We start from the raw sequence: 243,412 nt of genomic DNA on the forward strand, positions 1-243,412 counted from the left end.
CCGGGCTCCCGACTGGAGTGGGTGTGTGAGAGGAGGGGCGCTGGACGAGTCAGGGCTGGCGGCGTGTGATGGGGCACACCTGAAGGAAGTGGAGCCTCATTACCGCCGCTGTTTAAAAGCCCAACGCGCCTCTCCTCAGGAGACCGGTCTCTTCCCCGTGCATGCACGCTGGTGTCCTCGTGGGTCCAGGAAGGGTGCGTTGAGGGACTCCCGCGCCACCAAGACGTGAGCTGCCGGACCCGCGATCCGGATGGGAACCGCACCCGTATACACGGCCGACGGGCCAGGATGCCGGGCCGTCCATCCCCTACCAGCGCCGCGGCCAACGAGAGAGACGCGGCCGCTAGGAGAAGCCGCCGCCCCTCGCGCCCCGGACCAAGGAGGGGAGCGCGTGCGGCCGCCGGACTCCGCCCCTTGCCTGGACCCTTCCTTGATGAACACTGCCCGACCTACACAAATCCCGCAGCACAACGAGGACACCAGATTCCCTGTTATTTTGGACACTTTCCCCCTTTTGGCCACTTTTATTCCCTTTGTTTTATGATTTCTGTTAATAAAAGCCTCTCCGAGGCCTGACGCCACGCCCACTGTGTCTGTCTTGTGCTCCTCCCGTGACAATATATATATATTATGATTATGTATTTTTTTTTTTAAATACAGTAATTCTGCTGGTGTGGAAAACATTCTAAAATGTTAAAATGTCAATGTATGTTTTTTTTTTGAGAAGTCACTGCCTTCATTTTACAGACTGACTGGCACTTCTAATTTGTGACACTCTCACTGCTTGCTGTGCACTTCTGTCAATCCCTCAATCATGCTGCACACCTCCACTCCATGTCGGTGACACATACTGTAAAAACATTCCTCAATACCACAGCATCCCATAATCTGCAGGTGACTGAGCCCCTCTACTAAAATATCCTTTATAATTAATGAATCTTTAGACACCTCGGTTTGATTTTTCTCCAAGTAAGGGGGCAATACCTTATTCTAAAACATTTTTAATACATACCCACCTATGTTTTAACATCTGTTGATGTGGAAGACTTCCTGTTTATTAGCCACTGTAGGGAATAACAAAAAGAATAACAAAGTGCAGTAAACTGTAAAACAGTTTGCACTACAAACCAATGTGTTCATAATTAGGATAATAAATCAAAATAATATGGTAAGACACACCGTTTGCAATATCAAGCAGCAAAACAAGCTGTTTTGTACAGCTAAAAATAGCTGGAAGCAAATGACACCGGAAGCAAGACCCATTCAATTTACAAATGGCCGGATCTAATGGGGAAAATAAGGTGGATAATTTTTTTTTCTTATTGATCCTTGTAAATAAAAAATGAAAATGCATTCTTATTGTGTTTTGTTAACAAAATAGCCCCTTAGAAATTCAGTATGAATGAACCAAAGGCACATTCTCCTAGCAAAAACACTGGTTCCATGAATAGATAATGGACAATTTGGAGAGCAAAAGAAATGTCACCTCATTGACTTCCCAGATGAGTTGGTCCTCAGAAAGAGAGAGCTGTGCACTTCACTATTTGAACAGATTTGCACTGAAAAAAGTGCACAAGGCATATCATTACTCTGAAGAAGTTGTTATACTTGCTCTAATTCAAAACATGTTCTATCTAACCATCAGTGTTATCTAAAAAGTTTGGTTGATTTAAATTAAAAATAAGACTTGTTAATGTAAAATAAAATAATGTAAATAAAGTGGAGTGGAAATAAAATAATAATAATACAAGTAAACTGCTTGAGGTGAGATGGATTGATATTGAAACGTAGTATAATGACTGTTTCAGGTATGCTGGAGTGCGATACTGTAAGGCGCCATTGTATAAAGTGCATGCATGCTTCAGATGCTTTGTATAGACTTAACGTTGTTATTAAGCTTTATTATTATGATGATTTTTATTGATTTATTATGAAGCTTTCATTCGCAAAGTATTCGCTCTGCTTACTTGTATGGTCTCTCATTTATGATTATTGTTAACACATAACGTTAGCTTTACATGAAGGCCCAAACACTTCTTTAGTGATGTGCCTAAACACTTATTTTAAGTGTGTGACCAGCATACCCGGCAAAGAAGTCATCTGTTTACTTTAATGTGAGCCAGTTTGTCATTTCAATTTGTCTTTTGTAGGATTGGGTACTGCTGAACAACAATTAAGACTTTTTAAGACTAAGGTTTTGAATAATCCAGTCACATGAAAAACTTAAGTAATTTGCACCTTTTAATTATTACTTTGGAGGGTCAGTTTTGTAATTTATCTTTCTTCTCTCCTATGCTCTATCTCACCCTTCTCGTTGGCAAGTAACTCAATGTGGAAATGCAAAGATTGTGGTGTCTCTAAAGACAAGCATTCTGAGCTTCTCAAGCATTTTAAGCTTGATCATGGGAATTTTGGATGCTGTCATACTTGTCCTTGTGTTTATTCAGACTGTCCTTGTTCATTTAAAATTTGGAGTTCTCTGAAGAGCCATGTGTCAAGGAGGCATCTTAGGCATCCCCTTCAAAAAGATGCATTGACAACTTATTCATGTTATATACATTTATTTTACATTTTTTATATAAACATTAATTGTTTTACACTGCACATTTTAAAGCAGTTTTTTGGCCAAACTTGTTTTAACTTCAGAAGAATTCTAAAGGTTTTATTGTGTAGTCATTTCTGACTGACTGTTCATGGAATGACTGCATGGTTCTCTTCGAAACTGATTCTTATGGTGAATTTACATTGTATCCAGTGCGTCTATGTATAAGGATACTATAAACTGTTATACATTATGTGTTTTTCTAACAATACAATACAAATTGTAGAAATGCTTCATGACAAATTGTTTTGATGTGTTTACATTGTTAGACAGTGTGCATTTGTATCAGGATACTGTACACATTGTAAAAAAAAAAAAAAAAAAAAAAATTGTCAAAAGTTTGATGCTTGAAGTCATTCATCTTAGATGATGATGAGATTGCACATTCTGAAAGTAAATACATTTCGGTAGCACTTTATTTTACAGTCCTGTTCCTCATGTACATACTATGTACTTATTATAGTAATTACAATAACTATGTAATAACTAGGTACTAACCCTGAACCAACCCCTAAACCTAACCCTACCTCATGTAGTTACCTTGTGTTACCAGAACTTTCTTAGATAAATACACTGTAAGTACACTATACAGTAAGTACATGTTAGTGCACGTACTGTAAAATAAAGTGCAACCTACATTTCTTTATATGACATTAATATTTTAAATTGTATTTGGTTGGATATTTGATTAGATGCAAATTAAAATAATTAAGTTAATACAAAGAGAAAACATTATGACAAAGTATAATTTGAGATTTCATTTAACTTAAAAACTTTATTTACATTATTAAGTAATGGATGGTTAATTATTTTGAAAGTAAAAATTGAAAGTTGATAAAAAGTAAAGTAATTAGATGTAACGGTCCAGTGATTTTTTTCCGTGATGGCACGACCAGCTAATGCACTCAATCTTTAGTATCACAAGCAGATTTTTTGGTCAAAGTACTCCTTTTGGGAGCATAATGATAAGTAAGTTCACATAAGAGCATAAGTTCACCCCAAAGTATTAATTCTGTCATTTATTGGCCCTAATATTATTCTGCATGCTACATTTTTTAATTCTGAATGGAGACTGAGGCTTTCTAGATTTATAAAGAAGTATAAAGAATTAAAAGGCTTCATAAAACTAGTCAATATTATAATTTGTTTACTGTTTTGCAAGTCTTCTAAAGTTTGACAATAGCTTTCAGCAAGTAACAATAAAAACATATATTATTCCCTGATAATCTTGTCCTCCAGTGAAAGTGCACAATGATCATATTCTCTCATTAAATCTCATCATGATAGCTATTAAGGTAGGTCTCATTTCAAAATTTGTTGTGAATGTCAGGCTGTTCATCACACAAAGCTATCTCATGCTTTAAGATGACTTATATACAATAGCTTTTGACCACTATTACACACAACACTAATGGTGCTTTTTGTCATTTTGGAACAACTACAGTCCTCTTTTACTTTCATTATAGTGTGTGTTGGGGGGGGGGGGGGGGGTCTGTAAAGGTCCGTGAGCCTGGACTCTGAACAACTCTACCTACAAGGCTATTGGCACCAACAAAACACTTTCTTAACATTAGTAAAATCTAAAATACCTCTTGTGATATGAAGAAAAATATATTCCTTAAAAATTCCGCTCAAGAACAGCAGATTTGTGAAGAAGACAGGTCTGCTGCTCTTTAGTGTAGCTTTTACTGAGATCCTCAATGATAACCCTCTTTATCTCCTGGTTCACTGATAATTATTGCTGTGATGGAAAAAATATAGTACAATGTGTCCAACCCGAACAGCCTCTTAACAAGCACCTATTTGAAGTTTGTAAAGATGGACTTTATCATACTCTCTACCCAACTGTTCAAATGGCATATACTGTATTATAAACATTAGAATGGAGAATAAAAAAAACATTACACTTTTAGATATTATGAAACCTACTCAACCACCTTTAGCACCAACACTGAGAGTAGTCAGTCATGCAAAACCACTCAAAAGAGAACACTCTCTGTGGTAATTGGAACTTTTTGGCTTTTAATCTTGTCTTGTTCGCTTTGAGGCTATCACTGTTCCAAAGTACAGTAAAACTGACAAAACAAACAAACAGTATTTCACACTTTACACTGCCATGTGTTTAAGTTTTACAAGATGCAACTAGCAGCAGCAAGCAAATAAGGGTTTGGTTAGGATGTAATGTAAACTAAAGCCTATAGTATGAAGTGTTCTTCAACTCTAGAGAACCAGTGTCTAGCTGAAGCCTTTTCATGAAATTTCATGTAAACTGGTTACAACTTGGTTTCTATTTAAAGTACTTAGAATATTATTGTAAAGTTCTGTAAACAGCACACAAAAAAAGTGCTTTCATTCACTGGAAAATTTTGTCTAAAATGCCCTTTTCTTCCATTTTTTTAAAAGCAAAATCACACTCTCATGGTGTATGGTTAAATTAAATAACAATTGTATTAAATAACAAATGCTGTCCTTACAGAGTCATTAATTTCTCTCTATTTCCTGAATATACCCCTTGTGACAATGTAAATGCTACCTTTCACATTTGCCTTGGAGTATGAATCTGTTTCTTTTTGAGTTTTAATTTTGAGAAAACAAATCCTGTTTATGTCTCATTTGCACTATAAACTGCTTAAATGCAAGTTAGATTTTATTCACTATTAATTAATTTAAGGATCCTTTAAAAAAACACTGGGAGCAAGTAAATAAGAAAGAGATTGGCAAACCTTCAAGAACAGATAATGACTTATTGCATACCTGGTGAATACAGAAATAATAATAAAAATAATAATAAAAATAAAGGTTTGACTGATACATATAAACAAAAATGACTATAATAGCTGTTGATAAGTAATCCATTTTTTAAAGGTTAAGATCTAGCTTAGTTCCAAATAGAGTTGAAGTACTTGGACTCAAACTTAGACTTGGACTACAAATATGAACAAACTCGGACTCAGATGCTCTCGAGTGGACTTGTATTCACACTCGACACAGATTTGGATATTTTGAACTCTGCAAGTACAGTTGAATCCACGTTATGTGTAACATAAAAGAAGAAAAACAAGTAACGACATAAAATTAAGATCAACAAACATCAACAAATATCTCTCAATTTAAAAAACTAAATCAGTGTCCCTGCAATGCAGGGATCCCAATGTCATTAATTAAAGAAACAAAAACTGAATTGAAAAACAGTGTGAAAGCTGTAAAAAAAAATGGATGAAGTAAAGGTCCCTCTACAACATGATAGATTGTCAACCCATGGCTAGTCAATCATGCAACAAAGGCATGCGACACAACAAACATTTGGACACCCTTTAGAATCACATTGATTATCTAAAGAAAAGAAAAAAAGTTGTAGAACAATGTCAGATTGATTGCACTGAGAGAAGCAGTGTCCAGAATATTCTCTCCTAAATGGATGAAGTGCACTGGCATATTTTTGCAGACCCATTATTCAGTTCCATTAATGGAACAAAATGTCATTTCCTAAAAATGGAAACCGCTTTTTCTCAAGTCGCAACTCTACTTAAGGGAACAAAAACATAATACAAAGTTCAGCAAAGGGCAAAGGGTTTTTTTTTTTTTATATTTAATTTAATTATGTATTTATTTAAAAGAGAATGCTGCTTGTTGTATTCTGTATTATTTGAAATGGTCAGTTACTAGGACTTGTATAGTTTACAGCAAATTCTATAGCATTCCAGGACCCCTTTCTGACTGTCACTGTGGAGAAAGGTATGCTGCATCTTTATCGTATCTTGGTGGACTAACAAACAAAAGTCCATCAGATAAGGCTACTAGGACAACTGCCAGATGCCCTTTAGAGGGCAAGAAGGGAAGACCCCTAGTAACATCTCTGGAAAGGTCAGGATTTTTCATTGGTCTTCTATGTAACTTACTGTCCTTCACCCATTATGAAACTCATTCCTAAGGTTTAGGTTGGGACCGCCATAAAAATGACTTGGGATCTCTGAATGCACCACTCATGGGACCCAGTGATAAAACAAAGAGGGGCCACAAAGATCTATCATATGTTTGGAAATCTAAAAATCTATAGAAACTTCAACACATCCACTTCATACTTGATCAGAGAAATAAGTTTTCCCATTGAGAGCTATAAGAAATTCAACAATAAAAATTTAAATTTTTCTAATCATGATTATTTATACCTGTTTTATTCTGGCATTCTGGTGGTTGTTCGGAAATTGGACAATGTGCAGGTGAAGCATTGAAGATACTACTCTAATGACATATTTTAGTTACAGTTTACAGTTTTTTTCAGCTGCACAAAACCTTTACTTGTCACACAATTTCTAAAATCTGACTCAAACAGCAGAAGTACACACCAAATCTGCAGAACCATACGCTAATTCTCTGCCTTTGACTCAATTTTCAATTTCATAAAACACTTTTTGCAAAGCGCAACACATAATTCTATGTAACACAAAAATCTAACAGGAATTAATATCATGGCAAAGTTGTTAGCAAATGTTTGCTTTGAGATGTGTTTGTGATATTTTGATTGCAGTGCTCAATTTTGCAAGAGATGTGAGGCATTTTGCGTGTGAAATTATTGTATTTGTGTGTTGATTTTTGAACAAAAAAAAGAGGCACATTTTTGAAAATGTAAGAAAAACTGAAGTATACAGATCCTGATATACACCTCTGATGCCAACGGCGAATCACAACACTAAAATAGAAAATGCCTAGCTCCAATATCCTCTTCATCAGAAAAGGATAAATGTATTGTTTCGAAATACTCAGGTCAGTAAGGGGAGAGACATTACAACTAAGTTCTGTGTTGATCAAGTGTGAGTTTCTGGCCCAGAGAGGCAGAAGACATACTGTAGACGCATTTGCAGCCAGCTTAAGCTCCGGTGAGCAAACCTTAAGGTCTACTTTCATCTGCGTGTTCCAGATTGCTTTATTCCAGTGCTTCATTTGCAAGGCTGCTGGCATGCTACTGGCAACAGATTCTGGCATGTTTCCCACTGCCTGTCTTTCAGAACAACCAATGGAAGATGTCAACCAGTGGAATAATGGTTATCAACATCAACCTTAGCTTATGGGGATTTTTTTTTTATATAGATGTCTAAATATGCAATATTTAATCAGTAATAAACAGGATCATGATAAATTCTAGGATCATGAAACATAATGTCACAGATGCTCATCTTAACCAACCTAAATATGCTTTTTCAGACTTACTATTTTATGGCTGAAATTATTATTATTATTATTATTAAAGCTGCAGTAGGTAACTTTTGTAAAAATGTATTTTTTACATATTTGTTAAACCTGTCATTATGTCCTGACAGTAGAATATGGGACAGATAATCTGTGAAAAAATCAAGCTCCTCTGGCTCCTCCCAGTGGTCCTATTGCCATTTGCAGAAACTCCATCGCTCCCGGTAAAAAATAACCAATCAGAGCTGCGGTCCGTAACTTTGTTTGTGTTCAAAATGTAGAAAAATGTATATAATAAGTGAGTACACCATGAATCCATTTTCCAAACCGTGTTTTTAGCTTGTCCTGAATCACTAGGGTGCACCTATAATAAGTGTTTATATTCTGACTATTTTAGATTGCTTCGGGGGTACCGCGGCGGAGTAGCCCAGTACCTTTGTGATTCTTCATAGAAATAAACAGAGAGAAGTAGTTCCGGCTACGATGTTCTTCAGCAAGACGCAAGCAGTTCTGTTTATTAACCACTAGAGCGTCAAAAGTTACCTACCGCAGCTTTAAATGTGTATAGTGAAATTTTGCATCAGCATTTATTAATTCTTTCATCATCATTTACTAATTTCTCATTTCCCTGTACATCATTACATACCTTTATGAAATTATGATAATAACAATTATAATTACAATGATAACAATAATAAGATTATCTTGCCTATTTTGACAAATGTTTTGACATACAGTTTCGTTCTGTACAGTCAAACACAGTAGTGTCTAAAACAATGGCATCACTGTGTGAATAATAATAATAATAATAATAATAATAATAAGCAGATGCATTTTATAGATATCTTGATTTGTATTCCGAAAAAAATAATAATTACAGGTCTAAAATGACATGAGGATGTAATTTTTGGGGTGAACTATTCCATTAAATATATGCTTTATTATGCTTTCTTGCTCTTCAAATATAAATAAATAAATAACTTTTTCCGATATGGAGGTCATATCATGTGTTCAGCATTCAGAAGGCATGACGTCTCCTGACGGCTGATATCACAGTGCACATCAAATCTGGGCCAGGTCATGGAATTGCTGACAGGCAGCATATATTGTGCTTGGAGGCCAGCTTTTCTATTCATGGACTCATATTGTAAAGACAATGAGTTTCATTTGATTCCTCTTGCAGCTGACAACACCTGGCAGGCTAAAAAAAGTGATCAAGTGCCAGAAAAGCAAAAAAGAGAACAGATATTGTACAAATGTGCTACCGTTTACTATGTTGGATTACACATGAACAAATGCCACAATCAAACCTAAATATACACCACAGTAATAGCTTAAAGAAAATTAGAATGCCACTTGCCACAAAGCTAGAGTGTTGTGAGTGGTTTCCAGAGTATTGCTTTGCAGTTGCTAGGGTGTTTTGAGTAAGTGTTATGTTGCTAGTGTGTTCTAGGGAGTTGCTAGGTTGTTGCTAACTGGCTCAAGTCACATGGTTTTCTGATTTCTGAAAAAAAAAAAAAATTTGTATGTTTGTTTTATTTCAATCCTCAAGGTATCATTCATGTCCAGAACACAAACATTGCAGGATGAGTCATGAGTAGTAATAGTGGTGTTTGCTTTAGTAATAATCAACCTCAGGCAGCCAGGCTCTTGCCTTTTTTGATCTTTCTAGATAATGTTATATGTCTGTGTAATGTTTCTTTATTCAAGACAGAATTTAGTTCCAAGTCTGTACAAATAAACTGTACAAACAATAATGACCGAAGGACAGATTTCCTCTAGTCTAAGACATCACATTGATTCCCCCTGTGACTAAAGCACAGACACATGCATACACATCCAAATTTTCCTCTTCAGATTGCAACATCACAATAAATTCCAGGAGTCATGCATGAATTGCTTAGGTTTATCTAAACATTTATCTGCAGCTGTTTCAATCAAACAATGGAATAAACTGAGAAGCACAGCAGATTTTATATTTATGTGAGCAGGCAGTACTGTTCTAGGGACTGAAAATTATATAGCATGGCAGAAGCGATTTCCCAAAAGATTAATGAAAATACATAAGTTATTTTTTTAATAACCTCATACAAACCATCTAAATTCATTATTGCCAACATATTATAACAGTAGGTCATCATATGACATCAGCTCTTACAACATTATTATTAAAAATAACATTACAAATAATAATAATAATAAAGGTTGCTCTTTTTTGTATATATCAGAAATTCTTGAATTAAGAACCCCAACAACCTGTTTGAAAACAAAGCACAAGGCTGTCTCTTGCTATAGACAGAATTTCCCATCTTATTCTATCTGCAGGTTATGTTGGTGCTTCCCTGTGCATTTCAAGAAATCTCCTTGGTAACACTTAGCCTACTTGAAGCCTGTATGTGGGCAATATAATGATTTGTAATCCTTCAGATGGTTACATGTTTATAAATATTTGTATTCTATGTTAAAACAGTTCCCATTTGATTAACTACATTATTAATAAATGGTATTATTGTTTACAATAATTTTACAAAGCATATAAGGTGCATTGTAGAGTATTATCAATTAATTAAGAAGTACAATCTGCAAGTAAAGTGTTACCCTCATCATTGCCTTGTTAATTTAAGATACATTTAATAACATTTTACAACTTTGAAACACCCGATCAATCGGATGTAGCCTGCGTATAGAAAAGTCCTACACCTCAATATCAAATAAACGCTGCTGAATTTACAAGCATTTTTAATATTATTATTTATTTACAATTACACCAGTTCAATTTAATATGGGTGTCATGTTGTTTAAGCCACGCTTCCACTACCGCGTCATGTTTTTTACTATATATTACACATCTTGCATATAACATGGCATTATAATGTGCACGCATATGAATGCATGTCTGGCGAATGCAGGTAGCCTACTTACACAAAAACTCCGAATAGCAGCAGTCTTACTGCAATCTCCAGCGCCAGATCACGCACGTATTTCCTCCGGTCTGGGGGAGACATCTTCATGTTGTTCACACAATCGAATTTTGACTGAAAGAAACGAAAGGCAGAAACCAAAGAAAGCTGTGGTAGTCCAGTATTGTCCTAAATACGCAACACTTGGGGCGTCTGACAGCTACAGCTGTCTATCGCTTTGTGTTCGTTTGGAAAATACCCTGTACCGCTGAAATGTCCCTTGTTGCACTACAGTTGTAGTATGTAGTATGGAAGTTCTGTTCCTTTTGAAGGTGCAGAAGAAGAATATAGTGCGATGATTTAACGCGGACGCGGTGCGGTGAGCTAGACGGAACCAGACAACAGCATCTAAACCAGGTGATGCTCACTGATGAAAGTGTCTGAGATTAAGTCCAATCTCTCTCTCTCTCTCTCTCTCTCTCTCTCTCTCTCTCTCTCTCTCTCTCTCTCTCTCTCTCTCTCTCTCTCTCTCTCTCTCGCTCTTTGTCTCTCCTCCTCTCTCTCCTTAAGATTTACATTATCATGGCTATGCGACCAGATAATGAGTTTTCCGTTATACTCCTTTGGCTCTCCAAATATTTTGTGTTTTAGTCTATGGACTGTCAGTGTGCCATTGTAGTGTCTTTGGCGATACCATTATTTAGTAACGATTTAAAATGGGAATAGCTTGCAGCTACAGCATTACCATATCTGTGATTATAAATGTTCGGAAATACATTTTCACTACTCCTTATGATGTTGCACAGTATATAGGCTGATGTATACATTGTATCAAATTATGCATAAAAATATGCATTCATACACACAAAATAAAAAGCAGAACTCTTATTATTCATCAGAGAAAAAAAAACAGTCCTTATAAGACTGGTTAGAAATATACATATTAAAATACCATTTAGGCTACCAACATGTGCAAAAAAAAAAAAATATGGGATCCACTTAGATCTCTACATATGGAACCCAGCCCTCTACCAGTTCTTGAAGATTCATCGAGTGAGGGCCTGGAGCCAGACGCACCATGACGTCTGGCTACCAAGGGGACGCATGAGCTCAACAGGGTCTACTCTATGGACTCTCGGGAGCAGTTAAAGCAAGCCGACCCAAATCCGGGGCCACTAAGTGCTTCTACCCATTTAAGGTGAGAACACAGGAGGATACCAGCTCTACATGAAGGCTATAGAATAGGGGTCGCCCAGAACACAGGTCTACAAATATCTGTCAGCGAGGCATCACGGGCAAGCACCCAGGAGGATGCAATACATCTAGTTGAGTGAACATGCAACCTGAATGAACAGGGCACATCCTGTGCCTGATAAGCCAGGTTGATGGCATCCACTATACAGTGGGCCATCATCTGCCTGGAGACAGCATTCCCCTTATGCCGGCCTCCATGACAGACAAAGAGCTGGTGTGAGGTCCTGAAGCTTTGTGTCCAGTTTATGTAACATCTTAATGCTCGGATGGGACAAAGCAAAGCCAGGGCTGGGTGTGCCTCCTCAGGGGGCAGTGCTCGCAGGCTCACCACCAGGGAACCTTGGGCACGTAGCCGGACCGGGGCCTCAGGGTTACCTGGGAATCAGGCACTCAGAACATTAGGCATGGATCATCGACCGAAAATGTGTGCAGGTCCCCTACCCTCTTGATTGACACCAGTGAAAGCAGGAGCAGAGTCTCCATTGACAGAAACTTCAGTTCAACTGCCTGCAAAGGCTAAAATGGGCCCTGCTGTAGCACTGTGAGCACTACAGTCAGGTCCCAAGAGGGTACAGAGGGGGGCTGTGGAGGATTTAACCTTCTCACCCCCTAAGGAACCTGGTGATCAGGTCATGCTTCCCCAGCAACTTCCCTTCCCTGGGTCGTGGTTAGCAGTCATAGTATTGATGTATACTTTAAGGGTGGAGGGAGACGGCCTTTGCTCCAACCCTTGCTAGAAAAAGAACAGCAAGACTCTGATCTGTCATCTTCAAGGGTCATCTCAGTGAGTAGAACACCACTCAATGAACAGGTTCCACTTCAAATTGTAAGCATTTCTCGTAGACAGTGCTTTCACTGAAGTGATGGTGTCAACTACCTCCTGGGGTAGGTCATCTAGAACCTCTGCGTCCTGTCCAGGGACCAGATATGAATTTTCCAGATGTCTGGACATGGATGCCACAGGGTGACCCTTCTCTGAGTCAGTAGATCCTTCCTCAGAGGAATCAGCCAAGGAGGAGCGGTCATGAGGAGCATTAGCTCCAGTACCTGTGCAAGTAGCCTCACTGGGTGAAATGCATTCTTGTGCAGGCCCTGTTGCCATCTGTGTGCCAGTGCGTCTGTGTTGAGTGTTCCCTCGAGTGAGTGAGCTTCTCCGAAATGTCTCCAAATCAACTGGAGCACCTGGGGATGGAGTCGCCATTCTCCCGGGAGCACAGCTCGGTCCAGCTCGCCAGCTGCCTGGTTGAGCAACCCAGGAATGGAGCAGTATGAAGTTACCTCAGATACTTCTGACTCCAAAGGAGGAGATGGCAGGCGAGTTGCGACATGCGACAGAGGGAACCCCAGATCTATGTATCATCACAGACACTCTGAGAGTGCATGTCAATCAGTTCCCAAGCTCGTAATTCATTCGCGCTTCAGAAATGTGATGTTATTTCCAGTAAGGGAGAATAGTGCTCCCTAAGTTATGTGGGATTTTTCAGGAGCGAACGTTCCAGTGCACTTCGATTTTTCGATTGAGACATCGCTTAAAATGACCGACTCCCTGATCAGTGCCATAACTACTGAACAATGGAGCTAATTGAGATGCACCCTGAGACAGTCATCCTCCCACAATGAGAGCATGATTCATCCGCGGAAGCCAGCTCAGCGTGATTAATGCAGACAGATGAGGTGGCGATTGTGACCGTCACCCGGCATCAGGTAACGACAGCATATTTAAAAAGCAATTTCACGCGTGAATGCTTTTAGAGAAATTGCTCTTATAGTGTGCTGAAGCACACAAGGGAGATGGCTGCCTGCAACACACACAGGGGATAGTGCAGCCTGCTGTGAACAACCCACTCGACATGGGAAACTCACTGCTGCTGAAGCGCCGTACCACCAACACGAGAGCCCTCGAAGAGTGTGCTTGACTCATTTTGCATACTCAGAGAAGGAGATCAGGAGCAGAACAATATAACTGCTTGGCTCCAAAGCGAAAAGCTGAATATGCAGTGCACCTGCTGCCTAATTATACTCCCACTGTGATCAGCGGCTGCTGAAGTCAACAATTTCATGCCAAGGTGAATTAGCTCTTAGTTTAAACTCGAAGTAGATTGGTCTATCTAAGCGATATCTGAGTTTGCTGGTCATCCGACGTGTTGTAGAGAGTTAATGACTGAAAGGGAACCAAGGTTATGTTAGTAACCGAGTATGTTCCCTACAAATACTTTTACTCATACTACATTTTATTAAGACGCCTTGGGGAACCAGTACAATACCGCCATGCTGTGCTAGATGAACGACAATACTTGAACTTCCCTTAAGCACTATAAAGGGGCCCAGAGAGATCAAGTATTTTGCTGAAAAACCCAATAGGAGGCAATAGAGGTCGGCGCAGCCTTAACTAATCATCCCAAGAAAACATTTCTACAGCCTGGGAACTCAGTGAGTGTCAAGAGTGTACAGGAAGAAAGCAAGTGCCAGAAAACACTGGATTGTCATATGACAAGAGTGAGCCTGTTAAACAGAAAAAACCCAGACCTGTAAGGCCGGGATGTCCAGATTATAAAACCTGATAAATATGGACAGCAAGGCCCAGCTGGCCACTGCACAAATCTCTGCAATGTACACACCGCTAGACCAAGCCCAGGAAGAGGTAACGCCTCTACTTTCTACTTGAGTGGGCTCTTACTCCCATGGGGCATTGTAGGCCCAAAGAAGAGCATGCTAGTGCGTCAATTATTAACCCCTTTACGTGCAAACATCGCCGACGGCCCCAGTTTATTATTGTTTCACTTTCACAGCACATTAAACATCACTGACTTGCTTTATCTGGACAAACTGTGCATCAATTGAAAGTTTAAAGACTCTAGCTTCGATATTTGACCAATATTTTGATAAAACATTGTTGCAGTGACAGATATTTAGTGATTTATGTCAGGAGTGCAAAATAATAAATCCGTATTATGCCACATTTTGAATAGAAATTCACCACTCACTCATATTCAGTCACATCAGCAGCGGTTTATTTGTGTTCACATAGACTCACTGACAGTGTTGGGTATAGTTACTTTGGAAAGTAGTTAGTTAGGTTACAACGTTACCATCAATTAAAAGTAATCAGTTATGATACAGCGTTACCTATTCATAAAAGTAACGCGTTAGAGTACTCATGCGTTACCAAAAATTAAAAGCCGTTTGCAGCGGCTCACACATGACAGACAGAGCCCCTGGCCACTTTAAATGCACTTAGAAGTCGTGACTACCGACAATGAATAACGTCAGTCATCCGACTAAATTAACACTGCAGGATAACAATAACAGGAAAGACAGTCAGCAATCGGCTATTCCACATGGCGTTTTATTTATTTATTATCACAGAACATATTATTAATCAAAATTCGCACCTAACGTTACCCAGCCCGGGTAGCCTAGGCTACTGTATATTATGAGCACCACAAGATAACTCCTGATTTTTCTTTAACTTTAAATAATGCAGTTATCAAAGTACAAGTATGCTTACTTGTAAACACAACCTTAAACAGGCTTGCAGATTTAAATCCATTTAGAAATGATGAACAACCAACCAGCCAATGATCTAACAGAAATTAACAGCTGCCTATCAAACAAAAATGATAACAAACCGAATTAAATCCTTCATTGCCACACAGGCAAATGACAAATCGCTTAATAGCCGAACTAATTATTATTAAAGTGTCACTCACAGTCACAAGCCTAAATTCGCTTTAACACAGTCCTCTTACATTTACTCTTCAAAGTAGTGATTAAAATGTAGCGATAAATTTGAGGTAGAATTTTTGGCGGTCGACAGAAGCTTTTCACCAAAACAGAGTGTGCATTTTACCGTTATGTTCTTTTCTTTTTCGTTGACAAATTGAAAATAATGTGCGTACTTCCATAAACGCTGTCCTCTCTGCTATCTTGCCGGGAGTTCAAAAAAAAAACCACACACACAGCAGAGCTTCGGCTCCGCTGATACTGTACATCCGCAGGTGGCACAGTAGACCTAGGACTACTGTCTGACAAAAAGCAGGCAGCAGTCGGGATTTTCCTTTCCTTAAAATAACGGATTACTTTTTTAAAAAAAATAACGAAGTTACTGATTACTTACGCACGAAACTAACGCGTTAAGTTACAAATTTCAGGAAAAAAGTAATTAGAGTACTCTAACGCGTTACTTTGTAACGCGTTACCCACAACACTGCTCACTGAACAGCGTCAATAAGGATTTATAGACCAAAGATGCATATCTGCGGAGATATATGGATATATTTACTGATGTTTACTTCATATTTCTTCAGACAGAATCGTCATTTCTATTCATTTTCCATGGATTTACGCGATCTGATGATAAACAGCCTCTCCCAGCGATCTGTGTGTGTTTTTGCTGTGCTCTCAGCTCGTTCTGTGTGTCACTCAGACTCCGATTGGGCCTTCCCAATGTCAATCTTAGAGTGTCATATCTGGACACCGCCACATCGTGTCACATGCTTCCTGCACACTTCCTGGTAGTTATCTAATAATTTCATAAATTGTCTGATGTAGCTTGATGCTAACTTTAGCTCCAATGCTACTAATAGCAGGTGCCTTTCTTCTTTATAATGCATTTTTGTCTCAATAATTCACGTAAGGTCGTAAGAAAATGTTTTGTTGTATTTTTATAGTAAGACTTCTGATAAATAAGGGCTAAATGCAAAGAGAGACTGAAGTGAGATCGCTGATTTGTTGCTTTGTAAAGCCTGAAAAACCACAATCAAGGCTAATAAAGGTGGAATAAAAACAAAAGAATAATGATAAAAGAATAATGCGGATAATGTGTCATACCTGGCGGAGGTGTGAAAGACTCGTTTGGTGAGAACAATAGAATCATGAATGGGGAGTTTTGCAAAGCCAACACACATACAAAATACACAGGAGAGTTTACATGTGAGATCTTACAGGGATGACAAGGGCCATAAATCAATCTGATTAGCCTTCTCTAAAAACACACATGACATGGCCTTAGAAAATATTTCATAAAATTCACAGTTTTACAGATTCGATTATACAAATTTTTATGAAGTTTTGGAAGACTTGTGGCCTTAGCTACACTGTTTTCAAACTCATTTCTTACATCAACAATTTTTAAAATACATTTTATACAAATACATATTTTTGTTTTTATGTTTGAGCTTATATATCTCTATTATCATAACAGTCTGAGTGATTCTGATTCCTGAACAGTAAACTTTAAAGTGTCAGCTTTGTGAACAAAGGTTGATTATGTATCTAGTCAGAAAGAATCATGAGCAGAAACCTTTTTATTTTGGGTATGTAATTTCGGTCTCCATGCCAAAAAAGGGGGGTTACTGGTAAGGGGTTAATTTGAAAAGTATCTGCTTCAAGACCAGAGACCCCCCAATGAAGCATACAAATATCTGTTCCATCCCCCTGGAATCCTCAATATAAAATCTCAACACCCTGAAATGGCAGAGTAAATCCAACTCTAGGTCTTGCTTCAAAGAAGGAAGCACCACTAGAGTTATTACCTGTGCTCTGAAAGAAGTAAAAGCACTTTAGGTATGTAACCATGCCTTGGCTTCAGGACGACCTTTGAGTACCAGGGCCTGAATTTGAGGCAGGTGTGGCTCACAGAGATATGCTTTAACAATAATAACGCAAGTAGAAAAGCATTTGTTTTAGTGTCAGGGGAAAAAAAGGTCAATGGACTGTAGCGGCTCATAGCAAGGCTCTTCAGAGCACTTAACACCATGGGCAGATCCCATGTTGAGACGGTGATGGGGCGGGCTGGGTTGAGCCTCCTAGACCCCTTTCAAAAGTGAAAAGCTAGGTTGTTCTTGCCCACCAATTGGCCAGATATATAAGCGTGTGAGGCTGCTTTGGGTGCTAAATAGATCTTGAGCCTAGAAGGGGAACGGACCTTATCCAACAGCTCTTGCAGGAATGACAATATCAGAGATATGCTGCAGGAAATTGGGTGTGTGCCAGAGGCTTTACACAGGAAGAGAAGTCTGGCTATTTAAGGGCATAGAGTTATCTTGTAGATGGTGCCCTAGCCTGAGAGATTGTATCTAGCATGCTCTCGGAGAGGTCCGCAGGTTCCCATCGAGAGGCCAAAGGAGCAGAGCCCACGGCTCTGGCCGGGGTTGCTATGTTGTTCTGTTCGACTGAGAGACTAGGTTCCATCTCAGGGGGATGGGCCACGGGACTGCAGAGAGTAGCCGAGACAGCTCTGCCAAGCAGAGTGGAGTGCTTCCATTCCCTGATTTGCCTGATTACATTTGGTGGAAAAGAGTAAAGGGGTGGTTGGACCAGTCATAGGCCAACACATCCTTTTTCTTTGAAAAATTAGTTGGTCAATGAGAATTGTCTTCTGAGGTGAAGAGGTCGACCTCTGCCTTGCCAAAGATTTCCCAGATTTTGTGAACCACTTGTGGGTGGAGCATCCACTCGTCTGAGGGGACGTTGCTCCAAAATAGTATGTCTGGTCTCTGGTTCAGCCTGGCTGGCACATGCGTTGTTCTCAGTGAAGGCAAGTTAAACTGAGCTCATTCCAAGAGGCACTCTACCAAAATGAAGAGGCACTTCAAGGAGAGATTTTAGACACCACCATCATGCTGTCCGAATGGACTAAGACGTGGTGTCCTCTCAGGTCTGGCAGAATGGTGTGAAGGACCAAACTTACTACCAGCATTTCCTGGCAGATGATGTTAAGCTGACCCTCCTCTTTCAACCAGTATCTGAAAGCCGACCTGTGTTGGAAGCACTGGTCAAGACCACCTTCCTTCGGCAGACCATTACCATTCCCCATTCGATCCACTGAGGGTCTTTCCAAGGGGCCAGAGCTGCCACACAGACCTGGCCCACCTTGACACAAAGACATCAGAGACACCAGGCGTGGGGTGGAACTCATGGCTTCAGCTAGTACAGATGGGGCCGCATGCGGTGTAGGCCCAACTGAAGTACTGGGGACGTTCATGAGGCCATCTTTTGAAACGCCTTGAGAGGTTGAGAGGCACCAGTTTTGGATGAGGCCACACAGGGGTGCCGCAAGCAATTTTGGGCCCTAAGAAAGAAAATGAGGTTGGGCTCCCTGCAACACCAAACATACTCTATATTACCCAAAGTATCATTATATGTTTAAAGATTCAGATTTGTAATCATGGAAATTACTAAAGTAGTAGCAGCATTTCCAGCAGTATCCAGAACTTACTCAACTAAATGTGACTCTTAGCTTAACAGCTGTTTTCCTTGGTTGCTAGCTACCTATGTACATACAGCATACAATGTTAAAAAAAATTACATTATGAACCTTAACACAAAAACCTTTAGCTTCATACAACGTAGTGTAGATAGTTGTAATCCTGCCTGTGGGAACCCAGCTAAAGTATTTATTTATTTATTTATTCATTTATTCATTTATTTATTTGACAGAGTATTTCACTTCTTGATTTGCTTAATAAAAGCCTCCTTTGAGATCGTTTTGATAGACAAGTTTTATTGAGTATTATTTTCAATGTGTTTAAGTTTAGTGTGTCAAAATAGAAGCACAGCCAAATAAGACAAGAACCATCTGTAACCAATTGTCCACACCACAGACTGAGGATAACTTCACAATGACCAGTGCACTCTCTCTCTCCTCCTCTCCTCTCTCAGAGATGGACGTTTCCAAACTGATCCTGTCCAATCATCCTACTACTTGTCCACTTGATCCGATCCCCACCCACCTCCTTCAAGCGATCTCTTCTTCAGTCATACCTTCACTTACTCACATTATCAACTCCTCTCTTCAGTCTGGAACATTTCCCTCAGCATTTAAGCAGGCTCGGGTAAGTCCACTGCTCAAGAAACCATCTCTAAATCCAGCACTTCTAGAAAACTACAGACCGGTATCACTTCTTCTATTCATTGCAAAGACACTTGAGCTCTCTGTGTTCAACCAGCTCTCTGTGTTCCTTGTACAAAAAAACCTCCTGGACCGCAACCAATCTGCCTTCAAAAGTGGCCACTCAACTGAGACTGCCCTGCTCTCGGTTACTGAGTCCTAAGCGTGGCAAGAGCAACTTCAAAATTCTCAGTACTCATCTTACTGGACCTGTCTGCTGCATTTTACACCGTTAATCACCAGATTCTCCTGTCCACTCTCAGAAAGATGAGCATCTCTGGAACCACACTCCTGTGGTTGAAGTCCTACCTCTCAGATAGATCCTTCAGGGTGTCTTGGAGGGGTGACCACAACAACTTGCTACTGGGGTTCCTCACGGCTCAGTACTTGGTCCACTTCTCTTCTCCATCTACATGATGTCAGTAGGATCTGTCATTCAGAAACATGGCTTTTCTTATCACTGCTACGCTGATAACACCCAACTCTACTTCTTATTCCAACCAGATGACCCGACAGCAGCTGCTCGCATTTCAGCCTGCCTGAGTGACATTTCTAGCTGGATGAATGACCATCACCTTCAGCTCAACCTTACTAAGACAGAATTCCTGGTGGTTCCAGCTAATCTATCGTTTCATCCCAACTTCTCTATACAGTTGGATTCATCAACCATAACTCCTTCCAGGACAGCCAGAAACCTAGGAGTTATGATGGATCATCAGTTAAGCTTCACGGACCATATTGCTACAACATCCCGGTCCTGCAGATTTGCCTTATACAACATTAGGAAGATTAGACCATACCTGTCAGAGCAAGCCACCCAACTTCTTGTCAAAGCTCTTGTTCTCTCCAGACTGGACTATTGTAATGCTCTCCTGGCGAGCCTTCCTACATGTATTATCAAGCCTTTACAACTGATCCAGAATGCAGCAGAGAGGGTTGTTTTCAATGATCCAAAAAAAAGCTCACGTTACTCTTCTCCTCAGCAGGTTACACTGGCGACCAGTAGCCGCTCGCATCAAATTCAAGGTACTGATGCTTGCCTACAAGACGACCACTGGCACGGCACCAACATACCTAAACTCACTAGATCAATCTTGTGACCCCTTGTGGTGCCACCCCAAAGAAGTTCAAAATCACTCTCACTTACCTTTTATTGGACTGTGCCCAGTTGGTGGAATGACCATCTACTCTCAATTTATACAGCTGAGACTTACTCATTTTCAAGAAACATCTAAAGACTCATCTTTTTCACAAGCACTTAACCAACTAGCACTTTTCTTTCTTTTCATATTTAAAAAAAAAAAAAACCTGGCTATGGCTACGGTTCATGAATTCACTGGCTTCTTCATGTCCCGTGTATTTGTTGTTCTGTGTGTGAGTGGGTGTGACCGCTCGTTATTACTGATCAGCACTCCAGCAGATCTCATTCACCGCACCAGCTGCTGCCAATTCACTCACCTACAAAAACTCACCGCACTCTCCTCTCTTTGTCAGATCATTGTTTTTGTGTCCACAGTGTTCGTCGTGTGCTGTACCAGTCCTGTTCCGGTTTCAAGTTCCTGTTCGCTGTTCCTGTGATTCTCGTCGTCTCGTCTGGATGTTCACCGTCACCTGTCTTCACCAGCACGCTGACCATCTAGTCCCTGCACCACCAGCCCACGCGAACTCCAGTATTGCTCATTGACATTTTCATCACCTAATAAAGTGTTCACTTGCATCTTGCTTCTGCCTCTTGAATCATGACAGGCTATGTGTTCTGTACTAGACTAACTGAGACTTGTTATGGCAGTTGTATACTGTTGTTGTTCTCTTGTTGATCTGACTGCTTCTATTGTTCTCATTTGTACGACGCTTTGGATAAAAGCATCTGCTAAATTATTAAATGTAAATATAATATTAATAATAATAATAATTTGGCTTGTTCTGAGCAAAATGGTATACGTTTTGTTCTGTTTTCTGAGTTCTTACAGAGTACAGATTAGGATGAAATAACAGGTAGCATTCTTTTTATAATAATTCACTGTGTTAATTACATGTAACAGACTCATAATTGAATTATAGAAATTCCTGGTTTATTAATTTTAAATGTAACTTCATTTGTAAAATGTGTGTATTTTATATGAATTTTATTAATCTACAGCAAAAGTAAAGTGCTCTGTACTGCTGCTGTTGGATAATGGGTTCTGTGTTTTGTTGGAGATCACGAGAGAAGGAAAAAAAAAAAAAAAAAAATATGTGGTCTGACTCTTTCAAGGCTTACCTGCCCTTTATCTGGACTGGATGGCATGAGACTACATAATTAACTATGTTAACTGAGTTAATGCACATTTTTCAAGCAGTATTTTGTAGAATTTTGCTTAACATCACTTTCTGCTCAAATTACTGATTTTCTAATACACAGTTGCAAAAGTACAACTGGATGGGTGAACACACACCAACTTACAGGCGTGAAAAGTTTGGGACAGCCTTGCTAATTGCTGAACACAGATGTCAATCAATCTCACCAATCATTATCCAAAACCTATTCATCATAGTGGGGCCTGGTCATTGGCTAAACCTCTGGTTAGTAACTTAAATGTTGCTAATTTGTATTACTCTGTACTTTAAGGCAGTGTTATTCTATATGGTGATGTAATTTTAACTGAAACAGGGAGAGAGGGCAGAACATATCGAGCAGCCCGCACCCTTTTTAAAGTAGCCAATAGCATTTTGATAGTGTGCTCGGGCCAGAGATGTTGAGCTCGGTAGCATTTGTCAGTCACAGTCTAATAGATTACCCCCTAGAGTCAATATTAAACTTTTAGTAAAACAAAATTGTGGTCATAATCATGCTGTGGCTGTGTAGTTGTAAAGGTTTTTAAAGCCACTGTCCGGATGTGCGCTGCCGCTGTTTGCGTGAAACAACGTGAAACCAGACCTCATTTGCACCAATCGAAAGCATATTTACACTGTCTGTATCATTCCCTATTACATACACTGTGCACTACGAGGCTTTCACTGTACAGGAAATACTACAATGTGAACAAGCAAACGATCTCAGCTGGCACTTCAGCATCTATAGTTATAATGCAGGATGTGGGGGAGCTTCGGATTCTAGAGAGCATTTGATTGGTCAGAAGATTTTGTGAGAAGTTGAAGAATGATGTGATGTCAAAAATTTGCTGAGCCGTTTTGCCAGAAGAGATTAACTGCAATCTTTGAATGCTTATGCCTTCTAAATGCAAATTGTGTCACTGTTTTGGAGCATACTGCCTTTTAGATAACCTTAATAACTAACATATTGATGCTGATGCCCAAAAAACCTTTTTTTGATTTCAATTTTGATTTCATGGAGACTTTAATTGAATAAAAACATTGTAACAAGGACAGCTTAAAATAAAGTACAACTCCCAGTAGTTCTTACTTTCCTATAGGATTCATGTTTTGTTGCATTAACATAATTACTGTGTAATAAAAACCTGGTGGTTGATTGGTGTAGAGAAAGTAGTGAAGACGTGGGTCTATTTCACTGCCTTATTTATTGCAACCAAAAAGAAAAAAACATATGAACATAATTTTGTTTAATCAGCTTGCATGCTGTTTTCTGTTGCTCCTAATGGTCATAGAGCACTGTATCAGATGCAGGCAAAGAGCACACATCCCTGTGCATTTCTTCATGTTGCCTATTAGTGAAAGAAGAAAGTACAGTAACTACTGCATGGAGACAATGATGGAGAAGCCCAGCAGATCTGAGAACTAAACCTGCAGGCAACAGCATTGCTTTGTTCCCACTTTATACAACCTCATGAATATTTTACACAATGTTAAAACAGACTGCCTGCCTCCTTCCTGCTTCACCATAAAAGACAAAGAATTTCTCATGGATTCCACCAAAAGAGTTTCAGTGGTGGCAAAATACATGTTAGAATGTGATCATTTATCAGGTTCATGCATAATTTTGTATCCTCATGTTTAATTGGTGAAGGGTAATGTCAGTTCAATTGCTTTTTACTCCCCCAGATTCTCGCATTTCACTCTCCTGGGCCCATTTTCTGTCACCTTTAAAATTTAATGTGGAATTTCTCATTATCTACCTGTTTTTTAGAGCCGCACTAATAAGAAATGAGTCCACACTTGGTGCAAAACAAATTAATGTGTAAGAAAAAGTACCCTTCAGAGGATATCTAAATTGTTGATATCCTCTAAAGTGAATTTTTTCGTACACTTTAATTTGTTTTGCACCAAGTGTGGACTCATTTCTTATTAGTGAGGCTATGGTACAAAGAAAAAAATGACACATTAAAACAAAATTATTAATAATGCTTTAAGATGGTTTAATGACATGTTGTTGTGTGTTGCAATTGAGAAATCACTTTCCATTCAAGTTGACACTTTCCACTGAAAAGATGGTAAAATATCACAATGCTAAGAGAGCAGGTTTTTGTGACCAATCACCTTCACAGGTTATAGTCTAGAAAATATTTTGTTTAGTTCACCGACTATTAATCTGCTGCCTTAAAATCTAACCAAGCATTGAAAAACAGTGCTATATCCCTCATGTTTCTATCTCTATGCTACTTTGGGTTAGTAATACACCAAGCTAAAAATAATGATATGTTGGGATTTTCAATTCATGATTATTATATACCGAGTATTTTCAGACCACAGTTGTTTTGACATTTGCAATGCAAAGCATTACCAGCTTCATAAAGCAAGCACATGCTGCATGTGGTACAAATGGTGGAAAAATTAGAAGGTTTTTATGATCACAGAATATAAAGAAAGAATGAGCAGTGTGTTCAAAAGGACCTCAGTTGCAATGGTCAAGCATTTGAGTTTGTCTACTTGTCTAAGTGTGTTTGTGGCTTAATGTACATGTTGTCTTATTTTTAAATTGTTTGCTGTCAGCAACATCCGAATAAATCTTTGTTCAGATGCAGATGACCAAAAAAGTACTGTAAAGAATGCCTTTGGAAAGGCTGATTTGTTTGCATTTCTAACATAAAGTTGATTGTAGAAGCTATAATATCTGTTATATCTTTCATGAATTTTATATATAGACCATGTACTTTTGGCACATTCTGCTGTCTGGATTTTCTAAGTTAAAAAAAAAAAATATATATTCACACATGCTTGAAACGTGAGTTCCTGAACATTCCTCTTCCAGCTCAGACACCTACTCACTTCAGATTAGCTCGCTTTCACCCACGCTGTATCTGCAGATGGATTCATTCACTGTCTTTACTTAAAGTCCCTGAAATAGCTTCCCATTTGAACACATCCACAAAGGATGTCCCATGTGCTTGAGAACCCTTAAAACTGACACTTTATCTACAGAGAGTGTTCAAGAATTTCAAGCAACTGTATAAAAGTTGGGTAACACTTTTTAATAACTGCACGCTATGAATCATTAGTTAAGCATTAGTAAATAGTCAATTCAACTTTTATACAGCATTGTCTCGAACATTAATAGACATTAGTAAACAGTTTATAGATACATTTATATGCATATGTATAAAGTTTAATAATTGTATTTTCATACCTTATTAAAAATCTATTTAGCATTTCTAAATAAAGTACTAAGTTATTTACAAACCAGTTATTTAAGAGTTGGTTCCAAAAGGACCATTTAGGATGGTTCATAAGATCATTTATAAAGTGTATAAATGTTGTTAAACATATCACAACACTATACTGTAAGTCATGTGACACACAAGTAACATTGGTTTTGGCTTTAGCGACATCAAATCTGGTGGGCATATTTGGCATCTAATGCTAAGGGATCAAATTACATAAAGATGCTGAACTTTTTTAAATCAAGTTTAGAAATTATTTATGATTCTGGGAAGCATAAGGCTTGTATGTGGAAACTAAAGTAAAAGTTAATGCTTCAGATAAATTCAAATATGTTATTGGCTCTTGGGATATTGTTTTGTGCAAGCATGTGTTGGGAATAGAATATGCAGATCTGCAGTCTGCAGGAAGAATTTCTTTCTGAAACAGAATAATAAAGGTTCTGCCCCTGAGTAATGATTAGTGAATGATACAGGAAGCATTTGTTAAAATATTAAACTATTTTCTCATTTTCACAAAATGATTCATTAAAAGCACATTTGTAAAGAAATAATGGCACCACAGAGGTAATTAACAGGTAGTTCATTCACTGTCAGTGCTCTGCTATAAAGGTCAGCTTGACAACACTGCAGTTCTTTTTATTCTTATTAGTGTGAACCACAGCTACCTGTGAAAGTCTGACAGGCCTGCCAGCAACATAACAGCAATGCTGAGTGATTCCTATTAATCACAGAAAATCTTTTTCAGAAACATTCTGGCTGCAAGTCAAAAGATGAAAATCTTTTTCAAAACAAAAATCTAACGTCTAACACAGAATCAAGTTTATCCATAACAATTGTTCAGTTTATTTTTATTTTTTTACTTCTATTTGTGTATGCTATGTGTTTTTATATTTTATATCATGTTAGCTTAGCAACACACTAACACCAAACACTCTTCTCTTGTGTGCTGTATATGAGGAGCACTATTCATACATAAGAGCTCCAAATCAGTCACTCCTTAAAAGAAATCTCAGTATGTTTTCAGACTGAGTGTGTCACTGCTCATGAAAAAAAAGAAATAATAATAATAAAAAACCTTCCATAGCTTTGACGTACTGGCATATCATCATTATGAAATTAACATAATTACTGTATTTAGATATTATGGAAGAGAATTATATTTCCTCAAGATCTACCAATTAACTGTTTAAGTAACAACATAATCGGTATGCTTTGGAAAAATGTTCTACTTATATTTTCAGTATTGATTTTCCCTGCCATCTTCTGGCTAGAAAACATTATTGCAGCAGTTCACAAATCAAGTCAGAATGCATGTGAACATCAAAGGAGAACAATTACTTTTGCCTGCAGATGCATAAGTCTTTCATTTGTATGTTTTTATTTTATATATTGTGTGTTTTATTTTATATTTCAAAAAGTGGCGCAGTGTTATTTTAATTCATCATGGTGAGTTTAATTGATTTTCATTTGGCATTTGTACATTTGTATCGACTGAACTCTTGTTGTTTTTCTTTCTGGTCAATGGCTTATGATTTTCCAATGATTACTTACAAAAATTTGTCCACACCAACTGTCCATTTACATTACCTACAATAAAATGTGTTCAGCTTTAGTGTAGAAAATTTATTTAAGTATGTACTTTTTATTGATATACATTTACACAACATTTATTGATTTAGAGTTAGAGTTTATTAGTTGTGTACACTTTGGTTTGATGTGCTAAACAGAATAGTAGTCTGGGGCTAGTATACAAGGAAATCCTCTCTCTGAGACATGCAAAAGTCAGGCTGCAGACTTTCAATCGTACAGTCAGATGTGTCCATAGTGCACAGGCTGCAGTCGCAGCTGAGAGCCACAGGGTAGGTGATGTGGGGGTCCACCCCTGGAGGACAGTCTGGCAAGCGGACAGTCTCGTAGCGCACGTCCCGGTAAGTGCACACATGTTGGTAGACAGTGGAAAATGGGCTCTTGTATACAGGCTCCTACAAATGTAAGATAATAAAGTCACCACCACTGGAAATAATGATGCTTGTATATTAATCTGAAATCAAATTATTGTTGGTGAAAAATGTTTCCATGCAAATAAAATAAATAAAACTCTGAAAAGAAAGTAGGCACCTTTGTCAGGCAGTGACCGCTGCAGATGGTGGTCTGTAACACCAGACATTTTGGACAGCCCTCCTTTTCCACAGCGACAGTCTCATTAACTGGCTCACAGGGTGGAAGATAAGAGCTTTGAGCAACAGCTAGTAGGACAATTACAGAGAATAGGACAACTAAAATCCTGTAGATGAAAAGGAAGGAGAGCAATTTAATGTACTGTCAAGCCCCATTTTAACACACACACACACACACACAAAAACTGTGAACAATATTACTGCATTAAATATTTATTAGACTTACTTGACAGGTGTCCCCATTGCTCAGCAGGCTGTTAAAAGTGGCTCTATGTGTTCAGTCACATGGCACCTGGGTAGACTTATATAGTGCCATGAAACCAACAATTAAACTAAAATCTGACCTTAAATTAATCACACTGATCTCAAGAGGATTATGTGTTTCCATTCTCACGTAACAACTCTCTAAATTCATCAGGTCAGAATGAACAGATAAAAGACACCTGCTGTTCATTCAGTGCACATATATTATATACAGCAGATTATCTCATCTAAAATCATCTGCATGAAACAAAAGCAGACTCCATGGCCTCTGTGTTAAACACACGTACAGCGCCAGGATATAATCAAGGTCTAACGCTCTCAGATTTCACTGCGAGTGAGTTCATTAGTGTTTGTAAGGCAGTGAACACTGAAACACTTTGTTTAACATCATATAGCAGCCTTTAACAAGGTGATATTGTGTTCTCTCAATACTGTAGTATTATCTCCAGTGATTAGGGAAAAAACTCCTCAAGGTATGACTCCTATAAAACAGTATAATGTACTATCATTGAGATGCTATTACACTGTATATAATTTATATATATAAATATTTTAATCTTAGTATACTGCCGCAGCCCTTGTGTGAGGACCGAAGAGTGTAAATACCATGGACTCTACCGTTCAACTCCACCGGACAAGGGACAGTATCGCTTATGAATCATTCTCTTTCTTACTATCATGTCCTTATTATCACTACCACTCGCAAACCACACATCACACACTATAGGCAGCGCAATCCTAACATACCACACAGGTTTGATCTCAAGCGAGTGTTAACTACACTTCCTCACAAATCAGGCAACCAACTGGACCTTATTTACACACGACACTGCTCCACTGCTTCACTGATCATGTTCTGGTTACTCCACTGCACACCTCAGATCACTTCCTCCTCACTCTTAAGCTCAACATGGTCCCTGACAGATCACATACCTCTCCACATGTCACTTTTCACATGTCTCTTACATCACAAAATACTACTGACTTTAATGTATACCGATCACTCCTCTCTTCATTCTCTTCTAATGTCTCCACTGGTAAAGGGACATACTATCACAACAAAATTAACAATTCGCCTAACTCTCGCATGCTCTTTAAAACATTTTTCACCCTCCTTTATTCTCCTCCTCCCATTCCTTCATCAACTCTAACAGCTGACGACTTTGATACATTCTTGATTGATAAAATTAAAACTATCGGTGCACAATTTGCAAGACCACAAATTGTCAAACTCATCTTACCAACAAACATACATTAATTTTCATCCTTCTCTCCACTCTCTGCGACAAACGTCTCTAAACTCATTCTTTCCAATCATCCTACTACTTGTCCACTTGATTCTATTCCATCTCATCTCCTTCTAGCCATTTCTCCTGTTGTTGTTCCTGCACTCACTCACATCAACACATCCCTCCACACTGGTGTTTTCCCCTCAACATTTAAATAGGCTCGTATAATCCCACTTCTTAAGAAACCCACCCTTATCTCATCTTTTTAGAGAACTACAGACCGGCCTTTCTCACACAGAACAACCTCCTGGACGGCAACCAATCTGGCTTCAGAAGCGGACATTCGACTGAGACTGCCTTGCTCTCAGTTGCTGAAGCCCTGGTAAGAGCGGCTTCCAAATCTTCTATATTTATCTTTCTGGATGTGTTCACTGCTTTTGTTATGGTGAACCACTAGATGTCACGCTGCCAGTCTTTGTTTTCCTGGGTGTTCCCTAGTGAGCTCACTTCTCCTTAGGCACTTCACCATAGGCACTTTAATTCCGCTAGTCTGGTTGTGTCTTCACAGTAATTGCACTCCAATTAGAATCGCACAGGTGTTGACTATACTCTGTCATTAGTTCCCCTATATAGAGCTGTCTTTCTCTGTCGTCTTTATGGAGTCCTTACCCTATGTGTCTCATGCTCTCGTTCCTCAAGATTTCCTCTACCTTCTCGTTCTTCCGAGTTCCCCGTTTCATCCGGTTCCCTCTTTTGGTTTTGTTTGTCTCTCATGACTGTTTATTTTGTATTTACCCTTCTGTTTAAATAAAACCCTTACCTGCATTTGGATCCAACCCTCTCTTTGTGTTTCTCCTAAACCCTACCGTGACAGAAGGACTCCATCAATCAAGGATCCAGCGGTATGTCTGCTGCCATGTCTTCATCAGCCAGCAAGCGAAATGGTTTTGAGGGCTCTCGCCTAGTGGTGTTCCGGGGGACCAGGGGAGGTCGCTCCGGAGCAAGCGGTCGAGAGGAGGTCCGGCAGCGATCGCCACTGTGGCCTCCCATCGAACCGAGATTCGGATGGGAGCTGCCATTTCCCCAGGATGTCCCGAGAGGAGAGGGGAGATGCAGATCGGCTGAGCCAGCGCCGTGGTACCAGATGGCCGCCAGTCCTGTGCAGCGGCACCAAATGGCTGCCAGCTCAGCCCCACAGCACAAGATGGCCGCCACCCCAACCCCACAGCACAGGATGGCCGCCAGCCCAGCCCCACAACCCAAGATGGCCGCCAGCCCAGCCCCACAGCACAAGATGACCGCCAGCCTAGCGCCACAGCCCAAGATGGCCGCCAGCCCAGCGCCACAGCCCAAGATGGCCGCCAGCCCAGCGCCACAGCCCAAGATGGCTGCCAGCCCAGCACCACAGCACAAGATGGCCGACTCAACGACACCGATTCTCCATCGTAGAGGGCGGAGGAGGAGACAGGCAGCTACTGTTCCTCAGGACCCGGAGAACGTTCCCGAGCGGGCCGCTGCCATCCATGAGGCCATTCCCGATGCGGTGCCTGCTGCTGTTCCGGAGGCGGTGGCTGAGGCTGTTCCCGATGCGGTGCCCGCTGCTGTTCCGGAGACCGAGGCGGTGCCCGCTGCTGTTCCGGAGGCCGAGGCGGTGGCCGAGGCTGTTCCCGAGGCCGAGGCTGTTCCCGAGGAGGTGCTCGATGCTGTTCGAGAGGCCGAGGCTGTTCCCGAGGCGGTGCCCGATGCTGTTCCCGAGGCGGTGCCCGATGCAGTTCCCGAGGCGGTGCCCGATGCTGTTCCCGAGGCGGTGCCCGATGCTGTTCCCGAGGCGGTGCCCGATGCAGTTCTCGAGGCGGTGCCCGATGCAGTTCCCGAGGCGGTGCCCGATGCAGTTCCCGAGGCGGTTCCCGAGGCGGTGTCCGATGCAGTTCCCGATGCAGTTCCCGAGGCGGTGCCCGATGCAGTTCCCGAGGCGGTGCCCGATGCAGTTCCCGAGGCGGTGCCCGATGCAGTTCCCGAGGCGGTGCCCGATGCAGTTCCCGAGGCGGTGCCCGAGGCGGTGCCCGATGCAGTTCCCGAGGCGGTGCCCGATGCAGTTCCCGAGGCGGTGCTCGATGCAGTACCCGAGGCTGTTCCCGAGGCGGTGCCCGATGCAGTTCCCGAGGCGGTGCCCGATGCAGTTCCCGAGGCTGTTCCCGAGGAGGTGCCCGATGCTGTTCGAGTGGCCGAGCCGGTGCCCGATGCTGTTCCCGAGGCGGTGCCCGATGCTGTTCGAGTGGCCGAGGCGGTGCCCGATGCTGCTCCCGAGGCGGTGCCCGAGGCGGTGCCCGATGCTGTTCCCGAGGCGGTGCCCGATACAGTTCCCGAGGCGGTGCCCGATGCTGTTCCCGAGGCGGTGCCCGATGCTGTTCCCGAGGCGGTGCCCGATGCTGTTCCCGAGGCGGTGCCCGATGCAGTTCCCGAGGCTGTTCCCGAGGCGGTGCCCGATGCTGTTCCCGAGGCGGTGCCCGATGCAGTTCCCGAGGCGGTGCTCGATGCAGTTCCCGAGGCTGTTCCCGAGGAGGTGCCCGATGCTGTTCCCGAGGCGGTGCCCGATGCTGTTCCCGAGGCGGTGCCCGATGCAGTTCCCGAGGCGGTGCCCGATGCAGTTCCCGAGGCTGTTCCCGAGGAGGTGCCCGATGCTGTTCGAGTGGCCGAGCCGGTGCCCGATGCTGTTCCCGAGGCGGTGCCCGATGCTGTTCGAGTGGCCGAGGTGGTGCCCGATGCTGCTCCCGAGGCGGTGCCCGAGGCGGTGCCCGATGCTGTTCCCGAGGCGGTGCCCGATACAGTTCCCGAGGCGGTGCCCGATGCTGTTCCCGAGGCGGTGCCCGATGCAGTTCCCGAGGCGGTGCCCGATGCAGTTCCCGAGGCTGTTCCCGAGGCGGTGCCCGATGCTGTTCCCGAGGCGGTGCCCGATGCAGTTCCCGAGGCGGTGCTCGATGCAGTTCCCGAGGCTGTTCCCGAGGAGGTGCCCGATGCTGTTCCCGAGGCGGTGCCCGATGCTGTTCCCGAGGCGGTGCCCGATACAGTTCCCGAGGCGGTGCCCGATGCAGTTCCCGAGGCGGTGCCCGATGCAGTTCCCGAGGCGGTGCCCGATGCAGTTCCCGAGGCGGTGCCCGATGCAGTTCCCGAGGCGGTGCCCGATGCTGTTCCCGAGGCTGTTCCCGAGGCGGTGCCCGATGCAGTTCCCGAGGCGGTGCCCGATGCAGTTCCCGAGGCGGTGCCCGATGCGGTTCCCGAGGCGGTGCCCGATGCGGTTCCCGAGGCTGTTCCCGAGGCAGTGCCCGATGCAGTTCCAGAGGCGGTGCCCGATGCAGTTCCCGAGGGTGTTCCCGAGGAGGTGCCCGATGCAGTTCCCGAGGCGGTGCCCGATGCGGTTCCCGAGGCTGTTCCCGAGGCGGTGCCCAATGCAGTTCCCGAGGCGGTGCCCGATGCAGTTCCCGAGGCTGTTCCCGAGGCGGTGCCCGATGCTGTTCCCGAGGCGGTGCCCGATGCTGTTCCCGAGGCGGTGCCCGATGCAGTTCCCGAGGCGGTGCCCGATGCTGTTCCCGAGGAGGTGCCCGATGCTGTTCCCGAGGCGGTGCCCGAGGCTGTTCCCGAGGAGGTGCTCGATGCTGTTCGAGTAGCCGAGGCGGTGCCCGATGCTGTTCCCGAGGCTGTTCCCGAGGAGGTGCTCGATGCTGTTCGAGTGGCCGAGGCGGTGCCCGATGCCCGAGGAGGTGCCCGATGCTGTTCCCGAGGAGGTGCCCGATGCTGTTCCCGAGGCGGTGCCCGAGGCTGTTCCCGAGGAGGTGCTCGATGCTGTTCGAGTAGCCGAGGCGGTGCCCGATGCTGTTCCCGAGGCTGTTCCCGAGGAGGTGCTCGATGCTGTTCGAGTGGCCGAGGCGGTGCCCGATGCTGCTCCCGAGGCGGTGCCCGATACAGTTCCCGAGGCGGTGACCACAAGGCCGTGGCGGTCTTCTGCTCCGCCCTGGGGGACTCTGGCGGTGACCACAAGGACGTGGTGGTCGTCCGCTCCGCCCTGGGGGACTCTGGCGATGACCACGAGGACATGGTGGTCGTCCGCTCCACCCTGGGCGACTCTGGCGTTGACCATGAGGACGTGGTGGTCGTCCGCTCCGCCCTGGGGGACTCTGGCGGTGACCATGAGGACGTGGTGGTCTTCTGCTCCGCCCTGGTGGACTCCGGCCTCGACCACAAAGACGTGGTGGTCTTCCGCTCCGCCCTGGAGGGTCTTGACTTTGACCACAAGGCCGTGGTGGTCTTCCGCTCCGCCCTGGAGGGCTCTGGCCTTGACCACACGGCTGTGGTGGTCATCTGCTCCGTCCTGGTGGACGCCTCAACATGTCCTTCATGGACTTATGTTTTGTGTTTTTTGAGTTCTGTTTCTGTCTGTTCCCTTTAGTTTAGTCTGGCCCTCCATCCCTCCCCCTGTACCTCCTCCGGTCCTCCTCCCTCCTGGTCTCCCTGTTTTATGTTTACATTTCTGGTGTTTGTTCCCCATGTGTTCCTTTTCCGGCCCTCCGTCCCTCCCCCTGAGCCTCCACCTGTCCGCCTCCCTCCTGGACTCCTTGTTTTGTGTTGCACCTTTCCTGCCTCTACCTTTCCATTTCTCCTGGTTGCTCCTGTCCCTGTTTTCTGTCCCTCCGTCCCTCCCCCTGGTCCGCCGCCATTCCACCTCCCTCCTGCCTCCTTTTCTGTTGGGGTTTTCCTGGGTTTAGGTGGAGCATCTGGTAGCTGCTCCGTAGGGGAGGGGGTAATGTCACGCTGCCAGTCTTTGTTTTCCTGGGTGTTCCCTAGTGAGCTCACTTCTCCTTAGGCACTTCACCATAGGCACTTTAATTCCGCTAGTCTGGTTGTGTCTTCACAGTAATTGCACTCCAATTAGAATCGCACAGGTGTTGACTATACTCTGTCATTAGTTCCCCTATATAGAGCTGTCTTTCTCTGTCGTCTTTATGGAGTCCTTACCCTATGTGTCTCATGCTCTCGTTCCTCAAGATTTCCTCTACCTTCTCGTTCTTCCGAGTTCCCCGTTTCATCCGGTTCCCTCTTTTGGTTTTGTTTGTCTCTCATGACTGTTTATTTTGTATTTACCCTTCTGTTTAAATAAAACCCTTACCTGCATTTGGATCCAACCCTCTCTTTGTGTTTCTCCTAAACCCTACCGTGACACTAGACTCTTCTGTCAACCCTATTGGAAAGTTGAGTCTAACCTCTCACATAGGTTCTTCAAGGTATCTTGGAGATGTGAGGTGTCCAAGTCGCAACATCTAGATACTGGGGTGCCTCAAGGCTTAGTTCTTGGACCACATATGTCTGCATGGCATCACTAGGTTCTGTCATTCAGAAACATGGCTTTTGACTTCCATGGGGAAGTCGTTGCCTAGTGGTTAGAGAGTTTGACTTCTAACCCTAGGGTTGAGGGTTTGCGTCTCAGGCCAGCAATACCAAGACTGAGGTGCCCTTGAGCAAGGCACTGAAACCCCAACTGCTCGCCGGGCAACACAGCATAAATGGCTGCCAACTGCTCCGGGTGTGTGTGCACTCTGGATGGGTTAAATGCAGAGCACAAATTCTGAGTATGGGTCACCATACTTGGCTGTATGTCATGTCACTTTCATTTCACTGCTATGCTTATGACACTCAACTCTACTTCTCATTCCATCTTGATGATCTGATGATAGCTGCTCGCATCTCAGCATGTCTAACAGACATTTGTTGTTGCATATAGTGCCATGAAACCAACAATTAAACTAAAATCTGACCTTAAATTAATCACACTGATCATCACCTTCATCTTAGCCTGGCTAAGTTAGAACTGCTTGTGGTTTCAACAAACCCATCACTTTATCAAAATGTCACTACCCAGTTAGGCTCATCAAGCCATAAATCCTTTAAAAACAGCCAGAAACCTTGGAATTGTGATTGATGATAAGCTGAATTTCTCAGACCACATTGCTAAAACTGCCCGGTCCTGCAGATTTGCTTGATACAACATTAGGAAGATCAGGGCCTTTTCTTTTTCAGAACATGTAACAAAACTCCTTGTTCAAACTCTTGTTCTGTCCAGGGTGGACTATTGCAGTACTCTCTTGAAAGTGAAGTGACATTCAGCCAAGTATGGTGACCCATACTCAGAATTTGTGCTCTACATTTAACCCATCCGAAATGCACACACACAGAGCAGTGAACCCACACACAAACTGTGAGCACACACCCGGAGCAGTGGGCAGCCATTTTTATGCTGCGGCGCCCGGGGAGCAGTTGGGGGTTCGATGCCTTGCTCAAGGGCACCTAAGTCGTGGTATTGAAGGTGGAGAGAGAACTGTACATGCACTCCCCCCACCCACAATTCCTGCCGGCCAGAGACTAGAACCCACAACCCTTCGATTGGGAGTCCAACCCTCTAACCATTAGGCCACGACTTCCCAACAGGGCAGGTCTTCCAGCCACTTCTATCAAACCTCTACAATTTATCCAAAAAGCTGCTACAAGATAATCTTTAAAAGAACGCTTCTCCTACCTCTGTTCATCAATTTACATTGGCTACCATCAGCTGCTCGCATAAAATTCAAGGCATTGATGTTTGCCTACAAAACTACCACTGCCTCTGCACCCCTTTACCTAAATTTGTATTTGTGACTTCAAACTTACGTGCCCTCTAGAAGCTTGCGTTCTGCAAGTGAACATGGCTTGATTGTGCCATCCCAAAGAAGCACAAAGTCACTTTTATGGACTTTTAAGTTAAATGTTCCCACCTGGTGGAATGAACTCCCCAACTCAATCCAGACAGATGAGTCCTTAGCCATCTTCAAGAATCGGCTTAAAACATATCTCTTCCATTTTCAATTGAGCCTCGAACTTTAACACTCACTATTCTAATTCTATTCTTTAAAAAAAAAAATCTAACTACCTTTCTAATCTTTTTGTATTCTATTTTCATTTCATTTATTATGCAATTGTATGTGTGTGTGTGTATGTGCAGGGGCGCCGGACTGGGGGTAAAACAAAGGAAGAGAGGGCCCTTGAAAAGTCTGGAATATATATTTATATATATATATATATATATATATATATATATATATATATATATATATATATATATATATATATATATATATATATATATATATATGCATAGGACCCGGGATGTTGTGCAGCGCCCATGTGTATGTGTGTCTAAAGACCTCTAACACTAGCTTGCTCTATTCTTTTTTTTAATCTATCTGTTTTCTTTTTTTTATTATATTATTTTAAAGCCCATGCTATGTGTACTGTGTTAACCTAACTGAGACTTGTTATAGCACTTATATCATTGCTCTTTTTGTTGTTTTTGATTGCTTCCACTGTCCTCATTTGTAAGTCGCTTTGGATAAAAGCGACTTAACGACTGCTAAATTAATTAAAGTAAATGTAATGTGTGTATATATATATATATATATATATATATACAGTTTATGTGATGTAATTAAAAAAAATTTGTTTTGTTATTTTATTACTTATTTTAGTACATTAAGTTAACCTTAAAATTACATTTGTTGCCTTAGCAATAAGTACATACATTTACATCTCAATACATTTACATTTAGTCATTTAGCAGACACGTTTATGCAATATATATCTGACTAACAGTAGTATATATTAACGTAAGTACAACTAAAACTAAAGAAAAAAATAAATAATAATAATAATAATAAATATATATATATTTTTCTTTTTTTCAGTTTTAGCTGTACTTATTTTAGCCTAGCCTTGGCAACTACCTGAAATATAATATATACTACTACTACTACTACTACTACTACTACTACTACTAAGAATAATAATAATAATAATAATAATAACAACAATAATAATAATAATAATTATTATTATTATTATTATCATCATCATCATCAGTTAACGTTTATTTATTTATTTCGTCTTAGTTTCAGTTTTAGTTTTAGTTCACTATCATACTAATCCACTAAAATAACACTGCTGTAAACTGACTCTTGACAGTATTTAAAAGCATGCATTTATCCAGGATCAAAACCTAACAGCTAAATCTATCAAAAACTTTGACGATATTTTTAGTGCCATGACATATGCCAAATGTATGTAAACTTATCTCATTTGAACACTAGCAGGCCAAATCCTTCTCTCCTTTTTATTTTATTTTATTATTATTATTATTATTATTTTGCCGATTTAGCGTCTATATTTCTGGGTCTCTAAACACCGGAACCAACAATCATCCGTTAATGTGTGCCGCCAGGAAGAATATAGCGGTGCACCAATGAAAGTATAAGGTTAAAATTTCACAACGAACCAACTAGTTCGCATTATTGTGTTGAAAATTAATCTAGAAAATGACCGATGAGGGCGGTAAGAACCAGGTGGGTGGTATTTTATTGAAGAATATTAGTCAGATATTACGCTTGAGTAAAGTTCATAAAAGAAGTTCATGTAATAGCCAAAAAGACCATGGTTAATACAATTTTACAATTATAATATCTATATAATATCGTAATCTAACACTGTAACATGGTACTACCACAGTACTTCGTTATAGTGGTTATAAGCTTCTCTATTGTTACAGCAGATACTCGCATGAGCATGCTGTTAAGTGCAAGAACTGATTTCATTTCAGGATGTCATGTACGTTGCATGTTGTGTACATTTGTTCAATGAATCCAAAATAGTCCTTTAATATTTAAATCAGTGTAGTTAGTAAATGGTAATGATAGACGTTACAGGTTGTGTAATCAGTGAACTTTTTATTAAAATTAATGAATATGTTCACACATCAATTCCATCTTAATGTGCACAGGGCATGAAGGTCATGGGTATCCTTGATATCCAGAATACGCCTTGTGCTCGAGAATCTATTCTGCATGGTGCTGGTGGTTCACTGGTGGCAGGATTGGTTCACTTTTTGGCAACAAGTAAGTGAGTGTTTGAACTGGCGTCTTATGTGTCGATATGTGATATATTTCTTTAGTGTAAGAGTTTCTTCTGCTGTCATTCACAGGTAGAGTAAAGAGGTCATTTGATGTGGGTGTCGCAGGATTCATGCTTACAACACTGGGTTCATGGTATGTGCTTCAAAAACAGTGCTACATGCTGCTGCTGTCATCAGAATTTAATTCTCAATACTTTAATTTAACAGAAGAGTTTTTTTAAATTACATTACGTATAATATATATATATATATATATATATATATATATATATATATATATATATATATCAGTGTAAATAAAACACTATACAACAAATACTACCGTGAATTATTAATACTAGAATGGGGAAAATTATGATTAATTATCATGGAAATAAATTCAATAAATGTTCTTGACAGATTTTATGATTAGCTGATATATTATCTCATGCTTTTTTATACAGGTTTTACTGCAGATTTAATAATGCCAAGCTGCGTGTCCAGCAGAGAATGATTCAGGATGGCATAAAAAATAAAGTAATTTATGAAGGCACAAATCTAGACCCCACACAGAAGAAGACTGGGGATCAGTAAAAGCTGCTTGTCTGAGACCATGTTAATGCCTTAATGATAAAGGTGATTTATTTATTGTATAATTATGTATTGTATTGAAATTTTGTAATAAAATTACAATTTTAAAAAATAAAGCAGATTCATTTTAAATTAGATCTTGTGAATATGCTGTAGGGGCAATGCTCAGCAGTACTTGTTGACATTGAAAATGATTTTTCCTGAGCTCTAATCTTACATTTTTTTTTTTGTTGTTGTTGTTAACTGCTTACACACAAAATCTTGACTTGTCACAACATTTCTGAAACCTGACATTCAAACACCAGAATAACACACCAAATCTGAAAAAACATTCACTAATTCTCAATATTTGACTCAATACTTTTTGCAATACACAACACATAATTCTCTATAAAAACTATACCAGGGAGTATCTTTATTTCCTTTATTGAAAACAACAAATCATATAGGAGCTCATAAAAGAAAGGCTTTAGGTTTAATATTTGAAATATACAAAAATATATTATGGCAAGGTTTTTGCAATGTAATTCAAATGTTTGCTTTTTATATGTTTCTGATTTTTAAATGCAGTGCTTCATTTTGCATTTCAAAGTCTGACAAAAATAGATATTTCTATTCAAGAAGAAAAGAAGAAAAAGTAGTGTGACATTTTCTGGTAGTTGATCAAATGAACTTGAGGGCAACTGACATTATATCTGTAACTTCATTAAAAGTCACAAAAAAAAAAAAATATTTAATTTACTTTATTTCTTAGTGTGTGCTTTTTATTTAAAGTGTCTGTCTGGACACTGATTACAGACTTTTCTTTTCAAGTAATATTCATTTTCTTAAGTGTACAACAGTAATCAGGAGCTTTTGGAATATCAGTTGCTCTCCGCTATATACCCACAACACATGGTTACAGTGAAGGTAAAACCCTTTTAAAAGTAGCTTTTTTTCTTTTCATTAAAGATTAAATTTACCCTATTGACTTAAATACCAATCTATCTGCATGATGAATAGTGAATGGTTCGTCTTTCTTCGGCTCACATGGTCAGGGCCCACAGTTTGACTTGACAAATTTATTTTTAATCTTCTGTGATCAAGAAAACTTCAAAGAAGTTGAAAATGTATATGTGGTTAAAAAATAACAATGTGTTCTTTTAACCAAGTAATGGCTATAATATGATATACAAATATAAAGGAATTGATTCCCTCTTGTTGAGAGAATCACTATACAAACAGTAGAAATCAACAACCAGAATTCAGTAATTCAGGTTCTCAAAACAATTGGCATTGTAATTCATATTTTATTTCACTTTGTTTGCAGGTGAATGTAATAATAAAACAAAACACACGATGTGGCATATCTGCTGATATTAACTATCACACACTTCCTTGCACTTTCGGGGGGGAAAGCTCCATTCCTGATGGAAACGCACAATAAAAACTAACTAATGAGATACAAGCAGTTCCCAAGTGTAAACAAGACTATATTGTATTTTCTGTGTATACACACTTTATTATATATAATACTACTAGGATTCAAAACAACTGCATTGTGGTAAAGTTAATAAAAATGTGAATTATTTTGTAGCCATTTCATGACAGCTAGATTATAGATGATTAAAAAACTACTCTGGCAGTATTCCCTCACAAACACTGGTGTGTTGGTACAGTGATGTTTTAGATAGCACTACTGAGTGATAGCCATAACCTTGAACTACACTGTGTATCATGTACAGTAGTTTTTAGTGTTGATGTGTTATCAGTGGATCAGTAATACACGTTCTACATTGGAGGGCATGAATCTTCACTCTTGATCAGTGGAGGTCTCTGTGTGTAATTGCACGATCTCCACATCATTATGGGAGCTGGAGGTGCTGGCAGCACGGGCTATCTTTGTGAGGGTTTTCTCGTATGGGGCCGGCAGATAAACCATCAGAAAAACCCCATCGTTCCCGTCTTCAGTGCCATCTCCTTCCTCTAAAGTGGACAGAAATTCAGCAGTGCCATCTGCGTCGTCGAAATCCAGAGTTATGACTTTGGCTGTGTTCTCCTTCGCCCTGAAACATCTTCTGTAAACAAAGAAGGCAATTCCTGCGAGGACGAGCAAGGAGCCCGTTACTATGACAACATACAGCATTGCCTCCGGTCTCTCTTCGACCTTGTTTGAAGCCAGCAGCTCATTCCAGTCGCCCTGACAACACATCAGAACAGAGACTGAAGAAACCACACCGTGATGATCACAAGGCCATGACATCAAAACCGACAAATCACATTTTTAATAGATCAATGCAGTGGTTGGATAAATGATTTATTGATTGTGCAATCATAATCCTTAATCGAAATAACTTCCTAACAAGTGACAAATATCCAATCAATTACTGATGGACAAAACCACGTCCTGCCCTTCATTTTTCTCCTTTGAGAAGCAGTTTCACAATAGAGAGGAAAAGACTGTCGCAACTCATGTCGAAAAATGAAGAAATCACGTATGCTTTGAGCAGGTATGTTTTTTGAGTAAGTAATTACTTTGCGAACGTTAAAAATGTATGATCTTTCTATGTAGTAGGTTAAGAATAGCCTTATGGGATAGTAAAGTTTTAATGGGATGCATACTGTACTTCAGAATCTCACCGGAAGTAGTACTGAATGTAATCTGATAACTTAAGGCCTACTGTTTTATGAATGCTGTGAATTACTACTCATTTCACATTGTTTCTCGTCTACTATATAGTAGGGAAGTGTGCGATTTTAGATGCAGCCATTCTTTCATTATTTGGCTGGCAGTTGGATCAGAGAGGGACTTGTTCAGTGAACGTTTGTCATATATAGTAACAACTCAGTATTTTCATCCACATGGTGTTTATTTTATGTTTTAAACATTTAAATATGAAACACTATATGCAATACAGTAAAATAGTAAACATGAACTTATATAAACCATAATCTTTGTAGTGGTCACTGAGCTTGTAAATGCAGTAATACAAAAGCCAATGGGGGAAACATGTATTGGGTTTTTGTCAAGGGAATCAGTGTGCTGCTAACGTCTAGTTGGTCTACAAAAATACATCACTGCTTTTGTAATTAGCTTTACACACAAGAACATTTGAAGGACTAAAAATGTGACATTGAACAATGCCTTGAGGTAGCTATGGTGTGAGCAGAATAATGGACTCCGCGGTTTCATTTGTTCCCACAGGTACTCACTGGATGATTGATTAATCCCGTATGTTCCTGGCTTTCTCCCTCATTCATCCTGGGTATTTACAGTATATTCCCCTGTATCGCCTTAGTCTTTAGATTTGATTACTTTGAAATGTGATCCTTACATTAGGACTCTCCTGTATAGAAGTCTCTTCTGCTAACCAAGCTTACATTTATTTCATCCAAAGTACAGCAAAAACCATATCATTTTGAAATACGGTATTTTCATTATTTAAATAACTGTTTTCTATTTAAATATATTTTAAAATGTAATTTGTTCCTGTAATTTCAAAGCTGAATTTTTAGCATAATTACTCCAGTCACATGATCCTCCAGAAATCATTTAATATTCTGATTTGCTGCTCAAAAAACATTTATTATTATTATTATTATGTTAAAAACAGCTATGTATATATATATATATATATATATATATATATATATATTTTTTTTTTTTTTTTTAATTTTTTATATGAAATATACATATTTCATTATAAATGTCTTTATCAACACTTTTGATCAATTTAAAGCATCCTTGCTAAATGATAATAATAATAAAACAATCATAATAATAATAATAATAAAATATAATAATTATACTGAATTCAAGCTTTTGAATGGTATAGTGTATAATATTACAAAAGATTTATATATATATATATATATATATATATATATATATATATATATATATATATATATACAAGCTTTTGGGGGCTACGATGCTCCTTCTCACATCCTTTCAGGGTATTTTGTATCGATACAGATTGGCGTTTTGCATAACATCTCTTTCACGGACATGAAATGATAATGAAAGGTGGAATGTGTATTAAGATGTTAACTGATGAGATGGTGCTTATTTTTGGGGCACGGATGCATCTCATTAAGTGATTAAGTGTCCTGTGGTTTCAAGAGTTGGTAGTACTTTAGTACCCAAACCTTGTTGTCCTTGAGCAAACTAAAGTGTTTTACCTTAAGACGATCCTCAGTTGAAGGAGGTCCAGATGCGCCTGTGCCCCAGTCATCTGAGCCTCGTCCCGCAGGGCCGAACTGAATCCAGCTGCCATCCATAACCACATGCATGTTTACTCAGTAAGCTCCGCAAGAGAGTGCTGATCAGAAACTGCAGCTCACATCTAGCTTTAATGGCTTATCCTGTCATATGAAGTAGAAATAGTTTGACACAAGCAGGGATCAAGAGTTTGTGCCAGAGCGTCCAATCAATGGGAACTGACCGCCCAAGCCCAGAGTCTTAACACAAATGGCCTACATTGCACAGCTGTGAGGTTATCTGGGTCCATTCCCACTGCTTTGGAAACATACCTAAGTTGTGCTAGCTGCTGAGTTTTTTTTTTTTTTTTTTTCAATTAATAAACCATAAAACTTGAGCCGTGGAAGATCATATAAAGCCTTACGCCCACTTGCTATGGAGATGAACTGATATATAGAGCAGCAAGAGTTTATGATCTTAATTTGTCACAATTATAGACAAGTACAATATGAATGAGTGATCATTGACGGGGCAGTAAGTGAACATCTGCGTTACGACTTCATTGAAAGCTAAGGAACCAATTAAGGAGATGAGATTGGAAGTGTGGGTCACACAGAAGCCCTGTCCTTTGGATAAAGGAACACAAAGATTGGCTATTGACAAATCTGTTCTTCTGAAGAAAGACTGGTTAGTGAACCATGCCTCAGTCTCATTATAGCGAATAACTTGGAGTAGCTGAAACACTTGACACAAAGTTGCTTAAAGATATGACATTTGTCACATTTTCTGCTTCAGTTGCTCTAAGAAAACAATGGGCAATGCTGAAATCCCAAGTATAACTGCAAATGACCTCCATACGGCTCTTAAAACTGAAATTCTTTGTTCATGTGACCACTTTTGTGAAAAATAACGGTAATAACGGTGTTCATGTAAGGATGACACAAATGAAGCCACTAGTTTCTAGAGAGGCTGGATGACACAACAACACAAGGACCCAAATCACACAAGTACAGTAATACTGACTCAAGAACGGATGAAAGAATAACAAACAGTATGCGTTTTACTGAGTCCTGACCTGAAGCCAGTAGAGATGCTCAGGTATAACCTAAAGAGAGTTCTGATATCAAGATAACCCACAAATATTCATAAACAGAAACTGATATGTGGGGAGGGATGGTCCAAAATTGGACAAAAGTCTAAGAAGCAGCTTAGAAGCATTGGTTTGATATTTTATAATCTAATACATTTACATTAATACAAGTGTATACTTTTGGGGCCCATATTAAGTTTTATGTGTTCTTTATGACATATCAGCATTATATCAACATCTGCTTGATAACTGAAAAATCCGTATCTCCAATCAAAAACACGAGTGATTTCAAAAAGTAGTGACAAGATAAATGAAGAATCCTATCAAAAGAAAAGCAAACAAGTTCACTTCAATAAAAACAACTTACACAGCTGGTAACTCTGCTTATTTATTCTTCAACACGTACAACATAAATGATCCAACAAACACATCAGAACACACTCAGCGTAATGCACATGTACTGCAACTGATTGGAGGTTTGATAATAAACACCATGTAGCAAAGTACTGGTACCCCAGAATAAATCACACAAGTATTATTCTTGCTATAATACTTAAAAGAATATATGCATGGTACATTATGGGATAATTAAAGATGGTGTGCTGTCAAATAGAGTGGCATTATGAATTGAACATATGTTAGCAGAGCTGAAATTAAGATGTTTGAGAATTCCAGGGAAATCTGTTGTAGCTTTAGCTTTATTCCACACAACATAATCCATAGTGTTTTCCTCTGGATTTAGACAGAGTACTGCAAGTTTAGATTCAAAGTCAAATTATATATATATATATATATATATATATATATATATATATATATATATATATATATATATAATAAAATAGAACGCGTTTGATTTGCTAAAATGAAGAACATAATAAGTGTTTCAGAACACTGAAATCAAATATAAATTTGTCTTTGGTCCCTTTAAACATCCTTTTTAACCTCTCCCTGTTGGTTATGCAAAGCAGTTGCCATAAACACAACAGAATATGAGACACTGGAGCGAAGGATTATACATTCTGACTATGATTATGTAACAGGCTGTGTGCTGCACTGAATATATGTAAAGCATGTCTATATATGGTTTCCAATTTTCTATAACTCCCATTGCACATGATGTACAGCACAGTAGATTTTTTTGTTTTTTAAATAAGTATATGAATTCGATACAAACTCTTTCCTTGTAGCTTGTCATATGTATTGATTTCTCACAATAATAATAATAATACAAAATGTAGGCAAAATAAATAAAATGCATCCTTTTTCATGCACACGCACACACAAAATCTACATATACATATACATATACATGCAGATGACTGAGGACAGAAAACATTTTTTTAAGCAATTGCAGTTCCAGAACAAAAAAATAAAATATATTTGGAATAAAGCCTCCAAAAGTGCAAACGTATCCAATTTGAACAAATACAGATTGTAAATAGTCTCCAGTTAAAAATGTACCTAAATTTCAAATGTATAATAGCTTCAATGAGTTCAGTAACCTTCTGCTTTTGTAGTTTTAAGACAACAAACGGTGCAGCTATGAAAAGTATACACTCAACTTAAAAGTTTCTTCAAGTTTAGTCAGATGTAGTGTTGTGTGGCCAGTATCTGATGTTTTAAACCACAGACTCCCACTGGATTGTGGGTAATAGGATCCATGGCACAGTGTCTGTCTGACAGGATGGATGGACATGTTTTAACAGAAAGAGGTGTAAGGGCATTTTTAGAGCTAGTGTAGTGTTTGTGTATCAGCTTTCTTGTGGAAGTTGAACGTGATTTCAATGCTTCCACATTTACAGACAAAACATCTGGCCTACTGATTTTCAACAAGGCCTAATACTCTATGATCTGATATCAGGAGGATGTGGTGTTTTACAGTGTTTTGTTCAGAGAATATGTGGAAAAAAGCGGTTTGAAATCTACAACTGAGCATTGTGTGCACTGTATATTTTGGAAATGCATTCTGGTAATACTACTGTAGCAACATAAAACTGCATTAGCAAAGCTTAAGTTCGTGCTTTAGATATACATTAATCAATGCTTTAGCAAAGGTGCATTAAGTACCACATTTCATTGTGCAATGATTTTAACTAGTTGAAAAGTTCAGGGGACTTTCAAGTTAAAGTTTTAAAGGGCTAGATGAGAGAAAACACCCTGAAAACAACAAAATCCTATATATGGCACGTGTACGTTTAAAGCCAATAAACTTTCAGAGAAATGAAGAATTAAAATATAGATTCCGGATATAACAGCATGAATATTGAAGAACATTCACAAAAGGGATTTGTTTTACACAGATCACTGTGCACTACAATAAAAAAGTTTGCAAAGTTAAGCAGGTAACAGCATCATCACAGAATTATAAGCGTATGCCAGAGCAAACAGTAAAGCACAAGGAAAAGATCTCCACGGAAAAGGCTGCTGGAGATCAAACATGAGCCATGTCATCACAGGATGATGTCATAAACGCGACCAACTCGTCCAAGCCACTCGCGCACTGCTTGCCTCACTCTGAGGTCAGTCACATGACAGGTCAGCTGACTGATACAGGGGAAAACCGCTGGCTGCAGGGCAATGAACGTGGGATCCGACAAGACCTGGATCTGATTCAGGATCGTAAGGACCATGTTGGTCCAGGCCTGGACAGAAAAAGTTCAAATAAATTAATTCTGCAATTCCAGAAAAATACAATTCATTTGCTGAATTAAAAAAATCCGTCATTTGACTCTATGTTAATTTCTTTTTCATATCATATATGTAATTTGTAGCTTGTAATATTGTTTCAAAATAAAAAGTTTTATTTTCCACACAAAGAAATGCGTAAAATAGCAGTAATTCAAAATTCAAGCAAAATAACATTCCACAAAGTCTAAATGGGAGGTTGGTTTGCTTTTGCTTCTAAAGAGACAAGTCCCTCAGTGCCGTGCAGTAGGGCTGCACAATATTGGGGAAAAATGACATTGCAATATATATTGCGATATGAAATCTAATCTAATTTTTTTTTACAAACAAAAATGGGGCAGTGGCGGATACAGAACGTCATTAATAGGTGGGCCTGGTGAATATACGGAGGGGCCTCTGGTTTTTTAATCTTATACACCTGATTCCCGGGCTCCGTATTATAGAGCTTTAACACCGCGCGCGGATGCGGTCCGTTCCATGTTCGGTGCAGTGCAGAGATCGTTTCCGCACCGAGTCTATTTCTGATGTGCTGCACGCGCTGAATTAAAGTGACAGGCTGACAGTGCATGGTTCCTGGTCAAAATGAACACAGATTGACATGAAAATATAATAATCTCCCCATATTACAGGCGCGGATTAATCTGATTGGGCTGAAATGGGGTGAGCACACTTACATTCTCATTTTAAATGATTTAAACATCGACACCATTGTGTGAATTGATTAATATGCGCGAGGGAGAGAGAGCAAGAAAGCGCTCTCTCTCTTTCCCTCTGTGTCTCTCGTGCGCTCTCGCTCTCTCTCTCTCTCTCTCGCTTGCGCGCGCTCTCCGCGAATCACATTCGTCAAGGGCCGGGGAGCAGCTGGCCCGTACAGTTAATGAATAACGAATCAACTACGACAGCCTACATCGCACATCCTGCGCTGTGACTATCGTGGATTTGTACATCGCGATATCGATGCTTAAACGACACATCGTGCAGCCCTACCGTGCAGTGTGTTTTTGGCCTTGTTAGGGTGATTGTTAGGATTTCTTGTGCTTCTGTTGTGATTAAATACTGCCTTGCAAAGTGATTTCTTTTTTGTTCAATTCAACTAAATTTAAAATTATTTACATACCATTATAGTGTTTATTAATATTGATTTAGCTTTCAATTGTACTGTAGAATTTTCTGTACTGTAGAGTTTGTCATTTCTTTTAATTTTAATTTTAATCTAAACATTTTTATTTAGATTTAATTTATAATTTCTGTTTTAGTAAACTTGGTACTTGCAACTTTATTTCAGTAATTCATTAATCTACTATTTCTATTTTAGCTTTGTTTCAGTTAACAAAAATGTTTTTAAGTTTGTGTTATAGTGAACAAAGACTATAAATAACACGATGTGAGGGCGCAACAATAATCCCTCCATCTGACCGATTATATATCACTGCCTGTTTAGCTCCTCCCCGATTCTACATCACTGCCTGTTTAGCTCCTCCCCCGATTCTACATCACTGCCTGTTTAGCTCCTCCCCCGATTCTACATCACTGCCTGTTTAGCCCCAGGTCTACACAGAAATCAAATGATAAAGATGCTCTGAATACAAGAAGATGCTGTGTCTTTGCATTGCCTTCCTTCTGATCCAATATTAGGAAAGAGTGGATGAACTTTATTTTTAATGAAGATCCAGACCCCATCAGTATAACAACAATCACAGCAGTGGGCGTTTACTTCCGATGAGGGGCGACAAAAACAGGACAGAAAATAGCCTATAAGCATTTTAGGGACTAAATATTACGTTGTTGGGGTCGCTTCTACCCGCGGACATGAAAAACAACCTGCGGCAACAGTTTTAAAGTAGCCAAATACTACGGGAAAACTGCAGACATAGCAAAACTGGGGAGCAGGACCAAAAAACAAGTCTTGCACAGACCTCTCTACGGTAATGTGTGCTGTCAAACATACACAACTATTAGCCGATAAAAGCAGTCAGCATTTACTTCTGAGTCTAGAGCATTCTTGATGAGGGTTGTCGAAACCACAACCTAAAAAACTTCGAAAAAAGTAATCGGCAAGAAGTTCTCTCAAAGAATATTCTTGCATTTAAAGTAAAAATCTTGATAACATTATAAGTGCACCTCAGAGAAAATGCCAGCATTGTTAAGTGCATTCAGCCTGGTAATACCAAACTCTGCTACTTCGCTTTGGTTCGTAGACAGAGTCTGGAAAGGCATAACTGACAATCGTTTATTTTCTCATGGGGGGGGGGGATGCGCTTGTCTAAAGTTTAAAAATCATTGGTTACCCATAAACCAATCACATGACGTTTGGTTATGACGTGTGTTATGCGCCGACTCTCTAACTTCCACTGTAAACCAGTCTATGTTGTAAACACAGGAATGCTGTGGTAAAAAAAACAAAACAAAAAAACAGAGCGAACGAGTTGCCGGACTTTGGCCTCCCCAGTTTCTCACTGACGATCGGTAATAGTTGATAAATTAAACTTTTCCCAAAACCTGTCGGGAGTAGGGCTTCAGTTGGCAAATGCCGGGAATATTCTCCACAACAGATCGAATACCATCCCGTGTCTCTGTGTCCGCTGTCGTTTTGGAGTTCCCAAACCTAAACTACGATCTTATATTCGGCACTTAGCTTCTACATCAAGGCTCTCAGGCAAGCCCTCTGTTCGTTGACTGGACGGCTGTTTTGGAGCCGGAGGAAAACTGGGAGATGGTTTGTTATTTCAGACTGAGTACAGAAGCGAACTGAAATTGAGCGGAAGTACGAAGTCTGATGTAGTCAGGCTAAGTGCACTAGTAATTTCCTTTAATGATTCACCTGCATTAACATGTTTACAGCTGATATGCTTTTTTGCATGATTTTGGTAGTTGTACTTTGTTTTCCTGTCCAGTCTTACCTGTATCTGTGCCTCAGAGTCTCTGAGTGAGATGTTGTGGGAACTGGCCGTGGATCCCGATCGAGGTCTCTTCTCTTGCCGCAGAAGCTCAGGCCCCGCGCTGAAGGAGTGACGCATGGGACCCTGCTCTACCAGTTGCTGAGGCCTCTGAGGCCCTGGGGAGTCCGGGCCACGCAGGGTCACCGTCTCACCCCTCTTCTCTCCCACCTTCACATCTTTGGCAAACGTGGTGTGATTGTGCTGCTGCTTGCGTTTCTTGTACTCAATCATGAGTTTGGTGATGGTCTTGTCGGTGGCGATGGTGTACAGCTTGTTTCCCGCACTCTCCCACCATTCTTTCTTACGTCCACCATCCCTCCTGTCTCCTCTCATCTGGGGGAGGGTTGCTCCCAACCCACCAGGGCTGTGGACCTCCTCTGAGGGAGTCTCGTCAAGGTGCAGGCGGAAGCTGTCCTCTGAGGGTGTCCCATGGCCTGATAGGCACCCGGGAGACGGTGTGGGGGTCTCAGAATTAAAAAGGGGCAAGAAAAAGAGCGGGTCAGCCCGGTGGGTGAGCTGTTCTCCCACACTACTCTCCAGGTCCAGGTGCATCTGAATGTAGTTGTTGCACAAGTCCATGCAGAGTTTGTGCAGGCGTTTGAGCAGCCATGCCCAGTCCATGCTACTGGCGGGCTGTGTGCTCAGCGATGGGATGCGAGCGTGCCACTGACGCTTCTCCCGTGCCCGTGGAGGACTCACTTGGGCCATCTCCTCAAAGATATCTTCATCCTCGGAGGAGCACTGCTGTGAAGAGTCGGAGCCGCCCTCCTCTTCCTCGCTCAGGATCTTCTTGACTTGATCCACAGTGATGCTCTCCTGGTTTGTCAGCATTGCACACAGCAAAGCCTATGGGAAAGAGCGTACGGGAAGCATATCGAGACGATCCATAATGCAAATGGTAAGTAATTCAATTTCACTTACAAATTCTTACTTTAACACAAATTACAAAACACAGTTAGGCCACAGTTATGCATGTCAAAAGCAGCAGATTTTTTTGTTTTTATCAGCATTGACCATAAATGTTTTCATCAAATCGGCATATTATAATGATTTCTGAAGGATCACATGACACTGAGAACTTTAGTTCTGGCTGCTAAAAAAATTCAAAATTTAATTTAAATAAAAAACAGTTAATTTTAAATTGTACTAATATTTCACACTATTACTATTTTTACTGCATTTTTGATCAAATAAATGCAGCCTTGGTGAGCAGACTTCTTTTTAAACCTTCAAAAATTCTTAATGATCTTTTAAGATTTATTGAAAATATACTGTATATGAGGAATTACTAAAAAATATTTAAAAGTGTTGTTCATTGTTAACTTATATTTGTTTTGACCTTTAATTATTGAAAGAAAACCTTTTAAGCAGTGGTGAAATACTGAATACATTTTGTGTTATTTTATCTCACTAGTTTTTTGTTTGTTTTTTAACAAACATTTAATTTGACTGTTTCTTGTTCTTTAATTGAGTGTACTGTGGTCTACACAGCATTGTCTCGGCCCTAGATGAAATGAAGATGAAAATACACCGAAGTTAGGTCAAGAACAGTGTTTTGAATAGGATGTTAACATGTAATATGCTGGGAATTATTATACAATATTTAATTAATTATTTAATTCCTTGAAAGTGCACTAAGCGATATCTGAGAAAAGCTGCTGAAACTAGAAATCAAATATGCAATGCGACACAGGCAACAACTAACAGCTGGACATGGTCCTGTTCCACTTCACATACACTGAGTGAAAGATTTATAATGAAAGGAGATTTATAATGACAGGACACTTATTTATGACAATTTATTCGCCTGGAAGTTTTGCGTTACGCGCGTCATACTATTTCTATGTCCCTGCGCATGCGCATTACTTTGCAGTTTTGGTTTTCAATCCGATCAAGTGTTTACATGTCCTCTCGCTCGGATTACAAAAGGAATAAACCACCCCTTACAATCCGATCGAAATTTTAGTCGGATCTGGCCAATTCAATCCGACTGATGTGTTTACATGTGACATTTTTATTCTGATTGTGCTTCTGGTCTTATTACGATCGGATCAGTAGGGTCCATGTAAACACCTAATGTTAACGGCTCCTATTGTTGATTGGCTCCCCATTTACACATCCAGAACTATGTACAAACACCATTTTTTCAGAGCATACACAGAACAGATAAATAGCAAAAATTCACAAAATAGTTTGTTTGGGTGTTGATTTAATTTGAATATTTATATCCGAGGAAAAAATGTACTGTAAATGTACCTGAAAGTAGATATTGAAGCTCATAGCAGACTGGCGGTATAAGTTAGCGGCTCCACACACCCCTGACACCTTCATGAGGAGATACTTGAGTCCTGGACGGGTGTCAAATTCCCGCGCTGTGCGGTACGAGTCCAGCAGCAGGTCAAAGATGATGGCCAGGTTCTGCATTGAGATGTAGCGGAGAAAGCCTGCGGGTTTCGGCTCCGACACTGCCGTGGGGATTTTGCTCTCGGAGCTCCCAGAAGCCTTCACAAACTCCTCTAGAAGGATATCATACAGGTTCTGCAGGAGCACTTGATGGGACAGTAAACTTACCACCAGAGTCCTGAATGGAATCCTGCACAGTGACAGAACAGAGAATATAACAGCACTCTGATCCATTCAATTGGATTAAAATAGATTCATTACGTATAGCGATTTGTTCAGGAACAGCAGAAGTAGGAATCCATGTGAGACCGAAAACATCATTTATATGAACAGCTACAGTATATGAACTTTCTATTCCATGCTTTACACACTTTGAATTACTATATTAAAAAAGTAAATCAAAATCAAACAAACAAATGCAGTGCCATGCAATGCACAACCTGGTTCTGAAGACCACTTGAACAGCATGAAATATGACATTAAAACTGAAGAACAGTAAAGCATGCAGATTCTGTTTGCAGTGGCCTTACCCAATTTTTCTGTGTCAAGCACATCATGAAAAAGAGAATAAGACAACATACAAGCACAGGTTACTTTATAATTAAAGCAATATTTAAATCTGAATCTTTATTTTACCGGGTTAGGTCAACTTTACCAGGGAGGTTATAAAATTTAGTTCCTTAATATCAGGTCTAAAAGGCATTTTATAAATTTGTCACTGAATCCCATAACAATTAACCACTAAACTTTCCTATGGCCCTGTGCCACATTATAATATATAGAGTATTATTGAAATAATCCATATTAGCAGGCTGAGTTTAAAACATCATCTCACCTCTTCTGAGCTTGACCATTGGAGTGCTGATCGGCGGGAAGCTCAATAATCAGCACACAAGACTGAGCGTGCTCAAAACCTTCCTTGTTGCTCGGAGTTTTAGGGGAGCACTGTGTATCTAGCATGAAGACCTGGAAGAAGAAAATTATTCATTATTATCAATGAATTTTACATGCAAAAATCCAAGCAGACATTTAGAAAAGCAATAAACCACACCACATATGCTTCCTCTCAATAGTTCAATCTAGTGGTCATCCACTTCATTCTTCTAATGACAGATTATTACATTTTAATCTTTGGTCTCATCACAACCCTGAAAATATGATGATATATTTGGGATTGTACTGTAGTTCACATGGTCTAATGTGAATAACTGCTTTAATAAACCTATTATCAGGAAGTTTTTTTGGGGGGGGTTTGTCATTGTGGTGACTACTTTTAGTGCTGTTTATTACTATATTAATAATTCCCAATATTCTCAGTTGCAGTAATGACTATAATTTTCATTTTTTAGTGCCAAAGCACTGAATGTAGACCCTGGGAAAAGATAGCACTTGAATTTAGATGAAAATCCATGATTTTACTCCCAGGAATCCATGCAATAGTCACCAAACCTAGTAAAATTTATGTCAAGAAATTAAAGACGCTAAATTGAGAATAGATTATTGATATCTTGAACTTGGCATAGCAATACATTTATAGCAACAAAAAAAAAAAAAAAAAAAAAAAAAAAAGGGAAACAGGAAGCCTCTCATCTCTTCACGTTGTCTGATTTAGATCAAACTGGAGGTTTTTTTTGTGGTAATGGGGGACATTAGGGTGACAATACTTCCTCTAGCCAGGATTCTAAACTGCAGGGTTTTCTCTTGGTTATGCTATTGTTTTCATAATGCCTGAAAAAAGAGGTCTGACCAATAAAGTGCAGACATTGTATATAATCAACCAATGGTTTCAGTCAAAGCAATGCAAACACACACACACACACACACACACACACACACACACACACGTGTATATATATATATATATATATATATATATATATATATATATATATACTGTATACACAAGTTGTACATACAAAATAAATGATTGATAGCTGATTGAAGAATCTTGGGACGCTGATGCCGTTTTTCTGTTTACTACTGCTTTAAAGCCATTTTTAGTGTATAAAGTGCTTGTCTTGAGATTTAAAAGCAAGATAACAATCCATTTTACAGCTACTGCTTTATTATCTCGCAGTATCAACATGTTCTAGCACCATACGTTGGTATAAGATGTCTGGCTCAGTCTACAGTAGAAGTGTGCCAGTACCTGTTGAGCCATGGCCCGGATCCTCATGTACTCCGCCTCGGCTGAAGGGGAGTGTGAGGGGGCCGCAACTTTCACTTCACATGCATCTCCAGTGAAACTGTCCGAACCACTCCGGAAACAAGCTAGCAGATTCTGCCAGAGGACAGAGAAGGTATGTAGAAAACAAAAACACGGATAGATTTTCTTTTCACACTTTTAAAATTAAACTATGGATCAAATCTTGCACTGGTTTACATTCATTCTCTACCTATCATAAACACATCTCATGTTGTTTATACTAAGAATACACTTTGTGATATAAATACTTGCATGAATAAACTGCAGTATATGGCACTCTCTTGTGTAAGGTTTAATGCTTTAATGCTTGTGTAGGGTTGTGATATAGCTTTAAACAAGAATACCTCAGAAAAGTTTTGAAATGCAAATAGTTTAATCTATTTGCTGAATCATCATTTCAACCAAAAAGATATTGCAGCCAAGCACATTAAGTGTTTACAACTTCAATGAATTGATTTCTTGAAATGAATCAACCCCCTCTCTTTAGGAGCACTTTCACTGCTTAAAAGCCTATAATTTCTGTGCCATCTGCTGCACCGAACAAAACACAAAACACTCTCTCCATCTGCCATCGGTCAAGGAGACAGATCCAGTCCAGGAGCCAATTCTATTGATTGAAGCAATGTTGTTTTGGAAGTAAACAACTGATTACTGGCACAGTCTTTAGGAAACTTAATTGCCAAACTGCAATCTTCAAGACTGCTCATTTTTTTTATCAAAAGTATAATTATATATTCACTCTATCCTACTAAAGTTGTCCCCTTGGAATTATAAGGTTCTATCTGACATTTTTGTCAAAATTGAGTTATTCACATATTCTTCTTCTGTGATAATTTATTCACATTATGTGATGTTTTATTTTAAGTTGTGTACATTTTGGGATTTTTTACTGAAAAAACAAAAATGTTCTATCTACAGAAGTCTATGGAACACAACAACTTTAAAGCTCAATATCTCAAAACTACTCAGAACGCAGATAGAACCTTATAATTCCAAGGGGACGAAGTGTCAATGAAAAAGTCTTTGGTCATAATCACAAAGCATCAAGTTTACAAGTCATCTTTACACATGTGTATTCACATGGCTGATAGTAGCACCACTTTGCCTCTTTCCATAAAGTAGCACAACACTAAGCCTTAAAGAAGATTACGTCCTGAATATCAGTTGAGAAAGCAAAGACCACATGTGGCTGCAATCATCCTAAGCATGAAGTTTCATTCAATCTATTGTTCCAAAGAAATGTTTGCATAGAAAATGTAAAAAATGTGACAATGAACTTTCCTGTTTAAACCAATGTAGTTAAAATGTGGTTTTCAAAAGCTGTACAGAGGCATGATTTTCCATTAGTCTTGTTTTTCATGCCCGACAAGCATTTTATCTTCATCAGCTTAGAAACAGCTTGTGTGACCTCAGGGTGCTCGCAAAGTCTGCACGCCTAAAAAGCTGATGAAGAGTCTTAGAAATCTGTTTTATAAGATGTCTTTCTATGGACATTTCTTATTTTTCACTTTTAATATAGTCAACGAATGATAAACTGGTTAGTGGTTAGCAGCTAGTTTTGTAAGGCATGCCATGCACATCATACCAGATGTGCTTGTAAGACAAAGGACAATGTGTGTCGGCGGGTCATGCCAAAGTAATGTGTGGCTCACTGCACTTTAGATGTCTGAATAACAGCCTGGGGGTTTTGTGGATTTTTTTAAAGAATATAATTAGAATAGAGAGTGCTAGAGTTAGAGGGTCAAATAAAAATAGAAGAGATGTGTTTTTAGCCGATACTTGAAGATGGCCAAGGGCTGCTCAGATTGAGTTTGGCAGGTCATATCACCAGGAGGGAACAGTTAAAGGATTAGTCCACTCCAAAATTAAAATTCTGTCATTAATTACTCACCCTTATCGTTTCAAACACGTAAGACTTTTGGTCATCTTTGGAACACAAATTGAGATTTTTTTTGATGACAATGCTGTTAGATTTCCTTCCATTGATTGCCTTTGTAACTACCACTTTGAAGCTTTGAAGAAAAAATAAATAAAGAGATCGGAAAACTAATCCCATATGGATCGAGTGCTTGAGTCCAAATTTTCTGAAGAGAATTTTATAATGAACAGATTTAATTTAGGCTTTTACTCCAATGTAAACACTGATCAGTGAAAATAAGCAGCAGCTCAACCAAACCTGAATAATGCACAAGAACTAACCTCTTCTGAAAGCTCAAATGTTCTGCATGACACACGTGAATGAATCTTATGCAACATTTGAACTTAAAGAAGAGGTTTGTTCTTGTTCGTTATTCAGGTTAGGTTGAGCTTTTGGCTATGTTTGCTGATCAATGTTTACATTCAAGTAAAAGCCTAAATTCAATCTATTCATCATAAAAAACTATCGATTCTCTTCAGAAAATTTGGAATGAACCGCTCGATTCATATGGATTAGTTTTTCAAACTCTTTATGAAGTTTTTGAAGCATCAAAGTGATAGTTACAAAGGCAGTCCATGGAAAGAAATCTGACAGCATTCTGCTGAAGTTCTTCATTTGTGTTCCCGAAGATGAACAAAAGTCTTACGTGTTTGAAACTACATGAGGGTGAGTAATTAATATAGTAATTTTATGTGATCAGCTATTGTTAGCCAGTGCAAATTGATGAACAGAGGTGTGACGTGCATTCTTTTTGTCTCTTGCAGCAATTTATCTTGCAGCCGCATTCTGTATTCATTGTAAAGGTTTGATAGAAGTGGCTGGAAGACCTGTTAAGAGAGGAATGCACTATTCGAGTAAGGGCAGACCAAGAGCTTGAACATAGAGTTGTGAAGCATGTTCTGAAATGAAGGGCCTGATCTTCTTGATGTTGAATAAAGCAAATCTGCAGGAGCATGCAGTTTTAGCAATGTGGTCTGAGAAAGTAAGTTGATCATCAATCATAACTCCAAACTTTCTGGCTTTTTTTTTTTAAGGAGTTATGGTTGATGTGCTTAAATGGATGGTGAAATTGTGATGAAGCAATGCGTTTGATGGAACCACAAGCAGTCCTTTCTTGGTAAGGTTAAGTTGAAGGTTATCCTTCATCCAGTAAGAAATGTCTGTTAGAAAAGCTGAGATGCGAGCAGCTATTGTTGGATCATCAGGATGGATGAGAGGTACTGTAGAGTTGAGTGTCATCAGCATAGCAGTGATATGAAAAGCCATGTTTCTGAATGACAGAAACTAGTGATGCCATGCAAACAGAGAAGAGAAGTGGTCCAAGAACAGAGCCCTGAGGCACCCCAGTAGTTAGATGTTGTGACTTGGACACCTTTTTAAGATACCTTGAAGGATCTATCTGAAAGGTAAGACTCAAACCACTGGAGTGCGGTTCCTGAGATGCACTTTGATAATAGTGTTGACAGGAGGAGCTGGTGGTTAAACATGTAAATTAAAAACCTTTAATATAGTAAAAACTAGTAAATATTATTATAAATTGAAACAGAAATCAGTCTAAAATGCTGATTTGTTGTTAAAAAAACATTCCTTATTATTAATGTTGTAAACAGTTTTGCTGCTTCATATTTTTGTGGAAGCACAACTGTTTAATAATAAAAGGTCTTTCTTCAGCAGAAAATCAGTATACACATGGGGGGGCTTTTAATTATACACCTTGATTCCTTTTTTTTTTTTTTTGACTCTTACAACATATCTACATTTTACAATATAATCACTGTAAAGTAAACATTGTTATTACTCATCAGATCATAAGTTATCTAATGGAATAAATTAACTGTATTCATTAATTGCAACACGCAACAGCGCTGAATCTTGACTTTGAACATGCAGCACTCACATTTAATTATATCCAAACCAAACCATTCACATGTGGCATGCACACCTTTGGCTACATGCTTAGACTTAGCTCCCACTTGCACAAAATTGACTTTTTTCGCTAACCCTGGTTACAAATAACAAAGCATTTCGTCAAGGATCATGCAAGATTTTTGAACAGTGAAGAAACAACTTCAATAAATGTCACCTTCACTGGCTCTAGGGTAGCCGAGAACGCATCCTGAAGGGCACAGCATGCTAACCGCCACATCTCCTCAGTGAAAACCGGCCCTGCTGTTACCAGAACATACCTGGAGATCAAAAATAACAAATCAGAACTTAATATATCTACTGCTACAATACTGGAGACATAGAGAAAAGTAATCTAATTATGTATTTCAGCATAACATCAAGTCTTTTTCAATTAATTATTTCCTTGAACAACTTGGAAATCACTTGAGATGCATAATGATATTCACAATTTTTATTTTTATTTAACTAAACCTCACGCTGTCTGCACACATCTGAATCTAACATCATAAATGATGAATCTGGAACACTCTGCATCACACACACTGCACTCCTCACACATTAAGGGGATGTTGTAGTGGATCATTTAATCATTTGACATAGTACAAAAATAAATAAATAAAAGTGTATAGTAATGGCTCTATCTATCATAATAGAGAAGGGTTGATTTTGGCATTAAATGATATACAGAGACAGTTACCATAAAACATAACATTTATTTACTACAGCAAATCAGCTATTTTCTGATAGAAACTGCTGCAGTACAACCTCAAAAAGTAGCAGTTAAAGTCGTACATGTGCAACAGAATGCCATTTGCTGTTCTATATCAGTTGCTTAAACTCCCTAACATGCTGTCTATGTAGGCAGTTCAGTATGTTTTAGAACACACACACACACACACACACACACACACACACACACACACACCTAATACAGGAGCAGCCCACTCTGGAGATGGTCTCGGCTGGTTCTGCCACACAGGACACCAGCAGTTTGAATAGATCTTTCAGCATCAGGTTAATCAGACTCTCATAACCAATATCTGCAAAATACAATTTTTATTTCATATATATACATATAACATTTTCACAACAAGTTGAAACCCCTGAAATTATCTATATTAAATATCATATAGTAGATATCAGGTATTAAGGGACTGAATCTCATGAAAATGAGACCTAAAACAAAAAAATAAGAAAAAAAGGAAATAAATAAATTATGTTTTGTACAGTGTTATTTAGTGTTACTGATATACTATTGTTTTGTGTTTGATTTTATTTTTATATTTGCTGTACAATCATTTTGTTGAGTTTTCCCCCTTTTCTATTAGTTTTTTTATGTATACATAGTTTATTGAAGTACTAATTCTTTTAGTTAATAAAAAAAAAAGTAGTTAAATAAATAGTTTTAATAAAATAAAATACGTTTTATATATTTTTATTTAAATTATCATTTTATTTTATCAGTAACCAAATGGTTACTATGCTTTTAGTTTTCTTTTTAGTTAAATAATAACACCCCAGGTTTTTCATGATCTAATAAAGATTATTTTTGTAAGCAGTAGTGTTATCTGCAGTGTCTTCAATACTGTTTAAAGTCACAATGCAGCAAATATTCAAGGGTTTTAAAAATTCTAATAATAATTTCTTGTTCTTTTTTTACATTTTGGAGTGATGATCCAGATCCAGATCCATTCTGTTTCTAAGATTCACACGTTGCGACTGACTTGCTTAGATCAGTAGTCAATGTACACTGCAATAAACAAGATGCAATATTACGAACTGTTATTATTAATTTGTTAGTTTGACCTGAATGGATGAAGCTGTGAATATGTTCCACCACCAGTTCACAGGACAGTCCAATGGCATGCTTGAAGTTTGCTGCAGCAATGTCCCAGTATGAGTGGTCACCATGACTTCGTTGTAGCCATAGAGACATGACAGGAAGAAGAAGCTGGATGACAGAGAAAATGGCAAAGCCAGGCCCTATGGAAGATGAAGAGGCAAAATATCAAGCCAGAGCTTTGTGGGTTTGCTTTCGTATCCACAGCAGTATGATTGTAAGTGTGTTAGTCACATGCTTCTGACCTGGTATCTTGGTGACTTCACGCAGAAGTTCAAACAGCAGCTCAAGTGTAGGTGGCTGATGCTGACGAGGACAGTTTGACACGGCTGCTGTCAGCTGCTCCAACAGAAGAATCCACACCTGTATCAGACCTGCACACACACAAAACCGATCACCACTGTGCACCAGTATGAATGTTTTTTTGTTTTAATCTGTAAACCTACAGAGGGTGTGAACTAACGTCACTTTTCCGCTGGAACACGGTCCCTCAGCTGGACTGAAGCGCAAAGAACTGCTGCATGACTGGATTTAATAGGGAATCACTTTAAACTAAAAGTTCCCAGACTTGATGTAGTGTTCCTTACAACTTGAAGATCCAGTGGTTCATTAACTTTGGTGTGCAGCTAGGCATCGTGTTTCCTAACATTTATATGTGCCTGTTTTCAACACCGGAGAAATACATATTTGAAAATAGCAAATTTGAAAATACAAAATAGGTTGGTCTAAATTTGGGTGATTACTTATATCAATATATACATTATTGTTCAAAAGTTTTAGATCAGTAAGGCTTGTACTGTTTTTTAAAGAAGTTTCATGCTCATCGAGGCTGCATTTATTTTATCAAAAATAAAGACAAACAAAAAAAAAAAACATCTTGCAAAATGCTATTACAATATAAATACTGCTTTCTATTTTAATATACTTTAAAATATTACAAATTTCTGTGATGCAAAGCTGAATTTCCATCAGCCATTACTCCAGAATAAAGTGTCTTGAGAATGACCTTCAGAAATCATTATAATATGCTGATTTATAATCAGTGCTGGAAACTGTTGCGCTGCTTAATATCATTATTTTTTGAGGCTGTTAGTTCATTTTTCACAGTGCATAATAATGTTAACAAACACAACTTTTGATTTTAATAATGCATCAGTAAATGTTGAAATTAATATGAACTAAGATTAATAAATGCTGTAGAAGAAGGCTATAGTTTATTATTAGTCCTTGTTAACTAAAGTAGTTAACTAATGTTAACTAATGAAACCTTACTGTAAACTGTTTCCAGAAAATTGTTCAAATTGTTACCATTGTACTACTCTCAGTTTAACGCGTTCATTAATTAGTTCTAAAAAAAAAATAATAAGATTAAAATATTTTAATGCAATTAAAATTTTGTTTATATGAATTAAGTTTTGAACAAATCGTGTGAACCAATGAACCAACGCCCCATTCATAAAGAGTGCCATTTACTTCATTCCTGAATCAGCCATTTGAACGAATCGAATGAAGACATTTACCGCCACCTGCTGACAGATTTAGTTTCTTATTTGGAGTATTATTTAATTAATTAAAAAAATAAAAATAAAATAATAATAATAATAATAATCAAAATATTAAAGGGATAGATCAACAATTTTGTCACCATTTACTCTCATGTGCCTTATGTCATTTCAACCCTTTCTTTTGTGGAACATAAAATAAGGCTTTGTTATTTTGGTACCATTACAGAGAGGCTCAAAATCACTTTCCAGAACATTCTTGTTCACCATTCCTGGCTGCTGGAATGATCTTCCCACCCCTATCCGGAATTGCTGAATCCCAGACAATTTTCAAGCGACAGCTGAAAACTCATCTCTTTCGATTCTACTTGACCTAAATTCCTTCCCTTTCTAGCTAGTACTTAATGGACCCTATCATACACTCGCCGAAATGTGGCGCAAGTGTTTTTGCTAGTTTCAGCCTCTAACACTAGCTTGCTCTATTCATTTTTTTATTTATTCTGTTTTCTTCTTTTAATTATAAAATAACTTTAAAACACTTTCTACGTTTGTATTCAGAGAATGTATTAAGTGTATTATTGCTCTTTTTTATTTTAATTGCTTCCATTGTCCACATATGTAAGTCCCGTTGAATAAAAGCGTCTGCTAAATTATTCAATTCTATAAATGTAAACATAAATATCGTCATATTGTCCATCCCAAAAAGTTTTTGTCAGTGTTTATTTAAAAACATCCAATTATGCAGAATATAAAATGGTAAATATTTGAGTTCAACTATATATAACAAAACAATATATAAAGGTATGACTTTACAGCAAAATTCAACTTATAAACATAAAATTATAACTGCAAATCCGTTTTGCGGCCTTGAATTTTTATTTAAACTGAAGTGATCCGTCTTCTCTTTAGCTACCTCAGATTTCTTGTAAAATCTGAACAGTCAATCGCAAAGCTCTCTCTACTTTTACATGTTTTTCAGTGTTCTGTCGCAACATTCTGTCGCAACAATCAATGCTGCCATTCAGACTTTTTGCCAAGCAGTCGCTCCATCCATATACTTTAACTCATCCCGTTTCATTTGTACAAAGAATACCTCAAAAAAATAAATCAAGAAATCACCTGTGTCATCGTCAAACTCTGCTAAAACACAGTCCATGCCATCCTCACTGCTCACAGACCTCTCCTGAGCTCTCATCGGGAGGCTGGCCAGCCGTGCTCCCAGGAAAACTGGCTTGGACGGCATCTTATAGATTTTAGCAAGCAGCTGCAAATGCAAACAAACACCTAATAAGCTTCAAACTTAATTTTGTCATTATAATTTATTTATTTTATTTTATTTTTTCAGTTGGAAATTTGTGTTTTTTTTTGCCCCAGATCCAGCATCTGAAAGTGTGTAAATCATTTCTGGATAGAAATGTGAAAAATGTGTTCATCTTATGCACCTGTGAACATTTCCTTAAATAGTCCAGGGCAGGCAGGCACAGATCTGTTGAGCTGTATCCACTGACATGAACACAGTCCCCAATCTCCTTATAGTCCACTTCTCCTACAAATAATCAAACGGCAAATATAATTTATTATATAATGGGTTTGACTTCTGTGGACCTTTTTAATATTTCTAGGGTTCTCAAAAGCAGAAGCCAGCATAGTTTGGAAAAGATCTGTAGAAATGAATGAAGACAACAGTAAATATATTTTAGATTGACCAGCTCACCTAAACCTTTCACAAACTTCATGAGGCACATGATGTAGTCAGTGGCCGCGTTGGCAAACACCTGAATGTTGTCTGTGTTAATGAAGGCTTCAAAGACATCAAACACAGGTGCTTGTGACTTTCCTGTATACATAAGGAAAAGTGAAAAAAAAAAGTAAACAAATGCGTGTGGTTGATTTTTCTTATTTGTTATGACAACAAACTTTTTGCACTACACAATACACTTACATTCATGAATAACATTTATCCAAAAAAAAGGTAGTGTAGCTTTTAAGGTCAACTGTGTATTGTGTAAAATTTACTAAAAAAAAAAAAAAAAAGTTATGAAAAATTGATAAAGCATAAAGAAAAAGAAAAAGCTCCAAACACTCTGGTTTAAGCTGTGTTTGAAGCTGATGCAAAACACAGACACCCGTTACCATCCATTCTATATTATTAAGTTTCTGTGTTACTTGGCACTCGTAAGCCTACAATGAGCAATATTACTTAGAGGAAGAATAGTCTATTAAGTTAATATTTAACTACGTATGTGGGTCATTCTGTATCAACTCAACCAGAAGTCCCTGGCTTAAATTCTGGACTTTGCTAATATATTTTCTGAAGAAAGACAGACATGGATAGTGATGAAAGCCAAACTTTTACATGTAAAGGATGAACACTTACCTAGTAATCCACTATTGTGTAGAAGTGGGTCAAAATGGCAATTTTCACCTGAGATTCAGTCAAATTACTGGGGGGAAAATGACTTTAGAGAGATGGCAGCATCATAATCAACACAGAGATTGGTAGGTCTGTTAGTACAATTTTAGCACTCTTTGTTGCATTATGTGTGAATGGTGATCATTCAAAAATGGGGAAACAGTATTTTTCAAGTTTTTTTCCCTCAAAAAGTATTAAAGATATCTTAATGCCCTTTTAGATAATGGGTCTTAACAAAGGCCCTATATGGTTTGGGTCCAGGTGTAAATCGTTAAAATGTACACATTTTCAGTGGACAAAAACCAAATGAGGGTCAGTTTTAATTTTAACATTATTTCTTCTTCTGACACGGTTTTTTAAATAAAGTAAGAATCGGCTGCATACAATGTGACCAAATTTGGTTTTCGACTACTGAAATTGGGTAACATTCAACAATCTGGACATGGAGCCTCATTGAGATCCCCATATCTTTGGGATTGAACGATGTAGGGCCTTGAAATTTAAGATTCCAAAAGAAAAGTTTAGGAGTTATAGGCACACAAACTTTGGAAAAAGAATATTTATAGTACATAGAAAAGTATGTTCAATGTATTTGTTTTGACAAAAGGAAACAAGAAAAATTATTTGTTCTTCAGACATTGCTCTTTTTCTACAAGAAAAGTATAATTTTTTTGCAAACTAACCCACATTTGGTTTTAGACAATTTACGCCTGGAGCCTTTATTACATTTGAATTATGGATATTTTTTGTACAAAAATGCATGCAATCACTACAGAAGTCCATTATTCACACCCCAGAGTTGTGTGAGGCACCAAAATCTCTTATTTTACAGGCCTGCAAATTTTAGAGAAAAAAACTAAAAAGTGCTGTTTCCCCATATTTGAACGGTCACTATTGGTACATAATGCAACAAAGACTGCTAAAGTCAACAGATTTTACTAACAGACCTACCAATCTCTGTGTAAAGTAACATTATGATGCTGCCATTTTTCTGAAGTCATTTCTATCCCCCTGTAATTTGACTCTATATCTCAGGTGACACTTTTTCAGCTTTCATCACTATAAATGTCTAGCTTTCTTAAGAAAATCTGAGCCGGGGAAGTTTTAGAAATTTGGTTGATTTGACATGGAATAACCAATTTGTAAAATATATTATTTGTTAAATATACATATACATATACATATACATTTGGTCATCTAGCAGACGCTTTTTTCCAAATCGACTTACAAATGAGGACAATAGCAGCAGTCAAAACCAAAAAAAAAAAGGAATAACATTAGGTGCTGTGACAAGTCTTGGTTAGCCTAAAGCAGAATACATAGTAAGTAGGGCTGCTCAATTATGGCAAAAATCATAATCACAATTATTTTGGTCAATATTGTAATCACGATTATTTAACACGATTATGAGGGAGCCATATGACAAAAACGTTATACGAGTGATTTATTTAAAATATAGTGATAAATATAAAATGTGTTTCCTGTAAATAAGTTTGCTAGGACATCTACATTAGAGGCCAGCGGAACAAAAAAAAAAAAAAAAGATTATTGAAAAAAATTAAACTGTCAGTAATAAAAACAAAAAGAAAGACAAATACAACAGAATAAAAACATACAAATGAAACAAACTGTGTTTTAATGTTTTTTTTAATGCAAGTATCAAGCAGTATGATTATTTCATTTATTTCACAATACTATTTAATGTCTCATTTCAGTTTGGCTCTGATCTGTATTTATTGCAGTTGATATGAAAAGGTACATCCTTCTACAGAAATGAATGATCAAATGTAAAATCAAACAGCCCGCTGTCCTTTAAGCATGGATCCAAATTACCATCACAAGCGTATTTTCATTCTCAAGTGTCTTTACGTTCATTTATTACATGACAAACGAAGGTATATATGGAAAATCTTCTATTTTTCTATAAGATGACTTTACATGTCTGAGTTGTGTTCCACCTTTGGGCTTAGGCTATATCTCTTCCTGAGAAGCAACGCAAGTTCTCTTTCACTCTTTTAAAAACATGAATAAATATACTTCGATAAATCAAGCACATCCATTTTGCAAATGTCACGTTACATGATTTTACTGATTTGGACAGGAAACTGGGCTTTTTTGGATGAACGAATAGGGCTGTAGTACTCGAGTCCGGTCTTGGACTCGAGTCCGGACTCGAGACATTTTTCTGTCGTCTCGGACTTGTCTCGGACTCGTTGAATTTGCACTCGGACTTGTCTCGGACTTGGCCATTGGACTCGCCAAGTCTTCTAGTTGGTCTCGACCGAGTCCAGCAAAAAAAATAAAATAAAAAATGTCTCCTTCAAAACAAAACCACATTTGCACGATGTCGCGACTGAAACTGTGTGGAAAACGCTAGGCGCGCCGCTCTCCTTATTTCCAAAGCACTCTGTAATCTGCGCTCGCGCTCCAGTGGCGTCTGCTGTTGCTGGGCAACCATGACCCGCTCTCCATGATGACGCAGAAGTTTCAGCAAAGAATAAATGGAATTCCAGCACTTAAAATCACTTGCAGTAGCTCTGCTAATAGATTCATTTACAAAATGGCTATCCTTGTACAACTATGATCATCTGTTTCTCCATCTTAGCTTTCAGTATTGTTCCGGGAAAAGATGTGCATGACCAGCGGTGCACTTACTGCGACCTGAAAAGTTTAGATGTTTCTAATTTAATTTTCTACCTGTTAGATTGTTTTATTTACGTCTACACCTAGATAGCCTTTTTTTTTATCAATAAACGCGTATTAATGTATAGCCTTATGCAACAATTACATATGTAAATTTTAAAAACTTTATATATGACATTACATATTTACATTTTCATGTAACAGCCAGTATTTGTATCTGTAACAATCACAAAATTTTTCCTATCTGCATTCGGATACAACATCGTACAGTTACTTGATAAGACTGTTATGACTTTTTATATATTTTTTCGTAGTTATCACTGAACAAGTATGTCGTGTTAAACTGAATTAATTATTAATTTCTAAAATAATATTTATCATGCAAGCAGAGAGATGTCATGACAAACGTGTCATAGTGATCATTTGAACATGACTGAATCCATTTAATGCACACATTTCATTACGCAGAACACTTTGAGCGAGTCTATAATGTATAGTCGACTTCACTAAACAGATGTGTGTGTGTCGCACAAACCAGCAAAACATAAAGATGCAAACATGTAGGACAAGTAGACAATGTATCCATATCTATGTTGATTATTAGCCTACTTTTGAGAGAGAATTGATTTGGTTTTTGAGAGACTGAGACGCGCAGCGCGGCTGTTTGATTGTGCTTATTCCATTCATTCGTATCATGGTAGCCTAAGCTTTCAATATTTGCATTTTAAATATATACAAATAATATAACGTGTAGCTATGATGTATTATTATAGGAAAAATTACTCTTGCAACGCTCTGATTTCTGAGAGATGCACAGAGAGGCGACAACAATGGGGTGTTTGATTTGCGCTATTTTCACTCATAAAGTTTACATTCATTCACTTCTGGCGCTGATGCCCTGGCTCACCTGTTATCTAGCAAACACCAGACTGTGTCAGCTTCAGCCGAGTATTCAGGCAGAATTATTCCTTGAGCGTTATTCGTTTTTTAAGCCATTATCCGTGCCATTCCGAATAAGGTATTCGGCTTCATGTACAACCCTAATTATTACATTACATAGGCCTATTTTATTTTTACGTGCAACATAGATAAGGTCATATAGTAACAGCTCCACGCAATATTGTAATTCTAAAATTCACGTCGTACTTGCAAACACTTTGTATGCATTATGGTTAATGCATGCTGGAGTAGTTGATTGTTTCCGACAGAGCTCGACTAGTCTATGCAAGCACTAGCACAGTATGACAAAAATTGCTGTATTTATGTGCGCATGCCCAGTAGAGCCAAACGTATCCATTCTAGCCTTGCTGCGCGCATTTGTCATATCCCGAGCTTTGTGTGTGTCTGTGCACTGTGCCAATTAGGCATAGTCATATACATTTTTGACCACAGATATAATGTCAACAAAAAATAAAGTACATAAAAATTATTTGACCTTACAGTTCCAAACTTTGTTTGTTTATCCAAGTTTAGCTCCCAGGGTCGGACTGGGGGTAAAACCACTCATTAGCAAGGCCCCAAAAGGAAGAGAGGGCCCTTGAAAAGTATGAATCTGAAATATATTTTATTTTACCTGGATATTTTCATGGGTGGGGGCCATGGGGGCCCATCAGGACTGCCTATGCATAGGGCCCAGGATCTTGTTTAACGCCCCTGTTAGCTTTAACCCTAATTATACACACTTGAACCTAATCAAGCTCTTACTAGACACACTAATCTTCCAGGTGTTTTAAGGCCAGTTGGAGCTAAACTTTTCAGGACATTGGCCATCCAGGATGTAGTTTGGAGACCCCTGTCCTACAGAGTTGTTACTTTGCACATGCTTTTTGATCATTACAAATAATAATGTAAAATGATTTTCTTAGAATAGGAGATATGCTTTCTCTCGCATCACAAACATTATCAGTAGTTAAGTATGTGGTCTTGAATAGGAGCCTTTTTTCACTCATTTGGACTCGGTCTTGGACTTGGACTCGAAACTTTTGGACTTGGACTTGACTTGGACTCGAACCTCTTTGGACTCGGTCTTGACTCGGTCTCGACTAGTCCTGGACTTGGACTTGACTTGGACTCGACAAAGCCGGACTTGACTACAGCTCTATGAACGAAATCGCAGCACTGCAAAAGGGGGAGGAATGGGGCGCAATAATCGTTTTATCTCGATTGTTGTGTTTTTATAATCGTTGGAGGCCAAAGTTTTTTCGATTAATTGCACAGCCCTAATAGCAAGTTTTTTTTTTTTTTATATAAATAAAAATAAATCAAGTAGATAGAATATAAAAGAGATTGCTAGAGTTCAGAGCATCAAATGAAGGTATATGAATGTGCTACAGAATTATGTATTTTATTTTAAATAAATATTTGATTTAAATTAATGCTTATTGATATGAAAGAAAAAAAGCCATGAGAGGCTGCAAAGAAAAATTCCTATATTGCATGTTTTGCATTAAATCAGAGGGAAAATTTAATATTTTGCGAAGACAATTAACAATACAGCAAATTTCACTGACCCATAGAGTATTCTCCTATCAGGTAATCCTTCATATCCGTTTTGTTTCCATGCACAGTTCGGAGAGCACTGAACAGCGGCCTCCAGCCAGACTGGATTTGAGCTGAGCACATCTCCACCAGCTCCCCAATGGATGTTATCACCTGTACAAGAACAGACGGACGCACAGGACACCGCAGTTAACTTATTATAGAGTAAAAATACGTGGCACTTAGACATGGCTGTGTTTATACCATCCTTCAGTTTGTCTGCATGATAAGTGAGAATGTCAGACCTGATCTTGGACATCTTCATCACAGAGCTCCAGCTGCATAATGTGCTCAAAAGGCCTGAAGAGAGCTTCATTAAAATGAAAGTGTGGCAGCTCTGCCCAGCTGCTCAGAACCTCCAGCAGAACATCATGGATGAAGGACACAGCCTTCTGGGATACATGTCGCTCCTTATGACAGGCCGCCTGTGGGAACAATAAAAAATAAATATGTTACACTTGGCTGTAAGTTACAAAACAGAAAAAAACCTGCTGCTACTTATGGATGTATTAGTCTCATGATGGATTTGTCTTTTCTCACCTCCACCAGGTGGGGCGCTACTACACTCCAGGCTCTCATCATGTGAAGCAGCGGTCTGCTCTTGTTCTTCACAATGCGAAGCATGGCTTCTCCCAGCCGGAAGAGGTGGAGGGCACTACGCTTGTCCTGGGTTGACTTTGCCTCCCCTTTAAATGAAAACCAAAAGAGGTGAAGGACAAAAAAGGGGCAACAAGAAAAAAAGGGGCTGTAAAACTCCTAAAAGAGTGCATTAAGTTTAGAAAATATTGTTCATTGACTTCAGGAGGTCCAACTAAATTTTACGTGAATATTCGGTGAGCTGAATAGTACTAAAATAATTCAATTTTAGTTTCCATAAAAGACTAGCATTTTGTTCAACCCTAATGCAAAACGTGGTATTTGCCTGAATTTGCTTCTTTAAAACCCTGATTTTTCCGACCTCATTATTTTCTAGCAATAAACATAAAAAATATATATATATAAAAATAAGCAACATTTATAAAATAAGTTAAAGGGTCAGTTCACCCAAGAATGAAAATTACATTTACATTTAATCATTTAGCAAACTCTTTTATCCAAACCGACTTGAGAACAATAGAAGCAACCAGACCAACGAGAGAACAACAGTATACAAGTGCCATGAAAAGTCACTGTTCTGACTATTTATGTAGTCATTTAATTTTGGTTTTATTTAATTGGTTAAGATGCATCATGTGACTTAGGTTAGAGGTCGTGGTGGCCATTTTAGTTTTCACTTCTCCACAGCAGTGATGCAGCAGCAGATGTCTCTCTGATAAAAGATATATTGTTCTGTTATTTCATGCCAAAGAGCCCATCGTCTGTAAGTTTGTTTATTTAATATCATCCATGTTAAAAAAAAAAAGAGAGTATTTCATAGGATTTAAGAAAACATTTGCTGTACATTTTCAAAGAAGACTATTGTTGTCTTTCTTACTATTTACTTTTATTCATACTTAATACTTAATGTACATTTTCTGTTTGTATTGTAGTTCCACAAAAATGTACATTGTGGGAAAGAAGATTTCTAAGTAAAACACCGAAAAATAACCTTTTTGGTTTCGACTTTTTCTTCAACCCTCATCCTGTTTAACTATCTGTTGAGGTGCAACATACTTGCATCAGGGACAGAATAGTGAAAAGACGGAGCTTCAATGCAATAGAAAGACGGAATCTCTTCATTCAAGCTACAGAGTCTGCTCTCAAGTGAATGATCTCCTCATATCTCATTTCTTCATCAAGTCTTGAACTTTGAGGTACTATCTATGCGTTTTATGTCATGGAGGGTGACAGGAAATCTGAGACTGAGAAGATGCTGAAAACTAGTTCTGTTGTTACACGTTCAACAAGCATCATCAAAAAGGTCTAGTAGGACATCGGCTAGCATGGCTGCTGCCAAAGTACGAGCTAGAGCTGAGGCAGAGCGTACACGTGCATATTATGTCAAGAAAGAAACTGAAATGAAAGTAGAAAAAGTTCGCATGGAAGGCAGTCTTACAGCACTAGAACATGAAAAGGAGGCTGCGGCTGCTATGGCCGAGGCAAGAATATTAGAGGAGGCTGTAGAGAGCATGGAGGAAGGCAGTTATCGTTCACATAGCCCGATTGCTCCTGCTGCAGACCCTGTGCAGCGCACGAGTGATTATGTGGAGCAGCACACAAATAACTCCATTGTTGTTCCTCCTGAGGAAACAAGTTTAGCCACTCCACCTGTTGATTTCATGAACCTTTATGGAAGTGAAAACAAGCAGTTAAAGGAAAGCTCTCATAGGAGTGTGCCACCTGATTTTGTTGAACAAGTCAACGATTCAATCTCAAAGCCTTACGCTAACAAGATTGAAAAGCCTCAGTCTGCCACGTACAGTCCAGTTAATTACTGGCCCCTTGCACAGACTTTCAATTCCGGCGTTCCTATGCAGTCACCTTCCCACGGAGAAGTTGAAATGAGTGATTTAGCAAGGTTTCTTGCCCGCCGTGAGATCATTAGTTCCGGGCTCACAATATTCGACGATCACCCAGAAAACTACTGGGCTTGGAAATCCTCTTTCTTAAATGCCACCAGTGGGCTCAAACTCTCTTCCAGTGAGCAGTTGGATTTACTGATTAAGTGGTTAGGCAGTCGGTCATCAGAATATGTGAGACGCATCAGGTCAGTGAATATAAGGTATCCTGACGCAGGGCTTAAAATGGCATGGGATCGGCTAGAAGAGATGTATGGATCCCCGGAAGTGGTTGAGAAAGCACTTTTTGACAAAATTGAGAAATTTCCAAAAATCAATAAACAAGATCCTCTGAAATTACAAGAGCTCGGAGATCTGCTACGTGAGGTTCAGTCTGCTAAAGCTGAAGGCTACTTGACAGGACTTTCTTATCTGGACACCTCCAGAGGAGTCAATCCGATCGTGGAGAAGCTGCCTTATCACCTGCAAGAAAAATGGATTTATCAGGGTTCTGAGTACAAAAGGAAGTACAACGTTACCTTCCCTTCATTCTCCTTTCTTACTGACTTTGTCTGTCAGGAAGCACGTACTCGAAACGATCCAAGCTTTAGCTATAGTGCAGTCTGTACAACCCAGATCAAAGCAGAACCGTTGGTTAAAAGACAATTGCAAAGAAGAATGGCTGTGTCTACACACAAGACGGGTGTAACATCGTCAACCGGATTTCTTCCCACAAGAAGTTCCGAAAATGAACCTATTGATGTTGAAAAGCAGTGTCCTATACATAAAAACAAACCCCATCCTCTGAGACGTTGCCGTGGGTTTAGAGCGAAGACTCTAGAAGAAAGGCAAACACTGCTTAGAGAAAATGGTGTGTGCTATAGGTGTTGTGCTTCGACGGTTCACTTGGCAAAGAACTGCAAGGCAGTAATCAAATGTAATGAATGTGAAAGCGACGCGTGTCTGCACTTCATCCTGGTCCTCCACCGTGGGCCAACAAAGACCCTTCATCAGATCATGGCGGGGAGGAGGATAAAAGCCCTTCTCCTACCGTAACTTCACAATGCACAGAGATTTGTGGAGACAGTCCTATACCCAAATCATGCTCTAAGATATGCTTGATAGGAGTATATCATGAGGATCATCCAGAAATTATGGTCAAGATGTATGCAGTGCTCGATGAGCAAAGTAATAGATCTCTAGCTAGACCTGAGTTTTTTGATCTATTCAAAGTAAAAGGAACAGAGCATCCATACACTCTTCAAGCTTGTGCTGGGTTAACAGAAACTTCAGGAAGAAGAGCCACTGGGTTTCAAGCTGTATCTATGGATGGAAAGACACACGTGTCACTTCCAACACTCATCGAGTGTAATTATATGCCTGACGACCATTCTGAGATCCCATCTCCCACCATTGCACGCCAGTTCCCTCACTTGATATCTATTGCTCAAGAAATACCAGAGATAGATCCATGTGCTAAGATACTGCTTCTCTTAGGGAGAGACATCATCCAAGTCCACAAAGTGAGGAAACAGCTCAATGGTTTGAACAATTCACCGTACGCCCAAAAACTTGACTTTGGCTGGGTGATAGTGGGAAATGTCTGCTTGGGGTCAGCGCATAAACCTAGCACAGTTGACGTGTTCCGCACAAACATACTTCTCAATGGACGCCCAAGCATATGTGAGCCATGTCCTAATCAGATACAGGTGAAAGAGAAGCTAAGCAGTAAAAATCATCCCATCTCTTTACATGGCTGTCGCTTTTACCCATCCACCTGCCCTGAGTACTTGCTGGGTAACACTATTTTCGAACGGACTCAAGACGATGAAAAGATAGCCCCTTCCATTGAAGATCGTGCATTCTTGAAACTGATGGACAAGGAAATGTTCATTGACAGCTCTAACAGCTGGGTGGCACCTCTTCCTTTGCGTATTCCACGGCAACAGCTACCCAACAATAGGGACCTGAGTAGGAAACGTCTCTTGTCACTTCAACAGACACTAAGGAAGAAGCCTCAAATGCAGGAACATTTCTTCACATTCATGCAAAGGATTTTCGATGCAGGTCATGCAGAATTAGCTCCACCTGTGATGAAAAATGAGGAAGTGTGGTACCTGCCTATATTTGGTGTCTATCACCCTCGCAAGCCAGGACAGATCAGAGTTGTTTTTGACTCTAGTGCTCAGTACAAAGGCCTTTCTTTGAATCAAGTGCTTCTCTCAGGACCTGACCTGAATAACTGATTGCTGGGTGTTTTGCTGCGTTTCCGTAAAGAAGCAGTTGCATTTACTGCTGACATTGAACAGATGTTCCATAGCTTTGTGGTGAGAGAAGATCACCGCAACTTTCTCCGCTTCTTGTGGTTTGAGGACAATGACCTCTCGAAAGATGTCACAGAGTATAGGATGAAGGTCCATGTCTTTGGGAATAGTCCCGCAGTAGCAATCTATGGACTTCATTGTGCAGCTCAACATGGAGAACTTGAGTTTGGGAAAGATGCAAGAGCCTTTGTGGAGCGTAATTTTTATGTGGATGATGGCCTGAAATCAGTGCCCACGGCTGTGGAAGCAGTTGGTCTGTTGAAAAGAACTTAGGAGATGCTAGCAAGTTCCAACCTGAGGCTTCATAAAATAGCATCTAACAGTCCTGATGTAATGAATGCCTTTCCTGTGGAGGACCATGTGAAATATCTCAAGGACCTCGATCTGGAAAAAGATACTCTACCTTTTCAGAGGAGCCTTGGTCTGAGCTGGAATCTTAAAACAGACACTTTCACTTTTCGTGTTGATGCAGAAGAGAAGCCTTTTACACGTAGAGGTGTCTTAGCAACTGTCAACAGCGTTTTTGACCCTCTTGGGTTGGCAGCACCTGTTACGTTACAAGGAAAGTTCCTTCTTCGTGACCTGACAGCAGACACGAAAGACTGGGATGCCCCTCTACCAACAGTCAGGGAAGCTGAATGGGAGGCTTGGAAAAACTCTTTGCAAGATCTAGCTCAATTTGAAATACCCAGAGTGTACTGAAAGGTTTCGCTATCTTCAGCTAAAAGGAAAGAAATTCACGTTTTCTCAGATGCTTCCACAAAGGCAATTGCAGCAGTAGCTTACCTGAGAGTGATGAATGACAATGGATCATGTACAGTAGGGTTTGTGATAGGCAAGGCTAAGCTTGCTCCACTGTCTGCTCACACTGTACCTTGATTAGAGCTTGGAGCAGCAGTCCTGGCAGTAGAAGTGGCAGAACTCATTCAAGGTGAGATGGATATTACTCCAGACGCTGTAGAATTCTATTCCGACAGTAAAGTAGTGTTGGGGTATATTCATAACCAAACCAGACGGTTTTACGTATACGTGAGTAATAGAGTCCAGCGGATTAGGAAATCTAAAAGGCCAGAACAGTGGCATTACATTTCCACAAGTCAAAACCTTGCTGATCATGCAACCCGTTCAGTGCCCGCCTCAGACTTGAAAGATTCTACATGGCTTTCTGGGCCTGCATTTCTTTCTCATCCTGATTCAGAGTGTCTTGAAGACAATCCATCATACAAACTAATTGACCCTGATTCAGATGTGGAAGTACACTCTAACCGTACAGGTCTGACACTCCATGACTTTCCTGTTAAACTTGGCTCACATCGCTTTGAGCGCTTTTCGACCTGGAAATGTCTCTTACAAGCTATATCCAACTTAATTCACATCATTCATTCATTAAGACTCGAAACTGAGTTAGCAAGTACCTGTAAAAAATGGCATCTTTGTGACAAAGCACTCCCAGAGGAACTTTCACAGGCAAAAGTTGTGATATTACAATGTATCCAACAGGAGAGCTACCGTGTTGAGTTTACTCGTCTTTCTGAAGGAAAGGAAATCCAAAAAAACAGTGGACTGAGAACTCTGAACCCCTTCATTGACCGAGATGGGCTTCTGAGAGTAGGTGGCAGACTCAAGCATGCTCCTATAGAACAAGGAGAAAAGCATCCTGTTATCATTCCTGGGAAAAGCCACATAGCCCTTCTCATCACTAGACACTTTCATGAACGGGTCAAACACCAAGGTCGCCTTTTTACAGAAGGTGCAATCAGAAATGCAGGATTCTGGATTGTCGGGGCGAGAAAACGCATTCATAGTGTGATCCATAAATGCATTATCTGTCAGAAACTCAGAGGAAGAATTGTTGAACAGAAAATGGCAGATCTTCCTCCTGATCGACTAGCTACTGATCCACCTTTCACTTATGTCGGCCTTGACGTCTTTGGGCCCTGGATGGTCGCCTCTCACCGTACTCGAGGTGGCTTGGCAAACAGCAAAAGATGGGTACTCATTTTTACCTGTTTGAGTATTTGTGCAGTGCACTTTGAGCTGATTGATTCTCTTGATGCATCTACCTTTATCAACGCCCTCCGGCGCATCTTTGCCATAAGGGGTCCAGCAAAACAAATCAGATCAGACTGTGGCACAAATTTCAAGGGTGCTTGTAAGGAGCTGGGAATGCTTGCAGATGAGCTTAGTTTTAGGAGCTACTTGAATGAGGAAGGATGTCGTTGGATCTTTAATCCCCCACATGCATCCCATATGGGAGGAGCTTGGGAGCGACTTATCGGAGTTGCACGTTGCATATTAGACTCCATGCTGCTTCAAAACAGTCACTCTCATCTCACTCATGAAATGCTGGCTACATTCTTGGCAGAAGTTTCTGCAATTATGAACTCAAGACCTCTCGCACCGATCTCAAGTGACCCAAATTCACCCGCCCTGTTGACTCCAGCCACTCTTTTGACTCAGAAAGTTGGTGTCTTGTCTCCTCCTCCAGGGGACTTTGAAAATGATTTTTGCCGCCAGAAATGGAAGCAAGTTCAACAACTTGCCAGCACCTTCTGGGAAAGGTGGCGACGTGAGTACCTAGTCAATCTTCAAAGTCGACGCAAATGGCACACGAACCAGCCTAACATCAGGGAAGGAGATATTGTACTTATGAAGGAGGCTCAAGTTAAGAGAAATGACTGGCCGATGGCTCTAGTCACTAAGGTCTTTCCAGGCGAAGATGAAAAGGTCAGGAAAATTGAAATCAATGTCACCAAGGATGGGAAGTGTAAAACTTATCTGAGACCTGTATCCCAAGTGATTCTTCTTCTGTCATCAGAAGAACAGAATGAATAATGTTCTACAGAACTGTTGCATTGTTAGTAGTGGTATTTCTAAAATACCAGACGGCGAGTGTTCTGACTATTTATGCAGTCATTTAATTTTGGTTTTATTTAATTGGTTAAGATGCATCATGTGACTTAGGTAAGAGGTCGTGGTGACCATTTTAGTTTTCACTTCTCCACAGCAGTGATGCAGCAGCAGATGTCTCTCTGATAAAAGATATATTCTTCTGTTATTTCATGCCAAAGAGGCCATCGTCTGTAAGTTTGTTTATTTAATATCATCCATGTTAAAAAAAAAAAAAAGAGTATTTCATAGGATTTAAGAAAACATTTGCTGTACATTTTCAAAGAAGACTATTGTTGTCTTTCTTACTATTTACTTTTATTCATACTTAATACTTAATGTACATTTTCTGTTTATATTGTAGTTTCACAAAAATGAACGTTGTGGGAAAGAAGATTTCTAAGTAAAACACCGAAAAAGAACCTTTTTGGTTTCGACTTTTTCTTCAACCCTCATCCTGTTTAACTATCTGTTGAGGTGCAACATACTAGTCACAATTAGTCTAGCACAGTACACATAGCTCTGTTTTATATATATATATATATATATATATATATATATATATATATATATATAATAGAAAAGAAAAGGTAAGTGCTAGTATTAGTTGGTAAAGCACTTTCAAAAAACACATCACACATCTTTTTGGCCAATGACCAAAAACTCAGCTGTTCTAATTGAGATTGGGAGGTCATTCCACCAGCTGGGAATAGTCCAGGAATAGGTCTGTGAGAGCAATTTTGAACCTCTTTGGGATGGCATCACAAGTCGCTGTTCGACGTCGTTCGGTGGCGACGTGAGTACCTAGTCAATCTTCAAAGTCGCCGCAAATGGCACACGAACCAGCCTAACATCAGGGAAGGAGATATTGTACTTATGAAGGAGGCTCAAGTTAAGAGAAATGACTGGCCGATGGCTCTAGTCACTAAGGTCTTTCCAGGCGAAGATGTTCACTTGCAGAACGCAAGCTTCTGAAGGGCGCATACGTTTGAACTAGTGAGTTTAGGTATATTGGTGTAGTGCCAGTGGTCGTCTTGTAGGCAAGCATCAGTACCTTGAATTTAATGCACGAAGCTACTGGTAGCCAGGTAACCTGATGAGGAGAGGAGTAACTTGAGCATTATTTGGACAACTCTCACTGCTGCATTCTGGATCAGTTGCAGAGGCTTGATAGAACATGCAGGAAGGCCCTCCAGGAGAGCATTACAATAGTCCAGTCTGGTGAGAACAAGAGCTTGGACAAGAAGTTGGGTGGCTTGCTCTGATAGGAAGGGTCTAATCTTCCTAATGTTGTATAAGGCAAACCTGCAGGACCGGGTCGTTGTAGCAATGTGGTCTGTGAAGCTGTGAAACTCCTAGGTTTCTGGCTGTCCTGGAAGACAGCCAGAAGTTATGGTTGACGAACCCAGCTGTATAAAGAAGTTGTGATGAAACAATGGGTTAGCAGGAACCACCAGCAATTCTGTCTTAAAAGGTTGAGCTGTAGGTGATGGATGAACAGCTAGAAATGTCTCTCAGACAGGCTGCAGTGCGAGCAGCTACCGTCGGATCATCTGGTTGGAATGTAAAGTAGAGTTGAGTGTCATCAGCATAGTATTAATAAGAAAAGTCATGCTTCTGAATAAAAGATCCTAATGACGTCATGTAGATGGAGAGGAGAAGTGGTCCAAGCACTGAGCCTTGAGGAACCCCAATAGCAAGAAGGGTGAACCTCACCCTTCCAAGACACCCTGAAGGATCTACCTGAGAGGTAGGACTTAAACCACAGGAGTGCGGCTCCAGAGATGGCCATCTTTCTGAGGGTGGACAGAAGAAACTACACTGTGTTTATATTTTTCTTTACAAATCCTTGGTTTGTACTACTAATTTGTGACCGGAATTTTGTTTTGTTCTCACTCCACATTCATCACTAATCATGCACACCAGCATCCTACTTCATGCACCCAAACAGCTTCCACGCATGATTGATAACGTGGATAAGTGAGAAAAATTATTTATTACGTTTGAAATATGGATATTTTTCTTTCAAATACTCATGGATTCGTATTATTCACACCCAGAGCGATGTGAGGCACGTTTATTGTGAATGCTCACTTTATTCGATGACTAGTGTACTGTTCAACTGCAACACCAGCTGACTGCAATGATAGAGCTTGGAATAGTCACAACAATTTTTAATATAACTCTGACTGTATACGTCTGAAAGAAGAAAGTCATATACACCTAAGATGCTTCGAGGCTGAATAAAACACGAACTGACTTTCATTTTTGGGTGAACTAACCCTTTAAGCTGTCACTTACAAGGTGGAAGTGTCAATAATCTTTGGGTACCTGGCATGGCTAAAGAGTAGTCTCCAGTTTCTGTAACCGAATCAAAGAGTTGAGACTGTGAAGCTTTTCTGAGCTGATGCAGGAAACCCACTAGAGCCACTAGGTTGAGTTTACTCACTGCATCCTCGAACAGCCTGCAGGACATACACATTAACTGTATATTAAAACATAAACAGACATGTGAGAACAATAGTAATGGACAAATGGGTACATACATAATGTGGCATATACACCAATGCACAATGAATACTTCTCTCAATAGTTTTCACATCTGTGTCAAACTTTGAATTTGAATATTACTTTAATGAGAAAGTTAAACTTGCTTGGTGTAAAACCATAGATGTTGATTTATGTTTTTGCTGAAATGTATTTCTTATTTATGATGTGTGTTTTTTTCACACTTGCCAGTGCAAATACATTCTCAACAAAATTTTGCTTGAGCAAAATAATACTTGTATACTTAATTATATTTTGTGATAGTTTTTCAAGAGTACAGTCATTTACTCCATGATGAAGAATTTGCGTTATTTGTGTCTCGCAAAGAGAAACAAACTGACTGCAAATACAAGTTATCAAACAGTCAGCAGTCATTAATACTGACATTAACACAGGAAAAATTTACAGGTCCTGGTCATATAATTAGAATATCATCAAAAAACGTTTATTTATTTCACTAATTCCATTCAAAAAGTGAAACTTATATATTATTCACTCATTACACACAGACTGATATATTTCAAATGTTTATTTCTTTTAATTTTAATGGTTAGAACTGACAACTAAGGAAAATCACAAATTCAGTATCTCAGATAATTAGAATATAACTTAAGACCAATATAAAGAAAGGATTTTTAGAAATCTTGGCCAACTAAAAAGTATGGAAATAAAAAGTATGAGCATGTACAGCACTCAATACTTAGTTGGGGCTTATTTTGCCTGAATTACTGCAGCAATTCAGCGTGGCATGGAGTCCATCAGTTTGTGGCACTGCTCAGGTGTTATGAGAGCCCAGATTGCTCTGATAGTTTTGTTGCTCAGCTCTTCTGCATTGTTGAGTCTGACATATTCCATGTTCCTCTTCACAGTACCCCATAGATTTTCTATGGGGTTGAGGTCAGGCGAGTTTGCTGGCCAATTAAGAACAGGGATACCATGGCCCTCAAACCAGGCACTGGTAGCTTTGGCATGGTGTGCAGGTGCCAAGTCCTCTTGGAAAATGAAATCTGCATCTCCATAAAGTTGGCCAGCAGCAGGAAGCATGAGGTGCTCTAAAACTTCCTGGTATACAGCTGTGTTGACCTTGGACCTCAGAAAACACAGTGGACCAACACCAGCAGATGACATGGCACCGCAAACCATCACTGACTGTGGAAACTTCAAACTGGACCTCAAGAAATGTGGATTGTGTGCCTCACCTGTCTCCCTACAGACTATGGGACCCTGATATCCAAAGGAAAAGCAAAATTTACTTTTATCAGAGAACATAACTGGACTACTCAGCAGCAGTCCAGTCCTTTTTGAAGCGAGACGCTTCTGATGCTGTCTGTTGTTCAAGAGTGGCTTGACTCAAGGAATGCGACAGCTGAAACCCATGTCTTGCATTCGTCTGTGTGTAGTGGTTCTTGAAGCACTGACTCCAGCTGCAGTCCACTCTTTCCATCTCCCCCACATTTTTTAATGGGTTTCATATCACAATCCTCCCCAGGGTGCAGTTAACCCTATTGCTTGTATACTTTTTTTCCCACCACATCTTTTCCTTCCCTTCACCTCTCTATTAATGTGCTTGGACACAGAGCTCTGTGAACAGCCAGCCTCTTTTACAATGACCTTTTGTGTCTTGCCCTCCTTGTGCAAGGTGTCAATGGTCATCTTTTGGACAACTGTCAAGTCAGCATTCTTCCCCATGATTGTGTAGCCTACAGAACTAGACTGAGAGACCATTTAAAGGCCTTTGCAGGTGCTTTGAGTTAATTAGCTGATTAGAGTGTGGCACCATCAATATTGAACCTTTTCACAATATTCTATTTGGGATTTTCCTTAGTTGTCAGTTATAATCATTAAAATTAAAATAAATAAACATTTGAAATATATCAGTCTGTTTGTAATGAATGAATATAATATACAAGTTTCACTTTTTGAATGGAATTAGTGAAATAAATAAACTTTTTGATGATATTCTAAATATAGGACCAGCACCTGTATAATGGATGCCTTGCAATGCAGGCAGGGTAAAATATAATGTGTATTCACAGATGCATGAATTGAACGAAGGTAAATACCATAATGATGAGTCTGATGCGACGTTCGCATTATTGGTAGATTTGGGGAATAAAACTCCTCTCAAAAAAGTCATTTGTGTATATTATGATGCACAGTAAAAATGTTTAATTTTTCTAAATAAAAGGAGAACAACAGTGTGCGGATCCTTTTAGGATAATTTTATTTTATATTATGACGCACAGGGACACGCTGTGAGATTCACAAATCGCAGTCTATTTTTTTACATTTAAAGTTGATGGAGAATATCTTGTGTTTTACCGTGGGTACGCAGCCATTCCGAGCTCAAGCACCCAGGGGGACCGGTGCCTATGCTAGAAACATCTGTCAGTAGCCGTTTTATTGTTCAGCACAGTGTGCCATCACTTACATAACAAAGATGAACTGTTCACCAAACAAGTGGTATCTCTATAGGGTATTCTCCTCTATGAGATACTGAACATCTACAGTATATTTCTTAATTCTTCTTTTAAAGGCTTTGTGCAATTTATTTACGGACTTCCCTGTGTAATTGCTAAAACATATAAAATGGTTTTTATCTCGCTGTGCCTCTAAAGTCCATGTTTTAATTTTAAGATACCCAAACTGGTCTGTTTCTTACTGAGAGCTTAGCCAATACAAAAACACATTACAAACACCTTAATTACAGGACTGACAGAAATCTCATTTCAAAAAGCCTAAATACGGTAGCATTTCAATAAGGGCTAAATGATAATACGATGTACACACCGATTTAAACTTCTACATTTTATTACTTTTTTTGTTTTAAGTTGCTATTCACTTGCCTTAACAGAGAGCACTGGATGGGCAACAAATGCCTACCAAATTATGGCCTTACAGGTCCCCCTAGTGGCCATTTTCAACATAACTCCAGTTAGAAATCAAAGGTTTGAAATATATTTATAGTTTTGTAAATGTAATGAATTACAATTAAATTCCTTATCAACATTATAATAAATCATTCCTTAAAAAATCTAAAAATATGGGCAGCAGCAAATAAATTAAATATCTTTGCGAGGTACCTGTCAGCTTGTGTGGAAAGCGTGCAGACGGCTTTGGCAGCACTGGTGCCCGTGAGCAGACTGCCTCCCCGAAGGTCGAACCCTTTACAGCGACTGCTTTCTCTCAAGAGTTCCTGGATGGAAAGCGGCTGGATGACTGGATGGCTGAGGCCCAGTTCCAGCTCTGGACTGGCCTCTCCGCTCAACTCCAGCTCCAGGTCCACTGCCACGGCCTGCTGCGCCTGAGTGATGGCGATGGGAGGCTGGGAGCCACCGTCACTGAAGTGCGTGTGTTCCAGTGAACTGACATACTCAATCACTCTGAGGAATATTAAAACAAACTCAGTGTGGGAATTTGATGGGAAATGTTAGTCTTGATAGGACTAAACAAATTGGTCTATTCTTTACTGAGATGTCAGCCTATACGACAACACAATAATATATCTTAAGAAGAGGACTAATAGCAATCACATTAAACTTCAAATGAATAAATTAAAAAATATATGTTCTGGAATTAAAGTCACGTAGTATTTTTATGATATGCCATTTAACCCGACCAACAGAAAAACACATCATTAATGAAAAAAATGTAATGCACTACTTGATTTGAATGAAAAATGTGTACATTTAGAGTCAAAATTTCAACAATCTTAACATTTGTGATTAATGAGTAACTATGTTTACCATAATTAACCATAATTACTTTAGTAAAGATTTGAAGCTAAGATCAAATCATGGTTCCCTAAAAATGAACGGTGAGTGTTCTACCTAAAGACATGAGGCCAGCAATCATGGTTATGGCTGCCCATTTCCAGCCCCACATTGAGTATAGCATCCATGCAGAGCACATGGGCCGTGTGCAACCTCACGCCCTGACAGCGGCCCATCTGTTCCAGTTTCTGTTCTACACGCTGCTTAACTACAACACAGACATGCAAGTTCACGTCAGGTGATTAAATATAAGTACAGCAGAATATGAACGGATGACCTAAGGATAGCAACTGGTTAACTCCCCTATTCATCTAATCAATAACAAATGCAAATAGTTGATCACCAAGAAACCATATCAAAATATGCCATTCACTAGCAATATGTTGGGCCTAAGATATTCTCATTATAACACTAAAGATGTTATGAAAGCTTGTAAGGAAGTAATACAAAATTTGTGTGTTTCTTTCCTATAAATGATTTTGTTTGCCTTTATGTACTCTGTGCATCAGCAGCTCTAGGTATGAATGATGGCATTTGTTCTGCTGCCAATGTATGCCAATATTTACAGTACTGTATGTAACTCATATCTGTAAGAGTACAGTAATGGACCCAGTACCATATGATATTGGTGCATCCCTACACAGTGAATGAATACTGTGATGCAATGTGAAACATGTCACACAATGTGAAATGTGTATGAATACCTTGAGAAATGGCATCTCCAGTCTCCCCCAATTCCTTCTCCTCCTTCTCCTCCTTCACACATGATGCTGCTGCCATCTGGGCAAGTGCTGAGGCACAGTTTGCCGCCACACCTAACACAGACAATTAAGGCCCAGAAGACATACCTTTCCATTAGTGTCCCATCTTCAATTCTGATGGACCGTAAGCAAAAGACTACTGTGTGAGGTAACAGAATAAGTGAGCTCAAATGAAAATGAACAGGCTGAAATGAATGAGATGCGTTGTTACCCAGAGCACAGCTGAGTGCCGCAGCCTTGCGTAGACCATCCAAGCTGAGGCAGATGGTGTCCCTCTCCCTTTGAGTCTGCTCTTTAACTCCCTCTGCTCCAAGAATAAAGGCGAGACCCCTAGAGCTTCCCGCCATGCGCCCTGTGAGTGGCGTGGACAGCGTGTCGATCAGGTTTTTCCAGCAGCCGGTCAGGATATAGCGGGCAAATACCACACCTGTCAGGAATGAGGCCATGATGAGACAGTGACAGCTCGACCCTGTGTTGTCAAAGCTTGTGATTTGACACAAGTTCCCCAAAAATTCAGATTCTCACGAACGTTTCAAGACATCTTCTCATTATGGTCTGAAAACAACAACGTGCTAGATAGAAATCAATCAAGCTACAAATACAGCTTGACTATGTTGAGACTAGAGCTGTAGTCAAGTCCGGCTTTGTCGAGTCCAAGTCAAGTCCAGGACTAGTCGAGACCGAGTCAAGACCGAGTCCAAAGAGGTTCGAGTCCAAGACAAGTCCAAGTCCAAAAGTTTCGAGTCCAAGTCCAAGAGCGAGTCCAAATGAAAGTAAAAAGGGTCCTCTTCAAGACCACATACTTAACTACTGATAATGTTTGTGATGCGAGACAAAGCATATCTCCTATTCTAAGAAAATCATTTTACATTATTATTTGTAATGATCAAAAAGCATGTGCAAAGTAACAACTCTGTAGGACAGGGGTCTCCAAACTACATCCTGGATGGCCAATGTCCTGAAAAGTTTAGCTCCAACTGGCCTTAAAACACCTGGAAGATTAGTGTGTCTAGTAAGAGCTTGATTAGGTTCAAGTGTGTATAATTAGGGTTAAAGCTAACAGGGGCGTTAAACAAGATCCTGGGCCCTATGCATAGGCAGTCCTGATGGGCCCCCATGGCCCCCACCCATGAAAATATCCAGGTAATATATTTCAGATTCATATTTTTCAAGGGCCCTCTCTTCCCTTTTCAAGGGCCTTGCTAATGAGTGGTTTTACCCCCAGTCCGACCCTGGGAGCTAAACTTGGATAAACAAACAAAGTTTGGAACTGTAAGGTCAAATAATTTTTATGTACTTTATTTTTTGTTGATATTATATCTGTGGTCAAAAATGTATATGACTATGCCTAATTGGCACAGTGCACAGACACACACAAAGCTCGGGATATGACAAATGCGCGCAGCAAGGCTAGAATGGATACGTTTGGCTCTACTGGACATGCGCACATAAATACAGCGACATTTTTGTCATACTGTACTAGGGCTTGCATAGACTAGTCGAGCTCTGTCGGAAACAATCGACTACTCCAGCATGCATTAACCATAATGCATACAAAGTGTTTGCAAGTACGACGTGAATTTTAGAATTACAATATTGCGTGGAGCTGTTACTATATGACCTTATCTATGTTGCATGTAAAAATAAAATATGTAATGTAATAATTAGGGTTGTACATTAATACGAATACCTTATTCGGAATGGCACGGATAATGGCTTAAAAAACGAATAACGCTCAAGGAATAATTCTGCCTGAATACTCGGCTAAAGCTGACAGAGTCTGGTGTTTGCTAGATAACAGGTGAGCCAGGGCATCAGCGCCAGAAGTGAATGAATGTAAACTTTATGAGTGAAAAGAGAGCAAATCAAACACCGCATTGTTGATGCCTCTCTGTTTATCTCTCAGAAATCAGAGCGTTGCAAGAGTAATTTTACCTATAATAATACATCATAGCTACACGTTATATTATTTGTATATATTTAAAAGGCAAATATTGAAAGCTTAGGCTACCATGATACGAATGAATGGAATAAGCATAGCGCGCTCACCAATCAAACAGCCGCGCTGCGCGTCTCAGTCTCTCAAAAACCAAATCAGTTCTCTCTCAAGAGTAGGCTAATAATCAGCTTCGATACGGATACATTGTCTACTTGTCCTACATGTTTGCATATTTACCTTTTGCTGGTTTGCGCGGAACACACACATCTGTTTAGTGAAGTTCATTAACATTAAGACTCGCTCAAAGTGTTCTGCGTAATGAGAATGTGTGCATTGAATGGATTCAGTCGTGTTCAAATGATCACTAAACGTTTGTCATGACATCTCTCTGCTTGCATGATAAATATTATTTTAGAAATTAATAATTATTTCAGTTTAACACGACATACTTGTTCAGTGATAACTACGAAAAAATATATAAAAAGTCATAACAGTCTTATCAAGTAACTGTACGATGTTGTATCCGAATGCAGATAGGAAAAAATTTGTGATTGTTACAGATACAAAAAGATAAAATTTACATATGTAATTGTTGCATAAGGCTATACATTAATACGCGTTTATTGATAAAAAAAAAGGCTATCTAGGTGTAGACGTAAATAAAACAATCTAACAGGTAGAAAATTAAATTAGAAACATCTAAACTTTTCAGGTCGCAGTAAGTGCACCACTGGTCATGCACATCCTTTCCCGGAACAATACTGAAAGCTAAGGCAAGATGGAGAAACAGATGATCATAGTTGTACAAGGATAGCCATTTTTTAAATGAATCTATTATCAGAGCTGGAATTCCATTTATTCTTTGCTGAAACTTCTGCATCATCATGGAGAGCGGGTCATGGTTGCCCAGCAACAGCAGACGCCACTGGAGCGCAAGCGCAGGCTACAGAGTGCTTTGGAAATAAGGAGAGTGGCGCGCCTAGCGTTTTCCACACGTTTTCAGTTGCGACATCATGCAAATGTGGTTTTGTTTTGAAGGAGAAATTTTTTTATTTTATTTTTTTGCTGGACTCGGTCGAGACCAACTAGAAGACTTGGCGAGTCCAATGGCCAAGTCCGAGACAAGTCCGAGTGCAAATGCAACGAGTCCGAGACAAGTCCGAGACGACAGAAAAATGTCTCGAGTCCAAGACCGGACTCGAGTACTACAGCCCTAGTTGAGACTATGTTGCTATCCATCATAGAGGATTATGCATACTTATTCTACTAGATTTATTAAATGTCACTGTGGCGAGTGGGGCGGGGCCGAGAGGCGTGGGAACGAGGAGTGAGGCCAGGTGTAGTGATTGGAGATGAGCTACACCTGCGCCCCACCGCTGGTATCGAGTCCCACGTAGGAGATGGAAGGATATAAAACTGGAGTGACGACCGTGAAGGACGAGAGAGGACCAGGCCTGGGACATTATTTTATGTTTTGGCTTTTAATTGCGCTGTTTTGTATTTATTTTGAATATTAAAATTATGTTTTTGATTGTGCGCCGGTTCCCGCCTCCTTCTTCCCGATGATTACGAAGTTCATATCGTTACAGTCACATCATCTAAACACCAGAGTACCTCAGGGTTCGGTGCTTGGCCCCCTTTTCTTTTTGTAATATAGAACATCACTAGGCAAATGGATTTCCCTACTACTACTGCCCTGACAATATGCAGCTCTTCTTGATATTCCAGAAAAAGGATCCCACAATGTCTGCATGTTTTTCAGCTTGCCTGGTCTCTGTATATATGAAAGAATACCACCTCCAACTCAACTTCCAACTTCTTGTCTTCTTGTCGGCCACTTCAGTAATTAATGCAACTGCTCATTTAGGCTGATTACAGTTTTTGTGACATATCAGGACACAACTTTGTATAATGACATGGGTATTACAAGGAGAGGGTGACTTATGAGGACATAACCCATGTCCCCATTTTTCAAAACGCTTATAAATCATACAGAATGAGTTTTTTTTTTTTTGAGAAAGTAAAAATGCACAAAGTTACCTGTGAGGGTTAGGGTCAGGGGTAGGGGTAGGGTTGGTGAAGGGCGATAGAATATACAGTTTCTACATTATAAAAACCATTACGCCTATGGGATGTCCCCACTTTTCACAAAAACAAACGTGTGTGTGTGTGTGTGTGTGTGTACAAACAGAGTTTCTTGCACTTTACCTGCAACCAAGTTGTCACTGCCGTTCTTGTCGCAGGTGAAGGGAGACTGTGTCGAGGCCTTTCTTACCAGCTGACCACCGATAGCACTGCTGCCCAGTCCATCAATATCTGATCATGCAAAGGACAGTAAAAGAACAAATACATATTTCTAATTTGTAAATGCCACTATGGCAATTTTTAAGCCTTTGATTCACCAGTATACCAAATACACGAAAATGAATTTGCTTTAGAAATCAAATATTTTATATGTTTGTGCATTTTGAGTATATTTTGGGGGAATATTTAAGCACTTAGCAAACAGTCATAAATGAGTGATATGTAAGCTTTACTCCTTAACCCAACAGATTAATACCATGAATTGCTCATCTGACACAAAGGAGTATTACCGGTGAGCATGGTGATGAGAGGTAAGGACTGATCCTCCGCTGAGCCCCAGTATCCCGCCTCTCCCAGCAGGTTTCTCTCTAACACCTGGTTGTAGAGCTCCTCGATCCAGGCCTGAGACAGAACCACCAGAACACCACTGCTCTGGATCTGACGCACAAACTCTTTCTGCACACACAGACACGGCTCATTCAGCATCACCATCAGATTCTGTGGCTGGTAAAATAGTGGTAAAAATGATAGTAAAGTACTGCAGGAATACCAAAGACACCAGGGCACATGTGGGTTTCCTGTGGTAATAGTCACAGCAGCACAGTTTGAGGTTGAGCAGTAGAGCATAATAGGAAACCAAGTACAATCCATCTGCATTCATCAGAGCCTGACAACTCAGGTTTTCACTGCCCTCAAAACCTGGAGAATGAACCCCACCTACAAGACCATACAATGACAACACATTACCTTCAACTGCACACATGAAAACATCTTAACAATACACTTAAAGTGTCTCTAATTTTGGAAAGTCTGCTCTTCTGCCGGTTGACAACAATATCAGTATTCAGTGCATGTGAACAACTTAGTATCTTAACTTGTTTAATATTCAGTATATGAATGTGAAACATGAGTAGTTCCAAATTGATATCTTTCATTTATCTTCGAACAAAATAAAGCTGTGTAGTAAATGTTGTAAAAAGCTCACTGATTATGGAACATCTATGAAGGAGGCTCTACAAGAAGACAATAGCGTCATTATTTAGCTCAATTCAAGTTCAAGAGAAATGATTGCTTGATATGATGATTTAGTTTAGGTTTTTATTCACATTTAAACATTGAAGAGCGCACATATGCATTGAGTAAATCAAATATGGTAATGGAAACTCAAAGGCGCATGTTTGACACATGATGAGAAACCTCACTGATTCTCGCAAATGCATTGATCAATGTATTTGTGAAAAAAAAGGCTTTTAGATGAAATCCATTCGTCATAAAAAGTGAACGGCTCTTCAAAAGAATAAACCAGTTGATTTTCTTTTTGAAGTTAAACTTGTAAAATGAACTTTCCATGGAGGGACAGAAATCTCTCATGTTTCATTACAAATATCTTCATCTGTGTTTTTTAAGATCATCAAAAGCCTGATGGGTTGGGAACAACATGAGGGTGAGTAAATTATGAATTTTTTTTAGTCTTGGGGAGAATTAAGGGGGAATTCACTAAACAGTTGGTCCACTTTAGCATTCATAAACTAGCCTGGTTGACAAAAGTAACTGATATTTGGCCATTTTGAGTTTAGTGATAACCTATCGATAACCTGTGTTTAGTTATTTTTCTGTTTTTACAGTGAGGATCGTTAAAAAAAAGTTTCAACAAATGTGTGCATGTCTCATTTCCTGTAAATAAATTCCTTTATAGCCTACTGTATAACAGGGTGTCCAAACCCACTCTTGGAGTGACAATGTTTTGTAGAGATTAGCTCCAACACACCTTCCTAAAAGTGTCTAGTCTAGCCTGAAGGTCTTGACTAGCTGGACCAGGTATGTTTAACTGGGACTAGAGCTAAACTCTGCAGACGGAGCTGGGTAGTAACTGATTACGAGTAATCTGGATTACTAATCAGATTCCAAGTACTTAAATTACATATTACTTGTTTATGGATTACATGATTACATATTTACACAACAGCAATAATTCATTCATATTTTATTGATTCTACCTTCATCTTTTAAATTTTCCTTTCTAAAATAGCCTGCCGCTTTATACACTCAGAAAGTCTTCTTGTTTTTTGGACATTGACACAGAGATCTGTCTTCAGTCAGGGGGCTACACAGCACTCCACCACTGGATTTACAAAAATCATGTCAGGTTTAAGAAGTGTTTAAACACTGCATCAGCTATTGATGAACATTAATGTTTATTTGAATTATGACTGTTTGAAACGGTTTTGATTATTGTTTGGTCACATTTTACATTAGGGCTTCAGTGGTTCATTTATTTAACATAAACTGCCAATTAAAAATACTTCTATACATTCATTAATCTTAAGGTGATTCCAATATTTAATAGCACATTGTTAAAAATTAAAGTTTCAACTGTGTTGAGGTAACATGAACCATGATTTTTGTTTTACAAAGATTAATAACTTCTGAAGCAAATGTGCAGCTCATTGTGAATGTTACTGCATTTAATGTATTTTTTTTTACTAAATTTATCGTGATAATACCGTGATTAAAGCATTAGCAATTAATCACAACATCAAAATTTGATACCGGTGTATCCCTAAAGCAGACTGTCATCTGTAACACTCCTGTCCTGTTACCTGCTTGCAGTCCCGAACAGAAGGTGGATGAGAAGCTCTGCAGGGACACGTCTACATCCGTGGTGCTGTGCAGTCCCAGCAGCCGTGGCAGCAGCGCAGCTAGAGACGTCACAAAGAGCCGGGCGCTCTGTTGGTCTGCTTCCTGGTTCTTCAGCAGTTTTAGGGACAGAGCAGCCGTCCGTAGAGTACGGTGTCCGGGACAGTCCCGTGGCGTTTGCTCCTCGTCAGCGAGAGAGCAGTTATCAGAGCCCATGTCGGACACGTCAGAGCGTCCCGAGTCTTTTTCTGCGGCCATAGAGTACTGGTCGCATGAATCGAACTCTGTTCGTGACAGCTCCTGCTCGTCTGCACTGAAGTTGCTCTCGCTGTAGCGTGAGCCGTGCGAGCGTGTCCGAGACTCCACAGACAGAAAGTTGGTGATGTCAGGGTAGGCCAGGCCATGGCTGCGCTGCACTACATCAGGAGGGGCGGTACTGGACGGGGCTTCTGGGACACCGCTGGCCTGAACACATTCTGGTATATCTGGACGAGCTCTGGCTGCGGCTCCACAGGTAGGAGGTGAAGGTAGTCGCTGTTCCCCCCCGCAGTCCTCTGGAGTGGTCTGGCCCATTTCCCCTTCCAGAGTGGTCTGACCCAGGTCCCCCTCCAGTGTGGTCTGGCCTGTGTCTGTGGTGACGCTGATGCTGATGTCAGGGCTGCGTTCAGTGATGCTCTCCCAGGCAGCATTCTCAGAAGAAAGCACACGCCGCTGCCAGCGGAAATCAGCTTCATTGACTTCCACAGACTCTCGCATAGACTCCACCCCTTCCTTCAGCTCATCCAATCGCCGCAGCAACATGCGGGACTGGTCTTGCTGTAGGCCACGCCCATGGCTGAGCTCATCTAATGCACCCAATAGGGCACAAGCACAGGAGACAGAAGAGTAGCAGGCCTCAATCCCGCCCTTCATGCACGCTTCTGTTATACCATCCATTACCCTGAGAAAAAAGGAAAGATGCTGACATTTACTGGAAAAACTTGCTTATTAAGAAACGGCGCCCAAAGACATCCTTTTGAGGCTAATTCACACTGTAACGGTCATAGGCCAATAAACATTTGTCTGGATTTTTCAGAAAGGTGCGTTTAAGTAAAAATGATTACTTCCAAACCTCATTCCGAGCCTTTCTCTAAAACGACCTGTTTTAAGGGTAGGGCTTGTCAGTAATTGTAACTGTTATGAATGGTTAACGTCATTGCACAGGAAACAATATCAATGCCCCCCTCGCTGTTGAATGTGTGTTTTGACAAAAAAAATAAAAAAAATAATAAATACAAAGCATTATGAAATCATACGGTTTGTGATGCAGTTGCAGTCAGATGTAGTACTGCTTCATGTAGTAAGTTTTTTTTTTTTTTTTTGTGAAATCTCCATGTCTATGCCTCATTTACAAAACAAAATGCTTTGAACAATCCTCAGACAGGATCCGGGATGCCATTTAAAAGATCAACTATCCACTTGTTACTTACACTGGGATTCCTCTGACATCTGTACAAAGATGCTAACGAACTGTTTAAACTAAACAGAACGTGTCAAGAGGAAACGTCCTTTCATCTCAGATCCTAACAAGACATTTTTTGGCTTACGCCAGTGAGTCTCGTGAAGACCAAAATTAGTTGAAGTGCCCCCATTATGGATTTTTGAAAACTACCTTTTGTGCAGGGTGTAACACAGCTCTTTAAAGTGAATGAAAACATCCTGCAAAGTTTTAAATCTGAAAGTGCACAGTGTATAAAAGTAATTGTCTCTCGAAAGAAAGAGTCGACTGTGAATCATTGAAACAAGACATTTTTTTTAATGAATCCCAAGCAGTTTCATGATGACGTTAACATGAAACATTAGCATAATGCCCGCCCACTTGTTAGCCTTTTCACATCGGTCTGAATGAAAGTGGAGGGGTTTGGAACAATTAATCATAGGAGCGAATCGTTTTGGATTCGTTGAGCAAGTAAGGTAAAAATAAATGTATATTATAAGACAATGAAAGTGTTTTTTGATCTTGCATTCATGTCAACCTGTTGTTGAGACTCACAAAACCAAAATATGAACCGTTCATAACCTGTAATAGAGGCACTTTAACAGGAACAAAGGAGGCAAACTTTCCTTACTTTAAGGAAACCCAGACTCCTCTTGGCTTATATCGAAATTCGACATTCTTCTTAGTGACTGTGGTTTTGTTTTGATCTTTGCCCTGCACTTCCACGTACGTCACTTCTGAGCTGCTTCTGAGCTGACCTGCTTCGGTGTACAACTGTGAGTGTAAGCTACATTAAAGTGATATTTAGATATTCTTCTTACAAAAAACACATTGATTCACTTTAGAAGATTTTTATTTAACTTCTTTTGGACTGATGCACTGCAACACCCGCTGAGTGCAATGAAACAGCTTGAAAGATCAAAGACAATTTTTAAAATAACTCCAACAGGAATCGTCTGAATGAAGAAAGTTATATACACCTAGCATGACTTGAGGGTGAGTAATTTATGGGCTAATTCTCATTTTTGGGTGAACTTGCCCTTTAAAGCTATGAAACTTGCAGGATGTTTTAATGGTACAAAGACCTCTTATATGCCGAAAGATCAAGGAAAATTTTTTGACCTCTTTAGGCTTTTGTCCTTCTGGAGTGACATACTGTAGTGATTTGTCTGTGTTAGTCATTATCTGTTTGCACAGTGTGAAATAGCCTTTAAATGTCTGAATGTCACTGAATAAGAAATGAAATATCTTACAGTTTGAGAAGATCAAGATGTGACTTCCTTTTTGAGAAAGACCGCTTTCTTGTTTCAGGCTCAATGACACATGGGCCGGCCAGGTCGAACAAGCGCTGCGGACTTCCTAGAATCTGCAGCGGGGCGAAGGGAATAACTGCATGTTTATTAGTACAGGAACACCGGAGTACTTAAGGGGGTGGTAAAGTTTTTATTTTCTCATGTGGCATAAAATAAGAATTTACTGAAGTGCAGCAGCACATGAAATTGAGTATGCATAGACAGAAGCATTTTGAAATAATGCATATGCATAGAGTATATTTCACCACATAATACTAATAAAAAAAGTCTCAAGAGTTTAACTATTTAGATCATTGTCATGGATGTTACACTTAATGGTGTGTATACTACAGTAAGTGTGAAGAGATCACCTCTTTCATGATCTTGATTGCCTCCACTCTGTGCTGGGGCGGAGGGTAGAGCAGAACACGGTGGTACAGGGACTGCAAAACTGGCTTCATGGACTCGACACAGCCCACCAGACGGACTAACTCTGCTGCCACATAACAGATGGTGCGAACGACTGGCCCAATCATGACAGGAGCACTTGATGAGCAGCCAGAACCCCGGCCTTGATCCAAGACCGCTGACCCCGGTGCTGCGTCTGAGTCCTGGGATTGCCCACCATGGGCAGAGGTGATGGTTTTATCACTCGCTGGGTTTCCCATAATCACCACCAGAGCTGGACACAACTGCTTCCTGTGTGTAGACAGTACACCACACTGATGTAAGACCAGAGTAACAGAGATTGAGACTATGTGCTTTAAAGAAATAGATGTATTTATTGTACAATGGTAATACTTCTTTTTTGGAAATACTTAAATATCAAGGGAAAGTATGGTGGAGGATAATTTAAGTTCATAAAGTTTTAGCTAATGAACAATGTTTACATATATACTGTATATTTGCATGTAATTGTTGTTTATGGTTTATGATCAATTTGCATACACATTAAAGCTGCAGTAGGTAACTTTTGTAAATATATATATTTTTACATATTTATTAAACCTGTCATTATGTCCTGACAGTAGAATATGAGACAGATAATCTGTGAAAAAATCGCGCTCCTCTGGCTCCTCCCAGTGTCCTATTGCCATTTGCAGAAACTCCATCGCTCCCGTTAAAAAATAACCAATCAGAGCTGCGGTCCGTAACTTTGTTTGTGTTCAAAATGTAGAAAAATGTATATAATAAGCGAGTACACCATGAATCCATTTTCCAAACCGTGTTTTTAGCTTGTCCTGAATCACTAGGGTGCACCTATTATAAGTGTTTATATTCAGACTATTTTAGATTGCTTCGGGGGTACCACGGCAGAGTAACCCAGTACCTTTGTGATTCTTCAAAGACATAAACAGAGAGAAGTAGTTCCGGCTACGATGTTCTTCAGCAAGACACAAGCAGTTCTGTTTATTAACCGCTAGAGCGTCAAAAGTTCCCTACCGCAGCTTTAAAGGGTTAGTTCACCCCAAATAAAAATTCTGTCATTAATTATTCACCCTGATGTTGTTCCATAAGGACATCGTTAAAATAGTCCATGGGACATTGAGAGTACCACGACGCATGTCTTTGGTGCTGCTAACGTAGAAAACGCATGTGCTGCGTCTTATTTACAAGCAGAGGAAATCATGCGCATGTGTCATGGTAAATTAGATAATGGCGGGGGACTGTCCCAGGAGAGAATAAATTGTTGAATAAAGTTATTTTTGTTTTCTTTGTGCACAAAAATTATTCTTGTAGATTCGTAAATTTACAGTTTAACCCTTGATGTCACGTGGGCTATTTTAACAATGCCCTTACTATGTTTCTGTGCCGTGATAAAGGTACTTCCCTTGCTGTCTATAGAGGGTCAGAAAGCTTACGGATTTCATCAAAAATATCTTAATTTGTGTTCCAAAAATAATCAAAAGGTTTTACGGGTTTGGAAGGACATGAGGGTGAGAAATTAATGACAGAATGTATATTTCTGGGTGAACTATCCCTTTAAGTCATCATTTATTTACACTTGCGATCACATACTGTAGTAAAACCTATGGTTTTGAAGTCAATTTAATGTTAATTTAATGCAATTAATTGAAAACTAAAAATGAAAAGCAACAGTACTTGTTCATAAGTTGAGCTACTTTTAACGACATAAAGTGCAGAGCCCTTGATTTAAATGTGCATAGAGAACAAAGACACGTCTCACCAGATGAGGTCAGTGAAATTACGACGCAGGTGCATTGTGGGAGGACAGCTACTCAGCATGGACAGAATACACTCCAGGTACAACAGCTGCAGCAGCTGGTTTTCACTAAAGAAACACATGACACCAAATACACGTCTGGAATAATAACATACTAAGTAGGTTAAATTATGAGGAACAAAATTAATGACCATTAAAAATATGTTCTTTATATATTTTCAGTAATGCGAGCAAACACCACTTATAATGCTACTAATAATAATAACAACCCAAAAACAAGTTGAAGATATGCAAAGCTTACTTGGAGACAGACTCCATTTTGTCACAGAAAACCGTGAGCACCATAACAACATCTTCATACAGTGCATCGGTAGTGGGAGACAGATCTGAAAACATGAAGATATACATAACTTACAATGAAAAGGAAAAGGTTGGGAACAAGAAAGATACCTAGTATGAGGATTTAAGAACAGATCCAGAATCAGTGACAGCTGCTGTCATCAGTAAATGTGATGTACTAGTTGAGCTATGAAAATGATCCAGTCAGAACGATTGATGAATAAGTCATGCTGAAAGCCCTGTCTCTGGCTGGCAACCGTAAACACATTTCCAAGTCTTATCGATTCGGTGTACCTCTTCGCTGGTGGACAGGTATGCACCGTTCCTCACCATCAACACCCTGTAAAAAAACCCAACCAGACATTTTGATAACATCACTTCATTCTTAACACCCTAGAAATGTATGAGAAGTCTAAAAATAAAAGTAAAAAGTCACAAGGGGAACTTTTGCAGAAAAAATTGCAGCCTTAACCAATCACAAAAGCATATTTGAGAGAACTATGCAATAAGAGATTATAGACATGCTTATGTCTGATAAAGCTCTGTGATTTTCTCACTGTGTTTTCTTGTCTATGGCGTAGCTGTAGCGTGAGGTCTCCAAGAATCTGACTGAGGGTGGCCCTGACCGCTGTGTTGATACTGCGCTGATGACAACTCGATATGTACGTCTCAATACACACCTGGAAACACACAAAGATGCAACAAATGCTCAAATCCACCACAACAAACTGCCTTTGTTTTGCTGCAACTAAAAAAAACTTCAAGATCATTGTAGATGTTTTAAATGCCAAAAGGGAGACAACTTGAAACAGAACACTAGCATTTCTTTATCACTTTTGAACTGGTAAGACTATGCAAACTAGTCTGTAGTAAAGTTAATGTGCTGAGACGATCTTCTCTGCCTTCAGATCCTGTCAGAACAATCATATTTTATGAAATATGTGGACTGATAAGTCAACTTCAGACATAACCAAAGCTATTTTTGCAATTCTGTTTGGAGATACTAGTACCACAGAAATTACACACCTTGGTGACATAAATCTGTCTCACACACACACACACACACACACACACAAAAAGCAAGAAATCTTTTATTAAAAACTGTGTCACCAAATGAAATGCACAGACGGCCTTGCAAATAAAATGGTTTATACCCAAAAAAGACCAACTTTAAAGCAATTGGGCATCCATGGAATGACTTAATAATAGCTGTTTACAAGCAGTCTTTATCAGACATGATCCAGTCATTTCTACAGAATGCATAAGCATTGTTTCGCCTGAAATTGCTAATAGAAATTGACCTAAACAGCTGTAACTCCAGGCAAACATTTCACATAAAAACAAGGGCACAGTGAATTGAAATTTGAGAAATTCTTAAATGGACACAACATTAGGGCTATGTTATATATGTTGTGCTGCTTAATATTTTTAATGATACTTTTTCTTTGACAAATACAAATATAAAAAGAACAGCATTTTGTCAAAATATAATTACTTTCTAACTATAGAAGTCTTTATTATCACTTTTTATTAATTGAATATGCTTGCTGAATAAAAGTATTCATTCATAAAAAATATATATAAATAAATAAAATAAAAACTTTTGCTCTTATGTTGATTTTGATTGCTTCCATTGTTCTGATTTGTAAGTTGATTGGGATAAAAGCATCTGTTAAATGAATAAATGTAAATATAAACATTTGAATATTAGTGTTTATTGTAACTAAATACCTATTTTGAATAAACACTTTTGTTGTTGTTTTTTACTTTTTTTTTTTTTTTTAATCAAAGAATCCTGAAAAAAGTATTACAGATCCTAAAAAATATTAAACTGAAGACTGGAGTAATGATGCTGAAAATTCAGCTTTGCTTCAAAGCAATAAATTATATTTTTAAGTATGTGAAAACAGAAAACATTTATTTTAAATTGCAAGAATATTTCACAAACTTACAGGTTTTCTTCTGTATTTTTTATTAAAAAGATACTGTCCTGAAGGGCAAAATAAACTTTTTTTAAAAACATTAAAACAAATCTTACTGATCCTAAACTTTTGAACAGCAGTATATAAATACAAATCAATGTCTCTACAGAGAAACTTCTGGCAACAATCCCAGTGAAAAAACTACACTAGCCTTAATGCTGAAGAACGGTCAAAGAAGTCACTGTCAAGTATGGTGACCCATACTCAGAATTCATGCTCTGCATTTAACCCATCCAAAGTGCGCACACACAGCAGTGAACACACACACACACACACACACACACACACACACCGTGAACACACTCAGAGCAGTGGGCAGCCATTTATGTTGCAGCACTCGGGGAGCAGTTAGGGGTTCAGTGCTGTGCTCAAAGGCTCCTCAGTCATGGTATTGAAGGTCAAGAGAGCACTGTATTCACTCCCTCCACCTATAATTCCTGCCGGCCCGAGACTCAAACTCACAACCTTTGGATCATGAGTCCAAATCTCTAACCATTAGGCCACGACTTAATATAAATAATGGTTCCTTACCTTTTCAAGAAAGAGAGGCAACTGGAGTTCTTCGATGAAAACATTAAACATTTTTTTTAGTTTGAATGTAACCAATTTAATTGACTGCTAGTATTAAAATAATGTGATGAGTTTATGTTGCATCTCTGTTAGGCCTCAAAAAAGTGGATGGTATCTTCTATTAAGTAAACAGAATGAGTGACACAGAACATCTGCCGCTCTGCCACGCTTGCTCGTGGAAACAGGATCTGAGACGTGGCATCTGCGGACCACTCTTACCTGTAACATAGCAACGAATGACACACTGCTGGATGCTAGGAGACACGTGTTCATGATGGAGTGAGATGTGTGCTATTGTGCCACTCTGGGGACCTCTGCACTTATACAAAATCAAAAGAGCAGAGTCTTGTGAATTGAAAACTCCTTGCTATGTTATTCTGTGATGAAGCGCAGCGGCATTCAGACATTGTAAGCATCTACTGTAAATACTTAATGGGTCTGCCGTATGACGGGACATGCTCTGTCAGACAGGGCTTGCTTTAGCCTTATTGTTTATGGCCTGCTCCCGAGGCTCTTTGGAACAGTCCTGTGTGAGAATAAGAGACGCCTGGCACAACCAGATCCATTAACACATCACGATGTGCTTTTATGAGCTGTTTATGGCCAACCAGCGGCAAGATAACAGAGTTAAAAACTCAAAGGAGGGGGAGGAACGCGATATACACAGACACAGTAGGATCTTAGCATTCATCTGTTTCTGTTTGTGCAAATACAATTTGCGTAATGAAAAAAATCAGCATGGTGCATATCTAAGATTTCCCATAAAAGGACAATCCCAAACAGTGGAGTGAAGCAACAAGTAAACTCACATGCGCTCACACCTCTCGCACGATGAGGATGAACAGGTGACAGAGATGTGAAGCACCCAAACACGCTTTTCTCTTTAAATGCAATCAGCTCTTGGTCTGGTGTTCTCACAGTTACTGTGATTTTGAGTCGCTCATAATGTGCATTTGAAATCTTTTCCAATTTGGAATAAGAACTATACATCGTCCTCATTAATCCACAGCATTATAACACAGCAGTCTTTAAGAATAGATGCCCTTTAACAAGGCCTTTAATGAGAAGACTGCCAGATTCACTTTAGATTAGCAGTTTTCTGTTGGCCATCTCATTCTGTCAGTCAAACGTCAAGAAATCACGTCTTACCTCAGCGATTCTCAAGATGTTGTGGCCATTGATCTCAAAGGTAGAGGAGTAGGTGACACAAAGCAGGACCTACAACACAAAAAAACTGCAAAACATTAGCCATTTAATATAACAGCTGCTTGGCAGCACCTCCACTGAAAATGATTTAACACTTCTGAATCGGAAACATGAGATCAGGAACACAGTGTGTCTAGGGACGCATGTGTGCCAGTGATTCTGCAAACCCATCCAATTACACCACAGATGCACACACTGAACTGATTAAGCCTGTTAGATGCAGCACGTTGTTTTTGACTCGGACTGAACCCCTTCTCACACGGACCTTCATGACCTCCACCTGCAGGTCTTCGTGTAGGGTGGGCGTCACCCTGATGGCTGCCAGGATCTGACTCAACAGCTGCTTCTCTGGAGCCTCGGCTTCTACAGCAACAAAGCAGTCCTCACAAAGGATCTTCTGCCAATGCCACGGGACAAAACACAGGCAGATTACTGAGCAGGGGGTGAACTATCACATCACATTAAAACAATAATAATAATAAATTAATATTGGTCACCTTGCAATGATTGAAAGCCGAATTGTAAATATTTCAAATGTATGTTTACATTCTCTGAAGAGATGCGAGTAGTTGCATGCAAAACGTGCCACCACAATGCTTTATAACTCACTGTATAAAGAGTTTCATATAAAAACACAAGTCTACAGTAAAATCTGTTATGGTCAGGTACTTTGCTTTATCCAGTGACAGTAACTGTACAGCAAACTGTAACATATCAAACAGTCTAAAATCTAATGATCTAATTCTACTGTACAAGTCTTATCAATTACAGTAAACTGACAATTACAAAATTCTTTATGTGAGGTTTCTCCACTGAAATATTAATGTTTCCTCACCTTTTTTATAAGTTATGTGTGTGTGTGTTTGTGTGTGTGTATATATATATATATATATATATATATATATATATATATACAAATATATATATATTTTTATATATATATATATATATATATATATATATATATATATATATATATATATATATATATATATATATATATAAATAAAATATATATAAAATATATATAAAAATATATATAAAATTATGTCCATAGTGTGGCTGCTAGAGCATTGCTGTGCAGTTGGTAGGGTGGGAAATGGCCAAATACAAAAGGGTCCGTGAAATATTCTGGTGCCAAGATATGGTCAATTTATGTCCATAGCATGCTTTGCCTGGTTGAGCAAACACCACTGAATAAAGCAAAGCAAAAACATATGGGCTGCTGCTTTATCTTGAGTGCACCTAATCAGTGTTGTGTCTGTGAAATGTATGTCTTTTAAAAACTGTATAGTGATTAGTAATAAACACACCTGCATTCCAGTGAGGGCGGTCTGAGCCAGTTTAGTGTTTTTAGACTCCAGCGCTAACTGAAGAGGGAATAAACACTTCTCTCTGCACAAAAACAGTTCACACTTAACACATCAGAACAAGAAAGATCCAAACTGCATTGAAGCACTTTCTTATGTCACTCTTCCTCCACTTGATTCAGAGATCATCCAGATTAAAGCATCTGCTATATGAATAAATATAAATGAACCTAAAATAGTAGCCCATTTCAAAGTTATACTCATGAGAATACTGTTGGAAGAAATATATTTAGTCATTTTACTACTTTAATGCATTTTCACTGTGTAAGCGAAAGGTTTAAAAATAACAAATGCTATGCAAAACTTAATAACCGTGCCTGTCTGTGTGGATCATGAAGATCATGAAAATACAAACACTGACAATACAAACGTCAAACACTTGCCTGAGTTTAGATGGGGGCATTTTAACTGAACCATTCTGAGCCTGAAGGGTCTCTGTATAAAAGCAGGAAAAATGAGAGAAAATAATATGTCCAAATTAAAAAACAGATATTAAACAACACCTAAATGGAAAGAACACAAATGTAAACAGATGAACATCCTTCAAATATGAATAGATGTACTTTGAAGGCCTATCATTCGTACCTATTCAAATTGAAACAAAAGGAAGCCGAAATCTCAACAACATCACATTAGAAATCTATTGAGATCAGGCCTCGCTGTACTGTCATCTGAGCTATCATTGATCCTGCAAGACGAGCCAGAGTTTCCCAGCACAGCGTCGGTTTGACCCCTCGTGCGCTGGCACAGCATGACTGACAGTTTGTGAGATGTGCAACGCAGAAACACTGAAAGGTCAACTGAGGTCTCGAAGCTCTGCATCATCTTAAACTATCAGAGCTGCTTTTGCCCTTCCACTGAACGACTATTCATTATAATAACACAATACAAGAAGACAGAATAAGGACAAGCTTTGAGACATCTAAAAAACTTTCAATACTTATATTAATTACAGTTATACTGTATTAATGATTATAACAAACACACTAAAAAAGTACACTTTTGTTTCTACTAATTTATTCTTCAGCTAGCACTAACTATATAGCTCATGTTGATTTTATTTTATACATTATCATCTTGAAAGTAAACAACTTGGGTGAAAAAAAAAACTATTAATCACCAAGAAAATACACATGAAGTAACTATTAAAAAGATGAAATTAACCATTAAAACAGAAGCTTCCTTATGGAAAGCCAATTAAAAGTACTGTGGCGTTACAATGCCTTAATAATGGAAAAGCATGCTTATTTCATACTGAATAACAACCATATTCATGAACAGCTATACTTGATAATATTCCAAGGTGTTACCATGGTACATGTCCAAAACATGTTATTAACATGGGCATAATGCTTTATTTCAGTATGCATTTGAAAAATACGGAGGTTTAAAGGCAATCATTTCAACACTATAATATTCAAACAAACAAACGCTACACAAGTTCTCAATGCATGAATGCCCACTGGACTCAGTTTCATTTAACTGTCGTGTTTTTTACTTCACTCTTCGCGCTGTTCTGGAAACGAATATGTAGTTTGACAGCTTATGGAAAACACATATCTACTGTAACAGCTGTTATATTAGGATTCTGGTTTATAAATAAACATCCGTGAAAGGCGGGCACGCATGTGCTTTGAGAGTACACTGATGTTGTTGTTGTCAGACATTAAAGCATCGTTTAAATAGATTGAACTCGCGTGCTTCTTGCTTTTATCCGCAGTTGCATTATTCCTAACAGACTGTACGCGCACAGGTGCATCTTACCGCACGCGACGCTGCAGGAGTCCCGGATCGCTTTGTGTTTACCGCCCGATGCCTCCTTCTGAAGCTTGCGGAGAATCTCCTCCATTGCGCTGAAGACGACTGAGAAAGGTTATGTTAGTTCGTGGGGTAGAAATTATGTTTCAGGCCTCCTGCCTCAGGCTCAGCATCCCTACAGTAAAGATGATTCACTTTAACAACGCCGATACGTCACACTGTACGTCAATTATAATCATCAGCACGGGGACGCCGCTGCTGTCTAGTAACATTGAAAATAATACAAAGGATTCGACCAAATTAAAGCGGATATTAGGCTTTTTACTGCTTTCTAGTGCAAACGTCTGATTTGTAAGGTGTGTGCGCAGCCCTAGCTCGAGTCCAGCGACTTCCCGTCCGCGAATTAAATCACGAAAACTACTATGACGAAGGATTATCACTTAATATTCATAAGCCACGCCTTCGCTGATGGAGACAAATGACGCAGCGTCACCATTGTCTAATTAATATGCTGACGTTCACCTTTGCAATTGGAAGGATGCCAAGCAAATTAGCTAAATCTGATACATATTTATGACGTTACCTTTAGTCATAGTACAAGTGTAATAATATTTTTGATTCGGTTCGTTTCAGTTATTTTTAACGTTGTTGCCACGTTCATATGGAGGACCAACTTACTTGAATTAAATTTACTCAAACGTAAACCTTTAAATAAATGCTGAAATATATAAACAAATTGTTAAATAAATTATATATATATATATATATATATATATATATATATATATATATATATATATATATATATATATATATATATATATATATATATATATGTGTGTGTGTGTGTGTGTGTGTGTGTGTGTGTGTGTGTATGTATATATGTGTATATGTATATATGTATATATGTATATATGTGTATATGTGTATATGTGTATATGTGTATATGTATATGTATATATGTATATGTGTATGTATATATGTATGTATATACATGTATGTATATATATATATATATATATATATATATATATATATATATATACACACACACACACACGTGTTTGTGTGTGCGTGCGTGCGTGCAAGCGTGTATTTATGCAGTTATTTATGCATTACAAAAGTACATATTTAATGATTTGTTTATATTTCAACATTTATTTAATGCTTTAATTTTGAGTAATATGTCCGTCTATACGTTCAATTTTGTTATTTTTTCTTTGATCTTATTTAATCTAACCTTTTATTTTCTAATTTAATCAAAAGAGGGAGAGAATGAGAGAGAGAGAGAGAGAGAGAGAGAGAGAGAGAGAGAGAGAGAGAGAGAGAGAAAACACGCCAGCAAAGAAACACGCCAGAATATTGTGGTATGAACATGCCGTTTTTCCTGTTCAGACGATTCTTGACGCGTGTAAATTTTTACAGTAAAACAAAAAAGTCGTTTTAATAGTTTCTGTCTTCTTCTACTCACATTAAAATAAATTGATACTGGTGAAATAATGAATATTCGACCTTGACAAAAATAAAGAAAATACAAAGTGACGCATGATAACTAATTTTGAGACTGATTCTGATAACTAATTTTGATAACTAAGGTAACAGTGAGACAGACGTGAAGACTTTTATTTTGTAATCCCCGGCCCGTCACCGGATGTTGTTTTGTCGCAGCAGCAGCTCAAGAGTCTCGCGAAGCGCTACTGTCATACACACTCATGATGGCTGCCGTGTGGCGAGCGCGCAAATTTGTTCGCTCTGTCGTCCGCTTCTCTGATCGTGATCTGTAAAATACTCGCTGAAAGCACGACATTAAAAGAGTTCGCAAAAATAAGCTGTTATGGTCAGTGAAAGCTGTGTTTCTTAGATTAGCGAAGCTGCTAATTAGGTGCTAGTGTTAGCATGTTAGCAGTCATGACGTATATTAGTCCTGTCACACACACCCGAGTATTCTTTGACTCGATAACAGTTTTAAATAATTCCTTAAACATTTATCGTGCAATAATAACAAATATGCATAATTTCCTCTAGTATCTGTCGTAAACAGTTGTGCATGTATGTTGTTTAAAAAGTTTGCAGTTCTGCAAATCACGCAACAACTGGACCTGTTTTCACATACACTAGATCAGAGTTTAACTTAATAGTCAATGGTTTGTTCTGAAAGTTTAGCGCGATGATTTTCTGTCGCTTTGGCCTCTGCTCTCTGCTTGTCTCTGATTGGTCGCTCTTATTTTCCACACCAAACATGGTCGTGGTTATAGTTTTAGGGCTTTGTGATATCTTTTTAACTGTCTGTATGTATTTTCACCTACTTAATATACAAATATATCATTTGAAATGACTGGATATGTGTTGTTTCTAGGCTGAAAGCAACCAAAACACTGTTGAAGAAGAGGAAGATGAAAATACAGAGGATTCTAATCTGCAAGTTTGTAAACCTGGTCTTATTGTTTACATTAATGCAAAGGAAGTTATAACCTATTTTCCTAACTATTTCCTGATAGTGCTTTTCTGGTGCTGTTGTGCATTATTCATTGTTGCACATTATTTATAAGAAACTTTTTTTTTTGCTCTGCCACTGGAAGGACTTTCCTTGGTCCAAAGATGTGGGAATACTGAATTTCTTACAGGATCTATCAATAGAGTTCTGTAGTTGATTTTTTGATGTTTCAGTTGGAGCTCAGTGCTTTTCGAGCACAGTGGATGTCTGAGCTCCAGCCCAGCTCAGGTGGAAAGAAAAGCGTCTATAAAACTGCTGACCTGAGGAGGAGACAGGAAATCGCTAACGAGGAAAAGGTGTGAGCTCGTGAATATTCATTCTGCACACATTAGCTGCTCTATGAGATGAGGAGCACGTTTCATGACCAGAATAACTCCCAGTGCTGATGTGTAATGTTATATCCTTCACTTGACCCTGTCTAAGCCCTGATTGTGAATGTGTGCTCATAGGCCCGAGAGCTGTTCCTGAAGGCTGTCGAGGAAGAACAGAACGGAGCAGTTTATGAAGGTCTTTTTTTTATTATTTGACTTATAAAATGGATTCCATGAAGGCTGCAGGTATAAATTTCCCCATTTTGATTTTGCAGCCATCAAGTACTATAAGAGTGCAATGCATCTGGTACCGGACATTGAGTTTAAGATCAACTACAGCAGAAGTCCTGATCCGGACCGTGCTGGGAGCTAGTAAGTGCTCGGGTGCAGAATGAACCGTCACAGAAATATTAGCATGGATATTATTTTTGTATAGACTCTTTGTATGCAACTTTGTATAACATTTGTGGTTTATGTATGTATATATATATATGTGTGTGTGTGTGTGTGTGTGTGTGTGTGTATTTGTAATTTTCATAAATAGAATTAAGGTTTAGTGATTTTTGTGTCCATTTTTTAAGCATGTTTTCTCATTACTGTATATTATTTTATATTTATCTCATTACTGTATATTATTTTATATTTCTCTCATTACTGTATATTATTATTTTTATATATATATATATATATATATATATATATATATATATATATATATATATCTCATTACTGTATATTATTTTATATATTAACGTGTTTATATATTAATGTATTTCAAAGAAAAAACATCAAATTCAAACAAAAATTTAAATGTAAATTTTATAGGAAATTACTTGTCTCAGGTTTGTACGGTAGCATTTTCACAGTTTTTTTTTTACCATTAACAGTAATTTTTTTAAAAGTGATATACAGGTGCTGGTCATATATTTAGAATATCAAAAAGTAGATTTATTTTCCTTATTCCATTCACAAAGTGAAACTTGTACATTATATTCGTTCATTACACACAGACTGATATATTTCAAATGTTTATTTTAATTTTGATGATTATAACTGACAACTAAGGAAAATCCCAAATTCAGTATCTCAGAAAATTAGAATATAACCTAAGACCAATATAAAGAAAGCATTTTTAGAAATCTTGGCCAACTGAAAAGTATGGAAATAAAAAGTATGAGCATGTACAGCACTCAATACTTAGTTGGGGCTTATTTTGCCTGAATTACTGCAGCAATGCAGCGTGGCACGGAGTCGATCAGTCTGTGGCACTGCTCAGGTGTTATGAGAGCCCAGATTGCTCTGATAGTGGCCTTTAGCTCTTCTGCATTGTTGAGTCTGGCATATCGCATCTTCCTCTTCACAATACCCCACAGATTTTCTTTGGGGTTAAGGTCAGGTGAGTTTGCTGGCCAATTAAGAACAGGGATACCATGGTCCTTAAACCAGCTACTGGTAGCTTTGGCACTGTGTGCAGGTCCTGTTGGAAAATGAAATCTGCATCTCCATAAAGTTGGTCAGCAGCAGGAAGCATGAGGTGCTCTAAAACTTCCTGGTATACAGCTGTGTTGACCTTGGACCTCAGAAAACACAGTGGACCAACACCAGATGATGACATGGCACCGCAAACCATCACTGACTGTGGAAACTTCACACTGAGATCAGCGTGGATTGTGTGCCTCTCCTCTATTCTGATATCTGAAGGAAATGCAAAATTTACTTTCATCAGGGAATGTAACTTTGGACTACTCAGCAGCAGTCCAGTCCTTTTTGAAGCGAGACGCTTCTGATGCTGTCTGTTGTTCAAGAGTGGCTTGACTCAAGGAATGCGACAGCTGAAACCCATGTCTTGCATTCGTCTGTGTGTAGTGGTTCTTGAAGCACTGACTCCAGCTGCAGTCCACTCTTTCCATCTCCCCCACATTTTTTAATGGGTTTCATATCACAATCCTCTCCAGGGTGCGATTATCCCTATTGCTTGTACACTTTTTCCCACCACATCTTTTCCTTCCCTTCACCTCTCTATTAATTTGCTTGGACACAGAGCTCTGTGAACAGCCAGCCTCTTTTGCAATGACCTTTTGTGTCTTGCCCTCCTTGTGCAAGGTGTCAATGGTCGTCTTTTGGACAACTCAGCTGGGAAGTCTTCCTCATGATTACAGAACTAGACTGAGAGACAATTTAAAGGCCTTTGCAAGTGCTTTGAGTTAATTAGCTGATTTAGGCACCAGGTGTCTTCAATAATTGAACCTTTTCACAATATTCAAATTTTCTGAGATAAATTAAAAGAAATAAACATTTGAAATATATCAGTCTCTGTGTAATGAATGAATATAATATACAAATTTCACTTTTTGAACAGAATTAGTGAAATCAACTTTTTGATATTCTAATTATATGACCAGCACCTAAATGAACGATAGAATCAGTAATAAGCTAAACATCTTAATGAACCCTGAAAATAAGCTTTATTTTGCATACATGCAAAATACTTAGTTATTTTTTGGTTAGCCATTTGAAGTTTGATTGCATTGAGGATATGAATTTTTGATTGTCCCTCTCGTTAGCTTGGAGGACAATGAGAACGGTCGGGAGATTGACGATCTACTGACGTACTTCCAGCAGCAGCTGACGCTGGGGGACGGCAGCATGAAGCTGTGTGAGCCTGAGACCGACTCGACTCAGGTGCACATCTCAGGTAAATCTCACACTGGAGATAGTCTGTGTGGATTACTAGAGTTTACCCGTTGCCCTGAAAGTCCCCTTTTCACGTCCACAGCTTTGCCCTTCGAGGTGCTCATGTATATCTTCCGTTGGGTGGTGTCATGTGACCTGGACCTTCGAGCCTTAGAGCAGCTTTCCCTGGTTTGCAGGGGTTTCTATATCTGTGCCAGGTGGGCTCACACACTCTCCAAACATCAGAGTAAACCAGCAGCCCCACTAGCATTACAGCACTCAAGACTTTCTCCATTAAAGATGTTTGTGTGTCTTGTTTCAGGGACCCTGAGATTTGGCGCTCTGCCTGTTTGAGGGTGTGGGGGCGGAACTGCACCAAAATGCTGCCATTTTCATCCTGGAGAGAGATGTTTTTGGAAAGGCCACGCGTACGCTTTGATGGTAAACACCTGTGTTTGTGTATGTCTTCTTGAACGTGTGCTGCATGTACAGTACCAACTAAAGGTCCGTGGTGTGTGCAGGTGTTTACATCAGTAAAACATCATACATCCGTCAGGGGGAAGAGTCTCTCGATGGCTTCTACAGGGCTTGGCATCAGGTGGAGTACTACAGGTGAGCTCTGGGCTTTAAAAACTAAATTCGGTCAGCATTTACAAACCTGGATGCATTTCCAGGACTGGATTATCCTGAGTCACTTTGAAATCAAAATTAAGAGTCCCAGCCCATTTTCAGTGACCATATTCAATATAGTAAAAAAGTCTTAAAGTGAACTCAAACATCATTTAGTTTGTTCAATAGTAAAGTATGATAATTAGTATCCATAAGTATTATAAGTACTCTAAAATAAATGCAAATCTATTTGTATTAATTTCTTCACTTGCAGTTTAACCATCAAGCCTTTATTTGACTAAAAATAATTCTGTGAAAACAGCATCTATTTAGATTGTAGTTTAATTAACAGAAGCAGTGGTGCAAAACAATGTTAAAGACCTTTTATATTATGGGAAGTATAATATTGTTTTCAGTTCATTATGAAACTGGCTGGACAGGGGTGATTCATGGGAAAAATGCATTTCTCCATCAGACACACAAAAGAAAATTGGATCCCATTGATTTCCATTGTATCGGGGGAAAAACATCGAGACATTTCTCTGAAGTTTTCTAAACAGAGCAGTAAATGAGGACACAATTCTTTTCATTTCTGAGTGGAGTGTACTTTTAATATCCTTGAAGAAAAGGCGTTTTGCTCCGTGTTTATCAGGCTTTGACGAGACCTGATTTTTTAGGTACTTGCGCTTCTTCCCTGACGGTCAGGTGATGATGTTGACCACACCTGAGGACCCTTTGGTCATCGTCCCAAGGCTGCGCAGCAGGAACTCCAGGTACGTCTCAAGTGAACTCGGCTGAAAGCACATTTCTAGGCCTTGTGCCGTCTTTAAATCATTCACAAGCTTCAATTTCCACAGAGTGGAGTCCATCATGTTTGGCCATTATCGGCTGTCCCAAGATACAGACAATCAAACCAAAGTTTACGTTGTTGTCTCCAAGAGGAAAGAAGAGGTGGGTTTGCCTGTGCAAGTTTATTTCCCTTTCCTCTAACAGTGCTCTTCTGTTTCTTTGGTGTTTTACAAGCAATGAAGCCGTTGTCATCTTCCAGCAGAAGGTGTCCGAGTACCAGAGGAGCCGGTTCTGCAGGCGGAGCCCAGCCCCCGAAGCGGAGCGCTCCTTCCATGTAGGACTGCAGCTGTCCTCGGGGGGGCGACAGCGCTTCAACAAGCTGGTGTGGATCCACCATTCCTGCCACATCACCTACAGGTGTCTCACCAATCTGCCTTCTGCTACACATCTGACCAGTGCCACCTGTGTCTGTCCACACAGTCACCGAGAAGGAGATGCTCATGCTAAAAGATTTAGTCTATTCTGAAATTCCCAAAATAACTTACTCACCATCATTCCAGACCTTTAAGATTGACATTTTTCACTGAACTGTGACTAAATCTGGGAGATTTTGTACATTTCCAAACTCTTCTCTTCTCTTCCCCACAGATCGACCGGAGAGACCGTTGTCACTGCATTTGATGTAGACAAAATGTACACGCCTCTGTTTTTTGCACGAGTGAAGAGCTACACAGCCTTTTCAGAGCGTCCACTGTAGGACGACCCAAGCGATGCATGCAGTCACTCGACCCTTGACCCCTCAAGGTTTACACCTCACTGCCAACTCCATCTGCTGTCCCTACTGCTTCCAGCCCCAGGCTCGCTCTTATGAATGTACAAGAACGCCGTGACGTTTTTAGATGACTACAGTCTTAACTGCAGCTCAAAGCATTACGTTTAGTTTTCATGATCGTGTAAGGTCTGTCTCGCTCATATTGTAAAGATATTTAAGATTGTCTGTAAGACGTCTCAAGTCGACTGTGTTGAAAGTTCACTTTGTTTTTGTCAATTTCAGTGAGGGAATATGCCTGACAACTGGAACACCCAAATAAATGAGCTATATTGTGTTTTGCTCCTTCTTTTGTGTTGCATAATACTTCAGAGGAAGAAATATTAGTCTTTGCAGTTTCAATGCGGTCAGCCCCTCTCTTCTCCACAGTGTTTCTTGTTAACTGTTTTGTTCTGTTCAGTAATTATAAGGGAAGGAAAGATTTTCCTGTTTTCTCAGCCAGACCCTGAATGTCTTTGAAACAAGCACCTTTCAGAAATCAGGTCTAGAGTTTGATAAAGAGGACAGATATAATCCAAGTATAACTTGCTCAGAGATTTGGGGACTGAAGGGGATTTAGTTCAAGGGGAATTGGATCTGTGACAATATCAAAGAGCATTTAAAGCTATGGTGATATTCTCTTTCAAATCCACTGATAAACCGTTTCTTTATGTTATTATGATTATCTGTCCTAGTTTGACATGGCCATGTTTAGAGAACTTGGAAATTTAATATGCGGAAACTCACTTTATTATAGTAGAGTTCAGTTAAAGCCAAAAAGAAAAACCTTTCGATATATAAAAGCTGAGTATACAATGAGTAAATAAACACGGACACATTTATTTCCAAATAAATTCACTTTATTGTGTCTGATGTTTACAGCCTACTTCTTGTATTAATAATTCCAGTATTAATTCTGGGATACTATTAGCAAATGCTATCTTGTACATGGCATGGGTGGTGGGTCTATATTTCTGCACTGGAAGCATGAATTAACAGCATTATATCATTTACCACGGAGGTGTTACAGTAATGCAGGATATCATCACTTATCCTAAACAGAAAACTAACAGAGAGAATGGCTCGATTATCATATTGTATTAAGAACTGGAATAGTTTCGTGTCACAGTAGTAATATTCTTTGCTTAATTATTTAACATGGAAATTACACTTTAACGCAGGATAGATTAAGGGAAACGTTTGTTTGAACACAGGCAAAATTAGTGACGCTTGACAAGATCTGGATGCTGGCACAAAGAATGAGTTTGTTAAGCTGTTGAAACACACTGGATACTGGTTTTATGTGTTAAGTGACTCTTTATGGGTCTAAAGAACTGTGCTACACATTTCCAGTGTGTCAGAAAGGAAAGGGAAGGTGTTAGAGGATTATTAAAGTGCTTTGTAGTTACAGTGTAAGCCATTGGTCATGGTTTTGTTAAAGTGAAAGGGATGTGCTGGATTTGTTGTGACATTTTTGACACTAAAAAAAAACAAGCTATTCACTTTTTACAAGTTATCAATGCATGCACAGGGCTATTTGAGAAAATACTAAACCCTGGCTCATATCTCGCCACCAAAGCTTTTTTTAACTATTAAAGTTTGTAACATTACCATTAATGAAATTTTAGTACATTTGGGTGGAAAAGTAAAACCTTATTCTCATTGCCGTAATTCAAAAAGCAGTTATATATCACTTAAACTGTAGAGTGTCTATGCACCATGATATTGCACTACAACAAATTATTCTAAATCAATGTTAACATGAAATAAACAGTCCGTTTTCTCTTGTAAACATTCATTAATTCACTAAACTCGCTCGATTGGTCCATAAAACGACATAGCTTCCATTTTTTCCGTATTTCTCTTATGACTTTGAAATACTATCTTCTATTGATTGCAAGATTATATGCCTGTGCTATAAATAAACACTGTATAAGCTACTACTGTGTTTAATTCAGCTCGTAAGTGTGACATTCTCCTGTATACTCGTCAGATTCTTCTAATACATTCTTCTTCATGTCTACAAACAAGCTTAGTGTGCAACAGTCCAAATTAGTACATTATTAACGTTAGCCATCTTTGTATTTCATATGAAAAACATCAAATACTCAAGTACACTAACCGAAGCTCGCTTTTCTTCATTTCCGGATTCAATATGAATAACATGAGGTTGCAGTGCGCAAAAATGTCAGGAGTCTCTTAAAGATGAAATGGCTGTGGCGTGGTAAGTGGATAGACTGATATTAATAACAGGACTGTGAGTGGACCTAGTGTCGTCAATCTGTGCGCGGTTTCCTGTTTTTCACCTTCTCATTGGATGTCACCCCATTAGTGTGACCGTTTATTGATCCGTTCGAGCAATCGGTCTTACGAGATCCCGCGTGTCTCTTATAGGTCTGTGGAGCAAAGAACAGCATCGTTTTGAGCCATTTCTCAAGCCATACTTCGGTATAACAACATTCCTGATGCTTGTTTACCTTTATGTAGAAGTTTGTGAAGAGTAAGATGAGAGTGATCATGTAAGAGATCTGGAAATACAGCCAGCCCATTGGGAAACCACATGGCCAAACCACAGCACAAGACGTCTGGAACATGGTCAGGACAAACTGGACCTGCAACAGGAAACAGGAAACAGCCATCAGGGATCATTCTTCAACATGTTAGGTTAAAGAAGTTAACACAAGTTTGCTTGTGGTCAATTGACTTCTAAATGGAGTTAAAACGCCTAAATGCTGGCAAATGTTACCATCAGAATGTATATTTTCCAAGCATTTTGTCTTGAAAAAGCATTCTAGAGGAACAGAAAAGCTCCCCCAATTGGGAAATTACCCATGAGCAAAAGACTCTGGTGAACAAGTATTTTTTAGCCATCCACACCAATCAGTAGAGCTGGGTAAAAAAATACTTTTACTTTTGATATGAAACAAAGTCTCAGATTTCAAATTCTTTCCATTGTATTACAGAAATAAATGCTGTTTTGGAGCAGTTTAATTGTGTGCTCAACAGAAGTGGCAGTGGGAAGTGCACATGGTTCAATAGCAGATTCAGCATGAAATAAACATCTGAAGGTATTACAGAGTACAGTATTCGCTCAATCAGTGTTTTAACAGTGTTTTTCTCTGCTTGGTTGGATCAGCTGTAATGCTATTTTAGTCTCTATCTGCTTCTGTTTCTGTGTTTCTTGCATCCCGAGGCAACTATGAATTACAGAAGCTTCAGTCTGGATCCAAGCCTTATGAAGATCTGAGAAGAGATGATGCTCACCCCCCTGAAGACCTCAGATGACGCTTACCCCAAACAACATATAAAACTACCAAATTTTGCTTAAGCCCAACGTTAAACTGCAGTCACGATGTTTATAATCATTGCAGTTAATGGAGTTCACCTTCTGTTTAATTGTGTAATTTGTAATTCTTACTGTACATTTCGGTCATTCTCACCACTAATAACCTACTCCTAAATATAACGCAGAAACGTTATATTTTCTGAAAAGTTGCTTTGCAGAGATTGGTTATTGTGAAAAGCATTATACGAATAAACTTGAATTGAATAGAATTTAGACCTCGTTGTAACAGATTGCAAACAATTTCACGTCACATATACCATATACATATACAAACTCATTAGTCCGCTAAAAAAAATGTTTTTATATATTTTCACCATATAACATACTAATAGTAATTTTTACTGTTCTTCAGTGTTTAATTTGTTTTAATAAATGCGTAAAGTTTTTATGACAGTAACCATTTAAAATTTCATTAAAAAAAAAATAAGTTGAGTAGAAATAATATTTTGTAATTGTTACTTTTTAATTATACAAAAAAAAACCTTCGGTTTAATTTACAGTACATTTACGTTTAGTCATTTGGCAGATGAGGACAATGGAAGCAATCAAAATCGACAAAAGAGCAACAATACACAAGTGCTATAACAAGTCTCAGTTAGCTTAACAGTACATGTAGCAATGTTTTTTTTATTATTATTATATGATAAATAAAAAAATAATAGATATAACAGAAAAATTATAGAGAATTTAGTTTTCTTAAGTTTTAATTTAAGTGTTTGTATTCGAATCAGTTTTTTTTTAATCTTCAATGTGCTATTATAGTAATGTCGTACCCACTGACTCATGTTTATTTAACAGCATTGAGAAAATTTGGCATGTACTGTACATGATATATATTCGATATTGAATTAAATCTAATAGCGAATCAAATCACATTGCAAGATTGTGAATTCGAATCGAAAGGTCAAAGTTGAAACCCAGCCCTACCAAATAGACTTTTTTAAATTGAAAATAGCAATGAACACATATTTCATTACAGCAAAGCACTATGTAAGTGTCCTTCTAGGAGTCTGGAGTGAAAGTGTGTACTTGCCAGCTGCCCTTGAGTGATGTACTTCTTCCACCACAGATACGGTCTGATGGCGGGGACAGCGGAGAGGCCATAGTACGAGTACATCAGCACATGGATGAAGCTGTTAAACGTGGCGCCGAAGTAGGCTGAAGAAGAGAGCAGTCATATCAGCTTCAGTAAATCAATCACAAATCAAATCACATTAGGTTCCCTATCACAAATTCATTGTGGTTATTTTCATAAGAAGTCAGCAGTATGCACCTCAATCAATGATCGTTAACCACAATCTATTCTAAGAAGTAAATGGATCCGTTCAAGCCAGAGATCGACTGAACAAACTCCTTTAAATATCACGCTGCATTATGCAAACGGTTATTTAAAGACCACCTGGACAAGCATTTTTTCCCTGTTTTGTTTGCTTTGTTTTTCTGCATCTGAATAATTCAGCATAAAAAAAATGCACCATAAGCGACTGTGAAAGTCTGCGAGGAGCTTACAGTGGCCACACGGCACCCAGTTCATGACGAACCACCAGATGTTGAGCATGCTGGCGTGATGGTACACGTGCAGGAAGCTGATCTGGTGGTTGTTCTTCCTCAGAATGAAGAAGAACGTGTCCATAAACTCAATGAGTTTGGAGAAGTAATACCACCAAAGTACGTTCATCATCTGAGGAGAGATTAAACATGCACTTCATTTCACAAACATGCAACATTGGTTAAATGAAAAAAGTCATGAAATCATTAGGGCTGCAATGATTCTCAGTCCACTTACATGGTTTTTGGTCTCTAACTATACACTGAACAACAAATATAATACTGCTAACAAGTATAAGCTATGCATTATAGCATAACATCATGAAATGTCCTTGTGAACTTTAGTGTGTTGAATATTCACTGTGTGCTGCCAAGAGCTTCCCAGCTACAATTAGCTTCTATATAAAGAACTCTTTTAGAATCCTAGAGAACAATACGGAGACAAAGGCAGGAGAACTATCCAGGAGAACCGATGTCTGAATATACCACCTAATGTGTGAAGCGGAGCACACCCACAGGGAATATGGTGTCTTTATTAAGAGTGTTCCCGAATCTCACAGAATGTAAAACGGAGTCTGTTGGTTTACCCTGTTGTCGGCCTCTCCTCCGCTGTGGGTGTTCTGGCAGAAGAAGTTGTATCCACCTTGATACGCTGACATTACCAGCTGCAGAGACAGAAACACGAGAGAATCAATCATCCTTCTACACAACACTGTTTTTACCGCTCTTTTCACATTAGGTGAATTAGTACTGATTTGTCTGATGCTTCGTATCTACCACAAGTTTTGAAGCTTCAACAAAACGGGTCATTAAATGGATAGAAATTCTCTTGCACACACATCCTTACTCTGAAGACAGCTTTAAGAGAGTGTGAGGAGCACAATATAATGAACAGCTGCAGAGGCTTGCAGGTGTACAGCTGATGCATGGAGGTATTTTACTGTCGACTCAAAAATGGACAAAAGTGCTTAAATTTCCACATTTTCATTTCTTGCATGACCTCGCTCGCACCTCTCTCTCAACACTGTGCTGAGCTCCTGGAAAATCTCCCATCAGTCTCTACGTTGTCACTGTTCATCGTCTCATTTTGAATAAAGCCCTTGCTCAAGATCTGCCTCTATATAAGATGATATGAAAGCTCATTATTGGCTGACCTTGTGTTAAGGTGACGAAGGTATTCAGAAGGGGACGTCTCCACTGAAATATCTTCTTTGAAAGGACATTCAGGGGACACAAAGTGCTGTTCGACGGTCTCAATATAGCTGTAATAGCTTTGGCCTGATGGAGCTTCTCGGGGTCAGAGGGTTGATTTTGTCCCAGCATTCTCTGTCTGACTCGGCTAATTTCTCTTTACACCAAATAACTCACAGCAAACAGCAGGACAGGCGCTTTGGAAAATGCATACTTAATGCTTTAAGTGTCATGAACTAAATTTTTAAGCATTCGTCAATGTTAATTTATAAACATATTAGTATTTATTGTTAGTGCATATTTGTGTTCATTATTTAACTTACATAATATTCAATTACTTTGATGTATGCTTGAAATATTGATGAATTGAGCCTGATTCTAAAACCAAATCACGAGTGATTGCCTAGGAACATTAATCTCACTATATAACCTGGACAATCATTTTAAAAGCACGGTTCACCCCAAAATTTAAATTCTGTCCATTTTCTGCCAAATGAGTTCCATATTAACGTTTGGGCTTTGAATGGCCATGTGTGTTTATTTGTGAACAATAGCCTCAAATAAATCTATTCGTGTAAAGTGACTCTTCAGAGGAGCGTGTCTTCAGATGCTCGATTGATTCATAAGGATTTCTTTACGATGTCTTTATTCACTTTTGGAGAATATTGTCACAGTTTGGTGTTTAAATAGAGATACCTGTGCATTTATTTGATGACTGTGGTTGTACTATCTCTTTAACATTTGTAGCCAAGAGATTTCTTTCTCTAATGAGACTGCCATTGATGAGGCAATTGTGATTAAAGATAACTTGCAGCTAACATATCTGTGAGCTTGTCCTGAATTTAGCGTTCATTTGGAAGGCCAGCCAATTTTGCAATACAGATAGCATGGAGAGCGCAAATTAGGCAAGAAAGGACTCTGAACTGTAAGGTGCACATGGACTGTGACTCATCAGTTGGTGTGTCCTGCTCGGTTTCCAAAAAGTCAAACCATCAGTCTCAAAGTGCATGGCATTTCAATACCGGTTTCAAAGGCCCGTCCCATTCAAATATCTAGATCAGAGGTCACCAACCCCCCGGCTCCTGGAGAGCTGTACTTCCTGCAGTCTCCTGCACGCTTCCTGTCTTTATCAAGTAATCCTGAAGACCCTGATCGCTGGGACGTCACGTTTTAATAAATGCCTCTTTTTGGACTGGGTCAGGGAATATGAATTCTGAGTATGTTCACACAGTTGATCACCTTTCTCAGTACATTTTGATTCCTACTGATATGAGCTCTTCAAATAAAGACCAGCTCACCTCATAGAACATGTAGAGAGACAGAAGCGTCAGGCCGAGGTTATACGGCACTAGCAGTGCTCTGCAGGAGTAGGGCTGTCTATTCTTCATGTATTTTGGTCCCATCCACACAATCAGGAGATACATGACGGTGAAGGCCACAGTAGGGATGTAGTTGTCCAGTAGAAGCCATCCTCTAACCCGAGGATCTGCAATCGATAGAGCACAACCATCCTCACGCATGCGCTACTGCTGAAGGATGTTCAATAAATAGTCACAGCTGATCCTCTGCATTAAAAATGGTTTTACATGAGATTTGTTCTATAATGCTGCTTTGCCTACTCAAATTGCAGTTGCTTCCAATCTGATTACAAATTTGAGTAGTATTATTTTTGAATGAGCCTGGAAACCATGTTTCCAAGACACAGTGTTGATACCATGAACACTTTAAAGATCAAATTATCATTGGATTTGTCAAAGTTTGCATGACACATGACGTGACCGATTCAAATCATCAGCATGCAGTAATAATATTGCTTTAACTATGGAAATAAAGTCTGAATATGTTCTATTCGCTAAATCTGCAAAGTTTGTTCAAAAGTTAGGAACACAACAGAGAGAAAAGTTAAGCTAAGGCTGCAAGGAAGACAATTAAAGACAAAAAAAAGTTGGCTTTACCCCTGGGTCCCATCCAAGAGTCAATATAAGTGTTAACTCTGTGATTAAAGTCCTCCATCTCCAAGCTGAGAGAGAAATCATACGAAGGTTACTTCAGCTGGTTACACAAGAGTCAGAGCAAATATACATTCAGCCTGTCTGTGAAAGTCCTAGAAGATAATCAAACTGTTTAAAAAGGACAATAGAAGTTAAACTTATAAATCCTTGTTGGAACACTTATTGATTACAGCAATAAAAATGGCTGCCTACAGCGAAGACTAACATCCATCAGGTTGAATTCTCTTGAGTGCCCGTTCGTAGCTCAGTAAAGGTCAAGACGTAATGCTTATAATCCAGAAACCCACCTTTTTTTCGTTAGCAGTACTAAAGATGAGAATTCATAATGCTAGAGAAAATTTGATTATTATGAGACATTGTTTCCATCAGATATGCAAACGTGTAATTACAAGAAAAAGGTTTTCTATGAATAATACAACAGCTCTTGATAAAAATCAGTGGCTCAAACAAAGTGTATAATGGCTCAGACACACTTACAAATATATATATATATATATATATATATATATATATATATATATATATATATACACACACACACACACACACACACACACACACATATAATATAATATAAATAAATAAATATATATATATTTTTTTTTTACTATATTTACTGGAAAGAAATTATGTGGTGAAAGAGAAGATATACTTCATTGTCAGTAACAATAATAATAATAATAATAATAATAATACTACTACTAATAATAATAATAGCCAATAAATAGGCTTCATTTTGTTTACTTAGTTTTTGGGGTGAAATGTGCCATGCTCTTGACAAGTTTTCATCTACATATCATAGATTACATATACAGTATGAAAATGCTAGGATACATCTCATGACAACCAATATGGCAAACTAAAATGTATTTATGAACTCATAATTTGTAAATATGCATGATTATGATTGGAGATGTAATGATAGTAACTAACACACAAATAAAAATAAATAAAAAATCTGATAAGTCTTAAGGCATAACAATAAGAAATAAATTAAATGATTAAATGACAGCTGAATATAAAGTGAAATAAAAATGAGATTGATCACAGCCTACTGCTGTAACTGATTTGCATGTCATGTCAAATAACGTTACTCGACAGGATCGCGCTGTCTTTAAACAACAGATGAAAGCTGCAACAACACATTTCATGATGATTAGGAAACGTTTTGCGAAGACGACCTCGTCGGGAACAAATAAAGATCGGCTTCGGGTGACATAATCATAAACCTAACGCTTCTAATCTCTCATGAAGTCATATGATGCTAGAAGCGTTCGAGGTCACACACAGCGCAGCTTCCGATGACATTTTCAGGAGCACAAATCATCTCTTACCTTTAGTCTTCAGACAGATGTTTCCTTCAGTGCTCAGTCCTGTGCGGATGCTGTCGTCAGTGGGAAAAGCTCGTGAACTAATGAGTGTCTGTCCACCTTAAGCTGATGCGAATAACGGGCCGTGTTCCAATAACTCTCTTTATACTAACGCTCTAGGGCAAAGTCTGCGAGATGAGCACACTGCGTCCCCCACTGCACTTTTACTGCCACACAGATGTTAAAATCCACATACGTTTACAACAGAGCCGTGGATAGAGGTGTGGCTTTAAAACTAACTTTTTAAAGTGGTGATTTATTCGAATTTTGAGATGTCGTCATGACAGGATTTAGAACGTGAACGTATCTGTTTGACTTCCATTATGACGCGTCCTGGCGTTCTGTTTTAAGCTTTAACAAGGCGTGAACTGTTTCGCGAACTTAAGTCAGTAGTCACCCCATTCATCTGGAATTAGAACAGACCAATCACAGCGCTGCTATGATGTGGAGCCTAAACAGACCAATCACAGGGCTGCTCTGATGTGGAACCAGACCGGTCCAATCACAGGCCGAGCGCGCATCCTGGGGCCCGTGGTGAAGGGGACAATCACAGGAAAAGTGTCTCAAGAAGTGTCTCAAGTTCCACCAAACGTCCTCACGTAACACTTTCTTTGTGGAAAGCATTGGTTAATAGATAACCTTTTTATATAGATATTGTAGTTTTTAGATTCTAGTTGTTGTACATTGCATGGCATTTTGTAATTTAGCTACACACTAAAGAGAAGCATATTAGAATGACTTCAGTAAGCATAAAAAAGTCATAAAGATGAAAAAATAAAACTGATCTCTGGTTGTTCTGGTCATAGTTCAATGTGCTGATTCTATTTGATGAAGCGTAATACAAAGGCCTATTATTTTGCATTATGTGCCAACCACTGCACAATTAATTTGATCCACACACACACACACACACTCCCTGGCATCATTAGATGAAGACGACTGGGAACAGTATTAAAAGCCCCAACAGTACAGGCTTCGTTTTCAGTCCTTCCATAAAAAATACCCTTGGATATGAGAATGAAAAGCAGTAAATTATCACACCAATAACTGCATTATAGATCTATTTTACTGAGGTGTTTGATCTTTCATTGAGGAACAACCTGAATTAGTTGAACTGAAGACTGAAAATAATATTATCTAAATACCTGTTTTATGTTTTATTCATGGCCTATGCATGTCAAAACTTGCATTTCAAGCCAATGTTTACTATACAAGTGCTATCTGCTTAATGCAAATGAGGTTAAATTAGTAAGTGTAATAGATTGGAAAACAAGTATTTTCACCAACCACACTCAGTCCTCTGACCAGTAAAATAAAGCCTTCATTCTGACATGCTGGGCTTGTTTAACAGCTTTCATTGCCTGATGCTGATTAAATGATTTAATGAATTGAATTTTAAAGTACAAACAGGATTTAAAGGATTGTTTCCACAAGGCTGCATTGAACACTAAAGAAATGACAGTGGTCTGTAAAAGGCATTGTTTGCCGACGTAGGTGTTTCACTCAATAAGCTGAATGTGTACAGGGGATCACTTTATTTGAAGCCATATACAGATGTTGAAGCTAACAAACTATAGCTTAATCTAATTTTTTTAATAATAAAAAAGACAATCTGCACCCTCTAGTGGTGGAGCAGCTGAACAAATCTTAACAAAACAACCAAGAAACCTCAGGTAGTTTAAATTTAGCTGTCCTTCAAACACTAAAATGATATGAAATATAATGTGTTAGTTAAAAACACAACTCACTGCACTGCATCAAGACCAGTGTCTTTAAACCTTTGTCTTAAGTGGTACAATATTAAATGCCAAAAGAATAAGAATCTGCAAAGCAAGTTAACAGTTTCATCAATAAAAAAAAAAGAGAAAGTACACTTGTTAATTGAAGTACTTGAAGTACAGTATTTACATCTCAACAATGAAAATTACTAATGTACAATCTAGTGTTTGCTTCATTTACATAATCTCTCACAAACTCAGACTGACGTGAAATATGTACACATCAGAGTACAATTACATCATGGATCCGTTTAAGCTATTAAAATAATTTGCGAATAATAAAAATCTGCTATTTACAAATTCGACAAACCTTTGGCTGACATCAGCAGTCAACACATGCCATTTTAAATATTTTCTAAAAGCGTTTGATTTCTAGACTGCTGTGGTCGTCTGTCTTCATGCGTTTGTGTCGAGCAGGCTTTATTTTCCTCTGTTAACCGGTTCTCCGATGAGCTCCGGACACTTCTCCTCTCCCCTTGCGATTCTGTCACACTTGTGCAGCAGGTCGTAGTTGATTTTGTCCGTGATGACGCTGTCCTGCTTGTACTGAGGATGTTTGGAGACAAACTCCCTCATCCACTTCGCCATCGTCATCAGCTCACCTGAGAACAACACAGCAGTCAAAACATTACAAGAAATATCAATAACACAATCCAAAAATGCAGATTTGCATGTGCGTATAATTCTTTGCGTAATTGTCACACTTAAAAGAGTCAGATCAAACAAATTGAATATTACACAAAGATAATGCAAGTAAATACAAAATGCAGTTTTAAAATAATGATTTCATTTATTAAAGGGAAAAAAGCTGTCCTAACCTACCTGGCCCTACATGAAAGAATAACTGCCCCCGCTTGTTAAATCATGAAATAACAGTGATTAAACATTATTTTAGAAAGCAGAGTTAGATTTCACAAGCCACACTCCAAGCGCAAGGACGACTCATCCAGGAGGTCATAAAAGAACCCAGAACAATATCTAAAGAGCTGCTGCCCTCACTCGCCTCAATTTAGGTCAGTGTTCATGATTTAACAATGAGAAAGAAACTGGGCAAAAACAGCATCCATGGGAGAGTTCAAAGGCAAAAGCCAACTGCTTATCCCCAAGACTTTTGGACAAATATGGTGGCAAAAATATGGTGGACTGATGAGACAAAAGTGGAAAAAGCTCAAACCCTCCAATTCTGAGTGGGCCAAACTTCCTCCACAGCGATGTGAAAGACTCAATGCCAGTAATCACAATTGCTCGATTGCAGTCCTTGCTGCAAAGTGTGGCACAACCAGTAGATTTAGGGGGAATTACATTTTTAGCTAGTGCCAGGTAAGTTTGGGCAGCTTTTTTTGCCTTAATACATGAAACCATTATTTTAAACCTGTATTCTGTGTTTACTCAGGCTTTCTTTGTGTAATATTAAATTAGTTTGATCTGTATTATTCAAGTGAGACACATGCAAAATAAAAATACAAAATACAGGAAGGGGGCAAAAACTTTCACACCACTGTATACAGTATATCTATTCTGTTTTCTTTTCATTTATTATATAATAACAGCAGGGGCGTCGCAACCGTGGGGGATGTGGGGGTTTTAACACCCACACTTTTCCCGGTGAGAGGGTTCGACACCCGCACGTTTTCTGCAGTTTTTCCGCAGTTTTGCACAAACGCCTTACTACAGTCGCTCCTCCGTTTCTCTTGCCGCTCTGTGTCTGCGCTCGCCGCGGCTAAATGACACCGGCTTTGAGTTTGCCCAGCTGATGATTGGCTGTTATGCCTTAAGTCCCGCCTCTCTTGGCGTGTTATCGGTCAGCTCGTGCTGAGGAGGCGGGAACTTATGGTTATGGTTATTTACGTCTCCCTTTTCCAGGTACTTCGAATGAGTGTTTATGCTTTCGAGTTTTTTTTAAATAAGCTTGATATGTGTTTGAGAAGATGTTCTGTTATCGTTTTGTTGACATGTCAAGTGTTTTCGGTATTATATTTCTTTTTTTAGACTAATACTAATTGCTATTATTGGGATATTGTTTGCATTCCTGTTGAAGAACTATGAAAGAAAAGTGTATATTATTTTAATGTTTAAAAACAGTAAATTGTTACATTATTTATACCACCAGAGAAATAGCTTTGTGTGGGCGTTTTTTTCTCCCCTTTTCTGTTTTTTTTTTTTTTTTTTTTTTTAATGTAGGGTTATTTTTTCCCAGCCAAACGCTGCAAGAACTTCAAACCCTGCATTTTGTACCCCTCTGTCAATGTATTCATCATTTTTATTGTTTATAAACAAACCACATCCATCCCCCACACTTTTGAAAAGCTTGCTACGCCGCTGAATAACAGCTACATGTGCTGCATTATGCTAACTGAGACGGTTTCACTAGCATATCATTGCTCATTTGTTGATTTTGTTTGCTTCCACTGTCCTCACTTGTAAGTCGCTTGCTTATAGAATATTTAAGAACAAAAACCCAGCACTGCCACCGTAAATAACCTAAACCTCTCACATACCAGAAGCACGCTTCTTAATGAGTTTAAGGTAGTTGAGAATAGTGCACCGCGTGTCCACATCCACCTCCATGTTCTCGAGGTAGCTGTTCAACATCGGTATCAAGCCGTGAAACACCCCTTCCTAAAAAAACCAGACACAAGAAGTATCATTCAACTCACAGAAGCTATTAGTTGAAGTTCTATGGGACAAACAGCTAAAGATCAGAGGAACACACACCTTCCCATTGATGATGGTGTCGATGCTCATCAGTGTGAACTCTTCACCGTCATTGGCTTCACTCTCCACTCCATTCTGAGCTGTGGACGGCGGGTCTAACACTGGGTTGCAGCCTTAAAAGAGTAAGAAGAAAATCATTGAATTACAAATTTAACAAGTTTGGAACCAGCATGCAGTGTTAATGTCCACCATATTTTAGTCGTGCTTTTATACAACTGTGTCACAGCTCACTGTTGATATGAATGACAATGACCTGCATTTAACTTTTAATGTCAACTAACCTTTAAAGACGTCCTTCCGGAAATAAAACATTCCTTCCTGCACCGCATTTCGCCTCTGGGCTACTTTCATATTTTCATCAACCTAAAACAAAACACACAGAAGTTGCCAAAAGTTGCATGCAGTGCTTTAATGAACAGAAACACATGTATTATGCACACATGTATAATTCTTGGTGGTTGTCTTAGTTTTAAGAAGGTCCAGTTTTCTGCCATTTAAAATCTTCCTGTTTTTAGCTGTGTAACGAAGAGTTAAAATGCACACTCGAAGAGTAAACCGACCTTTGACAATGGAATGAGGAAATCCAACTTGTAGGATAAGATCACCCGGGTGAGGAGAACGATAAACACGACATAAGCTGCATTTTCAAAATCTGTCAGCTGAACCTGTTAAGAAGAAAATCAAAAACACAACAGCCATAAGAAACATGAAGCACAAGTCAAACGGCTGCATATGTGTGACCCTAGACCACTAAACCAGGCAAAAGGGTCAGTTTTGTGATTTTTCTTTTAACATCATCTGAAAGCTACAGGACAATTTTTGGAATCCAAAAAAAAAAAAAAAAAACGTAAATAGAGAAAATCGCCTTTAAAGTTGTCCAAATTACGTTTTTAGCAATGCATATCACTAATAAAAAATGAAGTTTTGATATTTCAGTAGGAAATTAAAAAAATATATTCATGGCACATGATTTTTGGCAAAAACGAAAAACTGATCATTTTGGCCCATACAATGCATTTTTGGCTATTTACAGCCATGCTACATATGACTGCTTCTGTGCTCCAGGCTCACATATGAAAATCAAATCAAACCTGTCCAGATGTCAACATTTAGTCCACGCTGTACTTTATAATTACGTGAGTTGCATTATATTAGATCAAATTCATAAAATAGTCTGTGTGTACTCTGTGAGTTTTGCGTGTTGTGCTTGAATAAACTGTAGGATGCTTTGTTAAGCACACAGTCAGTCCAGCCGCGTCTGCTTGCATCATTTGGCACACAGACAGAGCGCAGACGGCTGTTTGTTTAATACCTCCATTGGTCTGAACTCCACTCTCCATCCGATGTCAGAGTTCGGAGGGGGGGGCTTGAACCTCATTGTCTGCCAGTTGGTTGACTGAAGGTTCTGCAACACGCATGCAATTTGAACCAAAGTGAGTGAAAACTGGTCTAACATTGGCATTTCTCTCTCTCTCTCTCTGATCAATTTTCTATTTTCTAGAATAAGAATCAGATGTTAACTCTACCTCAAAGTGGTCCGATTCGTTCTCATCATCCAAATGAATCTTCTCCTGGAAGAGCGACAGCGGGTCACGGATGAAGAGATGTGCAATGTGCTGTGCCAGCAGTTTGTCAATTCCTGCAACAGAGCAGTAGAGCGCTTAAAAACACTGCACACAGAGCTGCCAGGCGGCGTGCTTCAATGATTCGGACCCCACCTCCCCACCCCGTCTAAACCGGATGCTGTGTCGCATCAAAAGCAAACAGAACCCATTGTAAGCAATGATGTGGTCTACAGTGGGGTCACAGCATCTTTTGACAAGAGGACAAAGACAGCCTCAAGCCGCTTTAGACAGGGTGTCAGTGCGGGTTCTTTACCTGCATCTAGGAGCTGCTCGTTGACATCTTCATCTATGGTCAGCTCAATGTCATTGTATTTGTCACCACAGCAGGAGAGGTAGCTGTCAATCGAATCATACCGTGATTTATGGATCCGGTATTTGTTATTTTTCAGAGGCTGCAGAGACAGAAGCAACACAACATCATTCATTTTTAACCATGAGCAATCAGAAACACACAAAGACATGGGCGCTTGACATGATGTGACTTCAAAAACATGTTACAGATATTTTGGTCTATTCTGAGAGTACTGGCCTTGACTGATAACTCAAGTCAGATCTACTGACAGCCTTGTTAATTATTATACAAGTAGATTTTAATGTCATTTGACAGTAAACATTTGTTCTTAATTTTATTAATTCACAAATATTGCGTGCAAATTGAGTGCAATGAGGTTTTTCTTTTTCCTTTTACATATTTATATAACATCAGACATTATATGCACCCTTTTCTGGCAAAATGAGTCACAATGAGCAAATGTAAAAAAAAAAAAAAAAAAAAGTTTTTTATTTTTTACATTCTCAATTAAAAAGACCATTAAAATGATATACGAGTCAAAAATGACCGAGCTACACAAGAAAAATCACTTAGAAAATCTTAAATTATTATTATTAATAATAATAATAATAATAATAATAATAAGCCTACGTTTACACAACGATGTAGTCAAAAACGGAAAAGTTTTTCCCTTGCATTTTTAAAAAGTTTCACGTATACACGACAATGTTTTCAAAATATTATGATGCGTCTCCACTGTTGGTTGCAATATCAGTGAATTAAATCCACACTTTACTGAAAAAGCATTAGCAAACTCTTGAGCTGCAACAACAGTACCATGTACTCCGCCATTGTTGTGTATGTTTGTTCGCTCTTGCCTGTAAAATCAACACGCAAAATTAAAATAAAAATAACCTAACCTAGCACGTGCATGACGTCACCGTTTTCAAAGATTCCCGTATTGGGTGTTTACACGGAAACGACAACTGTGGCATTTTCAAAAACTTGCACTTTGAAAGCACTTTTCAAACATGTGCGTTTTCAGTCGCCAAAACATCATTGTCATGTAAACGAACAGGCGAAACACATAAAAAATTTCTTGTTTTTGTGCTGAAAATGTGGTCATGTAAACGGCCCCCAAGAATGAAACGTGCATACTGTATTTTTTTCTTCTCATTTTATATCTTAACAAAAGCATTAAGTAAGAAAAAAAAAAAAAAACTTAAATCACTTGTGTTTTCGTTACAAATAAATTATTAAAACTACAAAAGAAGTTCAATAGAGAGCAACTGCACAAATCTAATATGTTACACTTCCAATGTTTTTTTTCCGAAAAAGTTTCTCAAATAATCACTTAAGACATAACAGATTGTGTTTGCATGAATACTTAAATACTGTAATTTTGTTTATATTTTTTGGGATCTCGCGCTTTATGCACGAATCAGTGCGAGAAGTGAGCGGAGAAAACATACTCCTCTCAGAAAATGTACAAATAAAGATCATTGTAAATGTTTAATTATTATTTGGAGCACTGGGATCACTAGACGAGGGCCTTAATGGAAAAATTTGTAAAAACCTCTTTTTTGCCTGTAGCTCAAAATTTGCCCCATGCACAGTCAGAGTTATTTTGCCAGCACAGGTCACATATAGGGTGTGGTGGTATATAAAAAAAAGCACCAATTTGATGGGATTAGTTTTCCTTTCAAATGATTAACAGCGGCTGTCTGTTACTCCATGTATGATTCACAACAAGTCTGGGATGAGCGATGTCGGTAATCATTACTGAATTGGGAGGGTCTACTGTTTGGATGTGGGCGTTCATGCAGGGCGTTCATGCATTCATGCAGACATGCATAATTATACAATTATTGGAAGGAATTGGGGAATTTTTTCCATAATTTGCTCCATACATTGCGCAGGGAACCCAGCCTAGGTAAATTTTCATTATGTCTGGTCTCCTTAAGGAAATGTAATAGTTAATTTATTTTGTTTGTGTGCAGGTTGTGTGGTAACATTGTGCTCTCCAGCCAGTGGAAACACAGGCCAGATCCGAGCAACGGCTCCAGCACGAGCCAAAGCACCATTTTAGTAGAGAAATGGGATGACAGGATCCCGTAGTCACCTCCAGGCCCCGCTCCTCTCGGGTTCGGTCATCCACAGACGCAGAGATCACACTCCAGCGGCAGTCAATGTCAGACACATAGCCCCGGTAGAACGGGGAGGCGGCGCTCAGAGCCATCTGCACAGACATAAACCGCAATAAAGACAACTTCTGAGTGCACCTACAAGCTCAAGAATGTGAAAAAGATGAGGGTGGGGTATATATTACTTCATACGTATTAAAGATGGTCGTTAAAGATTTTAAACTAAGGTCAAAGTTAGAAGACGCCCTTCAAAAGCTAGAAAGTTTGGGATCTTAAAATCGTTTTGATTTTCCTAAATGTGGTAATGTACCACACATCTCCCTCTTACAAGCAATCACATCATGCATAAAACCTTTCCCCACATCTATAAACTATTTATTTAATTGTATAAACATACAGTGATTAATTGTAATTTGTTCTGTGAAGCAAAGTTGACTGACTTTGTTTTTTTTGGACCCTTTTCACATGGACAGCATGTTCTGTTGTTAGACTTCCTCTAAGCCGTGTGCTCTTACCACTATGGGACAGAAAGTGGCCAGCTGGTCGTAAAGGTAGCGCGCCTCCTTGATGCTGCAGGCCTGGAAGGTCACCTGCAATGACAACATTCATCTGATGTCAACCAACAGCGTTTGACTTAAATATCCTCAAATCAGTGAGAGGCAACAAGGGTCAGGTTTCTGGGAGGAAAAGACATTTCACCTGCAGGCAACAGTTTCCCATGCCAAAGCCCATGGCGTCCATGTAGATGTGATCAGGCAGGGCTCCTCGGGCAGCTTCGCCATCATCCTCCGGGAACGTCTCCACAAAAGGAGACGGGGTGTTTTTATCTTTAAAAACTGTTAAGGACATTTACGTCAAAAGAGAAGCAATTGGAAACATGCATTGATGATAACACCACAAGCTGGCTTGTGGTTGCCAGATCCCCAATAACATTTCTGACTAAATATTGATTTCCATTTTTAACTGCACATGATGAATATAAGAGGTTTGCATTTATCCTGTACATGAAGAGTTACTGAACTGTATGTTGAGAAAATCTCCAGTGTATCTGCTGGGTAGTGCTCAGGTTTCTGGGTCATCATCGTATAAACTCATTCACTCACATTAGGAGTAGATCAAATGAAACCATACACTGTGCATTCGATTTCCAGTGAAAGATTGACTTTCAACGACAGAAACAGAAATCAGTCATCTACAAACACAAAACACACTTACTTGGTACATTTATCACCACCTTCTCACCCCTCCGGTGACGTATGTTTCTGGTCAGAGTGCTGGAATACATCAACAAACGAGATCTGTTAGTGATGCATTACCTCAATCCAGAATATAGACGGGAGTTTCTGTACAGTTCATGTCTGCAGCACAAACTGTGCAGGTTTGCAGAAATCCTTCACTTCCTGTAAACACGAGTGAGCGTAATGAAAGCGCCAGCAGTTCTACACGAGCAGCGCTCTGTAAAACGCTCTTGCCTACTGGTATGTGAATGATCACTGTCTGTTGAGCAGGGCTCCCCATGATCCCCTTGTTATGCCTCAGAGCTCAAGTTTATGCAACAAAAATTCACATTACACTGTGTCACTTCAGACCCTTTCAGCTGCGGACTCACGACGGCCCATTTCAGCTGGATTCAGGAACTGAAACGACTCTGGACAGGTCACCGGACACATGAGCTCTCACCTGAATCTAGGGTGACTGTTGATGGCCTCATCAGGGAAGAAGAGCGATTTGGACACCCCTTTTTCAACAGGTGTGGGTTTGTGTTCTGGCTGAGTGAAGCCCGGGCAGCCTAACCTAAAACACACACATTTGCATATTACACTGAAACCCTACAAATGATTAAATTGCATTGAAAGACAAGCATGCATCTTTTATAAGTGTCAATCAAGTGTTTGGGATCAAGGATACCAAAAAGGTCACCCACTAAGACAATATCATCAGGAAAAACATCTCACGTCAAGAAAACTGTTACAATATGTTCTTTACCCGATGCAAAAGCCTGAACCTACATGCAAAGACACCCTTAACAAACATTTGGCAATGCCTGGATCACAGACTGGTGATGTAACTACCTGGGGAATGACGTAACGGTGAGGAGAGTCTCGTTCTTATTAAGCACAGATGCTGCTTCTCTCCTCCTCTTGCCCATGTTGTCTTCCACCGTGTTAAACTCTGACATGGTCCCTCCGTACGGCTGCCCGGGGGTCCCTTCGATCATGTAGCTGCCGTACTCCGGCCTCCACAGAGTGGGGTGGCTGCAATCAGGACGTACAAATGTAAATAAACTAGCATAAGCATTGATTTTTTTTTTTATAAAATCAATAATGATAAACTGCTTAAACCACTTAAAACAAAGAGAAACCTCTGTTTTACAAATGTGTCTTAAGTGTCAATTTTCGAAATTTTGATTTATAAATCATAAAGCTAATAAATAAGCTTTCTATAGATGTACAAAAAAAAAGTGGAAAAAAATTTGAATTCTTAGCAATGCATATTATTAATCAAAAATTAAGTTTTTATATATTTACGGTAGGAAATTTACAAAACATCTTCATGGAACATGATCTTTACTTAATATCCTAATGATTTTTGGCAAAAAATGTTTAACTTAAGAACCAAATTTCTCAATATTTAGATTCTGTGCCCTCAGATTGCATATTTTCAAATAGTAGTGTCTCAGTCTAATCCTATCTTAAACCATACATCAACAGAAAGCTCATCATGCTTATTCAGCCAGCTTTCAAATGATGAACAAGAAAAAGAAGAAGAAAAGACCCGTATGACTGGTTTTGTGGTCATAAATTTGGAAATGACACAAGGGAAACAGATTCTGAAATCAAAAAAGCTCCTTTAAAAGAGGAAATATCAGTCTGGTCGATTTTTCGGTCTACTGCTGATGCAATAGTTTTAATAAGTGTCATCTCAGACGGTCCGTGTGGGGTTAAAAGTGCTGTGTTGGGACCGGTGTTACTAATTACTGAATTTAATTACCATTCCTTCAAAAATAACTAAGTAAGGGATTGCTGTTATTTTTTTCTGTAATTTAATTAGTAACTTCTTATGTAAATTGAACTTATACCGTGTATAGACTTCAGAACATTTATACAGTATACAATACAACAGTGGATTTAACATTTAAAATTTAAAGTCTAACCTTAAAATGCATGCTTTTTATGTACCCCTCTCACTTTACATACTTTGGTGATTTAATAAGAATATTGGTAACACTTTAGGGTCCAGTTCTCCTTATTAACTAGTTGGTTATTACCATGAATATTACTGGGATATTGGCTGTTATTACTTATGAAGCAAATACTATTGTCTTCTACAATCCCTTATTCTAAAACCACCTCCTTTCCAATTCTAAAACAGCTGTCAACAACTACTTAATGAGACCGTCATTTAAAAAACACAACAAGTACAGACACGAAAGATACGATCGATTAGATGCATGTATAAAAGAGGGATTGGCTGAGGTTAAAGTGTACATAAGGACAAACCAGCTATGTTCAGGTCACCCAGTTTTCAAATTAATCATCAATGGGTGCATAAATCCCAGAAGATTCTTTTATTATTACTCTTTTTAAAACACAGTCATTTTCAGTGACCCTGTAGCAAGACTCTGAATAAACTATGCATATTCTTACGCATAAATCTGACCTGGTTTTAAAGCTTTCAACATAATTTTCTGTGACACACAATAAATCCCACTAGAAAGGTTACTCACTTGGGGTTGATCTTTTCACCCTTTTCCTGAAGGGTTTCCAAAACATCCTTCCCGTTCAGAACTAGGCGGACTCTTTCACTTTTGTCATCCATTTCCACCAACATGTACTCCACCTGGAAGATGTTTCAAACACTTTCTACAACACAGTCCATCACGTTACTGACAAAGCCACAAAATATTACCCACAGGTAAAACTAGTTTCTGTGAGCACTGTTGCTTTTGCTGAGGTTTTATGCACATTATGTGTGAGTGGATTTGAATTGCAAATGTAACGATGACAAAGCACAATATTATATTTCTCCAAACATTCATAACATGTTCATAATGAAAGGACATTTCTAGGCCGATGCCATTCCATTCTCTTGGGCTTTTAAATCCACCAATGTGGAACAAAAGTCTGACCTAAACCAACAACATTCCAGCAGGTTTCAGCAGAAATCCATCGACATCTTCTGGCCGAACAAAAGGAGGTTTAGAAACTGACAGCCTGTTGATCCTATATGAACTGCAAGTTTGTACATGAACACACTTTTAGGTGCCCTTGATTGAAAAGTTTAGTTTAGTACACAGTTAAGAAGAGTTCTATGAAAAAAAAGAGAGCAAGAACTCTCAAAATAAATGAAGAACCGTGCACCCGTCCCATCCAATGGTAATGGGATTTTGTAATTTTGAAACTAAAATAAAAATACTTTGGGCATATCTTTACATGACTGGGGTGCATTATATACATACTGTATATCAGAGGAATGTGTGGACACACCCTTGCATACCTTATTACTGAGATTTTCCACATTTGAGAATAATAACCAACTCAACATTGGTAGAATAAGAGTGAAATCCAATCAAAACATCTTAAGATTGAGCTTCAGCTGTGCAGTGTCTCGAATAACTTCACTATGGGGTCATTGTTAAAAATCACCGAGGGAGGTCATATGTTTTGCCTTTCCCTTCACTATCAAAAGTTAACAGCCAGATCGAAACGAGATGAAGTTTTGGTTTGGTCAATAAAATCACGCATACGCATGGATTGTATTTGCCTACAACGCTAATTGTAAGCATTGACCTTCAGATCGCAAGGATTTTAAGAACCATGCATCCACAAGTAGAAAGCATGCATGACACAAAGCGAGCTGAACGGCGCACCTGCTCACAAGCTGAAGCTACATCTAAATCTGCTTCATTGCGCGCTACATCTAAACACGCGACCACGTGTTCTCCATCGCACACAGTTATACCGTGCACTTATGAAGACGAGAAAGAGCCTCACCTCGTCTCCCCATTTCAGCACATCCTTCTGTCGCTCTTTGACCTTGTTGTAGATGTTGAGGAACTGCAGGATGCCGTGCTTTCTAACGTGGTCCGCATGTTTCTTGGTCTCTTCCCAGTTGAGCGGTGACCCTTGTGACAGTAAGCCCATATCCCAAACCTACGATCCCTCACTCACTGCTCTGGACTCGGACTTCTGCGTGTCCTCCACCGCGCACCGCGATCTCCCTTTACTCGCAATACTCAACGACGATTAACCGCTCGCGAGCGCGCACTCACGCACGCTAGGCCTTATTTTATTTGTTTTAAACGCAGATGTATTCGCTTTTCTCGTGCTAGCGTTTCCGAGTCCAGCAGGGGCCACGGTCTCTCGCCACCTCGACTGTAACTGAATAAAACCGCGTCGAATTGCGAGCAGCTGATATTTGATCGCAGTGCGCGAGTTGTGTGAATCCCGTCCTCGCGCACAGACACTTTAGGTGAACTGCGAGCACGTGACTGTGTGGAGGCGGTGACGTCATGTAATGACTCAGCAGTCTGTCTGTGTTGTGTTGTTCGTTGTGGCGATGTGGCGAAGGTAACAGAGCTGATGTGAAACTGATCGGTGTGAATGCGCTTTTGTAATCATGACGATGCAAGAATGGGTGTTTGTTATAAGGGCATTTATTCAGGGGTAGATTTTATTAAACTTTTTTTTTCTCTATTTTTATATGAATGTCACATATATGTTGTCGGTGTTTTTTTTGTTGTTGTTTTTTTTAGCGTAGTTTACTACTATTTATTTACGTGTACTTTGGATATGCTATTTAGAAACACATTTCTGTTAGGATTCGAAGCAACAGCACACAGAACGTTCCCTAATGGCTCTCTCTCTCTGTATATATATATATATATATATATATATATATATATATATATACATATATATATATATATATATATATATATATATATATATATATATATATATAAAACCATTAAATAACTTACTCAGGACTTTTCCCTATTTATTTTTTTATAATCATTAAATACATTTTTCTGTTCATATTTATCTAACCTTCCATTTAAAACGCTGCAGACGTGCATCCATAAAATACTACACAGGACGTTCCCTGATAACTATTTTCAGTGTGTGTGTGTGTGTGTGTGTGTGTGTGTGTGTATATATATATATATATATATATATATATATATATATATATATATATATATATATATATATATATATATATATAAACCCATTAAATACGTTTTTTCTTTCTTTACTATTATCAGTTTTTATAAAACCTTCCATTTAAAATGTTGAGTCACTCATAAACTTTATATCGGAGATGTCAATGAATTGGATATTGCTATTAGGTCAGAAGTCACTTCTTTCATATTTCTCTTGTCATCGTCATAATTATTATGCATTTTGCATTGTCATACTGTCTGTCAGCTTCCACTCCAATGCCCTTTATATTTACTTAGTGAAGTTGAAAGTCTAATGGTAAAGGGATCGTTCACAAAAAAAAAAAGAAAAAAAAGAAAGACATTTTTCATCATTTACTCACCCTTGAGTTGATACCAACCCTGTATGAACTTCTTTCTTCTGCTGAACACAACAGAAGATATTCTGAATATAATGGGTAACCAAACAGTTGATTGACTTCCACAGTATGGTGAAGAAGAAAAAACCCTATGGAAATCATCGGAGACCATCAACTGTTTGGTTACCTATATTCTTCAAAATAACGTATTTTTTGTTCAGTAGAAAAAAGAAAAAAAAAAACTTTACTGTAAACCGGTTTTGAACAAGTGGAGGGTGAGTAAATGATGACAGTTTTTTCATTATTAGGTGAATCATGCCTGAAGCCTTTCGTGGTGATTTACACAGCTATTTGAAATGCAAAACAATGTCTTTAATTGGTTGACAAAACAGGTATGAATGAAGGAAATCTCTCTCTCTCTCTATCTCTATCTCTCTCTTTTATTGTTCAAAATAGATTCCAAGAAAAATGCCAACAACAACATTCTTAAGAAGCTTTAATAAGAATGCAGAGCTTTATTTGACAACATGTATTACAGTATGTATATTGTGGATACTATCAATTGATGTACCTTAAATAAGCAATACTTTATTAAAGTAATAAATGTTTCCAGTTGTCAAATCCCCCCCCCCCCTACATACATTGTTTTTTAACCAGAATATTACAAATCATGAACCATCAAAAAAACAAAGTGGATTTTTTTTACTTATCCTCTTGACGGTTCAGGCAAAACTTTTTTTCACAATTATTTATTCTCTCAGATAACAAAACATTTCCACCACTGTATATACTTTAAAGTCCTATTCAGTGTTCTTCGTGTCATCACAGTGTCTGTTTCTGTATTTTTCAAACAGGGTCATGACTGAAATGCTACAGGACTGAACAGGCCAGATTGTAGATTTCCACCCCCCACTAAAAAAATCTGAAAAAGCAGATTTTTCTAAACTTTACTATAATATAACATAACTTAAATAGTGAGTGAATCTGTTCCAATAGCCTGTTGAAGAGACCACGAGCTCCTCCCACAACGATGCCTACAGTGACAAGTACTTCTTACAACAAAGAGAAATAGAAGCAATATGAAATGCCTAAAATAGTCTAAGAGACAACAAAGGCAACCAAAAATAGGCTACATTTTGTATTTTAGTTGTACATGTTAGCCAGCTAGCTACCTTTCATTTCATTTGTGTGCATACATACAGTGGGAAATGACATACTTAAACTTAATTATTTCATATTATGAATGCTAGATATAGTCCTAGCCATGATCTTTTTCAAAAGACATTTAGACACTTTTTGGTGAATTAAAAGCAAGAAGTTATGTAACATTACAGAAGCTTGAATTTATTTCAAAGAAAATAATTAAATAAGAAGTTAACTCAAACAAAAACGTGCACGGTGTCAGTGTTGCCAGTTTAAAACTATACATCTCGGGCTAATACACAGATTTGTATGTCTATATTGATATTGTTTCTGCTCCTCTTCTTTGCGTTGCTTCCTGCCTTGTGCCCCTGATAATTTTCTTTTTTTCACTCATTTTTTTTTTTTAGAAATGATACTTAAAGACCACATTAATGGCAAAACTATTTTAACTGGGTGTGCCATGCATAATTAATATATTATGATGATGTATTATAATTACGTCAGGATGCAGAAAGTGTTTAAATTAGTCCAACATGACATGTTATCAAAACGTATCAATTTTATTTTATTCTAAAATTATCAGTTTGATGATCTGCCGTTACTAAAATTATGTTAATTGTAAGAAATTATTTTGCTTAATCTATGGGTGTAGCGCAAGATGGTCGCAAGAGGGCACACCTCCAACAAAACAAAACAAAACATACTAACAAAAATTTCTAACAAAAAACAAAAGTTTCCTGCGGCTCCCCAGTCATTTTGCGCCCATTTTTGCACCTTTGCCTATGTTACCTATGCAACGGACCGGCCCTGGGCCTGAGGATATGTGTCCTCTCTGTGTCCTAATGAATCCCTCCTGCCAGGAACCCTGCTTATACTTCACCTGCTTGATTTCCCAAGAGCCAGCGGCACTTTGTCTGTGTATTACATGATCAAATAAACTGCCTGGTTGTGTGCACACCTACTCCTCATAGGTTGTAGGTGAAATGTTAAGACATGGCTTTCTCAAGCAATCTATACAATCCATTGTGTACGATCCTAAATAAATATGTTCTACATGCTCACATGTGTAGAGGGCAAAAAGAATGGCTTTGCTGGAAAATAATGCAGTAATAAGTATCTGCCAGCATTTTTAAAAAGTTATTTAATTGTTTGTTGATCAAAGGTGTCTAATATATCTGGGCAGTTTGCAGTTTTGCAATTACCTCATTTCGCACATTAAGGGACTAATCAAATCATAAACAGAGAATTGGCCCCACTTGGAAAATAATTTCCCAATAAAAAAATTATAACTTTTGATTTTACAAATATTTTGTTTGTATGCGTTTCCTATTTCCCATAAGTCTTATAAGCAATGAATCTACCTCCAAGACAAATCTCTCTGAATTTTCCTGTTCCCACAAAACCTACGAACCGTCTTCAAAATGCATCCATCTTTAGTTGTTTTCCAGTCGCTTCAATTTTAAACATAGTGACTTCCATAAATAATTGCTCATTTGTATGCATATGCTGGGACTTGACATCTAACATTTCCAAGCTTGCCACAAACTGACAATTAACCTTGGCATCTGTGAGTAAAATTGGCTTTGAACAAACAGTAAGATAAAACTTTTATTACATTTAGCAACTCCCCAAAACTCCCCACTACTCCCACGCTGCTTATATACTAACTGGTGCTGACGATACAGAGCTGGCCCTCGACTCTCGTGTTTTGCGCGTGGGGATGGTGACAACACAACATGAGATACCAACCGTTGCCTCTGGCAATTCGTCATCCTCAGTCCATTCGTTGATATCGGGGTTATACACCTGAATGCATTTTTTATACTTCTTCTCAATCTCATTCCAGCCACCCAGGAGGTAAATCTTGTTATTTAAGCTGACAGCACCAGCTGTGCTCACTCCTGTGTGCAAGGGGGCGACGTAGCTCCACTGGCCGGAGTGAGGGTTGTAACATTCAACTGGCAAGACGTCGACCCTCTCTCCACGTCCGCCCAGTTGGCTGCCACCAAGAACGTAGGCACGATCTCCAACGCTCACCGAACAGTGCCATCCTCTCGGGGTGCTCAGGCTGTTCTTGTCCTGCCAGCTATCGGTGGATGGGTCGTAAGAACATACAGCACGAGAGTAGGCGTTGTTAATATAACCACCACTAATCAAGATCTTGCCATCAATAACTGTGCTAGCGTGACAACATCTAGGGACTTCCATTGCCGCTTTCATTTGCCATTGGTTAGAGGATGGGACGTAGCACTCGACAGATGCCTGGCAGCCGTCAGAATTACGCCCCCCTACAGCGAACAGGAGACCATTGAAGGTGTTGAGGCTGAAATGAGTGCGCTTTTGAATCATGTTTGCCAGGTGGATCCACGTGTTGAATCGGGGGTCATATCTGATGAGGGAAACACTCTTGAGTAATGCATCACTTTGAAAAAATACATGCCAATAGACTTAAGACACTTTAAGGGATAGTTCACCCAAAAATGAAAATTCTGTCACTAGTTGCTCACCCTCATGTTGTTCCAAACCCAAGTCCTTTCGTTGATCTTCGGAACACAAATTAAGATATTTTTGATAAAATCTGAGAGCTCTTTGACCCTCCATAGACAGCAACACATCTACAGTGTCCCAAGGTCCAGAAGGTAGTAAGGACATCATTTAAATAGTCCATGTGACATCAGGGATTCAGCCGCAATTTTACGAAGGTATGAGAATACTTCTTGTGCACAAAGAAAACAAAAACAACGACTTTATTCAACAATTATTTTCTTACAAATCACATCTTCTGCCATTATTGAGAGTACCTCTGCACGTGAACGATGCACGCGCGCATGTGCTGCGCCTTGTTTACGTGCTGAGGAAAGCACAGCATGCATCATGGTACTCAAAATAATGGTGGAAGGTGTGATTTGGAGGAGAAGAATTGTTGAATAAAGTCATTATTTTTGTTTTCTTTGCACACAAAATGTATTCTTGTAACTTTGTAAAATTGCGGCTGAACCACTGATGTCCTTACTACTTTTCTGGGTCTGGGAACATTTCAATTGCTTTGCTGTCTACAGAGGGTCGGAGACCTCTCAGATTTCATCTTAAATATTTTAAAGGGGCCATATAATGCTATTTGAAATTTTCCTTTCTCTTTGGATTGTTACAAGCTGTTCATGCATAATTTAAGATCTGTAACTCTGCAAAGACTAAAGTCTCAAACCTAAAGAGATATTCTTTATAAAAGTCAAGACTTGCCCCCACATGTCTACATCACTTTGTTGGACGATTTGCATAACACTGCTCAAATGTTTATGCAAAGAAAGAAGACGTAACTTGTATTCTTGTTATAGTATTGTTGCCGCAGCCACCATGTCATGGAGATACTGTGTGTTTCCAAATATGGCAAGTGGAGTAACATTTTTTGTCACATGCTTGAGGTATTCGACTAATCACAATGCACTGGACAGCTGACCAATCAGAACGCACCTCACTTTTCAGAACGGTGAGCTTTGTAAAAATCGACGAGTTTCAAAAAGGCGAGGCAGAGAGGAGCAACAATAATGTATGGTATGCGGAAAATAATGTAAAAACATTGCATTATACCAAATACACAAATGTATCATCATATGACCCCTTTATTTTTTGTTACAAAAAATGTACAAAGGTCTTACAGGTTTGGAACCACATTAGGGTAAGTCATTAATGACAGATCTTACCTGATGAAATTGCTGACGGCATGTTTTGCTTGGTTCCTAGCATCATTCTGGTCTTCACCACCAGCCACGTAAAGGAAGCCGTCCAAAACAGCCACACACTGATTGAAGCTCTTCGCGGGCATCTCAGTCAGCTTGTTCCAGACACTGTCATCATCTCTGTAGAGAATGTCCTTGCTGAGAGATTTTTCGGTGAGGGCAGGCCGGCCTCCCACCGTGAGCAGCACTCGTTGGCCTCCACGGACCTTGGTTCTTCTGGATTGCAGGATGTTCTGCTGGAATGGCAGCAGGTGGTAGTTCATGGCATCGACCAACAGACGGTGGCACTCAGCATCTTGCATCATCCTGGGAACGATCTGCACATGACTAACAAGGTCCTGGGGCGAGATGGTTCCAAAGCGGATGCTGGACAGCAGATCAGGAGCATACTTCAGCCTCTTCTCATCGAAGTCTAACCACTTCATTGCGATCTGGAAAGCTGTGAGCTCAGAGGGCAACCGGAGCGAGTCGTCCATGAGGAATTCGCTGATCTGCTCATAGGTGAGCTTTAGGAACTGTTCCATTTCCGAGAACTCGATGAAGTTCTCCCGCATGAACTTCTGAGCAGCCTCTTTCGTCTCTTTCAGACTGTACGTGTCGGCGATGTTGACAACATACATGCAGTTCTCCACACTGATCTCCCGCATCAAGAACTCACTGCACATCTTCACCAGAGAATGGATCTGCAGTAGCATGGCTGCTGATATCGTGCTACCAATGGTGTACAAAGACAGGGTCAGTTTTCCAGAATAGGCGTAAGTGATGACTGTAGCCAGACCGACTGGGGACAACTCACTGAGCTCAATCTTCTTGAGGGCTGGATCCTTCCTGAGCATGTTTTGGATATACTCACTGCAGGAAACCATCACGACTTTGTGCACGTCAAAGGATTTGGACTTGGTTGCTACAATAAGATCACAGAGGAAGCTTTCTTGCCTCATGCGGCCAAGACCTTCCAAGAGGTTTGGTGCATAGACGGGGTCAGTGACGTCCGTTGAGATACAACTAAAGCCATTTCCACCTTCCAGGAGAGTGTTGAGACCATTGATTTTGTTGGTGGTACTGTCCTCTACCATAATTGTCATCTCATTGATGTCAGCTTTGTTCTTCTTGGCGGCCTTGTTCTTTTTGGGTGCCATGACTGTAGTGATGAGTCACAGCCAAGACCTTGAAAGAATTTCGACAAAATACAGACACACTATGAATCAAAGAACACATTTTAACACACGTTTACAGATAAATCTGAACAAATCGATTACTCTTGACCTGTTAGCATGCAGGAGGTGACCACTTTCTATATTTACAGCATAATATAACCAAATTATTAAAATATGACCAAATATACATCAACTGAAATATCTTAAACTTATACTTCAGCATTTGACTATCTATTAGCAAGCATAATCTTGTATGAAAAGGAAGTTAACAAATATTCAAGACTGGTGAAGCCTACCAAAAGTTATAGCTCAAGAATAAATGTTTGAAAAAGCCATATACACTGATTATATGAAAATGTATATTTGGTTGCTCTCGAACAATGTATGGAACATTTTAATTTTGTGCAAGATATTTTTAATTTTACAATGCTCTATGTTTCAATAATTTGGCAATTTTGCAAATTACATTATGGTTTCACAGACAGATCTTAAACTAAACAAGGATCAAGCCATAGATCAATAAGGACACTTAAGTAATTTTTATAACCGTGCCTTAGAAAAAACAATACTGGTGTGCATCTTGACACAAAACAAGGGTCACAAAACTTAAATTTTAGTCTGGGACTAGGTTTAAGCCTGGTCTGTGAAACCAGGGGTATGTGTTTTCATCAAAAATACAACAACACATTCATAGTTACAGACTTTACTCATATTTCAAAACCACGTGCAGTGTTGCTTAACTTTTGGGTTCACTCTAACAAGAAGCAAAAAAAAACAACAACAGCAACATCTCAAAAACAAAAAGTCATCTCAGAAGTGTAAAGCTTTGTACTAATGCTCTTTAAAATACCTAAATTAACTCTTAAAAGTTGTTATCGCAGCATATCACCTCGGCATTCCTCTCTTTGCATCTGTCACAAGTTATCACAAGTATGGCCGAGAATAGAAAGGCACTGCACCATTGCTCTGAGGTTCTTTTTATAGACTCTAAGTCATTTAAACCCATCTGTCCTTCCATTACTATAACTTATAACTGGGTCTGTGAGGAAATGTTAACTTGTTAAATTAAAATAATACTACTCCTGTGGTCTATGAGTATTGTATTTGTACACAATTCACACACGCACATAACATACATCCTGATGAAACAAGAAACTTTTCCCTTTAACAATAACTACATTAATCACATTTATGCTGTAAAACAAGCCCCATTGTTTTGGTGCTTTAAAAACCAGAACCCAATACAGTGAGCTGAAGAACCTATACCAGGATTGATATAATCAGCTCAAGAACCCCCTTTGTGCCACAATGGCAATTGATAAGAAGATCGTTGTTTTTTTATAGTAAGGCGCTGTAATGAACCATTGAAATTATTTTTTTGTATAAAGACAAGTCTAACACACTTACCGATGTCGAGATGAAGCAGGTGGAAGAGAAGGACTGACTGCAGGAGAGAGAAGCGCTCCGTCAGAGCCGCTAAACTCCTCCCCTCTCCTGCTCACCGAGAGCGTTTGGTGCTCAGTTATTTCACCGAGACGTCATAAAATAAGTATTGGCGTCAAATGCTTTTGATGTAGTTTATGTCAGGTGGGTTTTACAAGAAAAAAAAAAGTTGTAGGACGGAAACAGATAGAGCGCTACTGAAGGGAACTGAACCTGGTTGTCTTCACGCTCTTAAAAAATAAATGTTTCGTTTTTTATTAGAATTTATCCTTAAAGTAAAAAAAAAAAAAAAAAAAAGGTAACAGTTTTCAAACTATCTAATCTTTGTTTTATGCAGCGGAAGAGTTCCATGTAGGCTACTCCAATTATTAAAGTAAGACCAGTTATTAAAGTAGCTGCATGCATATGTAAAGTAGTGCAGATTTATTTTGAAGAACTGCAAGCACTTGTGAAGTTTCCATCATGTTACCTTTTATGCCTATTTATTTATCTATTCGTATCATTCAAAACTCAGCTAATTTCAAGATTAAAATATATATATATATATATATATATATATATATATATATATATATATATATATATATATATATATATATATATATTCAACGGGGTAGCCATGAAAACTCACTCTCACTCTGCTCAACTTCGAAGCATATCCGGCGTTTATGTGGGCCACACACACACACACACACACACACACACACACACACACATCAGACAATTAAATGAAGTAGGATATGCAGTAATCAGTGTTCAAAGGTGTGACTGCGTGCGTTTGTGGTGTGTTTGGCAGACACACGCCCTGAAGTGCGTCTTTATTTGTCCAATAGCTCGTGTGCAGTGATTCTGAGGGCCCTCTAGCCTTTCCAACAAGGTAAAGTACCTTATGTCGTCTCCGCCCATATAAAGGTGACGAAAAACCATGGCGAGACTTTAATACGCGTGAGGCGCACGTGAGGAGCTGACATGGCCGCAGCTGATGTGAAAAAGGTTTTGCAATTAAAGCATCAGCTGAAAGAATCATGTGAAGGACACACGGTAGGATGCTGGCTGTCTCTGTGCATCAGTCAACGAAAAGGTTTTGTATCGTTTGACAAAAATAATGTAAACAGACTGAACGATAAAGCCGCAGAGGCAAGACAACACCGGGATTAACGCAATAACATTCAACTTTTAGGCACCTTATTAAAATAAGCCTTCTATGAATTGGGTCATCAAGACAAAACCTCTAATATCAGCATGATTTATCAATTTGGATAGGAGGCGAATACAATTGGGATACATTTAAACAATAGTCAACTAAATAAACTGAAAGGTTGAACTGTGTAATCAGATTTATTTTATATAGCTTTTTCCTGTTTGCTGTTTTTTTTTCTTCTTTTTTTTTCTCTCTCTGTAATTATGTAGATGTTTAAATTTCACTGAAAACCTATGGTAAATTAATGGGGTGACATTTTATTGTATTTCATAGGTGTAGGCTATATATAATTATGTATATATAAAATATGCATGCATACTCTTTACACAGGAAATAAAGGTGACCTATGAATAGGAAATGTAGATAGCTATGTCAGCAGCTGTTGACATGAATGATTTGGGGGGGGTGTAGGCACTTGAGAGGGGGTCTTTCTAAAAATAACCCTGCAGTTGTCTTATGTTGGCTGTGTGAAGGTGCAATGTGGCAGTACTTATTGTGTTTAAATATAACATTCAACATGTTGGAGACTTGTGCAGTGCCTTGTTAAAGTAGTGTTTTGTTTGATGTGATTGCACAGAAGCCTCTCTACTGCACATGCACAGTATCTTGTGTTTTACAGCCGGTGGGTGGCTGTTATTTCATTGCCCATTTATAGTACCTTATCTGAGGTTTCCCTATACATGGAGCCGGACCAGAGCGCTTGCACAGCAAATTCAACTTTTTACACAGCCATGATTTCTAATTCTGTTCTGTATGTGATATCCACAACATATGGGTATTTTCAGTAACATTAGGTTGTATTAATTAGTGTTTGAAATGCAATCTGCAGAAATTTCTATTTGATTCATATGTATGCCTTGAACTTATATTCTGGACCGTGGTGCAATAACACTTAATTACCCAGAGTGCTCTAATTTTGTGAATTTTTTTAAATCAATGTAAAGCAGGTTTGCAAGAACTTAAAAACAAGAAATGTTTTTCCTAGTTTGTTGAAACCTCTGCAACCACACGAACACTAATTAATGTTCGGATGATTGCGCTCTGACTACTGAATTCAGTAAAGCTCGCCTTGTATTGTTAGTTCAGCAGTTTGTCGGAGTTTAAATTCACATTAATTGAAACCGAGGCAGTTTTAAAATTCTCAAAACCTGGTAATAAGCAAATTATTGCTTCGGTTATTTAATTTAACCTGTTCTGTTTCAGCTGCTGAAAATCTTGAAGAAGCTTGAAGTATTGGACATTACAATTGAAATTCTCGCTGTAAGTCCTAATTTATTTATTTTTTTAAGTATTGAAATATTTTTCTCTCAGGCTTCCAATATTCATATTTTTTTTGTAGGAAACGGGAATTGGAAAAGTCGTCAACTCCTTTCGGAAGCATGATGAGGCAGGAAAGGTGGCAAAACTATTGGTTAATCGATGGAAAGCACTTGTTCCAAAGGGCTCTATAAGGTATCCTCTGGTATATGTCTGTAACTGGAAAAAAGGATTTGAGATTTTATATTTTTCACGTGACGTACTCTATCCTGGTCTGCACATTTTTGTTCTTTCTTGCAGTTCAAGCGGGGGAAAGCCTGATGACAGCCTAACCCAAAATGAACAGCTTAATGAAGACATTCCAGAAAGGAGTAAACATGAAAACAACCAGCTTTCAGACACCGCCAATTATAGGAAGAAGCCAAAAATTGAGAATTCCAGTACTGAAAAGAAAATGTCACAGAATGTCGACATTAGAAGCAAAATCTTGCCCAGTAAATCCAAAATCTACTTTAATGGTGAAAAAAAGGGTGAGCCAAAAAAAGATTCAAGTGTAAATCAGGGCTCAGGGCTAGGCAAGGAAAAGACAAGTGTTGAGCACACAAAACACGAGAGCAAAAAGACTGACAAGGCTTCTTGTAAAAATCACGAAAATATGAAACGTGAAAAGTCTTTGAAAAGACCCGAAGCAACACAAAAGCAGAGAGAGAAGAGTGGAGATGCATGCAAGAAAGAAAAGCTGGAGAAGGCCACGGACAAAGCAGTAGCAATGGAGGCTGAGGATGGCTGTCAAACACCTTCCATGTCCTTTGAGGCTTACCTGAGCTATGACCTCGAGCCTCCCAAACGCAAAAAATCCTTCAGTGTCGCTAAGAACCCCAAGAGACTTAAAACTGACCACAAAGAGAAGAAGACGAGCAAAGCAGTAACCGATAGCCCAGTGAGAACGGCACACAAAAAAACCTGCGTATGTTGCTTGTGGTTGTTTTTCTCCAATCTTTAAAAAAATACTAGTTCTACCACAATGAAAATGTCGTTAGTCCAGAAAATCTCACAGCTGTGCTGTAGCTTTCATATCGAGCCACGTTGGATCAGTTTGCCAAACACAGAGTAACAAATTATGCTTAATGTTATTGATCTCAAACCTGACGCATGCAGCTATTGTTGTGATTTTGAGATTTTGGAGCTCTATACTGCAGTCGCTTTCCATTGATTTTTCGTCCCAAAAATCCACATGATGTGTTTTATTGAAGACAAAGTCAAACCGGTTTAAAACGATGTGGAATTGTGTAAATGATAACAGACAGACAGACATGTTGTTGTTTTTTTTTTTTTTTTTTTTTTTTTTACTCCAGGTTCCTGAGCAGTCAGTGATGGACTTGCTAAACATTCCTTTGCCAACCAGTTTTCCTGATTGCGAGGATGTTTCTCAGTATCAGTACTTCAGTGAAAAGAAAGGTGGGTCGAAGCTTTGCATCTGCTGTTTTTTTTTCCCCTATGTTCTCAAACAATGCCAAAAGCTTGACATTGCTGCAGAAGAAGTTGTCTCAGCCATTCATTTATTTTCCTAGCGGATCGAAAGCTCAGTGATGTCTGTGAAGAGCCCCCGGTCTTCATTGGACAAAGGCTGAAGAATAAGATGCAAGTGTACTCTGGGAGTAAGATGGCGTACCTGCCCACCATGATGACGCTGTACCAGCAATGCATTCGAGCGCTGCAGAACAACATTGACTGTATGTGACTGGACACTGTGATTCTGCTCTCTATATTAGAATGGCGTGAGGTCAGGGGATCTGGTCTTAAAGAGTTTTTGACCCCTTTCGCAGCTCTCTATGAAATCGGAGGTGTGCCATTTGAGATTTTGGAGCCAGTGCTAGAGCGCTGCACGTCTGAACAGCTGCTCCGGATCGAGGAGTGTAATCCAGTAAGAAGCTAACGGTTGTCTTTCATAGCGAGGAGTAGAGCTGGAAACTGTGTGCCATATAGATATAAATTGACTCAAATGTGTGGATTATTTTTTTTTTTAGTAACATTTTGAATAATATTCATGAAAAGTATTAAATGGCATTGAAGTGTAGAATTTGCCTGTGACCAAGTCAAAGTTTTAAATTAAAGCAATAAGTCCCAAGAAGCTGTGGTTTACAGTCAATTTATAACGGAGTCCCTAAAACCCACTTGGCTGTTATAAATTCACTGTAAACCACGGCTTCACAGGGCTTATTGTATACAAACAATTATTCAATGTATGTAGCAAGGGTTCAAAAAATAAAACCGAGCACATAAGTGTAATGATATTAATAAAAAACATATTCTTTCACCAAACAATGTAGTTCCTCTGAAACCATTGTGGTTGCAACAAAGTGGTTGCCGAGCAACACCCAGAAGTAAACAAAAGTGTATGTTTGTAGTGTATTTTACAACAGCTTTGAAACCAATCCTCTCCAATCAGAATCAATGACCACAACTACCTGCTTTATAAGAACTATTTGATCTTTTGTCTAAATTCCAGTTCTTTACAGTGTAGTTGTTGTTGTTTTTTTGTTTTTTTCATTTGTCCAAGTCTACAAAACAAGTTGCAAGCTTTCAAACAAGCCTTATGTGTATACAAAAATAGTCATTAAGTGACTTCCCAATATAGGTTTTGTCTTTCTGACACAGGTGTACATTGGGGTGACGGACCACCTGTGGGAGAGACACTGCCAGAAAGACTTCAGAAACGCCCAGCTGGAGGAGTATGAGTCCTGGAGAGAGATGTACCTCCGCATGTCCAAAGAGAGGGAGAGAAAACTCAAGCAAATCACAAAGAGCATCGTCTCCGCTCACTCCGGGAAGCCCAAAGGTAATTGGATTTGCACTGTGCTCTGCAGTTTCTCATTACTCCTTGTTTCTTCTTTGCATTGTGTTACGGGAATCATTCACCCAAAAATTAAGAGTTGCTGAAAATGTACTTTAGGAGATTATGAGAAATGCATTGCATCACTTTCTCACAAGTGGAACCTCTGCAGTGAATGGGTGCCATCAGAATGACAGTCCAAACAGCTGATAAAAACATCACAATAATTCACAGCTCTCCAGTCCATCACTTAATGTTTTGTGAAGTGAAAAGAATACAATATTTAAACCATTTCAACTTTTAACCATTGCTTTTGGCCAAATACCAGTCCATAATTTTTAATCCAGTGAAAATGTCCATCCCTTTTTAACCTCTATTATGGATAAGAGGACTCCTGTTTAAGCTGGAAGCAATGGTTTGAAGTTTGAAAACATGCAGCTTTTCACTTCATAAGATGTTAACTGATGGAACAGAGTGGTGTGGATTATGATGATGTTTCTATGAGCTGTTTAGATGCTGAAGTTTCTGACTGCACCCATTCACTGTTGAGGATCCGTTGGTGATGTAATGATAAATCTGTTCTGATGAAGATATAAATACATCTAGATCTTGGATGTCAACCAATTTTCATTTTGGGGCAAACGGTTTCTTTAATGTCCCAAAGCAGCCCTGACCACTGATATTCTAATATGCACGGTATAAAATATATTAAAGTATCTACTCTTGCCCAGTGCTGTGATGTAGTACAGCTGATTTTGGTTGCTTCCTCCTCCTGTAGATTGTCAGCTAAGGTTAATTCTGCTGTCTAAGCTGGTACTTTAGAGACAGACGCTGACTGACTTGTGGGAGATGATTTGTAAGTGTAATCTGTACGCCTCATCTTTAAGTGTTTCTCCAGAGCTGGAACAGTTGTTTGTTGGTGAGCTGAGCTTGAAGACTGATAAATGCAGTTGGCTTCTGTGGTAATATGGCTCGAACCATCTGTCTGCTCAGACTATGAATAGATTCAGAGCGCAACTGTGACTCTGGGGTTAATGGCAGTAGATGGAAACGGTTGAATTCTAATGCCTTCGAACTTTAGTTTCATCTTCATTTAGGCTCTTTTGATTTGTCCGTTTAATCTTCTAAATGATTTTGTAGCATAGATGGCATCACAGCAGATGTCTTGCAACTAGTCTTAGAATTTTGAAATATTAAAGGGGTCATATGATGCTTTTTAAAAAAAAAACATTATTTTTCAAATACTGTACATTATTGTCCTCTATGCCCCGTCTCTCTCAATCGCGTCGTTTCTACAAAGTCCCTCCTTCTGACAAGCGAAGTCTGCTGTGATTGGCCAGCTGAAACAGTGAACTGTGATTGGCTGAACACTGCAAGCACTCGTCGGAAATGTAACGGCCCTTTCCATAATCATGAGCTTCATCTTCAAAACAAATGTAGACAGTAAATAATGTCCTTAGTTTTACCATCAGTTCAAACCCAAAAGAGGAACAGAGTGATGAAGCTCGTATGTGTTTGCAGTACACAAGACATGGACGGTTAACGCAGCTGACTCCACTGTGATGTGAGTGACCTGCTTTTGTTTTCTCAGATACACACAGCCATACATGCCAACCCTCCCGATTTTTTCGGGAGACTCACGAATTTCAAAGCCCCTCCCGAAAATCTCCCGGGCCAACCTTTCTCCCGAATTTCTCCCGATTTCCACCCGGACAACAAAATTTCTACACCATCCGTCACTTGGCGCCGTTTCAGACCGACAAATAGGGACTTAGCAACAGCCTCTGGTGGAACGGCAACGCCATTCTGTCGTTATATTGCACATGTGTGAATTTAACTGCTACTTTGTGACGTTCTACTTTAACGGTCTACTACGGGAGAACAGCTGATTTGCCGGAGTCGCTTCAACGTGAGAGATTAGGTAAATAAATGTTATGGCATATGACACTGTAATTTGCATCGGTTTATGATTGTCTGATCACAAACGATCTCATTGAGAATCCCGAGAACATCTATATAGGTAATAAAAAAATATTTTATTTTACCATGATAGGTAAAAAAAAAAAAGATAGCTTGAATGCACTGTAAGTCGCTTTGGATAAAAGCGTATGCTAAATGCATAAAAAAAAAATCTACCAGAATTGGTAGGTAATTTTCTGAAATTAAATTCATTTAAGCATTCGTCTTCCTCCATGTAATCAAGGTTAAAAGGTAAGTATTGCTTACATGGTAAATCTAGCTTTTTACTTATTTACATCATACAATATTAAAAACTCATTTTCTGACAAAAGATTGTCATTTAATGCCATCATCATAAAGCAATCATTCTCTTGCTTTTTTAAAGTCAAGCGCGGCAAATTCAGAACAGAAAAAGAAGGAGAAGAGGAAGAAAGAAGAGACATGGCGAATAAAATTAAAAAAATATGCCTGCAAATTCCTAACTGAATGGACTGGGTTGGGTGTGCATAAATGGGGTTGGGTTGTGATGGGTTGTTGTTACTGTACATAACATGTATGTATAAACTATGTAAAGATAAATGAATTATATTCTTCACGAATTATATTCCCCCCCGCCTTTTGAATATCTCCTGAATTCTGAGGTCTCAAGGTTGGCAAGTATGCACACAGCATCTCCCTGACATGACTGCTTCAACACTGTGTTACTGAAACCATGCCTTTTGCGTGAACATTTGGGCGGCATTATGCAAATATTTCCACATAGTGATGTAGACATGTGGGACGTGTTTGAACGAGCCGTTTTGTGGGGAGTGGCAGAGTCTTAACTTTGATAAAGAATAACTCTTTGGATTTAAAACTTTTAGTCTTTGCAACTTCAGGGATCTTATCTGTGCACAATCAGCTTGTAATGCTCCAAAGAGAAAGGAAAACTTGAAATCACATCATATAACCCCTTTAAAAGATGCATAATGTAATGTTTACCAAATACCGTAAAAATAATGTTTATAAAAATGTGTTCCCTTTAAAGTTTCCTGCACATTTTAATGAAGTGAAAGGAAGTGGAATGTACTGTACTCAAGTTGTTGTTTTTCTCTTAGATATCTAATATGAACTGCTGGCCAAATGAATAGAAAAAGTGCCCAGAAAGTGTCTCTTTGCTCTTACTGTAGCTTCTCATAATGGATGACTTGTATTTCTTATTTAAAATGATGCGAAGAAAAAGATATTTAGAATATAACTATACAGCATCATCTAGAGCACAGTAAAACATATATGACCTACATTTAACAAGTACATATTACCCCGAATGATCTGTATGTAGCTCTGTTCGGACTGTAGTTGTTTCTCATGCAGATAGTTACAAGAGCTAGTCTATGATTTTATTGTCATCCAAATCCAGAATGTCAGTGTTTTTCCCCCACCACCTGCTTTAACTTTGCTTTGAAAGTCTGTTGACGCCTAATGTCACACTTATGGTTTTGTGCTTTTGTTTTTCTCTCTTAGGCAGGCAGGTGAAAATGGCGTTTATTCACTCAGCTGCTAAGCCACCTAGAAATGTGAGGATCCAGCAGGAGATTCACGGCACGGCCGGCCCCGTGACACTTCCTCACCCAACAGACCGAGCCAGGTCAGTTCAGACCAGATGAGGCCAGCTGTGTGTACTCGCATCACACTGACAGAATTCATAAAACAACTGTGTAAACATCATCATGCAGTGTGAGGGAGTCCGTAGAAGATTTCTAAAGGTACTGGGCATTTTCTGTTGCTATAGTAGTAGTTAATCCAAAAGAAAAGAGAAAATTAACTGTGCCATTCAAGATGTAGAGGAATTGGTTTCCTCATCAGAACAGATTTGGAGAGATGTAGCATTCCATCACTATTTTACACCAATGGAGTGAATGGGTGGGAATTGACTTGAAAACCAAGGGTTTCTCCTTCTGTTAGTGTCACGCTATTCACTGTGCAGATGGATATCATTCAGAGAAACTCTTTCACTCCTCTCCCCAGCAGTGTGAAGCCCAATGAGAACCGGGGAAGATCCGGCTTCAGTGAGCCTGCGAAACCCCCCACTAACAGCTCTGGCCAAGCCCAAGACCCCCGAAAGATTAAAAGTGAGTTTCCACATGCTCTCAACTGTGCCACACTTTATTTGGCAGGAGTCGATCTGTATTCCAATAGTTAGAATATGTGGAATTGCACTAAATTGGCATCTGGTAGTTTATCTGGTTTGCAGATTGGAGCGTGAGACCTGTCACACATTACCAACACTCAAACCGCCGAAACGGTTAACATGACATCAGCTTTCATTTAAACCTAAAATAGTTTTGATTTTAATTAACATTCTCATTTAATTGAAATCATTTGATTAGATGGTTAATAACGAAGCAAATGCTCATTGTTTTGCTGGTTTTAATGTGACGTGTGTCTCGTATGTTCACAGGAGTGGCACCCATGATGGCAAAGTCTCTAAAGGCCTTTAAAAAGCAGCTTAGTCGCAGATGAATGAAGCAGATGATACTGAAAGTATATCATTCCTCGCCCCCTCCATTGTCTAAACTGTTTGGAGTCCCTCCCCTCACAATGTTCCAAAAGATGCTTCCAGTATTGATGAAATATGATCAACTTCATACTTATTTGTATGGACAAAAATTGCACTTTGAAATCAAGCTGCCTCTTTGTATTATTGTTGTTTTTTTGTTTTTTTTTCCAATCATGACAGACCCGGTTTGAATTCTGGAATTAAAACTATAAATAATCACAGACTCTGCTGTCTGCTGTGGTGCTTGCCTGCGGTTTGCTATCAAACCCAAGCCTGTTTGTCTCCATCTGCTGGATGTGGGGGCCACTTACATTCACTTCTCAGAGAGCTGGTATCCATTATTATTAAATGGTGGGAAAATGCTGCTTGGAAAGTTGCAGACAACATGGGGGAAAAACAGTACTAATTGCAAATAATAAAAATGACTAGCCTAATATTCATGCATACAGTTGTTGAATAGAAAACTGAGGGTATCATCTTAAAAGCAGAAATGCTTTTTTAGTGCAAATTGATCCATCAATTGGTAATATTGCAAACAAATATATATATAGCGCCTACACTTTTTTTTTTTTTTTTTTTACTTTAAAATATAATTCTGGTCCTAGTTTTGGTAAATCTGGGTTCTGAAGCAAAAGCAGTTGAAGCAACACTTTTGTTTAGAAAATCCTAAGGTTCAAGAGTCACTCTTAAATATTAACTGGGTAGTTAATTTAACATTGGTTTAAATATTAAAGAAACAATGGCTCCTTTTTACGGGTTTTTAAGCACCTGGGGAAATTAAGGTTTAATTTTAAACAGGTTTTTTTTGCAGCGATGCTATTGAAGAACCACTTTGGGTTTGCTAAATAACCTTTCTGTGAACAGTTCTTAAAAGAACCATTTTCTTGTGCAGAATATTTTAATGATCTAAACAAAAGCATTATAATTTTGTTCCCCCTTTGCACAGGGTATAATGGATTTTCTTCATGAAACCATATATGCTAATTAAGAACCTTTTATTCGGTGCAAACAAAAAAACACTACTCTGTGCATATCTTCACCAGCTGAACAGAAATGTGAACATTTAAAGAGAATTTTGACAAACACATGAGTGAATTAACTTTTTTTGAGGAAAGTGTTTAATAATGTTCATGTGCAAAAAAAAAAAAAGTGTGTATAAGCTGCAGGCAGGACTTGTAGGATGTACCTCACAAACTTAATAAATCCAGTGGAAGTGCAAGTTTTTTTTAATTTTTCTTTTTGTAGATCACTTGGATGTGACCACATCATTTCAGCTGAAATAGTTTGAATGACAGATCCTTACTGTGTGTATTTCCTCAGGAAGTATTACTTGTTAATATCAATTTCACTTGCATCCATTGGCAGGTGGGAAATAATGGCTCAGGGAGATATGCATGATGTTATCAGACCGTCTGTATTTCAAACTTCTAGTTCAAAAATGTATCAACTAACAATATTCTATTATGATTTTAGAATGGCTGTTGGGTAAAAACAATAGATACAATTATTTGCCAATTTTGCCAATTGTTTTGAGGTTCATAACTGCTTTGCTCTTTAAATTGTGCTGAAAAGCCTGTTGTGCGTGTTGTCAGAAAAGGGCTAAGTGTTCATTTAACCGTATGATTGATTTTTCCTCCGCAGAAAAGCTTTTGTTTTCTTTTTAATAGTCGATGCTTGAAATGTTTATGAAAGTGTCTTTTAAAATAAGCGTTTCTCCAATCTTTCTGCATAAGCATGATGTGTTGATCCAGTCATAGCATGTCACTGAAAGAAAAAACACTGACCTGTGTGCAATATCATCTTTTAAACAACAGAAACACAAAATTAATTTGACTGTGACCTGATTGTGTTGTGAACACAGCAGCAGGTTTTGAGCCGTCAGCTCAGCTGTCATCATTTCATTTCTCAGCTCTGTTCTTCAAACTCTCGTAGTAAGAAGTGTTTACTAAATGGCAAGCAAATTAGTAAAAAACAGTTAGTGCTTCATGACGTTTTACTATAGCTGTTGTTGCTTATTTAGTTATGTTTACTCTCAATCTGTTCACTGAAGAGAATTAAAACAACATTGTGCATTTTCTTCTTCTTTACTATAGCAGTTTATAAGTTATTCTCTAAGGGAACAAAATTAATTTGTGCCATTTTTAATTCTGAGATGAAGATATTTTATGATATTCTACGCTGTTGTAATTTATGGTATCAATAATGTTATAATTTTCAGGTCTCAATTGAACCCACTTATGTAATAACCTCACATGTGAAGGACAACCTTGTTGAATCATTGTCCAGATAACATAAAAAAGGGAGTGGTATAGTTAACACGTTTTTTCCTGTAGGAATCCATTTAATTTATCATTTTGTTTTATTATAGGTCATGCATGTTCATGATTACATTACAAACTATTGTTATTTTTACTGTTATTATCAGCTTAATAATAATGACAAACTCTAATAAAATGTTTAAAAACTTGACAACATTTCAAAACGCGAAAAAAGTTCAACAATACAATTGTGAATCTGGCGGTTTTATTTTTTTCATTTAAAAATCAATGCCAGGCTCTCATTTAAACCTGATTTTTTTATTAAGTATTATTTTTTATTTTTAATGTAAAACAAATAAAAGCTATGATGTAATTAAATAAGAAATATATCAAATCGGGTGGATGTTCAATAAACAGATTTGTGACTGGACTTTCTGATGTGATAAATGGACAGATATGAAACCGAATAAACTTGTTGAATGTCACATAACTGTTTAAGGGCGACAGGTGTGTTAGGGGAAGTGTAGTTTGTGTCGTGTGCACGCGCAGGGAGGGAGGGAGAGAGAGATTGAAAAGGGAGGAGCCGCTGGGATTCGTGACGTCAGTTTGGAATGAGGGAGTGAATGTTCCGGGTCAGAAACTCCGGGATAAGGAAAACGCCAAATAAACGCCACTAAACAGGCATGAAACCGTTTACAAAGAGCGATATGGTACACTTATCAGCCTCTCAGTAAATATGTCGCGAGAAAGGTGAAAAAGCGGAAGGAAAACTCCGGGGATCAAAGCAGAAGTGGAGCGCGACGATTTTATTCCATGTTTCAGTCGCGTCGGAGATCTATGCGACACTAGTTGCGCTCTTTCACCGTTCCTAGTTTCTCCGGCTCGTCTGTTTGAGTTTGGATTGCTGTGGCAACTTTTCCAAGCAGTAGGGATCTATCCAGGCTAGGATCAGCCTCCCGTGATGTTTAACTGTATCCCCCTGTGGCGGTGCAGCCGTCACATCGAGTCGGTCGATAAGCGCCACTGCTCGCTGCTCTTCGTCCCGGAGGAGATCTATCGCTACAGAGCGAGTCTGGAAGAGCTTTTACTGGACGCCAACCAGCTCCGGGATTTGCCCAAGGTAAGAAGACGCCAACCTGTGCTGGGACCATTGTTGCTAGAACACTCTGTTCACTAAGGGATGAATGAGAAGCATTTGTGTGCTGCGTCTCAAACCCTAATCCGCCGTCTGTTTGTTCGAGCATTGCGCGCGCTGAGCGGAGAGACGCGCAACAGCTCGGGACACATGCCCCGTCCACAGCGGCTTTCAGCATCACCGGGGCCTCCTCGCAGGCGCCTCGGAAGTCACTTAACATTTTTAGGTGTCAGACATCTATTCTTAGTCCGCATCAGTTTGGCAAGAGGTGTTGCAAATCAGCTTCAGTTTTGGCCATCGTAACCACCAAGAGTGTCATTATGCATACTTCCAGTCAGCAGCATTTTTGGGTGAAAAAATATAGGTGAAGGTGGGTTCCTCTAGCATGATGGGCATGACAAGAGTTCAGAGCGGTTTTAGGCATCTGGGTGTCAGTCAGCATTGTTGTAGTAAAGTTTAGTGCTGGCAAACTATTTGTTTACATGAAACGTGTGTGTGTGTGTGTGTGTGTACTGTGTATATTTATTTATTATGCAAATATAAGTACACACACACATGCATGTGTATATTTAAGTTATGTTTATAAAATATTTATATGTAATGTAAGTTATGAGTATAATTATATAATCTACATGTAAATGCATGTAAATATTTTCAAAATGTATACTGTGTTTTATAAATATACACAGTACACACACATTATGTAAACAAAAACTTTTATTTTGGATGTTATTAGACGCGATTAATTGTTTGACAGCAATCAAAACATTTTTTTGTCTTTGTAGGCCGAGCTGTACAGAAACGCTCTTATAATGCCAGAATGCCATGCTCACTAGGATTTGAAACACCACTGCTGTCGTTGTTGGTGCACACAGCAGAGAACACTAGAACTCAGCAAAATGTGGTTGAGAAAAACACTGTGACCATGAGCTCTCGCTCCATTACACAATGTGGTTCAAACCTAAAAGAAATGATCCATGAACTAAACGCTTAAGTTTAACTTCTAAATATTCCGGACAAATGCGTCCTGCATTAGTATGTAATATGTCATGAATGGGCTGCATCGAGCCGAGAAGCTCCTCTTTCACCTTTCAGAGCTCAGACGCATGTGTGAAGCAGCGGAGAGCATCTGATCGGTGGAGAGGTTCATGTTCATGCTGATTTAACTGTGATGCTTTGCTGACATCGATTACAGTGCTGTGCAGAAGACCATCGTATCGCACACCTGTTCTATCTCATCTGTGTGGGATAATCCTATTTTAGTGAATTCCAGAGTGTCTTTGAAATCAGAAGAGTCCTTGAGCAGGTTTCATCCTTAATCTTAAAAGCAAGACTAAGTCACGTGTGACCATTATAAAGAAAGTCAATGCAAAATGGAGCAAACAGGACCAAGAAACTTTTCCAGCTCATAGTTTTAATATTTTATCAATTTTGTGAATAGCTACTGTGGAGAGAATGAACAATTATATTCATAATTCAATTTAATAAATCTTTGCTGGGATAATAAAAAAGTTATTAAAGTAAATTGGCCACTTAACAGGCTTTCTCTTTAAGGGCTGAGTGGTTGAACGCAGTGCAATCTGGTTTTTAACCATGTATTGTAAGAAGTTGTTAACTTTCGAATTCAGTTATTTGTGTCTTGATTTTCTTTTAACTTTTAACAGAAACCATTTAGTGCACAATTCATGGAAATCCTGTCTACATTTGCTTTCATGTTGTTCACAAAAGAAGGAACTTTGAATAATGTTCTGGCTGTTCTTTTACATGCATAAAATAAATGTAGCTTTCACTGAGGCAAGAAGATTTTAGACACCATCAAATATCATAAGACAAAGGCTGGATCCCAATTCTTCTGAAGGAGCCCAATAGTTTTGAATGAGGAACAGTGATGAGTACGGATTGGCGTGGGTGATGGGGGAAAATGTATTGATCACAATCTGATCACATTCCTTTTTTATTTTGGTGTTTTTTTTTTTTTTAGATACTTTTACAAGTCATGAGCAGAAAAGGGAAAAATTATTTCCCCATTTAAAAAAATAAAGAAAAGATTGACATCATTAAGGCCAACATGTTTTAGCAATCTCCAATTGGTTAATGAATCATTCAAGGGTTAGTTCGCCCAAAAATGAAAATTATGTCATTAATAACTCACCCTTATGCTGTTCCAAACATGTAAGACCTCCTTTTATCTTCGGAACACAGTTTAAGATATTTTAGATTTAGTCCGAGAGCTCTCAGTCCCTCCATTGAAACTGTGTGTACGGTATACTGTCCATGTCCAGAAAGGTAAGAAAAACATCATCAAAGTAGTCCATGTGACATCAGAGGGTCCGTTGGAATTTTTTGAAGCATCTAAAAGACATTTTGGTCCAAAAATAGCAAAAACAACGACTTTATTCAGCATGGTCTTCTCTTCTGTGTCTGTTGTGAGAGAGAGTTCAAATCAAAGCAGTCTGGATATCCAGTTCGCGAACGAATCATTCAGTTCACCAAATCGAACTGAATCGTTTTAAACGGTTCGCATCTCTAATACGCATTAATCCACAAATGACTTTTGTTATCTTTTTTTTTAATGTGGCTGACACTCCTTCTGAGTTCAAACAAACCAATATCCCGGAGTAATTCATTTACTCAAACAGTACATTGACTGAACTGCTGTGAAGATGAACACAGAGCCGAGCCAGATAACGAATAATAGACTGACTCATTCACGAGTGAAGAACCGTTTGGTTCCGGTTCTTTTGCGCTCGACGTAATGGCGTCATTGGCGATGATTGCCCTTGATTCAAGCCTTCGGTTTACCCGCACCCATAACACTAGCACAGAATCAGTTCAGAATCAATCACCAAAAGAATCAGTTCAGTTCAGACGCTCTGTGTGTCGGTCTGCTTCATGATGAATCACACATGCGCAGTTATCATCAGCTATTCGGTTCTCGAATCGGATGAGTCCGACAGAAACAGCTCTTGACTCGTGAACGACTCATTATCTGGCTCGGCTCTGTGTTCATCTTCAGTTCTCTCTTCACAGCAGTTCAGTCAATGTACTGTTTGAGTAAATGAATTACTCCGGGATATTGGTTTGTTTGAACTCAGAGGGAGTGTCAGCCACATTAAAAAAAGTGAACAGCTTAAGTCATTTGTGGATTAATGCGTATTAGAGATGCGAACCGTTTAAAATGATTCAGTTCGATTTGGTGAACTGGATGATTCGTTCGCGAACTGGATATCCAGACTGCTTTGATTTGAACTCTCTCTCACAACAGACACGGAAGAGAAGACAATACTGAATAAAGTCTTCGTTTTTGCTATTTTTGGACCAAAATGTATTTTCGATGCTTCAAAAAATTCCAACGGACCCTCTGATGTCACATGGACTACTTTGATGATGTTTTTCTTACCTTTCTGGACATGGACAGTATACCGTACACACAGCTTCAATGGAGGGACTGAGAGCTCTCGGACTAAAATATCTTAAACTGTGTTCCGAAGATAAAAGGAGGTCTTACATGTTTGGAACAGCATAAGGGTTAGTTATTAATGACATAATGTTCATTTTTGGGTGAACTAACCCTTTAATTTCAGAGCTGGATCTACTTTGTCTACTTCACAGAAGTTATTCTGGATCCAGTTCACTGCACTGACTCAATGACTTGACCTCACCGAGAGGGAGATGTTCTTTTCAAAATCATGTATCGAAGTCAGTATGTATATATTTTGGACCAGAACAAAACACCTGATTGCTCCGAATTGTTGCAATTCCTGTAAAATGTGCAGCTTGACATCTTGGTTTGTGGAATCCAGACTTCTGCTGTTTGTTTGCCAGGGAAGTCCGTGAAGAAGGGCATTTGTTTTGAGAGCAACCAGGATCCTGTAGCATAGCTACAGTGTGTTTTTAAGTATCTAGAACAAATATAAACCTCCCAGAAGTGTATACTGAGAGAGAATTTAGTTAAAGGTTGTACTTTTCACTCTCCTTTGGAAGTAGTAGTAGTTTTATTTATAAAGCGCCTTTACATAGCTCAAGGTCATTTTACACAGCGCTGAACAAAAAAACACCCACATACACAATACAAACACATATAACCACATTATACAAAATACATATTAAAACGATGGATTGGAGACCTAATGCGACCACGGGGCATAGCCGAGTCAAAAGCGTGCAGTTTAGACTGGGGAAACGCACATCTCAAAGCCTGTTTCTTGCCCGTTTATATGTGAAAGCTTTTATCCTGGAGATTTCCTGGAATCGGAAACTTCTTGTTTGGCCTAAAATGTGAGGAATGCTGTGAGGAGAGCGGATGGTGTGGTGTGTGGGGGAACCAGAGTCAGACGCAGCTTACTGCGTCACTGCTCTCTCAGCAAGCTTTGCTAAGCCTTTTTTAGGTGAAATAATGGCTAGGAGTGCGATGTGTTGTGTTCTAGTAATTGTGTGAGCTGAAGTTATGATGGCACTCACTTATTAAACAAACAAAAGGCATGGTGCTCTCTTTCACTTGGTGATGTAGCCTGATGTAGCAGAATGCCTTGAAAATGAAGAGCGGTTTTTTTCCAGAATATCAGCACATTTATAAATTTGTTATTATTGTTTAACTGCCGCATTAACATCAGTAAGTTAATATTGTCAGTTAGATTGTAATTTGGGGAAGAAAAGCCTATTGTTTTATGAATAAAATGTATTTAGACATGCTTCTCTTTTCTTGGCAAGTAAATGTGGATTTAGATAAAGATGATTAAGTAAATTATGCTTTGTTTGGAAATAAGTGCTGATAAACCTCTAATTTGGAGAATTGAGATATTTTAATGATCACATTAGAAATCATAATGTGATTTTTACAGGCCATATTTTTTTTTGACATTATTTAAAAAAAAAAATATTTTTCTCACCTAAATGTTTGACCATGCACTGTATTTATATTTTTGTTTTCACAATGGTGTGATTGTTGCACAGTAGCTTACACACAGCGCAAGCCTGATTGTGTGAGCTGTGAGGTTCACACAGACTCTGTTTGCAGTGTGTATGTAGTCCATTTGTGGTACAGAAGCAGTCCAGGCTGTGTTTTCACACAAGAGTCTAGGGCTGTGCAAAAATCAAATGTGATTTTTATGCGCAACTCGTCATTAAAGACGCTCCTGTGATTAGAAGTATATCTCCATCACGTGCGTTCAGGTCAGGGTTGCCAGGTTTTCAAAACAAATCCTGCCCAGTTGCTTCCCAACACTAGTCCAAAACTAGCCCAGATTGCGTCCCTGCCAAAAAAATGTGTATTTTAACCCCGGGACGCAATGTATTTTTTTTTTTTATCGGGGAATCTCCTGGAAATGTGATTGGGCTAGTTTTGGACTAGTTTTGAGAAGCTAGCTGGGAAGGATTTGTTGTTAAAACCTGGCAACCCTGATCTGAACGCACGTGCTGGAGATATACTTCTAATCACAGGGGCGCCTTTACTGCCGAGATGTGCATGAAAATCACATTAGATTTTTTGCACAGCCCTACAAGAGTCTGCTCCTGATCCATGGCTGCTTACCACAAACACAACATTTATCCATTATTTTCATTTTAAATCCAAACTGCAAATGGAGTAATGTGATCCTGGCATTATTTATGTGTGCTGTAAGTGTGCATGAATGCACGGTCTCCAGGAGAGCGCGTGAACATTGAATGGTTCAAACACTGGCAAGAGTTAAAAAGAAAAAATGCAGTTTATAAACTTTAGTGACGATGCGAAACTGCCTTGATAGTGCAAGTGACAATCCTGTGTCGACAGTGTTCAGACGCAATGTGATTTGAATCCATTTGCATTTTGAGAGAGAAAGAGAGCGCACAGTGATTCATTCAAGCTGTTTGTGAAATTGTCTCACAAAAACTTCTTCAAATGACTTTATCTTTATATTTAATGAAGAAATATGAATTGTTCCTCTTGTGTCTCACTGTATTTTAATCCAGTCAGTCTTCAGATATTGCCCGAGGGGTTAAGGTTAATGTAAACTAGTGTTTGCTGGCTGAAGGGTAGAGGATCTTCATTAACAGGAAGAACAGGTTCAGTGTTCCTCCTCCACGATGTGTCCGGTCGATTACACTCTCACAGGTTGCTGCTTTCATCAGTCACCTTTTATAAACTATAGATGGTAAAGGAAGTATTGAGATGAGTGTGGTGTGAACTTCCGAATCTGAAGAGCTCTATTGTGTGCCAGACCTGTTGCAGTTTGGGAGGTTTCTGTGTCCATTGTCTAGACCGTTTTCTCTTCCTGTGCAGCCCTAACGTTTGATTCCCGAGTGAGAAGAGAGACGGAAAACAAGAAGAGCAGCGTTTCAATACTTCTCTTTTTGATAATGGCCTGTTTGTTATAACTATCATGACATCATGTTTGTTATCATGATATCAACAATATCAACATAATATTATTAAATCACCAAAGCTTACAGAAAAAAGGATTTACCAAAATCAACTTTAGAATAGTGTTATACTATATATTATAATATACTATATTAACTATGACGTTTCTCTCAATAAATTCTTAATTTGCTGCTTATTAATAGTTAGTGAGGTAGTTGTTAGGTTTAGGGTAAGATTAGGGATGTAGAATAAAGCATTAATATGTTCTTAATTAGCGCTAATATTCTAGTAATATGTATGCTAATAAGCAACTAATAGGTGTTACATATTCTAAACTGTTACCATTATTTTTTCAGAAATCCTAATTTATTTATTTTCACTATTGGAGGATGCCTGTGTCCATGAACACAAATGTCAGAGGGCAGTTGAATTATTGTTTTACTGTAAGACATAACTTTCTCCCTTTTTTGTTTTTGAGGGAACAATTTATTTTAAATACCATAATTTATTTTTAAATGCGCATACTATTGGAGGGATATAAAATTATTTGCATTTTTTTTTTTTTTTTTTTACACTGTAATGTCTAAAATTGCTCTTCTTTGTTGTGGCTTCTTCTGTAAGTTACCATGAAGGTCTTCAGATGATTTTGCAAATGGTGTTTAAAAAGCTGTGTGAAATGCAATGCATTATTCATTTCTTTGCATGGAACTCAAAGAGCAGCCGCACAGTTTTTGAAGCCCGTTTCACACCATTCTCTGCTGGCTGTCCAACAGAGTTGTAAAGTTTGCCTGGATAAGCATTTCTTTCATAGTTTTTCTCTTCAGTCTCAGCTTAGTTGCTGGTGGGTGGATTTTTCTGTCAGAAGGATTCTATAGATGTCGTATGGACACTAAAGCCCTGTGTGAACGGTAATTGTTTCTCATGGACGTCTGTGAAAATAAATTCACATATTGCCTTAGTGATCAAACTCGTTGCTTTTGCTTTTTTAAATTTTACATGTAAACAGAAGCATTCAAGTAAGCTACAAAAGCAGTTCAATCGAGCAGAGAGTGATTTATTTTCTTTGCGCACAAAAAGTATTCTCGTAGCTTCGTAATATTACACTTGAACCCTTGACGTAACGTGGACTATTTTACCGATTTCCTTGCAACGTTTCTAGACCTGGCAACATTGCAGATGTGTTGACGTCTATGGAGGGTCCGAGAGCTCTCGGATTTGATCAAAAATAATGTCTTAAATTTATTTAATGTCTTAAATATCTTAATTTATGTTCCGAAGATGAACGAAGGTCTTACGGGTTTGGAACAACATGAGGGGGAGTAATTTTAAAGGGTTAGTTCACCCCAAAATGAAAATTAGGCTGCGTTTTACTCGACCGTGGTTCTTACGTTTTGAATTTTGAAACGTGTGGAGATGAGGTACTCTTTTTCAGAAAAAGTACAAATAAAGATAATTTTAAATGTTTAACTGCTATTTGGAGCATTTGGATTGCTAAACAAGGGATTAAAAAACTAATATTTGTGAAAACCTCAAATTCAACCAAAATCGTAATTTGTCTTATTTGCCTTTAGCTCAAAATTAGCCCTTGCTTGCTTGAAAGATTGCTTGCTTTTGATTTAGTATTTATAGTGGAGTGGAGGTGCAGTCACGTTAGCAATATTTCAGCAAAATTCAACAGGCAAAAAAAGGTCCATTGTAGTGTTGGGTGATATGCTCAATTGTCATATGGTCAGCCCGTGAGATCGCTGAGACATGATATTATCATGTTTATTTAATTATTTATTTGCTAAGTTTCATTTCTGGGAAGTGAACCAGCATGAACATAAGGCTAAAAGCAGTCAAATATTTTTAATATGTCTGAATTTGTATTTAAGATGATAACAATGTAATAGAAGCATTGTAAGTTACTAATTAGTTGTGCTTACATTTTCTCAGTTATTTGAGTAGCAGCTACATAAACGAGCAAAGAACATTTACATTACCAAAGAGCATCGTATGAAACACCGCTCGCACAGAATTCAGCGTCTAACCAAGGAGCTTCCTTCTGGTCAGTGTGGTGAATTTGCTTGGTGATTTGATTTGAAAGTACAACAACTAAACTTTCATCATCCAGAGCATCAGTCAATCAAGCTTTTTTCATTCTAAGATCAATCAAACTCTGATTTGGACCAGGTAAGCGAAACCAAGTGTGAAAGCAACTTAAGACAGTTTTGTCACTTTTTCATATATTGAAAACCTAAACTGGAAGGTACTGCGCATGCACAGTGATGTAGAAATAGCATAATGACGTTTGACGCACCGAGCGAGGTGTTCCTGGTGAATAAAGTGTCATAAATAAGTGTCCTGTCATTATAAATCTCCCTTTTCACTCAGTGTATGTGAAGTGGAACAGGACCACGTCCCACCAATCCTTGTTTAAGACTCATCAACAGACGACTAGTTTTGGGTGCGGGAAAGGACACTTTTAAACCTTTTTTTTTTTTTTTTTAAGTAATGTTAAGCAGCACAACAGTTCATGTGCCGGTTGTCGTCTAATTAGGACCAGAAGTAGATAAATATCGTGTGCTTTTTAAAACCGTATGCAACAGCAGCCGTAAACTCTGTATATTCATGCAGTGTGCACATGTCAAAAGAGTAAATCTGATCAGAAGCTTGTGACATATAAACGCGCATATCAACCTGATCACTTTATTTGGCTTGCATGTAAACACTATGATCGGATTCGTAAATCAGAATGAATTAATTCCGATGGAAGCAAAAAGTGTCCACGTAAATGGCCACGTAAGTTCCAACTGGACTGCAAGATATAATGATAATGGTAGACCTTTTAACTTTTTTTAGTTTACAGCGAGTGACAATGAAGCTGTACCCACCATGAGTGCTCAGGGTCATTTATGTTAATCATCATTGGGGCTATATCCAGAGCCAAGCCTGCTGAGCATGCAGGAAGAACAATATAAGCAGTGCTGAAGAGATGCTGCAGGCAGGTTGTTTGTTTGCTATGGGCTCTGCTCTCCGTCTGACTGCTCTGATTTATGTGCTGCTTCAAATGCACTTTTTTCCTCGTGTCAGTCGTGGTGACAGTGAGAGGTGGGAGGAACTGAACAAGTAGGTCAAGCAGATAGACATGAATAGCTGATTACATCACAGAGAGCCATACACTGAGCTGCTTTTGCCAGGCCACTGGACATTAGTAATTACTAACCTAATAAACTAGTTGAGCTTTTTCTGTGTGAATTGATTGTGGAATATCTGGATGTGGTTCTGTTTGTAGTCCATTTGTGTGGAGTGTTTCTTGTATGTCTTGTGCTTCTAGACCAACACATCAATAATGCTCAAATGTGAGTCAGTAGAGCATCAGAATTACCCATAATCCTCTCTAAACTCCCTGTTGATTTGCATAGGCTATGTTTGGAATAGCATGATAATGTACTATTCTTATCTATCTCTGTAGTGTATACTGTACACAATTTTTGTATGCATAGAATAACCCACTGCAGTGGCAAAATATGCATTATACATCAAAGCATACTTGAGAAAGTGTTATGATCATTTAACAACAATGACAACTTGTTACCTTTTATTACTTAAAAAATAAAGAAAAGGTTTGTATACTGCAAAATATTTATGTAATAATCTAGTGTCCCTATATGTAAATATAAAGCACTTTACACTTGTGAACAGTTCAGGAGTTAATTCTCTGAACAATTCAGTGAGGTATACTGATATACAACCAAATCATTTTGATCCGAGACGTTGGCATTTCAAAATGGCTAAAATGGTACTTTAGATGCACAATGAGCTTGATCTGCTTGTTAGGCGAGTTATCAGATCACATAATCTACCAGGGCTGCACGATAAAGGTTATGGTAAATCACAATTATTATACTCAATAAATGTAAGTGGAGAGAATGTCAGCATGCAGGGATTGCTCCCAGATTTAATCATGTGAAAGAAAAGAGACTGGCTGTTTTACACTTCCTGTAGCAAAACTTCTAAACTTATACTTGCAGGTTTGACAGCATTTTCATCTCATCAGTGCTTTAATGTAATATGAAGATGCACATGGTTGCCAGGTTGGTAAGACTGATTAAACATCTGGCAGCTAATGTATGTTGATTTTGGAGACATGTTCTGACTAGGTGGTTTTATTTGTGGAAGCTTGTTAACAATGCAGTGTGTTTTTTGGATAAATAACCAGCAGGTAAATATCACAGATGCAAATTAAGAGAAGCATGAATTGTGATCTCAATTAAACTCTGATTGAGGTTAAATCATAAATGTTTTTTTTTTATTACACAATCAATAATTTATTCTATAAATATGTTTTCCTATCGAATAAAACAAGATCTGCTTCAACTTAGTGCATATTGAAATTTCCATCTTGCATTTTTTTTTAGATTATTTTATATGGTATGCCTGAATATAAAAATATATTTTTCTATCATAATTTAATATCTGTGATTTTATGTACAATTTCTAGCACTAGTTCTGATTGTGCATGAATTTATCAAACTGCAGTAGCAATTAATTGGTGTTTCTTGCTCTGTTGCAGCAATTTTTCAATTTGACTAAGCTGAGAAAACTTGGCCTAAGTGACAATGAGATCCAGCGGCTGCCGGGGGATATAGCTAACTTCAACCAGCTCGTAGAGCTAGACATCTCTCGAAACGGTAAGAAGCTCTTTGCTTTATCAGACCACTGTTTAATTACTGTGCGTGTGTGTGAGAAACTTTGGCCTCCCATGTCTCGCATACGCCCTGCATATTTCAGCAGCTGGGTTTCTGTGCTCACCAATTACTCACAACCTTTCAGCATCATCCACAGTAATTCCCAGCCTGGATCACAGCGTCTCCACGCCCAAAATCCAGTTCTCGTTCAGCTATTTTTACCATTTTTGATCAAGCGGCAGTTTTAAAACTAGACTTCATGGTTTGCGGTGTCTTGTGATTTTAAATGACCTTTCTTAAAGACCTGTTTCAAGAAAAAAATATAGTTCTCCCCCATTTACTCTCCTGCATGTCTTTCTAAACCTGTATTACTTTATTTCTTCTGCTGTGCAGCATAGATTATATTTTAAGATTTTTGTCCATACATTTAAAGTCAGTGGGGTTGACTGTGGTTTGGACTCTAGTGTTCCTTTATTTTATTTTTTATATTGGGTCAGCAAAGCGACGAGGGTGATTTAAATGTCTTGAATTTTCCTTCTTGTGTGCTCCTTTGTTGTTTTTTATTGCTTCCATTGTCCTCATTTGTAAGTCGCTTTGGATAAAAGCATCTGCTAAATGTAGTTTAATGTATGTAATATAACTGTCCCTTTTTAAGAATGGTTTGTGCTCTTTGTGCGTTTACACACCGTCTTGCTGTGGAAGGTCCTCACTTCTAAATTGACATTGTATTGTAGTTGAACTCTGATCTCTCTTACGCATAGCCCCATTTTTATGGCGGACACATAAATGATTGAAATACTGGCATTGTTCCAAACCCCAGAAGCTACCTTGCTGTGTATCTGAAATGGACCCTTAAAGATTTACGGCTCTGTTCGCAGCCACAAATGCTCTCCACAGGGCATTGGTCTCAAACTCAATTCTTGGAGGGCCACAGCTCTGCACAGTTTAGCTCCAACCCTAATCAAGCACACCCGATCCAGCTAATCCAGCTGTGATTTAGAGTTAAATGCTGTGGCCCTCCAGGAATTGAGTTTGAGACCAATGTCCTATGGAGAAATTGATTTAGAACATTAACTTAACTAAGACTAATCTACGGTGAGCCACGAGGTTATTAATCAGTGGTTTATGCTTTTGTTAAAACCAACAGCCACCATTAATTTAACTAATTTTTTAATGAATCCTGTTTAATAGTGGAATTCCTGGTGGAAAAATTACATTAACCAGAAATGTTCAGGAAACAGACACTCGCTATACCTGACCACTCAAGTGAAGCAATGCAAATTTCCCTATGCTCTCAGACTGTGTTAGACAACTATAAATGACATTGCCTTTTTTTAAAAGTCCCTATGGGAAAAATTACCTGGAACCAAGGCCTCTTAAAAAGTGGGTGAATATACCGTCACGCTGTATAGCTCTCCTCACTGGAAGGATACGCAACTCACAGCTGGTTCCAGCAGAGTTTTACATTAACATGAAGCTTACAACACCCTGCTCTACGAGTATAAAACTGCATAGCACTGTCAGATAGGAGATGTTATTGTGACCAATCAGTAAGCCCCTTCCCTTGAATGCAGATGAGCCATTAGCAGTTGAGTATCGGTTTGAAATCTTTAGGTTTAGCGCCATAAAGCTTTCATGGGTTTGATGAGGTTTATGCTACAAAAAATTGTAAAACGATGTATCCTGAGAGTATCTTTGGCTAAAACTAGCTAACGTTAAAGTTTGAGAGTCAATGCTAACGTACAAACATAAATGGTGAACTGTTCTCACGTCATGTTCAGTGTAGGTCCTCTCCATATTAAACTGGATGAATGTCGGCCGGCAGCCATATCACCCTGGAGCCCAAGACAGGTTTCCCACTGAAGCTAAGCAGGGCTGAGCCCGGTCAGTACCTGGATGGGAGACCTCCTGGGAAAACTACATTGCTGCTGGAAGAGGTGTTAGAGAGGCCAGCAGGGGATGCTCACCCTGTTGTCTGTGTGGGTCCTAGCACCCCAGTGTAGTGATGGGGACACTATACTGTCAACAAGCAACGTCCTTCGGATGAGACATTAAACCGAGGTCCTGACTCTCTGTGGTCATTAAAAATCCCAAAATTCACCCATTGGCCTCCGACCATCATGGCCTCCTAACAATCCCCATATCTCGGTCTCCTCTCCACCAGTAAGCTGGTGTGTGCTGGGCGTTCTGGCACACTATGGCTGCCGTCGCATCATCCAGGTGGATGCTGCACACTGGTGGTGGATGAGGATATACCCCCTGACTAGGGCTGCACGATATTGGGAAAAAAATACATTGCGATTATTTTATTTTTCTGCGATATTGCGATATTAAATAATTTTTTTTCTTACAAACAAAAATGGGGTGAGCACACTTACATTCTCATTTTAAATGATTTAAACATCGACACCATCGTGTCAATTGATTAATATGCGTGAGGGAGAGAGAGCAAGACAGCGCTTGTGTTGTTCGAACCTGGGCGCTCTCTCTCTCTCGCGCGCGCAATCTTTCTCTCAGGCCGGTGACAGGTGCAATATTTGAAAATCGATAATTATTAATTAATTTTTTTAATTACATTTATATCTGGATATATGTCAACCTATAGACTTTCAAACATCTAAGTGTTATGAATTAATATGAATCTGTGTACATAATGACATATAAACATATTTTCCTATTATATTTTGCCTGGAAACGCTTCCAGCACGCTTGCGTGTCACGTGAAAAATAGGTGTTGGTTCTATTTTTAACATGCACGTGTTTTCAGAGCGCACCTGAGACGCGCGTCTCACGCAGGCAGTCTGCAAGCTCTAATCTGTTAACATGGGAGCCGAATTAAAAACGGAAGGAGACGCTTGCGCCACGCATCTAGTGTGTTGCCGGCTGCGCGTTCGCGCGCTCTCTGGCCCATACAGTTAATGAATAACGGATCAACTACGACAGCCTACATCGCACATCCTGCGATGTGACTATCGTGGATTCGTACATCGCGATATCGATGCTTAAACGTCACATCGTGCAGCCCTACCCCTGACTATGTAAGCGCTTTGAGTGTCTAGAAAAGCGCTATATAAATGTAAGGAATTATTATTAATTAAATGAATTGAATCGTACCCTGCGGTACATGAACAGTGAAGATCCTGAAGATGTTGTCATCTGTTATCATGACCGTAACACAAGGATTCTCCTGCTTGCATTGTGCATTGCGAAATTAGTCCCACAATTAATTGTCAAGTCTTTCATAGATCCCTCCATGGCATATTTAAGTCCCAGTTGAATGTCCCTCAACAAGAAGTGGTCCTTCTGTGTCCAAAATGAATCAAAAACATCTTGGGACAGCTGTCATTGTAAAACAGTTAGCAACTCTGAGCTAGCGACAGTAACTAAGGGGGTTGGGGCTTACCGAAAGGTAATTAGAAGTAGTGATTGAATGCCATCTGGCATGTTTCAGTAAAGGATGCCTGCTTAAAGGAAGGCTTTTTTTTTTTTTCTTCTTTAAAGCATGTTAGAAGTTTACCAGTAATTCCTTAAATGCTGCCGACGGGCAGCTCTCTAGGTTTTGGTAGAAGGCCATTGTTTTGAATATAGCAAGGGTTTTATTGCTGTAAGTGGATTAAATTTGTTTCCTCTTTTTCTCACAGACATAATGGAGCTCCCTGAAAGCATTTCATATTGTAAAACCCTCCAAGTAGCAGATTTTAGTGGAAATCCTTTGACAAGGTAATTGTGCACTTCAGCTTCTGTGTGATATTCTGATCCTGTATGATCGCTGACATCTTTTACGAAGCTCAATGTGTGGTGTCTGTTCATTAATAAAAATGCTGGAAAACTATAGTAAGTAAAATATCTATAAAAATGCTACAAGATTTTATGTTATGTTAATTAGAGTACAGTTTTGTTTAGTTTTGCTGTTGTAACCCTAATTGAATATATATATATATATATATATATATAACACTTTAGTATAGAAACCAGTTCTCACTATTAATTAGTTGCTTATTAGCATGCCTATTACTAACATATTGGCTGTATATTAGTGCGCATATTCTGCACGATCATATTCTACATCCCTAATCCGATCTAATGCCTAAATTTAACAACTGCCGCACTAACTATTAATAAGCACCACATTAGGAGTTTATTGAGGAAAAAGTCCTAGTTACTGCTTTGTTAATAGAGAGAATTGGACCTTAACATAAAGTGTGACCCTAGTTCCTAGTATAATTCTTATTGAATCAATAAGACACTGCATCTGTGCTTAGCTAAAATTTTTTAGTAGCTTGTAGTGAAGTTTACGACTTTTTTAAAGAAAAGCTTGTGAGTACTGATCTGTTTTTGACTGCTGTTGTAGAGTAGCTCCTCCAACACTTCATCAGGTTGGTAATACAGATCCACAGTCATTTTTCTGTGTGCTTCTTGTGGTGTGTGCATTGGAGTCTTAATTGCATGTCTATTACACCACAAATGCGTTGACGGCATCTGTGCGGTTTATTGACAGTATCCTAATAGCTGTGTTGTGCTCGACAGGTCATGCGTTATGCATTAGCACTGGATCCACTTTGACCCAGTTTGCCAATTTGTTCCCCCAGTTTGCTGGATGTTATAATGCTTGACTGCTTCTGTATTCTCTGGTTATTTTGTAACAAACCACCACATGGTTTGGTTTTAGTTTACTGGCAGAACTTTCTTGTTAGCAACTATATTTGTTTTGTTCATATTTTATACAGTAGTGAGTAGGGGTGTAACGGTACGCAAAAATCATGGTTCGGTACGTACCTCAGTTTTAAAGTCAGGGTTCAGTTCATTTTCGGTACAGTAAGGGAAAGAAATGCAAACATTAAACTGCAGGTTGTTTATTACTATAAACTTTTTTTTTTTAAGAATTTGTTTACACTTTTTAATAAAATATATATAAAATAAAAATATAATAAGAAATAACATACTGCTGCAAAGTTCTCCACTAAATAAAATACTCTCAGTCTCAAACCAGTATCACATGATAAAATATAATAAAAAATATAAATAAATAACTGTTTACAGTGCAGCATTACCAATCCCAGCTTGTAGGCCTGCTCAGATTTAAAAAAATATATAACTTTTCCAAAGTATAAAGTTGCAGCATCAACACTTTCAGTTTTTAGACCTGCTCAGATTTCGTTTATTAGGAATTAAGAGCAAAGGTCTGTTTAAATGCCGACGGGAGCTGCATTTGAATTACAATCGCTTTTTTTCCTAGCTTTAGTGATGATCACACTAGTGAGATGGCTTTTAAAACTTTTGAATCAGCTGCAGGGCGGGATTTGCGCTGAACGCGGAGACTTCCGCCTTTCGTGGAAACATGAAAATGTACCTATGTTCCACACACACAATATTGCATTCGGTCATTTGGTGCACACGTGTACCGTACCGAAAACCCTGTACCGAAACGGTCCGGTACGAATACACGTACCGTTACACCCCTTGTAGTGCGTGATCATGTTTTGCTGGCGTGAGCATGCTCTGTTCTTTCACCTGTCCAGCAGAGGTACTTTATTCTTTCCTGACATTCCCTGTGTGAACTGACTTTTGTTTTGTTTTGTTTCAGATTGCCAGATAGTTTTCCGGATTTACGGAGTTTAACATGCCTTTCCATCAATGACATTTCTTTACAAGCACTTCCAGAAAACATTGGAAAGTAAGTGGTGTGCATCTTTCAGCTGCCGTCCAGTTAGTTTTTTTATGTACTCTCTTTTATTAGACCAGATAATCTGGCTCTTTGTTTGCAATGTTTACAGGGATATTTGTAGGATATTAAGAGGGTTTGATCTATGATGACATTCTCAGATGATCTCGTGCAATTTGTTGTAGACATTCAGTCTTTGAGATGAACTGACTTCGTTTGCTTGATCCATCCTAGATGTGGCGTCTTCCTTCTCTGTATTGTAAGACACGTATCAGCATCTGATAATTATCCCATGACTTACTGACTATTGCTGATATGATAACAGAACTTTTTAAACTTTTAGTCTAATTTCAGAAAATGTATTCCACTTTTTCAAATTGTGTTAAAAGCATTTGTGACCCTGCAGCACAAAAGCAGTCATCAGTAGCACAGGTATATTTGAGCTGAGACCCTGTGATCTTTTTAGCTGACGTTTTTTTCTCATTGGCTTCCTCTCAGTAAACATATTCTATAGTCAGCTCAGTCATGCACATGCATATTAACAAACAATAACATTAATGTGCAGCACTGACACTGTTTCCCCAGACAGTTATTACTGCAGTATTCAAAGGCTTTAGTTTGTGGGATTGAAATACAGCCTGGAACAATAATCCTCTTTTATTTCTCCCCGTTTTCATTTCAGGAGACAAACCTGATTAATGTCTGTGTGACTTTAGCTGTCTCTGTAGCCTTGAGCTCCAGACGTTGGAAAGCATGTTGAACTCTTGTCCCTTCTCTGGGTTGATTACATTCTCGTGGAGTTATAGTGACAGATAGTCCTTGAAATCAAGCTGGAGGGGTCAGATAGCCACTCGTCGCTTCGCACACATCTTAACCTTGTTTTGAATCCGTCTGCTGAGAAATGAGTCCCTTGATTGCTGAAAGTAGTTTTTTAGTAATGTGAGTGGTTTTGTCTCTGAATTACTGGCTTCTGTTCCATTTGAATGAGGAACTCTTGTCCTCCTGTTACATAATTTGGTGTATTTATTGTTTTTAAAACCATATCAGGTTTTAAATAGCAGAAAGTCCCTAGAAGCCCTGGAGTAAGTAAACGTGAATGTCAGTGAGGCTCAGAGCAGTGAGCATGCTCTGGAAGATGGGGATCGCTATCTCAGGATCTTCCCCTTCACTGTCAGCACACAGAGGAACCTTATCTCAGTGTCACAGTAAACGAGGAGACATTTCTGTGAGGAGTTTGCTTCTGACTCTTAACTTTTGAACGGTAGCGTATATTAGTTTCCAGAAAAATATTAGTCAGTACAACTGTTTTCAACATTTGATGATATTCAAAAAATCAGCATATTAGAATGATTTCTGAAGGATCATGTGACACATTTTCATTATACTGAAAATCCAGCTTTCATCAATTACGGTTTACAATATTCAAATAGAAAATAGTTATTTCACATTATAATATTATAATAACAATATTACTGTATTTTTTATTAAATACAGGCTTTTGTGAGTATAAGAGACATTTCGAAAACCTTTCAAGTCTTAGTCCAATGTGTGTTTATGGTTGAGACGTTATTACTGTGTTTTTATCTTGATATCCTTTAATGGTCTTTATGTGGACTTGGAGGAAGCTTTGTGTTGTAAATGTTACTCTTAAAATATCGATAACATAATGACAATATGTATAGTGGTCCTATAATGCAAATGAAATTCAGAAAACGCATCAGGACAAAATAATCCACTGCTCAAATGTCTAATGATTTACATTTATGCATATACTTAAGATTGTGCATTGTTCCTGTCTTCTATCTAGCCTCTTTAACTTGGTATCACTGGAACTCAGAGAGAACTTGCTGACTTATCTGCCAGAGTAAGTGTACACCTCACAACACTGTGTGTGTGTGTGTGTGTGTGCGTGTGTGTGTGTGTGGTGTGTGTGTGGTGTGCCTAAGGCAAAAGCAAATTGATCTCTATTTATTTTTATTTTTCAATCAGGTCTCTATCTCAACTTCATAAACTTGAAGAACTGGATGTAGGAAGCAATGAACTGTATAATTTGGTAAGTATTGGGATTTTCATGGCACAGTCTAAATGGACTAATATGCTTATTTACTTTCAGATATAATAATCTGAACTTTTATACAAAGTTGTATACAAGCATTTAACTTGCACACTTATTTTCTAATGATATAGTTGTTTTCTGCTATGATGCGTTGTTGAAGTATGATCGTTTAAACCATAGCTGTGATAGTTTTCATGACAATTTATTTAAACTTTTTGATAGTCCACTTTAGGCTTTCTACCAACTTTGCAACTACATGTCAACTAATTCTCATTAGTTGACCGTTAGGTTTAGGGTTATAAGTTTAAATATACTTTAGCTTAGAGATTCGTGCTGTCTTCCTCTCGTATAATAATAATGAACTCTCCACATTTGCCATTAAAATAACGCCAAAAAATGTGCTCCGTGCAGCTGTTTAAACAGAAATGTGGTCATAACGAGCTGTCATGACACATTAAAGGGTGTCTAAAAGGGATTTAGGGATTTTGTGATGTGTATATATTTTTTTTATTCACATTTTTTGTGTTTAATTGTGAAATGGTGTTATCGCAATATCTCTAATTGGTAGTAGATGAAATCTCTCTTCTGGGTTCAGTGCTGAGGAGACATTCGTGCACCAGTCAATAGTTTGATTCACGTACGACGCAGCCTATCGACTAACACTTTTATTGCTCTCCTCTGAACTATTGGACATCAGTTAACAGTACGCCTATGCACGTATCCATGTATTTATTAGGCAGGGTCAAATGAAAAAGCGTGACAGATGCTCAGTTTGCGTGAGGCGGGACAGAGGGTAAAATTGCTGAAAAGTACAATGTAAAGCAGGACAGGTGGTCACTCTATTCATCCAGTTATTCAGCCAATAAAGTGTAAGCCTATGTTTTTCGAAATTGTGTCTAGTACTATATAAATTACAAAGGTTTAATTGGCATGACCCGACCAACCGCAACTCGAATATCATTAAAAATACTTTTGGATGACTCGTGACCGCAGGCACCCGCTCATTTCGGATCAACCCACGCATCACTGTTGCAAACCTCAGATTTGATAATTAAATGCGTGCATGTTGATGATTTTATTAGCAGTTATATTTACCAGCATGTTGTGAGCTCTTTTTACTCCCTTATCAAGTTTTGCTTTAGTATATTGCTTAACTGCAAAAGACTAATTGCATGTAACAAAAATGATTAACTTAAAGTGATAAGCGTGCAGACAAATACTACTGGGACTCAGAATAATAGTAATCTTTATTCAAAAAGGAAAACAGACTGCTGTTTTCAATCAGATGTATTTATATTTGTTTTGATAGGTCTCTTGAGATTCACCCATTAATTGACACATTGGGAGGTTTTTCAAGCATTGATTTAGTGTACTGTCATTTGTCCAAGTCTAAAACCCTTGTTTCCATGAATGCGGTCCCTGTTTGACAGAGGCTTAGAGTGCCATTTCACGACAGTTTCGCGCTGGCCTGCATTCTTGTGCACGTCGGTAACAGTCACCTGCTGTGTTCTCGCTGCTCCATCTGAACTCTGTCAAACTTGTTTTCTTGCAGCCCGAGACAATAGGCTGTCTTGTCAGTCTGAAAGACCTGTGGCTGGACGGAAACCAGCTGTCTGAAATACCACCGGTAAAGTATTTCTGACATGTCCTGTTGATGTCTGTCTAGCAGACAGTCGGATCTTCTTTTGCAGATATTTTGGAAACCTGTATTGCTTCAGAAGATGTGTGTACTGCTCCTTTAAAATATTTTACACTTGATCGTAACGTAATGTTTATTAACTAAACACGATTTCCTCTTGAAAGAGACTTCCTCAGTATCCTAGAGACTTTTTTTGTGTGCTTGTGATTGCGTGCCGGTTTTCCATTTGCATGTTTACATTCGTGTGTGTATGTGTGTGTGCTTTCTCTGCCTCAGGAGCTGGGGAATATGAGAAGCCTTACATGTCTGGATGTATCGGAGAACAAGTTAGAGCGCCTCCCAGAGGAGATGGGGAACCTCCTCTCCCTCACTGACCTCCTGGTGTCCCAGAACCTCATAGATGTGTTGCCGGAGGGCTTAGGTCAGTGTTTAGGACCCGACCGCTATCTGCAGTGCATGTGTGTGTGTGTGTGTGTGTTTGTGTGTGTGTGTGTGCTTCTGTGTGGTTGTGCTTCTTAAACTGCAGAAATTAGATGACGGTGATGGAGGAGAGTTTTTTTTTTATTTGGAAAGGGGAGAGACAAAAACTCATTTGCTTTTCTTTTTTTAATGTCAAATATCATTTTGAGCTTTGGTTTGTTGGGCATGTGGTTAACCTCTCTTTTTATTTTATGCAGTAATCATACTGTAATATATGTTTTCCTTTAGGTAAATTAAGACGGCTTTCAATATTGAAAGCAGATCAAAACCGATTAGTCCAGCTCCCGGAGAGCATAGGCAACTGTGAAAGCCTGACCGAACTAGTGCTGACAGAAAACCAGCTGGTGGTAAGTTACAGCACCTGAGACATTGTCTGCATGCTTTCAGTTAGCAAGAGGAAAACATTACGTTGTGCTCATTAAAATGAGCTAATTATCTACTTATTGGATTTTAGTTTATTACATAGTTCTTTTAATTCAAACATAAAATCGTCTTAAAAAAAAGTTAAAGATTTTAAACTTTTTTTAAAAAAAATCATAAAATTTTAATTGCTTATAACAGCATAAAAAGAAGAATGTGAGCTGACTAAAATTGCTCATTTAAATGGTGTTCAGGTCAGTTTCGGCATGGTGTTGGACAGGTGAAATGGTGTTCACCTGTCAGAAATGTTCTGAACCCCAGAAGCGTGGTTATTTATGTGTTTGATTAGGGTTAGATCTAAACTCAGCAGAAAGTAAAGATTGATCTCTGGGAGCGGTGCACCTCTGGGGTGTATTCCAGAAAGCAAGGTTAACTTACCATCACATATATCCTGAACTCTTGGTTGATTAATCCAAACCTTCGCATCCTCAAGGCAAATGGAGTAAGTTCATTCAACTCAAGAGTATCTCCACGTTTTACACACAAGACATTCTCAACAGAGCGACACATTGATGAAGACCCTGTCCCAATGGAGCACTTCATGTGCACTTGCAGTCTTACAGACTTACAATGGCCGCCACATGTGCATGTTCATTAATTCCACGAGACCTTAATGTTTGTCACACTTGTCAATTTAGCATTCAGAAGGGTGTTTGCGAGCGTCTCCTTTGCAGTCGTTATGTGCCCTCGAACAGCACTTCTGCTGAGCCAGCACTGGGGCGAGCTCCGAAGCAGACTTCTGCATTAGAGGAAGACCACGAGGGTTCAGGGTGCGATTCAGGACAGGGCCTAAGAAAAAGCGTGCCATACTACTTTCTTCTTCTGTTCAAAGGCCATTTGCATACGTATCACAGCCTAATTGGTGGTTGAGCAGTACCCCCCCCCCCCATCACTGAAAAAATAACTCAATTTTTTGTTCAATGATAGTTATGATATGTCATATCTTATGTATTTTTATTATATAAATACATTATAGAAAATGTAGATCCATGATGTGTGAGACGATAATAAAATAAATATTCTATAATAAAATAAACATTACCTTGTCATAATAGGGTTTTATAATTTATACAGATATATGCCAATAATATAAATATTAGTGCTGTCAGACAATTAATCACATTTAAAATACATTTTTGTTCACATAATGTGTGTGAACAAAACATACTGATTGTATATATTTAATAATTTAGTTTATTATATAACTATATTGTAATAATATATAATATTGTGATAGCACTGAAGTGAACTAACCCTGAAACAGAACTTATTCTGGAGCAGATGATGTTCAGAGAAGTTATTTCTTTGGCTATTTACATAGACTGAAAGCTACCGCCATTTTGGAACTGAAGGCTGAGTTTATCCTCTTGCTTACTATTAAACCTGGGTACCCAGGTTTGTCACACAACCTAATTTCTCGAATACCCCCTGACCATAAATCATCATAAATCCCATTAATGTATGCCCTTAAAAAATGGACAAAACCAACCGTTGGTTTAAAATAACCTTGATTTAAGATTAATCTAGAATTTAGGGTAATTTAAACCAATGGTTGGGTTTGTTCATATTTGACCTAAACATGGCTTGAAACAACCCAGCATTTTTTAGAGTGTAGAGTCGTAATCATATGTGGTCGTCTTTATTTTTTTTAATTATTATTTTTTTTGTGATTTTAAAATGTGTGTTCCCCCCCCCCCCCCCCCCTCTCTCTCTTTCTCAGAATTTGCCAAGAAGTATGGGAAAACTAAAGAAACTATCCAACTTCAACTGTGACAGGAATAGACTGACATCTTTACCAAAAGAGGTATGCCATCCTTGTATGCTGTCATTGGGCCTTATTCATTTCATGAGGCTGCAGGCCTGGGTGACATAACTACATTTCCCATCATTCTCTGTGGAAGTACCAGGATGTTGAAACCCATGAAACACACACCTAATGTAAATATTTGACCTACTCTTCATTTTATTGTGTTAAAAGGTTTCAGAGTTCCAAACCTTATCTTTTATTCGACCCAAAGTCCCTTGAATTCACATAAAAAAAGAGCTCTCAGGGGACTTGATGGAAGCAGCATGTAGCAAACTGTCTTCTAACAAATCTTGCTTACACTTCACTCCATGGGTGGGACAGTGTGTTTACTGTACATAAGCAGTAAATACAGTGGCGCCTACTGCAAATTCTCAGTAACTCTTCTGATATACTTGGAACTAGTTTTTCTTGCTGTTGCTAGTGTACCCGCACACCATGTATTTTTAGACATTACTTTGCATACAAGTTCACAAGGTTGTCAAACTATGTTTAACAGTATTAGGAATGCAAGTTATGTTTCGTTCTGCTAATTACTTGGATTAAGATTAGGTGAGTGGAGTCGTATTAGCTCAAGGTCATCCAGCAGTTATTTTTCAACTGGATGATGAACTACTCCTTCAGTACGTTCAAGTAAAAAAGTGAAATTGACATGATCTACAGCCAAGTATGGTGACCCATAGTCTGCATTTAATCCAAAAGAAGTCAGGAGTTAGTCAAGAGTCAGTATCCTTCTTTTTAATGACTACTTTCATTGAAGGACTTTGAGTTGTTTATTACTAGAACAAGTCCTTGAAGATTATGTTATGCATTTTCCAGAATAATCTTGATTTTTTTTTTTTTTTTTTTTTTTTGAGCAAGACCCTTTTTGTTACTGTTATACATTAAAGACAATACATGTTTTGGTTTGATCATAATACAACTGCGTTAAGAAGTGAGTTGCATGTCAGACAGAGTATCTAGTACTGCAAAAGGTACTTTGTTATAGTATCTAGTGCCTATTTGAAATATATTCTGATTGCTTGTGATGCTGAACTTATTGGTACCATAGTTTAGTGGTGGTCTAGTATTAAAACTTCTCAGTACGCCCCTCTGAAACTTAACAAATCCAGCTATTATTCTTTAATTAGATGAACCCTAACACATCTTCTGAGATTTAATGCTCATTTAGACATTAAGGTTTTTCTGGGACATAATTTTCCATCAAGTCTGCTCGATCAATTACCAAAGAAGCACGTCAAAATTGTTCCGCAAAATTAGATTTTCTCATAAAAGTCATAAAAATGAGTACACCTTCCTGAAAGTTACCAAATAAAACTAATTTCAATCAAAAGGTGAGTGCGTTCGACCAAAATGTTAAAAAGGGGAGTAAATTCTTGAAAATTATGCTGACAACAATAGAACCAATTGGGAGATGATTGTCAGGAGAATTATTTGCTTATTTTTACCCCAAAGAGGACAATGGTACGAGGGGAATACCAAATCATTGTTCTAAGTGAAAGAAAATCAAAAGGAACACTGACTTTATAAAACGGTGGACTTGTGAGAAGGTCCTTGAAATAATCAGGCCTTCACTTTAAGCTTTCCTTTCATGATAAGTGTTTTTTTTTCACTAGGAAAGAGCAGGAAAATACCAAGCAAGTGCCCCAGAGCCAGCAAAAGCTATGAAAAGAGTGACTGTCTTTCTTACAAAGTAAGACGCAGCCTGCAGAAGTGACATGCGTGGTTGTTGTCCACACTGGAACTGTAGCCAAGGCATAAACTCATTTAACCTTTTCCAAACCTTTTTTTTTTCTTTGTAGATCTTGGGATTTTGTGAAGTAGTGTGGAATTAAAGTTCACCCAAAAATGAAAAAATATTGTGATTAATTACACACAAACCCTCATGTCCTTCCAAACTCGTAAGACCTTTGTTTATCTTTGCAACACAAATTAAGAGATTTCTGATGAAATCCGAGATCTTTCTGAACCTGCACAGACAGCAACACAACTTCAGTGTTTCCAGGTCCAGAAACATTAGCCACTTTTCCACGGGCCAGGAGAGGCTAATGGCTTCGCACCTGTAGCACCGAGTCCAAAATAGCACTGCGTTTCCACCATCGGGCCAGAAGCTCCACTGTGCTTCACTAAAACCTGTCCTTTACGTGTTATGAACATAGCCTGCTTATTCAGTCGAGTCTGTTTCTGTTTATTTGTAGTCACAGTAACCTATATACATCACATTTTGAAAGAATTTTTTTAAGAATATTTTTATAAAAGCTATTGAACAAAAAACATTATTATATTTTTATGACATACGAAGCTAAACTTCGTCAGCCCCAAAAAAACCTAGGCCATTGGCCCAGAGGAAGCACCGGCGAGGCACGATCAAGCCCCTGAAGTGACAGTGGTAACGCGACTGGCTCTGGCACACACTAGCACGCCCGCTTTTGGCCCGACAATGGAAACACGGCTATTTCAAGAGATCTTTAAAACAGTCCATGTGACATCAGTGGTTCAACCGTAATTTTACGAAGCTACGAACATAACATAATAAGATTAAAATGAGTTCAAAATTCTGTTAACACTTTAGTAAAGGGATTAATTCTTACTCTTAACGAATTGCTTATTAGCATGCCTATTATTAACATATTGGCTGTTTATTAGTACTTAAAAGCAAATATTGTGCATGACCATATTCTACATCCCTAATCCTACCCAATACCCTAAACTTAACAACTACCCTACTATTAATAAGCAGCAAATTAGGAGTTTGTTAAAGCAGAAGTTACTAGTTAGAACTAGTTAATGGTTTGTTAATAGTGAAAATTGTATCTTAAAATAAAGCGTGACTAAAATTCTTATTCTTGCATGTATGATGTACTTATAATAACTAGGTATTAACCTAACCCCAAACCAAACCATACCCCCGATTATGTCCAATTAGTTACATTGTGAAACTCAGAGACTCACTAGTTGGGTGTCATTGTGTATATCATTTTACCCTGTTTTTCACATTGGTGCTACTTTAATTTCTCTTTAATTGGATATTGACTACACTAATCAAACAGATCAACACTCCAGAATCCAGAATGTAATCCTTACATATCAAATATTTGATATTGGGAATAAGTGCAGTTTGAACAGCCTTAATCATGCAGCCTTTAGCATTTACAGTTTAGTGTCTTTAATATTAAATATCTTTGTCCTCGCAGCAATTCTAAGGAACAGTATTTTGCTAAATAAAGATGTTCAGACTCCATTGTTAAAACTCTCAAAATGCTTGGCACAGTAGCTCACTCTTGCGTTGGCTCGAGTAAGTCTCCCTCCTGTGTGAGCGTGGCTGTCATGAGTGCTGTGGTTTACACACTGACTCATCCGATAGTGGCCCTGCTGCTGCTGTAATTGGTCTAGTGAAATCCTTACACTTCCTAACCAGCAAATCCAGTTCCAGGCCTGATTGAGTTCAGTGAAAGCGCACCTTGGGTCAGTCAGTGTTATTAGCGTGCTGGCCTGGGGCAGCCTGCCATCACAAGTCTCATGACTTTGGTTACCATATACAAACTGTAGTGCTGTGTGTTTTTGTGGCATGACTGCAGTGCTCGTGATGGGGTCGCCTATGGCACACACATTCAGACAAACACACAGTTCGTTGTGCTACTGCTCTGTGTCTTGTGTCATCTTCAACAGCCCTCAAGTGTCTTATGTTCTCGAGAAACCGCCATCTCCTATTCTTAAAGGGTTTCTCTTCCACACTTTCCTGTGTGTGGTTTGAGGACGGGCGCTGGTGACAGCTGAACGAGATTTGAGGAATGCTATTGTCTTGTTTAAACAATGGCTCTGTTTGATTGAGGCAGCTTGTTCTCTGAGACTTCTCTGACCTCACTCAGTGGACAACGCGAAAGCCAGCAAAATATCATGTTCTTGCATTATTTCATCATCAGGCAATATCAGAGTGTAGGGCTGCACGAGATGACAAACTAAGCAATATGATCATGATCATCAGTTATAATCGATTATTGATGATTTCTTTTAGTCAAAATTAATTCATGTAAGCACATCAGTTATTTAGTTTTAGGATTTATTATTTTTATCATATATTTATAGTTTTTAATTAACACACTTTCTACAGGTGGTTCTAAGAAATGCTTTCCTGACCCCGTTCTCCTTTCTCTGTCCAGTTCTGCTCTTGTACTAGATGTTAAAACAGTGAAGTTTTCTAATATTAAATCCAGTAATTCCACATGATGGTAATGTTTTTCTGTTGAAACGGTAAAAAAAAACTTTGTAGCAAAGCGTTTGCGTCGATACATTTATTTTACAATCACAAACAAAATAGCTTTATGTTTGGATTTATTACAGTATGTCATCTGAGAAGTTTTCCTTTGCAGATCTACTTACAAAAAATAGCACAGTGGCTTTGTGATTGTGATGGAGAACAAACTGTATTACACATTCATTTGAGCAGAATATCATAATTGATTATGGTTTTGGTGGTCTTCAATGCATCAGCGTTTTTTTTTTTTTTTTTTTTTACAAATAAAAAAGAATAATTATCTGGGGTCAGTTTTATACTGTTGTAACATCTCTGAACTTCCAGCTTGAAGTCAGCTCATCTTAATGATGAAAAATAACTATAGTTGGCCGTTGTGCTCAAATGTTAGCAGTAACTCACAGATGAGAAACCTGACTTTATCAGCAGTCTGGTGTGAATCGCTCCATAGGAATCCAATGCATTTGAGAGCTTTCCTTGCCTTTTAGCTGCCCGTTACCTCTAGTTCAGCCCACCTCTAATTGCTTCTAATTTTAGCTCTGCTGGCTTTCTGTCACTGAAACCGCTTATTTAGGAAGGGTTTGCTTGCGGTTTATTTCAGCTGTGTTCAATTCATTTTGTTCATCACTCTCGGTCTTCTCAGTGATTTTCCTGCTAGTATTCATATGCTGGCAGAGCTGATATTGTACTGATTTCCGAGCGTTTGGCAGTGGTCACAGGGGAGTTTGCTCATGTTGTTTTGTGATTGTTTTCAGATCGGTGGCTGCTGCAGTCTGAATGTTCTGTGTGTGAGAGAGAACCGTCTGGTGCGCATCCCTCCCGAGCTCTCGCAGGCTACAGAGCTGCATGTGCTCGACGTTTCTGGAAACAGGTTTGTCACAACAGCGTTTTCTCACTGGGGGGTTTGTGATGTAGACACACAGAAGTCAAGCACATTAGTGACTGTCTTTGATTGTATCATTTGTATCAATGCATCACTGTTCCAAATCCATAAGACCTTAATTTATCTTTAAAAAATACCTTTATTTGTGCTTTAATGAAATATGAAATATTTATGAAAGCCATTATAATTTTTAATCTTATTAATTAGGGCTGGACGATATGGCCCAAAGTTATATCACAATATATTTCTTAATTTCGGTCGATATGATATTGATATGAACACTATTTACAAAAGCCTCATAAAAACGGCCAAGAATGCAAACAACAGATGTCTGTGCATACAAACGTATGAAAAATTAAATTGCCAAGTCTGACACCTATAATAGCGAGTATAAAACCATATAATATTTTAGAAAATCAATATCTTTAACTTCAAACTAAATGCTAACATACAGTACTAGTCAAAAGTTTCTGGACAGTAAGATTTTTAATGTTTTTAAAGATTTCTCTTCTGTTCACCAAGCCTGCATTTATTTGAACCAAAAATACAGCAAAAACAGTAACATTTTTACTAAAAATACTAAAATAACTTTTTACTATTTGAAAATATCTTAAAATACAATGTATTCCTGTGATTTCAAAGCTATAATTTTAGCATCATTACTCCAGTCACATGATCCTTCAGAAATCATTCTAATATTCTGTTTTGCTGCTCAAAAAACATTTATTATCATGTTGAAAACAGCGGAGTAGATTTTTTCAGGTTTCTTTGATGAATAGTTCAGAAGAACAGCATTTATCTGAAATGTAAATCTTTTGTAACATTATGAAAATGACTTCTCATCACTTTTGATAATTTTAAGACATCCTTGCTAAACAGCATTCATTTTTTAAAATCTCTTTCAAAAAAAAAAAATTCATACTGACTCCAAGCTTTTGACTGGTAAAGTGTGTATAATGTATACAAAGCAAATACAAAGCTTTTTATTTCAGTGAAATGCTGATCTTTGGATCTTTCTATTCATCAAAGAATCCTGAATTTTGTTTTACTAAACTGCTTTAAATATTGATAATCACAAATTGTGACACTGAAGACTGGAGTAATGATTCTGAAAATTCAGCTTTGATCACCGGAATAAATTACAGTGAAGCTACTTCACTTTGAAAATTGCCTTTTGCAAAAAAAAAAAACCCATAAGGCACTAGTCACGTGCGCTGTAACCGGTAATGCTCCGTGACGCTTTGTTGTTCTCTGTAATGCTGGTTGCAGTTCCTGTGCTAACTGTAATATGTTGCGTGACAGTCTGTAATTACTTAAGTACTTTTTCATCAAGCTGTAGCACATCTTCAGGGTCCTCCAAGTGTCTTTCTACCATTAAAGGGGTCATATGATGCAATTTCAAATTTTCCTTTCTCTTTAGAGTGTTACAAGCTCTTGGTATCACTTCGGGCACCCTCCCCCATCTCATAGTCCATCACAAGGTTTCACTGTAGACAGCGTCCAATGCCAGTTTGGGATTGGTAGACATCGCCCAACCATAGTGTGCAGCACATTCTACGGAGGGCGAAGACCTGTTTCCTGAACCAGGAGCCTACAATGCTTCTGTGCACAAAGGCTGTTTCTATAAAGTGGGGCAATTCCAACTTTTCAAGGACATTCTGGCGCTTCTGACTCACAGCCTGTAAGTACATGTACATGTTAAAAGAATTTGCCACTGATGTTTCAAATGCAAGTTTTGAGCAGTGTAGAGTACCATTGTTTCTCCGATCACAAATGCAGACATGGTTTTATGTTTACGTAGTGTAGGGGTGTGTATTTTTTTTACCTTAAAGGGGTCATATGGCATTGCTAAAAGAACATTATTTTGTGTATTTGGTGTAATGCAATATGTTTATGCAGTTTAAGGTTTAAAAAAAAACAAAATTTTCCACACAATGTACATTATAGTTGCTCCTCTATGCCCCACCCCCCCCCTTTCTGAAACGTGCCAATTTTTACGAAGATCATCGTTCTGAAAAGAGAGGTGGACACTGATTGGCCAGCTATCCAGTGCATTGTGATTGGTCGAATTCCTCAAGTGCGTGATGGAAATGTTATGCCCTTTAACATACTGTGTTTCCGTCTCCCAGCACGATGAGACAAAACCAATTAAATCCATTACAAATGAGGCATTTGTTGCATCCAGGGCGAAGATAATTACGGATTATAATGACTTAGTTGTTGCATATCGTGCTGCGTAAACATAAAACCATGTCTGCATTTGTGATCGGAGAAACGACAAATAACAAGTCTACTATACACTGCTCAAAACTCGCGTTTGAATCATCAGTGGCAAATTATATCAATATAAAAAACATACTTGCGTGAGTCAGAAGTGCCAGACTGTCCTTGCAAAGGTGGAACTGGCCCCAGACTTTGTACCACAGACTGATTTTATGCTACTGGTTCAGGAAACAGTTCTCATCCTCCATAAAATGTGCTGCACACATCTGAATATTTTGATTGAACTGTTCTGGATCAGTGTTGTAAATGCAACTTAAACACTTATTTGTAGTTTTCCTCTCTTGGAAGGCCAAACAAAGTAGTTTGCTTTCACAATGAAACGTATCCCCAACATGTCGGCGAGTATAAAAGTTACACTGCCTTTCTTTTGAATTTTGGGCGGTGTTATGCAAATCTTATCACATCGTGACATAGACGTGGGGACATGTTAGAAAGAGCCGTTTTAGGTAGGAGTGGTTGAATCTGAACTTTTATATAGAATATCTCTTTGGATTTGAGACTTCAGTCTTTGCAACTTTTGGGGAAGTCGTGGCCTAACGGTTAGAGTTTGACTCCTAACCCTAGGGTTATGGGTTTGAGTCTTGGGACAGAAATACCACGACTGAGGTGCCCTTGAGCAAGGCATTGAACCCCCAACTGCTCCCTGGGCACCGCAGAATAAATGGCAGCCCACTGCTCCGGGTGTGTGTGCACAGTGTGTGTGTTCACTGCTCTGTGTGTGTGCACTTCGGATGGGTTAAATGCAGAGCACAAATTCTGAGTATGGGTCACCATACTTGGCTGAATGTCACCTTTACTTCATTTTCACTTTCACTTTCACTTTTTCTTTATGCACCAAGAGCTTCTAACAATCCAAAGAGAAATGAAAAATTGAATCAAATGACCCCTTTAAAATGCATAAACGCATTGCATTACACCAAATACACACAATAATGTTATTATTTTTAATGTAATGTTGATATTTAAATTTTTTGCAACATCATATGACCCCTTTAAACATCTCTACTACTCCCCCTGTTGTATAAGATCAGTATCTCTTTTGCACTTGTGTGATAATGCTTAACTATATGATGTAAATATGAGACAAAAACTCTAACGGGGCATTTTTGCACGATATCTTGATTTTTTTTTAGAGATATTCTAACTACGTTCTCTAGGCTCTAGTTGTTGCCCTGCATAATGTTTGTCATCAATCAGCTGTATGAAATGTCAAGAGAAAAGTGAAGAGCTCTTTATGTCCCTCTTGCCAGAGTCTTTTATCGCTGAAGCATATTTTGATGGAGTGTGGTGTTTTGAACTACATTAGGACTCTTACTTTTATGTTGATTCTTATGAAAAGATTTTTAATGAAGTGACACCACTTTTAATTTAAGAATTTTGATCAGAGACAAATTTTAAAAGCCTCTTATGAAAGCCTGCCATATTAGTTATTTTTTCCTTTTTTTACCGTGTTATCTAGCATGGCGTTAAACTACAAACAAACAAATCCACAGCCAGTAATGCATACAGAAATGAATCCACATGGACACTGAACTTTACAGATGAATGGAAGTATTCATATAAAAATGATAAGAAAAATACAAGCTGCACATTTCTGCCTTTAAATCATCTAGAGCACATGCTCCATAGAATTGCTGAATATGCTTTTTCAATTAGAAATTTGGCAGATTAGTTTAAAAAGGCATTTCATTTATTAAACTATACGCAGTAATAAAGCCTGTCAATAACACATGCATGCCTGAGACATTAGGACTATCAGGAGAACATATAAACGTCCCACTTTGGGAGTTTGCAGGAACAGCATTAAGACAGATGAATGATATTCTGTCCGTGTCTCTGTGAAGACTGCTGTACCTGCCCTTGACCCTGACCTCTCTACGACTCAAAGCTCTGTGGCTGTCAGAGAACCAGTCTCAACCCCTGCTCACCTTCCAGACGGACGTGGACCCGGAGTCTGGAGAGAAGGTCCTGACCTGTGTACTGTTGCCTCAGCAGCCCTGTGAATCAGAAAACAAAGGTAAAGCTCTGATGTGTGCCTGACACTTACAAGATCCTGCAAGCTGGTTTTCATCAGATATTGTGCCTGAAATGTCTCTTCTACCGGACATATGTGAAAACACACAGTCTCTGTGGCATGTTTTCAGGACATCAGAGGATGTGGAGCTCTCTTTCTGTCAGACGTTCTGGGCTTTCGGTTTTCTGTGTTTTTGTGTTTTTAGGCGAGCGGGGGTTTGTAGAAAGGGTCAAATGTGGCAGAAGTTGGCGAAACGGCTTACAGATATATTTGGGATAAGCTTTGGAATTGTAAAAACTAATTTCCTTGTTTTCTGTATAAAAGAATTGCAAATGCTGTGTACTAGTGTGGTTACAATATCAGTAGTAGTCAGTAGTCTGTACCAATACCAGTAAAATTCCACTGATCTCTGTACAAATTTTGGTACCATAGCAAAATTATTTAACTCTGTGAAAATAAAAATAAAATGTGTTATTACTGCTATTTATTATTAAGTAAATATGTTCAAATGGTAGCATGTTGCCATCAAAAATGGGCAATTATGTAAACATTGCAATTGAAAAGAAGCAATTGATACAAATTACAGGTAACAGAACAAGTGTAGTGCCCTTATACAGCAAGCTTTAATGTTATCACAATGTCAGACATCGATGTTTCAGATTCAGTCCTACATTTTAATATGGCCATCAGTGCTGAAACTTTCCAGTGTGTACTTGGCAGCATGAAAAATATAAAGTTTTTTTTATTTTTTATGAATGTGTTATATAAAGAAAGTGAGCAAAGAGTGCTCACTGTATATTTAATGAAGCTGATATCATTTCATCCACAAAGGGATAGTTTATCCAAAAATGAAAATTCTGTCATTAATTAATCAGCCTCGTTCCAAGTCGTTCCAAAGCTCTAAGACCTTCATTCATCTTCAGAGCACAACATTTTTTTGATGCATTCCGAGAGCTCTCTGACCCTCCCATAGACAGCGGTGTAATTCCCATGATCAAGGTCCAGAAACATTGCAAGGACATCGTAAAGCAGGCAATGTGACATCAGTGGTTCAACCGTAATTTTGCGACGCTACGAGAATACTTTTTGTGTGCAAAGAAAATAAAAATGACTTTATTCAACAATGTGTGTCCTCCGTAAAAGACATATGCTGTTCTGTGTCAGCTGCGCCACACGGAGACGTTGTTTTAGTTCAGATCAAAGCGTAAATAATTTAGACAACGGTTATGTATGTGATGCTGTCCAAACTAGTGCTATGGTGAAGTGGAGGAGACAATTTGTTGAGTAAAATCATTGTTTTTATTTTCTTTGTGCACAAAGTATTTTGTAGCTTCATTATTGTACGGTTGAACCACTGATGACTATTTTACTGATCTCCTTGTGTTGATCGTGGTTATTACATTTCTGTTTATGGGAGGGTCAGAGAGTTCTCTTAATGCATCAGAAATATTTTAATGTGTGTTCCAAAGATGGACGGAGGTCTTATGGGTTTGGAACGACATGAGGCTGAGTGATTAATGATGTAATTTTCATTTTTGGGTGAACTATCCCTTTAAGTGAAAACTGCTGTTTTAAATTCTAACTGTATTGCACAGTGAGTCTCTTTTTTTTAAGGTTGTGTTTACAGTACTTGTCAAAATTTGGAAACATGATTTTGAAATGTTTTTAATTGAGGTTTCATGATTTACATAATTTATTTGATGCAAAGCTGAATTTTCAGCGCTCATTACGCCAGTGTTTAGGGTCACAGATGCTTGAGGAATCATATCCGCTATAATAAATTATAGTGTGAACTTGGTGTGTATGCATGTGTTAAATAGCAACTGCATCATAACGAGATCAAGATAATAAAAAAGAAAAAGACTAAGATTAGTGGGCTTCAGGGAGGGGGATGTTAGATGTAGAATATGCCCTTTAAATGTTTCCATCCTAACCAGCAGTACACCACTTTCGAGGCATCACGGTTCTGCCAAGTTTATCTGTAAGGAGATTCTGCCCATAATCAGATTTTTGGTGTAATATTTTGATAACATCCTGTGTCTTCTGTGCTTTAGTCTCAATGTGGTCCTGTGGGATTTATGGGTGGCTCAACACACCCGTATGATTCAATGTGTGTGTTGATTTGAGGGGAGGTAAAGGTGCAGCAGAGCATGTACAGATCAGGTCTTGATATTCCTGAGCTTTCTCTGGCCTTCCTCCACGCTCATGTGCTGCTTTCTACATGGCGCCAGCGGATTGGACGGCTAAAGAGGCTTATCTCCTCTGAGCTCAGCTCAGCCTCAGATGTTGCCACAGCCGTGAATTAACCTAAACCCATTGAAACTTCTCTTTCATTGATGAAACTAGGGGTCAGTGGTGAAAAATACAGTAGTGTGGGAAGTTGACATGTCACAGTCACATGATCCTTCAGAGACCATTCTGACATGCTGATTTGCTGCTCAAGAAACATTAAAATTTCTACCAAGAATTACATCAAGACGCATTATTTCAGCATTTTTTTTATCACTGTTTGTGCTGGAAATTGTGATACACTATCAGATTCATAACAAAGGAATGAATTATTGAATATATAATTGAATAAAATGTATTAATCAAGGCCCTATTAAATTGATAAAGTGTCAGAGAAGACATTGATGTCCTTTTTTTTTTTAAAGAAAAGATTATTGTTTCAAATCAAAGATAATGTTTCCACAAAACTATTATGATTATTGTTTCAAATCAAAGATAATGTTTCCACAAAACTATTATGCAGTAAAAAACTGTTTCAACACTAATAATAGCCATTGTTAATAAGTGAGCATCAATAAGAAATAATTGCGCACTAAATCAGCATAATGCTTATTTTGGGTTTTGCTGACACATTGAATGACTCTTGAGGTTTTTTTTAGTCATCACTTCCTCTGATATGTTTGGATGTGTTGGAGGTCAGGTCACGCTGAGTTTTACTTCATATATAAGCTCCTCTGTGTGATTTTATGAAAACTAGAGTAAATGCAATAAAAAGTTTTTCCCCCAACCCAGTAAAAGATAAAGGAATATGTTTAACCCATATGTGTAAAAACAGTCTGTGCATATGTTCTTTAGGTTCTGATAACCTCGCCCGCTGTGGTGCTCTGGAGAGTCTGGTGGAGAGCGGCGTGCTGGATGACACCTGGGACGACAAAGCCACCAACAGAATGAGCACCATCCGTTTCATGGAGGAGGATGATGATGAGGATGACGAAGAGGTGAGGAACGAGGCTCTGCTAAATGTATTATATTGATTTAGCATGATTATGAGCTTTGTAAAACTGATGTATAAGGTGCCTTTTTAGTGGTCTTTTGGTTTAAAGATGACCTCAAACTAAACCTGTGGTTTTTTGTTTTGTTTTGTTTTGTTTTTAAAGGCCATATTTGCAGTTTTTACATATGTCTACTTGCATGCTGTATTTAATATAATTTGGCCCAAATATTCAAGTGGGTATGAAGACCACAAGGTTTGGATTACCCAATGCTTACAACATAAGCCCTATTTAGTCTGTAATTGTTCCTCATGGGGACGTAAGCTATTTCCAGCATTTATTACCTCTGAATCCAGAATGCCGGGGTTTTTCTCCCAGCACTGGCATAAAAATCCTGACCAAATCACCTACTGTTTTTTAACACACACCAAGGTCGTGTGATAATTTAATTGTCTGAATGCACATCTCTGAGTTTACTAGAAGAATTTGATTCAAAATTCCAATCTTTTGAACTGTTGCCATTCACTGTAATTTGCATGCGTATTTAATAGTGAAATTTTGGAAAGTATTTGCAAGAAAGATATTTCATAACTGCTCTACCACAGTGAGTAGGAGCTATTAAGAACAAAAAGAAAAAATCAAAGAAAAGTACGTAAGCATTTGAATACAGTTGGGGTGCTTCAAATTAAGCGATTTGAAGAACAGAGATTTTTTAGTTTTAGAGTTTAGAGTTTTATTTTGGTTAAATAAAGGTCATAAATAAATAAATTTAAATTTGTGGCAAACATCTACGATGTGCAACACTGTTTTAATACCAAAAATTATATGTAATATATAATTCATTTAACTTATTTCGGGAATATGAGTTCCTGAACATGATGGAAGCAGTATTAGAGAGAATGTGGATATAGTGTGCATTAAGGGCACCGCTTGAACATTTACTTCCTGTCACATGCACTGGCTCTCAAGTGGCCGAGACCACAAGTTTGGGTATTGGGACAGGCTCCGTATGTTATGCATATTTCAAAAGCAGTATGCTTTATTGTGTGACGTGACCTCCTCATGCTTTCCATCATCTTGAAAATGTTGATACAATTATGTCACACTGGAAAAGACAAATCAAGTGCATTGCACTGTGGGACATGTAGTAGGTAAACTGCATGCCAAAAGGAAATGCTGTGACATAAAACACACTTCAGTGTGTCCCACCTCAACCTTCTTTTTTCAATCAGACATACTTTTTTTAATGGGGTCTTAAAATCCTTAAAATCTGTGAATTAAAATGGGTTGTTCTTCTTGCTGTTTCTCAGAGGACACTGTTGCGGCGGGCCACCCCACACCCCGGCGAGCTGAAGAACATGAAGAAGGTGGCTGAGAGCATCCGAAAGGACATGAACGCTGCCAAAGGCCTGGATTCCAACAAAAACGAGGTCAATAACGCTGTGGACCGAGTGACCACGTCTGTGTGAACGCTTTAACTCCGAGATGTCTCTTACCCAGTGTGTCTGTCCCTGAAGCCCCCGCAGAGCCATTCCTCACTGTGTTCTCCCAGGGGCTGACCACCAGAGCCCCTTTTCCAGCCCTGCTACCTTCATCCGCTCCTGCCCTGTGTCAGGGACGAGTCCTCACTGCACGGTGCCTTCTTTTCTAAAGACCTCCAGAGCATTAACCGGCAAAGGAATGCATGTTTTTACTCTACCCTTCGGATCCAGTGCTTTTCTTTGACACACAAAATAGGTAGTTGCACTACAAGTCTTAACATAAATCTGTCAGAACCTTTAATATAGAAATATGAATTTGTTATATATGCTCTATTTTTTTATTTTCAAACACTGGGTGCATTTCTTTCTTTTGGTGATAACACAGAGCCCAGGTGTTTTTGGACCTACTGATTTTAAAAATTCTTTTATAGTTGCTTGTGAATATTGACACTTTTGTACGTGTGGCAGCTCAGGTGGTGTAAATTTTAGAAACAAACCGACAAAACAAAAAAAAAGCGTATCCAGTTACCTAATCAATGAATTTCCCATCGCTTGGACTCAATTTTAGAATTAAAAGCATTCGAACAAAGTGACAGATTTTTAATGTCATACACAGTTGATTCTTATCTGAACATGAGGGGGCAGCAGGTTTTTCTTCATAACCCATGCAGTTTTCATTGTGTGTAAAGAACAAGTTTCGGACTAGAAGTGAATTAAAAGGGCTAATGTGTTAGTTCTGGACATGTGGACCGAAGAGAGTGAAGGCTGTCCGACTGACCAGCACTGTGCTTAAGCAGTTTTTATAAAGGAGGTACAATTAAATAAAACTCTTTTGTAATTAAGGTAAGGGTAGGTAGTTATTATCTTCTGCTTTGGTTTAGGTGAGCAGTTTTTCCCTCCAAGTGCCAGAACGCACTTTTACAAGCAATGCTATCAATTTATTTTTTATTATATATGTGGTACACTACGGACTTCATTTTACATTGTATGTTTTCATTTTTATTCCAAGAAAGACATGGTTTTTAATGTTGATTTTGATCTTTTAATTCTTTCTTGTAAATGAAGCTGCACATAAAACAATCGTAAACGGGCGCCGTTTCTTGGCCAGAACGTTTATGACTTTAACCACTGAAATAATAAAATTATTTCTTGAAATCAAAGGTTGAGATTCATTATTTATACAGAGATTTTAATATTTATTACACAAAAATGTTACGGATGCCTTGCCACTTCTTTTTTTGTTTTGTTTGTTTTTTCGGATTGATGTTAAATGTTAAAAGAAACAGTTCAGCCAAAAATATAATTTGTCATTATTTAATGCTGTTGCTATTCCAAACCTTTACGCTGTTATAAATGTATTAATTTTTTACAGTCATTTTTTATGATGTATTTTTATGTAATATTTATTATCTGAGCTTTAGCCCATTGTTCGTCCATCCTTGCTTGTTTTCTCCCACTCAGTTACCTCGCTGTTTCCTTTGCTCACGTGTGGCTTTTTCTGCATTATTTCACTTAAACATTTTGTGTACTGAACATTTTATTTTTATAAATAGATACAATTTCCATAATAATTATGTACTATTCAATCAAGCATTTAATACTGTTACAGAAGCTTTGGAATGCACATTGTATACTTTATATAAATAGACATGAACAAGATTTAGAAGTTGCTCTTTAATTTTACCCATGGATCATGACATTGGTTCCTGGTGGTCATTTTGCTGATTCTATATTCCACGTGTCCGTGTTTATGGGAACTTCTGTTCAGAAGGATGCATCACATTTATATTTGAAGGCCACTGATAACAAATTACTTTCTCTTATACAGTATTGTTCAAAATAATAGCAGTACAATGTGACTAACCAGAATAATCAAGGTTTTTAGTATATTTTTTATTGCTATGTGGCAAACAAGTTACCAGTAGGTTCAGTAGATTGTCAGAAAACAAATGAGACCCAGCATTCATGATATGCACGCTCTTAAGGCTGTGCAATTGGGCAATTAGTTGAAAGGGGTGTGTTCAAAAAAATAGCAGTGTCTACCTTTGACTGTACAAACTCAAAACTATTTTGTACAAACATTTTTTTTTTCTGGGATTTAGCAATCCTGTGAATCACTAAACTAATATTTAGTTGTATGACCACAGTTTTTTAAAACTGCTTGACATCTGTGTGGCATGGAGTCAACCAACTTGTGGCACCTCTCAGCTGTTATTCCACTCCATGATTCTTTAACAACATTCCACAATTCATTCACATTTCTTGGTTTTGCTTCAGAAACAGCATTTTTGATATCACCCCACAAGTTCTCAATTGGATTAAGGTCTGGAGATTGGGCTGGCCACTCCATAACATTAATTTTGTTGGTTTGGAACCAAGACTTTGCCCGTTTACTAGTGTGTTTTGGGTCATTGTCTTGTTGAAACAACCATTTCAAGGGCATGTCCTCTTCAGCATAGGGCAACATGACCTCTTCAAGTATTTTAACATATGCAAACTGATCCATGATCCCTGGTATGAGATAAATAGGCCCAACACCATAGTAGGAGAAACATGCCCATATCATGATGCTTGCACCTCCATGCTTCACTGTCTTCACTGTGTACTGTTGCTTGAATTCAGAGTTTGGGGGTCGTCTCACAAACTGCCTGTGGCCCTTGGACCCAAAAAGAACAATTTTACTCTCATCAGTCCACAAAATGTTCCTCCATTTCTCTTTAGGCCAGTTGATGTGTTCTTTGGCAAATTGTAACCTCTTCTGCACATGCCTTTTTTTTAACAGAGGGACTTTGCGGGGGATTCTTGAAAATAGATTAGCTTCACACAGACGTCTTCTAACTGTCACAGTACTTACAGGTAACTCCAGACTGTCTTTGATCATCCTGGAGGTGATCATTGGCTGAGCCTTTGCCATTCTGGTTATTCTTCTATCCATTTTGATGGTTGTCTTCCGTTTTCTTCCACGTCTCTCTGGTTTTGCTCTCCATTTTAAGGCATTGGAGATCATTTTAGCTGAACAGCCTATCATTTTTTGCACCTCTTTATAGGTTTTCCCCTCTCTAATCAACTTTTTAATCAAAGTACGCTGTTCTTCTGAACAATGTCTTGAACGACCCATTTTCCTCAGCTTTCAAATGCATGTTCAACAAGTTTTGGCTTCATCCTTAAATAGGGGCCACCTGATTCACACCTGTTTCTTCACAAAATTGATGACCTCAGTGATTGAATGCCACACTGCTATTTTTTTGAACACACCCCTTTCAACTAATTCAACTAATTGCCCAATTGCACAGCCTTAAGAGCGTGCATATCATGAATGCTGGGTCTCATTTGTTTTCTGAGAATCTACTGAACCTACTGGTAACTTGTTTGCCACGTAGCAATAAAAAAATATACGAAAAACCTTGATTATTCTGGTTAGTCACATTGTACTGCTATTATTTTGAACAATACTGTATATTCATAACTCACAAACACAATGACAGCTGTGCAGAAGTTGCAATTAAAATAATAATAATAATAATAAAAATCCTATTCAGGGAAGTTTCATCACATCCTTTGTGTGACTTCTTCCAAAGGAATGATTGCAAGACATTTCTCACAGCTGAAGATTCATTTATCCACATAATGCTATATTGTTTATTGTGTGATAAGAGTACTTTTGTTGTCATATTTTGGCAGTGTCAGCTGTGGCTCATTCTTTGAAACTCTGTCTGAAAGCCAGTAGCTTGTCCTTGAACGGTATTCTCACTGTTGCAGATGATACTGGTGTTTGGCATTTACTGTTCATTGAAGCTTTTAGCTGAGCTCCAGTGAGTCTCTGGTTCTCCAACTAGTGACTGTGATAACAGATTTGCTTTCTTTTCTTCCCAAAACAGAACTGCATAGAATCATTTGTTCTCTCTCTCTTTCTCCCAAAAAAACAAAAACAAACTCAAATAGTCGCACAATAATATAGGGGAAGATGCTCTCTTTAATCATTCACCTGCTGAACACAGTTCTAACCAGAATAAGAAAGTAACAGAAACTATGTGAATATATATGTTTATCATTATAATGATGCCATTTTTATTTCCTTTTCAATTGTAAAATACTAAATCAAATAATAGATGTGTGTATTCAGACAATTTAGTTAATAACTAATTACTGCTATATCAGATAAACATTTATAAAATGATGTCATATGATTATATGATTCCAACTGACACTGATGAAGAATTAATATATTTGAAACATGTTGTGTAATTCTTAAATAATGGATCTCTGAATTATAATAGTTATTAAATTAGTTCAGAGATTTATGTTTAAGATCATCAGTTTATAAATAAGATTAAGATGAGATTTAGTGACATCATCAAGAAGAGAAGTAAATAAGGTTTTTAAAAATGGGTAAAAGAATTAAGACTACATATCTGCCTGGAAGTGGTTTTATTTAGCATGAAGTAGTTTGGGTAAAGACTAAAAAATACACATGATGATGAACTCGATGGAGAAGAGTGTTATAATGGGGCTTTTCATAGTTTATTACTATTATTATTGTTGTCGTTATTTTAATGATCCAGCTGTCTATATCTCAGTGGTGAAGTTATGATATAATTTTAGCATAACATACCAGATGATTGTGGTGTGTGTGCACATCAGCCATGTATATCTTTTCAAATCAGTTATTACTGTTGCAATTGGATGGCCATGAAATATTAGATTTGAACAAATTAATAATTTATGAATTTATTTTTATAAGGCCATTCAGAAATGAATGAACATGCTAAATGGTGGGAGTACGAACATAAGATTCAACTGTACCATATAACAAACATGTATCCTAGCTACATGTCTTAACAAGTGAGTGCTCAGATGATTGTCATTTTTCTTCGTCTATTTAATTAGTGAAGCAGCTGCAGTCTCAGTAGAGCATAATTGGCAAGTAATGATGGAGATCGAGTGCTTTCTGGTCGCTAAGGTAACCTGATGATTTGGACAGTAGACAAAAACAAGTGATGTTTCTTAGAAAGGAAATGTAAAAAATCCAAAGACCCATCAAAGCAGGACGTTATGGTGATTTATCAGAGGAAGGGGTGTTATAAGACAAAATCAATATAATAAAAGACACCAAATTAGATACAGTTGCAATCAAAATGATTCAACCCCTTTAACCTGCAAAGACATTTTGCTGCGGAGAACAACATTTTATGAAATCAATTCAAAAACAGGCATCAGTAAAGTATTAGAGAAAGTTGGTTAATACACTTTTGAGTGATTCTAATAATGGAACACTGATGAATCATGATCAAATTCAAAGTGGCTCTAAACATTCATGTTTAATATTATTCAACCCCTGTTGTGCAGAATCTTTTATTCTTTAAAATCACCAATAAACTCTGTCTGTAGGTGTTTAGAAGCTTACTCTTAGTCACCTCTCTACTACTACCTTGGCCCATTCCTCGACCCAAAAAGCTTCCAGATCACTGATAATCTTTGGTTTTCACATTGCCATTGCTTTCTTCAAATTCAACCAGTGTGGCGGTGGAGGCGTGGTTCAGCGAGGTCTGCGACGGGAGAGAGAGCCAAGAGACGAGCGGTGGTAAGTGGTTCAAGTGAGAAACAAGTAACACCTGGCTCTCGTTATAGTGATTGGCGTCGGGAAACGCTATTTAAGCCACCCGAGGATCGGCAGAGAGAGAGAGACCTGAGGACCTGGGGAAGGACGCAGCAGCAGCAGGAGCATTGCAGCACGAGAGTGAATCCTTAGTGGCGAGTTAATGTTTATGCGCATGCGGCGCGACTTTGTTTTATGGTTTTGTTTTGTGTTAAAGAAATAAAATCTTCCTCGAGCCTCAGTACGCTGACCCTGGTCTCCTTCCTTCACACTCAAAGAGAATGTGAACTGTTTTACACTGGTGCCGAAACCCGGGAAGGAAGGAAAAACACACCGCCATGCAGACCCCGTCAGGCCCATCGGGTTCGCCATTTGAGGATATCATCACGTCGCTCGTGGGCCTGCATCAGGAGCAACATCCAGGACCTGGTTCGCAGGGCCGCCGAGGGCCGCACCGCGCTGGATGACGGAGCTGGAGCCGGGGCCCGGGTCACTGGGAGGGGAGCGAGGAACCTCCTGTTGCTTCCCCACGACAATCACTGGACCCACTTCCGGCCACTAGGGCGGCAGGGAGGCCTGGGCCGGCCTGCTGGCGTTGCGTGGATCCAGGCCATTTCGTGGATAGGTGCCCGGTGATGGAGGTGGGGACGTTCGGGTTGTACCAAATGCCAGTGAGTATAAAGGGATCGGGCGTTGGTGGATTCAGGTTGTAACCAGACCTCCATTTATCAAAGCCTGATACAATCGGGGGCATTGGATATAGGCCGCATGGTTAAAGTGAGGTGTTTGCATGGGGATATTGTGGAATAACCCGTAAAGGCCATAGCTATCAAATCTAGGGGTCAAAAGCATTATGTAGAGGTGGCCGTTAGTCCGTGCATCCGGCACCTGATAATTTTGTACGAAATTGTACGAATTGTTGGGCATTAAAGTGGTACATACCAGCGTCTATCACCCACAAACGGACGGACTGGTCGAACGCTTTAATCGCACCTTGAAAACGATGATTCGTAAATTCGTACAAGAGGACGCGTAAAATTGTGACAGATGGCTGGAACCCCTCTTATTCGCTGTGTGCGAGGTCCTCCAAGCCTCCACGGGGTTTTCCCTCTTTCGAGCTTCTTTACGGATGCCAGCCCCGGGGGGTGTTGGACATCCTGAAAGAAACTTGGGAGGATGGACGCTCGAAGAGTAAAAACGAAATTCAATATGTCATGGACCTGAGTGCAAAACTCCATACACTGGGGTGGCCTCACAGCACCCTCACAGCTCACTGACATCAGATGGTTGCAGTCCGAATTTGCCGACGTGTTTTTGCCTCTACCGGGTCATACTAATCTGATTCAGGACCATATTGAGACAGAGCCAAGTGTGGTGGTTCGCAGCTGGCCGTTTAGGTTATAGAAAACAAAAAAATTGATAGTTCAGGCTGAATTAGAAGCTATGATAGGGAAGGGAGTAATCGAGGAGTCCCACAGTGATTGGACGAGCCCGATAGTTTTGGTGCCTAAAACGGACGGCCCGGTGTGCTTTTGTGTGGACTACCGCAGGGTGAACGCAGTGTCAAAGTTTGATGCTTATTCAATGCCGCGGATTGACGAGTTGCTCGATCGGTTAGGCACGGCTAACTTTTACTCGACATTGGACTTGACAAAGGGATATTGGCAGATCCCCTTATCTCCAATGTCCAAAGAAAAACAGCCTTCACCATGCCGTTTGGATTGCACCAATTCGTGAAGCTTCCGTTCAGTTTGTTCGGAGCCCCGGCTACGTTCCAGCGTCTCATGGATAGGGTGCTAAGACCCCATGCTGCATATGCTGCGGCCTATCTGGATGATATCATCATCTATAGTGGAGACTGGCAGCGGCACATGGAGCATGTGAGGGCCGTCCTTGGCCATCCCTGACTATTCGGACCTCACCAGCCCGCTGACTGACCTCACTAAAAAGGGGGTACCAGATATGGTCCAGTGGACGGAGCAGTGCCAACAGGCCTTCACCCGGTTTAAGGCTGCCCTGTGTGGTGGGCCGCTCCTGCACTCTCCTAACTTTTCTCTCCCTTTTTTGTTGCAGACTGACGCATCGGACAGGGTGCTGGGCGTGGTCCTGTCCCAGAAGGTGGAGGGGTGGACCGTCTGGTGCTGTACATTAGTCGGAAGCTCTCGAAGAGAGAGAATAAGTACAGCACCATAGAGAAGGAGTGTTTGGCCATCTGGTGGGCAGTTCTCACCCTTCGCTATTACCTCCTGGGGCGGGAGTTCACCCTCTGCTTGGACCACACGCCCCTCCAGTGGCTCCACTGCATGAAGGATACCAACGCGCGAATCACTCGTTGGTATCTGGCTCTGCAGCTGTTTAAATTCAAGATGATTCATAGGCTGGGTGCACAGATGGCTGTGGCCGACTTCCTCTCCATGATTTGGGGGTGGGGGGGTGGTTGTTGCTGCAGGCCGGATGGCTCCCCGGCCTGAGTCGGGCGGTGGGGGTATGTGGCTGCGGAGGCGTGGTTCAGCGAGGTCTATGACGGGAGAGAGAGCGAAGAGACGAGCGGTGGTAAGTGGTTCAAGTGAGAAACAAGTAACACCTGGTTCTCGTAATAGTGATTGGCATGGGGAAACGCTATTTAAGCCGCCCGAGGGTCGGCAGAGAGAGAGAGACCTGAGGACTCGGGGAAGGACGCAGCATCAGCAGGAGCATTGCAGCACGAGAGTGAATCCTTAGTGGCGAGTTAATGTTTATGCGCATGTGGCGCGACTTTGTTTTATGGTTTTGTTTTGTGTTAAAGAAATAAAATCTTCCTCGAGCCTCAGTACGCCAACCCTGGTCTCCTTCCTTCACACTCAAAGAGAACGTGAACTGTTTTACAACCAGATATTTGCAAAGAGAATTAAGCCTGAAGACTGAACAGGTCACTCAAGAACATTCTATGACTGATCCCTGAACCAAGCAGAAGTAGATTTGGATGTGTACTTTGGGATGACTGTCCTGCAGGAAAGTCCATTGATCATCAGCTTCAGGCTTTGCACCAAAGGCTTCACAATTCTCGTCAAAATGGCTTGATACTTCAAAGAATTCATGATGTCCTTCATACAGTCATGATTTCCACTTCCTTCTACAGTAAAGAAACCCCATAACAGGACGTATCCACCTCCAAGTTTGGTGATGGAGATGGTGTTCTTCTGCTTATGAGCTTTGCTTTTTACAGCAGACATACGGCTGATCCCTGGGTCCAAAAAGTTCCAGTTTGGTCGCATCACTCCATAAAACATTCCTCCAGAGCTCCACAGATCTACACAAATGAATTTTATCAAGTTCTTCTTAATCAAGAGTGGTATTCTGCAAGATGCCTCAACATGAAGGCCATACTTGTCTAGTTTTCTTCTTACACACTGCATGGAAATGGTTTTCCTCCTTTCATTGGGTCATCTTGCAAGTCTTTGGCTGTACATTGCAGGTTTTTCTCAGTTGCACTGATTACATTTTTATGATATTGTGCTTTTTCTTCAACACCCTCAAAGGTTTTCTGGTAAAACACACTTTAAGCTAAGGAATAAGGCTGAGAGCTGTGTCTCTAGGAAATTTCATTGTATTGGAAATCTTCATATAGCCTTAGCCTTTCTAAAGTAATACAATATTTATTCTCTTTAGCTTTTGTGAGATCTCTGTTGACATTTTTGCTACTCAACTTCAGCACATGCATGGGGTAACTGTATGTGTAACAGCTCAAGCTAATTCTGTTTTTATAGAGTTTCTAAAGGCTTAATTGTGTTTTGAGATTGTGTTTTATTCGCATTTATTTAGATCCAAGAACCAAGAGAAAACATTACCGTTTAGCCGCGAGAGGGCGCTCTATTATAAAAAAATATTTTTACTCAAAAGTATTACATTATATATTGATAATATAGATGCAATTTTCATTTTATCCTGGATCTTCAGAAAAAAAAAATTATTTGTAAAGTATTGCAGTCTCTTGAGGGGTTGAATAATTTTGATTGCAACTGTAAGTATTTATGAATGATAATTATCTTATTTTGAATATTTTAAGAGCCAAAGGTATTCTTCTTTGGCTCTCAAAGGAGGCGGACGCATTTCTCTCCCTCTCCTTCCCTGCTTGCTCTCTCGTCTCGTCTATTCTGAGAGACTCTCTCTGCACTGCTCTCCAAAACTGGAAAACATGGATTTGATTTGACCAACTGGTCTCTCAAAGCAATTGACACCATTTTCTCGATGAGAAGCTTGAGTTCGGGGAAACCTGACTGTCCTGCCGTAATCATACACGATGGACGCGTGGGAAAGATGGCGGGTCGTGTGTCTGGCGGATCTTTCAGTGGAGGACATTGAAGACATCTACCTATTCGGAACTATGATAACAGGTCTTCTGCTGAATGGACTAGGCTTTGGCCTGGGTTATCGAAAAATTCAGAAAACAGGAACAGCTGTTCAAAGCCTCACAAGGCTGCCCGTCATGATTTGAAGACCAGAATGGACAAGAACGTGACCGTGAAATTGGACTGCGGCTACTCACCCCACGGCCAAATAATTGGAATCGTTTCTTCTTTTGGCTCCCTCTACCAGCATGCCAAGGACAATGTTGGAATAACAACTCTCCCGGGGAGCACTGCAGTGAGACGCTCTTGTGTTCCTCCCCCGACTTCCACAGACACCTGTTGATTGTTGACTCGGTCTAGAACCTTCGCCGCTTTGTTCGCCAATCTGACAAGCAGGTCTGTGACCAGCGCCATAGGGCTGATGGACCAAGCGGGCTGCTTGCCTGTGCTGGATTACCTCGACCCCCCCAATTTCCGACTCCAGTTACAAAGTCATGTGTTTTTATTGATTATGTGCTTTGTTGCTGAGGTGTTTTTCCTGTTCTCACACTGTACTCCCAATAGGAGCATAGTCTGGGTGTTGTTGTTTTTTCTCCTCACTTTCCTAATGTTATACTGTATTTCTTCATCAATTCCCTGTCTTCCTGTCCTGTCTACCCCCTTGTCATATTGTATGTATGTATATATGGACAGGTTGATGGCTAATTTCACTGGTACTTGTGACTTGTGACAATAAAGGGCTACTACTACTTAAATATATTTGCAAGCAGAGGGTCTCAGGTGATACACTCGTAACTGAATTTCTATTACTAAAACATTTAACTGTTCAATGTCAATTAGTTTCTATCTACTGGTGTATCTCTATAAATTAGAATGTCATGGAAAAGTTAATTTATTTCAGTAATTCAACTCAAATTGTGAAACTCATGTATTAAATAAATCCAATGCACACAGAGTGAAGTAGTTTAAGTCTTTGGTTCTTTTTATTGTGATGATTTTGGCTCACATTTAAAAAAAACCCACCAATTCACTATCTCAACAAATTAGAATAAGGTGACATGCAAATCAGCTAATCAACTCAAAACATCTGCAAAGGTTTCCTGAGCCTTCAAAATGGTTTCTTGGTTTGGTTCACAATCATGGGGAAGACTGCTGATCTGACAGTTGTCCAGTAGACAATCACTGACACCCTTCACAAGGATGGTAAGCCACAAACATTCATGGCCAAAGAATCTGGCTGTTCACAGAGTGCTTTATCCAAGCATGTTGACAGAAAGTTGAGTGAAAGGAAATAGTGTGGAAGAAAAAGATGCACAACCAACCAAGTTTGCTGAATTTGCTGAACCACAGACAATGTCAGAGGCATTTTACCTGGGCTAAGGAGACAAAAAACTGGGCTGTTGCCCAGTGGTCCAAAGTCCTCTTTTCAGATGAGAGCAAGTTTTATATTTCATTTGGCTTCCAAGGTCCTAGAGTCTAGAGGAATGGTGGAGAAGATCATAGCCCAAATTGCTTGAAGAATGACGGTCCACAGATCCATCTTCCCTCTTAAAGAAACCTACCAAGAGTGCTGCCCATCCCCCTGATATTTCTGCGGGGGCTACATGTAACAACATTCTTTTTCTGAGCCTGGTGATATGAGGAGCTAGAGGATGGCTTGGGCTGCTTCCATTCAGTAGTCTTGGGGACCTGAGAATCCCAAGGGTGGTAGTGCTAAAACACTGCCGCCTGCTTCCTCACCTCCTAAATCCTCTCAACAACAGTGTGTACTGCATTAGCAAAGAGGCCAGAAGGCTAGAACAGAAAGTCAAGCAGGAATAATCTGTCCTTGTCATGCAACTCAGACATATTTAACCACAGATGTCTCTCCGTAGCTACCAGTGCTGCCACTGAAAGGCCAATTGGCTCTGGCCAATTTTGTTGGTAGCATGAGGAGAGATCCATTGCCCAACACCCAACAGATCACTCTCTCCCTGCTAAAGTTGTCTGCCTCCTCACTCTCACCCAGGCCCTTAAGCAGGTTGGCCTGGTATGCCTGTTACACCACCATGGTGTGCAGCCATGCACTGGCCTGACATGCCGCAGCATAAGCTTTACCCACCAAGGCCAATGTTCCTCTAAGTGGCTTTGTGGGAAGATGATGCCAAGATGGGGGAAAGATAACTTGCAAATGTCTGCTCCACCCTTATCATAGTCCTTTATACTTGCTAATTCAGCCCCTCAATGTTGTAATAATTAGAAAATGTGGCATGACCTTGACACCCCAGAGGCTGGAAGTTGTAATCTAACATGTGCTCATTTAATTTGCTGTTCTGATTAACTTTTCTGAAAAGCAAGCGTTAGGGTTGAAAGTTAGGGTCACGTGGCAAGAGTGATGTTAGAAGACTGACACTATGATGACGGATCCAAAAGCATCTTTTGTTAATAGAACTTTCATTTCTTCGTTTAATATAAGTGAGTGTCTTTTTTTTTGCTGGATTTTCAAAAAAAAAAAAAAAAAAAAAAAAACAGTGAACCACAAACTAAGCATTGCATTTAAATAAGGTAAAATACTTTATTTGGGTTACAACACAGCGTATATCCATCTTATTCATTTTATTAACAAAAGTTAGATGTTTATTTAATATATGTGAATTTGCCATTGTACTATTTTATGGCTGATGTGTTTTAATTAATAAGATAATATTTATTTAATAAACCACAAACTACGATCATTTTAAAGTAGCCTAAGGATAAATCCATAGGCTATTTATTTGTGTTAATCACAGGTAAAAAATATCCTTATTCATTGTGTTAATAAAAGATAAAATATATTTTTTTAAATGCGGGTATAATATAGGTGAGTCAACAACTTTGTCATTGTAGCATTTCTGATGTTGATTGTGTTATTTATTTATTTATTTTTATTAAGAGTAATAATGAATCAACCTTAAGCATTAATTTTGTTTTTATATTTTTTTGTGGGCTACACACCAGGGTACCCTTACCCTAATGTGTACTGCTGTTTGTTTTAAAAAATACCTTCAGTTTTAGCTTTTTAATGAGATATGTACACTTCAGTTTCAATCTTACAGTTTGTGTAAAGGTGACATTTTTAACAAGCAAACAGCTGAAAGTATTTCATCACTTCTGTCCCTGTCTCATCTATAGGGGTGCAGAGCTGCTAAAACCTCTGTGAATAACAGGAGCCACGGCTGGCCCTTTCCCGGTCTGTGCTGGGTCACAGGGAAGGAGCGTCTGTCAGGATTCAACTTGTTTCCTCTCACTGGTGGACATGGCCGCAGCTCCAGCCCAGAGAAAGACGCAGAGGAGATGGAAGAGCCGTCTGATGATGTAAGACCAGCATGTTTACAGTATGTCTTTTTCAGAGGTACGCTTTACCATCTTTGGCTTGAGCAAATGAAAATGTATCATTATTTACTCATCCTCATGTCATTATGGGGTTATTTTCTTTGTGGTACATCTACTCCTTGACACCCCCCCCCCCCAAAAAATGATGGGTACAATAGACAGTGGGTTGCTCTCACAAACAAACACTGTGGCGGTTGTCTTATATTAAAGCCATGATACTTTGAAATACAGTATATTATGATACTAAGTGAATACCATATTCATTTATAATGGTATTTACATCAAATAAAAATGTAGGAATACCATGTCAACTGAAAACACTGTTTCTCCATCAGTACAGCTTCTCAGAACTGGAGGGATCAGGACGCAGACCTAAACCTCAGTGGGGAGAAAACGGCCATGACAGGAAGCTTCAGAAATACAAAACTCAGCGCCTGGTGACCCATTTCCTCAGAGACAAGGCCCGTGACCCAGACTGTCACACCGACTCGGAGAGGCTCAGCCATCCCACTGTGTCAGAGTGGCCCTGTTCCCAAAAATCAGTCGTTTCACATGTGCCATTAAGAGTAAGAGTACAGACAGCTAATCAGCCACAAATTCGTCAAGCACCTACAGATTTCAAGGGGGCTTCATTGACAGTTCTGATTCTCTAGTGGTGTCTTTTTGTATGCACAGGGGCCAGGTTCAAATCCTGATGTAATGAGAATGTTTATAATTAACAAAGCAAAACTGCAGCTGAACTCAACCGCAGCCTGCAATCACCCTGCATTTTCATTTATAGAAAACAGTGGAATTGTCTTTTTGATAACAGTGGCAAAAACTCACCCCCAAATAAAAAGAAATATGAATGCTTGAATGAACCTTTCACTGACATCACAGCAATGTCTGTGATCCAGACTCCATTGTGCACCATTTTTTATAACAATTTAAATGGATATATAATATATATCTAAAATTCTTCAGTTCTTCTATTTAAAACCAAATAGTATTGATTCCATGTCACCTACAGATGCAAAAAAAAGTTTGTTTTTTGACAGCCAGTCTCTTACCTTCCCAAGCTCCTCACCTAATTTCTTCTGTATTCTATTGAACACACATACTTTTGATCTGTTCTGCACACACAGAAGTATAATTTACAAGAAAACTTTGTGGTGTGTATGTGAGCAATAAATGAATATTAACTTCAGATGGATTAAATATGTATGTTGTTAAATGTACTGATTTTTACAGTGATTTAATTCGACATTCCAAGTATTTCCATTTGATCTGCATTATTAACAAAGATGGGGTCAGGATCCCAAGGCTCGGCTGGATCTCAGGCTAATCCCCCAGATAACAGAATTGAATGGAACGAGAAAGAATGGGATAGAGATGCAGATATTATTGAAAGGACTGCATTATTAGGCTCCTCCCGAACTTAACTTTAGAATTTTTTTTTTTTTTTTTGCTACAAAGTAACATCTGATTTGTGTGAATTTATAATTACTATTACAGTTACATTTTGTGTCCTTTGTCTCTGATCTTGCAAAAACAAGCAGAAAGAGCAGCTTCAAATTGCACATGTTGTATTTTAGAGTGGCGTGAGGCTCTTAAAAATTAATGAACATTTAAACTAGACTCAGTGGTTTCACCTACCTGACTTTGTAATTTACATGTCTAATTTACATTAGGCGCTGATTATATTAGTATGAGGTGTGCTAGGTGATTCTGCCCTAATTCATGTTGTAATATAGCTCTACTGGACTCTTGGATTGATGGTGTTTTCTGTCCCTCCAGCTACAGATCAAAGTGAACGGGCAGAGAGGGGGAATGGGAATTTGTATTGCAGGAGGGAAAGGCTCCTTGCCGTACAAAGAGAATGATGAGGTAGGCCTGATCTTCCTGTAGCTCCACTGCTTGAATCTCATTACACACTATTACCATCATACTCCTGTGGGTCTTTTTACAATAAAATATCCACATGGACTGGAACACTAATGTGCATCCAGCCAGCAATTCGACTGATGATAAGAGTTTGCCTGATTTCCTTCCCCATGACTAGTCATTTCCTTCTGGACACTGATTGATTTGTTTTCTTCGTGTCAGGGTGTTTTCATCTCCAGAGTCTCTAAAGGTGGACCGGCGGAGAAGGCCGGGGTTCATATTGGGGACAGAGTGTTGGAGGTAAATCATAATGCACATGAACTGTTTCACAATGCATTCATTTATGGCTAATTGAGAAGCATGAGTACAACTGGGAATGTTTGCCTTCAAAGTTACAATTATTAACTACTGATTTTGTGTGTGTGTGTATGCATCTATGTGTGTGTGTGTGTATGTGTGCTGTATGTAACCATAGGATTATTCCCTATGAAAATCAAATATCTCCACAAGGATGGCAAAAAAAAAAAAAAAAAATCCTCATGAGGAAACAAGCTCCAAAATCACACAAAACAGAGCTGTCTTGTACATAATTTGGTTAGATTCTACCAAGTGACATGGATTTGAGCATTTCACTGCATATGTATGTCCCCTGCTGCGTGCCCTTATCAGAATGGGTGTAGATGTTTCTCTGATGGCCATTGGAGGGCGTCATCACACAGATGCTGATGAACAGTTTTTTGTGACCCCATGAGCTTTAATGCAACAGGCCAAACAGCATTGTCAGGGGAAAAGCATGTGGACATGCAGGTCACACTTACAGCTGTATTGATGTCACTGCATTAAAGCAAGACAGCACAAGCACATTTTTTTTCAAACAAAATATTTCACTAAAAGAAGTTTGTTACACGTCAGTTTGAGGTATTTTATGCAGTTTATATGCAGTTTATTTCACGTTAGGTGTTAACGCTGTAGCTCTGTGCTGCTTTCAACACACAATCCCAAAACATTCAACGGAGTTTAGTATCCTGATCTGTAACATGAAGTCTTTTCACGCTTTTTAGGGCTCACTAAAATGGAGGTACTGGTAAAACATCTACTATAATCGAAAAATAATTTTGGGGGATTTATATGCTGCTTGCAAAAGGGTCCGACTGCAGCTGACCAGCAAACTCTTGACCTACTGGGACAAATGCCAGACGAACCAATCTTTAGAAAACCTGTTCTGAAACAGTAATTTTCTCTGCAATTCTGCTCAGTTACGCTCATGGTGCGGAAATGACATCTTTCCCCTTGAAGGCCCCAGGTCATTTCCTCATAAAATGTTGGCCTTTTCTCATACCTTGACTTTCGTGGTATTTCTGTCTTTCCTTCAAATCGCTGCAGCTCATTTTTCATTTGTGACACCAGGTCAATGGCCTAGACATGCAGGAGGTCAGCCACCATGAGGCTGTCGGCATCCTGAGGAATGCTGGGAGCTGCATAAAAATGAAAGTGCTCCGGGAGAGATGCATGCTCGTGGAGCCGTGGATCCACGAGAGGTCTGACACCATGGAGACAGCAGACCCCCAGGTCAGCCAAGAGTGGGATGTCACCATGAGCAATAACAGATCAAATGGCCCACAATCCTCCAGTGATGCCATGCTGGACTGTAGCCCAGTGATCAACAGGAATGAAGCGACCGTCTGCAATGGAAATGCACTGGTAGGCTATAGGTCAAGAGAATCGAGATTATAAAAATTATAAAATGGTTCTTTTATATGCCACAGGACTAAAAGAGGAGGAAAGCAATGGAATTAGTCATACCCATTGTAATGAATTTTAAAGCAATTATTATTAAAAATCAATACAAACAATTTTGGAATTGTAATGCTTATTTTACAGTTTCCCTCCTGATAGTTTTCATGTTATTTTGCCAGAATGATCCAGTTCAGGACTTGCGGCTGACCAAAGACATGGAGACCTTCAAAAACAATGCCCTACAGGTTGTGAAAAATACAATGACGGTATGTGTGAAGGATAGAATGTGTTTCTGTGTGGATGTGTGTGTTTTCATAATGAAATCTCAGGAACGTAATGCATACCTCTATACAAGACAGAAATTTTTATAAAAACAAAAAAACAAAAAAACGTGTGTGTGTGTACAAGTATTGTCCTAACTGGCAATGAACAACATGTATTATCTACACTTGTGTATGCAGAGAGGAATTAATCTGAGTATCTACCTTGTATCTTGTTTTCCAGAACAATTACTGTTGTGCTTCTCTGAATTTATATAGTTTTAAATTTGGTATAAAACATAGCAGAGAGAAATAACCAGCTTCTCAAATAAGAAAAATGTAGGGCAGGGCTAGATTTTGTCCATTGGGAATTGATTGGTTCACTGGACTGTAGTTATTTTGCTGATTTGCTGAGATGTAAGTGATAGGTTGCTGGAGGGAAGGCCACATGAACTGAAAAAAATTAAATAAAGATGAGCACAGGTACAGCATTTATAATAAATTATGCAATATATTAAATAACAATAGTCAATTTTGATTTCATTGTGACTAAGGAGATTTAATTTATTATATGGTTAAAAATTAATTACATAATTTAGTGGAAAGCTATTTTTTTAAATGTAGTCCTGTGCTTTTGTGTTCACTCACAACTTTGCCAGTATAAAACGCTTAACTGTTGGTGGAAATAACATGAGATAAGAGGAAAAACTTAAACTTCAATGCTTTCGTCATGCAGTTTCAATACTTTTGTGACAGAATGCAAAAGCATTTAAATATAAGGTTTCCTCCCATCATATTTTTTTCATCTCTATGTCACCTTGGGTGCTCTGTAGATTGTTCTACCTGATATGTGCACCTTGACATCTCTATGAAATGTGCTTATGACCTTGATAATTTCCTCCCTATATGCTGCAGCATAAGCCATTGTAAAAACATGACTTTTTTTCTCTAGTAAAAATACTGAAAAATGTATTCACCTGAGTAGCAAACTTGCGTGAGATATTAAATTGTACTTAACTATGTTTAACGCCTTTTCACTACAAATGCAAGTGTTGGGCAGTAGCAAAGTTTTCAGTAGAACAGCTTCCTTTTTATGGAACTGTTAGTGTAGAGATCTGATCTTATCAAGTCTGTCTGAGATTACATGAAGAGACAAAATGCATAAGAATGTGGGAACATCTCATCTGCTCAGCTCTTTTAATGGCAAAAGGTGCTCTCAACAAATGTAGATTTGATTTGATGGTAGTTAACTGAAAAGTAAAGAAGAGGAAAAAATAAATTTTAGTTTTACCTAATAAGAGGATCTCATAATTACATCAGAATATATTAAACTAAGTAAGTGGCTAATTTGAAGTCTTGACAGATCTGTGAAACCAGTGACACCTTTTTCCCTCTCTTCTCACTTCAATGTGACCGTTTGACAGATACCTCGGATTATTCTGACTCACCCCTCTACCTCAGATGAGGACGTGGAGCCCCTGACGCAGGGCCCAGATGATGGAGATTTTGATTCGGACTTCAGCGACTCGGACGGTCACTTCTACTCGGACTGCTTGAACAGTGCTTTCTATCCTCTGTGAAAGATAGAGAAGCACACAGGCTCCAGGTTCTTCAGCTCTTTTCATGTTTTTCAATTAGTGTGCCATTAAATTACCCTAATAAACGGTTTCAATTTCTTATAGCCATTTTTTTTTATTGTCCCTTAGATAATTATATTTAACAAAGAGCACGTGGTTATTAGCATGACAGGATGTGGTTTTATTCATCCACAGACATAAACATGCTAAAGAGATCTCAGATTTGCATGGAAGCACTGATGGTAGTCTACATAATGCATCACTGGGGTGTGATTCCTTAAATTTAAACAGCCCAACAGCAGAAATAGGCACCGTCAACTGAGATGAACAGAGAACTTAATTTAACTGTAGATAACGATCAGGTAGCTGCCAGACTAAATTTTCCAGATTTGCTTTGGAAAGATAACAAATGTGTTCTTTTTTTTCCAGAAAATAAGTTGTTCTCGGACAAGGCTAAATACCCTCTCTCTCTCTCTTTGTGAATTCAGATGTGCCTGTGTCCTTTGGTTAAGTGAAACTGTGGTCCACAACCACCTGAGCAGTAAACGAGTGGCACGGGATCGATACTTCAGGCAAAGTCTGCAGTAACATGATGCACTGTTTAGAACACCATTGTGTGAAGGGGATATAGAGGAAGTGGAAAGAAATATTTTTCTAAAATGTAGCTTATTTGAATTGTACACGCTCTTAAATCGACCTTACTTGCTTTGTGTATGCTTCATTGAAATGTTTTTACTTACACCATTTATAACTTGCCAAAAAATGAAATAAACTTTAAATGTGATTGTGCCGGTCAGGTGTGTGATAGTATGAATGCTATCTCTGAAGCTGTTGTGAATATTTTGACATGGATATCCAGCCTAGCAGCGCAGAAGGCACCTGAATCACTGAACCACGGTGATCTATGAAGACCACTGACAGATCACAGACTTGTTTAATTGTATTTAATAGTCCGACATTATAAGTAATGAAATTTTGAATTGTTCTATGATGGTTTAAGATTTAAAGAACGAATCAGACTTTACATCCTACTTACATGAATACAAGGGGAGACTACTCATAATAAGATATTTTCGGACACATGCGGTAAGAGAAGTTTACACAGTGAATTCCAAGTTTATTTATATTATAACATGAAATTATATTAAATCAAATAATATGAAGTATCATATTATGTTTTTAAAGTATTTATTAAGTTTTTTACTAAGTCTAAAATTTCAACAACATTATGTTACACCCTTATGGTGATCCCACCTGTGATTCCGATCTTTGTTTTTATAGTTACACAAAACACACACACACACACACACACACACACACACACACACACGCACACGCGCACACACACACACACATACACACACACACACACACACACACAGACACGTAAGGTATGATGCTGCACCATGCAGATAGATGTCAGTATAAAATCCAAATTATTAGTTAGCAAAACTTCAACATAAAAAAGCTGCATAACACGTGATTTTCATGAAACGTGTCAAGAATGTCATATTCTATATGAAATAAAATTACATTTAGGATAATTTATATTTCATATTTATTGAAAAGCCGCTTTTTAGGATACTTAAGTTTGCATGCATTATATCATGACAAAGCACATTTCCCAATTTAACTACTCCCATAATCATTTACTACAACAGTCTTTGCACAACTACTTTCATATTGTGTCATATGGGATCTCCTCACATTTAATTGCACTGTCTGTGTGGGTCATGTCTGTGTTTAGGCTGTAGTTAATTTTGTATTTAGCATGCTAAGCTTACAGGATGATGGGCAGAGGATGGGATGTTGTGACCCCAGGGGAAATAAGAGCATTATTTTCCACTCTGTCAATCTGCGGCTCATGCAAACACACACACACACACACACACACACACACACACACACACACACACACACACACACACACTCCCTCAGGGCTGCAACCATTCTCTCCTCTTGGCCCTGTGCTCAGGTAATGTTATCCCTCTTTACTTGATGCTGTATCAGTGTACTTAATAATCGTATGAGGTGATGATTTGATAATATCATTAACAGCTCTGTGACGGAGCTTGGAAGATATATTGATTAATCTCGTTGACTTCCCTTCCTGTGTGGTTGTGCTTATTGGGTCTTGTTTAGCACCTCTACATCTGCATTAAACATTTGGCAGAGACTTTCTTCCAAAAGTGACCTAGGCACTGTTTACGATTGGTATTAACATCCAGCTCGGGTAACCAATCACAAGCAGACAGCTGAAACAGATCGGAGTTCACACATGGTGTAATATGCCTCAACTGAGAGCAGCTCTGATTGGATTGCAAGGGACAGTCTTTAATTTCATAACTAGAAGCATCACTTAATACTATATCAAGTGTGCCACTGGATGCTGATGTATAAAAACACAAAACATCGGCATGTTTAATATTTTCTAATGTTTATGACTGCTAATTCATTGTCATTTTATTTGATCACCCAGTGCATACAAAGAATGATTTTTTTCAGTAAGTGTGTTCCCAAACCCACAACCTTCATGTCAAAGGTCACCTTGCACCTTTGCCAGTCATGTGTCATATTCGAATTTTGACCTATGCATCATTTATTTTTTCTAGTTAGATATTCTTTGCTAGTGCCATGACTAATTTCCATTCTGTGAATATGGATAACAAGTAATGAACAGACAACTCTGGCGAGAAAATAAATAAATAAATGATTGAAGCAATTTGCATTCATAAAATGGCCTTTTTTATTTTAAAATAATCTGGCCAATTTTCCTTAATTCAAATTACATTAGTGTGTCTTTTAAGTGTTCAACTAAAGCTGAAAATGGTTAGATAATCTAGCATGTTCCCTTTCCCTGCAGCACACAGAGCTAATTGATCACAACACATGTCTGTTTCTAAATTGCGGGTTATCTTAATGGGAATACTTTGGGTATTGCTAGAAGCCAATCTTTTAATGACATCCTATAGGCTTAAGAGAATGTATGTTTCTCAAGAGTGGAAATAGATTGGATGAAGACCTCTGGCTGAACAAATACAACCTCTTTTAAATACAACTGATGGTCTTCCTTGCACTAAAACATGTCAAAACCTAATTTCTGAGTCTATCAAACAGCTTGACAGGGAAAAAAAAATTACTCATTTGGTTGCCATGACAAAATCTTGTCCTCCAAAATCTGAGGGACTAGAGAAAAACTTTCATCACAATGTGCCACAAAGGTGATCTGTGTGACTATGATGTGTTGGTGGAATGGCATGACTCGGAGGTTATAGAGAGTGATTATTCTAGTGTTAGGAGGCTTATGGAGTGATGGACAGTACCAGATGCGGCTAGAATGCACAAAACGCCAGGCTGTGGAGATTGAGCTTCATTCTTTTAGACTGCATTTACTGGCGTGGTTAACAATAATTACAGGAGGTGGACGCTGCAGGTGGACTCGTACTAGAATAGTAAAAAGATTTGTTTAGAAACACTTGATGATTCATTATTCTGAAGTTGAACGCTGCATAAGCCGGGTGACTGAAGCACTACCTATGTTTACTGATTAGCCAGGGCTGGCTTGTCTTTTTTCCATTCTTTTCCCATTACTTACAGACTCACAGGTTTTTTTTTTTTTGTCTTTCTTTTTGTCAGGTACAGCTTGAGTAAACTCTGAATTAACTGAGGAGAACTAGAACGGTTCACATGCTGACAGCTGTTTTTGTTGTTGTTTTTTACCTCCCAGAGTTTCAGATTCACTGAGCACATTCTCTTGACACCCAAATCTGGAAACAATATAAACTCATTTTAAAATCACTAGAGAAAAGCACTCGAGTTTCTGGACAGCTGATTTAGTGTCACTATCTACAATAGAACAGTAATGTCCCAATTCCGCGCTTTGGTCAGGTATCATTGATCAACCATAACGGGCCCTACTCTGAGGGTAAAGGTGCCGCCTTTGCCAGTATTGATGAGTGTGTTCAATAAAGCAGATGTTAATTTGTTTTATTAATTCTTCAGTAATACCAGAGTTAACAAAGCCAGACAAGAAAGATATAAAACAACATCTTGTATATAAGACCAAGAATTGTACTATATTTTCAAATTACTGCATTACTGCATTGGATACAACTTAATCAAACAATATTACTTGTTGATGTCAACATATTTATTTGTTGTAAAAAATAAAAAAAATTATAAAAACATTAAAAATAATAAAAACAATAAAAAGTCTGCTTTAATATATTGTCTATTCTACAGAAATCTGGTGTTTTTTTCTTCAGACTTCATATAATCACTGTCTTCCCCTAGTGGCACCTACATTTGATAATTCACAGACAGTTAAAAAAATTTGGAATAAGTTTTGATAGACTGAGGTTTTCATAAGATGAAAATGAGGCCAAAAACAAACACCACCTGTCTCCAAGTTGAAATGCTTATCATTGGGCAAAGCATGAGGAATAAAAGCAAATCCATTCTGAATAAATACATTTAATTCATACAGCAGAAAACTAAATTGCATATTGTTTGATTGTTTGTTTTAAATGTTTTGAAGAGTCTAATTGAAAAAAGTACTTGGATGCTAGAGCAAAATCACATACCTTATTAGACGGCTCTGTGGAATACTTGATTCTGATTGGTCAATCACAACATTCCGAGGTATGTAATCCCTCGATAACGACCTGTAAAAACTAATAACACAGGCTCATCCGGGTAATATCAGTCAGCGCTGTACTCTTGCTTGAACTATTTTTTCTTGGTGGAAGCTTTGAGTTTGTTTAGCTCATAAAATATTAAAACTCGATTTAAAATGGTGTAAAATTGTTTAATTATGTCATCCTGGCAGCTGCTGCCATTTTACTATTATTGTTTTGTATGCTGTAATGGATTATAACAGAACAAACAAACTGGTAAGGTTTTAAAACATTTTCATCTTAATTATTTTATTGCATTAATTATTTTGTTGCGAAATGTTGTGTAATACTTGATTTGACTGAACTGTGCCCCTAAATGTCAGTTTAGTTTGAATTTGCTGCTTGCTCGCAACTGCTGTCTTCACAGAAGCTTTACGTTCAAATATTTCTCAAATCAATATTTTGCATCCATTTATTTACTTATTTGGCAATAGCCGTGTAATAAGCAGGATAATGTACATACAGCCTTTCGAACCTTTTGGGTAGAACAACTGGCTGGATGTACATTATCCCTTAAATATCGGTGATTTGGCTGTCACAAGTCCACTTGTCACATGTATAGTTACATTGCAAGGAAATGATAAGGGTGACAGAGAAGGTTTCAGAATTAGAGACACACATCCAAACTTTAATTAAGGATAGTAAAAATGTGAGGAATATGGCTTTGGATGCGACTAGCTCAGGGAGACCTGTAAATTGTTCGATTCTGGTTACAGAGCCTCTGTTGCAAGGTAATGATCGTTTGACCAATACCATGCAGATTTTTTACGTAATCAACCAATAGTGGTGCATGTGAAGGTGGGATCTACAGAGAATGGTCAAAGTGCTGCAAACATGTGTAGATATTAGTGTTCGACTTGAAGCAGGTGTATGACATCAAAGTACCGTGAGAGCCATTCAAAAGCACAAAAGCTCTCACGGTACTTTGTCGCACAACAATTGGTCTGCACAGCGCAAACAAAGCCAAAACATGGATATTTTAGTGAATCTAGAAATCCTGGCCAGGACATGTCCTGGGAAAATGGCACGTTTGGTCACCCTAATTATACAGGTTCTCCCCACTCCTGATCAAAGTGCTCTAGTTATTGGTCATTCTATTGTATGGAACACAAAAACAGAGACACCAGCCATCATAGTACAATGTTTACTGGGAGCCAGAGTGCCTCACATCTTGGCAAATTTAAAAGCGCTGGCTAATGCTAAACGTAAATTTAGTAAGATTGATATTCACACCGGTGCTAATGATGTTCAACTTCGCCAGACATTATGAACTTGCAAGTACGATGTCAAAAACTGTAATATGCTCTGGTCCCTCTCAATGGCTGGATTAAAATGATGTTGAACAAATAAAAAACAGATATAATAAGGAACTGCTGGTGATTTTAATATTTAATATGATTTTAATATGTTGATAATGAAAAAGATGCACTGGGATCAACATTGACAGACATTTTGAACTCTATTGGGGTTAGACAACACGTGCCAGGACCTACGCATTGTGGAAATCATACTCTAGATTTAATACTGTCACATGGAACTGATGTTGATGGTGTTGAAATTTGCAACCAAGCGATGATACCACAGATCATTATCTAGTCTTGTGCAAAACTGTAAATTCTAATCCTTGTTACAAGTAAAACTATCACTTCTACCACAGACTACTTTGTAAGTAATATTCCTGATTTATCTCAATTCCTCAGCATATCCAATATCTCAGAACAACTTGATGATGTAACAGAAACTATGGATTCTCTCTTTTCTAGCATTGTAGATAAGGTTGCTTCTTTACGCTTAAAGAAGATTAAGGGAAACTGTCTGACACCATGGTATAATGAACACACTCACACCCTAAAGAGAGCAGCCCGAAAAATGGAGCGCAGCTGGAGGAAAACAAAACTAGAGGTATTTCATATTGCTTGGGGGGGAAGTACCACTTCCTACAGAAAAGCATTACTTTTCATCTCTTAAAAAAAAAAAAAAAACATATCCCCAGGTATTTGTTCAATGCAGTGGCTAAATTAACAAAAAATAAAGCCTCAACATGTGTTGACATTTCCCAACAGCACAGCAGTGATGACTTTATGAACGACTTCCAAGATTGATACTATTACAGATAAAATTGTAACCATGCATCCATCAGCTACAGTATTGCATCTTATAGATCTATAGGGCACTATAGACCCCCTGATGAACAATTCCACTCATTCTCTACTATAGGAGAAGAATTGTATAAACTTGTTAAAACATCTAAAACAACAACATGTATGTTAGACCCTATTCCATCTAAGCACCTAAAAAAGTGTTCAGGAAGTCATAGATCCTCTTCTGACTATTACTAATTCGTCATGGTCAATAACATATGTCTACAAAACCTTCAAACTGGCAGTTATTGAGCCTCTCATAAAAAAAAAAAAAAAACACATCTTGACCCCAAATAACCAGTTAATTATAGACCGATCTCGAATCTACTTTTTCTGTCCAAGATTCTAGAAAAGGTAGTATCCTCACAATTATATTCCTTCTCAGAAAAAATGGTATCTGTGAGGATTTCCAGTCAGGATTTAGACAGTATCATAGTACTGAGACTGCTCTCCTTAGAGTTACAAATGATCTGCTCTTATCATCTGATCATGGTTGTATCTCTCTATTAGTGCTACTGGATCTTAGCATTGTGTTCGACACTATTGACTACAATTATTTTTTTTTTAAAATAGACTATATATAAATCAGTAGTGTAGCCAGAAAAGAGACTCTGGGTGTGCATATGAAAATCTGGGTGTGCCACATTTATTGTCAGATTACTGTGCAAAATTATGGGATAGTATTTTTGTCGCACTGCTTCCGTCCAACCATGCTCCTAGTGGTAATTGTCAGGTTGTGTCAGAATGTAGTTAATTGTTAAATTTAATAATTTTCTTCCAAATACGATAATTTTGAACATCTGGTACGATACATGGACATTTCCAATCTGGCAACACTGTCTGTTGATGTTGGGCCCGGGGTCCGGGAGAGAGAAACATCCTCATTCAGGTGTAACGTTAAGGCCTTGTGTCCGGCTGTTTATCAAGCCAAGGTTTTTTGCTAAAAAAAAGGAGGATGTGTTAAGAATGCAGGAGAGTGCCCTGCTTTAAAGCCAACGAGAATTAGTTGCGGATAGCAAGAACCCCTTCAACATCTGGCAACACGCAGTCTTCCGGTGACAGTGGCTCAGACTGCACCACGCAGCAACAGCTAAATTCCTTATTCAATTGAAGAAACAAAGCAAGTTTTAAAAATCATTTTAATATGTTTTAATATACGCCGCAATGCAGACAGTCACTGAAAATAATGGGATAGTATTTTTTTCTCACTGCTTCGGTCCAACAATGGCCTACGCTTTGTTATCAATTGTGGTAATTTGCAGGTTGTGTCAAAATGTTGTTGGTTTAGAATAGATTAATAACTCTTTTGACTCGTGTACGATAGTTTTCTTCCAAATACGATAATTTTGAACTTCTGGTACGATACTTGGACATTTCCAATCTGGCAACACTGATTCAAACAGCTTTCGCGCGTTGGCTGCACTGAGCCAGAGACGGACGCGCTCAGCGCTTGTCATATATCACAATTAATATGAAGTGTTTTCAACCACATAATGTTTATTTTAGGTTTCATACATTTAAATATACATAATCACTAGTAAAACAATACATTGGTAGTTTGTAAAATACACACTGATGTCCATGGAAGCAGCAAAAACTATCTAATCAAATGTAATTTGCAGACGTGTTTTATTCATTTATCGACAGCAGAACAATAAAGTTTACTCTATTCTTCGTCCAGTTCAACAGCCAATTACTTTAATGTATTTCGGGAGAAACTGGGGAATTCAAGTGCTGTACGTTAAATCCGGCTGACAGGACTCTGAACTGCAGCGCTCATCTCGTTATAGATCAAGATAATTAATAAAGTTTTTTAAACGAAGAATCGGAATATCAGATAGTTGACATGGTAAGCAAGTGAAAACGTAAACGAAAAGTGAAAAATGAAAAACTAAATAAAAGGAATACCGATACATCTGTTAGTGGCTGCGTTGTGTCAAGGGACAATCATGACGCGTCGCCATGGAAACAAGGGGTCAGTTAAAATATTTGTAATTTATGCGTGAAAGGGTTGATTTAAAAAATATATATATATATATATATATATTCTTACTAAATAACAATAGCCCAAGTTTAGTAAACATTTTGTATTGAGACTATAAAAAATAATTCTGCATCTATTTTTAGGTGTGCCAGCTGCCACTGTGGGTGGCACAGGCACACCCTGGCACACCCGTGGCTACGCCACTGATATAAATAAAACTTTGATGTCATTAGTGGAAGTGCATAAGCATGGTTAAAATCATACTTATCAGACTGCCTTGAATTCATAGCATTGAAAGAAGAGGTATAATATCGATCACAAGTAAAGAATGGAGTACCTCAAGACTCAGAACTCAGAACTAATGCAGAAAAATTAATTTAATGCGTTTATGACCTCAATGTTAGATTATTGTAATGCTTTATCATTTGGTTGTTGTGCACACTTAAACAAACTCCAGCTGGTCCAAAATGCAGCGGCTACAGTCTTACTAGAACCAGGAAGTATGACCATATTAACCCGGTTCTGTCAACACTGCACTAAAATCTTGCTCATTGCTTACACCCTGAGTGGTTTAGCAATTTAGTATTTGAATGAGCTCTTGTTACATTATAATACACACATATTATTATGTTTCTTTCTTATTCTGAGGTCACTGTAGCCATTAGATCCAATCTGTGTCCAGATCAGGTGGTCACTGCAGTCCCCCGGATCCAGTACGAGATGACCTCGAGAGCCCTGAATGTCAGCAGAGACCAGGAAAACTAGATAATCCCCAGAGACAGTTCCCCAGTGAAAACCTTGTCTTCTAGACAGCCACCGGGACAAGACCACAGGAACCAGATGAGTCCTCTGCACAATGTGAATTTGCTGCAGCCTGGAATTTAACCGATGGTTTCATCTGTGCAGAGGAGAACTGGCCCCTCGGCTGAGCCTGGTTTCTTCCAAGGTTTTTCCCTACCAACTGAGTTTTGGTTCCTTGCTGCTGTCGCCTCTGGCTTGCTTAATTGGGGACACTTAATATCCAGCAATATCATTAACTTGATTGCACAGATACTATTTAAACTGAACTGATGACATCACTGAATACAATAATGGAATGTCTTTAACTGAAAATTTAGTTTACTATTGTCATTTTGCATTATTGACACATTGTCTTCCTATTTAATACTATAAAGTGGTTTGACACAATCTGTATGGTTAAAGCAATGTATAAATAAAGGTGAATTGACTAATGTTATTTATATAAAATATAATTAATTGAACAATAATATTTACAGCAATTGCCATCATAAAGATTAAGCATTTCAGTTAAATGTACAAAGACAGCACTTTGATACAGCATTAAAGTTATATAAAAATGTACATTTATGAAACTCTGCCAATACTATTTGCTCTGGAACACATAATATATTAATGAGACCAAACTGACCTATTAGATATCCCCAAAATACATTTGAGCTGATGTTTAACCGAAGACACCAAAGCACGAGTGTGTAAATATAAAAGAAACAATGGAGTATCTTTAGGTTTCCCCGCCATTGACAAGTTATCTCGCCTTTTAGAAGACAACGCTTCCCCTCAAAAGACAAATTTTTACGGCTTTTTGTGTTTACACTCGAGGGCGCTATTATACATCTTCTGAATGAGTACAAAACCTCCCGGACAAAAACACACATGAACAGGACTGAGAAACAGATGCATATATATATATATATATATATATATATATATATATATATATATATATAAAATAATATATATAATATATATAAAAATATGATCATCAGCATCAGCAATAGACAGAATATAAATGAAAGCATGACGTTACCGAGTAAAATGTTTATTCAGGAAGTGGTATATGTTTTTATGAAACCTACCTATATTCAAGTGTTGATAAAAAATGTATGCTTTAAGCTTAGAATAGAACACTTTTTTTGTTTAAAAGTAGAGACTTTGATCTTTATTTTGGTGTGTTTCATATTAATACAGCAAAATATACTGGAGGCCATACAATTTTGGTGAAAATCATCAAAATCTCTGGTGGTGGCAACTTAAAAAAAATAAAATAAAAATGCTGGTGGGGAAACCCTCTTTTGTAAGAACGATTTCCTTCTGCCATGAATTCAAATCTAAGTTTGACAGTTTGAGCCCATGTCTCCATTACACAGTGTCTACACCGTATGCGACAAAGCGACCACTGCAAATCATTTGAACTTTTTGTCAGTACTTAAAATAATACATAAATAGATAAACTGTAGGGAACAATTTGCTGTTGGGGATTTGTTGTGTCAGTGAAGACAACATCACTGATTATATGTAGTTTCATAACAAGGTTCGGGAGGAGCACGTCAGATACTTAGCCTAATTAGCACAGGTGGAGCCACTTAAGATAATCAACATAAGGGTATAAATACAGCTGAATTAGCCTACCTGTCTCCATTGACTGTTTATCAGCATCCCGGTTCGCTCTGTCTGCCATCTTATCACAGACCCAATTTTCCTTCCACCAAGGAGATCCATACCAGGGATTTTTCAGATCTGCTACTTTTGCTGATACCCATGATAATTAAACACAGCCGCTGAGCACCATGAAACGTCATCGCGACAGCTGCTCTTCTTGCCAAGCCACACGTCTTGGCCAATAGACCATGCAAAGCCTGAGTTTGCCTCGGTCTACACCACAATTGATCCGATCAAGACTGGGCTCTCCTCGAGTGCTGGAATCACACCTCAGTTCTTACCAGTTTGAGGCTGCCTCCTCTAGCGGCGCAGACCGCGCGTCGTAATCAATACATCTTCCGGTGAAGACGCTAAATACAGGTTCGCGGCTAGAAAGAAGTGCGTGGAGTTCCGATCGCATACGTATATGGAAATTTCAGATCCGATTTGAGCGTCAGATGCGTTCTAATATTTGAACTTCTGCGACTAGACCGTATGTGAACGCCCAACCTGATGTGACGTATTCTAATCAAATCTATCGGTGCGAGGTCAGAATTACCAATATTTTGTTAACTTTAACATTATTCTTCAAACACAATTTATGTAAAATGGTGGTTCATAATAATTATGGGAGAAATAATTATTAAACCATTATTTACTTGATTAGCCCCATAAAACCTACTGTTGGGGGTCATCTGATTTGTGACTATGTATTCATACATTATATTCATTAAAATGATTAATTTTACCATGGTGAAAATGCCAAGGTAACAGTTGCTGCACGACCACTTTGAAAGTTCTGCACGACTGCCCAGAGGGAGAAATGTGACAATCGTGTCCAAATGCCGTGTACCATGGAAGGTGGCTTAAAGTTTGTTAAATGAGGTTATGACGTAGTTCTGTTGGATGACGATGCCATATTAATATTATTATTATTATTATTATTGTATTTTTTACCACTAAGCCAAGGCATTTTTTCATAAATGCAAGTCGTCATCCACAGAGTCGTCATCCACACTGAAATGTCCAAAGATATTATCTGCCTTACCGTGCATGTTTAAACCTCACACAGACATACGTTTCATGCAATTATTCTGGCAGGACCAGTTTATTTAGGGACATATTTCACCATTTACTGGCGTGTTTTACAAGACTAAATGATATTCATTGTTTTCAGAAGCCTCTGTTTCCACAGTCTATACTACGATGTGAAACCAGTGTTCCAAATGTATCCGTTTTGGAGGCTGTTTAAAAAGGCCAGAAGGCCAAAACAAGAGAAATTATGCTTTTCCAACAGGAACGTACTAATGTGGACAAAGGCTTAAGGAATTGTCAAATTAGGCAACCAATCGCTAAGCTGGCAACACCGTAGGCTACGCATTAATTTTTTAGGTTGCCCCATCAAATGTTACTTACCTGTCTACTCTTCCCACAGCCAAGGAGGGGGAAGATGGGCCTAGTGGTTAGAGAGTTTGACCCCTAACCCTAGGGTTGTGGGTTCGAATCTCGGGCTGGCAATACCATGACTGTGGTGTCCTTGAGCAAGGCACCGAACCCCCAACTGCTCCCCGGGTGCTGCAGCATAAATGGTTGCCCACTGCTCCGGGGGTGTGTTCATGGTGTGTGTGTGTGTTCACTGCTCTGTGTGTGCACTTTAGATGGGTTAAATGCAGAGCATGAGTTATGAGTGTGGGTCACCATACTTGGCTGAATGTCATGTCACTTTCACTTTTTTTTTCACTTTCAACAACTACAGCAGTCGGAGCAAGCTCCGCAGGCGGCCAAAGCAGCTATGTCTCCTCTTCTCATGCTCCCCTTTACTTATCTGTTTTCCGTATCTCCTCACTGCCGCAGCAGTGTCTGCTCCCGCAGGAGCCTTTTCTGTATCTCCTCACGAAGGAAAAAAATAAATAAATAATTTTTCATCATTCAATGGGTCGTGGTTCTCTTCTGGCAAAAGTTGACATCACCTCCGCTTTGAAGTTATGCCTATTCATCCTAGGTGGTGGTGAAAGTATTACGTATCGATTATAGTTAAGACGATATTAGATTCATTCTCCTATTATTGTATTTTATTATCATTATTAGGCGGCCTACTATAATTCAGCTACCAAACTGCTCCGTTATTCCATTTCACACTTGCCCGTGCTTGCAAGGATGATTCGAGCCTGTAGGCGGTGAAGAAGTCTCAATCCATAAACAGACGCACATCGTCTGCAGATACAAGGTATTTCATTGTAATTTAACAAGTAATCTGGTATGCGCAATATTTTAAACAAGTCTCACTAAATAAGTTTAATGCCACAGTTATGTTAGAAAGTATCTCATTCTTTTGTTTCTCTGGTGTTGTGTCGGTCTCATCATGAGGCGCATGGTCCGGAGTGCGTACGACCAATGAATCAGTTTCAACTAAACCTTACTCCAAATATATTTACCTGTTTTGAATACTATATTTAACATGTTCGTTTAGGGTTTAATTGTTGAACTTCAAATGAAATCCTCTGTTGTTTCACCATTGACCGATTTCCAGATCATTTAGATAGATAACTTCCATGTGCAGATGCGGCAAATTTTTCACAAGACAAGCGAGATGACCGTAGTACCCGATTACATGAACTAGCTGCTAGAGGTGTGCGATACCGCTAGATTTGGTATCGATCCGATACCAAGTAAATACAGGGCCAGTATCGCCGATACCGATACCAATACCGATACTTTTTAATAATTAAGGTGGATGCGTCTTCAACCTAAATCTAAATGAATTTTCATGACTTTTAATTTGTTTTTGTGATTTGCATTTTGGGTTATTAATAAGTACTACAAAAGCTTTTGTTCAGAAACAACTTTTGGTTACTTCTGATTTATTTAAATAAACAAAGTTACAAAATGATTATGTCACAAATATAAAAAATGTAAAAACAAATTCTCTTTTCAAGTAGCATGTTAATAAAAAAAATGTTTCTCCTCTTTAGTGCACTTCTTTTCAGGATTTTTTTCTTAAAGTCACAAAGTTTTACTTCACAATGTAAAACAAATTCTCCTTATACAAAATTCCTGAAGCCGACATCTTCCACTATGGAAAGAGGCTGCAGGTCCTTCACAATCATTTCTGATAGGCGCCTTGTAATATCCACTGCTCTTGGAGAATCAGCTATTGATAAAATAATAAAAATAATTAAGTCTGGTGCACATCTAGGTGAAGTTTAAATATAGAAACTAGTATCCCTTTCACAGCTAACACAAAAAGGGTAGATCGGCCTGAAAATACAGCCATACAACGCTCCTCTTTCTCTCCGCCTCTGACTGACTGCTGTTAGAAATGCGCGGCTGAGCGGTGCGCGCGCCTGACTGCTGGTGGTAGCGCTAGTGGTGAGTCACGTGACGGTACAACACAGGAGAGGGGGCGGAGAGCAGTGTCGATCACGAACAGCACTTTTGAGAGCTTGCTCTGCTCTGTGACAGCAGCAGCATATTGACAAACACGGCCAGGTCGCAAAACGAGAGAAACTGAAACTTAAGTATCGATATTTTCCCGTTGGTATCGATCAATACCGATACCAACGTTGGTATCGATATTATCGATATTAGTATCGATCTGCCCACCTCTACTAGCTGCTTTAAATATAATAATTTTATATTTAACATCAGTTTATCAGTGCATCTGAAAGTATATATTATTTTAGACTATCAGTGATTCCATAGGCTTTCTTTCTTTCACCTGCATGGTTTAAAACAGCAAAAAGTCATGCCATGACAAGAACAGAGTCTCTCTCTTCTTCCACCCAAGCACGATTACATCGTCGATGCGTATCGTCAATCTCACGTACCGCCAGATGGTGATTGACAATGGTCATATCGCTGATTCATGGCACTCATCTGGGGTACACTGGCACAGGAAATTCTATTTATTTTTTGTACACTTAATTTTTCAAATACAATGACTGCACCAAGATTTTCTGACTTGATATTGGAAGCAGCTCATTGGATTCATTAAACAATTATGCAGTAATCCTCATAGCATCTACCCTTTAGACAACCAAATTGTTCTAAGTATTGAACCCCTGTCAGGCACTGCAAGAGTGCTCCTGGTTGATCCAACCTTTGCCTTTTCCGTAAAAAAAAAAAAAAAACCTCCTTCACTGTCTGGCCAAATACTGGCCATACAACTTTACCTTTCCGTCTTACATTTGGAGAGGCTTTCCCGTTTTGATGTCTCCTTTGGTCAAAAAAGGCTTACCCATTCGATGCCATCAGTATTCAGCTCCCACGGGATGCTGGCGTGAGCCTCCAGGCCACACACCCTTACCTTTTCCTCCTACAGTCAGCGAGGCTTACCCGTCCAATGCCTTGAGTATTGAGCTCCCATCGGACGCCGGTGAGAGCCTCCTGGCAACACAACTTTACCCTTTCTGTCTTATGTCCAGAGAGGCTTACCCATCCGATGCCTTGAGTATTGAGCTCCCATCGGACATCGGCGAGAACCTCCCGGCTAGACAACCTTACCTTTTCCTTTCTACGGTCGGTGAGGCTTACCCGTTCGGTGCCTTGAGTATTGAGCTCCCATCGGACGCCGGTGAGAGCCTCCTGGCAACACAACTTTACCCTTTCTGTCTTATGTCCAGAGAGGCTTACCCATCCGATGCCTTGAGTATTGAGCTCCCATCGGACATCGTCGAGAACCTCCCGGCTAGACAACTTTACCTTTTCCTTTCTACGGTCGGTGAGGCTTACCCGTTCGGTGCCTTGAGTATTGAGCTCCCATCGGACGTCGGCGAGAGTATTGAGTATAATACATTGATTCATTTGCTATTTGATACTTTGGCGGTCTTTTAATATTATTGTTGCGTTCCCTTGTGTTTTGTTCTTTTGTTATTTGAGTAATGTTTGTAAAATGGTTGTTTATTTTCTTTGTTTTGTTTAATGTTTTCTTTTGACTGATTTATTGTTTTGGTATTTTCTTCAACACTCTTTATTGTATTTCCAGTTATTTTGTGTATACAAAAGTGTTTACTTTCCTCCTGTTTTTGTTGTTTTATGTGATAGCTAAGAGCTAAAGGTGCCCCAATATTTATTTGCTGTACGCATCGTTTGCGATTTATATCAGTGATTTGTCTACCCTCAAGTGTAACATACCATCTTGTTGTTACAGGAGCTGAGTGCCGAAGGTGGGGTGGATTTTGGTGGTGGTGCTACTTCACGAGTGCAGTGTGGAGTGTGTGTGTATGTGAGTGTTTCCACACAGGTGTAACGAAAGTGTACGGTGCTTTGGAGGCCTATTAGTGCCCTTATTCCCAGCTGTTACGCCTCGGCTCCTGCATCCCCTTCATAGTTTTGTTGAGGGTATTGGCCACCCATATCACATTCATTGAGCTATTTATTCTTTTCTTCTTTTTTTGTGATTTGATTTGTTGCATAAAATTTTATTTTTGATTTTATTTATTTTTGTCTTCTGCCAATTTATTGCACACGAACCTGTGTTGCCTACGGGCAAGGTATTATCTCTGGCACCGTGCCAGGTTGGCGTAGTCGCTCCATCTATTCTGACAACCCTCTGTGTCCTTCCACATGTGCATGCACTGAAATCCCTGGCAGGACAGTCTGACAGGTAGGATAAAATGTAAGGCACCTGGTGTAAATGGTTTAACTTATTCAAAATAGTTACTTTAGAACTAGTAATAGGCTTGGGAATCGTTAGAAATTTTCCGGTTCCACCAAACGGTTCTGGTTCCAATTCCGGTTCCTTTAAAATCATTAAACGGCTATTAAATGCTGTTTTATAACAAAGTTCGGGAGGAACAGTCGCAGTTCATTAACCTGATTAACACAAGTGGAGACCAATCAGTAATCAACTCATGACAAGGTATAAATGACAGCAGAACCTATCTCTGTTCATTGACCGTTTTCAGCATCCCGGTTCGCGCTGTCTGTCTTCTCATCACAGACCCGATTTTCCTTCCAGCAAGGAGATCCATACCGGGGATTTTTTCCAGAAATGCTACTTTTTCTGACACCCATGATCATTAAACACGGCAGTTGAGCACCATCAAACGTCATCGCGACAGTTGCTCTTCTCGCCAAGCCACACGTCGTGGCCAATAGACCGTGCAAGCCGAGCTTACCTCGCTCGACACCACGCTCGATCCGATCAAGACCGGGCTCTCTTTGAGCGCTGGAATCGCAGCTCCAGCAGGCACCCAACCAGCCCGCTCCTCAGTTCCTACTGCAGCAGCAGCAGGCCTCTCTCACTTCCCGCCGCGGCTCAGCCCTTCACCGCGGCTTTTCCGGCCGAGGCGCAGTTTGAGGCCGCCTCCTCTAGCGGCACAGACCATGCATCATAAATTAATACATTTTCAGGTGAAGACGCTAAATACAGGTTTTCGGCTAGAAAGTAGTGCGGGAGCCGCGTGGAGATTCGATCACATACGCATGTGGAATTTCAGATCCAAATTGAGTCTCGGATGCGTACAAATATTTACACTTCCACGATTAGACCGTGGGCGAACGCCCGACCGGATGTGATGTATTCTAATCAGATCTATCGGTGCGAGGTCAGAATTACCTATATCTTGTTAACTATTATTAAATGTATTTAAATTATAAATATTAGAAATAAAAAGGAAAATAATATATTACAATATATCACAATAATCGTAAGGGGGACCCTGTTAATTTTTTACAAGCAGCATCTGAAAACATATTTTCTCTCTGTTATCTCGGTCAGTGTCATGTACTTGTCGAGGTACGGCCACGGCGACTCACTCCTCGGGATTAAATGTTCTCCGACCTCATCCTATGCCATCATTTCATCAAATAATTTTTTGCGTGACTGGCCAAGGAGTGGTACCATCCGGAGCAGAAGGTGGCGGTAATGCATCATAAAGATGATTGGTTGCTATCCACCTTAAACGCGAACAAGAGCGTCACTCACTACTGATCCAGGATCAGCGATATTAGCAGTTGTATTTCCCGATTTGAGTTTGAGCTTCAGAAATGCTTGCGAAATGTAGCTTGTGTGGAAGCTACCGCACTACTTGGTAAAAGTAGCTTCGCTACTGAAAAGCTATTCGATTCAGAAAGTAGCGAAGCTACGACCAAGCTACTGAGAAATGTAGTCAAACTAGCTTCGCTGCTTGTAGCGACGCTACTGCCCAACACTGATTATTAATTTTACCATGTTGAACACGTCAAGGTAACAGTTGCTGCACGACCAGTATGCGACAATCGTTTCCAAATGCCGTGTGCTGTGGAAAGGAGGCTTAAAGTTGTTAAATGAGGCTATGACGTAGTCATCATCCACACGGAAATGTCCAAAGATATTACCTGCCTTACCGTGCACGTTTAAACCTCACTGAGGTTTTACAGACATAAGTTTCATTCAATTATTCTGGCAGGACCAATTTATTTAGGGGCATATTTCACCATCTACTGGCGTGATCACTACCCTCGTTTTGCCGCAGGACAGCAGTGTGAGTAAAATTCTGTTGTCTTTCTAGGACTGTAATATGAAAAGCATGCAAGTAAATATCTTTAGAATTGCTTGGAAGTGAATAGCACATAACTGCAATTAATGTTATTGCCATAATCATGTCTTGGTATGTTTTACAGACATAATGATATTCATTGTATAATGACATTCATAGTTTTCAGAAGCCTCTGTTTCCACAGTCTATACTACAACGTGAAACCAGTGTTCCAAATGTATCCATTAGGACTAGTGACGTGTCGTCCATGAACGAATCGTTCTTTTGAACAAATCTTTTAGCTGAACGAATCTTTTAGGTGAACGAATCGCTCATGTTATCCACTGACTCATATTTCTCGTTCAATGAAGTTTCTCCCTCCATAGCAGCGCGGCGCTATAAGCAGCGCATGCGCAGCTCAGTGAACCGGGTAACAACCATTTCATCCTGTCAAAGAATTACTCAACCTCGAGCCGATAGCCTTCGAGTATGAGGTGACAGAGTATGTGATTCGTTGAATGTAGTAACGAATACGCCCTTCAATGAACGAGTTTCATATGAGTCTGAACTAGATCTAGAGATCTTATCGTTCGTGAGTGAAATTACTGAACTGGCACACATGTCATTCGTGAACGAACTGAATGAACGGATACATGTCGTTCGTGAATGAAATGAACTGGCACATAGCTTACCTTGTTCGTGAACGAAATTAGAGTAAACCGGGTTAGTCTGCTACTTAGCATGTCAATCTCGAAAATGCAAAGCGCAGTTATAGGTACAGTACTGTGCACATACGCTCGTTTTGATATTTAGCAACTCCACGTTTAATCCATAGACCGTAAAAGAAAGGTTTAATCCCCGATTCATGGATGTGAATTTATAATATACAACTGTTTGACCAAACAATTAAAACGCTAATTAGGCAAGAAACCTTGTGCTTTGTTCATCTGAACAACTCAATTAGACTTTATATATTGAATGCGATTACACACACATTTTAATAAAGCCAGATCAGCTTTTGTAAGTGAACGCGTTCGTTGACTTAAGACATAATACACTCTTTTTTTTTTTTTTTTTTCCGCCTGGTGGCACGTTTTGCGTAAAACGAAGAAATCATCACTGGACGAATCTGAATGAATCATTTTGGTGAATGAACTGAAAATGAACGAATCTCTAGAAAGAATCATAATTTCCACCACTAATTAGTGCTGCAAAGACGCGTCGACATCATCGTTTACGTCGACTACAAAATACATTGACGCGTGTGAAATGCGTGAACGCGTCACACTGTTTACATCTCGCATAATGGCATACTGCGAATAATAGAATGCAACTTTCTTCACAAACCGAGACCACTGTTATTAAAAGTATGAGAATACTTTAAACAGAGGACAAATAAAATGGCTCTTTGTTCCCTTTGCAAAACCGATATGGTGTACCACGGCAGCACAACTGCGATGAGCGAGCACCTCAGAGAAAACATCTAGGCGCTCTCCGGTGTCTCCATGCAGTTTAACTGGTTACCCTGTGATCTGGTGACCAACTTCCTGGTTCAGGTCTGATATTCTTGCGCTGCGGCATTCTGAAAAGTTGAGATATTTTCAACTCGATGCGGTGCGGACGCGCTAAAAAAAAAAAAAAAAAAAAAAAAAAAAAAAAAAAATTAAATAAATATATATATTATACATATATTATCTGCTCTGTTTTCCCCCGCATGTCCAGCGAGCACAAGTTTGTCAGCAGACGCAGTAAATATTTATTCGTTTCCACTGCCCGTCCAGCGAGCACCAGTCTCTCAGCGGACGCAGTCAATATTTATCCTTTTCCACTGTCCGTCCAGCGAGCACCAGTCTCTCAGCGGACGCAGTAAATATTCATTCGTTTCCACTGTCCGTCCAGCGAGCACCAGTCTCTCAGCGGACGCAGTAAATATTTATTCGTTTCCACTGCCCGTCCAGCGAGCACCAGTCTCTCAGCGGACGCAGCAAATATTTATTCGTTTCCACTGCCCGTCCAGCGAGCACCAGTCTCTCAGCGGACGCAGCAAATATTTATTCGTTTCCACTGCCCGTCCAGCGAGCACCAGTCTCTCAGCGGACGCAGCAAATATTTATTCGTTTCCACTGTCCGTCCAGCGAGCACGAGTCTCTCAGCGGACGCAGTAAATATTTATTCGTTTCCACTGCCCGTCCAGCGAGCACCAGTCTCTCAGCGGACGCAGTCAATATTTATCCGTTTCCACTGTCCGTCCAGCGAGCACGAGTCTCTCAGCGGACGCAGTAAATATTTATTCGTTTCCACTGCCCGTCCAGCGAGCACCAGTCTCTCAGCGGACGCAGTCAATATTTATCCGTTTCCACTGCCCGTCCAGCGAGCACCAGTCTCTCAGCGGACGCAGTAAATATTTATTCGTTTCCACTGCCCGTCCAGCGAGCACCAGTCTCTCAGCGGACGCAGTCAATATTTATCCGTTTCCACTGTCCGTCCAGCGAGCACCAGTCTCTCAGCGGACGCAGTCAATATTTATCCGTTTCCACTGTCCGTCCAGCGAGCACCAGTCTCTCAGCGGACGCAGGAAATATTTATTCGTTTCCACTGTCCGTCCAGCGAGCACCAGTCTCTCAGCGGACGCAGTAAATATTTATCCGTTTCCACTGTCCGTCCAGCGAGCACGAGTCTCTCAGCGGACGCAGGAAATATTTATTCGTTTCCACTGTCCGTCCAGCGAGCACCAGTCTCTCAGCGGACGCAGTAAATATTTATCCGTTTCCACTGCCCGTCCAGCGAGCCTCAGTCTCTCAGCGGACGCAGTAAATATTTATTAGTTTCCACTGCCCGTCCAGCGAGCCTCAGTCTCTCAGCGGACGCAGTCAATATTTATCCGTTTCCACTGTCCGTCCAGCGAGCACCAGTCTCTCAGCGGACGCAGTCAATATTTATCCGTTTCCACTGTCCGTCCAGCGAGCACCAGTCTCTCAGCGGACGCAGCAAATATTTATTCGTTTCCACTGTCCGTCCAGCGAGCACCAGTCTCTCAGCGGACGCAGCAAATATTTATTCGTTTCCACTGTCCGTCCAGCGAGCACCAGTCTCTCAGCGGACGCAGTAAATATTTATTTGTTTCCACTGTCCGTCCAGCGAGCACCAGTCTCTCAGCGGACGCAGTAAATATTTATTCGTTTCCACTGTCCGTCCAGCGAGCACCAGTCTCTCAGCGGACGCAGTAAATATTGATCCGTTTCCACTGTCCGTCCAGCGAGCACCAGTCTCTCAGCGGACGCAGTAAATATTGATCCGTTTCCACTGTCCGTCCAGCGAGCACAAATCTCTCAGCGGACGCAGTAAATATCTATTTTCATTATTATTTTTCTTTCCTCTGTCTGTCCAGCTAGCCTCAGTCTCCCAGCGGACGCAGAAAATACCTATGTCTCTATCAGTCCGCGAGCACTAGTCTCACAGCGGACTCAATAACATCTATTTTTCCTCTGTTTGTCCAGTGGGCCTCAGTCTCCTAGCCTGGTAATACCAGACTCTGTCTACGAAGCAAGTGAAGTAGCAGAGTCTGCAATGGCATAATAGAGAAGTGTTTTATCTCTCGCTAGGGGGCACTTGTCTGAAGTTTAAAATCATTGGTTACCCGTAAGCCAATCAGATACGTTTAGTTATGACGTATGTTATGCGCCTGTACAGCCGCATCGAAGCACAGACATCATGCATCGAACTCAAATCTATGATTGAACTTCCACTGTAAATCTGTTGTTAAACACTCTTCTTGTTCTGGCTCCAGTTTGAAAAAGAGTTGAATGTTCTCCATAACAAAGCGAATTGCATCCCGTGTCTCGTTTCCCATTTCCGCGGTCGTTTCAGTTTTCGATTTCTCTAACCTACAATTTAAAACTCTGTGCTTAGCATCTACGTCACGGCTCTCAGCCCGCCCTCTGCTCGTTGATTGGCCCGGCTGTTTCCAGACCGGTGGCAAACCGAAAGCTCTGACGCTGTATCAGACGGAGTACAGAAGCGAAATAAAATTGAGCGGAAGTAGGAAGTCTGTCGTAGTCAGGCTATCAGTCTCCCAGCGGACACCGTAAATACCTATTTTTCCTCTGCCTGTCCAGCGAGCACAAGTCTCTCAGCGGACGCAGTATGCATCCATCTCTTCCTGTTCTTCGTCCAGCAAGCCCAGTCTTCCAGCGGACGCAGGGACATAATTCGTCTCCCATATCTGTCCAGCGAGCCTCAGTCTCCCAGCGGATGCAGTAATATCTATTAGTTTCCCCTGCCTGTCCAGCGAGCACTAGTCTCCCAGCGGACACAGAAATATCTATTGGTGTCCCATGTCTGTCCAGCAAGCGCTAGTCTCTCAGCGGACGCAGTAAATACCTATTCATTTCCTCTACCCGTCCAGCGAGCCTCAGTCTCCCAGTGGACGCAGGAATATAATTTGTTTCCTCTATCTGTCCAGCAAGCTTCAGCCTCCCAGAGGACACATTACGCATCTAGTCAATATATCATTACACCTCGCAGGCAGACGGTGGAGCTTGTCTTCCCGACATCGTAACCGCTTCTTCCTCAACTATTAACCAACAGGACCTGCCTGCTCCTCTACTTCTGCCAGAGGCATTGCGAGATCTCCTGGTCAACGACCATACTTCTAAAAATGTCAGCCCGCCAAATCTCTGCGTTTTGGGGGGTTCGTAGTCCGGCGGCTGTCCTTTTGCTCTCTTGTTTTGGGGGGAGTACTCTGGGTTCGGGCCACTTCCCGAGCTCGGAGCCCTCCACCCGGACAGCACGCCAAATACGCATAAACTTACGGTATTAATATACGTAGATGTGAACTCGTGAAATGCTGTTTTATAACAAAGTTCGGGAGGAACAGTCGCAGTTCATTAACCTGATTAACACAAGTGGAGACCAATCAGTAATCAACTCATGACAAGGTATAAATGACAGCAGAACCTATCTCTGTTCATTGACCGTTTTCAGCATCCCTCCTCCACCCCATTTCTCCTCACTTATAGATCCATCTACTCTTACCACAACCGGGGGGAGTACTCTGGGTTCGGGCCACTTCCCGAGCTCGGAGCCCTCCACCCGGACAGCACGCCAAATACGCATAAACTTACGGTATTAATATACGTAGATGTGAACTCGTGAAAAAAATTGTGGTAAGGAAAAATGCACAATACTCAACTACTCAATGCTCAATACTGTTTATTACTTACTGTCAACTTGATTTAGAGGTTGCCAATGTCAAAATTCAAAATATATTACAGTATACAAATGTTCAGGTTCTGATTCCAGTTACATTTTAAATAACTATTATTATGTTTATTTTACCTTCATTCAATATAGTGTTGCTGGAAGGTAGTAAGTAATGTTGAGTAATGCTAGTCCACCAATCAGTTCAATGTTTTTTACCCTATCAATACTATTTTGCTTTTAAAGCATCAATAAGCTGGTTGGCCAAATAGTCCCTTGAGGTGTAAAATACTTGTTCATTTCCCTAAATTAATGAACTATAAAATGTTATACTTATTGTGACGAGTCAGCTGCCCCCTCCCTGATTATCATCGGCACCCCATCCTAAATCGCCGCCCTTCACCAGGCTCCCAACAGTGTGTGAGAGAGGAGGGGCGCTGGATGAGCCAGGCAGCATGCGATGGCAAGTAGGTATAACTGCAGACCGGAGATCTCCAAAAAGGGGTGTGAACTCCAAAATAGGGCAGAACCTCCAAAATGGAGGTTTGCCAAGACTTTCACCATTGGCTGTGGCTTCAGCCAATTGTTACTGACTGATTTCAAAATAAAACTTTATAAATTAAACATTGTTTCTAGTTCATCTAAAATAAAATAAACCTAAATAAATGTTCTCCATGTGAGCAGAGCCCAAAAGCTTGTGGCCAGTGGTGTCTGGACCCAAATGTGAACCTCTGCCTCATGATGTAAAAGGGAAGATTTTACTAAATCACCAAGCCACGGGCCATCCCAGGGCACGAAAGGTGCCATTGTGCGGTGAGTCGCATATCGCATAATTTTATTTAACTATTTATCTCCTGAACTGCAACTTTTTTTTTTACCACACTATTCAGCACCAATCCCGCCATTTTTTAAATTTCACTGGCCATGGATGCCGGACCATCCATCCCCGGCAAGCACCGCGGCCAATGAAAAGGACTGTGGGCCCTATTTTAACGATCTGAAACGCAAGTGTCAAAGCGCGAAGCGCAAGTAACTTTGTGGGCGGGTCTCGGCGCTGTTGCTATTTTCCCGGCGGGATAAATGGCTCTTGCGCCCGGCGCAAATCTAAAGTGGGTTGGTCTGAAGTAGCTTCATTATTCATAGGTGTGGTTTGGGCGTAACGTGAAATAAACCAATCGGAGCGTCATCCAACATTCCCTTTAAAAGCAGGTGCGCAAGTTCCATCATGGATTGCTATTATTATGGCGTATTTACCAGGCGCACACCAGGAGCGGTTCACAGCCGAGGAGACTGATGTTCTTGTAAGAGCAGTGAAAGACAGAGAAGTTGTGTTGTATGGGGATGGGAGAAACCCACCCAAAATAGCGTTGGTTAAACAGGCGTGGGAGGAAATAGCCGGACAAACAAATTTGTCAGATGTCCTTATATACATATATGTCTTGCCACTATCGGGCAAACAGGTCTGATCCTTAATTACTACAATTAGCCTGAATAATTTGTAAGCAAGATTTCACAATGATTTCCGTCATCTCATGTGTTAATATTTTTTTAGTGTAACAATTTATGATTTGCAAAAATAACTGTTGCATCTGTGTAGATTACATGAGCAAAGTGTATGCGCGTTGTGCACGCTATACATTATGGTCAAACTTGCGCCCTTAAAATAGCATAATGAACAACGCGCAACGCGCCACTGACTTTAGACTAGGTTTTTTCTGGTCAGTGGCGCAATTGTTTAATGGAACAGCAAAATAGCACCAGGGATTGTTTGCGCCGGAACACGCCTCCTTTTTTGCGCTGAACCGCCCAGGGAGCGCAAGTTCATTCACTAGTTTAGCGACGTGCTTCTGTGGAGGGAAAAGCGCGCTTTGCGCGGGTGCAAAATAGGAATGACACATGCGTCGGTGTACAAAGTCAATTGCGCTGGGTGCAAGATAGGGCCCTGTGTCTGTTGTTGGCTCCTCCTGCTACACTTATATACCCCGTGTATAATGGGCGAAGTCCTGAAGTGGGGCGACACCTGTTTCAAGAGCTGCATCTCTGGTTGTCCTGTCCCAGCCAAACCTTCCCCTGCACCTCTTCCAGTTTATTCTACCTCAATAGAGAGCCCAGTGGAAAACCAATCCATTTCCATCCCTACCTGCTACGCACCCTTCAGTGACGTCTTATGCCCCAAACGGGCTTCCAAGCTGCCTCCACACCGGCCATGAACTGTGCCATCGATCTGCTGCCGGGTGAACCAGTGCCTAAAGGAAGGATCTACCCCCTATCCATTCCGGTGGAGAAGGCCATGGAGGAAAACATCAAGGAGGCGCTGGCCCAGGGTTACATTCGTCCATCTACCTCCTCTGCTGCTTCGAGCTTCTTCTTTGTGGAAAAGAATGACAGAGGTTTGAGACCCTGAATCGATTATTGGGCTCTCAGCAACATAACAAATTCAGATACCCACTTTCCCTCATCCCAGCTGCCTTGGAACATCTCTGTGGTGCCACTGTCTTCACCAAGTTGGACCTCCGCAGCGCCTATAACCTCATCCGGATACGAGAGGGGGACAAGTGGAAAACTGCCTTCTTAACCCCTAGTGGCCACTATGAGTATTGTGTGATGCCGTATGGACTTGTTAACGCCCCCTCTGTCTTCCAGGATTTTATTCATGAGGTGCTCCGGGAGTTCCTCCATAAGTTCATCCACGTCTACATTGATGACATCCTCATATACTTCCGGAGCCTAGTGGAACATCGACGCCACGTTGCGGAGGTCCTGCAACGCCTGAGTGCCTTTCAGCTCTACCTCAAGGCCGAGAAATGCTCTTTCCATCAGCCCTCAGTGCAGTTCCTTGGTTACAACATCAGCGGCAGTGGCATCCGGATGGACAAGGGGAAGGTTCATGTCGTTAGAAATTGGCCCACTCCTACCACCATCAAAGAAATACAACGATTCCTTGGCTTTGCCAATTTCTATAGACGGTTCATCCAAAACTACAGTACCATCATCAGCACTCTCACTTGTCTCCTCCAAAACAAACCAAAATCACTCTCTTGGACTCCTGCCCCCACAGAGGCCTTCAACACCCTCAAAGAGGCCTTTATGACCGCTCCACTCCTGGTCCATCCTGACCCCAACCGACCCTTCGTTGTGGAAGTCGATGCCTCAACTACCGGAGTAGGAGTGTCCTATCTTAGCAGCAGGGGAATCCCAGTCGCATCCACCCATGCACCTTCTTCTCCCGAAAGCTCAGCCCGGCGGAGGTAAACTATGACATCAGCAACCGGGAGCTGTTGGCCATCAAGTTGGCCCTGGAAGAATGGAGGCATTGGCTGGAGGGAGCCAAACACCCCTTTCTGGTTCCCACAGATCACAAAAATCTGGAGTATCTTCGAGTTGCCAAGAGGTTAAACCTGAGACAAGCCCGCTGGGCGCTATTCTTCACCCACATCCACTTTACCATCTCTTATCGCCCAGGGGTAAATAACACGAAGGCTAGTGCCCTGTCCCGGTGTCACGCCCCTGAAGAGAATCTCGTAGAACCCGAAATCATTCTCCATGAAAAGGTCATCATCTGCCCCATTACCTGGTCCGCCGAGACCCTTCCTCCAATTGATCCTGCTACAAACAACCCGCCGGGTTGCCCACTGGGACATCAGTACATTCCCAGGACATGGCTCACTCCACTCATTCACTCAGCTCACACATCTCTTGGCACTGGTCACCTGGGAGTCAAAGAAACCCTCTCGTTGCTTAAAGAATGCTTCTGGTGGCCCAACATGGCCTCGGATTTCGGAAGGTACGTGAACGAATGTACAGACTGCGCCATATCCAAGAGCCCACGCCATCTTCCATCAGGCAAGCTCCATCCTCTGCCCGTCCCCAATGGCCTGTGGTCACACCTAGGGGTGGGTAATAATACCTGCATTCTTGTCAAGGTGGATAGATTTTCTAAATCATGTCGTCTTCTCCCCCTGAAAAGTCTGCCAACGGCCATGGAAACGGCCGAGTTATTATTTAACCATGTCTTAACCATCCCAGAGGCAGATGGAGATGAAGGTCCAGGAGATTGGAGGTTTCCTCCGTACCTTCTGTCACAGACACTCAGAACTCCTGGAACCAGTTCCTAGGGTGGGCCGAGTACGCACAACCTACCACCAGACTCACTCCATTCCAGTGCGTACTCGGCTACCAACCTCCACTATTCCCCTGGTCAGGTAAGCCCCAACTTACAAACCTGGTCAGAACGTCTGGCTGTCCACCCAGGGAAATCCGCCTGGGCCTGCCCTGCCACAAGCTAAGTCCCAGATTCATTGCCCCATTCACCATCCTTCAGCAAATCAGTCCGGTCACTTACAAACTGCAATTACTTCCTGAATAATGGATTCACAACACTTTCCATGTGTCTCTTCCGAAAACTCACCATCCCTCTGTCACTCCTTCCACAGAACCTAGCGAAACCGAAGCCCCCCTCCACTCCTCCTAGAAGACGGTGCGGCCTATGAAGTTAGAGACATCCTGGACTCCCGGCGGCATGGTGGACAACTTGAATATCTAGAGGACTGGGAAGGATATGGTCCAGAGGAACGTTCATGGGTCCCACGCAACGACATCCTGGATCCTTACTTACTTAACACCTTTCACTCCAATCATCCTGACCGACCAGCTCCCAGGGGAAGAGGACGTCCACCACGTCATCGGGGTTCCCGGCCCTCAGGAGCGGGCCGTGGGGAGAAAGGGGTACTGTTACAAACACGCCAGGTTCCACCTCCACTCACTCACAGCGCATGCCCTCACCGGAATACTTATCACGTCCATCTGACCCTCATCACGACCCAATCACTCAGCACTATAAATACCACACACACGCACTCAGTCAGCGTCCGGTCTCGTTTGAGACAAGGTCTTACCTGTATGTTAACTCTAAGGACTAACTATGCTTACCTCTCTCCAGCGATCCCCTGAAGATCCAAGTCTCCATCGTGCGCGTGTGTGGTACACCTCCCTCCTCTGACGTCTGCACCCAGCTATCACGGATCCATTCATCACTACCATTCATCACTCTACCCAGCACTACCCGCTCCTCTGCTTGTGCCTTCAATAAAACTATCTTTCTATTACTCCTCAGCCTCCCGGGTATTCTGTAACAGAAATTACCTGTACACTTAATTATAATCTATCCCTCATACTTGCATAACAATAGCAGTCTATTGATTTAGTGGTCCTAGTTGAAGTCAGAATTTATGTAATTATGTAATTTAGTGGTGTTAGGTGCTGCATGCTGCCAGTACATGTACAGTCAAACAAAACGGCATACAACGTTATCAAAGCCGTAAGTCCTATATTATATACTATATATACTATATAATGTATAGTAGAGTATTATGAGAGAAAAAAACCTTCCTTGTTTACGAAAGCTTTTCAGTCTCTATCAATATAAATATTTTTACTGGTGACTTAAAAACAGTTTCTTGTTGCCATCTAAAAGTGTAAATAAAATCACCATCAAAAACACACACTCTGTTTACCATTATGAAATAATATATTTAAATAATACTCATACTCATATTAATATTAAATATTATTTATTGGATACAAATATTTAATAAATAAAAATTCAACCATAAAAGTGTTAACCCTGTGTTTCCGTGTTTTGTGTTTTCCTCCCGTCACGTGCTCTATGACTCAGTTTTCCCTCATGTTAAATTATGATAATTTGTTCCAGGTGTGTCTAGGTAATTATACTCATTTCCCGTTTCCCTGTGTACTTAAGTTTTAGTCTGTCTCTGTTGAGTCTTAAATGTCATCTCCATGTGATACGTGTGTGTTCCCTTGTGTTGAAGAAAAAAAGTGGATTATGCTTCTGGATCTCCTGCGTCCCATGTTCCTTCATGACAGAAGACCCGAAGGATGACTGCTGAGGACAAGCTGTGGGGTTTGTGGCAGGCCGGTCAGAGTGGTATGTGGAAGATTTCCTTGAGCTTGCTAACCAGCTGAACTGGGATGATGATGATGATATGATCCACTGCGAAGCCACCCCCCCAGAATCGAACTGTATAATCTCATTCTTTATTTGAAACAGTTCCAAATTTGGATTTTGAAGAAATGAAAGAATAGTTTCAGTCTATTCAGACTAGTGGTCCATCCCCCTCTGTAGCATGTCATGTCATGCCACCCCACCCAGGCCAGAAAGCCCCACATAACACATCAACGGCTCGGACTGCCTGCCCTACCCCGAATACCCCCATACCGTTCCACGGCATGTCGTTCCACTGTCAAGCCCACCGGCCATGCCTTTTACCCCTGACCAAATGAGGAATCTGAGCAGGAAAAGTCTGTTGGCTCTATCCCCTAGGTCCGCTCCAGTGTCAGCTCCAGCCCCAGAGCTCGCAAGGGAGTTGGCTCCAGCCCTAGAGCTCACTCCAGTGTTTGCTCCAGCCCCAGAGTTTAGCCCACATAAACCTCCTGGTCCCGAGTTTAGCCCACAGAGGGGTCCTGTCCCTGAGTTTAGCTCTGAGAGAGCTCCAGTCCCAGAGTTTAGTTCAGCAAGCGCTCCAGTCCTAGAGTTTAGCCCAGATAGAGTTCCTGTACCCAAGTCTAGCCCAGACTCCCACGTTCAGCCCTAGGAGAGCTCCAGTCCCCAAGTCCAGTATAATGAGGTCCCCAGTTCCTGAGTTAGACCCATGGAGCACCTTAGTTGATGCAATTTTTCCCAAGTGTTTTTTTTTGGGTGGCGGGGGGTGGCTTGTGTTATAGGGCAGCCCTAGAGGCCGGACTGAGGGCCACTGCCTTAGGGGCTGCTCTGCCATGGCCTCCTGAACTATCTGCTTTGCCATGGCTCCCCAAGCTGCCTGCTCCACCATGGCATCCTGAACTGTATGCTCTGAAATGGACTCCCAAACTGTCTGATCCGCCATGGCCACTTGAAATGTCTGCTCTGCCATGATCTCCTGAACTGTCTGTTCCGCCATGATTTCCTGAACTGTCGGCTCCGCCATGGCCTCCTGAACTGCCTGATCCACCATTGTTCCCCGAGCTGCCTGTTCTGTCATAGCTCTTTAGTCTGCCTGATCTGCCATGTGTCCTGGAACAGGTACCATCCTAGAGGCTGTCTGTCCCTGTAAGCCAGTCCTAAGAGACCTCCAGAGCACCCACCCCCTCTTTCCAGGAGAGGAGAGTAATGTCAGCCCTGTGTTTCTGTGTTTTGTGTTTTCCTCCCCTCATGTGCTCCATGACCCAGTTTTCCCTCATGTTAAATTATGATCATTTGTTCCAGGTGTGTCTAGTTAATTATCTTAATTTCCCTGTGTATTTAAGTTTTAGACGGTTCAGTCTGACACTGTCGGGTCTTAAATGTCATCTCAATGTGATACGTGTGTTTGCCCTCATGTTGAAGAAAATAAAGTGTATTATGCTTCTGGATCTCCTGCATCTCTGCGCTCCTTTGTTTCATTCCTACACAATAGTTGCTACTAAGTTGCTAAGAAAATCAGTCAAAAGTACAAAGGCAGCGTTGTGATATACAGCATTAAAGTTACATGAAATATAAAAGTTTACCCAAAACAAAATATTTAACATGTTTAACCACTATAGAGACTTTAGAACCATTGGCAAATTTCAGAAAATTTTGTAAGGCAGTTCTTGGAGGGCTTTTGAGTGCTGAATGGCCACTGACCTCCTAGAACTCAAATCTCCAAAAAGTATAAAAAAATTTTTTTTAAATAGATGTCTTTATTAACAAACAGCATATTTGAATTATAAATAACCAAAATAACCACATTCTCACCTAAAAAAACCCTCTTAAAACTAAATTCTGTTTTACTATTTATAAAATAATAGTGGTTTTGGTCCTCCAAAATGACACACATTGTGAGAAATACAACAAGCAGAGTGATACAAACTCTGTTAGAGTTCTAATATCACTCAAATTATCACACTCTTGGAAAAGGCTGTCAGCCAATCAGATTCAAGGACCAGAAAGAACTATATATATATAACAATAAAAAAATTGCCATGGCCAAATGTTTGGT

The 243,412-nt window shown here is 39.3% G+C and overlaps 10 protein-coding genes and 1 long non-coding RNA gene across 14 annotated transcripts; 5 read left to right on the forward strand and 6 right to left on the reverse strand.

Annotated features, from left to right (window-relative positions):
• Positions 1 to 27,059: 27,059 nt before the first annotated feature.
• lhb (luteinizing hormone subunit beta) lies at positions 27,060 to 27,847 on the reverse strand. The gene is made up of 3 exons (XM_026224973.1): positions 27,793 to 27,847; positions 27,508 to 27,673; positions 27,060 to 27,371 (listed from the first exon to the last, which is right to left on the reverse strand). Exons 1-3 carry the CDS (start codon positions 27,807 to 27,809, stop codon positions 27,132 to 27,134), a joined length of 423 nt encoding a protein of 140 aa, XP_026080758.1. The 5' UTR covers positions 27,810 to 27,847; the 3' UTR covers positions 27,060 to 27,131.
• A 9,505-nt stretch (positions 27,848 to 37,352) lies between these two features.
• Positions 37,353 to 38,731, forward strand: cox20 (cytochrome c oxidase assembly factor COX20). The gene is made up of 4 exons (XM_026224974.1): positions 37,353 to 37,479; positions 37,914 to 38,028; positions 38,115 to 38,178; positions 38,489 to 38,731. Exons 1-4 carry the CDS (start codon positions 37,453 to 37,455, stop codon positions 38,616 to 38,618), a joined length of 336 nt encoding a protein of 111 aa, XP_026080759.1. The 5' UTR covers positions 37,353 to 37,452; the 3' UTR covers positions 38,619 to 38,731.
• Positions 38,732 to 39,970: 1,239 nt separating this feature from the next.
• On the reverse strand, positions 39,971 to 43,276 carry LOC113057552 (small integral membrane protein 28-like). Its single transcript, XM_026224975.1, has 2 exons — positions 42,777 to 43,276; positions 39,971 to 40,794 (listed from the first exon to the last, which is right to left on the reverse strand). Exons 1-2 carry the CDS (start codon positions 42,885 to 42,887, stop codon positions 40,408 to 40,410), a joined length of 498 nt encoding a protein of 165 aa, XP_026080760.1. The 5' UTR covers positions 42,888 to 43,276; the 3' UTR covers positions 39,971 to 40,407.
• Positions 43,277 to 44,904: 1,628 nt separating this feature from the next.
• arfgef3 (ARFGEF family member 3) lies at positions 44,905 to 103,140 on the reverse strand. 2 transcript variants are annotated; one of them, XM_026224722.1, is made up of 36 exons: positions 102,720 to 103,140; positions 101,339 to 101,390; positions 100,899 to 100,980; positions 99,851 to 99,982; positions 99,529 to 99,597; positions 96,385 to 96,507; positions 96,122 to 96,167; positions 95,790 to 95,874; positions 95,492 to 95,596; positions 93,675 to 94,002; positions 93,265 to 93,377; positions 90,498 to 91,474; positions 88,448 to 88,614; positions 88,188 to 88,353; positions 87,802 to 87,909; positions 83,866 to 84,081; positions 83,598 to 83,708; positions 82,951 to 83,101; positions 82,204 to 82,503; positions 78,905 to 79,038; positions 69,424 to 69,569; positions 69,129 to 69,308; positions 68,856 to 68,997; positions 63,004 to 63,126; positions 62,732 to 62,835; positions 62,409 to 62,553; positions 60,033 to 60,161; positions 59,754 to 59,930; positions 58,873 to 58,987; positions 58,123 to 58,225; positions 54,065 to 54,196; positions 52,751 to 52,881; positions 52,446 to 52,454; positions 51,769 to 52,105; positions 49,474 to 50,358; positions 44,905 to 46,530 (listed from the first exon to the last, which is right to left on the reverse strand). In XM_026224722.1, exons 1-36 carry the CDS (start codon positions 102,802 to 102,804, stop codon positions 46,339 to 46,341), a joined length of 6,600 nt encoding a protein of 2,199 aa, XP_026080507.1. In that variant the 5' UTR covers positions 102,805 to 103,140; the 3' UTR covers positions 44,905 to 46,338. The 2 variants fall into 2 exon arrangements, with proteins under 2 accessions (XP_026080507.1, XP_026080508.1); XM_026224723.1 differs by lacking the exon at positions 52,446 to 52,454.
• Positions 103,141 to 104,383: 1,243 nt separating this feature from the next.
• Positions 104,384 to 110,695, forward strand: fbxo9 (F-box protein 9). Of its 2 annotated transcripts, none has more exons than XM_026224726.1 (13): positions 104,384 to 104,550; positions 105,070 to 105,135; positions 105,381 to 105,503; positions 105,657 to 105,714; positions 105,794 to 105,890; positions 108,083 to 108,213; positions 108,295 to 108,409; positions 108,514 to 108,632; positions 108,713 to 108,803; positions 109,478 to 109,573; positions 109,658 to 109,751; positions 109,849 to 110,006; positions 110,238 to 110,695. In XM_026224726.1, the coding sequence occupies exons 1-13, from the start codon at positions 104,548 to 104,550 to the stop codon at positions 110,344 to 110,346; spliced, it is 1,260 nt and encodes a 419-aa protein (XP_026080511.1). In that variant the 5' UTR covers positions 104,384 to 104,547; the 3' UTR covers positions 110,347 to 110,695. The 2 variants fall into 2 exon arrangements, with proteins under 2 accessions (XP_026080511.1, XP_026080512.1); XM_026224727.1 differs by having other exon boundaries at positions 109,852 to 110,006.
• A 544-nt stretch (positions 110,696 to 111,239) lies between these two features.
• Positions 111,240 to 120,234, reverse strand: elovl5 (ELOVL fatty acid elongase 5). The gene is made up of 8 exons (XM_026224728.1): positions 119,829 to 120,234; positions 118,438 to 118,502; positions 117,781 to 117,968; positions 115,879 to 115,956; positions 115,253 to 115,424; positions 114,777 to 114,901; positions 112,875 to 113,009; positions 111,240 to 112,793 (listed from the first exon to the last, which is right to left on the reverse strand). Exons 2-8 carry the CDS (start codon positions 118,493 to 118,495, stop codon positions 112,674 to 112,676), a joined length of 876 nt encoding a protein of 291 aa, XP_026080513.1. The 5' UTR covers positions 118,496 to 118,502; positions 119,829 to 120,234; the 3' UTR covers positions 111,240 to 112,673.
• A 1,146-nt stretch (positions 120,235 to 121,380) lies between these two features.
• gclc (glutamate-cysteine ligase, catalytic subunit) lies at positions 121,381 to 133,541 on the reverse strand. Its single transcript, XM_026224725.1, has 16 exons — positions 133,392 to 133,541; positions 132,125 to 132,237; positions 130,470 to 130,652; positions 130,078 to 130,191; positions 129,613 to 129,671; positions 129,097 to 129,233; positions 128,913 to 128,987; positions 128,376 to 128,492; positions 126,236 to 126,374; positions 125,884 to 125,996; positions 125,670 to 125,762; positions 124,918 to 125,022; positions 124,639 to 124,720; positions 124,358 to 124,470; positions 124,141 to 124,261; positions 121,381 to 122,244 (listed from the first exon to the last, which is right to left on the reverse strand). Exons 1-16 carry the CDS (start codon positions 133,539 to 133,541, stop codon positions 122,063 to 122,065), a joined length of 1,896 nt encoding a protein of 631 aa, XP_026080510.1. The 3' UTR covers positions 121,381 to 122,062.
• A 100-nt stretch (positions 133,542 to 133,641) lies between these two features.
• LOC113057359 (uncharacterized) lies at positions 133,642 to 135,913 on the forward strand. Its single transcript, XR_003277808.1, has 3 exons — positions 133,642 to 133,967; positions 135,376 to 135,456; positions 135,774 to 135,913. It is a non-coding gene; the product is annotated as an uncharacterized LOC113057359 (long non-coding RNA).
• klhl31 (kelch-like family member 31) lies at positions 135,403 to 142,509 on the reverse strand. The gene is made up of 3 exons (XM_026224724.1): positions 142,364 to 142,509; positions 139,764 to 140,966; positions 135,403 to 138,451 (listed from the first exon to the last, which is right to left on the reverse strand). The coding sequence occupies exons 2-3, from the start codon at positions 140,936 to 140,938 to the stop codon at positions 137,719 to 137,721; spliced, it is 1,908 nt and encodes a 635-aa protein (XP_026080509.1). The 5' UTR covers positions 140,939 to 140,966; positions 142,364 to 142,509; the 3' UTR covers positions 135,403 to 137,718.
• A 781-nt stretch (positions 142,510 to 143,290) lies between these two features.
• On the forward strand, positions 143,291 to 152,409 carry eloal (elongin A, like). 2 transcript variants are annotated; one of them, XM_026224730.1, is made up of 11 exons: positions 143,291 to 143,440; positions 144,804 to 144,860; positions 144,940 to 145,052; positions 145,158 to 145,824; positions 146,213 to 146,315; positions 146,429 to 146,590; positions 146,684 to 146,781; positions 147,516 to 147,696; positions 151,153 to 151,276; positions 151,660 to 151,760; positions 152,090 to 152,409. In XM_026224730.1, exons 1-11 carry the CDS (start codon positions 143,369 to 143,371, stop codon positions 152,149 to 152,151), a joined length of 1,740 nt encoding a protein of 579 aa, XP_026080515.1. In that variant the 5' UTR covers positions 143,291 to 143,368; the 3' UTR covers positions 152,152 to 152,409. The 2 variants fall into 2 exon arrangements, with proteins under 2 accessions (XP_026080515.1, XP_026080514.1); XM_026224729.1 differs by having other exon boundaries at positions 143,295 to 143,440; positions 151,657 to 151,760.
• Positions 152,410 to 155,052: 2,643 nt separating this feature from the next.
• On the forward strand, positions 155,053 to 193,946 carry lrrc1 (leucine rich repeat containing 1). The gene is made up of 14 exons (XM_026224731.1): positions 155,053 to 155,566; positions 166,477 to 166,594; positions 170,233 to 170,311; positions 172,176 to 172,265; positions 174,061 to 174,117; positions 174,243 to 174,306; positions 175,862 to 175,936; positions 176,225 to 176,369; positions 176,657 to 176,775; positions 178,569 to 178,652; positions 183,660 to 183,775; positions 187,915 to 188,087; positions 191,169 to 191,311; positions 192,616 to 193,946. The coding sequence occupies exons 1-14, from the start codon at positions 155,408 to 155,410 to the stop codon at positions 192,772 to 192,774; spliced, it is 1,581 nt and encodes a 526-aa protein (XP_026080516.1). The 5' UTR covers positions 155,053 to 155,407; the 3' UTR covers positions 192,775 to 193,946.
• Positions 193,947 to 243,412: the final 49,466 nt, after the last annotated feature.

Source organism: Carassius auratus, chromosome 38, assembly GCF_003368295.1.
Source record: "Carassius auratus strain Wakin chromosome 38, ASM336829v1, whole genome shotgun sequence".
NCBI lineage: Eukaryota > Metazoa > Chordata > Actinopteri > Cypriniformes > Cyprinidae > Carassius > Carassius auratus.

What these genes read in the sequence shown, in the direction of transcription:
- lhb (XM_026224973.1), bottom strand. An exon ending in GCGGTCACTGCCTGACAAAG is followed by an intron (nt 27,372 to 27,507) that starts GTGCCTACTTTC and finishes TTACATTTGTAG; the next exon opens with GAGCCTGTATACAAGAGCCC.
- cox20 (XM_026224974.1), top strand. Translation starts at nt 37,453, where the DNA reads ATGACCGATGAGGGCGGTAAGAACCAG. An exon ending in ATGAGGGCGGTAAGAACCAG is followed by an intron (nt 37,480 to 37,913) that starts GTGGGTGGTATT and finishes TAATGTGCACAG; the next exon opens with GGCATGAAGGTCATGGGTAT. An exon ending in GGTTCACTTTTTGGCAACAA is followed by an intron (nt 38,029 to 38,114) that starts GTAAGTGAGTGT and finishes TGTCATTCACAG; the next exon opens with GTAGAGTAAAGAGGTCATTT.
- LOC113057552 (XM_026224975.1), bottom strand. Translation starts at nt 42,887, where the DNA reads ATGCATGTGGTTATGGATGGCAGCTGGATTCAGTTCGGCCCTGCGGGA. An exon ending in CAACTGAGGATCGTCTTAAG is followed by an intron (nt 40,795 to 42,776) that starts GTAAAACACTTT and finishes ATGTGTTGTCAG; the next exon opens with GGCGACTGGAATGAGCTGCT.
- arfgef3 (XM_026224722.1), bottom strand. Translation starts at nt 102,804, where the DNA reads ATGGAGGAGATTCTCCGCAAGCTTCAGAAGGAGGCATCGGGCGGTAAA. An exon ending in CAGTGACAACTTGGTTGCAG is followed by an intron (nt 84,082 to 87,801) that starts GTAAAGTGCAAG and finishes CATTCCTGACAG; the next exon opens with GTGTGGTATTTGCCCGCTAT. An exon ending in GAAGTTTGTGAAAGGTTTAG is followed by an intron (nt 62,836 to 63,003) that starts GTGAGCTGGTCA and finishes GATTATTTGTAG; the next exon opens with GAGAAGTGGACTATAAGGAG.
- fbxo9 (XM_026224726.1), top strand. An exon ending in CCGGACCGTGCTGGGAGCTA is followed by an intron (nt 105,891 to 108,082) that starts GTAAGTGCTCGG and finishes CCCTCTCGTTAG; the next exon opens with CTTGGAGGACAATGAGAACG. An exon ending in CTGCGCAGCAGGAACTCCAG is followed by an intron (nt 109,574 to 109,657) that starts GTACGTCTCAAG and finishes CAATTTCCACAG; the next exon opens with AGTGGAGTCCATCATGTTTG.
- elovl5 (XM_026224728.1), bottom strand. Translation starts at nt 118,495, where the DNA reads ATGGAGGACTTTAATCACAGAGTTAACACTTATATTGACTCTTGGATG. An exon ending in GAGGAGAGGCCGACAACAGG is followed by an intron (nt 115,425 to 115,878) that starts GTAAACCAACAG and finishes ATCTCTCCTCAG; the next exon opens with ATGATGAACGTACTTTGGTG. An exon ending in TCACAAACTTCTACATAAAG is followed by an intron (nt 112,794 to 112,874) that starts GTAAACAAGCAT and finishes TTTGCTCCACAG; the next exon opens with ACCTATAAGAGACACGCGGG.
- gclc (XM_026224725.1), bottom strand. Translation starts at nt 133,541, where the DNA reads ATGGGCTTACTGTCACAAGGGTCACCGCTCAACTGGGAAGAGACCAAG. An exon ending in ACCGTTACGTCATTCCCCAG is followed by an intron (nt 130,192 to 130,469) that starts GTAGTTACATCA and finishes TGTGTGTTTTAG; the next exon opens with GTTAGGCTGCCCGGGCTTCA. An exon ending in TGGAGTTCAGACCAATGGAG is followed by an intron (nt 125,023 to 125,669) that starts GTATTAAACAAA and finishes TCTTCTTAACAG; the next exon opens with GTTCAGCTGACAGATTTTGA.
- klhl31 (XM_026224724.1), bottom strand. Translation starts at nt 140,938, where the DNA reads ATGGCACCCAAAAAGAACAAGGCCGCCAAGAAGAACAAAGCTGACATC. An exon ending in GCCGTCAGCAATTTCATCAG is followed by an intron (nt 138,452 to 139,763) that starts GTAAGATCTGTC and finishes TTCCCTCATCAG; the next exon opens with ATATGACCCCCGATTCAACA.
- eloal (XM_026224729.1), top strand. Translation starts at nt 143,369, where the DNA reads ATGGCCGCAGCTGATGTGAAAAAGGTTTTGCAATTAAAGCATCAGCTG. An exon ending in GCTGCAGAACAACATTGACT is followed by an intron (nt 146,591 to 146,683) that starts GTATGTGACTGG and finishes CCCCTTTCGCAG; the next exon opens with CTCTCTATGAAATCGGAGGT. An exon ending in TCACTCCGGGAAGCCCAAAG is followed by an intron (nt 147,697 to 151,152) that starts GTAATTGGATTT and finishes TTTCTCTCTTAG; the next exon opens with GCAGGCAGGTGAAAATGGCG.
- lrrc1 (XM_026224731.1), top strand. Translation starts at nt 155,408, where the DNA reads ATGTTTAACTGTATCCCCCTGTGGCGGTGCAGCCGTCACATCGAGTCG. An exon ending in GCAATGAACTGTATAATTTG is followed by an intron (nt 174,307 to 175,861) that starts GTAAGTATTGGG and finishes GTTTTCTTGCAG; the next exon opens with CCCGAGACAATAGGCTGTCT. An exon ending in CTGTGAATCAGAAAACAAAG is followed by an intron (nt 188,088 to 191,168) that starts GTAAAGCTCTGA and finishes TATGTTCTTTAG; the next exon opens with GTTCTGATAACCTCGCCCGC.